Here is a 243,613-nt window from a genome sequence, read left to right on the forward strand (position 1 = left end):
CCTGAGGAAAGAACTTGGGAACCCAGGGAGAACATCAACGCTCCGCTTCTCCTTGAGAAATTTCTCTCTGGCCTAAAAAGGAGGGGCCTAAAGGGGGGGGTACTGTAGCATCGGCGTCTCTGCCTCCTGCTAGGCAGAGACGCCGTCACTCTCACCTTCCTGTTCAGCGTGCGGCGTCCTCCTGCGCTCCTTCCCTCGCTGCTACCGGCGCGCGCTCCTTCCCGGGCACTATGCTTAAGGCGCGCGCGAACGCGCTCACCCTCTCTTAAAGAGGCCGCGCGCGTCGTCCTAAGGAGTCCCCGGCCAATTGCCGGAGGACTTCCCATATATAAGGCACCTCCTCCAAAATGGAGGTGCCCCAGCAAAGTTGTTTGCACTGTCTCTCACCTGTGCTTCAGCCCTCAGGTTCCGCTGCTAGCCTGACTCCTCGTCCTGCCTGCCAGCCTGTTACCTGCCTTGCCTGTCAGACCGCTCACCTGGGAGCGTCCACCAGTTACCCGCCTGTTACCTGCCTCGTCTGTCAGACCGCTCAGCTGGGAGCGTCCACCAGTTACCTGACTGTTCCTGCCTCGTCTGTCAGACCGCTCACCTGGGAGCGTCCACCAGTTACCTGCCTGTTACCTGCCTCGTCTGTCAAACCGCTCACCTGGGTGCGTCCGCCAGTTACTCGCCTGTTACCTGCTGTGTCCGTCAGCCCGCTCACCTGGGAGCGCCCACCAGTTACCTGCCAGTTACCCACCTCGTCTGTCTGCCCGCTCACCTGGGAGCACCTGCCAGTTTCCTGCCAGCCTGCCTGGAGACCCTGCCGTCACTTGCTGTGACCATCTTCCTGGTAAGCCTAAAGACTGTTACCTGCCCCGCTTCCTCGAACTGTGACCACCTGCCAGCTACCAGAGACTTCCGCCTGCTTGCCGTGTCCATCCGCCATACCGGTCAGTCCCAGTCATCTGACCCGTGGGAGCCACCTGCTCTCTTACAAGGTTGTCCCCAGAGTAGCACCTGGTCCCTCAGCCCGGATCCTCCCTGGTCACGGTGTCGTTTGCTGCCGTACGACCAGGGTCGGTTCGGGTGGATACTTAGTCACGCCCCTCTGGGTCCCTCCTTGCACTTCGGCACAGAGGTTCCACCACCCGGCCCCATAACACTTTTTAAGCAAATAATGAGGATTAAGATCCAAAGAAAAGTATTCCTGGTCCCTGAGACCTGGGCCTTTGTATAGAAATATCTAACAGCAGCAGAAGGCAGAACTGGAATGGAGCCTCTTGTGCTATATGCACTGCAGTCTGCTATATACACTGCCTGCTTATACACCCTGCCTGCCTGATATCTCTGAAGATGGATTAGTCCTCAGAAGGACTGTTTGTTAAGATGGATATGTGTAATGTATGGTTTTTCTCCCTACACTACCTAATACATGATCAAATCTCTCCCTGACACAGCAGCAGCTCTCCCTACACTGTCTGATCCCGAGTGACTGTGACGAGCATGGCGGCGCCAGGTCTTATATAGACCCGATGACGCTGTGCAGCCAGCCAATCATTGTAATGCCACAACCAACATGGCTACGGCATTACAGTGAGTGGCAGGCAATCCCTGCATGTTCATTGGCTCTCTAAAGAGCGCTAAACATGCAGGGAGGAGACCCGAGCTCCCGCCGAGCAACCCGGAAATACTCGGCGAGCACAGAGCAGTAGCGAGCATGATCGCTCATCACTAGTAAAAATAAATAAATTAAAAATAATATAGACATAATTGGTCTCACCGCATCCATAAAAGAACGATCTCTCAAATGAAATGAATAAAGAGAAAAGCATTGGAATTGCCAGGATTGCAGTTTTTTGATCGATGCAAATCCACCTAGAACTATGATCAAACCGTCATATGTAGCCCGAAATGATACCAATAAAAGCATCAGCGACACAAGAAACGAGCCCTCGTCTGGCCACAATGACAAAAAAAAGAAAACGCAACAGCTTTTTGGAATAGCATGATGAAAAAAAGTGTGAGACCCTAAAGGCGCAAAATACACAGATCCATAAGGGGTTAATCAATATCTGATATGATAACGCTTACATTAGATGACGTATAACTAGGAATATAAGAGATATAGGAACAGCAGAAGGAAAGCGAGACCCAGCACCATGACAACCAGCACAGCAGTCCTGCGCACTGAGCCTCCTGGTCATGTGATCTCTGACTCCTCCCACACATGTCACTGATCACATGACTGTGACATCACCACAGGTCCTGTAAGCACAGAACAGCCATATATCCAGTGTGAGGCTCTCTTTGCAAGAAGAGGTTTGTGGAGATTCACTGTTACCGAGCAAAAGATCCAGCTCTTATGGATCCCAAATGGATCCCTATTTAAAGGGAATCTGTCACCACTTTGGAGTTATCAGACCGCTACTATGGCCATACGGGTGATAGAAAAGTAAGTCTATACACACCTGTATGGCCCATAGCAGAGGTTTGATTACAGAGAAAAGCGCTTTAATCAATTCTACTTTGTACAGGCTTGGCGTCCGGAGGATGGGAAGAAATCCCCACCTATGTGCTTATTATTCCCCCAAATCCCCACCTGTATGCTTAATTATCATATCCCACCTGCCCTCCCCTGCATGTCACAGGGCCCTGTGATGTGCTCTGTGCTCCCTGACTTCCGGGCATGCTCACATAGAGCGCGCTTTGCTTCATCCCAGCCCCGTCTCTCCGTGCACTGCGCCGCAGGTTTGTATTGCATAGGTGCAGGGGAGTCACTTGTCACTCTCCGGCGCCTGCACAATAGAAACCTGCAGCACAGAGAGACGGGGCCGAGATGAAGCAAAGCGCGCTGTATGTGAGCTCTGTGTGAGCATGCCTGGGAAGTCAGGGAGCACAGTGCACATCACAGGGCCCTGTGACGTGCAGGGGAGGGGGGAATATGACAATTAAGAATACTGGCGGGGATTTGGTGGAATAATAAGCACATAGGCAGGGATTGCTTGATGTTCTCCGGACGCCAAGCCTGTGAAAAACGGAGTTTATGAAAACTTATTTCTCTTCAATCAGACCTCTACTATGGGCCATACAGGTATGTATAGATTTACTTTTCTATACCCTATATGGCCATAGTAGCAGTCTGATAACTCCAAAGTGGTGACAGATTCCCTTTAATATGTGTTCACCCGCAGTCTGATGACCAGTGGCATAACTAAAGTCCGATGGGCCTCGCTGCAAACCTTGCCATGTTGGTCAGATGTATGGGCCCTTGTAGCATTCTAAATCCTATATGGACATAGGTATTGCCCCCCATTAAGTATTAATGTCCCCCATCCCGGGCCCCTTCCAGGTATACATGTTACCCATCCCAGGCCACTTCCAGGTATACATGTCCCCCATCATGGGCCCCTTCCAGGTATACATGTCCCCCATCATGGGCCCCTTCCTGGTATACATGTCCCCCATCATGGGTCCCTTCCAGGTATACATGTCCCCCATCATGGGTCCCTTCCAGGTATACATGTCCCCCATCATGGGCCCCTTCCAGGTATACATGTCACCCATCCCAGGCTCCTTCCAGGTATACATGTTACCCATCCCAGGCCCCTTCCAGATATACATGTCACCCATCCCAGGCTCCTTCCAGGTATACATGCTACCGATCCCAGGCCCTTTCCAGATATACATGTCCCCCATCATGGGCCCCTTGCAGGTATACATGTCACCCATCCCAGGCTCCTTCCAGGTATACATGTCACCCATCCCATGCCCCTTCCAGATATACAGTACAGACCAAAAGTTTGGACACACCTTCTCATTTAAAGATTTTTCTGTATTTTCATGACTATGAAAATTGTACATTCACACTGAAGGCATCAAAACTATGAATTAACACATGTGGAATTATATACTTAACAAAAAAGTGTGAAACTACTGAAAATATGTCTTATATTCTAGGTTCTTCAAAGTAGCCACCTTTTGCTTTGATGACTGCTTTGCACACTCTTGGCACTCTCTTGATGAGCTTCAAGAGGTAGTCACCGGAAATGGTCTTCCAACAATCTTGAAGGAGTTCCCAGAGATGCTTAGCACTTGTTGGCCCTTTTGCCTTCGCTCTGCGGTCCAGCTCACCCCAAACCATCTCGATTGGGTTCAGGTCTGGTGACTGTGGAGGCCAGGTCATCTAGCGTAGCACCCCATCACTCTCCTTCTTGGTCAAATTGCCCTTACACAGCCTGGAGGTGTGTTTGGGGTCATTGTCCTGTTGAAAAATAAATGATGGTCCAACTAAACGCAAACCGGATGGAATAGCATGCCGCTGCAAGATGCTGTGGTAGCCATGCTGGTTCAGTATGCCTTCAATTTTGAATAAATCCCCAACAGTGTCACCAGCAAAGCACCCTCACACCATCACACCTCCTCCTCCATGCTTCACAGTGGGAACCAGGCATGTAGAGTCCATCTGTTCACCTTTTCTGCGTCGCACAAAGACACGGTGGTTGGAACCAAAGATCTCAAATTTGGACTCATCAGACCAAAGCACAGATTTCCACTGGTCTAATGTCCATTCTTTGTGTTCTTTAGCCCAAACAAGTCTCTTTTGCTTGTTGCCTGTCCTTAGCAGTGGTTTCCTAGCAGCTATTTTACCATGAAGGCCTGCTGCACAAAGTCTCCTCTTAACAGTTGTTGTAGAGATGTGTCTGCTGCTAGAACTCTGTGTGGCATTGACCTGGTCTCTAATCTGAGCTGCTGTTAACCTGCGATTTCTGAGGCTGATGACTCGGAGAAACTTATCCTCAGAAGCAGAGGTGACTCTTGGTCTTCCTTTCCTGGGGCAGTCCTCATGTGAGCCAGTTTCTTTGTAGCGCTTGATGGTTTTTGCAACTGCACTTGGGGACACTTTCAAAGTTTTCCCAATTTTTCGCACTGACTGACCTTCATTACTTAAAGTAATGATGGCCACTCGTTTTTCTTTACTTAGCTGTTTTTTTCTTGCCATAATACATATTCTAACTGTCTATTCAGTAGGACTATCAGCTGTGTATCCACCAGACTTCTGCACAACACAACTGATGGTCCCAACCCCATTTATAAGGCAAGAAATCCCACTTATTAAACCTGACAGGGCACACCTGTGAAGTGAAAACCATTTCCGGTGACTACCTCTTGAAGCTCATCAAGAGAATGCCAAGAGTGTGCAAAGCAGTCATCAAAGCAAAAGGTGGCTACTTTTAAGAACCTAGAATATAAGACATATTTTCAGTTGTTTCACACTTTTTTGTTAAGTATATAATTCCACATGTGTTAATTCATAGTTTTGATGTCTTCAGTGTGAATGTACAATTTTCATAGTCATGAAAATACAGAAAAAATCTTTAAATGAGAAGGTGTGTCCAAACTTTTGGTCTGTACTGTACATGTCCCCCATCATGGGCCCCTTACAGGTATACATGTCACCCATCCCAGGCTCCTTCCAGGTATACATGTCCCCCATCCCGGGCCCCTTCCAGGTATACATGTCCCCCATCTTGGGTCCTTTCCAGGTATACATGTCCCCCATCATGGGCCCCTTCCAGGTATACATGTCACCCATCCCTGGGCCCCTTCCAGATATACATGTCCCCCATCCCAGGGCCCCTTCCAGTTATACATGTCCCCCATCATGGGCCCCTTCCAGGTATACATGTCACCTATCATGGGCCCCTTCCAGGTATACATGTCACCCATCCCGGGCCCCTTCCAGGTATACATGTCACCCATCCCGGGCCCCTTCCAGGTATACATGTCACCCATCCCAGGCCCCTTCCAGGTAAACATGTCCCCCATCATGGGTCCCTTCCAGGTAAAGATGTCCCCCATCATGGGTCCCTTCCAGGTATACATAACAAAGGCAGTTGATCCAGCACTTCAAGTAAAACATCTATTTTATTTAAGGAAAAGTCCATCCATAAAAGGTATATAATTCCATAAAAAATCCACATAGATATATGGATAAGTACATCATCTGAGGAAATAATCCCAAAAGAGATACAGTGTACATTCACAGTATCGGTTTTCAGATTTCTAAGTGATACTTCTTATTCGTAACCAGGTTATGAATAAGAAGTATCTCTTCGAAAGAAGCCCTACAAATTAGCTAGGACTGAAGTGGCGGGGCGCTGATTCCTCAGACCGGTCCTGCCTCAGGAGCACCGCAGTGCAGGAAAAATCTGTGAAGGAGACTCGGCGAATCAGAGCCGTGACTCTCAGAATCAGTGGAGGTTCCAGAAGTCAGATCCCTGCTGATGGCAAGTTCTAGGGATACGCCATCCCTTTACAAGATTATGCCTCTTTAAATATGTCTCCTTCTTATCTTCAGTAATTCTATTTTTAAACATGGGATTTTATATAATTTCACATGGACTCATCTTTTTTCCATTCAGATTCCAACATTATCGGATCCTCTGCGCTGATACTTTTTATATAAGAGAATTATCCCTATAGACTCGTCAAAGATGGATAGGGGCAGAAACAAGACGGCAGAGACTATACTAAATCTCACCCTAGAAATCCTCTTCCGGCTTACAGGAGAGGTGAGAGACTCTGATGACGTCACATTACATCATCTATGGTAATAACAGATGATATGACCGGATAGGTGAGGACTCTGGAAATGTCGACAGTGATATTTATTACAACATCTCTCTATACAAAGGATTACACGGTGATGAAGAAGACCTCTAATGATCGCTCTCAGGCCCCTGTGTCTGAAGGATGGGGAGGAACCCTGAGCCCAATCCCGGGGTCTCCACCGCACCCCCAGATACATGAGGACATCAATGACCAGAAGATCCTAGAACTGACCTACAAGATGATTGAGCTGCTGACTGGAGAGGTGACACTGCTGGGAATGCTGGGACATTATACAGTGACGCTATGAAGGGATCGGGGGGGATGACGGTATCATTGTATGTGTCAGGTTCCTATAAGGTGTCAGGATGTCACCGTCTACTTCTCCATGGAGGAGTGGGAGTATCTAGAAGGACACAAGGATTGGTACAAGGACGTCATGATGGAGGAGCACTGGCCCCGCACATCACCAGGTAATAGACAGGACTAAATACACATGTCTGTTAAAGGGGGTTGGCCGCTTCATGAATATCTTAAAGGCTTGTGTTCTGAATGATATAAAGTAGATAATATTCACCTCATTTCTCTCATTCCAACTGTTTTTGGGTCCCTTTATGGTCCAGACTGACGTGACCTCCTCCATCAATCATTGCAACAGGAGCAGTGGTCACCACAGCGGCCAATGATGAGACCTCTCTGCATCCTCCAATGTAACACACAGAACCTGCGCTTGTGTTCTAGATGTAGTTTTTTTTCTCTATAAAATGCAAAAATTAAATAGAATTAACGTAAATGCTGCCCTGCACCTACACCAGGATGCAGGCTGACATGTCCCTGTATATGAATGATGGGAGTGGCGTGTGATCAGAAGACACGGCTGTTGTAAGAAGGTGGCGTGGCTTCTGCAGGAGCAAAAATAAAGCAAAACATATTATTATTATGTTAATTACAATCAATACAGTAAGATCAACCCACCGAAACTACGTACATAGGCATTCAGCTCTTAGAAAAAGTAAATCCATCCACACCTTTATATCTTCTATCTGTTGCTGCATTCCTGAGTAATTAGTGTTTTCATTCATTTTCAAATAAGGTGTTAAGTGCTCTGGGCGTGAGTGAGCACTTCCTGAGCTTGTTTCCCCGCCCAACACCACCCTCTTTAACTTGATTGATAGCTCACTTTCTGATTTCCTTGCCTGGGCCTGATGTCACACAGGCAGTGAGCCATCAATCTTGGATGGTTGAAGGAAGTCAGAGGACAGTAGCCACTAGTGACCGCTGATTGGCTAACTGCATGGCCCACGAGGCATAATAATGTCACGTAAGCCCCGGGAGACCTCGAGCTTCCACAACGCTGGAATAGGAGGTCACTACCAACCTCATAAATTACTTGTATATATAAAGAATTCATTTATCCTTTATGTGTTTCCTATAGTAAGAACCAGTAAGGGGACAACACCAGAGAGACATCCCGGACCTCAGGACTCTTCACATGATCATCAGGTAAGTGGAAAGAAGGTTGAAAGAATCTGATGTGTAGGAGGCTTCGCAGGTCGTGTGTTCTGCCAGTCCAGTATTATTATATGTTTTATACATAACAGAGAAGGCTGATGACCACAGACATTACATGTTGTCTGGATCCAGGGCCGGGACAAGATATTTTGGTGCCCTAAGCAGATGATGCTGATGGTGCTCGCCACCCCCACCCGTTGAACCTTCATCCCCTAAGTAAAGGAATGGTTTGGAAACTAAAGTAAAAGGAGCCCTAACACACCCCACTAACCGTCCGATGGATCAGGGAACAAGCTCTGAATACCACTTCTACTAGAATTGTTATCTTTTTCACTAAATAATGCAATCAAAGTAAAAAAGAAAAGTGATGTCCTTTAGAGGTGAGGCTCAACAGAGAGTGTATTTTCAAAGTTAGATATAGAATTGTTTTGGAACCATTTATACAATACCAGGGACAAATAGTGATATTCATTCCTGACTCATATATTTAAATGTCAGGCTCAAGAAAAGTCAAGAAAATAATATAACTTGACTATAATGGTGGCCAATTGGTTTCAGTTAAGGTGTCCAGCATGTGACGGATACCCTATTGGAAACTAAACAGACCCCATTATAGGTAAAGGGATACTTATGATGGTTTTTATGTCCATCATGCAACAAATACAGTTTTCAACAAAACTGATGGTGGTTCTGGTGCTGTATTCCTGTGCTGATGGTGGTTCAGGTGCTATATTCCTGTATTGATGGTGGTTCTGGGGCCATGGATCATGTACTGATGGTGGCTCTTGTGCTGTTTTCCTGTGCTGATGGTGGTTCTGGTGATGTATTCATGTAGTGATGGTTGTTCTGGTGCTGTATTCATATAGTACTGATGGCTTTCGTGATGTATTCCGGTAGTGATGATGGTTCTGGTGCTGTATTCATCACCAGAACCATCATCAGTACATGAATACTAAACAAAAATCATCATTAGTACATAAATAGAACACTAGAGCTATCGATAGAACATAAATACAACACCAAAACTATAATCAATCAATAAATAGTCTACTAGAACCATCATCAGTACATGAAAACGTCACCAGAACCACCATCAGTACAGTGAGTTATCAGAACTTCAATCAGTACATGAATACATCCCGAGAACCACCATCAGTAAATAAATACAATACCAGTACATGTATACGTCATCAGAACCGCCATCAGTACATTAATGCATCACCAGAACCTCAATCAATACATGAATACATCACAAGAACCACCATCCGTAAATAGATGGAATACATGTATACGTTATCAAAACCACCATCACTAATGAATACATCACCAAGCTTAGTACAGCAATCAATTGTAATGTCAAGTCATGCCCATATACATTTGTATCTCAAGAACCTACAACTCCCAGTATGTCCTTAACAATGTTAAGGAGATGCTAGGAGTTGTTTTTATCAGTCTTTATCAGACTGCAGACCATAGAGGAACCACAGTACTGATGATATGTAGTCAGTACCAACAATTAAACATTTACATCCAGGTACCTTTATAGGTGACATCTTCTCTGATCGAGTTGTTTCTTTCTTTTTGTCTCCATCTTTTCCTGATGCCATGATGACTTTTCATATGCACAGCTCTACTCTGTAGACTTCCCTCTCCCCTGTTTTCCCCTACACTGTCTATATCTCCACACTGGCTCCCTGCTATGCTAACCTCTGTGCCCCCATTTCATGCTGCACCCTCTCCATATCCATTCTGTGCTCCCTTTTCACACTATACCCTTATACTGCCCACCATGTTGTCCTCTCCAAACTGTACCCCCGTCTCACACTGTCCCCCTACACAGTATGATGGTCACCACAGCAGCCTAAACAATAGGATATCCACAACAGCCCCCTAATATACAGTATGGTTACCACAGCCCCCAGTACAGTATGGTCACCACAGCCCCCAGTACAGTATGGTTACCACAGCCCCCAGTACAGTGTGGTCACCACAGCCCCCTTTAAAGTATAATGTCCCCCACAATCCTGTATACATTATGATGTCCTCCACAGCCTCCTATGTAGTATGATGCCCCCCACAGCCCCTATACAGTATGATGTCCTCCACATATCATAAATAGTGTGATTTTCCCACAGCCCAGGTGTAATGTTCCACACAGTCTCCCAAAATATGATGTCCCCCACAGCTCCTCTTGTTCCGTCCCCACTGCTAGCCCCACGTGTATATGTCCCCATAGCCAGCCCCACATTCATTGGCAAACTAATAAAAAATAAATAGAAAGATAAGCTTATACTCTGGTAATCCTGGCTTCCCATCTAGTGCAGCTTTTCTGTGAAGTACAGCAGTGAGCGCCCGATTACGTCTCTGGATGTGGCCTGCGATCTCCTGGAGTTCTCGGCGGAGCACGAGTCTGATTACAGCTCCTCTGCTGCTGTGCCGGTGGCGCGGCTCACAGCAATTGTATATCTGACAGATGCGAATACGATTGAGTGCGAGGGGGGAGTGATGGCCAGGGAGCAGGAAGAGAGAGGGGTGAGCGGTGTCAGTGACTGACACTGCTCCCCTGTGTGTCCACACCCCGGTCGTCACTGTGCTGAATGCCTGCGGCCAGAGGAAGGTGCCGCAGGCATTCAGCAATGTCATTTTTTTTTCTGTCTGGAACTCCTTACACTTTTCTAGCTCTGGAATAGGTTGAGATTAGGAACCAAGGTTGGATTTATACAGGAGATCTGCAGCTATTTGTCATTTTCGGTCATCCTGCTAATTACTGATATTTTTTGGTCATTCAAATCATTTGTGACGTCTCCAATTATCTGGCAACTTTTACAATCTTTATCTCTCAGTTTTTGAATCAGACAGAAGTTCAGGACCAGAGAAATATTACAGATATCACGGTAAAAGAAGAGACATATGTGAGGGGTGAGTAGAGTAAAAATGGAGATTCCTACAGATAACGGCTCGGGTGAGTGGTCGCCACTGAATGCAGATTACAGACACATATTCACCGTATCCACTGGATGCAACAATTCCATGTTGTGTTGTAAAAAACAGATATTTATTTCAAAATAAAACAACATAATTTATTAGATATACTTTAAGCCTGATGAGACTGTTGTACTTCTTACTTCTAAAAAACAATGTCAGAATGGCTGTATAATCCTGATATCCATTGTATTATATTAAATTGAGCTTTTAAATTGAGCACTTGTAAAACGATGATTAGAAAATCAGAATTTAAAACTTTAATGTAGGAGTATATATCCATTCTGACATGGATTTTCACAGCAAGTACACCAGCTTCAGCAGGTTAAAGTGATTTATTTCCCAGTATATGCAGATTGTATTCTGAAATCTGGGGACAATTCTGGTTTAAAGTAAAGCTATTTTAGCAATTTTGGCAATTGAATAGATACCATGATAGTATAAAACTTGTTAATAATGTTCTAAAAAAATGCCATTGTTTAACCCCATCATGACCAGGCCAGTATTTGATTTTGAGCTTTAGTTGTTTTTTTTCTCATTTCCTTTAAAAGCCCCCACCACTTTTATTTTTTGTTCAACTTAGGGATTGTTTTTTTTGCAGAACGATTTGAAGTTTTTACCATTATAATGTACTGAAAACAGGGAAAAATATTGCAAATAGGGGCAAAATGGTGAATAAAATACAATTTCAGCATTGTTTTTTGGGTCCTCCTTTTATGGCGTTCATTCTGCGGTAAAAATGTGATTCTTCAGGTCACAGCAATTATGGAGATAGTAAACTTGTATGTTTTATTTTTATTCATTTAGTGGTTAAAAAAAAATTGGAACTTTGTAAAAAAAAAACAAAAAACAATTACCGTATATTCCGGCGTATAAGACGACCTGGTGTATAAGACGACCCCCCTACTTTCCTGTTAAAATATAGAGTTTAGGATATATTCACCGTATAAGACTACCGCTTTTCCAACGCATACCAAACACCGGTAAAAATTTTAAAAAAACAGATTTGAATTTAACATGGTCCTTTTTTTAATTTAAATTCTTATGACATGCAGGTATATAGCAGGAAAACTGTCACTCATAAACATATTAAATTAGGAGGGACCCCACGTCATTTTTTGGGGGGGTCCCCCATTCTAATAGCTAGTAAAGGCTAGGTATTCAGCTGGGGGCTGATATTAGTAGCCTGGGAAGCTCCGTGGGTATTACCCCCTTCCCAGACTTCAAACATCTGCCCCAGCCGTCTGCTTAACCTCCGCTAGAGACTATAATGATGGTGGATCCCACGCCAATTTTCTTTTTAAAAAATCCTTTATTTTAACACTAAATGACAATTGAGGGGTTAATAAAGATGCAGTCCCTAAATTATTAATTTTGTAATTAATTTTTCCCAAAAATGTTGACGTGGGGCTTCGCCATATTTTTGTGTCCAGCCAGGTACAGCAGGCAGGAACGGGCTGCACCCAACCACCAGCTGCCTATTTGTACCTGGCCGGACACAACAATATAGGGAAGCCCTTTTTTTTTTAATTATTTCATGAAATAATTAAAAAAAAAAATACGTGGGGCTTCGCCCTATTTTTGTGTCCAGCCAGGTACAACTAGGCAGCTGGGGGCTGGAATCTGCAGCGCAGGGAGACCCAAGCTTTCTGGGCCCCCCCCCGCTGCAAATTGCAGTCCGCAGCCACCCCGGAAAATGGCGCGTTCATAGAAGCGCCATCTTCTGGCGCTGTACCCAACTCATCCAGGGCCCTGGTGCGGTGGCTCACTGGGTAATAAAGGGGTTAGGGCCAGCTTGGCATTATCAGCTGGCCCTAAGCCCGAAATTCATGGGGTCACGCCAATATTAGACATGACCACCATGAATTTCTAGTAAAGTAATTAAAAAAAACACAACACCCAGAATAAAGTCCTTTAATTGAAATAAAGACACAATTTTTTAATGTTCTAAATTAAACCATACTTACCATCACGCCCATTCCAGCTGAAGCCAACGATCTCCTGCAATAAAAGAAAAATAATAAAGCAACCTCATCCTTACCTTTCCATGGTTCCCAGGACCGGTCCAGCTCTGCTACATTCACATGACAGGCTGCACCGCAGCAGAACGCTGCCGTTCAGCTTGCCATGCGGCAGACACTGAGAAGCGCAGGCATGCTTGTGCTCCTCAGTGTCTAACTGTGACGGCATCCAGATGAGCCGAGATCATGTCCAATGAACTCGGCTCACCTCATGCACGTCACTGACAGCGTGGGAAAATTCTCCTGCTCCCCGCATGCGCAGTAGAAGTTTCCCACGCTGTCAGTGACGGACGTCCAGGAGGTGAGCTGAGTTCATTGTCGGCTCATCTGGATGCCGTCACAGCGAGACACTGAGGAGCGCAAGCATGGCTGCGCTTCTCAGTGTCTGCGGGATGACAGGCTGGATGGCGGCGTTCTGCTGCGGTCCAGCCTGTCATCTCGATGTAGCAGAGCTGGAGCCGTCGTGGGAACCATGGAAAGGTAAGGATGATGTTGCTTTATTATTTTTCTTTTATTTCAGGAGATCGTTGGCTTCAGCTGGAATGGGCGTGATGGTAAGTATGGTTTAATTTAGAACAATAAAGAATTGTGTGTTTATTTCAATTAAAGGACTTTATTCTGGGTGTTTGTGTTTTTTTTAACTTTGACTATGGGGTTAGTAATGGGGGTGTCTTATAGACGCCTCTCCATTACTAACCTGGGCTTGATGTCAGCTGGCATTATAAGCTGACATCAACCCCAGCCCTATTACCCCACTGCCACCGCACCAGGGCAGCGTGGAAGAGCGAGGCTAAGTGCCAGAATTGGCGCATCCTATGAATGCGCCATTTCTGGGGCGGCTGACGGCTGGTGTTTCTAGCCTGGGAGGGGGCCAATATTCATGGCTCCCTTCCTGGGCTATTAATATCAGCCCCCAGCTGTCTGCCTAGCCTTTGCTAGCTATTAAAATAGGGGGGACCCCACGTCATTTTTTTGGGATCCCCCATTTTAATAGCTAGTAAAGGCTAGGTATTCAGCTGGGGGCTGATATTAGTAGCCTGGGAAGCTCCGTGGGTATTACCCCCTTCCCAGGCTTCAAACATCTGCCCCAGCCGTCTGCTTAACCTCCGCTAGAGACTAAAATTAAGGGGAACCCCACGCCAATTTTTTTAATAATAAATCCGTTATTTTAACACTAGATGACAAGTACAGTAATCAACACTATCACTGTACTTCATATATATGTGACTGACATGTTTCTATCGATCTAATCTATGTGTGAAGCTCTATTCTGTCTGTTATAAATTGTCGGGTACCGCTGCTGAATTGCCGGCCGGCTTTTTTAAAGAGACAGTGCATGAAAACACTATTATTTGTTTTAATAAATCCTTTACACTAAATGACAAGTACAGTAAGCAACACTGTCACTGTACTTCATATATATGTGACTGACATGTTTCTATCTATCTAATCTATGTGTGATGCTCTATTCTTTCTATTCTAAATTGTCGGGTGCCGGCTTATGCCGCTGCTGAATTGCCGGCTTTTCATATATTGTCACAGAAGCGATGCGAACTTCCCTGCTCCGGACACAGCGCAGCGCTTCTGTGACAAGTGAAAGCTGTCGGCACAGAAGCCCTGCGCTGTGTCCGGAGCTGGGAATACGCAGCGATGTGTCAGTTTCAGCACAGAAGCGCTGACTGTCTGGACCTACCGCCGCCGTATTTTAACTCCCTCCACCTTATATTAACTCCGACATGGCAGGGATACGGCCACGGCAGCTTATTAACACCCCCAGAGTATCCCCGCATGTCAATTTCTGAAAGTTCAAAAGCATTACCGGCGTATAAGACGACCCCAGACTAGACAGAAGATTTTTCAGTCTTCAAAAGTCGTCTTATACTCCGGAATATACGGTAAATGGTTTACCATTTGAGTTATTTAATGTTATATCTTCATAGATAAGACTTTTACGGAGGCGGTGGTACCAAATATGTTTATTTAAAATGTCTTTATTCTGTAATTGAAATCAGAGCAATGAGTTGAGGACAAATTAAGCATAATATATATGCTTAATTTGCATAAATATATATATATATATACTAGATGGTGGCCCGATTCTAACGCATCGGGTATTCTAGAATATGTATGCAGCCGACCAGGCGCAATCAGCAGAGCGTTGTTTAAATTTGGCGCCAAAATCGCTGATTGGTTGCGGCCGGCCACCGCGACCAATCAGCAGAGCGGCGTTTAAATTTGCCGCCCATATGGCTGATTGGTCGCGGCCGGCCACCGCGACCAATCAGCAGAGCGGGGTTTAAATGTGGCGTCAATAATGCTGATTGGTCGCGGCCGGCCACCACGACCAATCAGCGTCGTATTAGTGAGGACCGGGGAGCGGCGCTGCTTGTGCGGCTACTTCCGCTGCGAGAAGCTGGGAGATGCGCAGCTGCTCGCAGCAGAAGCATCCCGACCGGCGGCGCCACTCCCCGGTCCTCCGTTCAGTTAGCGGCCGGGAGATGAGCGCCTTGCGCCGCTCATCTCCCTGCTGCATCGCCGCTGACCTCCGTCCTGCAGATGAGCCGCTAACGGCCGCCATCTTTTTCTCAAATCCCGCGTCGCTGATTGGCCGCGGCTGGACCAATCAGCGATGCAGGATTTCCTGGACAGACAGACAGACAGACGGGATAAGACGATCATATATATATATATATATATATATATATATATACATACATGCATATACACAAAATATAGCATGAGAATAATATGGGAAATTAATTTTAATAGTTAGGGCCGAGAATCCAGATTTCTCAGCTATTTGTGCACTTTGAATAATTAAAGAGGTTTTCTAGTAGAAACAAGTTATTATCACCTGTCCTTAGTGTAAATGGTGTCATTCAAAATTACAACTCGTCCTGCAAAAAAACAAGCCTTCATACACCTCTGTCTAATTGAAAAAAAAATCATAGCTCATGGAATAATGTGAGGGGAAAAAAATAAAATGCAAAAAAACAGTAAATCGCTCTTTCCTTGCGTCCTTGCGTTCACAATCTTCCATGTGTTTACAGCAACTCGCTTCCATTTTTTTTTTTTTTTACAGATTTTCACACATTGCATTAATGTCATAAACTGGGAAACTAAAGATAATTCATCTATCAGTAAAGTATTGTGTAATGGAAATATCATGCCTTTTCCCCACATTCTCCCAAAATGTTGTAATCTTCCTCTTAGCGATAATTTGCTTAAACACATATTGATTCAAACTAATGTTCTTTTCCCCCTAATTTCCTAAAGAAGCATTACAGGGTTTTTTTTTTTTTTTCATGTATCTATGAAGCCTTGACAACTATGCCCTTTGTAGGCCAAATATCTCATATAGTATGATGTCTTTTCAATCAAACTTAGGAAAAGCCAAAGACTTTGAAAAATGGTCCAAAGCATTCTAGTCGGCTAGGAAAATGAACAACAGGACGCTAAGGGTTGGCCCCCCAAATTTTTCTGTGATGGTATTTGACACTGCCAGATTAATCATATTGTGATTGTCGGATTCAGAGCAGTCTGAGAAAGGTTGTAGGTTAAAGGGATCAATTTATTAGCCTACTGATAGCACTTGGCAGGTCAAAATATTTATTTTATATAATTTTGTTAGACCATCCTTGATAGCATGAAGAAAAGGTGGGAACTTCTGAGGAGGTGATAGTTATGACTTGTTACACTGATCCCTAAATGCTTGAGAGAGGTTGGGGCCCAACAGAAGAGACAGAAAACAGCTAGCGTTGACATAATCAAATCGGCTAGGGAAATATTAAACTCTTTCAATGTTTTAAAAGTTTATTTTGAAATTAAATCTACAATGGCTTGCAAAAGTATTCACCCCCTTGGCTTTTTACCTATAATTTGATTTGGCTGTGATGCATCAGCATTAAATGGTCTAAATTAGTGAAATGAGAAAAATATAGGCATAAATTAAATTTATAGGATCAAATAACTAAATATTGACGTGCATGTGTATTCACCCTTTTTGCGATAAAGACCCTAAAAGTTAGTGGTGGAAGCAATTCCCTTCATAAGTCCCATGCTTAGTGAAAGGAAGTCCACCTCTGTGCAATCTAAGTGTCACATGTCCGTCAGTATATACACTTTACCTTTTCTGAAAGGCCACAGAAACTGCAACACCATTAACAAGAGGGACCACTAACCAAACCACACCATGAAGACCAAGGAGATCTCCAAACAACACCATGAAGACCAAGGAGATCTCCAAACAACACCATGAAGACCAAGGAGATCTCCAAACAACACCATGAAGACCAAGGAGATCTCCAAACAACACCATGAAGACCAATGAGATCTCCTAACAACACCATGAAGACCAAGAAGATCTCCAAATAACACCATGAAGACCAAGGAGATCTCCAAACAACACCATGAAGATCAAGGAGATCTCCAACAACACCATGAAGACCAAGGAGATCTCCAAATAACACCATAAAGACCAAGGAGATCTCCAAACAACACCATGAAGACCAAGGAGATCTTCAAACAACACCATGAAGACCAAGGAGATCTACTCCGGCCGGGGGTGGGGGGCTTGTAATTTATGTTTGTATAACCCTAACCCTAACCCTAACCCTGACCCAAACAGCACCATGAAGACCAAGGAGATCTCCAAACAAGTCAGGGACAAAGTTGTTGCGAAGTACAAGTCAGGGTTGGGTTATTTATTTATTTTTTTGTATATCACCATCTCTAATGATCCCCCAGAGCACCATCAAATCCATTACCATCAAATGGAAGGAACATGGTACCACAACAAACCTGCCAAGAGAGGACACCCACCAAAACTCTCAGCCTGGGCAAAGAGGGCATTAATGAGAGAGGCAGCACAGAGGCCAAAGGTAACCACGAAGAAGCTGCAGAATTCTCAAGCAAAGACTGGAGTATCTGTCCATACGACCACAACACAGCCGTACACTCTATAGAGGTGACCTTTATGGAAGAGTGGCCAGAAAAAAGCCTTTACTTACACACACAAATTGTAAGGCTTGTTTTGAGCTTGCCAAAAGACATGTGGAGGCTCCCCAAATGTATGGAGGAAGGTGCTTTGGTCAGATGAGACCAAAATTGAACTTTTTGGCCACCAAGGTAAACGCTATGTCTGGCACCAAACCAACACAGCTCACCACCCTAAGAACACCGTCCTCACATTGAAACATGGTGGTGGCAGCGTCATGCTGTGGGGATGTTTTTGGCAGCAGGGATAGGGAAAATGGTCCGAGTCGAGGGGAAGATGGATGGTGCGAAATACAGAGCAAAACCTGTCAGTAATTTGGGACTGTGACGGAGATTCATCTTCCAACAAGACAATGACCCAAAGCATACAGCTAAAGCAACACTGGAGTGGTTTAAGGGGAAACGTGCAAATGTTTTGGAATGGCTTAGTCAAAGCCCTGACCTTAATCCAATGGAGAATCTGTGGTCAGACTTGAAGATTGCTGTTCACCAGAGGAAGCCATCTAACTTGAAGGAGCTGGTTTTGTTTTGAGGAATGGGCAAAAATCCCAGTGGCCAGATGTGGAAAGCTCATAGAGACTTATCCAAAGCAACTTGCAACTGTAGGCTCTACAAAATACTGACTTTAGGGGGGTGAATAGTTATGCGCACTGAAGTTTACAGTTATGTTGTCTTATTTGTTGTTTGCTTCACAAGAAAAAGAAAACCAAATGTTCATAATTGTCAGCATGTTCTTTACATGAACTGATGCAAACCTTAAAAAAACATTGAAATTCCCAGTTGTGAGATAGCAAAACATGACAAATGCCAAGGGGGGGAAGGGGGGGGGGGGGTTAATAATTTTGCAAGCCACTGTATAAGGGATTAAAATATAGGGGCAAGAGATTGTCAGCATATGCTGCAACCTTACAAAGTGTGGTTCTAACTGAAATTACAGCTATATTGGGCAAAGTGTTATAAGCAACATACTTTTATGGTTTTGTTATTCAAAAATAATAAAATCAGCTTTACTTTTTGGCAGATGACTGTACCAGAAACTCAGAGAGACATGTGACGGTGGATTTTAAAGTCTATAATCCGGATATCATACAAGCTGCACATGAAGTACATGTCAATATCCCTGATATAGCCTCATCTTCTAATTCATCACACACTGATAAACAAAATAAAATTCACAGAAGGAGTACAAAACATCAAACATCTCCTACAAGTATGAAGCCATTCTCATGTTCAGAATGTGGAAAATGTTTTCACCAGAAATCACACCTTGCTATACATGAGAGAATTCACACAGGGGAGAAGCCGTATTCATGTTCAGAATGTGGGAAATGTTTTAACAAGAAATCACATCTTGTTATACATCAGAGAATTCACACGGGTGAGAAGCCGTATTTATGTTCCGAATGTGGAACATATTTTAGCCAGAAATCCCATCTTGTTAATCATCAAAGAATTCACACGGGTGTGAAGCCATATTTATGTTCGGAATGTGGGAAATATTTTAACCAGAAATCGCATCTTGTTAATCATCAGAGAATTCACACAGGGGAGAAGCCGTATTCATGCCCAGAATGTGGGAAACGTTTTAAAACTCAAACATATCTTGTCATACATGAGAGAAGTCACACACGGGAGAAGCCATATGCATGTTCAGAATGTGGGAAATGTTTTATAATTAAATCACATCTTGTCAGGCATCAGAGAAGTCACACAGGTGAGAAACCATATTCATGTCCAGAATGTGGGAGACGTTTTACAAATCATTCAAGTCTTGTTGTACATAAGAGACTTCACACCCAGGAGAAGGCTTTCTCATGTTTAGAATGTGGGACATGTTTTAACTACAAATCACATCTTGTTAGACATCAGAGAATTCACTCAGGGGATAAGCCATATTCATGCCCAAAATGTGGGAAAGATTTTACACGTCAATCAGGTCTTGTCAAACATGAGAGAAGGCACACAGGGGAGAAGCCATATTCGTGTTCAGAATGTGAAAAATATTTTATCCAGAAGTCAGATCTTGTTAAACACCAGAGAATTCACACGGGTGAGAAACCATATTCATGTTCACAATGTGGGAAATATTTTAATCAAAAATCACATCTTGTTAATCACCAGAGAATTCACACAGGGGAGAAGCCATATTCATGTTCTTATTGTGGGAAATGTTTTACCCGAAAATCAAGTCTTCGTATACATCAAAAAATTACATGTAATTTATGAAATGTATGCAATTACCAATAAACATCTTAAAAGCAAATAGAATACAGAGAATATACATTAGATGATGAGTTTGGAAATTTCTAGGACATTTTCTGTTTTTTTTTTTTTAATGATATTTTCATATGAGATAATTGTATAAAATATTGTTTGTGGAGCTTTTCACTTGGACTGTGGTAAAGGCCATGAATTGCTCCTCAGTCAGACTCATGGTGGGGAACAATTGTAGAAGTGAAGTTGATTTCGTGGCCACTTTTCTATTGATATACATGACTGTAGCTTGCCTGAGTATATTCATACTACATTCCCTCTGATCTTGGTCTGTACTAAAATGGATTGCGCTTTCTTAATGTGTGACCAATCCTCTTGGGCCCCCATTGATCCTATATTTAGCTTACATGATAATGGAGGATATTGATCCTTTTAAGAAATTATTGTTTAATAGGAAATCATTTCCTGTTGCATAGGTCTCTCTTTCCATCTGGCTGAAGGTACTGCCTTGACTGAGGTTGAAATTTTGATGCAGATCTTATTCTCCTGAGACTACTCATCCCAGACTAGTCTCCATAGATTTCCTGACTATTAGCATCTACAATGAAGCCTTTGAAAAACTTTCTTTAATTCAACTAGATTTCTTCAGGCACATTACCCATCTCACCTCTTGTAGGGCACTCAACACTAACTTGTTGCTCTGAAGTGCAGTTAGGTGTTACGCACCTGTCCCGGATCCGTGCTTTGCTTCCCTCACCCTAGACTCTGCTGTGCTCCACTCTAACTTTGCAGATGGCCCAGTGTGATCCCATGTGAGCATCTGTACGGGCCTATATAATGCTCACCAATACACACATCTGTGCTTTGGTATTAAGACATCAGTGCTCCTAAGACTCTGAGTTGCTTTAAGCACCATGATCTGCTCTGCTGCCTATTTGCAGTCTCCTGGACATCTCCAGCTGGCCTGCGGTTTCCAGCATCCCAGCTGCCTGCCTATAGTATCTTGGATGTCTCTCACCTGCCTGCAGTCTCAAGCATCCCAGCTGTCTGTCAGTGGTCTCCTGGATGTCTGCCACCTGTCTACAGTCTCCAGCATCTTAGCTGCCTGTCCTGGTCTCCTGGACGTTTCCAGCCTGCCTGCGGCGGTTTCCAGTATCCCAGCTGCCTGTCAGTGGTCTCCTGAACGTCTCCCACCTGCCTGCGGTTTCCAGTATCCATGTTTTGTGTGCCCACCTTGAGTTTTAGAGGATCCACTTCACCTAGTGAGCCTAACATTTAAATCACTACCATCCTCCAGACAGTGAAGTATAAAATAAGGGAGACACCTCTTAGTTTGGTGAACACAAATGGTACTTTTGAGATATCTAATGGTAGGACCTGAAACTGTCCAAAGAGCAGGTGTGATGCTGTTTCTGAAACAAGTTTTTTTTTGAAAATTTTGGATAACCCATCTTGTTATGCTCCTAGGTGGCGCACGTGGTTCGGGGACCCATTGTGCCACATACCGGACTTACCCTGGAGGGGCGTAACTAAGCTACTACCTTGGTGTTCGGTAAAGCATCTAGTGGTGAGGTCAGGCTTGTGTGGCAGGTAGTTGCCAGGTGCCACTCCAGGGCACATCCAGCAGTAGTGGCTGACCCCAAGGGTCAACAACGTTAATTTATATTCTCAACAGGGCAGGATGGCCACTGGGACAGGTTCAGACTGTGCAGACAGGACAGCCACTGGGACAGGTTCAGACTGTGCAGACAGGACAGCCACTGGGACAAGTTCAGACTGTGCAGACAGGACAGCCACTGGGACAGGTTCAGAGTTCAGGCCTGGGCATTCAGCCCCCCAGGGTAGCAGACAATATGGACACCACCGAAGCAGTTACAGGAGCACGGACAAACTATACTGGACTAAAGGGACACAGGAATTACTTTAACAAACTAGGGACGGGGGACCTGGCAACATATAGTTGCACACCAAACCATCTAACATAACTATAGGTGTTGCTCAGTCCCCTCCCTTTTGGGGAGAATGCCTTTTATACAAGATGCTTTCCAGCTATTGGCTGGGAGACATCTTGCAGATATTCACATTAACTAAATGCCTCCCTTTAAGAGCAGGGGGGCGAGCGTTCTAGGAGCGCCTCCGGAGCACAGTGGATGAAGGAATACACGCGCAGGGACCACACCAGGGGGCCGGGGTGGTGAGTAAGCCAGCAGGTCCCTGCATGGAAGGAGTAGAGTAGGGGACACCATGCAGGAGCACCGGCAATAGCGCTACACATTTAAGTATCTGAAGTCTACTATAGTTCTTCAGGTGAGTAAACCCCATTATCCACTTAAGAGTGGCAAACTTCATGAAGAACTCATCATCTTAGTGTATCTTTTTTTTTTCTTTTAAGACAGTCTTACAGGAGATTCTGCTAGTGTATGTGAGGTACGATCAATAGTTGCATATACCTAGGACATTTTATGAGTTTTATTGCTTACCCTACACTTACAATGTTGTGAACCTATGGTCTTATACTAGATCTTCCTGGTTGAAAGGAAAAAGGACAGATTACACATTATTAACAGGCTTCTGGCAACATTCATCCCACTTGAAAGATTAAAGTAGCACTGCAATTTTTTGCACATATAATGGACACTTCCCAGAAATATCCAAGCTATGTAATTTGTTTCATCCCAACTAAGTTCCATCTATGCATTTTCTGTAATTCATTATAGGAAGTTGGGTTGTGATCTCCACTGTGAATATCAGTCCAGTACAAACTCTCATGTGTCAACATCAAGTCAGTCTATGATGTCATGTGGACTACAGTATAACATCATTACCTACCAAACTCCTCTTACCAGCTGTCTGAAACCTCCCCAAGCAACTGTATTGAAATAAATCAAATTGCTTTTGTCCGGGACCAGCCAAGGGATCCCGCAGATATCCCACTGCTGTCACCAATTTGTCAGGGAAAAGCTGGGGGAATCACACAGATATCCCACCACTGCCACCAAGTTGTCAGGGAACAGTGGGGCATCATGCATCCAATCGTCAGGACAACCACACGATTGACTGACGATTGCTAGACGAGGCCATGGCTGCTTTCGCTGCTAGGCTTGTTATTGTGTGTTTCCCAGTGATCGTATAGTATAAACACATCCGATTCCAACTTATGGAATATTTGTATATACTTCGGCACAGTCACCATAAAAGGGGTTGTCCAGCCAGTGGGTGCGGCCTCGCTTTCCATACAATAGTCTACTGGCCGTTCGCGTCACTAGACGGGACGTGGCCTCGCTCTATACAAGTGTATGGAGCGAGGCGGCGCCCACTGGCCGAGGGTATGCATGACTCCTACATACCCTCTGGTATGTAAACTGGAGGGTATGAAACCGGCGAATCTCCGCAGTGCACAATGCGTGCACTGGGGGGATTCATAAGTCTGCAGTCACACAGAGTGACTCAAGACATATCGCTTTTGACCAGACAACCCCTTTAAGCTCCTCAATAACCCATGAAAAATTAGCTGCCAACTACCGATCGTTTACATGGGCTTATTAGACACCCATTTCTGGTAATGTACGACCTCACAAGGCTTCAGTTTATAGAGCAAGAGGAACAAAGCTATTAAATTTTATATATTTTATCTGAAAAGTAGGCTGTGTTTATAAAGATATACAAAAGAGGACAAGACAATACAGTATATATAATCGCATAAATAAAAAGGACATTCAAAAGAAAATTTGTAGAACTGATGTCACAGGAATAGCACAGATCTTGGCATAGGGGAGGGCTACGATTGGAAAATGGTGCAGGCCTACACGGAGCTGTAACACTCAGTACTGACCAGTTATTATAATTCAGAATTTGCTTGCACTAAATAAAAGACACACCCACATATCTCCCCTTGGTGACCTAAGATGGGACTGATCCATGGGATGCGGCTCTGGTCCCAAAAAATTATGGGATCCGCAACCTTCAGAGTATTTGCCCCCCCTCCCCCCCCGGAGGTTTCAGGTGAGAGATATTAATGCCATATTTGGCGGCTGCGTTCTGCTGTCCCCCAGACTGAGAGTCGGCAGTTCTCTGAGCAGGGTGTCAAGCTGACACCCAGCTCAGAGAAGCTGCGGTGTGCCGGCTCCCAGCGTTGAAGCTCTGACCTCAGGGTCAGAGCGACGCCAGCAGCGTGATCATGTCATGTGATCACGTTGCTGACGTCACTCACCGACGCTGCAGAGGCGCACATTGGTGGAAAGTGCTCTGTGCTTCAGAGCTGAAGACACCGAAGATGAAATGGAGGTGAAGATTCATTGTGGGGGGTGATTTACTATGGGGGATGATTTATGGTATGGCTGGGGGGTGATTTACTATGGGGGATGATTTATGGTATGGCTGGGGGGTGATTTACGGTATGGCTGGGGGTGATTTACTATGGGGAGGTGATTTACTATGGGGGGTGATTTATGGTATGACTGGGGGTGATTTATGGTATGGCTGGGGGGTGATTTACTATGGGGGATGATTTATGGTATGACTGGGGGTGATTTATGGTATGGCTGGGGGGTGATTTACTATGGGGGATGATTTATGGTATGGCTGGGGGGTGATTTACGGTATGGCTGGGGGTGATTTACTATGGGGAGGTGATTTACTATGGGGGGTGATTTATGGTATGGCTGGGGGGTGATTTACTATGGGGGGTGATTTATTGTATGACTGGGAGAGATTTATGGTATGGCTGGGGGGTGATTTACTATGGGGGTGATTTATTGTATGGCTTGTGGGAGATTTATTGTATGACTGGGGGAAGATTTACTATGGGGGGAGATTTATTGTATGGCTTGTGGGAGATTTATTGTATGGCTGGGGTGAGGGGTGGGGGAGATTTTGGGTGTGGGTGATTGGTGCGGATACAAAATGGGAAGAATGGATGTGTACGCAATATGGGGAGTAAAGGAGGGGAATGTATACGGACACAGTATGGGGAGCGGGGGTGATGGGATGTGTGCAGACCAAGTATGTAGAATTGGGGGGGATGTGTGAGGGTAAATATATGAGGAGACAGTATGGTTAGCAGGGGAATGTGAGAGAAGACAGTGTGAGGAGGATGAGGGGAGGGGGGAATAATGGTGGGAGAAAAGTGTGAGTGGGCACAGAATAGAGAATGAGTAGTGTTGGGGGCGTAGTATGGGAGGACAGTGTAAGGGCACAGCCAGGAGTGGACAGTAAGCCAAGGAGGACGAGTGTGATGAGGGGTCACAGTATAGAGACTGGGCCCTATAGGGAGGGCACGATGTGAGAGGATGGTGTGAATAGGGGGCCCAGTATGGTAAGGAGAAGACAGTGTGGAGAGCATGTACTATAAGAAAGACAGTGTGGGGGTCATTTTTGTGCAGGAACAATTATTTATTCAGGGGCTCAGCTTAGGGTATATATTTTTATTCAGGAGCATTATAATGTCATTGCTATCTTTGTGGGGATGTGCTGCAGAAGACCGGAGAAGATGGAAGTCTGCAGAGACGAGCTGTGGATGAGAAAAGTCATCATGGCGTCTGGGCAAGAGGAATAAGAAAGAGACAATCCAGAGACAACATCATCTATCAGGTACCTGAATGTAAATGTTTTTTGTGATACTGACTAATTCTTATATTTTTATTTATGTTAGGAGAGATAAAGGGGTTGTTTAAGTTTGTGATGAGTCTGCAGTCATTCTATGTGACTGCAGGCTTCTGAATTCTCACAGTGTGCACTGCATGCTGTCAGGATTCTCTGGTGCTGGCGATTTGTATACTTGCGGTCACCTGCTGACTAGACATGCGAGGCCTCACTCAATGACAATGAATTGAGTATACAAATCACATACTTGTGCAAGGCAGAATCCTAAAAGTGTGCAGTGCATGCGCTGTGAGAATTCAGAAGCCTGAAGACACATAGAGTGACTGCAGACATTAATCTCAAACCTGGACGAGCCCTTTAATTATAAAATGAAGCCCTGTAGCCAATCCTAACAGCGTGTAATATCCTCACTGTCAGGATTCAGCTCAGCTTGCAGGTTCCAGCAGTCGTCACATGGATATCTCACTCATATGTGATTTTCATACTTACGGTCACCTGACAACGAGCTTCTCTTTCCGCTTCTCTGTTTTGCACTGAACATTGAGAGAATTAGGGAGAGCAGCTCGTCGGCACGTGACTAAGTTTGCAAATCACATATGTGCTTGGGGTGTGGAGTTGGGGAGGGGGCGGCTAACTGACCTCTTGCCCTGGGTGCCAGAAAGCCTAGATACACCTCTGCATGAATGTATCTCTAGGAAACATGGCGTTCATAATGTTATCCATAGGGCTGATATTAATTTGGAGCTGATGCGCAGATCGTCCAGTGATGTAATGCGTTACGTTCGCCACTTCATCACGATGCCGAAAATATGTCTCCCATAACTATAGGACCTACGCCTGTCGCGCAAACCCCAATATTCATAAATAGACTTTGGTGCCAGAGTGTCTAATATAATTACTATGAAAACCAGGATTCAAGGGATAACGTTTCTTCTTGCGGAGAGTGACATACCAAGATGAGGAATTATAGAATGTTAAGAGTTGGAGGAGACCTCCATGGTTATCTGGTCCAACCCCCTGCTCAATGCAGGATTCACTAAACCATCTCAAACAGATGTCTGTCCAACCTCTGAAGACTTCCATTGAAGCGGAACTCACCACCTCTCGTGGCCGCCTGTTCCACTCATTGATCACCCTCACTGCCAAAAAGTTTTTTCTAATATTTAATCTGTATCTTCTCCCTTTCAGTTTCATCCCATTGCTTCTAGTCTTTCTTTGTGCAAATGAGAATAAAGCTGATCCTTCTACAGTGTGACAGCCCTTGAGATATTTGTAGACAGCTGTTAAGTCTCCTCTCAGTCTTCTCTTTTGCAAGCTAAACATTCCCAAATTCTCAAACCGTTCCTAATAGGACATAGTTTGCAGACCGGTCACCAGTCTGGTCGCTTTTCTCTGAGCTTGCTCTAATTTCTTCATGTCTTTTTTTTAAGATGTGGTGCCCAGAACTGGACACAGTATTCCAGATGAGGTCTGACCAAAGAGGAGTAGAGGAGAATAATTACTTCACGTGATCTAGACTCTATGCTTGTTAATACATCCCAGAATTGTATTTGCCTTTTTTGCTGCTGCATCACACTGTTGACTCATGTGCAGTCTGTCATCTATTAGTATACCTAAGTCTTTTTCACATGTGCTGTTGCTTAGTCCTATTCCTCCCATTCTGTATATGCTTTTTTCATTTTTCTTGCCCAGATGTTGGATTTTGCATTTCTCCTTGTTAAAAACCATTCTGTTAGTTGCTGCTCACACTCCACAGTTCCAGTTTCTTTAGATCTTTTTGAATCTTTGTATCAAGATTTTTTTTAGTAACAGCGTGGTCATCTGCTGAGATTCTCCTACAAACACTATTGGGGTGCACCTCTGTAATCAGGGTTACCTGGTTAGGGGCAACTCAAAAGTTTCACCCTCCTCAACCACAACCCTAGATACACTTCTGATCCTTGACTGTCTTTGCCATAATTATTCCTGCAATTTTTCTCAATCTATCAAGTGTCACCTCTAGAATTCAGAATAGTACAGATTTTTGAAAAATTTCTAGTAGAATTTTATTTCAAAACTCTACTATCTATCCTATTATCCATCTGTCACAAGTATTTGAATTAGTCAACTTCATTTCAAATCGAGTCGCTCTCCTCTGTTGAGGGCGTATTTTTTTTATTTTTTTGTAACAATTGATGCAAATGTTCAAAGAAATTTTAGACTTCATTTCTTCACAAATATGTCATTTTAAATTTAAAAAAAAAAAAAAAAAAAAAATTGAAAAAGTTGCAAAATATTCTTATTTTTTTACACTCCCTAAGAAAATATGAATAAAATCTGACCAAAATATATATATATACCCCAAAATAGCCTCATTAAAAAAATTCAAGTTGTACAACAATAAAATCAGCCCTTATATGACCAAAGGAATGTGATGATGACAAAGAAAAAAAATGGTAAGAGGACGCCTACAATAGAAGACGTATAAAAACTGAGCATCCGAGTGCAGAAAAACCTGCAGACAGGATCCCAGTGATCTGATAAATCCATTCATCCAGCACATGCTGAGCTTTCTGGTCATGTGATCTGACTCCTCCCACACATGTGACCAATCACATGACTGTGACATCACCGCAGATCCTGTAAGCACAGAACAGCCATATCTCCAGTGTGCAGGTGGAGGAGGTAAGAGGTGATTACCCAGCACTGGGGGCAGCAGCCAGCATTAACCCCTTAGGCTTCCCATCTGATGGGATGGAGGGGGAATTAACCCTTTTGGGACCAGCCTACTTTTAATAATCAAGCTTTTGTTTTTTTTTGTTTGCATTTGTTGCATTCAAAGAGTCAGAACGTTTCTGTTGATGTCGCCGTATGTTTTGCTGTTTTTGGGGTTTTTTTTGCGGGAGGGGTTATATTCTTAAATGGAACCATTTTTCGGTTAATATAATGCTTGTTTTGAGTGGACAATGCCTCCAATTTTTTATTTATTTATTTTTTCCTAATTTGACGTCATTTCCAGTCTGTAGCATAAAAAAAATGTGTTACTTTTAGGGTATGTGCTCACCATCATTTTTGGCAGCGCTTTGAACGCAGCATACTCTATGCTGCGTCCAAAGAGCTGCACGCAGGTGAAGCCGCATGTGTTCATTGAACACATGCGGCTTCACCGCATCCTATCCATTTGCACTGTAGAATTTCTCTTGCGTCTCCGCAAGAGAAATAGACATGCTGCGGTCTGCGAAGACACGGATAAGCCGCAGGAGCACGGAGTTGTATAAATCCCATCCACTATGCTGTAACATCTGGCCGCTGCAGATTGCACGTTGCGTCCAATCCGCAGCAAACACTGACAGTGTGTACATACCCTTAGGCTATGTTCACACGTGGCGTTTTTGCTACTTTTTTTTTTTCGCAGCAAAACCTGCTGTGAAGAAGCAACGTCAATTTCAATTTTAATTCTTATCTTCATTGAGGTAAAGCTGCACTGCAATGAAAATTATCTTCCATCCCCTGTGCATTGTGTATTGTGCACTCTGTGTATGTATTAATATACTTACACATCGCCGCCTTCTTCCGTATAACATGACCGTCAGTCTGACTACCCAGACCACACAATGTTGCTTACTCAATGTCATCCTGCGAGAGCCTTGATGTGATTCTCATAGGCTTACATTGACAAAGTTTACAGAGAAGATGCTGTGTGATCTGATGGGTAGGTGATAACGTGTTCGGAATAACCAGGGATGTACACAGACATCATGGGGTCTCATAGCACAAATCCTTATTGCCCCCCCCACCAACGAAAATATTTGCAGGTGCAGGCGGGGTCACAGAAGGGCATACCTCCCAACTTTTAAACACAGGAAGAGGGACACGTATTTAGGCACAAAAACAGTAATTTTTGCCCTGATTGAGTTCTCAAAGTGTTCTCACCCACTACAATACTCCTTTCATGGCCCCCATAAAGTGTGATGCCCCTAAAAATACCCCTCACATGATTACCTCACAGTGCCAACACAGCATGATGTCCTTAAAGTGCCCACACACAGTATGATGCCCCCAGTCGCACCCCTTACAGTATAATTCCCCCACACAGTATTATGGCTCCCACAGTTACCCACCTCCTCCCCACCTGCAGTACAATAACCCCCCCATAGCTTTCCATGCAATATGGTACTGTGCTGAGACACAGATGCTCAGGCTGAATGGTGGCGCAGAAAGCCTGTGGCTCCTTACTCCACCATTGTTTTGAACTGTATCTGCATCCTGAGAATGGAGATACTGTGAACTTGGGGTGGGTGGAAGGGGGTTGCCTGCCCCCCTCCACCGACTAACGGCTCCATTGCGACCGCGTGGTCTGCTGCTATTAATGGTATTCCACTAGGAATAACCCATCAAGGATGTGTATACACTTACTGATTAGTCACTTTTTGCCACCATTTGACCAAAAACCTCAGGCTCCTGCAAAAAGGGGAAACCCCCAGGAAAGTAGGCATATCTCTAGGGTGCTGCAGTAACTTCTAGTAAGGCAGCTTCGCCTGTGAAAAATGGGGTATATTTGTGAATTTTTTTAAAAAAATTGCTCATTTTGCATGATGCAATCCTCCCAGAGAACAATTTAGAAAAGTTGGTAATTATGATGTAACTGGACCCTTGTGGTTTCTGACCTGAATCCTTCATCATTTTTGAATTTTTGCCATTTTTCTTGAGTGACTTCAGCATTTCATGTAGTCCCCATCTATATATCACTGTCAATGTTTTAACATCAGTTTTATTGAGTAGCCGAGCCGCCTTCCTCCACGATAAGAAGCAGTGCCGTATTTTTCTGTAGACAAGCCCAATCTTGTGGATACATCGCACACTACACTAGGTCTTTATGACCTCCTATAAAACCATCTCAATACTGAAGATCTAGCCTTGCTATGGGTCATCAATAGCAGATCAATGGGGGTTTGACACCGACACCTCCCTCCAGGGCCTGGTGGCTGGGAGCGTCATTGTCCAGGAAGAACAGTGAAGGGGAAGTAGCACCGAATCAGCAATGAGACTCTCGGGATCGGTGGAGATTCCAGAGGTCAGAACCCCAATCATCAAGTGATAGCATGTCCTGGTATCACATAACAAGATTATACTCCTTTAAATGTTTTTTTTTCTCTTATTATCTTCAGTAATTGTATTTTCTACAAGGGCTTTTGTATGATTTACCATCGACTCATCTTTTTGCTATTCAGATTCTGACAATATCTGATTGTCTGAGCTGGTATCTTCTACATAAGAGAATTTTCCTGATTGAACTGTCAAGAATGGATAGAATTAGAGACAGAAATATGGCAGAGACTATACTAAATCTCACCCTAGAGATCCTCTTCCAGCTTACAGGAGAGGTGAGAGATTCTGGTGACGTCACATTACATCATCTATGGTAATAACAGATGATATGACCGGAGAGGTGAGGACTCTGGAAATGTCTACAGTGATATTTATTACAGCATCTCTCCATACACAGGATTACACGGTGATGAAGAAGACCTCTAATGATCGCTATCAGGCCCCTGTGTCTGAAGGACGGGGAGGAACTGTGAGCCCAATCCCGGGGTCTCCACCGAACCTCCGGATACATGAGGACATCAATGACCAGAAGATCCTAGAACTCACCTACAAGATGATTGAGCTGCTGACTGGAGAGGTGACACTGCTGGGAATGCTGGGACATTATACAGTGACGTTATGAAGGGATCGGGGGGATGACGGTATCATTGTGTGTGTCAGGTTCCTATAAGGTGTCAGGACGTCACCGTCTACTTCTCCATGGAGGAGTGGGAGTATCTAGAAGGGCACAAGGATCGGTACAAGGACGTCATGATGGAGGTTCCCCAGCCCCGCACATCACCAGGTAATAGACAGGACTAAATACACACATATGTTAAAATGGGGTTGGCAGATTTAGGAAAATCTTAAAGGCATTGTTCAGCCACTGAAAAATATGAAAGAAAATTAGAGAATATTTGCCTCACTGATCCCCACTACTCTCATTCCAACCCTTCTTGGGACCTTTGATGGTCTCTGTACTTGTTCTTCTGGTCCAGACTGACATGTGACCTCCTCCATCAATCACTGGAACAGGAGCAGTGGTCACCACAGAGGCCAATGATGAGACCTCTCTGCATCCTCCAATGTAACACTCAGAACCTGCGCTTGTGTTCAGGATGTAGTTTTTTTTTCTTTCTTTCTTTTAAAATACAAACATGAAATATAATTAATTATTAAATGGGGAGAGCCCTATATGGAAATCCCTCTTTAACATGTCATAAAACTTAGCTTTTATTATTTACAGTTAAAATGCGTAGAGGGTATTAAAATATTGTCCCTAATCTGCCTATAATTATTGATTTTATACTTTTCACCTATATGAATTCATTTGATGACGCCCAGATGTGCCACCATTTGTATAGCAGAATAGGACAAACAGTGTTTAAAGCACGCGTCCCCCTGTAAGGCGCGCAGGGTGGTCTTCATGGGTGAGGGGCTCCTGTTTTCCCACACCCTGGTACCCTACAACTAAATGGTATCCCGATTCTCCTGTGCTGTGCGTGTGGTGCTTAACACTCACGTATTGGTCTCAGGCCTCTGCTGTCTCCGATTCTTCAACTTCAGGAACCGCCACACACACAATAAGGGGCATCAAATTCGTTTTGTAATAAAGAAGTTTACTTAACTGTCCAATTTTATCATATTGAAACACGCAGTATTGGGCACAAACTTTTCCGTTTTCAAAGTCCAAAGTATAGCACGTTCTGATGTCCGCTGTTCGTTCACCCTGAGCTATCCCTTCCTGGTCTGGCATCTCTGACCCCTGGGATACTCCTTCAGGCTCTGTAGCTTCCGTGAGTCCCATCACAACTCCCTTATGTGATTCTCAGTCTGACTTCCTCTCCTAGGAAGATAGTGAGGCACTCTTCTCAGTACCTCAGCTGGACCATAGGCCCCGGACGTTCCAAGAATGTCCGCTCCGAGTTTATGCCTGCGTTCTCTTGCTGCTGAACAACCCAGGTTCTCCTCGTGTCCTCAGATCTTCAACCACTGCTCCCTCTCCATCCAATCTCACACTCTCACTAACCAGGAAGTGTTCCTCTTATTAACTGGTCCTGCCTTGCCCCTCCCACACTGGGGCTGATCCTGAACACATTAACTCTTTCTATCCTTAACCTGTCTACTTTCTGATATTATTGTGCCCACTACTGCACTATACCCAATCCTATCTTATAGATAAATCTTAACCTATGTACTGATCTTATCCTTTCCCTATATCTAATGCATCAATACATTGTACATTTATCACAACACATTCGGAGAACATCACTTCGTACTTATAAGACTTTATGGAGTTTTACATATCATAACAGTCACAAAAATGCAATAAAATACGCACTTTATACAAACACTGTCTCAAGAGGGAGAGGGATATGACAGCCCCTGTCACACCCTTACACTCCCAACTTGTTTCGCCGCATATGCAGTGAAACATGTTGGTGGGACGCTTGCTTCAAACACTATTTGTCCTATTCTGCTATACAAATGGTGGCACCCCGGAGTGTCATCAGTAGTTATAGTCAGATTAGGGACAATATTTTAATACCCTCTATGCATTTTAACTGTAAATAATAAAAGCTTTATGGCCTGTTAGAGAGGGATTTCTATATGGGGTTCTAGCCATTTCGTTAATAATAAATAATATATTGCTCCAAGACCATTTTTTGTCCCCTTTTTGATTTGTTATCTGAAATAGAATTAACATAAATGCTGTCCTGCTCCGACACCTGGATGAAGAGTGATGTGTCTGGTCACATAACCCTCTATGGATGGGAGCGGCGTGTGATCAGAAGATACGGCTGTTGTAAGAAGGTGGAGTAGCTCCTGAAGGAGCAAAAATAAAGCGAAACACATTACTACATTGGAGAATCTGTCAGCAAGATCAATCCACCAAAACGCGTATAATGGGTATACCGAAATGTAAATCCATCCACACCTTTATATCTTCTATCTATTGGTAAATTCCCAAGTAATTAGTGTTTTCATGCACATGAAAATGAGATGTTAAGTGCTCTGGGCACACAGAGCACTTCCTGAATCCGTGCCTCCCCAGCTTGGTTCCCTGCCCAGCAGCAGACTCTTTATTTTATCACATATGTGTTTCCTACAGTAAGAATCAGTAAGAGGACGAGGCTAGAGAGACATCCCGGACCTCAGGACTGTTCACGGGATTATCAGGTAGGTGGAGTTGTAGGAATCTGATGTAGGCGGCTGTGCAGGTCGTGTGTTCTGCCAATCTCCATTATTATATGATTTATACATGGCGGAGGAGGCAGATGACCACAGACATTGCAGGTTGTCTGGATCTTCTCCCAGGTTTTCTGGCTATGAAAAAGGTTGAGATAAGGAACCGACAAGTTGGATTTATACAGGAGACCTGCAGCTGTTTGCCGTTTTTTCATTTTCAGTCGTTCTGATAATTAATGATATTTTCTGGTCTTCTAAATTATATGCGACGTCTCCAAGTACCTGGCAACTTTTACAGTCTTCATTTTTCACTTTTTGAATCAGGCTGAAGTTCAGAATCAGAGGAAAACTACATATATAATGGAAAAAGAAGAGACATGTGTGAGGGGTGATGAGCAGAGTAAAATGGAGATTCCTACAGATAACGCATCGGGTGAGTGGTCGCCACTGAATGCAGATCACAGTCATGTTCACCGTATCCACTGGATGCAACAATTCCATGTTGCGTTTTAAAAAAGATATTTACTTATAAAATCAATGTCAGAATGGCTGTATAATGCTGATATTAATTATATTAAATAAAATTGAGCATTGAGCAAAATGATGATTAAAACATCAGAAAGGAAAATTTCATGTAGGATTATACATCCATACTGACATGGATTTTCACAGTAAGTACACCAACCTCAGCAGATCAAGGACATTTATTTAAAAAAAAACGAGCCTTCATACACCTCGGTCTACTGAAAAAAAAAGTTATGACTCATGAAATAAGATGAAGATCTAAATAAAACTCAAAAACAGAAAATCACTCTTTTATGAAGAGCACTGGCCAGCATCAGCACCCGGGCAAGTGCCAGGGCCCTGAGCAGGCGGGGGGACCCACTGACTGTCGGGCACCCCAGCACGCTATGGGACCCGTGAGCGGTGCTGTACCGGTGTCAACGCCCGCCCCCCCCCCCCCCTCTTGCTCAGCTGGCCGGCATCAGCACCCGGGCGAGTGCCGGGGCCCTGAGCAGGCGGGGGGACCCACTCACGGTCGGGCACCCCAGCGCGCTATGGGACCCATGAGCGGTGCGGTGCCGGTGTCAACGCCCGCTCCCCCCTGCTTGCTCAGCTGGCCGGCATCAGCACCCGGGCAAGTGCCGGGGCCCTGAGCAGGCGGGGGGACCCACTCACTGTCGGGCACCCCAGCTCGCTATGGGACCCGTGAGCGGTGCTGTGCCGGTGTCAACTTCCGCTCCCCCCCCCCCCCCCCGCTTGCTCTGGTCCCCAGCACAATATTTGCCTCTCCTTGTGCCTCTGCAGCAGCTCCGGTCTCTTCCGCGGCTGCTGCACTGTGATGTCTCAGGTCAGAGGGCGCGGTGACGTCTTTACACCGCGCCCTCTGCTGAGCCGTCACAGGCAGCACAGAGCGGGAAGACGCCGGTGCGGGAAAGGTTGTAGGGTGAAAGGATCTATTTATAAGCCTACTGATAGCACTTTAAAAAAAAACATGGAAGGTCAGATATTTATTTTATACCATTTAGTTAGGTCACTCTTGATTGCACGAAGGAAGGGTGGGAAGTTCTGAGGAGGTAATAGAGTTTTGACTTGTTAGATAAGAAAATCAGCTAGGATTGACCTAATTAACGAGGGTAGAGAGATATTAGGCTCTTTCAATTTTTTTTTTTAATTTAATTTGAAATTAAAGCTTTAAGGGATTGAAATTTATGGGCAGGAGATAAAGAACAGGAGATCGTCAGCATATGCTGCAACCTTACGAATTGTGGTTCTAAGTGTAATTCCGGCTATATTGGGCAAATTGTTATAAAATAGTAACACACTTTTACTTTTTTGGCAGATGACTATACCAGAAGCTCAGAGAGGCATGAAAGGTTGGATTTTAAAGTCTACAATCGAGATATCATACAAGCTTCACATGAAGAACGTGGCTATATCCTTCATATACCCTCATCCTCTAATTCATCAAACAGAAGGGGTAGAAAACATCAAACGTCTGCTACAAATGTGAAGCCATTTTCATGCTTAGAATGTGGAAAATCTTTTAACCATCATTCACATCTTATTAGACACGTGAGAAGTCACACTGGCGAGAAGCCGTATGCATGTTTAGAATGTGGAAAATGTTTTACAGCTAAATCACATCTTGGTAGACATCAAAGAAGTCACACCCAGGAGAAAGCATTTTCATGTTTAGAATGTGGGAAATCTTTTAACCGCAAAGAAGATGTTGTTACTCATCATAGAATTCACACGGGTGAGAAGCCATATTCATGCCCAAAATGCGGCAAACATTTCACACGTCAATCAAGTCTCGTCATACATGAGAGAAGGCATACTGGGGAGAAGCCATATATGTGTTCAGAATGTGGGAAATTTTTTACCCAGAAGTCAGATCTTGTTACGCATCATAGAATTCACACGGGTGAGAAGCCGTATTCATGTTCACAATGTGGGAAATGTTTTAACAAGAAATCTTATCTTGTTAAACACCAGAAAATTCACACAGGTGAGAAACCATATCCATGTTCATAATGTAGGAAATGTTTGCCAATAAAATAAGTCTTAATTTACATTAAAAAAAATTGCATGTATTTTATGAAATGTATGCAATTACCAATAAACATCTTTAAAGCTATATCGGACTGGGTGGTGGAACGACCGTGCCGTGATCTGAGGAGAGCTTGGAGGGGCGTGACTAGGTACCTCACCAAGCCAACCTTGGATGCACGGCGACTGATACTGCGATCCGAGGAGAGACAAGGGAGGCGGAACCAGGTGCTACATCAGGACTGACCTCAGGTGGATGGCAACTGACCCCCAAAGAACAGGAGGCAGGGACGGACAGGAATGGTAGACTTGGCAGGCACAGGCTGATAGGTAGACCAGCTGGCAAGCACGTCTGATAGGCAGCTGGGCATGGCTGATAGACAGTCAGTTATATTGAATATGAGCACTTGGACCTGAGAACTAGCAAGCGTGTTAGAAACAGACATACAACGTTGCTCAGGCACCTCCATGCTGGAGGAGGTGCCTTAAACAATAAGTGTCCTCCAGCTATTGGCTAGGCATACTTTAGGATGGCGTGTGCGGCCCCTTTAAGAGACAGGGAGTGCGTGCGCCCTAAGCACAGTGCTCGGGAATCTGCATGCACTCCGGGCAGTCGCCGACCTGGAAGGAGGAGGAAGTGCAAGACGGGGGTCACAGCGGTGAGTGAGCTGGCGTCCCTGACATGGAAGAGGGGCAGCATGCAGGGACGCCGGCGCTACAAAAGCACAGAGAATACATGTACATTAGGTGATGAGTCTACAAATTTCTAGGATATTTTCTGCTTTTTTTAAATTAAATTTTCATAAAGGATAATTGTATAAAATTTTGTTTGCGGGCCCTTTCACACCACAGTAAAGGCGATTAAATTCTCCTCTTCTGAGTATATTCTTACTACATTCCCTCTAATCTTGGTCCGATTATTGTAGAGGTCTTTGGCAATTACCTTTTATCTCACTCAAATTGGATGAGTGGACGTTCCCAATGGCTCACCAATTCTCTTGGCCCCTCATTAATCCTATATTTAGGTTATACAATTATAGAATCATAGAATGGTAGAGTTGGAGGGGACCTCCTGGGTCATCTGGTCCAACCCCCTGCTCAAAGCAGGATTCACTAAATCATCTCAGACAGATGTCTGTCCAGCCTCTGTTTGAAGACGTCCATTGAAGGGGAACTCACCACCTCTCGTGGCAGCCTGTTCCACTCATTAATCACCCTAACTGTCAAAAAGTTTTTTCTAATATCTAATCTGTGTCTCCTCCCATTTAGTTTCATCCCATTGCTTCTAGTCTTTCCTTGTGCAAATGAGAATAAAGATGATCCTTCTACAATGTGACAGCCCTTGACATATTTGTAGACAGCTATTAAGTCTCCTCTCAGTCTTCTTTTTTGCAAGCTAAACATTCCCAAATCCTGCAACCGTTCCTCATAGGACATGGTTTGCAGACCAGTCACCATTCTGGTCGCTCTTCTCTGAACTTGCTCCAGTTTGTCTATGTCTTTTTTAAAATGTGGTGCCCAAAACTGTACACAGTATTCCAGATGAGGTCTGACCAAAGAGGAGTAAAGACCGATAATGACTTCACGTGATCTAGACTGTATGCTTCTGTTAATACATCCCAATGATGAAGGATATTGATCCTTTTTAGGAACGATGGATTCCTGTTCAATAGGAAATATTTTCCCATTGTAGAGGTCTCTGTTGCCATCTGGCCAAAAGTACTGCCTAAACTGAGGTTGAAATGGGACATAGTATTTTTATGTAGAGCTTACAGTGGGTGCGGAAAGTATTCAGACCCCTTTACATTTTTCACTCTTTGTTTCATTGCAGCCATTTGCTAAATTCTAAAAAGTTCATTTTTTTTCACATTAAAGTACACTCTGCACCCCATCTTGACTGAAAAAAAAAAACAGAAATGTAGAAATTTTTGCAAATTTATTAAAAAAGAAAAACTGAAATATCACATGGTCATAAGTATTCAGCCCCTTTGCTGAATACTTATGACCATGAGCTGAAAGGAACTGCCCAAGGAGCTCAGAGACCGAATTGTGGAAAGGCACGGATCTGGCCAAGGTTATAAAAGAATTTCTGCATTACTCAAGGTTCCTAAGAGCACAGTGACCTCCATAATCCTTAAATGGAAAAAGTTTGGGACCACCAGAAGTCTTCCTAGACCTGGCTGTCCAGCCAAACTGATCAATCATGGGAGAAGAGCCTTGGTGAGAGAGGTAAAGAAGAACCCCAAGATCACTGGGGCTGAGCTCCAGAGATGCAGTAGGGAGATGGGAGAAAGTTCCACAAAGTCAACTATCACTGCAGCCCTCCACCAGTCGGGCCTTTATGGCATAGTGGCCCAAAGGAAGCCTCTCCTCAGTGCAAGACATATGAAAGCCTGCATAGAGTTTGCTAAAAACACATGAAGGACTCCCAGACTATGAGAAATAAGATTCTCTGGTCTGATGAGAAACATAAAAAAGCTAGATTGCAGTTTACCAAAATGTACATGGGAAAGCGTCTTGTAGACACATGAGACCAAGATAGAGCTTTTTGGTAAAGCACATGATTCAACTGTTTACCGAAAACGGAATGAGGTCTACAAAGAAAAAAACACAGTACCTACGGTCAAATATGGTGGAGGTTCAGAGATGTTTTGGGGTTGTTTTGCTGCTTCTGGCGCTGAGTGTCTTGACTGTGTGCAAGGCATCATGAAACCTGAAAATTACCAAAGGATTTTGCGTGGCAATGTAGTGCCCAATGTCAGAAAGCTGGGTTTGCATTATAGGTCAAGGGTCTTCCAGCAGGACAATGACCCCAAACATGCAAGAAGCCCCCAGAAATTGATGGAAACAAAGCACTGGAGAGTTCTGAAATGGCAACAATGAGTCCAGATATAAATCCCATTAAAACACCTGGAGAGATCTTAAAATAACTGTTGGGAGAAGGCGCCTTCAAATATGAGAGACCTGGAGCAGTTTGCAAAAGAAGAGTCATCTAAAATTCCAGTTGAGAGGTGTAAGAAGCTTGTTGATGGTTATAGGAAGTGATTGATTGCACTTACATATTTCAAAGGGTGTGCAACCAAATATTAAGCTGAGGGTGGTAATAATTTTGTCCTGACCATTTTGGGGGTTTTGTGTGAAATTATGTCCAATTTGCCTTTTTTTCCTTTGTTTCTTCAGTGTTGTTCCTATTGACACAAAGGAAATAAACGTGTATAACAAAACATGTGGAATTGCACTAATTTTCTGGGAGAAATACTTCATTTTCTGGAATAATTTAAAGGGTGCCAACACTTTAGGACATGACTGTCTTGGACACCTCACAAGATGTACAAGCAGAGTGTCGAGAATTTACAGATGTTGACGAAGGGAACACGTGATAAGATGCCATTTGGTATACCTATGGTTTGGTGAGAGCTAAGAGATGGTTCCAGTAACTGTTACTTTTGTAAAGAGAAATCTTCAGGATATAACGAAAAAAATAAATATAAAATAAGAGTATCATAGTCTACCATCAGCTATACAGTTATGTGTAAAATAATAGCAGTGTGTTTAAAACTACTGAGAAAAAGCTTAACCCTCATAATAGCATTTATTTCCATATCCACAAAGGCACTTGGAGAACTGCACATTCAATTCCAAATGAAAACATGAACAAAATATCAATTTTTAAACTGAAAATGAAGAAAAGGGAATTAGACTGCTCAAAAAATAGCCGTGTCTGCATTTTCATTTACAAACTCGAATATTTATAGTATAAACTGAAATGTGTTTCCAGACATAGCTTTTCTGTTACACTAATATTTAGTTATGTAACCTTTTATTTCTGATAACTGCTTTACCTCTTTGTGGCATGGAGTCAACTAACATCTGACACTTGCAAACCGATATTCCAGCCCAAGCTGACTATAGACTACATTCCACAGTTCTTCTGCATTCTTAGGTTTTGTATCAAAAAACAAAAATTTTTTATGTCACTCCACAAATTCTCAATCAGATTGAGGTCTGGGGATTGGGCTGGCCATTTGAAAACATCAATCTTGTTGGTCTGGAACCGGGATGTTGCCTGCTTGCTGGTGTGGTGTCCTGCTGAAACACCCAATTCAAGGGCATTTCTTCTTCAGCATACAGTAAAACGACGCCTTCCAGTATTTTGATATATTCAACTGGTCTATAGTTCCTGGTTTGCGATAAATAAGCCCAACTCCATAGTATGAGAAACAATCCCAAACCATTATGCTTACACCTTGATGTTTTAAAGTCCTCATAGTGTACTGTGGCTTGAATTCAGTATTTATAAGTCGTCTCACAAATTTTCTGCAGCCTTAACACCCAATAAGGACAATTTTGCCCTCATCTGTCCATAGAATGTTGCGTCACTCCTCTTTAGGCCAGTCAATGTGTTCTTTGGCAAACTGTAACCTTTTCAACACGTCTTTTTTTCAGAAATGGTACTTTACGAGGGTTTCTTGCAAATAGTTTGGCTTCATGTAGGCATCTTCTGATGGTTGCAGGACTCACAGGTAACTGAAGATCTTCTTTGATCTTCCTGGGGCTGATCATTGGATGCTTCTTTGCCATACTTGTGCTTCTTTGATCTATGCGGATGGTAGTATTTATATTCCCACCACGTGTTTCAAGTTTTGTTTGCCATTTTAAAGCATCGGAAATCTTTTTAGCTGATCAGCCAATTATTTTCTGCACTTCTCTATATGTGTTCCTCTCTCCAATCAACTTCTCGATCAAAGTTTTTTCCTCTTTTGTACAATATCTGGAAGGACCCATTTTACTCACTGATCATGGGTTAAAGCTATTAGGTATAACATTTGCTGCCCGCCTTCTTTAAATAAGGGTCATAATTGGCACCTGTTTCTTCACAGAATGAATGACCTCACTAATTGAACTCCACGCTGATATTAATTAGAACAACCCCCTTTCATTAAAGTCATTTACACCTAATTAACAGCATGCATGTCATGACTATTGATTTTGTTGGTTGCCCATTACTCACCTACACCTAGTCATTATTTTTTTCCCATGTTGTATGAGCTTTTCTGCCAAAAACAGTAATTAAACACATTAATCAGGCTTCTATCATTTTATCCATAACTGTACGTCCAGTGCCTCAGTCAGCTGAAATCCAGTACCAGTTTTCCCTGAGCTAACCTCTTTTCAAGAACGTGTCAGTAATTATGAAGATTTTGAAATTGAAGATTTCTCAGTACGTAAAGGATTTGACCAGCATGAGATGAACGATTTGGTACGAGATTTGGAACTATCAAAAAAGGCTTAAGAATTCCTAGCATCAAGACCGCATGAGAAAACTTGCTTGAAAAAGGAGCAAAGGTATCCTATTCTCGATCCATAGAAAGTGTATTTCTGCAATACTTTAGAAGTGACAGTGGCTTTGTGTATTGCCACAACATGCATGGTTTAATTGAGGAATTGGGAATTCCAATCTATAACTCAAATGAATGGCGACTCTTCATCGATAGCTCAAAATGGAGTTTAAAGTGTGTCCTCCTCCACAATAGCAATTTATTTAGTGCAGTCACAATTGGCTATTCAGTTCCTCTTTGTGAAGAATACGGAGGCATAAAGAGAGTCATTGACTTGTTGCAATATCAAAAACACAATTGGTTAATCTGTGTTGACCTTAAAATGGTATGCTTACTTCTTGGTCAGCAACACGGATACACCAAGTGTCCTTGTTTTCTGTGAATGTGGGGACAGCAGAGCTCATGAGAAGCATTGGGTGGAGAGCAATTGGCATCCAAGATTTGACCTCAAACCTGGTGATCCAAACATTCTACATCACCCACTTGTTGACAGAAAGAACACTACATTCCCACCTCTGCACATGAAACTGGGTCTCATGAAGCAATTCATTAAAGCTTTGCCAACTTAAGGAGACTGTTTCAAGTACCTAATTTTGGCATTTCCTAGCCTGCCCTTTGAAAAATTAAAGGCTGTTGTGTTTGATGGTCCACAAATTTGGCAATTCATCAAAGATGAACATTTCAATGGGACAGAACTGCTTGGCTATCCTTCAAAGACCTTGTCAAGGACTTTCCTGGAAATAAATGAGCAAACAATTACACTGAAATTGTCCAGAAACTCTTTGAGAGGTACAAAATGCTTGGTTGCAATGTAAGGTGCCCCAGCGAAGTAGTCGTGGGCGAGCTATGGCCCCTGCTCGCTCTGGCACCCTACAGACAAGATGTGTCCTCCCTCTGATGTGCTGCAGTGTATCTGGTGCTTTCCACTTACTTCAGACCAGCCAGTCGCGTCTGTCTCCAGGCATTTCTCTTCTGGAACCAGGTCAGCTTTAAATTCTGAGGACACGAGGTTCATAACAATAACTGGGACTTTACTTGGGGAAGAGGAATATGTATAATATTTACAGGCAGATATAATGGATAAGGCCCTAATGGTTGTCGTCTTTCCCCTTACTTGACAGAACTTCAGCCCTGGTTTCCAATTTAAGTAAAGCATCTCTGTTGCCTTGTTCTCTAGCCATAGAGAATCTTTCTCACCAGTGACAGTTGTAATGCAGCAACTTGCTTGGCATTACTGTAATGATCCAGGGTATGTTTTGGCCAACCAGGTACCTCCCCCTCAGCTGTCTGGTCACATGATTGTGACACCGCACAGGTCCTATGCACACAGAAGGTCTGATCACATGACTGTGACATCAGCAAGGTCCTGTCTGTGTGCATTGGATGGATATATAAACCCTGATAGATTTGAGACAGGTGTGTTAGGCGTGAGGCCTGTTCCCATGTGGGAGACCGTGATACAGTGAAGCCTGGCATCCTGAAAGGTCGAGGCTGGATCCTGTGTGTAGATGCCAGTGGCCTTGGAGGGAAAGCCGGCTTGGAAGGCAAGAGTCCTGGAAGGCGAAGACTGGATGTGTGTGTGAAACATTCCAGTAGTCTTTGAGGGAACGAGGGCTGGAGACCCCCACTTGGGAAAGCCCTAAAGCCACAGTGGTGGCAAACCAAACGGACTGAAGCAGCCAAAACCCGGCAAAGGTAAAAATACTGCTTAATGTGGACATTTATGCTATTACCTTGCTGAAGGCTGTAACCCTTGACTCTGCCCTGTCCTTCAAACCCCACATCCAAGCTGTCGCCACCTCCTGTCGCCTCCAGCTCAAAAATATTTCCAGAATCCGACCTTTCCTCAACCCGAACTCTACTAAACTGCTTGTGCATGCCCTCATCATCTCTCGCCTCAACTATTGCAACATCCTCCTCTGTGGCCTCCCTGCTAACACTCTCGCACCCCTCCAGTCCATCCTCAACTCTGCTGCACGACTCGTTCACCTCTCGCCTCGCTACTCCTCTGCTAAGCCCCTTTGCAAATCGCTTCACTGGCTCCAAATTGCCCAGCGCATCCAGTTCAAACTACTAACACTGACCTACAAAGCCATTCATAACCTCTCTCCTCCGTACATCTCTGAACTAATCTCCCGATATATTCCCTCACGTAACCTCCGGTCCTCCCACGACCTCCTTCTCTCCTCCACACTTATCCATTCCTCACGCAATCGCCTCCAAGATTTCTCCCGAATATCCCCCATCCTCTGGAATTCTGTGCCTCAACACGTCCGATTATCCACCACATCCGGATCCTTCAGACGGAACCTGAAAACCCATCTCTTCAAACAAGCTTACAGCCTGCCATGACCCCGCTGCCTCCTCAACAACGCCGAAGCTACTACTACTGCAACCCCCCAACCTACTGTCTCCTCCCCATTCCCGTAGAATGTAAGCCCGCAAGGGCAGGGTCCTCTTCCCTCCATACCAGTCTATCTTTATTAGTCTGCTTACTGTAGCGATATTCTTATTTTGTATGTAACCCCTTATGTACAGCGCCATGGAATCAATGGCGCTTTAAAAAATTAATAATAATAATAACAATGAACTGCAGCATTGGGAAATACCGGAAAGACATTGCATGTGTGCTTTAATTGACCCGGTGCAGCGAGTGTCCCCCAGTATGATGACTAGCACTGCCTTACATATGGTTCGAGAATGCGGGCAACTGCAGCCCGGTTGCTAGGGGCAACTGCAGCTCGGTCGCTAGGGGCAACGGCGGGGTCACGAAGATTAAAGCATTTTGCTGTGACTCAGCGGGGTCACGAAGGTTAAAGCATCTGGCTGCAACTCGGTGGGGTTGTGAAGATTGTCATCGCACTCATATACGGTTTTGCTGTGGCTCGGTGGGGCCACGAAAATTTTCTGGGGAGAGCGGTGTGTGTGAACAGCGTACCGCGATGGCTGTGAATGGAGCAATATCCCCAGACGGGTTGGATGACTGGCTGCAAACGTCCTGCAGAAAAATGGAGGGTCCTGAAGAAATGCAGGAGCAGATAAAGATGGCTGTGAAGGGAGCAGCAAATGAGTCTGAAGCTATTGAGCGATTAAAGTGCCTGTTAAAACCACAGCAGGAATTTGAGAAACGTCTACTGGACATGGTGCTGGAACCGCAGGAGCTGTGGGCACCGTATAGAATGGCAGCAGTGAACCATTCTGTGAACTCTCCGGGGGCGCCATTGTAATCCCAGAGTGCCCGGGGAGGTGGTAAGAGCTGTTGTGAACTGAGTCCTAAGACTATTGTTGATTTTTCTTGTAAAAATTCCCCTACGGGTGTGGTTGTTAAAAAGGGGGTGGAGTCTAAAAAAGGGGCGGTTGTTCAAAACAGCGTGGAGTATAGAAAATCAACAAAAATTTACTGATGGTGGGTTGGTACCGCTTAAAAATGACAATGTGACCGTTGATAATGGAGTAGCTCCAGTAGAAGGGGATGATGTTGAGGTGGGAGGTGACTTGTTGGTCCACGACACCATAGGGAGTGACGCAGACCCCACAACTGACGGTGACACTACAAAAGTAGAAAGAGAGTTCAGTCAGGAGGGGCTAGACGAGGGGAGAGAGTCCCCCTCTCGTCGTAGACAGCGCAAGAGCCACAAAAAGGTTGCTCCGGTAGTCTTTGCTGCAAGTGAAATTAAAGAAAATGTAGTACTGTGTGCCTTTGTTTCAAGTGTGGATTCTCCTTTAGAGGCAGAAGAGGAGATGACGTTGCCAGTAGCAACCTCCGGTACAGTACTGAGACAGAAGGATCTGATAGCCCTGAAAGAGGAGGCGGCCAGTCCTGACCAAGAGCTGGAGCCTATCAGGCAGCAGTGGCAGAGTGACGTGCAGCAACTATGGGAAAACCTGGAGGAAAGTAACCAATGGAAGGAAGTGTTCCAAGAAATGAAAAAGGACCTCCGCAGAACCCAAGAGGAGGTTGTGCGGTTGCAGTTTGACAAAGCGATGTCTGAAGATGAGTTATGCGAGATGAAAGATCGTTTTGCCCTGGTACAGTTGGAGCTGATACAGGAGAAGCAAAGGCTGGATGAGGGTCTACACCAGAGGGATAGGGTGCTGTCTGCCTTAAAAGGGACGCTGCAGGTTGAAGTTTCTGGACGTGATCAAGACCTAGAACGACTGCGCGAACAGTTCAACCGGGAGCTGCGTGACTCAAAGAAGGAGCATGGTGAACTCATGAGGGAGCTGCAGCAATTCCAGGACCAAGTAAAGCCCCTAATGCAGGAGAAGGAGCGACTGGTGGATTCTCTGTATCAGCGAGACCGAGAGCTATCCGCCCTGGAAGAGGCAGAAAAGAGGCATGAAAAGTTCAATAGGGAACTGCAACAAACTAAGAGAGACTATGAGGATCTCCTCAAGGTTACCGAAAAACTAGAGGAAGTTAAGGCGGATGCAGAGCACATGCGCCAAGTGGTTGAGACCACTCTGCAGGACACCCGTCGTGAAAATGGTGATCTCCGCAGAAAGACCCTAGGTCTGGAAGATCAGGTGAAGGAGCTGCAGACGTTCTGTGATGGTCTCCAGAGGGCAGAGACGTGCCTTGAGGAGAGAGTCAGCAAGATGGAGGCTGAGCCGAAAAAGATGGAGGAGTCTGTCGGAGAAGCCACAGACCAGGGCCAGGAGTTGGCCACTGGAGATGGGAGGTATGAAACAGATACCTCCTCAAATAGTACGAGCTCGGGTGATTCGGTGGAAGTAAGAGCCGAGATCAAGGAGCTCAAGGAGATGCTACAAGTCCATATGAAGCAAGAGAAGCTTGAGAGACTAGCTGTTGAGAGCCGAGTGGGCGCATTGGAGACAGAGAGGTCTGAGGGAACTCTACTGTTAAAGGAGCAGTTGAAGCAGGAAGAGCTTCAGAGATGGGCTGCTGAGAGGCGAGTAGCAGAGCTAGAGGGAGAAGTTTTCGGGCTCAAAAGTCGCCTGGCAAAGTATCACTCAGTGAACGAGGCCTCCTTGGAGAAGGGAAAAAACAAACAAGTTGCACTCACTCCCTTATACCGTGAGAAGTGGGACCTGAGGAGAGCTAAGAGAGTGTTAACAGAAGATAAAATTGAAATGGAAGTGGTCAAGACGAAAATTTGTGCAGTTGTAGCTGTGAGTCAGCTCAGGGAAAGCATACAGGGTGAAGAAGTTGAAAGTCAGTTGCCCCTGAAACCTGAGCTAGATGATCGTTTGGAGACTACTGGTGAGACAGAAACCTCTCGGTACAAGTGCCTCATAGATGTACCCGAGGATTTGAGAGAAGAATGCACCAGTGAGTCCGTGCATGAAGCGTTTAAGAAGGCCGTGGGAGCCTGTAAGGTGTACTCGACCTCAGGAGCTAAACAGCTAGTGGTCCTGTCCACGACCGAAGTCACAGTGAAGAGGGTGGCAATCCTAAGTGACATGCACTGGCGATGTATTCGCACAAAGTGGTTTCTCCGGTTGAAGACAGAACAAGCCGTTAGACAACTGGAGCTTAGGAGAAAAGCTCACAGTCTGCGCGAAGAGGTCATCCGGGTGCCTCATGTGCTCGTGAGAAAGCTCATTGGGAGAAATGGCCAAGCCATGCAGATGATGGTAAAGAAGTCTGGTGTGGTGAAAGTAAGCTGTCCACGTGATCGTCAGGACTGGATACCAGATGAAGACGGCATGGTGTCATTCTCCGCTGTAGGAACGGAAGAAAGCCTGGCATATATACGCATGCTGATCGAGTACAGAGAGACCTACCTGCGAGAGGTAGAACAGTTGAATCTCGCCAGACTGCAAATGGAAAGGCAACATCGCCTGAGCAGCAGAAGATGGCAGCCGTCTTGAAATTGTGAGACCAGACAGAGAAAGGGCCCCCTAAGTAAGAGAACAGCCACAGCTGAAGTTAGGGACCTTTCAAGATGTCCTGAGAGTAGTGGGCGTGGGTTTAGACCTCCAGTAACTCAGGTTTGAGTGGCCCATACAAACGACCCAATAGAGGACGAGACAATACGGAGTCGAACCGGACCTTAGATACAAGGGCATGTGAGTCGCACTACTGTACTGACCGCTGGGAGCTGGGGAGGTCTGACAAGGTTACGACTGACCGCTGGGAGCGGGGGAGGTCTGACAAAGTTACAACCCGGAAATGTGACTTGACCAAGTCAGTGACAATGACAGATGGTAGGTCCCTAAGGAATGGGCTAATGTCATTGACTAATATTCCAGGGGCTGAACAGCATAATTGACAAGTACATGGTCTCTGTATGAACTGTGGGATATGAGGCGATTGTGTATATTATGTGTTCAACCCCACAAGTTTGAACAGCGGGGGGGTGGGGGATATGTAATGCAGCAACTTGCTTGGCATTACTGTAATGATCCAGGGTATGTTTTGGCCGACCAGGTACCTCCCCCTCAGCTGACTGGTCACATGATTGTGACACCGCACAGGTCCTATGCACACAAAAGGTCTGATCACATGACTGTGACATCAGCAAGGTCCTGTCTGTGTGCATTGGATGGATATATAAACCCTGATAGATTTGAGACAGGTGTGTTAGGCGTGAGGCCTGTTCCCATGTGGGAGACCGTGATACAGTGAAGCCTGGCATCCTGAAAGGTCGAGGCTGGATCCTGTGTGTAGATGCCAGTGGCCTTGCAGGGAAAGCCGGCTTGGAAGGCAAGAGTCCTGGAAGGCGAAGACTGGATGTGTGTGTGAAACATTCCAGTAGTCTTTGAGGGAACGAGGGCTGGAGACCCCCACCTGGGAAAGCCCTAAAGCCACAGTGGTGGCAAACCAAATGGAATGAAGCAGCCAAAACCCGGCAAAGGTAAAAATACTGCTTAATGTGGACATTTATGCTATTACCTTGCTGAAGGCTGTAATTTGGGCCAAGTGGGCCTGTCTGCTACTTGAGAGACTCCCTGATGTTATGTGTGTAAATATGCCGGTGATATACTAAGATGGACTGTGTGAAAAGCGGTTTATGATAAACAATAAACTGCAGCATTGTGAAATACCGGAAAGACATTGCATGTGTGCTTTAATTGACCCGGTGCAGCGAGTGTCCCCCAGTATGATGACTAGCGCTGCCTTACACAGTATATCCGGATCCTAGTTCTCCCCACATCTTAGGTTTGAGTCCTGACTTCTTCTGCAGCCTGCAGACAGAATGTGCCCCCGGGTCCTCAATGACTCTCTTGAGTTTCTCAGGCCGGCTAAGGGGACTCTTGTGGAGGGATTGTTCTCCTTGGTGATCCACTGTCTGGGGTATGGGGCTCACGTCTGCCCTAGCAGCCACTTTACTGAGGCTGCCCGTACTGTCCCAATCTCTCACTGAACTTTCACTTCCTGCTACTAGAAACTAACCAGAGATTTTCCTAATTTGTCCACCCTCTATGGGCTGTCCTCACACACAATTACAAGAGTTGTTCAGTACTTTTAAAAATATTCCAATGTGTTTTAATGATAAATAGAAGCTTCTTTCTAATTACCTCCTGGTGCTGTTTCTGCCTGTGAGCGGCGCTATCAGTGGCCGCTCATAGGCAGCACGTGACCCCCCGCTGACGTCATGTCAAGTAAGGCGTGACTCTGCGCTGGGATGTGAGCGGGGTTATTCCCCGCGTCACACCCAGTATCCACTGGACAGGAATGGGGACAGGGGAGAGCGCTCGATGGATGCCGGGTGTGACGCGCAAGGTAACCCCGTCCACAGCCCAGCAGCCACCGGTGGAATGCGGAAGAGGGACCCTTGGCTGCAGCCTGGACTTGTGATGTCAGCGGATGTCAGAGCCAGCTGCAGCCGGGGGTCACGTGCTGCCTGTGAGCGGCTGCGGATAGCGCCACTCACATGCAGAAACAGCACCAGGAGGTAATTAGAAAGAAGCTTCTATTTATCATTAAAACACATTGCAATATTTTTAAAAGTACTGGACAACCCCTTTAACTCTCACTGTCCTAAATGCCTGAAATCCTACTGGCAGACTTAACCTGTCATCTGCATTCGGGACAGTGGCATCTTGTGGCTGGCTACCAATACTACAGCCCACATGGAAACATATCAGTGACAGAGCATTTATTCACATCCTGTGCTCAACCATAGCACTGGGTTCCCTCTCCCTCTACTGGTCTGGATTATCACAGCTTAACTGGACCTAACTGCAGCCCAGAGAGATCTAACTGTAGGGAACATACTCTTTAACCCTTTTAGTGCCAGAGGGAAGGTACTTCCTTCCCCATTACTACAGCAACAAGAGCATCAAGATGCATTTTCTGTATAGCCATCTTGCTAACTTCCCTGAAAACCTTGGTACAGTCACTGATGAGCAAGGTGAATGATTCCATCAAGATTTGAAGGTCATAGTGAGACTGTATCAGGGTAGCTGGAATGTGCATATGATGGCTGACTATTGTTGGAGCATCAGACAAGATTGTCCACAGTTTGAACTCTCCAGGAGTAAATTTTACCTTAACTGTTATCTAACTTTACTGGCACACAATGTGACACCATTCCACTGAAACTGCCCTGACTAAAGTCACCAACGATCTACTAACCGCCAAATTCAAGCGGCACTACTCTGTCCTCCTCCTCCTGGACCTGTCATCTGCCTTCGACACAGTGGACCATTCCCTCTTACTACAGACTCTATTATCTCTCGGCATCACAGACTTGGCCCTATCTTGGATCTTGTCATACCTAACAGACAAGACATTCAGTGTCTCACACACCACCTCCTCATCTAGTCCCCTATCTGTCGGTGTCCCCCAAGGTTCAGTTCTAGGACCCCTGCTCTTCTCCATTTATACCTTCGGCCTGGGACAGCTCATAGAGTCTCATGGCTTTCATTATCACCTCTATGCTGATGACACACAGATCTACCTCTCTGGACCTGATATCTCCTCCTTACTAACCAGAATCCCACAATGTCTGTCTGCTATTTCATCCTTCTTCTCTGGTAGATTTGTAAAACTTAACATGGATAAAACCGAATTCATCATCTTTCCGCCATCTCACTCCACCCCCCCATCTGATCTATCTATCAAAGTCAATGGCTGTCCTCTCTCCCCAGTCCCGCAAGCTCGCTCCCTCGGGGTAACACCAGACTCTAATCTCTCCTTCAAACCACATATCCAAGCCCTTTCCACTTTCTGCTGACTGCAACTCAAAAATATCTCCCAGATCCGCACATTCTTCAACCACGAATCTACAAAAACCCTAGTGCACGCCCTCATCATCTCCCGCCTCGACTACTGCAACCTCCTGCTCTGTGGCCTCCCTTATACCACTCTCGCACCCCTCCAATCTATCCTAAACTGCTGCCTAACTAATCCACCTGTCCCTCCGCTATTCCCCAGCCTCCCCTTTCTGTCAATCCCTTCACTGGCTCCCCATTACCCAGACATACAAAGCTATCCACAACCTGTCTCCTCCATACATCTGTGACCTAGCCTCCCGATACATACCTGCACGCAACCTCCGATCCTCACAAGATCTCCTTCTCTACTCCCCTCTTATCTCCTCTTCACACAATCGCATACAAGATTTCTCCCGTGCTTCACCTGTACTTTGGAACTCTCTACCCTAGCATATCAGACTCTCGCCTACTGTGGAAACCTTTAGAGGAATCTGAAGACCCAGCTCTTCCGTCAAGCCTACAACCTGCAGCAACCACCGCTCCCCCATACCGCTGCACGACCAGCTCTGCCCTCACCTACTGTATCCTCACCCATCCCTTGTAGATTGTGAGCCCTCACGGGCAGGGTCCTCGCTCCTCCTGTACCAGTCACTGTCACATTGTATTCAAGATCTTTGTAATTGTTCTTGTATGTATACCCCTTCTTCACATGTAAAGCGCCATGGAATAAATGGCGCTATAACAATAAGTAATAATAAGAGCACGCTCACACTGGCCATTTAAAAGACTTGAGTCAAGTGTGTTTTTTTTTTTTTTTTATGCTTTGCGACAATTGATGCAAATATTCAAAGAAAATTTCAGATTAGATTTGTTTACAAATGTGTCATTTTAAATTGCAAAAAAACAAATCTAAAACGTTGCAAAATTCTGTTGTTTTTGTCCCCCTGAATGAAAAAGAGGAATTAAATCTGAACAAAAAATATATATAGGCCAAAATAGCCTTATTAAAAAATTCAACCCCAAAAAAAAACAAAAACAAAAACAGGGCCTCATTTGACCAAAGGTATGTGATAATGAAGAAGAAAAAAAAAACAATAGATGAGATAACGCCTACAATAGAAGACGTATAAAAAGTAATAGAAGACATAAAGGAACAGAGGAAGGAAAGTGATGTCCTGCATCCAAGTGCAGAATAACCTGAAGACACGATCGCCATGATCTGATAAATCCATTCATCCAGCACCATGACAACCAGCACTCGCTGAGCCTCCTGGTCATGTGATCTCCTGACTCCTCCCACCCATGTGTGACATCACCACAGGTCCTGTAAGCACAGAGCAGCCATATATCCAGTGTGCGGCTCTGCAGGCGGTGGAGGTATGTATGTACATATAACGCTTATTTTGAGTCCTCCATTGTTCTGTTTTTTCATTTGATGCCATTTTACGTAAGGTATAAAAATGTGTCACTTTTATTCTAGAATTTTCTTCATTTTAAAAGTAAAACCATTTTTTATTGAAAAAAAAACAATTTTGTAAGTGTGCTTTTTTTTGTAATAAAGTGTCTTTACATTTATGTACAGCAGCACTCTAATGAAAATTGTTATCTTACATCCCCTGTGCCGTCTGTGCATGTATTTAATATACTTACCGATCCGAGTCTCCTAAGTTTACATTGAGAAAGTAACAAACAAATAAATCTGCTAAAGCATGTAAATATGAAATATATTAAATTTGAATTGCATTACTGCATAATAAGAAAAAATGGAAATGCTTAGAACCAATTCATGCATGCCCAGCAGCAAACGACAAGGTGATCTCTGGTTTGCTGGGAACCTATCTAATGTGATCCTGAAGCAGGTAGGATCCTGCTTCAATTAAAACCATCACAGGAGCATAGCAAGGTACGTGAACCCGGCATCTCCACCTCCAGGAGTAATCCGGGGGACAGGGATAGTGCAAGGGATTGGATAGGTGCCCACAGTCCCTAGTCACTACGTGACTACAGTGCTTAGACGCAGTCACAGAAGGACATACCTCTCAATGTTTAAACACAGGAAGAGGGATATGTATCGTGGCACAAATACAGTAATTTTCCCCTTAATGAGGCTCCTTACTGTTTTCACCCACTACAATAATAATTATTATTTCTTTAATTCCAACATATTCCACAGCTCTATACATTTTACAGTGGACTTGTACAGCCAATAAAGACATAATACTGAGTAACACATAGTTCAACAGGTACCAAGAGAAGTGAGGGCTCTGCTGCTCTGCTTCCCCTATGAGGAAATAGGGGAGACACAAAAAGTAAATGGTAAAATGTGCTTGTATTGTATAATACAGCCATAATATACTAAACAGGGTATGCACTTAAGGCTGCATTAACCAGTCATCAGCCAGTAGGTGTACAGTACAGACAAAAAGAGCTATTGAGTACATGAAGGCTGTGTAAACAGATGCTATGAGGGACCAGTTGTGGAAGAAATTTTTGGAAGGACACAACTGGAATCTATATATATAATCGTCTTATCCCGTCTGTCTGTCTGTCTGTCTTTCTGTCTGTCCTGGAAATCCCGCGTCGCTCATTGGTCCGGCAGCGGCCAATCAGCGCGCGGGATTTCTGAAAAAAGATGGCGGCCGTTAGCGGCTCATCTGGCGGACGGAGGTCAGCGGCTATGCAGCGGGGAGATGAGCGGCGCTAGCAGCACAACTACCCCGACCGGCGCCGCTGACCTCCATGCGGCTAACGTCGGAAGATCAGCGGCTTGGCCCGCTGATCTCCTGACAGCAAGTGTGAACGGGGGAGCGGCGCCGCCGGTCGGGATGCTTCTGCTGCGAGCAGCCGCTCATCTCCCGGCTTCTCGCAGCAGAAGGAGCCGCACAGGCAGCGCCGCTCCCCGGTCCTCGCTAATACGGAGCCGCACAAGCAGCGCCGCTCCCGGGCCCACACTAATACGACGCTGATTGGTCGCGGTGGCCGGCCGCGACCAATCAGCGAGATGGGCGGCAAATTTAAACGCCGCTCTGCTGGTTGGTAGCGGCCGGCCACCGCGACCAATCAGCGAGATTGGCACAAAATTGAAACACCGCTGTGCTGATTGGTCGCGGTGGCCGGCCGCGACCGATCAGCGAGATGGGCGGCAAATTTAAACGCCGCTCTGCTGATTGGTCGCGGTCGCCGGCCGCGACCAATCAGCGAGATTGGCGCAAAATTTAAACACCGCTGTGCTGATTGGTCGCGGTGGCCGGCCGCGACCAATCAGCGATATAGGCTGCAAATTTAAACGCCGCTCTGCTGATTAGTCGCGGTGGCCGACCGCGAGCAATCAGCGAGATTGGCACCAAACTTAAACAACGCTCTGCTGATTGGTTGCGGCCGCCGGCGACCGCTACCAATCAGCGATTTTGGCGCCAAATTTAAACACCGCTCTGCTCATTTAAACAAGCTCTCCGGTCCTCACTAACACAGTTCGCTGATTGGTCGCGGCCGCCACCCGTGACCAATCAGCGATTTTGGCGCCAAATTGAAACAACGTTCTGCTGATTGCGCCCGGTCGGCCGCGTACATATTCTAGAATACCCGATGCGTTAGAATCGGGCCACCATCTAGTAGTTACATAAGTGAGGTGAGGCAATAGCCCAGTCTAAAGAAATGTGTTTTTAAGGCATGCTTAAAACTGTGGGTATTGGGAATTAATCAAATTGTCATGGGTAGTGCATTACAGAGAAGTGGAGCAGCTCGTGAGAAGTCTTGGAGCTGGGAATGGGAGTTCGGACTATTGAGGATGTTAGTCTTAGGTCATTAGTGGACTAGAGGGCACTCGTAGCGTGGTAGACTGAGATGAGGGAGATGTTCGATGGTACAGAAATGTTACAGTGATACGTTTGGAGTGAGGATTAGAGAGGTACATTTATATTGGACACACTAGCTTATGGGCAACTAGTGCACTGACTGGCACAGGGTAGAGGCATCGGTGTAACGACTGGAGAGGAAAATGATCCTGGCTGCTGCATTCAGGATGCATTAAAGAGGGGAGAGTTTTGTTAGAGGGAGACCGATTAGTAGAGAGTTGCAGCAGTCCAGATGAGAATGAATAAGAGCAACATTAAAAGTTTTTGCAGAGTCAATGTTGAGAAAAAGTTGAATTCTAGAGATGTTTTTGAGGTGTGGGTGACATGAGCGGGCAAGTGGTCAAATGTGTTGAGCGAAGGAAAGATCTGAGTTAAATATAACCCCATGACAGCGGGCATGCTGCTGGGAATAATGGTAGAACCGCATATGGAAATGGCAATATTGGGTTTGGGAAAGTTAGTAGAGGGAGGAAACACAAGGAGTTCAGTTTTTGACAGATTCAGTTTTAGATAGAGGGAGGACATAGTGTTAGACACAGCAGAAAGACAATCACTGGTATTTTGTAGTAATACAGTGACCCACAGGTCCCATTACAATCACGTGGTCTGCAGCTACTGTGGTACATTAACTCACAGAGTATAAGTAGTGACTGGTATATCAAGTAAGTAAACATTCACAGAAAATACTATATCATAAAACAATAGATTCTTCATTAGAAAAGCATTAACACGATTAATGTTAAAACTGTACCAAGTAATCCAACAACATATAAATACCTATAAATGCACAAGGCTGAGCGACTAGCCCTAACTGGAACACTTAACACACCAAAAGAAAATCACTAAGTCTAGGCTTCAAATATATGTTCCTGTTAGACACCCTACCTAACCGCGGAGTTTGACACCCTAAAAACGCAATGACGCCCCTGCTCAACGAGGACTGTCCCTAGCAGTCCCAATCTATAATCAAACAAACATATGATCAACATTATTGTAACCGTCACCATGTGAAGCCATATTAATACGACAACCACAGTAAAGCAATCGTAATATCCAAATCCTAGTGCCGATAAAATTCAACATGGCACTGTACTCAATGTAATCAAAACCCAATCATTCCGCAATCAGTGCCCAGACCAAGAATATACGTAAATCCTAGTACCTAAGGAAATAGAATTAATATGGCATTGTAATCAATGTTGCCTGATTTGTAGTACACCTCAATCAGTGCCAAGTTCTTCAGGAGTGAGTTAATAATAGATTTTGAACATGAAACTCAGCTGAACAATAAGATGAACAAAGGTACTTAGCCAAGATACGCAAAGATGTCACCTGCTTCAATAAATATGGGCAAGCTTGGATACAGGTGTCAGTAGAAAAGCCCAATCGTGTGGAATACAGAGCACACTACACCAGGTCTGTATGAGGTCCTATAAAACCACCTCAAAGGGGTTGTCCTTTACTACAGTACTGAAGATTTATCTTTTCGATAGGTCATCAATAACAAATCAATGGGGGTTTGACACCCGTCACCATATAGCTGTTATTAGCACCCACCAGACTCTGGTGGCTGGGAGCGATGTTGTGAAGGGGAAGCCACACCGAATCAGCAACGTGACCCTCCGAATCAGTAGAAATACCAGAGGTCATAGCATGTCCTGGTGATATGACATCAAGATTATGGCCCTTTAAATGTTTCCTCTTATTATCCTCCGGAATTGTATTTTCTTCAAGGGATTTTGTATGATTTTACATAGACTCATCTTTCTATTCAGATTTCGACAATATCGGACCCTCTCAATGGAGATCTTTTATATCAGAGAATTTTCCTGATTGACCTGTCAAGGATGGATAGAATCAGAGACGCAAATATGGGAGAGAGTATACTAAATCTGACCCTAGAGATCATCTTCCGGCTTACAGGAGAGGTGAGAGATTCTGATGACGTCACATTATATAGATTTATGGTAATAGATTGTATGACTAAAGAGGTGAGGAGGACTCTGGAAATTAGATTTATTACTATATCTCTCCATACACAGGATTATACAATGGTGAAGAAGACCTCTAGTGATCACTGTCAGGCCCCTGTGTCTGAAGGACGGGGAGGAACCCTGAGCCCAATCCCGTTGCCTCCACCACACCCCCGAAGACATGAGGACATCAATGACCAGAAGATCCTAGAACTGACCTACAAGATGATTGAGCTGCTGACTGGAGAGGTGACACTGCTGGGAATGCTGGGACATTATACAGTGACGCTATGAAGTGATCGGGGGGATGATGGTATCATTGTATGTGTCAGGTTCCTATAAGGTGTCAGGACGTCACCGTCTACTTCTCCATGGAGGAGTGGGAGTATCTAGAAGGACACAAGGATCGGTATAAGGACGTCATGATGGAGGAGCACCGGCCCCGCACATCACCAGGTAATAGACAGGACTAAATACATGGATTTGTTGAAGGAGTTGGTTGCTTTAGGAAAATCTTAAAGGCATTGTTCAGCCACTGAAAAATCTAAAAAAAAGCTTTCAGAATTGTATAAATTAGATACTATTCTCTTCACTGATTCCCAATTCTCTCACTCTAACCCTTCCTGGGACCTTTGATGGTCTCTGTACTTGTTCTTCTGGTCCAGACTGACATGTGACCTCCTCCATCAATCATTGCAACAGGAGCAGTGGTCACCACAGCGGCCAATGATGAGACCTCTCTACATCCTCCAATGTAACACTCAGAACCTGCGCTTGTGTCCAGGATGTAGTTTATTTCTCTTTCTATGTTTATAAAATATAAACATGAAATATAATTAACCCCTTAGTGACCAAGCTAATTTTAAGCTTAAATGGAACCTGTCAGCAGCATTTTACTAAGTAAAGTACAGACAGGGCCATATTGGCGCTGTCATACTGATTAAAATGACACCTCACGTGAAGAAATCCCTTTTGTAGGTTTTCTTTCATCTCTGTTTGAAGTTTCCTGCGGCTACCGGCACCAGTATCAGTTAGTCGGCGGGGGGGTGCCAGGTGTCGGACCCTGACCGATCAGACATTGATGACTATCCGAAGCTAAAGTAATGGACAATCTCTTTAGTGCAAAGTCGGATGAATTTTTTTTTTTTAATTTTTACTCTAAAATGTTGCTTTAGTCCCAATTTTTTCACAAGAAAATGGACCCCACATTTTTCTACCTAGTTTCTTCTGAGCACGTTGATACCCCACATGTGGTCAGAAACCTCTTTTTGGTCACATGGTCGGGCTCGGAAGGGAAGGAGCACCATTTGAATTTTGCAACGTAAATTTGGCTGAGATAGATTGTCGGCACCATGTCGTATTTACACGATCTCTAAAGCATCCAAACAGCAGAAAACTCCCACAAGTGACTCCATTTTTGAAACTACACCCCTCGAGGATTTTATCCATGAGTTTAGTGAGCATTTTGAACTCACAGGTACTACACAGAATTTGATAACAATAGGCCGTCATATTGAATATTTAAATTTTTTCACGAAAATGTTGATTTAACCCCAAATTTTCACTTTTTCAAAATTTAACATAAAAAAATGGACTGCACAGTTTGTTACCCACTTTCTTCTGAGCGTGGCGATACCCCACGTGTTGTCAAAAAGTTATGTTTGGACACACGGAAGGGCTCGGAAGGGAAGAAGCGACATTTGTATTTGGAATTGCAGACACCATGTATCATTTGCACATCTCGTGAGGTACCAAAACAGCAGAAGCCCCCATAAGTGACCCCATTTTGAAAACTAGACCCATCAAGGAATTCATCTAGGGGTGTGTTGAGCTTGTTGAACCCGTAGGTGCTTCATTAAACTTTTTCAAATGTGGATATAAATACGAAAATTTATTTTTTTCTGCTAAAATGTTGTTTTAGTCCCAAATTTCTAACTTTCACTATGGATAATAGGAAAAAAACGCACTCCATAATTTGTTCAGCAATTTCTTCTGAATGCGAAGATACCCTATATGTGGTCAAAAACTGCAATTTGGGCACATGGTAGGAGTCCGAAAGGAAAGAGCACTATTTGATTTTTGTTGATTTTTGGAGTGTAAATTTGTCTGGAATAGATTGCGAATGCCATGTCACATTTGAAGAGCCACTGACTCGCCCCCTGGGCCTGTGTTGTGCATGCACATGTGTACCCAGAGCCGGATCGCTGGGGGTTGTAGTCTCCGTGGCGATGACACGGCCCGTGCCCAGGGTGGTCAATTCAGTGGCAGTCTGTTTGTAAGGTTTTGAGTTAATTGTCCGACTACGCCACCCGTGGATTGCGGCCAGCGCGGACCGCCGCTGCAAGGCAGACTGCTGGGGCTGATGGGGTATGCAGCTGAGGTGGTGTGACTCCCCACGGGAGGAGTGCAGCCCCAGGGCAGTGTAGTAGAGGATGGGAGTGATGGTGCGGGCGTCCCAGTACTAATAGTGCCGACGCGGTGAGAAAGCACAGAGACAAGGTGTTGCAGTTCAAATGCTTTACTCACAGTTCTCATCCAGGTCACTTGTGCGCAGGTAGGACCGCCCGAGCCGTGCTGCGTCCACCAGGCAAGGGGCTCAGTCAACCCCCAGGTAATTCCGGAGTGTGGCCCAGGACTCCCTTCTATTCCTTTCTCTGGCCGTGCCCCACCAGTGACACTACTTTTGTCCAGCTGCCTCGGGCCTTCTCCTGGGAGGGCTTCGTGTTCTCTGCCCTGACCCTATGTGGCATGCCTTTCTAGTAGGTGTAGTGAGGGGTCGCACCAAGATATGATGGCGACCGCCGGTCCTTGGCTGAGGATTAGTCGCCTCCACCAACTTGGGATCCAGTACCCTGTTCTGCCAACCTGTCACCCTAATCTCCTGGGCCTTTGGGGTTCCTTCTGCCTTCGCGTCTCTGGGCCTCTCTTGGTGTTCTGTTTCTTTCCTTCTTTCCTTTCTGTTCCTTGCTGTTACTGTCCTTCTCCTCTGGCTCTGGCCTTCACTCTAGGCCTGCCTCGTGGAGCTGGGCCCTGGCTGAGCCACAGCTCTCTGTCAGCCCTCTCCGGCTGAGCTCCTCTCCTCTCCTCTTCCTCTGACTGTCTTGTCTCTACTTCTAAGATGGTGCCCACCTTATATACCTCCCTCTCTGTGTATGAGCCCAGGTGACTAGCAACCAATGGGCTCCTCCCTATGCCCAGAAACCCTCCCCTCCTGCTCCTACATCACTGGGTGTGCTTCCCCCTCCCCACTCCAGCCAGGGACAGATGCTGTCGTGCCTGCACTTCTGTCTCGTGGGAGCACCGTTGAGCTGTCCCTCGGAAATGGGGTGTGTGTGATGCATGCAGCCTACCGAGCCCTGGTCCACACTCCCTCCTTGATGAAAAGCGACATTTTTGTTGTGCTTTTCATTATTTTTTTTTAAAGTGTTCGTCTACGGAATAAATGATGTGACACTTTTATAGATCAGGTCGTTCCAGACTCTGCGATACCAATTAGTTGTACTTTTTTTTGCTTATCTTTGTTTTATCACAAAGGCTGCGTTTTCAGTGGCAAAACTGCTTTTCGTGATTTTTGTGTGCTTTTTTGTGATTTTTTTTTAGGTTTATTTTTTATTTTTTTTGGACAATTTCTTTTACTCTTTCACTTTTTCACTGTGGAACATATAAAATTTTTACTTTGATCGTTGGTCTCATGCACCGCAGTACTCGTGTACTGCATTGACGGAGATATGTCAGTGAGTTACTGGCTCAGCCTGTTAGACACTGCTTAAAGCTGGATCCTACAGGCCACAGATGACCTCTGGGTACCATGGCAACGATCGGCACCCATGATTTCAATTGCAGGGCAGTCGATCCTCCCATAGGGGATCTTTTAACCCCCTTTTAACCACTTAGATCAGGTGTCTCAAACACGCGGCCCGAGGGCCGCATGCGGCCCCTGAGGCTGCTTAATGCGGCCCGCAGGCACCAGAGCCCCCATAATGATTGCGGCCTGGTCCTGAGGGCCGCCGAAGTCAGTGATTCTTTTCAGTTGAATGTTCTACAAGTTAAGGACCAGCATGGGCCATTACTACAAGATGGGGACCGGGATGGGCACATTACTGCAGGATGGGGACCAGGATGGGCACATTACTACAAGATGGGGACCAGGATGGGCACATTACTACAACATGGGGACCAGGATAGGCACATTACTACAAGATGGGGACCAGAATGGGCACATTACTGCAGGATGGGGACCAGGATGGGCACATTACTACAAGATGGGGACCAGGATGGGCACATTACTACAAGATGGGGACCAGGATGGGCACATTACTACAAGATGGGGACCAGGATGGGCACATTACTACAAGATGGGGACCAGGATGGGCCATTACTACAAGATGGGGACCAGGATGGGCACATTACTACAAGATGGGGACCAGGATGGGCACATTACTACAAGATGGGGACATTACTACAAGATCGGGACTAGGATGGGACATTACTACAAGATGGGGACCAGGATGGGACATTACTACAAGATGTGGACCAGGATGGGCACATTACTACAAGATGGGGACCAGTATGGGCACATTAGTATAAGATGGGGACCAGGATAGGCACATTACTACAAGATGGGGACATTACTACAAGATGGGGACTAGTATGGGACATTACTACAAGATGGGGACCAGGATGGGACATTACTACAAGATGGGGACCAGGATGGGCACATTACTACAAGATGGGGACCAGGATGGGCACATTACTACAAGATGGGGACCAGGATGGGCACATTACTATAAGATGGGGACCAGGATGGGCACATTACTATAAGATGGGGACCAGGATAGGCCCATTACTACAAGATGGGGACCAGGATAGGCACATTACTACAAGATGGGGACCAGGATGGGCACATTACTACAAGATGGGGACCAGGATAGGCACATTACTACAAGATGGGGACCAGGATGGGCACATTACTACAAGATGGGGACCAGGATGGCCACATTACTACAAGATGGGGACCAGGATGGGCACATTACTACAAGATGGGGACCAGGATGGGCCATTACTACAAGATGGGGACCAAGATGGCCACATTACTACAAGATGCGGACAAGGATGGGGACATTACCACGACATCGGGAAACTACTACAAGATGGGGACATTACTACAAGAAGTTGGTCAGAATCACTATATGCTGCAAATTGTAAGAAAAAAATCACTGTATTTGGCCAATTAGTGGACACAAAAAGGAAATAAAAATTGTAAAAACTGTAAACTTGTAAAAACTATAAAACTGTACCATAGCCCATAAAATGAATGCCATATAAAAGAATAAAATTAAAAAAGCCAAAAATGTTCAAAAAATGATCCAAAAGTTCTATAGAAAAAACAATAAGGTATCTTTAAAAAAATCATATCATCCTGCAAAGAATGCGGCCCTTCAAATTCACATTTTTTCTATGTGCGGCCCATATAGTTAGCCGAGTTTGAGACCCCTGATTTAGATACTTCTGTTGCGATTGAGAAATTGTTATTTAAGGGGTTAATCGGCCCCGATTGGCAACAAAACCTGCTGGGGCTGATACCCATCAGCTGTCCTGTACAGCTGTCACACGTGGGAATTGTACCTGCGGGGGACTGCTAGTCACTTATTCCCGACCGCCGTTTTAAAACAGCTATCAGGAATAAGACCCCTTAACGGCCGCCGTATTAATGCGTATTGGCGGTCGTTAAGGGGTTAACATAAATGGTGCCATGCACCTAAACCTGGCCGCAGAGTGTGGTGTCTGGTCAGATGCTCCTCTATATTATGGATGTAGTCGGCGTGTTATAAGGAGATACAGCTTTTGTATGAAGGTGGAGTGGCTTCAAGGAGAAACATATTATTACATTGGGGAATCTATCAGTAAGACCAACCCAATTAAACCGCGTATATCGGCATGCAGAAATTAGAAATCCATCCACACCTTTATATCTTCTATCTGTTGCTGAATTCCCGAGTAATTAGTGTTTTCATTCACATGCAAATCAGGTGTTAAGTGCTCTGGGCGTGACCTAGCACTTCTTGAACCTGTGCCTCCCCAGCTTGTTTCCATGCCCAGCACCAGCCTCATTATTTTATCATTTATGTTTTCCCTACAGTAAGAACCAGTAAGAGGACGACACCAGAGAGACATCCCGGACCTCAGGACTGTTCATGGGATCATCAGGTAGGTGGAGAGAAGGTTGTAGGAATCTGATGTGTAGGAGGCTGTGCAGGTCATGCGTTCTGCCAATCTCCATTATTTTATGATTTATATGTAAGGTGCCTGAGCGAGGTAGTAGTGGGCGAGTTGCTGCTTATGCACACTCTGGCACCCTACAGACAAAATGTGTCCACGTCTCCGTGTTCTGCTGTGTGTGGGGTGCATCACACTTACTTGTGGTCCACGGGCCTCCACTGGCTCCAGGCTTTCATCTTCCGGAACCTTTGCAGCAAACAATCCAGGGGACATGGAATTCATAAAACAATCAAACTTTTACTTGACAGTTTACGCTCTTTACAATCAATCATATAGGATAGAGCCCAACAGGTTACAGTCTTTCCCACAGGCACCGGACATAACTTCAGCCCTAATTCTCTATATGGACAGAGCATCCCTCATGCTAACTCCTCTAGCCTTAGGAATTCTTCTCCACCACGAGCAGAATTTGAGAATTTGAGTCCATCTTTCCCAGCATTTTTGCAAGCTTAGTGTGCCCAAGGGGCCCGACGTACATCTTGAGGTTCCCAGGCCGACAGATGGATTTGCATGGAAGGGTTCTATGGCAATCCACTGCCCCAAGTAACAGGCTCACGTTGTCCCTAGCAGCCTACTGCCTCTGACCACTACTGTCACTTCACCACACTTCCTCTGACTGAACTTGGCACTAACTCCCAGTCCCCTCTCCCCAATCTGGGCCAGCCATTACAGTTAGCCCTGTCTAGGCTTAACTGCAGCCCCAGAGGGTTTTACTTTCAAATAACATACCTTACTATAAAATACATTTAACCACTTGGGTTGTCAAAGAGTAGAACATAATCTCCACCACTCCTACATTTACAAGGCGGAGAAGGCCGCTGACCACTGACATTACATACAAAAAAGAGGGTCTCGAAAGCAAGAAAGGACGATCTATAGGTTATTGATAATATAAAAATATATAAATCTTTATTGAACAGGATAATTGAGGAAAAAAAAGACATGTATATATAAAAACAACACCAAATCGCGTACCACGCGTGCAAAGACCACACATTTCTATGTCATATGCTCAATCATATCCTCATATGGATGAAAAAGAGACCGATGGGCACACCAAAAAAGATCAGTATTAACAATTCATAAATGCATATCAGTATATAAATTTGTGAATCCTCACAAAACTTATTATTACCTAATAAGGAAGGTGTCTGTTTTTTGTCCACCTTCCTTCAATGATCCTGATTAGTGTTGAGCGAGTGTGTTCTGCTCCGAGTATGCTCGGGACCGAGCTCCGAGTATTTACAGCTGCTTGGTGATGTGGTTGATCGCTCCCGTGTGCATGATTTGCAACTGTTTGACAGCTTTATTACATGGGAGGAATGTGTAAGAAATAGGCATTCCTCCCATGTAATAAAACTGTCAAACAGTTGCAAATCATGCACACGGGAGCGATTCAACCATATCACCGAGCAGCTGTAAATACTCGGTGCTCGACCCGAGCGTACTCGCCGAAAGGGTTAATAGAACATACTCGCTCATCACTAATCCTGATCAATAAAGATTTATATATTATAAATGACCTATAGATCGTCCTTTCTACCTCTTTTGTTAGTTATGTAGTGACGATTGGTTTATGATTATAAGTAAATGAGCAAAATAATATGATGGGTCCTAGTAATTTTAGCTATATACTCTCATGGCTCACCATTACAAGTGGTTGCAATATTGTGCCCTTTTCTAACAGGTATTCTAATACACTGACATTACATGTTGCCCGGATCGCTTCACACTTTTTTAGGCTATTGAATAGGTTGAGATAAGGAACCAGCAGGTTGGATTTATATAGAAGTTCTGCAGCTATTTGCTGTTGTGTCATTTTTGGCCATCCTGATAATTACTGGTCATCTAAATCATACATGACGTCTCCAAGTATCTGGCAACTTTTACATTCTTTATTTTTCAGTTTTTGAATCGGGCTGAAGTGCAGAACCAAATAAATACTACAGATAGTATGGAAAAAGAAGAGACATATGTGAGGAGTGACGAGCAGGGTAAAATGGAGATTCCTACAGATAACGGCTCGGGTGAGTGGTCACCACTGAATGCAGATTACAGTCATGTTCACCTTATCCACTGGATGCAACAATTCCATGTTGCATTTTAAAAAACAGATATTTACTAGGGTTGAGCGAGTATGTTCTGTTCCGAGTATGCTCGGGCGAGCACCGAGTATTTACAGCTGCTCGGTGATATGGTTGAATCGCTCCCGTGTGCATGATTTGCAACTGTTTGACAGCTTTATTACATGTGAGGAATGTGTAAGAAATAGACAATCACATGTAATAAAGCTGTCAAACAGTTGCAAATCATGCACACGAGAGCGATTTAACCTTATCACCGAGCAGCTGTAAATACTCAGCGCTCGGCCCGAGCATACTCGGCGAAAGAGTTAACAGAACATACTCGCTCATCACTAATATTTACATTTTAATGGACTATAAGATGCACTTTTTTCACCCAATTTTGGGAGGAAAATGGGGGTTCGTCTTGTAGTCCAAATGTAGCTTACCTGGTTGGGGGGGGGTGGCGATAGAGCGGGGTCACAGGATGCAGGGTCGCAAGAAACTGGCGGCGGCAGAAGTGGGGCGATGCTGGGGGCCCTGAGCTGGGAAGAGGGGGTGTCCGGGTGGTGTGAAGCTGCAGCCATTGATTTCCCAGCAGTGAGCTTTAGGAAAATGTCGGCGGTGAGAGGCACGAGCAGTAGCCCCACTGTGCACATTGCTCTCCTGGCCGGTGTCGGCCGTTTTCTGAGACTTGTGACCTTTTTCTTTTTTCATTGATGGAGTGCAGTAAGGGTTTTTTTTTTTTTAGTTTAAGCTGTGGTTTTTCTCGATACTATTTTGCAGTACATATGATGTTTTGATCGCTATTTATTATATTTTTATGGGGAAGTACAATGACAGAAAATGGCAATATTGGAGTTCTTTATTTCTTTATGTGGTTTACCATTTGGGTAAATCAATTTTATATCTTTATACTACAGAGCTATTTGTCCACTTTGACTAACTGGGATTTCCAACAGAACCAAGTTATCACCTACCTACTCATAAGCCTGTCTGAGGAAAAAAATGAGTGCGAGGGAAACATTGGACTGCACTCATATGACGTCTGAGTGTAGTCTGATTTTTGCCCACTCACAGAATGGAGAAGATGAATAAATATTTTTCTCCATATTCTCCTAATTCAAGAGAATCGGATCACACTATGCTGACACTCATTAAACTCTGACCAGAGTGTCATTTGCATAATCTAATTTGTGTCGTTTGCATAATTCTCTCATATGTGCCCTTAGGATAGGTGATGACGTATTCGTCAGGGGGTTTTGACCACTGGGACCTACACCAATTGGCAGAATGAGGATTTTTTTTATTCCGGATGAGGCACTTTTATTCCTTTTACAAAATGGCAGAGTGGCAGGTCAGATGCTCGACCGCTGCTGCAATCATTCTCTATGGAGCTGCCGGAAAAAGCCGAGTGCAGCTTTATAGGCCCAAAAAATGAAATGAGATGGGGATTGAGGGGAATGAACCCATGAGAAGAATATACAGGAGTATATTAAAACATACAATTGGTACGGAAAGTATTCAGACCCCTTTACATTTTTCACTCTTTGTTTCATTGCAGCCATTTGGTAAATTCTAAAAAGTTCATTTTTTTCTCATTATAGTACACTCTGCACCCCATCTTGACTGAAAAAAACAGAAATGTAGAAATTGTTGCAAATTTATTAAAAAAGAAAAACTTTCCCACATGTCTACTTTATATCAGTACAATTTTGGAACCAACTTTTTTTTTTGTTAGGAACTTATAAGGGTTAAAAGTTGACCAGCAATTTCTCATTTTTTCAACAAAAATTTACAAAACCATTTTTTTAGGGACCACATCACATTTGAAGTGACTTTGAGGGACCTTTATGACAGAAAATACCCAAAAGTGACACAATTCTAAAAGCTTCACCACTCAAGGTGCTCAAAACCGCATTCAAGAAGTTTATTAACCCTTCAGGTGCTTCACAGGAATTTTTGGAATGAAAAAAATTAACATTTAACTTTTTTCACAAAAATGTTAATTTAGACCCCAATTTTTTATTTTTGCAAGGGTAACAGGAAAAAATGGACCCCAAAATTTGTTTCTTCTGAGTAAGCCGATACCCCATATGTGGGAGAAAACCACTGTTTGGGCGCACGGCAGGGCTCGGAAGAGAAGGAGCGCCATTTGACTTTTTGAATGTAAAATTTACTTGAATAATTAGCGGACGCCATGTTGCGTTTGGGGAGCCCCTGATGTGCCTAAACAGTGGAAACCCCCCACAAGTGACACCATTTTGGAAACTAGACCCCTCAGGGAACTTATCTAGATGTGTGGTGAGCACCCTGAACCCCCAGGTGCTTCACAGAAGTTTATAACATTCAGCCGTGAAAATAAAAAAATCTAACTTTTTCCACAAAAATAATGTTTTAGCCCAAAAATGTTTATTTTCACAACAGTAAGAGGAGAAAATGGACCCCAAAAACTCTTTTTTCAATTTCTCCTGAGTACGCCGATCCCCCATATGTGGGAAAAATACAGTGTTTGGGCTCATGGCAGAGTTCAGAAGGGAAGGAGCACTGTGTGACTTTTTGAACGCAAAATTGGCTGGAAATGAGAGCGGACGCCATGCCGTGTTTGGAGAGCCACTGATGTGCCTAAATAGTGGAAACCCCCCATTTTGGAAACTACACCCCTCAAGGATTTTATCAAGCGGTATAGTGCACACTTTGAACCCAGAGGTACGACACAGAAATTGATAACATTAGGTCATCATATAGAATAAGTTGTCATTAGTCTTGAGCGCAAGTGCTCACTACTTGAGTTTGCATCGGGTGCTCGGGTATGCACCAAGTATCGCGGGTGCTCAGGTGACATGCTCGAGTCCCTGCCCCGCATGTTTCACGGTTGTTAGACACCCCAAAAAATACTCGAGCAACCGCGATACTCTGTGCATACCTGAGCACCCGATGCAAACTCAAGTAGCGAGCACTTGCGCTCAACACTAGTCGCCATATCGTCATCATTTTTTTTCTTTACTTTTGAATCACAGCTCCAACACAACCCTAACCCTAGCACATTGACATTTTTATTGGTACCATTTTCAGGCATTTTTTGATCGTTTTCTATTCTGATTTTTGGGAGGCAGAAGAAACAAAAACCAAGAATTCAGGAATTGTTTGTTTTTTTTTTGTTTTTTTTTATGCCGCTCCGTGTGTGGTAAAATTGATAAGGTAGTTTTATTCTTCGGGTCAGTACTTTTACAGCGGTACCACATTTATATCTTTTTTTTTATGTTTTGGCACTTTTACACAATAAAATCTATTTGATAGAAAAAATAATTTGTAAAAATGTTGTAATCTTCCTTAGCGATATTTACTTTACTTGTGATTCATGCTATGGGTGTATACGTTTTCTATAAAGCCTTGACAACTATATTCTTTATAGGCCAAATATTATATCATATATTGTCTTCACAATTAGATTTAGAAAAAGTTAAAGAACTTGCAAAATGATACAAAGCATTTTTGTCCGCTATGAAAATTAAAAACATTGGACAACTAGGGTTGACATAATCAAAAAGGGCAGGGAATATTAAACTCTTCCAATTTTTCAAAATTTATTTTAAAATTTAAAGCTATAAGGGATTGAAATATATGGGCAGGAGATCGTCAGCATATGCTGCAACCTTACGAATTGTGGTTCTGACTGTAACTCCAGCTATATTTGGCAAAATTTTATAAAACCGCAACACATTTTTAAGGTTTTGTTATTCAAAAATAATAAAATCACCTTTACTTTTTGGCAGATGACTGTACCAGAAGCTCAGAGAGGCATGAGACTTTGGATTTTAAAGTCTATAATTGTGATATCATACAAGCTGCACATGAAGAACATCCAAATATCCCTGATATACCCTCCTCTTCTAATTCATCACACACCATTAAACAAAATAAAATTCAGAGTACAAAACATCAAACGTCTCCTACAAGTGTGAAGCCATTTTCATGTTCAGAATGTGGAAAATGTTTTAAAAAGAAATCACTTCTTGTTAAACATCAGCGAATTCACACCGGTGAGAAGCCGTATTCATGTTCAGAATGTGGGAAATGTTTTAACCAGAAAACACATCTTGTTCTACATCAGAGAATTCACACAGGGGAGAAGCCGTATTCATGCACAGAATGTGGGAAACGTTTTGCAAATCAATCAAATCTTGGTATGCATGAAAGAAGTCACACACGGGAGAAAGGATTTTCGTGTTTAGAATGTGGGAAATATTGTAACCAGAAATCAGATCTTGTTAGACATCATAGAATTCACACGGGTGAGAAGCCATATTCATGTACAGAATGTGGGAAATGCTTTAAAACTAAATCAAATCTTGTTAGACATCAGAGAAGTCACAGACATAAGAAGCCATATTCATGCCCAGAAAGGGGGAAACATCTTACAAATCAATCAACTTTTGATATAGATGTGAGAAATCACACCCAGGAGAAAACATTTTCATGTTTAGAATGTGGGAAATACTGTAACCAGAAATCAGATCTTGTTAGACATCAGAGAATTCACACTGGTGAAAAGCCATATTCGTGTTCAGATTGTGGAAAATATTTTATCCAGAAGTCAGATCTTGTTATACATCAGAGGATTCACACAGGTGAGAAGCCATATTCATGTTCACAATGTGGGAAATATTTTAACAGAAAATCATATCTTGTTAGTCACCACAGAATTCACACAAGGTAGAAGCCATATTCCTGTTCTGATTATGGGAAATGTTTTACCTTCAAATTAAGTCTTCAAGGACATAAAAGTGCGTGTAATTTATGAAATGTATGCAATTACCAATAAAAATCTTTAAAGAAAATAGAATACAGAGAACTTATTTACAATAGGTGATGACATTTCTATGATATTTTCTGTTAAAAAAAATAAATGAAATTTTAACAGCTGATAATAGTACAAAACATTGTTTGTGGACCCATTCCCATGGACCGTAGTAAAAGCCATGAATTGCTCCTCTGCCAGACTCATGATGGGGAAAAATTGTAAAAGCAAAGATGATTTTGTGTCCACTTGGCAGTTGGTGTACATGAAATTATTTCCTGTTGCTTCAAATGAGGTTGAAATGGGGCCTAGAATTTTGATGCAGATCTTATTCTCCTGAGATTACTCCTCACAAACTCGTCTCAGTAGATTTCCTGACTTTTGGAGACTACAATGATATCTTAAAAGATCTTTCTTGAATTAGAGTGGATTTCTTCAGGTATATTACCCATCTCACATATTTATAGTTTAATCAATACTAACTGTTTGCTTGAAGAACAGTTAGGACCGCTACCATCATTCAGTCAACAAAGTATAAAATCAGGCAGACACCTCTTAGCTTGGTGAACACAAATGGTACTTTTGAAATGTCAAATAATAGAACATGAAACTGTATGTTATATGTCAAGGATGATACTGGAGAGATCATATACAGATCCCACCGCTGCCACCAATTGTCAAAGATCACAGCCAGGAGTGTCGCACTGAACCCACCATGTTGTTGTCGTTTTGTCACAAACAGCCCTCTGCTGCTCCCTATCGTCAGGACAATTGCGCATTTGACCGAAGTCAGTCCTGAAGTTGAAAATGTATGTACCATCAATATCGGATGTATACAAACCCCAATATTCATAACTTTCCACCAGTGCCCAAATGTCTAGTTGCAGATGTAAAGTCTCCCGCCTGCTTGCCTGTAGTCTCCTGGACGTAACCTGCTTGCCAGCGGTTTCCAGAATCCCGCCTACCTGCTTGCGGTCTTCTGACGTCTTCCACCTGCTTGCGGTTTCATACACTCTGGCTGCGATCTCCTGGACCTTCTTCCTGCCTGTGGCTTCCTACTTCTCACCAACCTGCCTGCAGTCTCACAGCTGTCCATGTTCCACCTATATGTTGCACTGACACCCGTGTGACCCCCCCTGGACCTCAGACTTGGAGGATCCATATCATATGGTGAGTCTAACACTGTATGTAGTGTACTTGTTCCTGAATATCTGCCATGATCTTCATGATAGTGCTAAAATTTATTTGATATCATTTGCGTTTATTTGTAAAATAAACAGAAATTTGGCGAAACGTTTTAAAATTTAGCAATTTTCAAACTTTGAATTTTTATGCCCTGAAATCAGAGAGATATGTCACACAAAATAGTTAATAAATAACATTTCCCACATGTCTCCTTTACATCAGCACAATTCTGGAACCAAAATTTTTTTTTTGTTGGAAGTTATAAGGGTTAAAAGTTGACCAGCGATTTCTCATTTTTCCAACAAAATTTACAAAACCATTTTTTTTAGGGACCACATCACATTTGAAGTGACTTTTTTGTGTCTATATGACAGAAAATACCCAAAAGTGACACCATTCCAAAGACTGCACCCCTCAAGGAGCTCAAAACCACATTCAAGAAGTTTATTAACCCTTAAGGTGCTTCACAGGAACAGAAGCAATGAGGAAGAAAAAAATTAACATTTAACTTTTTTTCACAAAAAATTAAATTTAGACCAAATTTTTTTTATTTTCGCAAGGGTAACAGATAAAAATGGACCACAAAATGTATTGTGCAATTTCTCCTGAGCATGCTGATATCAAATATGTGGGGGGAAACCACTGTTTGGGCGCATGGCAGGGTTCAGAAGGGAAGGAGCGCCATTTGACTTTTTGAATTCAAAATTTACTGGAATAATCAGCGAACGCCATGTTGCATTTGGGGAGCCCCTGATGTGCCTAAACAGCAGAAATCTCCCATAAGTGACCTCATTTTGGAAACTAAACCCCTCAATGAACTTATCTAGATGTGTGCTGAGCACTTTGAACCTCCAGGTGCTTCACAGAAGTTTATAAAATAGATACGTGAAAAAAAAATCACAAAAAAATGTTTTAACCCCAATTTTTTTATTTTCACAAGGGTAACAGGAGAAAATGGACCCCAAAAGTTTTTGTGAAATTTCTCCTGAGTACGCCGATACCCTATATGTGGTGGAAAACCACTGTTTGGGTGCATGGCAGGGTTCGGAAGGGAAGGAGCACCATTTGACTTTTTGAATTCAAAATTTGCTGGAATAATGAGCGAACGCCATGTCGTATTTAGAGAGCCCCTGATGTGCCTAAACAGTGGAAACCCCCCACAAGTGACCACATTTTGGAAACTAGACCACTCAATGAACTTATCTAGATGTGTGGTGAGAACTTTGAACCCCCAGGTGCTTCACAGAAGTTTATCACAGAAGTTTATAACGTAGAGCCGTGAAAATAAAAAAAAATCACAAAAATTTTCTTTTAGCCCCAAATTTTTTATTTTCACAAAGGTAACAGGAGAAAATTTACCTCTCATTTTGTTGTGCAATTTCTCCTGAGTACGCCAATACCCTACATGTAATTGGCAACTACTTTTGAGGTACAGTGCAAAGGTCAGAAAGGATGGAGCACCATATTATAGTACAGATTTTACTGTTATGGTTTGAGGGTGCCATGACCCACTAGGAGATCCCCTGATGTGCCAGAACAGCAGATTCCCCCATAAATGACCCCATTTTACAACCTACACCTCTCAATGAACTCATCTAGGGGTGCAGTGATCATACGGACACCAAGGGTGTGTCACAGAATTTTATTCCATTGGGCAGTGAGGAAAAAATAATTAAATTTTTTACCCCAAAAATGTTGTTTTAGCCCCAGATTTTACATTTTCACACTGGGATAATGGATAAAAATGGCACGAAAATTTGTCCCATAATTTCTGCTGAATGTGGCAATACCTCATATGTGGCTGTACATTACTGCTTAGCCATACCGCGACACATGGGAGGGACGGAGCACTATTTGCCTCCTGGAGTGCAGATTTTCCTAGAACAGTTTGCGGGACTCCATATACAGAGCCCCTAAATGTTAGAAAACCCGAATCCCCCCTCAAGTGACCCCATTTTGGAAATTATATCCCTGCCAAACATGTGGACACTAAATGTAGTTTAGACCCACTGCGGTGCTCAGAAGGGAGGGGGGATTTGGATTTGGGAGTGCAGAATTTGCTGAATCTCTTTTGGTGGGCGAGGAGCCATTTAGCTTTTCAGGAGCCTTTGTACTACCAGTAACGTGGAAGCCCCCTATTTTTCCATTAACACATGACAGACCTGAGTGGGGGCTTTTATGTGAAGCTTTTATTGGGAATGTGGCGCTCTGCTGTGCATTGGTGCCACAGATCCTAGAGGGGTGAATGGACGGATTCCTCCACAAGAGGCCCTCGCAGCATACACACACCTCCACCTCAGACCACCAGAGGGAGCCCGGATAGGGATATAAATAGGGAAGGTGGAGCTAGGCAGTTCAGTCTGGTCTGAAGTCTGTAAGGAGTCCAGTTACAGTCTAAGTCTGGCTTAGGCAGGTCATAAACTTATCAGGAAAAGGCAAGAAACAGGAGGCCCCACACCCGCTCACTGGGGAGAATCCTGAAATGCACCCTTCACCCTACAGTGCCATGGATCGTGCCTGAAACACCACCAGTAAAGGTACTGAAGTGAGCTGTTGTGTGTGTTCCTATTCTTCTCCTGACCCAGCTGGGTCCCCTCTGTCCTGCATCCCTTCTCCTACGCTGCCCTGAGGCCCTGCTCCACCTGTGGGGAGCCGCACCAACTAAGCTGCCTGACCACCGGCCTCAGAGGACTGTAGCAGCGCTGGTGATCCTCACCAGACACCACGGGTGGCGTCACGAACTTTCCCTATACCATATAACTTTCCCCATTCCTTGCTTTTTAACCGGTTCCCGACCGCCCACTGTAGATAAACGTCGGCGCTTGCCGGGCTCTGTGCAGCACCGACGTTTAAAAACGGTGGGTGGACTCGCAGCGCTCAGGACCCCCAGGGTCCTGCAAGCGCTGCGATTCCGGTGCAGAGCGTTAGCTCTGACAGGGAACATCATCGGGACCTGATTAGATCAGGTCCCAGTGATGTTAACCCCTTGCTGTCTTCTATATGCTGCGATCTATAGTGATCGCGGCATATAGGAGACAGCAGGAGGAGAGGGGGTCGTCTTACCTCTCCGAAGACCTCCGTTTCCTTCCAGGACCTGGGGTTGCTATGGCAGCTGGAGGTCACATGACCGCCTCCAGCTCTGCCATATATGGTGTCCTGTCTGGCTCAGCCTGCAAGCTGAGCCAGACAGGAGACTGACTGAAACAGTCAGGGAAGATCTCATGTAATGTAATATATGTCTATTACATTACATGAGATCAGTGATCAGAAAAATAAAAATTAATGTCCCATACAGGGACTAAGTAAAAATGTAAAAAAAAGTAAAAAAAAAGTTTTTAAACTATTAAAAAAAAAAATCACAAAATAAATAAAAATAAATAAATAAAATATTAAACCAATAAATCCGTATATTTTTACAAAACCAAAAAAAGTACACATATTTGGTATCGCCGCGTCCGAAACAACCCGAGCTATAAAACTGTCACACTAATTAACTCCTTCTGTGCACACCGTAATAAAAATAAATAAAAAACGGAGCAAAAAAATATGCTTTTTCATCATATCGCCAAACAAAAAGTGGAAAAAAATGCGATCAAAAAACAAAATAGAAATAAAAATGGTAGCGCTGAAAACGTCATCTTGTTCCGCAAAAAAAAAGCTGCCATACAGCTCCATCAGCCAAAAAATAAAAAAGTTATAGCGCTCAGAATAAAGCAATGCAAAAAAAATATTTTTTTCTATAAAATAGTTTTATTGTGTAAAAGCACCAAAACATAAAAAAAATACAGTAAGTGTAGTATCGCTGTAAACGTACTGACCCCAAGAATAACGCTGCCTTATCACTTTTACCACACGCAGAACGGCATAAAAAAAAACCTCAAAAAATAATTCCTGAATTGTTTGTTTTTGTTAATTTTACCTCCCAAAAAACGGAATAGAAAGCGATCAAAAAATGTCACGTTCCCAAAAATGGTACCAATAAAAATGTCAACTCGTCCCGCAAAAAACAAGCCGTCACATGACTCTGTCGGCCGAAATATGGAAAAATTATAGCTCTCAAAATATGGTGATGCAAAAACTAGATTTTGCAAAAAAAGCGTATTTTAGTGTGTGACAGCTGTCAGTCATAAAAACCCGATATAAATCTGGTATCTCTGTAATCGCACCGACCCGAAGAATAAAGTAATCTAATCAGTTATATCACACTAGGAACGGCGTAAAAAATAAATAAAACCAATTCTTCACCTGCTACTGATTTGTTTATTATGTCTCCCAAAGATCCCAGTAAGGCTCTGCTCACATTTATCCTGTGCTCTGCGCTGAGCACTTACACCAGAGTTTCCGTGTAAATCTCTGAAATACGTGATTCAGCCGGAACCCATGATGGGAGATTCCCTGTAATGAGGCAAATATAGGCCACTGTGGACGCCGTCTAGCCTGAGATCCCACGGTGTCATTTGTTTTAGGCGTGCATAAAAGTGCGGTTGGCCACAGTTTTGTGCACTTCTGAAAAAAAGGACACCGCTAAACAGAGGCCAGACGGAGTCCAGAGTAACTCTGCTGCCTCATTACAGTGAATGGATCCCGCAGGGGTTTCATCTGAGTTACATCACTTGGAAATTTAGATGGAAACCCCGATGTAAGTGCTCAGCCTAGAGCGCCGGATAAATGTTACCTAAAATGTTCCCAATAAAAGCTTCAACTCAGTCCTCAAAAAAAGCTAGTCCCCACTCAGGTCCGTCATCTGTTAAAAATATAAGGGACTTCCAAGTTACTGGTAGCAGAAAGGCTCTGGAAAAGCAAAATGACCCTTGCCCCCCAAAAGAAATTCAGAAAATTTTGTGCTCCCAAATCCAAATGCCTATTCTACAATAATTTGTTCTCCAATTGTCAAATAGCGCTCCGTCCCCCTCAGATCTCACCGTATGGCTGAGCGGTACGATACAGCCACATATGGGGTATTGCCACTTTTAGAAGAAATTGTGTGACACATTTCGGCACCATTTTTACCCATTGCCCTGTGTGAAAATGTCAAATCTGAGGGTAAAACATTTTTTGTGGTAAAAATATAATTATGCTTTTTTCACTGCCCAATGGTATAAATTTAAAAATTAAAAAATACTCACTACTTCCCTAGATGAATTCCTTGAGAGGTGTAGTTTACAAAATGGGGTCACTTGTGGGGTTTTTTGCTGTTTCGGCATGTCAGCGACTCTTCAAATGTGACATGGTGTCTGCAACCTATCCCAGCCAACATAGCGCTCCTTTCTCTTCCGAACCCTGCCGTACACTAAAGCAGTGGTTTTCCCCCACATATGGGGTATCGGCGTACTCAGGAGAAATTGTACAACAAATTTCATGGTGCAATTTATCCTGTTACCCTTATGATAATGCAAAATTAGGGAATGAAAAACATTTTTTATGGGAAAAATGTGAAAATTTTATTTTTACGGCTCAATATTATAAACTTCTGTGAAGCAGCTGGGGGTGCAAGGTGCTCACCACACATCTAGATAAGTTCCCTAAGGGGTCTAGTTTCCAAAATGGTGGCACTTGTGGGAGGTTTCCACTGTTTAGGCACATTAGGGGCTCCCCAAATGTGACATGGCGTCCGCTAATTATTCAAACAAATTTTACATTCAAAAAGTCAAATGGCGCTCCTTCCCTTTCAAACCCTGCCGTGCGCCCAAACAGTAATTTGCCTCCACATATGGGGTATCGGCGTGTTCAGGAGAAATTGCACAACAAATTTCATGGTGCAATTTATCCTATTACCCTTATGATAATACAAAATTAGGGAATGAAAAACATTTTTTGTGGGAAAAATGTGAAAATTTTATTTTTACAGTTCAATATTATAAACTTCTGTGAAGCACCTTGGGGTTCAAGGTGCTCACCGCACATCTAGATAAGTTCCCTAAGGGGTCTAGTTTCCAAAATGGTGTCACTTGTGGGGGGTTTCCACTGTTTAGGCACATCAGGAGCTCTCCAAACGCAACATGGCGTCTGCTAATTATTCAGACAAATTTTACATTCAAAAAGTCTAATGGCGCTCCTTCCCTTCCGAACCCTGCCGTGCGCCCAAACAGTGGTTTTCCTTCACATATGGGGTATCAGCACGCTCAAGAGAAATTGCACAAAAAAATTTGGGGTCCATTTTTTCCTGTTACCCCTGTGAAAATAAAAAAAATTGGGTCTAAAGTAACATTTTTGTGAAAAAAGTTAAATGTTAATTTTTTTCTTCCACATTCCAAAAATTCCTGTGAAGCACCTGAAGGGTTAATAAAGTTCTTGACTGTGGTTTTGAGCACCTTGAGTGGTGCAGTTTGGTGTCACTTTTGGGTATTTTCTGTCATAAAGACCCCTCAAAGTGACTTCAAATGTGATGTGGTCCCTAAAAAAATGTTTTTGTAAATTTTGTTGGAAAAATGAGAAATCGCTGGTCAACTTTTAACCCTTATAGCTCCCTAACAAAAAAAAATTTTGGTTCCAAAATTGTGCTGATGTAAAGTAGACATGTGGGAAATGTTATTTATTAACTATTTTGTGTGACATATCTCTCTGATTTAAGGGCATGAAAATTCAAAGTTTGAAAATTGCAAAATTTTCACCAAATTTCCGATTTTTTCACAAATAAACGCAAGTTATATCGAAGAAATTTTACCACTATCATGAAGTACAATATGTCATGAAAAAACATTCTCAGAATCAGGGGAATACGTTGAAGCGTTCCAGAGTAATTACTTCATAAACTGACAGTGGTCAGAATTGAAAAAATTGGCCTGGTCACGAAGGCAAAAACAAGCTCTGGCGCAAAGTGGTTAAGAGTGACCCCAGGGTACGGCCCTGGGAGCCGGCCACCGCGGCATCCCCCAAAACCAAACAACAAGGCCCGGGCGCCGAGTCCCCATCCCCTAGGCGCGTCATCTCTTCCTGGCGTCACGAACAGGATTCCGTGCCCGCTGCAACGACGGAGTGTTGTGCCCGTAGCCACCGGGTACTGTGCGCCTTTATTCTGAACTGTGTATTTAACTGTGGCGAAGATTGCCGTCATTATTGGGCGGCCGAGCGGGAAGAAGGGCGTAACCGCGGGAAACTGAGAGGCGTACCTGCTAAAGTGCGCAAAGCCTCGGACACGCCCCACACCTCGACGTAAAACCAGGGAGAGCCAGGTCCTGGAAGGAGCGCCGGTGAATGCTCTGACGTAGGACGCAAGCGACGCAAGGTCCTGAAGAAGACCGTCACCTGCAGAGCTGCGGCCTCCCGGAAGAAAAGAAAAGAAGGTAGGCCACGGTTCGCTAGGGGGGCGCCAGAATGTCCGAAGAGCAGCACAACGCCGGAGTACCGGTTAACCGCCCTGATGTTCAACCCGCGCTCGGCGCCGAGCAGGTCGAAGCAGCCGCTCCACCAGCAGGGCCTGTAACCCCTGTCAAAACCCATGGCTCTACCGTACATCCCTGGAGCGAAGTGGCTCCCCCAGTACAGCGGCAAACCAGATACCCTGTCTGGATTCAAAAGGAAGATATGCGGTATACTGGACATGTACTCTATGACAGGCAAGCTAAGAGCCGCTGTTGTATTGGGACAATTGACTGGTGCTGTGGAGCAAGAAGTAGAAACCTGGTCGGCCGCAGACCAGGAGTCAGTGTCCGCAATCTTTAAAAAGTTACAGACTGTCTTTGAGAATCGTACTGAGACAGACCTCCGGATGAGGTTCTACAACTGCTCTCAGCAACCGGAGGTCAGTGTTCGGGACTATGCCTGGCGTTTAAAAGGGGCCCTGCGAGCTCCAACCAGCATCGATAATGAAAATAAAATACTGAAGGAACAGTTTATCTGGGGACTGAGGTCTCAAGAGGAGAGCAGGACTGTGCGTTGGTGGTCCCTGGATCATCCAGATGCCACCTTTGACACCCTTAAGGACATGGCTATAAAAGGACTACAGTCCCTGGAAACAACTGCTATCCAATGTTACCAGGGTGGGGCCACCCCAGTGCCTGCAGCATCCACCTTTTCCCCGGTGGCTGCTGAAGCCAAGGTTCCAGCAACGTCCCCTAGTGAGCTGGACAGCCTGCGCTCTGAAGTGCGTCAGTTGAGCAAAACCCTGACCACTGTATTGAGTGCCCTGCAGCTGCGGACGGAGCCCGAGGCAGAAGGAAGGAACCTGCTAGCCGACAGCCCTGAGGATGTCCCCTGGATGAGAAGGAGGAGGAGGACAACGCCACCCCCTGGGAGGACCAGCGACCAACGCCGCCCGCCGAGGGATCCTGTCTGCCACAAGACAGGTCACACCGTCCAGAGCTGTCCTTTAAATGAGAAAACCCTGGGGCCGAGGGCCGACACCCAGGAGTAGACCCTCCAGGCCCATCAAACTGGTACCGCAGGTTCGTGGGAGGAAGACCTTTCCTGTCCATTGTACTGGACGGCATCGCGACACATGCTCTGCTGGACACAGGATCTCAGGTAACCATCATGCCTGATGTCCTCTACAAAAGGTTCTGGTCCATAGACGAACTTCACCCGCCAGATCCCAATCTTTCCGTGTATGCCTCAAACGGCCTCCCCCTTAACCTAGTCGGGGTTAAGGATGTGGCAGTAAAGGTGGGAAGAGTGGAACTGAAGGACCAGGGACTAATTGTAGTAGAGACTAATCCTGATGATACAGACTTCATAGAATCATAGAATGGTAGAGTTGGAAGGGACCTCCTGGGTCATCTGGTCCAACCCCCTGCTCAAAGCAGGATTCACTAAATCATCTCAGACAGATGTTTGTCCAGCCTCTGTTTGAAGACGTCCATTGAAGGGGAACTCACCACCTCTCGTGGCAGCCTGTTCCACTCATTAATCACCCTGTCAAAAAGTTTTTTTAATATCTAATCTGTGTCTCCTCCCATTTAGTTTCATCCCATTGCTTCTAGTCTTTCCTTGTGCAAATGAGAATAAAGATGATCCTTCTACAATGTGACAGCCCTTGACATATTTGTAGACAGCTATTAAGTCTCCTCTCAGTCTTCTTTTTTGCAAGCTAAACATTCCCAAATCCTGCAACCGTTCCTCATAGGACATGGTTTGCAGACCAGTCACCATTCTGGTCGCTCTTCTCTGAACTTGCTCCAGTTTGTCTATGTCTTTTTTAAAATGTGGTGCCCAAAACTGTACACAGTATTCCAGATGAGGTCTGACCAAAGAGGAGTAAAGACCGATAATGACTTCACGTGATCTAGACTGTATGCTTCTGTTAATACATCCCAGAATTGTATTTGCCTTTTTTGCTGCTGCATCACACTGTTGACTCATGTTCAGTCTATGATCTATTAGTATACCTAAGTCTTTTTCACATGTACTGTTGCTTAGCTCTATTCCTCCCATTCTGTATATGTTTTTTTCATTTTTATTGCCCAGATGTAGTACTTTGCATTTTTCCCTGTTAAAAACCATTCTGTTGGTTGCTGCCCACTGCTCCAGTTTATTTAGGTCTTTTTGAATCCTCTCTCTCTCTTCTCTAGTATTAGCTATCCCTCCTAGCTTTGTGTCATCAGCAAATTTAATCAGTTTACCCTCAATTCCTTCATCTAAATCATTGATAAATATGTTGAACAATACAGATCCCAGGACGGAGCCCTGTGGTACCCCACTTGAGACATTCATCCAGCTGGATGTGAAGCCATTTACAATCACCCTTTGAGTCCGATCACTAAGCCAGTTATGAATCCACCTAACAGTTGCCTGGTCCATTGCATACTTGGTCATTTTTTCAATAAGGATGGTGTGAGATACTTTGTCAAATGCTTTGCTGAAGTCAAGATATACTATATCTACAGCATTTCCCTGATCCACCCAGTCAGTGATTCTGTCATAGAAGGAAATTAAGTTAGTCTGACATGACTTGTTAGTTACAAACCCATGCTGACTCTGGTTAATCACTTCATTCTTATCCAGGTACTTACATACATGTTGTTTAATAATTTGTTCAAAGATCTTTCCTGGTATAGAAGTCAGACTCACCGGCCTATAGTTCCCTGGGTCCACCTTCTTCCCCTTTTTGAAGATAGGAACAACATTTGCTCTTCTCCAGTCTTCTGGGACTTCTCCTGTTCTCCAAGAATTTTCAAAGATTATGGAGAGTGGTTCTAAAATTTCTTCTACGATCTCCTTCAGTACTCTGGGGTGTAATTCATCTGGACCTGGAGACTTGAACTCATTTATGTTAGCTAAATATTCCCTCACAATCTTTCTGTTTACAGATAACTTGGATTCCTCTATTCCTTTAAAAGGACAGTGAAGATCAGTTGATGTTACATTTTCTTTCTGAGAGAAAACAGATGCAAAATAGGAGTTAAAAAGTTCGGCCTTCTCAACATCCTCTCTTACCATTTCTCCATTTTCATCCTGTAAAAATCCTATAGCATCTTTGACTTTTCTTTTACTTTTGACATACCCCCAAAATCCTTTTTTATTGCTTTTGACATCTCTTGCAAGCCTTAATTCATTGTCAGCTTTAGCTAACCTGATACGTGCCCTTCAGGATCTGCAGACTGCATTATAATCTTCTTTAGATATGCCTCCCTCTTTCCATTTAATAAACATTTCTTTCTTTCTTTTTAGCATGTGTTTAAGTTCTGTGTTCATCCATCCTGGTTTCCTTAAATGCTTCCCATTCTTCCTACTTTTCGGGATTGTTAACGATTGTGCTTTGAGAATCTCATTTTTAAAAATTTCCCATCCTTCCTGGACATTTTTGTCCTTAAGGACATCCAGCCATTGGATCCCTCCTATTCTCTTTCTGAGTCTCTTAAAATCTGCCTTTCTAAAATCTAACCTTGAGGTTTGAGTCTTCACATGTCTTCCTCCTCTAGTTATCTAAAATTCTATAATAGCATGATCGCTGCCTCCTAGGGTCCCAGCCACCTTTACCTCCTCAACCATTTCCTCCCTGTTTATAAGGATTAGATCCAAAGTAGCAGATCCCCTTGTTTTCTCCCCTACCTTTTGGAAGATAAAGTTGTCAGCAAGAGAGGATAAGAATTTGCTTGACCTGTTAGTTTTACTTGAGAGAGATTCCCAACAAATGTCTGGATAGTTGAAATCTCCCATGACCACTACGTCATATTTTTTGGAGAACTTGGTCATTTGATACATAAAGAGTTCATCCATATCTTCAGCTTGCCCAGGTGGCCTGTAGTAAATGCCTACAATGGTGTCCTTTCCGTTGTTCTCTCCTTGTATTCTTACCCAAACAGTTTCCACAGAACTCCCAGTCTCTGAAGCTTCAATCTCTGTGCAGATATACGCTTTTCTAACATACAGTGCGACACCTCCTCCTCGTTTATCAAGTCTGTTTCTTGCAAATAAGTTGTATCCTTTTAGCCTTTTATTCCAATCATGTGTATCGTCCCACCAAGTTTCAGTGATTCCAATGACATCATATTTCTTTTCCTGCATTAGTAGTTCCAATTCTCCTTGTTTGTTGCCCATGCTTTGTGCATTTGTATAAAAACATTTTAGTTTGTGATTGGTTTCTCTTCCTCCCATATTTTTATTATTTAAATTGTTTTGTCTTTGTTCTTCCTTTCCACTTCCAGTAGCAGAGATCTCAATAGTATTTGTCAGCTGTATGGCTTTTTCTGGCCTTTTGCTTCCCTTCCCACATTGTTCTAGTTTAAAGCTCTTCTGATGAGTGTAGCAAGGCGACTTCCAAATACATGTTTTCCAGTCTTCGTAAGGTGCACCCCATCTCTAGCAAGTAGTCCATCGTATAGGTAATTCATTCCGTGATCCAGAAATCCAAATCCTTGTTGACGGCACCATCGACGTAGCCAGTTGTTCACCTGTAGAATCTTATTCCACCTCATTGTTTCATGGCCATCCACTGGGAGGATGGATGAGAAGACCACCTGCGCTCCCAATTCTTTTACTTTCTTGCCTAAGTCTTCAAAGTCACTGCAGATGGTTTCCAGGTCCTTTCTTGCGGTGTCATTTGTCCCCACATGTATTAGCAGGAATGGGTAGTGATCTGTAGGTCTGAAGAGTCTTGATATCCTGTCAGACACATCTTTAATTTTTGCTCCTGGAAGACAGCACATTTCTCTTGAGGTTATGTCTGGTCTGCAGATAGCGGCCTGTGTTCCTCTTAACAGGGAATCCCCCATGACCACCACTCTCCGTTTTTTCTTCACAACATTCTTCTTTTTCCATCCAGGAGGATTCTGAGGGCTTACAAGGTTATTCATTGCTGGCAAAGTCTTATTTTGCTGTATTTCTTCATGGTTCTCCTGCGAGAGAGCCTGGTACTGGTTCCTGAGCAGTATAGGTGCTGACTGCCTCTCAATCCTCCTGCTTCTGTGGGTCACATGCTTCCATTCCTCTGTTTCATCAGGTGCAGTTCGAATTTCTTCTCTTTCTGAATCATGAAGAGATAATTCTGCTCTGTCTAAGAACTCTTCACCTTCCTTAATGATTTTCAAGGTAGTTAACCTCTCTTCTAGATTTCGCAACTTTTCCTCCAACAGGGACACAAGCTTGCATTTCTGGCATGTGAAGTTTGGCTTTTCCACTGGCAAGTCTGTGAACATGTAGCAGGATATGCAGCTCACCAAATGGCTCCTGGACTCTTCCATGTTCTTACTCTTAATGTTCTGAAAACAGTGAAAAAAGCTTAAAAATGCAGTGGGAATATGCAAATTATCTCCTCAGGACTCCTCCCCTGGTTTACCGGTGTCCTCTTTTCAGCTCCAACAGCCAAAATCCAGTGTTCTTTGAGCTCGCGGAGACTCTTCACTTACCCCAAAATGCAGTGGGAATATGCAAATTATCTCCTCAGGACTCCTCCCCTGGTTTACCGATGTCCTCTTTTCAGCTCCAACAGCCAAAATCCAGTGTTCTTTGAGCTCGCGGAGACTCTTCACTTACCCCAAAATGCAGTGGGAATATGCAAATGATCTCCTCAGGACTCCTCCCCTGTATGTGGTACTTGGCACAAATATTGTTAGTAACTGTTTGGGAGAAGTGGTGTTCTTGCTCCAACAGATAGCTGACACTGCCAGACCAGGGCAGAGAAGGGCGCTCCAGAAAGAGATCCGAGCCCTTATGTACCAGCAAAAGGTAAAGCTAACAGGCGGTGAAATTGGTAATGTACAGGTGACAGACCCGGTACCCATTGTGATTCCCCCGATGAGTGAAATGCTGATTTGGTGTAGAGCAGCAATAGGTCTCACAGGACGGAGCTACCAGGCGGTAGTAGAGCCCCTTAGCTCGGAGCATAGGCCTACACTCTTGACTGCCAGAGGGGTAGTGGATGTACGCAATGGGAGTGTGCCCGTACGCCTCCTAAACTATGGGGAGGACGAGGTTAGATTACCACGCTATGCCACTGTTGCCAAAATGTACACAGTAAATAACAACTCCATACACACGGCGGAGGATTGGTGTCAACAGCTCCATGTTGGGACAGACACCACTCCTGCCCATCAGAAACAGGGTGTACACCGGGTGGTTCAGGAATAAGAGCAGGTATTCAGTAAGCACCCACTTGACTTTGGGAGGATTAAGGGGGTTCAACACCATATCCCCACAGGTGACCATCCACCCATCAAAGAACGTTACAGGCCTATACCACCAGCACACTACCAGAAGGCGAAGGAGATGTTGCATGACATGAAGAAGGCAGGGGTAGTAAGGGATAGTTGTAGTCCCTGGGCAGCTCCCCTAGTTCTAGTCAGGAAAAAAGACGGAAGCATGAGAATGTGTAGATTACAGACAAGTAAATCGCATTACACATTAAGATGCATACCCTTTACCACGTATAGAGGAATCCCTGGCTGCCTTAAAGTCTGCAAATTACTTCTCCACCCTTGACCTCACTAGTGGGTACTGGCAAGTAGCTGTGGCTGAGGAGGATCGGGAGAAGACGGCCTTCACCACCCCGATGGGACTCTGCGAGTTCAATAGTATGCTGTTTGGACTCTGCAACGCCCCCGGAACGTTTCAGAGATTGATGGAGTGCTGCCTGGGACACCGCAACTTCGAGACTGTACTACTATACCTGGACGATGTGATAGTGTACTCCAAAACGTATGAGGACCACTTGAAGCACCTGGCAGAGGTATTTGAGTCGCTGTCCCAGTATGGGATGAAGCTGAAGCCCTCAAAGTGCCACTTGCTCAAGTGAAAGGTACAGTACCTGGGGCACATCGTTAGTTCAGAGGGAGTAGCACCAGACCCGGAGAAGGTCACTGCCATCCAGAAATGGCCGGAGCCGAAGAGCCTCAAGGAGGTACGTCAGTTCCTGGGACTAGTCGGGTATTACCGGAGGTTTGTGAAGGACGATACCAAGAAAGCGGTGCCTCTGCAAGACCTCCTGGTAGGACAGTCCCCCAGAGGCAGAAATCCCCCGTTCCAGTGGGGTAAGGAGCAAGTCGAATCCTTTAATGTGATGAAGGAGATCCTGACCGGCGAAGAGATCCTAGCCTACCCTGACTACAGCCAACCATTCCTGCTGTACACAGATGCCAGCAACGAAGGATTAGGAGCTGTACTGAGTCAGAAGCAGAATGGCCGAGAGAAGGTGATCGCCTATGCAAGCAGGAAGCTCCGCCCAACCGAGAGGAACCCAGAGAACTATAGCAGCTTCAAGTTGGAGTTCCTGGCCCTGGTCTGGGCTATCACCGAGCGGTTCAAGCACTATCTAGCCTCCAGTAAATTCACTGCCTTCACTGATAACAACCCCTTGACTCATCTAGAAACAGCCAAGCTAGGAGCCATGGAGCAATGATGGATGGCTCGGCTGTCAAACTATCAATTCACTATTAGGTACCGGGCGGGCCGCAAGAACGCCAACGCCAATGCCCTGTCCAGGATGCCTCACCAGTCAGACACTGAAGAATAAGTGGATGACCTGGAGGAGATTGAACTACCTGCCTTTCATTGTAATGGGATGGTCCACGAGCAACGAGCCTCCAGGAGGCCTCGCGGTAAGACGTTAAACCCCCTGCCTCACCACAGCTGGAAGGAGACCCAGGACAGCGAACCAGTTGTCAGCCGTATCATAGAACTGATAACCCAGGAAGGTTCCTCCCTGGAGAAGGAAGCGTCTCTCCAAGCCAAGCAGCTGTGGAATGAGAAGAGTCGGCTGTTCATCTATAGAGAGAAGCTGTGCCGGAGGCACGTCAACCCCAAAACCCATGAGATGGTATGACAGATAGTGGTGCCCAAGACAGACATCCAGATGGTGTTGGAAGCCTACCACGATCAGGCGGGGCACTTTGGCTGGAAGAAGCTAGAAGCCCTGCTGAAGTGTCGGTTTTATTGGGTAGGAATGCGCAGTTCCATTGAGAGGTGGTGCCGGAATTGTGGACCCTGTAGCCTCAGAAGAAAAGACTACAACAGCCAGAAGGCACCCCTGCAACCCATCAAGACGACTCGACCTTTAGAGATCGTGGCCCTGGATCATGTCAAGCTGTCACCCAGCAGGTCAGGATATTCCTATGCCCTGACCATGGTGGATCACTACTCCCGGTTCCTGGTGGTCGCCCCCGTCAAGGACCTGACGGCAGAAACTGCGGGGAAACCAACGGTCTCTGTGAAAAGTTGAACAACATCGTCATCGACCTGCTGAAGACCTTACCACTAGAGGAGAGAAATCAGTGGCCAGACCTACTACCTGACCTGGTAGATCTGTACAACCACATACCTGTGAGTTCCACCAATTGTACTCCAGCATATCTAATGTGAGCCAGACCCGGGAAGTTGCCCATGGACCTGGAGCTTGGTGTAGTAGTACCAGAAGCAGATATGTCCACTGAGGACTGGGACACGACCAGACAGGAGCAGTACAGAAGAGAACAGGCCTGTGTCGAAGACAGTCTCACTCGGGTGAGGGACAAGCAGGAAGCCCACTACAATAAAAGTGCGCCCGCAGAAACATTCACACCAGGAGAATTGGTGTTAAAGAGGAAGAGGAGAAACCACAAACTTGATGACCAGTGGGAGAGAGAACCCTACACTGTGTTAAATTCAAGTTTTGATAATAAGAAGACCTGTTTGATTAGCAAAGACGGAGGAATAACGACTGCAACGTTATCTAGAGACCATCTGGAGTTGTGTCCAGACCTGCTAAAGCCCCAAGAAGAAGTGCCTCTCACCGTACCGGAGGAGCCTAAAGAAGCAGTACTCCAAACTGACTTAGGAGATTTCCCAGCAGATTGGCCTCAACTAGGAGGAGCAGTAATAATCCCTGTGATCCACTTCTTTCAAGAGCCAGAAGACCATCCACAGCAAGTAGAGCCTGTAAGTGCTTCAGAAGAGCCTGCATAAGAAGAATCCCTGGACGAAGGATCCCCGGTTGGAGCAGAGCAAGAAGGCCCAGCCAATGGTACACTTGCCAGTCCCATAGAGAGGTTAAGGCAGTTTTACAATCTACCCACATGTAGAACTGACAGGGTAGCAAAAGGTGCAGACACAGATACCATCCACACTTCCGTACTACGCAGATCGACACGCAGCACACGAGGTCAGACCCCTGTCAGATACAGAGAATAAAGTAAGAAACTCTGACAGTGTAAATAGTTGACCCTGGGGTATTAACTTGTGTATTTTCTTGTATATGTATTTATTAACTTGTGTTTTGCTTATAATGGACAATCTAAGTGAAATGGACACTTTTCTTGTTTGCCTCTAACTACCCGTCAGGGTACATACAGAACTTTGTGACTGAGGACTATGTGCAGCCCAAAAACTATTTCTTGTAAATAATTGCACTCCCTGGAGAGCCCCTTTAGGTGACCTCAGAAGGAAAACCTGTCTGGTGTGGCACTAACGGAGGTCCAACTCAGGATCGCCATGCCCTGCAGCCACTCCAAGGCCTACGTGGAGGGTTTGGGACAGGTCCCTCAAGCTACCAAGTACTCTACCCTGTGAGATGGACATCCTGTCGGGGAACCTCACCGCAAGAGACCTGAATTCTGGGGTTGCTTATTAAATTGTATATATCTATTTATTATTTATAATGTTTTATATGTAACGTTTAAGCAAATTGCCTCCCATAAAGGGAAGATTGTTATTGTTGTTGTTATAAAAAAAGTACTTCAGTCCGGGAGTACTGAGCTTTGCTAGGGGGGAATGTGGCGCCCTGCTGTGCATTGGTGCCACAGATCCTAGAGAGGTGCATGGACGGATTCCTCCACAAGAGGCCCTCGCAGCATACACACACCTCCACCTTTCACCTCAGACCACCAGAGGGAGTCCGGATAGGGATATAAATAGGGAAGGTGGAGCTAGGCTGTTCAGTCTGGTCTGAAGTCTGTAAGGAGTCCAGTTACAGTCTAAGTCTGGAATCTACAGTCTAAGTCTACAGTCTGCTGCACCCAGAGAGGTTGTCAACCCAGCCCAGACTCAGGAGCTCAATTTATTGAGCCTAAGGCGTGCCGACGCCATAAGAGCGGTGAAGAGTAGCGAGGCGTACTGCCAGTGTGAAGCCTAGTGAGGGCCCCTAGCGCGGCCGAAGGCAAGTGGAGTAAGCAAGCTACATAGGGGGCAGAGGAGCTTAACCAGCTCACCTCACAACCATTTACCGGACACCGGGTCCGCGTCTGCAGGGATCTCTACGGCCAGCAGAAACTACCGGAACCCCTGGCGAACTACATGTCCCAGGAACACCAAAAGCTGACCGTTATCCCAGGGTCAGGAATGACAGAGACCCAAGAGACCAGGGAGTGTGATCTCCAACAGAAGGCCCTACCACCAGGTCAGCAGGTGCAAGACAGAGACCAAGTTAGGCCTAGCTTCAGGCAGGTCATAAACTTATCAGGAAAAGGCAAGAAACAGGAGGCCCCACACCCGCTCACTGGGGAGAGTCCTGAAATGCACCCTTCACCCTATAGTGCCCTGGATCGTGCCTGAAACACCACCAGTAAAGGTACTGAAGTGAACTGTTGTGTGTGTGCCTATTCTTCTCCTGACCCGGCTGGGTCCCCTCTGTCCTGCATCCCTTCTCCTACGCTGCCCTGAGGCCCTGCTCCACCTGTGGGGAGCCGCACCAACTAAGCTGCCTGACCACCGGCCTCAGAGGACTGTAGCAGCGCTGGTGATCCTCACCAGACACCACGGGTGGCTTCACAAACTTTCCCTATCCCATATAACTTTCCCCATTCCTTGCTTTTTAACAGTGACCCCAGGGTACGGCCCCGGGAGCCGGCCACCGCGGCATCCCTCAAAACTAAACAGCAAGGCGCGGGTGCCGAGTCCCCATCCCTTGGGCGCGTCAGGAACATTTTACATAATATTTTAGATCACATTTATCCGGCGCTCTACGCTGAGCACTTACTTTGGGGTTTCCATCTAAATCTCCGAATGATGTGATTCAGATGAAACCCCTGAGGGATCCATTCACTATAATGAGATGAAGCAGCAGAATTACTCTGGACTCCGTATGGCCTCAGTTCAGCGTTATCCTTCTTTTCAGAGGTGCACAAAACTGTGGCTGACTGGGTTTTTATTTACGCCTAAAAAGGTGGACACCGCCAAATCATAGGTCAGAAGGCGTCCACGGTGCTTCCATCTGCCTCATTACAGGGAATCTTCCGTCAGGGGTTTAGTCTGAATCAAGCATTTCAGAGATTTACACGAAAACCCCGATGTAAGCGCTCAGCGCAGAGCGCAGGATTAATATGCGCCGAGTCTTACTGTGATCTTTGGGAGGCAGAATAAACAAATCAGCAGCATGTGAAGAATTGGTTTTATTTATTTTTTACGCCGTTCCTCGTGCAGTAAAAAAGTGATTAGGTGACTTTATTCTTCGGGTCGGTGCGATTACAGCGATACCAGATTTATAGTGAGTTTTTATGATTGACAGCTGTCACTCACTAAAAGACGCTTTTTTTTTGCAAAAACTAATGTTTGCATCGCCATATTTAGAGAGCTATAATTTTTCCATATTTCGGCCGACAGTCATGTGACGGCTTGTTTTTTTGCGGGATGTGTTGACGTTTTTATTGGTACCATTTTCGGGCATATTACATTTTTTGATCGCTTTCTATTCTGATTTTTGGGAAGCAGAAAAAACAATAACCAACAATTCAGGATTTTTTTTTTGTTGTTGTTGTTACTTGTGTGGTAAAATTGATAAGGCAGCTTTATTCTTCGGGTCAGTACATTTACAGCGGTACCACATTTCTGTAATTTTTTTATGTTTTTGCGCTTTTACATAATAAAACTTTTATAGAAAAAATAATTATCTTTGCATCGCTTCAGTCTGAGCGCTGTAACTTTTAAATTTTTCGGCTTATGGAGCTGTATGGCAGCTTGATTTTTGCGGGACAAAATGACGTCTTCAGCAGTACCATTTTTATTTTCATCCGTCTTTTTGATCGCGTTTTATTCCACTTTTTTCCAGCGGCATGATGAAATGTCATCGTTTCTCATGTGTTTTTTTTTTTTACGCTGTTCACTGAAAGGGTTAACTAGTGTGACACATTTATAGATCGGGTTGTTCTGGACGCGGCAATACTAAATATGTGTACTTTTTTTTTTTTACCTAAAAATCTGTATTTATTAGTGCAATATTTTTATTTTTTTTCTACATTTTTTTTTTTTACATTTTTACTTTTTTTTTTTTACTTTTTTACTTAGTCCCACTAAGAGACTTTCGCTTTTTTCATAGGTATATGATGCACTAGCATTGCAATAAATTATACCTATAGTGAAAGCTCCTGAGACCATGCTGTGCATTGGCCTCAGGAGCTTTCCGTAGCTTGGTGATCTTTAGTTCGTCATGATGACCCCCGGTCACCATGGCAACGGTCAGGCTCCCGCGATGACGTCACGGGGGCGCCGACCTGAAGGCAGAGGGAGCTCCCAGCCCTCTGCCTTCCTCCTGAACGCTGCGATTGAGCTTGATCGCAGTGCTCAGAGGGTTAACAGGCAGGGGCAGCGCTGACACCGCTCCTGGCTGTTTAGTGCCAGAGCTCAGCCACCAGCAGCGCTGAACTCTGGCATTGATTGGGCAGCAGATAATGTGGAGACATGTAAAGCTCTATTACCACTGTGGATGTAATTTGGAGTGTGGTGATTGTGATGCTCTCCACAGATGAGGTTAGATAATAATAATGAGTTTGGTATAGCTGCAGGTAAACAAATTGGGTACAGGGAATGGAGTGAAATTCAGGAGGAACGAAAGATAGAGACAAGAAACAAAATCTATAGAGGTGTTGTATATTACAATACACCACAGAATGGCTTAAAAAATTTGAAATTCAGTGTTGAACAACTTCTTTAAGTCCAAAGGTTTCACTGTTACCCCCTGGACCACACCCTAGGGTGGTGATATGGTGAAAAGCCGTGCTGTCCAACTCTTTAGCTGTTTAGCTGCCTCGACATAGCATCTGCGTTACCGTGTAGTTTTCCTGGCTATGCTCCACATGGAAGCTGAAGTCCTGGAGCACCAGTAACCACCTAGTCACTGGGGCATTCTTCCCGTTTTTTTCCCTCATCCATCTGTAAGGTGCCCCAGCGAGGTAGTCGTGGGCGAGCTGTAGCCCCCTCTCGCTATGGCAACCTACAGACAATACGTGTCCTCCCTCTGAAGTGTGGCTGTGTATGTAGTGCTCTTCACTTACTTCAAGCCATCTGATCGCGGCTGTCTCCAGGCATTTCTCTTCTGGGACCAGGGCACAATAAATTCAGAGGACACGAGGTTCTTAACCAGAACTTTGACTTTACTTGGGGAAGAGGAATATGTACAATATTTACAGGCAGATATAATGGATAAGGCCCGACAGGTTATCATCTCTCTCACAGGCGCTGGTAACTCCTTCAGCCCTGGTTCCCTCTTTAAGTGAAGCATCTCTGTGACTCTAATTTCTGGCCCAAGAGACTCTTCTGTAGTACTGACAGTGACCTGGATCCGATATCTCTCCCCCACGTCTTAGCCTGGAGTCTTATTTATCTTCCTCTGCTTCCTGCAGACTAGAAGTGCCCCGGGTCCTCACTACCTTTGATGAGTTTCTCCGGCCGGCTGACAGGACTCGTGCTCTTGTGTGGGGAGACTTGCACACTGGTGATCCCACTGTCTGAGGGTATGGAGCTCCCGTCTACCCTAGCAGCCACTATAGTCAGGCTGCCTGAACGATTTGCTGTCCAATCTCTTACTGAAGAATCACTTCCTGATTCTGGAAACTAAACAGAGATTTTCCTAATGTGCCCACCCTCAGTGAGCTGTCATCACACAGCATTAATTCATCCTTGTCTGTAACACTGCTAGCAGACTCAACCTGACATCTGCACCCAGGACAGTGGCATCTTGTGGCTGTTTACAGGTACTGCAGCCCACTATGAATTATGCCAGGAACAAGCTCTATATCACTCAAGGCTTGATCCGGGCACTAAGTTCCCCCTCTACTCTACTGACTGGACCACTGAAGCTAACCCCTTAGCTTGGCCTACCACAGTTCAGAGAGGATTAATTAAGGGAACATTTTCCTTAACTACTTCAGTGCCTAGGGAAGGCTACATCCTTCCCCACTATTACATTCCCCAACACTTTAATGTTGGTCGTCCCCGACCACACTAAACAATCTACAAAAATCAGCAGCTATGACATCATATCACATTACTATAGTTACTAAAACACTTTAGTATACGACTGGTCCTGAAGTCGTCTTCTTAGATGGGAGACCGGCCCTTCTCGGTTAAGGGCCCCGGAACAGCAATTCAGGACAGTCCATTATCAACTTTTCAAAACTTCTCAGAGGTACCGGTCCATCTTGGTAAGGACCCTGGAAACAGTGTCCATGTCCATATTTTTAAGACAGGTCAACACCTCAATAGCCCCCATTCTCCTTCAAGGGCTGCATTCTGAGGCACACAGTCACAGGTAACACCCATGAGTCTCTTTCTTCTTGGCCCTAGCGGGAGTCACCAGTTCTTCCCACTAGGCCGCAAGTCTCTTAGATTTGGAGGATATCCATCCTCAAGGTGTGCCTCAGCATTTTAAATTCCAGCAGAAAAAGGCGCAACAAGCGCAACAAAAGAAAAATAGAAAGTAAAAACAAAAAGAGCAGCTCTCCTGGGCACACAACTTTGGTGCTGCTTAAGGCCTTCCTGGCCTGGGAGGTAGGGGAACAGTCCTCCATTTTTCTCTCCAACCTAATTCAACATGGGGTACTCTGCCCCCATTGGGAAACAGTCCCAGAATCAGGACCACAGCTGGTGGGTCCTAGTAGAAGAAAAGGTGAAAGGTCAACGGACCTTTTAGCCTGCTCACTTCTTCCGGGCCTCCTTCCGTTCCTTCATGAAGGCGGCCCATGCTGCAGAGGAAGGTGGCTTCTTCCACCTCCAAGGCTGATCGGGGTACTTAGTAGGCCCAGGGTCCTCGTCCGAGGATGTAGTACTGCCACAGCCGACCTGGGTAGGGCCGTAGCTGGTCACTGTAAAGCTGTGGACGACATTACTGGTGCCAACTTGAATTTCCCCGACAGCTCTCTCAGCCCCTCCTGGGTATTGTGGCGCCGACTCCTCCTCTGGCACCTCACTAGGGAAATCAGCTTCCTTGCCACTTGCGAGATCTTCCTCTTCCTCGCTCACAATCTTCCCCCACTGCCGCCTCCTAGGCTCCTCTGCTGGCGGAGCACTGGCCTTAGGTGGGGGCAGAAAGCCTTTAGGGGCTTCCTTAGTCCAGCGCTGCTTAGCCTCCCCCTTGGCCCTCCTTCTGAAGACCTCTTCGTCCTTTTCCAGGACATCTTTCCATTCATACGGTCGGGTGAGCGCAGCCGCGTACCACCCTCCGGAACACTTGCACTTAACGAAGTGCACTATGTCCCCCACACGCAGATTGTGAAGGCGATCAGGCAGATAATCTCGCTTAATTACCTCGCGAGTAACGAACACCTCGTGCCCGGTCCACTCTTCCTCCAGGAATCCGTACACCTCACGGATGTGGAACTCAAGGACTCGTCCCCGAGTCTGGGAGGCCTCCACCGACTCTCTCCGTGCCGCGTTGGACCCTTCCAGCCAGCCTCAGAGGAAGGTGTCGGTCCATCGCCGCTGCTCTCGTGGCGTCATCGGGGGGTTGCGGGTAGTCCACTTCAGACTCCCGAGCTCGGCGTAACGCTTCGCCGAAGGGGTGTTGATGGCCTCCACCGCCAGCTGCCAAAAACTCTCTTGCGGGGCCTTCTTCCTGGGAGGCCTCGCCTCCGCCTCCGCACCACCCCCTTCAGGCCTAGGGGCCCCTGTTGCCGTGGAAGCTGTTGCGGCAGGTGCCGCAGGCGAAACCGGCCGCTGGGGTATAGGCTGCTCACCTCCGTCAGGCTCCGCTGCAGCTGTTGCTCCGGCCCCACCAGAATGTTCTCCACCCTCGGCCAAGGGGGACGGGTCATCCGGCATCCGGCTCCAGCACTACATGCGGAACTCATGGATAAACAGGCCCAGCTCCGGATCGGGCCTAGTAGACCACTGGACAGCCACTGGGGGTAAAGACTCACGGGCGGCATCCGCAAGCAAGCGACTCTTGCTTGCAGCCCCTGGGGTACTCGGCTCTAGCATCTCTTCCTCGGCGCACATTCTGGACAGGTCATTCGATCCTCCGGTTGCCATCTTTGCAGAGCATCCACTGCAGCACCTCCTTCCTCTCGTGTGCTGGACAGAAAATGGCGCTGGTCGCTTACCAGTGACGCGCGTCCTGCGCGTCCAACTCCTCCTCTTCCTGGGCCGGCTTTCTGACGCGACCGCCGCATCACTCGTCACTCTCGGCAGCTCCGCCTTCAGCCGCGCCCCTTCTCTGTGCGCGCTGATACTCACGGGGCCGGACTTCACTTTACGCCGCGCCCTCTTCCTCACTGGACGTCCCATCCTGGCACGCATCTTCACTGCTGGACCCATCCTTCTTTGGGCCGGAACTCGTAGGGGCTGGACTACTTTTCGCTCTCTCTGGCGCCGTCCACTCCCACGATAGGCGGTTCTTCTCCCAGACTTTACCGCCATTGTCACCATCTTGGAATCCATGCTTCGGGTCACCATCTTGGGCCGCATGCCTTCCAACACTTTCTTCCCAGTGTTCTGCATCGGCTCTTCCCCGCCTTCTTCATGCGAGGAGCTTGCATCCTGCCGACTACGCCAAATGTAAGGTGCCCCAGCGAGGTAGTCATGGGCGAGCTGTAGCCCCCTCTCGCTATGGCACCCTACAGACAATACGGGTCCTCCCTCTGAAGTGTGGCTGTGTATGTAGTGCTCTTCACTTACTTCAAGCCATCCGATCGCGGCTGTCTCCAGGCATTTCTCTTCTGGGACCAGGGCAGCAATAAATTCAGAGGACACGAGGTTCTTAACCAGAACTTGGACTTTACTTGGGGATGAGGAATATGTACAATATTTACAGGCAGATATAATGGATAAGGCCCGACAGGTTATCAGCTCTCTCACAGGCTCTGGTAACTCCTTCAGCCCTGGTTCCCTCTTTAAGTGAAGCATCTCTGTGACTCTAATTTCTGGCCCAAGAGACTCTTCTGTAGTACTGACAGTGACCTGGATCCGATATCTCTCCCCCACGTCTTAGCCTGGAGTCCTATTTATCTTCCTCTGCTTCCTGCAGACTAGAAGTGCCCCGGGTCCTCACTACCTTTGATGAGTTTCTCCGGCCGGCTGACAGGACTCGTGCTCTTGTGTGGGGAGACTTGCTCACTGGTGATCCCACTGTCTGAGGGTATGGAGCTCCCGTCTACCCTAGCAGCCACTATAGTCAGGCTGCCTGAACGATTTGCTGTCCAATCTCTTACTGAAGAATCACTTCCTGATTCTGGAAACTAAACAGAGATTTTCCTAATGTGCCCACCATCAGTGAGCTGTCATCACACAGCATTAACTCATCCCTGTCTGTAACACTGCTAGCAGACTCAACCTGACATCTGCACCCAGGACAGTGGCATCTTGTGGCTGTTTACAGGTACTGCAGCCCACAATGAATTATGCCAGGAACAAGCTCTATATCACTCAAGGCTTGATCCGGGCACTAAGTTCCCCCTCTACTCTACTGACTGGACCACTGAAGCTAACCCCTTAGCTTGGCCTACCACAGTTCAGAGAGGATTAACTAAGGGAACATTTTCCTTAACTACTTCAGTGCCTAGGGAAGGCTACATCCTTCCCCACTATTACACATCTCAGGGGCGCATGGTCTGACACTAACCTGAACTTTTGGGCGAGCAGGAAGTACTTCAAATTGTCAATCTCCCAGTTGTTGGCCAAACATTCTTTTCCACAATGCCATAATTTTTATCACAGGAGGAAAGTTTCCCACTTAGGTATAGGATTGGATGTTCCTCATCATTTATTTCTAGTGACAACAATGCTCCCAAACCGACTTCTGAAGCGTCCGTCTGGACCACAAATTCCTTCATGATGTCCAGTGCAACCAAGACAGGCTGTTTACAACCACTCCTCCTCACTGTGTTCCACTCCATGGGGCTCAAGGACACTGTGCTCTCCTGGTTCTCCTCCTACCTCACTTACCACTCCTTCACTGTATCTTTTGCTGGCTCTTATTCCTCTCCTTGTCCCTTTACAAATGGGGTTCCACAGGGCTCAGTCTTAGGCCCCCTCCGCTTTTCTCTACACACTGCCTCAATTGGACAAACAATCAGTAGATTTGGGCTCCAGTATCCTCTCTATGCTGACGACACCAATTATACACTTCTTTCCCTGACATCACCCCCACCCTAATACATAATACAAAGGATTGTTTGTCCGCTGTCTCTACCATCATGTCCTCCATCTATCTGAAACTGAATCTCTCCAAAACTGAGCTTCTTGTGTTTCTCCCCTCTACTAACCTAACTCTAGCTGACATTGAAATTACCTTGGAGGGTTCAACCATAACTCCCACGCAGCAAGCCCACTGTCTTGGGGTTATATTTGACACAGAAGTTTCTTTTGTTTCCTATATCCAAACACTCCCTCATGTTACCTGCATCTTAAAAATATTTCCAGCATCCAACCGTTTCTCACCTTTGAAACGCTAAAACTCTTACTGTCGCTCTTATTCATTCTCATCTGGACTACTGCTACGCTCTATTGATTGGACTCTCTGTAACCAAACTTTCTCCTCTCCAATCTGTTCTGAATGTGGAAGCCAGGGTCGTATTTCTGTCCAGCCGCTTCACTGATTCCTCCACCTTGTGCCAGTCATTAAACTGTTTGCCCATTCGCTACACAATACAATATAAACTCATATCTGTCACCCACGGAGTTCTCCACAGTTCTGTACCACCCTATATCTCCTCCCTTATGTGTGTCTATTGCCATACACGTATCCTCCGTTCTAAAACTGACCTAAGACAAACATCATTCATAATAATCCGCACCTCGCACCTCAGTCTCCAAGACTTCTCCTGTGCTGCGCCAGTTCTTTGGAATGCACTGCCCCAGACGATCCGACTGATACTGGGAAGCTGCACGATAATGGTCACTAAAGGTGCCAAAACCTATGGCTTTGGGTAGAGGTGGGGGGATATGTGACAAAGTCAGTGGAAAAGTACTGGAGGGAAGATATGTAGCACTGAGATTCTTAGCTCTAGTACTATAAACATAGAAAAAGTGTTCCAGCACACAAAGTATAGAAAGAGGTTAATCAGCCATCTTAGTACTTATGTATAAAGGGAGGAACTCAGAGGATAAATCCCCAGTCTTTAAGAGCATTTAGTGTGGGGTGGGCCTGAAGGTGAAAGCTCTGAGCTGTTTTGCTATGTGAAGGAAAGCTAAACCTTGGGTTGTTTGTTCCTGAAGTGGGTGGTTACCTATAGCAACAAGGACTGTGCCATACATTATGTTTTGTTTTTCCTGTTAGGCCGGGAAGGCCGTGTTTGTTTTTGATAACATTACCATGGTTTATACAGCAGTCTTAATAAACCACCAGAGATTTAAAGAGACAGAGTTCCTGTGTCTACTTCTATATGCTGCCGAGTGAACTGATCTACTACACACTCCTTCTAAATATAATTCAGAAGCTGCTCCCTCCTGTTCATTTGTCTCCATACCCTCCATGCAAATGATAACTGCACTTGATAATTGCACTTAAGCATACTGGCTGATGACCAGGTCATGCAGCTTTATAGGAAAATCCCTAATTATTTTAATTGCTGGACCTGAAATAACAAGCACTTTTCACCTATTGTGTCCCCCTATTTCCTTGTAGATTGTAAGCTTGCGAGCAGGGCCCTCACTCTTACTGTAACTGTTCAAACTGTCTTACCTTGTATTGGAATTATTGTTTGTATATGTCACCTCTTAATTGTAAAGTGCTGCGAAATGTGTCGTCGAAAGCTGTCTCAGCTTTGGAAGGCCATCGATGACTTTGTGCCTACCGACGATATAGCCTAGGTATTTGGCCTCCTCCTTCTACATGGCGCACTTCTTCGGGTTTATGATAAACCCCGCCTTCCTCAGTGCGTTTAGTACTGCCTTGACCTTCTGCAGATGACATTTCGAATCCGAGCTGAAGATCACAAGGTAAGCTGCAGTGTATTTCTTGTGAGAAGTTAGGATCCGGTCCATGGCCCTCTGGAAGGTGGCTGGCGCTCCTTGCAGACCAAAAGGAATTCTGGTGTATTGAAAACACCCATCAGGTGTAGAGAAAGCTGTGTTCTCTTTGGCTATTTGGGAATTTGCCAGTACCCCTTTGTTAGGTCAAAGGTGGTGATGTATCTTGCTGACCCCAACTGCTCAATAAGCTGATTGACCCGGGACATCGGATATGCATCACATTTGGACACCTGATTCAGCTTACGATAATCATTACAAAACCACCATTCTCCATTTGACTATGGCACAAGGACAATGAGACAGGATCAGCCTCTCAGATATCAACTCCGGAGTTTGCCACAAGGAATGGAACTTCCACCGGCTCCCTGTCATGCCATGGCTTGAGCAGGTTGATGTGGTAGACCTAATAGGGTTTTCTCCCTGGCTGGTGGACCTTAAAATTAACTTCACTCAGTTTCTCGCCCACTTAGTATGGCCCTTGCCACTTAGCCAGAAATTTACTTTCCACCATAGGCATCAGCACTACGACTCCATCTTCAGAGCTAAACTGTCTCAGCCTTGCCAACCGATTGTAGACCCCTGATTGGGCCTCTTGTGCCTGGAGAAGGCTCTCACTCACAATCGGCATTACCTCTGCAATTCTCTCCTGCATCCGGGCCACATGCTCTATGATGCTCCGCTGGGGTGTAACTTTTGCTTCCCAGGTCTCCTTTGCAACATACAGTAGACCCCGAGGGTGCCAGCCACACAACAATTCAAATGGCAAGAACCCCGAAGAGGCCTGAGGAACTTCCCTGATGGAAAGGAGCAGATACGGGAGTAGGCAGTCCCAGTCTCGATCATCCTTCTCCACGATCTTCTTGAGCATTCTTTAGGGTTTTATTAAACCTCTCCACCAGGCTGTCCATTTGCTAACGGTATACTGATATCTTGAGTTGCGTAATTTGGAGGGCCCTACACAACTCTCTCATCACTTTGGACATAAATGGTGTTCATTGGTCCATCAGGGTCTCCTTTGGTAGGCTAGTCCGAGAAAAGATATGGATCAGTTCTCAAGCTATACTTCTGGCTCGGGAGCTTCTTAGGGGATCCGCCTTCCAGGTACCGGGTAGCGTAGTCGAGGGCCACCAGGATGTATTGATGCTCTCGAGTGGACTTTACCAAGAGTCCGACTAGATCCATGGCATTACAGTCAAATGGGACCTCTATAATGGGTAATGGCACTAGGAGACTCTGGCGAGAGATTGGGGCAATTAGCTGGCAAGTTTGACAGGGTCTACAATAGTTTGAAATCTCTTGGTTACATCCGGGCCAGTAGAATCTTCAAAGAATCCACTCTTGGGTCTTGTCTACACCCATATGACCACTCAAGACATGACAATGGGCCAGGTCTAACACCCTTTCGGGAGCTGATGTTTCAATCTGCGCATGAGGCACTTCTGGTAGCCATTTTACCAAAACTCACTGCAGGGAAATCAATGGTAAAGTGTGGGCACTCCGCTCAACTCTGACATTTTCTGACAGCCCAACAGCCCATGGCCCGCTGCCTTGCAGCACTGGGACAACTCCTCCTCCCAGCCTGGGGCTCGCAGCATTGCCCCACTCCTGCTGCCAGATTCCTGCAGCAGCCACCCTGGCTCCTGTGACCCTGCTCCACCGCAGCCGCATCCCCGGTAAGCTACCATGAAATCAGACTATAAGACGCACCACCATTTTATTAAAAACTTTTTTCCTTTTTTCTCCCCAAAAGTTTGGGTGTATCTTATGGTCCTGTGCATCTTATAGTCTGCAAAATACGGTATATAATGGTATGTATAAGTTGTGATTTATCTCATATGTAGCAGTTCCTGCAGGTGTTAATGCATGGATTTTTCCTTAACATAAAATCAGTGACATATAGGTCTGGGGTCTTCACATCCACTGGAGGTAATAAAAACATTCAATTCTGCTTTAGAAAATATGATAAACACAAAATGGTGACCCACAATAATGAAGATTCAAGGAATCAAATTAACAGCTCAAATTTTATTATGACTTACAAAACAAAATCGCATTGTTAAAACATCATTACAAGAAATTTAATTTGCTCAACTTGAATTTAAACTTTTGGCTATTTCCAGTCCAGTTTTCTCTTTATAAATGAGCTGGTGATGCCATTTATGAGCTAATGGAGAGCAGTAGCTTCTCAAACAGGTAATGCCCACACTTAAGTCATCAGTAGCAATTTTCACTTTGCTGCCAACGTCACGGCCAGAGCTATCCTTAGATTTGACAGCTTCTGTGCTTATCCAACAGTATCATCTGCTCCCCTGCTGACCAGAATGAAAGCATACAGCAAGCAAATTTCTGCTCTATTCAGAAGAACACCTCTTCCATTGTTGGATTCATCAGTTGTAAGACGACACGGCAAGTGTTCCAGCTTATACACACAAAGGTGGTGATGCTGACTCGCCCAGGGGGATATGGGAGAGACTCGGTACCACGGCCTTTACCTTCTTTGCAGGATATCACGGCAGTCGGCTCCCGGGCCCATCCTCTGGGTCACTCTTTAAAAGGGGTTTTAGTGTTAACAGTTTGTCTCGTGACGCCACCTGTGGTTCCCGGTAATGGTTACCGGCGCTGCTGCAGACCTCCGGGGGGTGATGGGATGGCAGCTGGGATGTTTCTGCTCCCCACAGGAGGAGCGGGCCCCCGGGGCAGGGTTGATAGAAGGGATGCAGGTGAGAGGTGGCCTGGTCGGGTCAGGGGGAATGACAGACACGCACACAGGGGATTCGCTTCAGTACATTTACTGGTGTAATGGCAGGTAGGGTCCAGAGTACTTAATAGGAATGGTGCACTTCAGGACTCTCCCCAGTGAGCGGGTATAAGGCCTCCTGATCTGTGTCTTCCTCTGTCTGAGCTTCTGGCCAGCCTGGAACTTAGCCTAGCTTCTATGTCGTGTTGCTTTCTCGCCTGACCGCTTGGTAGTAGGACTTTTCTTTGGCAACCACTATCCCTGGACGCCAGGGCCTTCGTGGTTCTTAGTCCTGTATTTGATGGTAGCTTCAGGATGACCAGGGGTCTGGAAGCCTCCTGGTATGCCGGTTGTCCCTACTGGGTGTAGAGAACCCTGTAGGTGCGGACCCGGTGTCCGGCTTGTGCCTTGGGGTGAGCCTGAGATGCTCCTCTGCCCCCTTAACTCCTCTCTCCTTGCCTCGGCCACACTTGGGGCCCTCAGTACAGCAGCAGATGTGAGGCTCTCAGACTGCTCTCTGACTGAACAACTCACTAACTACTCACTGACTACTCCTGACTGACTCCACCCTCCATATATATATCCCTAACAGGCTCCCTCTGGTGGTTTGAGGTGGAAGGGTGGAGGTGTCTGTTTGTAATGAGGGCCTCTTATGGAGGAGTCCGTCCATGCACCCTTTTGGATCCTGTGGTACCTGTTGTAGCAGGGTGTCACATTCCCCCCTAGTACAATTCAGTACTCCTGGACTGAAGCATTTTAGACAGGTAACAACAAGTAACAATAATAATAACAATAACAATGTTACAGTAAGTCCCGTCACCAGGTGTCCATTTCACTGATGAAGGTGTAACAAAAGTAGCATGAGGGACCCGACTAGGGTTGAGCGAGTATGTTCTGTCCGAGTATGCTCGGGACGAGCTTCGAGTATTTACAGCTGCTCGGTGACAAGGTTAAATCGCGCCCGTGAGCATGATTTGCAACTGTTTGACAGCTTTATTACATGTGAGGAATGTGTAAGAAATAGACATTCCTCACATGTAATAAAGCTGTCAAACAGTTGAAAATCATGCACACGGGAGCGATTTAACCTTGTCACCGAGCAGCTGTAAATATTCGGAGCTCGGCGCGAGCATACTCGGCAAAAGGGTTAATAGAACATACTCGCTCAACACTAGACCCGCCTGAAAACCCTCAACGTAGGCCCTGGGCGTGGCTACAGGGCATAAGTGATCCAGGTGTTGGACCACGTCTTTGGCCACGCCAAACGGGTTTTTGTTCTGTGGTCTTTTTTTTTTTTAATATGAAACAAATAAGGGGGCACTTTGATAAGTGCAACTATTTGCAACGGAAAGTTTTTGGCTGCTCACAATCCTCAGCCTACAAGTCTTTATACCCTTACGGGTAACTAAATGAACACATTATTTTCAGTTCACACAATAAATAACAGTAGGCAATACCCAACTGGGTAACTATTTACAATGTAGGCACTTTGTACTTATTCCCTATACCTGGCAGGGATTTGGCCTTGTGTGGTGCGTGTGGACCTTCGTAGCACTGAGGTGATACTGGTGTCTGTGCATGCACTCTCAGTTAACCTATCAGATCTACGTACTGGTAGATTATAAAACTGCCTCAATCTCTCTATGGGACTGGCAAGTACACTGTTTACTGGGGACTCTTCCTGTTCCTGAGCAGGTTCTTCTAGGGCACTCACAGGTTCTTCTTGTGGTGGAGGCTCTTCTGGTGGTTGACAGAAGTGTATCACTGGTATGATAACTGCTCCATCGAGATGAGGCCAGTCCGCAGGGAAGTCTCCTAGAACTGTATGAACTACTTCTTCCTTGGGTTTCTCTGGTATTACAAGAGGTGCTTCTTCCTCCTGTGTCTTCAGTAGACCTGGGCACAACTTCAAGTGGTCTATTGATACTGTTGCGGTTGTCTTACCTCCATCCCTGCTGATCAGGCAGGTTTTGGTGTTGTCAAATTTGGAATTTAACACTGTGTAGGGCTCTCTTTCCCACTGGTCATCGAGCTTGTGACTTCTTCTTTTCCGCTTTAGCACTATGTCTCCTGGTGCCAAGGGTTCTGCTGCTGCATGTTTGTTATACTGCTCTTCTTGTCTTTCCCTCACCTTGTTTAGACTGTCTTCGACACAGGCCTGTACTTTCCTGTACTGCTCTTGCCGACTTGTGTCCCAATCTTCAGTGGACGTATCTGCAGCAGGCTCTACCACTCCGAGCTCCAGGTCCATGGGCAATTTTCCAGGTCTTGCTCTCATGAGGTACGCTGGGGTACAGTTAGTAGAACTCACGGGTATGTGGTTATACAGGTCCACTAGGTCAGGTAGTTTGTCTGGCCACTGGTTCCTCTCTTCCAGAGGTAGGGTTTTTAACAGGTCTATAACGATGTTATTCATTTTCTCGCACATACTGTTGGTTTGCGGATGATATGGCGTTGAATTCGCATAATCCCTTCGGGGTGGTGAAGGCTGTCTTCTCCCGGTCTTCCTCAGCAACAGAGACTTGCCAGTACCCGCTAGTGAGATCCAATGTAGAGAAATAATTGGCAGATTTTAGTGTAGCCAGGGATTCCTCTATACGGGGCAAAGGGTATGCATCTTTATGTGTTATTCAATTAATTTGTCTATAATCTACACACATCCTCATGCTACCGTCCTTCTTTCTGACCAGGACCAGGGGAGCTGCCCAGGGGCTACAGCTATCCCTTATTACCCCTGCCTTTTTCATGTCATGCAACATTTCTTTACCTTTTTAGTAATGTGCTGGTGGTATGGGTCTGTAACGCTCCTTAATGGGTGCAAAATCAAGTGGGTGTTTACTAAACACCTGTTCATATTCCTGAACCACTCTGTAAACACCATGTTTCTGATGGACAGGAGTTGCGTCAGTCCCAACATGGAGCTGTTGACACCATTCCTCCAGCTGAGCTTCGGAGTCATTGTCCTGCACTGTATCCGGTGGGGTCAAGGATTCCACTGTGTGTATGGCATCATTATTCACAGTATACAGTCTGGCAACAGTGGCGTATCGTGGCAATTTAACTTTCTCCTCTCCACAATTTAGGAGACGTATGGGTACCTTTCCATTGCGCACATCAACTACCCCTCTAGCAGTTAGGAGCGTAGGTCTGTGTTCTGAGTTGATGGGCTCTACTACCGCCTGGTAGTTCTGTCCCTTGAGACCTATTGCTGCCCTACACCAAATCAGCATTTCACTCATTGGGGGAATCACAATGGGTATCGGGTCCGTCACCCGTACATTACCAATCTCACCACCTGTTAGCTTTACCTGTTGCTGGTACAGGAGGACGCGAATTTCCTTCTGAAGCACCTTCCTCTGCCATGGCTTGGCAGTGTCAGCAATCTGTTGGAGTAAAAACAACACTTCTCCCAAACAGTTACCAACAATATTTGTACCAAGTATCATATATGGATTGGTATCACCAGGGTTAGATTCTATGACAATCAGTCCTTGGTCCTTTAGTTCCACTCGCCCCACCTTCACTGTCACGTCCTTAACCCCTACTAGGTTAAGAGAAAGGCCATTGGAGGCATACACACAGAGATTTGGGGCTGGCGGGTGGAGTTCATCTATGGACCAGTACCTTTTGTAGAGGACATCAGGTATGATGATTACCTGTGATCAGGTGTCCAGTAATGCAGGTGTTGCTATGCCGTCCAACACAATGGACAGGAAAGGCCTTCCTCCTACAAACCGGTCGTACCAGCCTGATGGGCCTGGTTGATCTACTCCTGGGTGTCAGCCCTTGGCCCCAGGGTTTGCCCGTTTAAAGGACAGATCTGCGCGGTGTGGCCTGCCTTGTGGCAACGGTAGCAGATGAGTTCTCCTGGAGGGCGACGTTGGTCGTTGGTATTGTGGCATTGTCCTCCTTCTTCTCCTCCTTCAGGGTGTCAAAGGTGGCATTTGGACGATCTAAGGCCCACCACCGTACAGTTCTGCTCTCCTCCTGGGACCTTAACCCCCGGATGAATTCTTCTGTCAGCATTTTGTCCTCATCATGTATGCTGGCTGAACTAACCTGTTTCAGGGCCCGCAGTGCCTCTTGTAGTCACCAGGCATAGTCCCGGATACTGTCCTTAGGTTTCTGGGTACAGTGGTAGAACCTCATCCGAAGATCTGTCTCAGTGCGGTTTTCAAAGACAGTTTGCAGTCTCTTAAATATAATGGATACTGATTCCTCGTCTGCGGCTGGCCAGCTTTCAACTTCCCGCTCTGCGGCACCAGTCAATTGTCCCAACACAACAGTGGCTCTCTGTTTACCAGTCATTGAGTACATGTCCAGTGCACCACATATTTTCCTTTTGAATCCAGACAGGGTGTCTGGTTTGCTGTCATACTGGGGAAGCCACTTCGCTCCGGGAACGTATGGCAGGGCCATTGGTATCACTGGAGTCACGACCAGCTTGAGCAGCACCGGGCGCGAGTTGAACATCGGGAGCGTTAACTGGTGCTCCGGCGTCTTGCTGGTCATTGGCCATGGTTGCGCCCCCCTAGTAAACCGTAGCCTACCTTCTCTTTCTTTTTCGGGTAGGCCGCAGCTTCCAGGACCTGACGCTTCCTGGTGCTGTGTCAGAGCGCGAGGCGGGGCTTGAGTTTCGCGCGCTACTAACATGCCTCTCTGGTTCCCACGGTTACGCCCCTCTTCTTCCCGCACGGCGACGCAGTAATGGCGGCAATGTTCACCACAGTTTAAACACAGTTCAATTATGGCACACAGTACCCGGTGGCAATGGGCATGAAATCCTGTTTGTGACACCAGGAAGAGTGTGACTCGCCCAGGGGGATATGGGGGAGACTCGGTGCCCGAGCCTTTACCTTCCTTGCAGGATATCACGGCAGTCGGCTCCCGGGCCCGTCCTCTGGGTCACTCTTTAAAAGGGGTTTTAGTGTTAACAGTTTGTCTCGTGACGCCACCTGTGGTTCCCGGTAATGGTTACCGGCGCTGCTGCAGACTTCCGGGGGTGATGGGATGGCAGCTGGAATGTTTCTGCTCCCCACAGGCGGAGCAGGCCCCCGGGGCAGGGTTGACGGAAGGGATGCAGGTGAGAGGTGGCCTGGTCAGGTCAGGGGGAATGATGGACACGCAAACAAGGGATTCGCTTCAGTACCTATACTGGTGTAACGGCAGGTAGGGTCCAGGGTACTTAATAGGAAGGGTGCACTTCAGGAGTCTCCCCAGTGAGCGGGTATAAGGCCTCCTGATCCGTGTCTTCCTCTGTCTGAGCTTCTGGCCAGCCTGAAACTTAGCCTAGCTTCTATGTCATGTTGCTTTCTCGCCTGACCGCTTGGTAGTAGGACTTTTCTTTGGCAACCACTATCCCTGGACGCCGGGGCCTTCGTGGTCCTGTATTTGATGGTAGCTTCAGGATGACCAGGGGTCTGGAAGCCTCCTGGTATGCCGGTTGTCCCTACTGGGTGTAGAGAATCCTGTAGGCGCGGACCCGGTGTCCGGCTTGTGTTTTGGGGTGAGCCTGAGATGCTCCTCTGCCCCCTTAACTCCTCTCTCCTTGCCTCGGCCACACTTGGGGCCCTCAGTACAGCAGCAGACGTGCTGCTCTCAGACTGCTCTCTGACTGAACAACTCACTAACTACTCACTGACTACTCTTGCCTGACTCCACCCTCCATATATACATCCCTAACAGGCTCCCTCTGGTGGTTTGAGGTGGAAGGGTGGAGGTGTCTGTTTGTAATGAGGGCCTCTTGTGGAGGAGTCCGTCCATGCACCCTTTTGGGTCCTGTGGTACCTGTTGTAGCAGGGTGCCACAATGCCATGAAAAACATTAATCCAGTGTGTTGTGAAAAACATGTACTGTACTGTCCCTTGCTTTAATTGCTGCTCCACATGTTGATGATGGAGTGCACTTTGCCACACAATGAAATTTCAAGTGTGGGTGCATGGTCTCCACCATGTAGGAGTACATAGCAAGGACGGCTTTCTTCAATAAATAATGTCAGCTAGTTATCTTCCAGCGAGGCTGAGTGCATGCCATAATTTCACAAAAGGTAATATAATCCAGTAAATGGTTCACCATCAGCAACTTGGACAGATTGGAGTTGAGTTTGCACATATGCAGATGACTGGAAGCATTTTGTTGCCTCCTAACTAGTGTTGAGCCACCCCCGTAGTGTTCGAGTTCGGTTCGGTTCGTCGAACACCCGTGTGTTCGCCGAACTGTTCGTCGAACTGTTCGTCGAACACCTTCGAACACCGTTAAAACCAATGGCAGGCAAACAAAAACACATAGAAACACATAGAAAACACCTTCAAAGGTGTCCAAAAGCTGACAAACTGCTCAGAAGACACAACTAAAACACAACTGGAAAAGTGACAAGTACATATAGTCATGCGAAAAGAAAAGAGGTGGAGGAGTAAAAGGAGGGGGAGACACAGATATAGGCATGTCATGCCCTTCTAAAATCCAAAAAGTGAGAAGCCGAGACGGCCAGTCCGCTCCTGCCCGTGCCACCTCCGTGTCGCCGGGTTTGTGCCAGAGCCGCGGTGAACCCTGACGGCCAGCCCCCCTCTCCCAATACTGGTGCCTGTCCGCTGGTGGGTCGAGAGAGCCCCCCTGTGGTGGAGGCAGCTCTAAGCTTTTTAATTTAAATTGTCCCTCTAATTTGAATGAATACACTTTAAATCCATTTACAAGGATCTATTGGAGGGCAAGTCTCATGCCAGCAGCCGCGTAATTCCAGCTCCAGTAGCGTCCACTAAAGCTGCTGCAGTTAAAAAGCTTTTATAAGGATCGAGCTCGGCTGTCCACCGCAAGGCATCCTAGTGCCAGTCCCAGCCCCTATGCCTTGGGGTGCCTCCTGATGCTCTTCACTAAGTATCCCGTGGTCCCGAAGCATTTCCTTTGAAAAAATTAAGTGTCCAAACTACAGGTGGTGTAGCTTGCTTAACAGCCGGGATAATCCGCTGACTAGCAGACACTGCTACTAGGCACAAAGTATTTCCTGGGCTAGATGCAGTTAAAAATTTGTAAGTAGATACTCTCGTTGGATGCTGAGAAAGCATTCCATAGAGTCTCCTGGCACGCCATATATGATTCTCTTAAAAAGCTTGGGGTAGGGGTCTAGGGGACCCTTTTATAGCCAAAATCACGGCCCTGTATCACAATACGTCACCTAGGCTGAAGATAAATGGAACTGTAGCACCGAGGGCTCGGTTGCTACAGACGTATTGCACCTCACCCAGAGGTGTGATATCTCACTCTCAGATAAGGATGGAGTGTGGATCAGGACCCGACACCTGCATGCATTACACCACATTGCCGTGGGGCAGGGCGACCAATATGCCCCTGAGATGGGCACGACAGTCCCTGTCCCTGGCTGGAGTGGGGGGAGGGAACACTGAGGAAGGGGAACCCTGCAGTGCAGGAGCAGGGAGGAAGCAGTTCCTGGGTGCATTGAGAAGGGAGTATAAAAGGTGGGCACCATCTTAGTTCAGTGCAGAGAAGTCTGAGCAGAAGTGGCAGGGAGCAGGGGCTCTGCATGAGCTCTGCTCCGGAGGCGGGCCTAGTAACAGAGGCCCAGGCCTGCAAGAGGGAGAAGGAAGGAAGAGGAGCGGAGAAGGCTCCAGGAACGAGGAATGAAGGGATCCCAGGGGTGCGGACGGGCGAGTCGCCACCGCACGCCCGAATCCACCTGCGTGGAGGGGTCAGGCCAAAGGGGGAGACCGGTCCCCGAACTAGTGGAGGCAGGAAACGACCCTCAGCTAGAAACCGGAGGCTCTGACATTTTATGTGGCGCAGCCCCTTGCTCCACCCGCTAGGAAGGCACCACATAGGGTCAGGGAAACTGGCGCCAAGTTTACCAAGAGGAGGCCCGAGGCAGCCGGACAGAAGTGTTGGTAAGAAAGGCCAGACAAAGGACACACAAAGGGGGTCCTGTGAAGCGCTCCAAAGTTATCTGGGAGTTGTCTGAGCCCCTCACCTGGTGAGCACAGTACGACGTGGGCAGCCGTTACCTGCAGACGTGGTCTGGATAATAAGAACTGTGAGTAAAGGCCCTGAACTGCATCACTGACTCCGTGTCGTTACTGCTGCTGCCCTGCACCATCACCCCCATCCTCCGCATACACTGCCCTGAGGCTATACTCCTCCCGTGGGGAGTTATGCTACGCTCTGCTGCACCCACAACACCAGCCTTAGCGGTCTGCCCTGTAGCGGCGGTTCACTCTGACCGCAATCCACGGGTGGCGTAGTCGGACATTTAAACATCAAAACCACATAAATAGTTCCGCCACTGGTTTGACCGCCCTGAGCCACGGAACCGGATCGCCGCCACGAAGACTACAACCACCAGCATCCACCAAAAAGGGTCCGGCTCCGGGTGTCCCAAGGCCCAGGGGGTGCGTCAGAACATTTTCATCACCTTTCACAATCACCAATGGGACAAGGCAGGGATGTCCTCTGTCCCCTCTCTTATACATCCTAGTGACGGAGCACCTGCTCTCATCAATTCGCCATAACCCCAATATTAGGTGGATTGAGGTGGGAGGCACCGAGTACAAGTGCTCTCTATTTGCTGATGATGTCCTAGTATATATCACTCAATCACATATATCCATCCCTGCTGTTATGGCTGAAATAGATCACTTTGTTACATGGTAAAATTTTAAAATCAATGCAGCGAAGTCTGAGGCCCTCGATGTCTCCCTCCCTAAATCCATATAGGATTCCATCCAGTCCAACTTTCCCTTTGCCTGGCCCTCACAGGGTATCAAATACTTAGGAATTCCTATTCATAGAGACCTCTCCCATCTATGTTATCTTAATTTTGGGCCCTTTATTGAACAATTCCATACAGACCACGGTTGGCAAGTTGGAACTGTGAGATTCACTACGTGAACCACTGGTATTTTGTGGAAAAGCACATGTAAGATTCTGCAACAGTCTCTGCTGATACTCCTGCATGCGTGCATCCCTTTCTATGGCAGGAATAATTTCTGCAAATTTACTTTTGTACCGGGGATCTAACAGTGTGGCAACCCAGTAGTCAGGATTATTTCTAATTCTCACAATTCGAGGGTCATGTTGCAGGTAGTGCAGCAAGAAGGCACTCATGTGTGTTGCGCATCCAGGAGCACCAAGTCCCTGTTGTGTTGGTGGCGAGGTAACAATCATGCTTCCTTCCTCTGTCCTCTCCCCCCAACCTCGCACAACAGAAATGTGATCAAGGTCTCCCTCATCTGATGAGTCTTCCATCAGTTCGTCCTCCACTTCTTCCTGGGCTCCTGCACCTTCCTCACTAGTTTGGCTGCTACCATGCGCCCTGGTAAAACCATCTCCCCCACCCTCACATGCCTGCCGCCCTGGTGCTGCCGACCGTCTGGACCTTGCAGATGTTAGCCCTTCCGCATACAACTCCTCCTCCTCTACTTCCTCCACCTCCTCTTGTGCCACCACCTGACTCCGAATTCTGTTTAACATGTGCTCCAGCATGTAAATCACCGGAATAGTCATGCTGATAATGGCATCGTCAGCACTAAACATCTTCGTCGCCATTTCAAAACTGTGCAGAAGGGTGCATAGGTCCCTGATCTGAGACCACTCCTCCAGCGTGATTTGCCCCACCTCTGAATCTCGTTGGCCCAGGCTATACGTCAGAACGTATTGCACCAGGGCTTGTCGGTGCTGCCACAGTCGCTGCAACATGTGCAGAGTTGAATTCCACCGGGTAGGCACATCGCATTTTAGCCGGTGAAGTGGCAGGCCCAACGACTTCTGTAGAGATGTAAGTCGCTGAGCTGCGGGATGCGAACGGCGGAAGTGAGCACACAGCGACCGTGCCCTCTGCAGAAGGCCATCTAGTCTGGGATAGTGGGCTAAAAATTGCTGGACAACCAGGTTCAACACGTGAGCCATACAAGGCACGTGTGTGACATTGCCCCGGCGAAGGGCCGCACCCAGGTTTGCAGCATTGTCGCACACGGCCTTCCCTGGTTTCAGGTCCAGTGGAGACAACCATTCATGAAATTGGTTCTCCAGAGCTGACCACAACTCCTCAGCTGTGTGACTCACATTTCCCAGACATTTCAATGTAAAAACCGCCTGATGACGTTGAGCCCTACTGCCAGCATAGTAAGGAGGTGTGCAGGATCCCTTCTGCGCAGTTAGAAAGCTTGTGGCATGACCAGACAGGCTTTGGGTGCAGGTGGAAGACCGAGAGGAGGTTGAGGAGGCAGAAGCAGTGGAGGAAAAATGACATAAAGAGGATTGACGCACAACTCGTGGGGACGGCAAGACTTGGACAGCAGCCCCTTGTCCTGCTGTCACCATAGTTACCCAGTGCCCAGTCAGCGACATGTAACGCCCCTGTCCATGCCTACTCGTCCAAGTGTCTGTGGTGAAATGCACCCTGTCACACACAGAGTTTCTCAAAGAAGCGGTGATGTTGTGTGCGACATGCTGGTGGAGCGCAGGCACACCTTTCTTTGAGAAGTAGTGCCGACTGGGCATCTGGTACTGGGGCACTGCGACGGACATAAGGTCTCGAAAATCCTCTGTGTCCACCAGGCGGAAAGGCAGCATTTCTGTAGCCAAGAGCTTGCAGATGGTGAAATTCAACCTCTTAGCTTTCTCATGGCTAGGAGGAAATGGTCTTTTACTTGTCCACATCTGAGGGACCGAGGGCTGGCTATTGCGCTTAGACGTGGTTGATAAGGGTGTCCCCGGCAAACTGCCGGTCTGTGAGGAAGATGCAGGCGGACATGTTAGGTTGCCTTGATCCAAAGGTGGTGCTATCGATGTCGGACAGCGCTCAAGACCAGCTGGTGTTACCACCTCCAAAGAAAATGATGACCTGCCAATCACGCTGGCTGTTGCGGGTAAAGAGGTGGCAGGTCTGCGCCCCAAAACAGGTGTGACTGCTGTCCCCCCAGTCACAGAGGATGAAGAGGCCGCGGATGCACAAGATATGGCAGACGGTGGTTGGCCCGGCCGGCTAGACCGCATTGTAGCACACTGAGCTTCCCACTGCAACTTATGCTTCATGTCCATGTGCCGGTTCATGCATGAAGTACTCAAACTATGTATTTTTTGGCCTCTACTTAGCTTTTGCTGACAAATGTTACAGATAACACGAGTTGGGTCATCTTTATCGATCTGAAAAAATGCCCAGGCTATGCAAGGCTTAGCACCCATGCGACCTGAAGAGCCACCACGACTTGTGGTGAGAGGCAGAGTTGTGTTTGAGGATGCAGTTGTTGACGTGCTTCCAGTACTACGTCTCTGTCCAGGAAGGCGCAACCTGACCTCGTCGTCACTAGCATCTTCCTCCACCTCCTCTGCTGACCTCATCTCTTGGCTGACTGTGGGTTGACAGTAAGTGGGATCTCCGACCTCATCATCATCACCCTGTGCGTTATCACACCCGTCGTCCTCAGAGCCAACCTGTTCCTGCCCTGACAAAAAACTAAAGTTGTCGCTCCAATCAGGTATTTGAGTCTTATCATCGTCTTCCTCATTGTCTCCACCAACAGGAGTTACAGTTTGGGAATGAGGGTCTACATTATGGTCAGAACCTTCTGCGTCTGGTCCTGGATCCGACTCATAAAGATTCTGGGCATCAGTGCAGATCATTTCCTCGTCTGGATTCACAGAAGCGCTGGAGTCGACCTCTGATTCCCAGGCTATAGTATGAGTAAACAGCTCTGCAGACTCAACCATCTGTTCTACCTCATACTCAGACGGGCAGCTGGAGATTTGGGAGCTGTGAGGAAGCAAGTGCGATTTGGGTGACACCTTTGAGGACTGGAGTATTTGTGATGTTGAAGTTGATGTGGAGGAGAGCCCACTTAAAGGAGCACTTGATATCCGTTGAAGCACCTGCTGTTTTTGTGCCTCATCTGGAATTTGTAGCGATTGGCGTGGCCGTAAGAAAGGGATCTTATCACATTGTCCGCTAAAAGAAGTAGACATTTTAGTTTGGCTGGAAGATGGTCTTTCTTCTGCACCTACCCCACGGACACAACCTTTTTTCCCCTTCCCAACACGCCTATTCCCCTTTCCACCAGCAGCAGGCCTTTTTCCACTCATTTTGGTGGTTAACTAATTCACAACTCTGGGGTTGTTTGCACAAAAAAACAATGGATGGTAACCGAGCAGAGCTGAGTGGCCAAACTGTGGTATTAGGCCAAAACTATTGGCTGGGTTAGATGCAGAAAAAAATTATTTTTAATTTGCAACCTGATGGAGGTCAGTATAGATGGACTAATAGACCAAGTCCCACACACCGCTAGAAGCCCAAATATTTTTTCAGAGCTAGATGCAGAAAAAAATTATTTTTAATTTGCAACCTGATGGAGGTCAGTATAGATGGACTAATAGACCAAGTCCCACACACCGCTAGAAGCCCAAATATTTTTTCAGAGCTAGATGCAGAAAAAAATTATTTTTAATTTGCAACCTGATGGAGGTCAGTATAGATGGACTAATAGACCAAGTCCCACACACCGCTAGAAGCTCAAATATTTTTTCAGAGCTAGATGCAGAAAATTTTTTTATTCAATTTGCAACCTGATGGAGGTCAGTATAGATGGACTAATAGACCAAGTCCCACACACTGCTAGAAGCCCAAATATTTTTTCAGAGCTAGATGCAGAAAAAAATTATTTTTAATTTGCAACCTGATGGAGGTCAGTATAGATGGACTAATAGAACAAGTCCCACACGCTGCTAGAAGCCCAAATATTTTTTCAGAGATAAATGAAGAAAAAATTTATTTTTAATTTGCAACCTGATGGAGGTCAGTATAGATGGACTAATAGACCAAGTCCCACACACTGCTAGAAGCCCAAATATTTTTTCAGAGCTAGATGCAGAAAAAAATTATTTTTAATTTGCAACCCTCCTGGAGGTCAGTATAGATGGACTAATAGACCAAGTCCCACACACTGCTAGAAGCCCAAATATTTTTTCAGAGCTAGATGCAGAAAAAAATTATTTTTAATTTGCAACCTGATGGAGGTCAGTATAGATGGACTAATAGACCAAGTCCCACACACCGCTAGAAGCCCAAATATTTTTTCAGAGCTAGATGCAGAAAATTTTTTTATTCAATTTGCAACCTGATGGAGGTCAGTATAGATGGACTAATAGACCAAGTCCCACACACTGCTAGAAGCCCAAATATTTTTTCAGAGCTAGATGCAGAAAAAAATTATTTTTAATTTGCAACCTGATGGAGGTCAGTATAGATGGACTAATAGACCAAGTCCCACACACTGCTAGAAGCCCAAATATTTTTTCAGAGCTAGATGCAGAAAAAAATTATTTTTAATTTGCAACCTGATGGAGGTCAGTATAGATGGACTAATAGACCAAGTCCCACACACCGCTAGAAGCCCAAATATTTTTTCAGAGCTAGATGCAGAAAAAAATTATATTCAATTTGCAACCTGCTGGAGGTCAGTATAGAAGGACTAATAGAACAAGTCCCACACACTGCTAGAAGCCCAAATATTTTTTCAGAGCTAAATGAAGAAAAAAATTATTTTTAATTTGCAACCTGATGGAGGTCAGTATAGATGGACTAATAGACCAAGTCCCACACACTGCTAGAAGCCCAAATATTTTTTCAGAGCTAGATGCAGAAAAAAATTATATTCAGTTTGCAACCTGATGGAGGTCAGTATAGATGGACTAATAGAATGATGCTATGCCCAAAAGATTTTACTTCACTAGGTGCAGTAAAAAAATTGGTATTCTATACACAGGTGGTATATCTTGCAACACAGATAGGCTACTCCACTGACTAACACACTCTGCAATAGGCCAAAAAGGATTAGCTTTGCTAGATTCAGCCAAATGCTGTGAAAAAAACTTGCACAGCACTGGCACAGACCTGCCTGGCAAAAACTGATAGGAACTGATGTAACCTAGTCCTGAAAAGGACTCCAATTACAATTAGTCTTTACTCCCACAATCTATCTATTTAAGAGCACAGACCTGCCTGATAAAAGTCGTAGGAAATGCTGTAACCTAGTCCTTAAAAGGACTGCAATCACAACTATTCCCTACTCCCAAGCTATCTGTATATTTGTGCGAAAATTGGCTTGAAATTAACAAGGTATAGCGCACACAGCAACAGCGGTGCCGTCTAACACGCAGCTGCAGCAGTGAGAAAATGGTGGCGACGGGGAAAATGGCTTGGTCTTATAGGGCAAGGACATGTGACATACACTGCCAATCACACATGCCCTTGCTTGTGTGAAAAAAAGCACTTCGCTCCGTGTGTGCGCTGCTGATAGGCTGACAGATTGCACCTCCCCACTGCAAATGCGGGAAAGAGAAAAAAAAATGGAGATCTTCATTGTTCCTGCAGAGATCCATCCCCTGCCCCTCCCCCCGCCCCGCTGTACACTCAAACTGCGTATTAACATTAATTTTCATCATTACTGAGAAAAAATCCAGTTATGATTTTGGTGCACGAACAGTTATCGAACATAACCTCGAACAGCCGAATTTTTCTCAAATTGTTCGTGTTCGCCGAACGGCTCGAACACCGCCCAAAACAGCTCGAATTTGAGATTGGCGAACAGTTCGAGTAGAACAACGCTCATCTCTACTCCTAACCACAAAATCAGGTATGGAAAGCTGAAAAGGAGGAAGAGGATGAGAAGTAGGACAAGTAGATGATGATGATGATAATAATGCTTTTGATGATGACAATGACAAGGATGTCGCAAACTATGGTGAGGAAGGGAAGCAGGAGGAGAGCCCTTTTTACATTGCTGGCTAGTTTCCTTTTCCCATGTTAGGGAGGCATAGTTTCTAGTTGGTAAGTGCAGGAATGTCAATGACTTATTTTGTATTTGGAAAGTCTACTATAGATTGGTCCTTTGGAAAAGTAGAGAAAAATTCTCACAGAGCAGATGCCCACACAGTCACCACCACCATGCCCACAGGCAGAGTACTCAGTAGAAGCAGATCTACCCCGGAATGTCTTGATCTTTTTGCCATATGTCAGCTCTGCTTTTCATTGCCTATGCCATCACCCTCTTCTTTTGATGTAATACTCTCCTTGTCACTACAATCTTCTTTCCAGGTAGTGTCCACCATGTCATGCCCAGAGGTAGTGCACGTGGTTCATGGACCCCCTGTTCTACAGGGCTGCGCTTACCTAGGAAAGGGCATAGCTAAACGGCTACTTGGTGTTCACTGGAGCTTCTGATGGTGGAGTCAGGCTTGAGCTGCAGGTAGCCGCCAGGTACCACTCCTAGGCAGTGCCTGGCACTGAAGCTGCTGACCCCAAGGGTCAGGTTTACTGACACGGACTCGGGCTCCATTCAGACTATTCCTTGGGCAGGACGGATACTGACATGGAGTCACAGACAGGGCTGGATTTAGTAGTCCGGATATAAAGAGTACATGTTCAGACACTGGCCACACACAGACCAGGGGACGAGTTTCAGGCACTGGTCACACACGGATTGGGGGACGTAACAACTCACTAGTAGCACACTCAAACTAACTAATGAATCCACGTTGTGTAGGCACCTTCCTGCCTAGCAGGTGCGTGCGCTGGCCCTTTAAGAGTAGGGGAGCGCACTAGACAAGCCACCGGAAGTCAGGGAGCTATGTCGAACAATGGGGAGGTGACTTCACGGTCACAGAGGTGAGTGTGTCGGCATCCCTGCATTTAGGGGGATAGGGAACCGTGCATGGGCGTCGGAAAGGGTGTTACAGTACCCTTTTATTTTTATACCCCCTCTTTTTTCAAGTCTGCGAGGAGACTCTGCAGAGAAATTTGGACCCGATTCTTCTTCACGGAGTTCCACAACATCTTTGCAGGGCCATGTTCTCTCCAGTCCACTAGAAGAAAAGGAACATCTCTCATCATCTTCACAACTAAGATGCTTCTCTCCATCAAGCCATCCTCATAGTGGGACGAAGCGGGTGTAGAACCAGGAACTTTGCATAGTGAGGTCTCTCTCTCCGATGAGACAAGCTACCACCCTGGAGGATTCAAGGACCAACTTAAGTGCCTCTGCCTGGTTGGTGGATCGCAGAGACTTGGAAGATGCCACCGCTTTGATGTTCTCTACAAAAGACCACATAGAAACTGAAGATACCTCCTCTGGGTCCATCTTTAGCCTGGTCTCCAAGATCACACATCCTCGAGGCGGGGAGGTTCCTGGGAGCAGATCATTGGAACAATCGTTGGGACCATGTGGGGATATCGCTTCCATTTCTCTTCCTTATGAGACCAGAGCAAGTCGGCGACTTGCAGACCTGGCAGAGAAGATGACAACACTGGTGACTGAACTGGATGTTTAGGGACCAGAAACCTTTTTGTGTCTTCACTGTCCCCAATGAAGCACTTCTCGGGATCTCCAGATTAGAACAGGAACTTGAGTTCTCAGCGCTAGACGACCAAAGGAAACACCAGACAGCACATGGAAGGCGATCTTTTCCGTATGCAATGCTCCAATCTGGAGCTCTAGTTGTTCAGAAATTACTAGACTGCTTTTGGGTAGGGTTCATTCTTCACCTTACAACACCCTCACCAGATTCTGGAGCTGTCGGATGGGAATCTGACACCGACTCTCCACAGCTTGAAGCAAGGATTTTCCCACCGGACCGAAGTCTACATTTAACATGGATTCAGTCACAGTCATAGGTAGAGATGGAATACTCTAGCCAAGATTAGCCTCTCCTACTGACCCAAGGCTTTGGCGTTTTTCAGACTTTACGGGACAAAGACAGCTGGGATATTCCACACAACGGCAGCAATACCGCAATCCTCTCTCACAACAGAGTTCCGGCTGCTGCTCAGCCTGCCAAACACTGTTGACCTTTATGGATTCCATATGAGTAGCTGTTTCACGAAGCTGGGGAACAGGTGGTCTCTGTAGGGACAGAGCCAAACGTGTCGGTCATGCCTGGAGGCGGCGCACGTAGTTTGTGAACTTACTGTGCCACAGGTTTATCTAGGAAGGGGCGTAGATAAGCGGCTTCTTGGTGTTCACTGGAGCTCCTGATGGTGGAGTCAGTCTTGAGCTGCAGGTAAACGACAGGTACCACTCCTAGGCAGTCCCCAGTATGGCAGCTGCTGACCCCAAGGGAAAGGTTCGCTGGCACGGACTCGGGCTAAGTTCAAACTACTCATCAGGCAGGATCGATACTGACATGGAATCACAGACAGGAGTGGATTCGGAGACTGGATTTAGTAGTCTGAATATACAGAGTACACGTTCAGACACTGGCCGCAAATAAACCAAGGGACAAGGTTCAGGCACTGGCCACACTTACCAGGGTACATAAAAACTCACTAGTAGCACACTCAATCTAACTAATGAATCTACGTTGCTCCCTATTGGGGAGGGTGCCTTTATACAAGATTCCTCCCAGCTAGACGTGCTGCTCCCTTCTCACTAGGAGCACTGCTGGAAGTCAGGGAGCAGGAAGATGTGCCGAGCGACCGGGAGGTGACCATAAAACCGTGGTGGTGAGTGTGTCAGTGTCCCTGGAAGGGGAACAGTGCAGGGATGCCTGGCAAGTGTGTTACACACCACACAATCACCATGATCGTCGTCGTCATTCCAGCAGGTTTTCTCACTCTTGGAAGTGTCATTGCCCCTCTTATTATTCTCACCTTTAGAATACTGGAGAATACGGATTTTTGGAAAAATTCGAATACAGTTCCATTCCACTCGAATAAATTTACAAAACTCTGCTATCTACGCTATCATCCCTCTATCACAAGTGTTTGAATTAGTCGACGTAATTTCAAATCGAATCACTCGTCTCTATAGTGGGCGGTTTTGTTTGTTTGTTGTTGTTTTGCAACGATTCATTCAAATATTCAAAGAAAACTTCAGATTTCATTCCTTCACAGCAATTTTAAATTGTGAAAGACAAATACAAAAAGTTGCAAAATTCTGTTATTTTTTTTAATTCCCCTAAATAAAAGAAATTAATAAAATCTGAACAAAAAAAATAGACCTCAAAATAGCTTCATTAAAAAATTCAACTTGTGCAACAAAAAACAAAAACGAACCCTCATATGACCACATTGACCAAAAGAATGTGCTGATGAAGAAGAAAAAAAAAAAAGAGAGAACGCTTAAAATAGAAGACGTCGAAAAAGTGATATAAGGGATAAAGGAACAGTGGAAGGAAAGGGCAGAAACAGAAAAACCTGACGACACGATCTCCATGATCTGATCCACTCATTCAGCACCATGACAACCAGCACTCGCTCCTGGTCATGTGATTCCTGACTCCTCCCACACGTGTAACCGATCACATGACTGTGACATCACCACAGGTCCTGTAAGAACAGAACAGCCATAGCTCTGGTGTGCGGCTCGGCAGGTGGTGAAGGTATGTATGCAGGCTTGGACTGGCCCACTGGAGAACAGGAGAATCCTCCGGTGGGCCCCTGTGCAGGAGTGGCCACCACCCTCTTATATAAGCAGTACTTGGCACTATATACTTGAATCACTATGTAGAGACAAAGGCAGCATCTTATTCATGTAACAATCATCCCAGCTCATTGTTATACTGTATACATTTGTGATTGAGGATAGTGCCACATTTGCTTTAGTGGGGCCCTGGAGTTGGTTACTGGTGGGCCCTTGGCACCCAAGTCCAACACTGCATGTATGTACATATATCCAATTTTGAGTCGACAATACCTCCATTGTTTTTTTTTTTTTCAATATCCTTAATAATTACCACCTTCTCCGGTTATCAGCGCCTTTCTGGCCTTCTTTCCTATAACATGACTGGCAGTCTGACAACTCGGGCCACACACCCTCACTTTGTCAACGTCATTCTGTGAGAGCCTTGATGTGACTCTCGCAGGCTTACATTGAGAACATTTACAGAGAAGATGTGATCTGATGGGTAGGTGATAACTTGTTCAGAATAACCAAGGACATACGTAGAAATCATGGGGCCTCATAGCACAAATCCTAATTGGGGTTCCCCAAGAAAATATTCACGAGTGCAGGTGGGATCACAGTACTTAGGCGCAGTCACGGAAGGGCACACCTCCCAACTTTTAAACACAGGAAGAGGGACATGTATTTTAGCATGAACACAGTAATGTTGCCCTTAATGATGCCCCTTAGTGTTCTCACCCACTACAATACCCCTTTCATGGCCCTATGGAGTGTCACGCCCTTAAAAAGTCACTTACATAAAAATGTTCACATACAGTATGATTAACTCCTGGTGCCAACATAGTATGATGTCCTTATAGTTCCCCCACACAGTATGATGGCTCCCACAGTTACCCACCTCCTCCCCACCTGCAGTATGATGGCCTCCATAGCTTTCCATGCACTATGGTGCTGCACTCAGACACAGATGCTGTTCAGACTGAATGGTGGAGCAGAAAGCAATGGCTCCTTACTCCACCAGTGTTTTCAACTGTATCTAAATCCTGAAAACGGAGATACTGTTGAAGTTGAGACACTCGGTGGGCGGAGGGGCAGGGTCTGCCCCATACCCTAACTCAAGGCCCCATTGCGACTGCGTGGTACTTTATTGGGAATAACCAATCAAGCGTGTGTGTACATGTGTTTATTTGTGACATTTTTTGCCACAATTCCAAAGATTTTTTTAAAAAAGTGCAGTACTGATTTATGTAACTCATGTTTGCCATTTGTCCAAAAACATCAGGCTCTGGCATAAATGGGAAATCCAAGAAAGTAGGAATATCTCCAGGGTACTGCAGAAACCTCTAGTAATGAGGGAAAGGGTGCACAGCCTGCATGATGGCTTGGTCTGTGAGAAATGGGGTGCATTTATACAAAAATAAAAAAAATTGTGGCACATTTTCCAGGATGCAATTGCAATCATCCTAAAGAGCAATTTACAAAAATTGGCAATTTTGATGTAACCAGATCCTCATGGTATCTCACAGGAGTCCCTCATGAATATTTTGCCTTTTTGAATTTTTGCCATTTTTCTTGAGTGACTTCAGCATTTCATGTAGTGACTGTCTATATCTCTATAAGAAATCAGGAAGGAGACAAACCGTTTTTCACACCACTGTATGTATGACCTCCTATAAACCACCCCAAAGGGGTTGTCCTTTACTACAATATTGAAGATCTATCCTTGCGTTAGGTCATCGATAGCAGATCGAAGGGATTTGATACCCAACACAAAACTATTGTTATTAGCACCCACCAGAGTCTGGTGGCTGGGAGCGATGTTGTGCAGGGAAAAAATCAAATGGGAAGCAGCACAGAATCAGCAACGTGACTCTCAGGATCGGTGGAGATTCCAGAGGTCAGAAACTCACCAATCATAAATGTTTTCCCTTATTATCTTCAGTAATTGTATTTTCTACAAGGAATTTTGTATAATTTTTCATCGGTTCATCTCTCTATTCAGATTCTGACAATATTGGATCCTATCAGTGGAGATCATCTATATAAGAGAATTTTTAATATTGATCTGTCGAGGATGGATAGAATCAGAGATGAAAATATGGCAGAGAGTATACTGCATCTCACCCTAGAGATCCTCTTCCGGCTTACAGGAGAGGTGAGAGATTCAGATGACATCACATTACGTCATCTATGGTAATAACAGATGATATGACCCGAAGGTTGAAGGCTCTGGAAATGTTTGAAGTTAAATTTATTACTACATTTCTCTATAAACAGGATTACACAGTAGTGAAGAAGACCTCTAGTGATGGCTTTCATGCTCCTGTGTCTGAAGGCTGGGGAGGAACCCTAAGCCCAATCACGGGGTCTCCACCGTATCCCTGGATACATGAGGACATCAATGACCAGAAGATCCTAGAACTGACCTACAAGATGATTGAGCTGCTGACTGGAGAGGTGACACTGCTGGGAATACTGGGATATTACACAGTAACGCTGTGAGGGGATCGGGGGGATGACGGTATCATTGTATGTGTCAGGTTCCTATAAGGTGTCAGGATGTCGCTGTCTACTTCTCCATGGAGGAGTGGGAGTATCTAGAAGGACACAAAGATCGGTACAAGGACGTCATGATGGAGGTTCCCCAGCCCCGATCATCACCAGGTAATATACAGTACTAAATACACATGTCTGTTAAAGGGGTTAGGCCACTTTGGGAAAGTCTTAAAGACATTGTTCAGCCACTAAAAAATTAAACATTGACACCGTAAAAATAAAACACAGTGGCATATATATGTATTTGTGTGTATATATATATATATATATATATTAATATATATATATATATATATATATATTAATATTTTTTTTTTAAATATCACTCCTTTTGGTATTTTTGCAAAAATATGAAATATTTTTGTTATATTGTAAATGGTGTTATTCAAAACCACAAAGAAGCTTTCATACACCTTGGTCTACGGAAAAAAATCTATGGCTCATGGAATAAGGTGAGGAACAAAAAAAAAACAAAACAGAAAATTGCTCTTTCATGAAAAGGTTAGTGTGTTTCAAAATCTTCCATGTGTTTACCCTTGGGAAGCTCTCACCTTTTTTACATACGTTCACACATGGCATTAATGTCATAAACTGGGAAACTAAAGATAATTCATCTATCAGTAAAGTTATCATGGGTTTACCGTGACAAAAAGGAGTCAGAAGACCGCAGTGTCTCAATTCACGTACTCCTGCACTGAATAGGAGAACTTCTCCCTCTTACTATATGGTGCTGGTTTCTTTCAGCAGTTAAACTGCTCAGCTTTGAGTCTCTGTAGCTTCCTTCTTGGAAGTTCTCTGCTGTGCAGTATCAGCCACTCCCTTCTCCTATACAGTCTCTGCTCTGGCAACCTGGATTGCCAGTGTTAAGTGTTGTACTGCCTGGTGAGGAGTGGAGGATTCGGTGTTCAATAGTGGCATTTAAGGAGAGTTGTTTTGTGACTGTTGCTTGGTGTTTTGGTTGAGTACATAATTCCCATCCTCTCCTATTTTGTTTACCTTCCTAATCCCTTAGGTGCTTTCCCTCTATTGTCTGTGAGTGCATATTTTGTATTTTAATTCATCTTTGTATGTCCTTTCCTTGTTTGTCTGGTTTGTGTATTTACATACACTATCCCTCCCCACTTTCCTGGGTGGGGTGGGGGAGAGGACAGATATGGGCTGATTCAGGAGAACAGCAAGGTACGTGGCTCCAGCATCTTAGCCATCAGAAGTATCCTGGGGAGCGGGGATAGCTAGGGTGCCCGTAGCATTACAGACAGGGTAGGAGCCCTTGGTCTTGGGTTATCAGACAACAGTATCATGACAAAAGTATTGTGTAATGGAAATATCATGCCTTTTCCCCACATTCTCCCAAAATGTTGTAATCTTCCTCCTAGCGATATTTGCTTTACTTGAGATTCGTACTATGGGTGTTTCCGTTTTCTATGAAGATTTGACAATTATGTTTTTTTATAGGCCAAACATCACTTCATATGTTGTCTTCACAATCAGACATAAAAAAAATTAAAGAAGTCGCAAAATGATACAGAGCGTTCTAGTCGGCTATGAAATTGAATAACATTGGACAATAAGAGACAGCCCCCCAAATTTTTCTTTGATGGTATTTGATCCCGGTCAGATTCATCATCTTATGATTGTCAGAATCAGAGCAGTCTGGGAAAAGTTGTAGGTTGAAAAGATCGATTTATTAGCCTATTAATAGCACCTTGAAAAAAAGCATGGCAGGTCAGATATTTATTTTATATCATTTAGTTGGGCCATCCTTGATAGCACAAAGGAAGGGTGGGAAGTTCTGAGGAGGTAATAGAGTTATGACTTGTTACATCCAATCCCTAATTCCTTGAGAGAGGTTGGGGCCCAACAGAAGAGACAGAAGCTAGGGTCGACATAATCAAATAGGGCAGGGAGATATCAAGTTTTTCCAATTGTTTGAAAATTTATTTTGAAATTAATTAAAGTTATAAGGGTTAGAAATACATGGTAAGGAGATCACCAGCATATGCTGCAACCTTATGAATTGGGGTTCTAACTGTAATTCCAGCTGGGTAATATGATTTAAAATAGTAACACACTTTTAAGGTTTTGTTATTCAAAAATAATAAAATTACCTTTACTTTTTGGCAGATGACTGTACCAGAAGTCCAGAGAGGCATGAGACATTCGATTTTAAAGTCTATAATCTGGATATCATACAAGCTGCAGAAGAACATGCAGATATCCCTGATATATCCTCATCGCACATTAATAAACAAAATAAAATTCACAGAAGGGGTACAAAACATCAAACGTCTCCTGCAAGTGTGAAGCCATTTTCTTGTTCAGAATGTGGAAAATGTTTTAACCATAATTCACATCTTATTAGACATGAGAGAAGTCACACATGGGAAAAGCCGTATGCATGTTTAGAATGTGGGAAATGTTTTATAACTAAATCACATCTTGTTAGACATCAGAGAATTCACAACCGGGAGAAAGCATTTTCATGTTTAGAATGTGGGAAATATTTTAACCAGAAAGCAGATCTTGTTAGACATCAGAGAAGTCACTCAATGGAGAAGCCGTATTCATGCCTAAAATGCGGGAAACATTTTACACGTCAATCAAGTCTTGTCATACATGAAAGAAGACACACTGGGGAAAAGCCATATATGTGCTCAGAATGTGGGAAATATTTTACCCAGAAGTCAGATCTTGTTATGCATCATAGAATTCACACGGGTGAGAAGCCGTATTCATGTTCAGTATGTGGAAAATGCTTTAACAAGAAATCTTATCTTGTTAAACACCAGAGAATTCACACGGGTGAGAAGCCGTATTCATGTTTACAGTGTGGGAAACATTTTAACCAAACATCACATCTTGTTAACCACCAGAGAATTCACACGGGGGAGAAGCCGTATTCATGTTCGGAATGTGGGAAATGTTTTACCCGCAAATCAAGTCTTCATGAACATCAAAAAGTTGCATGCAATTTATGAAACCTATGTATCAATAAACATCTTTAAAGCAAATAGAATGCAGAAAATACTTATATATTAGGTGATGAGTCTGGAAATCTCTAGGACATTTTCTGTTTATTTTAAATTATATTTTCATAGGGGATAATTGTATAAAACATTGTTTGTGGACCCGATCACACCATGGAAAAGGCTATGAATATCTCCTCTGCCAGTCTCATTATGGGGAAACCAGGGCTGTGGAGTCAGAGCCCATTTTGGTGGAGTCGGAGTCAGTATAAAATGGACCGACTCCGACTCCTAAAATATATAATAAATTGGGTACAATAGTTCAATGTAGTTTGTGGGGAATATTTTTTCATAAGAATTTGGGAAAGTTATGAAATGTCCTATAAATGTCTGTCCTATTCCTGATCTAAGGGTCTAGACTTTTAACTGAGATTAACCTGTGCTACAGTAAATTTAACACTTAAAGGGGTTGTCCACTACTATTGAAAATAGCCCAATGTATTTTTATGATGAATAGAAGCTTCTTTGTAATTAGGAAGAGTTAGTGTTTCAGCTCACTTATTTTACTGCACGGTCCAGAAGCCAGCATAAGTAAGTCCAAAAAATTTTGATCAGCAGTAGGGCTTATAATAAAATCCATAGATTTATTGTTGAATTCTAGAAATCTATGGATTTTATTATAAGCCCTACTGTTGGTCAAAATTTTTTGGACTTCTTTGTAATTACCTCCTGGTGCTGTTTCTGCTGTGTGAGCGGCGTTATCACTGGCTGCTTACAGGCAGCACGTCAAGTGAGGCGTGACTCAGCGCTGGGGTCCCCACGGTGGCTGCTGGGTTGTGGGCGGGATTAACCCCCTCCATCACACCCTGCATCCACCAATGAATGGGGAGAGGGAGAGTACACGGTGGATGCCGGGTGTGACACCCACAACCCAGCAGACACCATGAAACGCAGAAGAGGGACCCTCGGCTGCTGTCTGGACTTGTGACGTCAGCGGATGTCAGCGCCGGCTGCAGCCGGGGGTCACGTGATGCCTGTGGGCGGCCAGTGATAGCGCCGCCCACAGGCAGAAACAGCAGAGGAAGGTATTTACAAAGAAGCTTCTATTCACCATAGAAATACATTGGGCTATTTTCAATAGTAGTGGAAAACCCCTTTAACATGAGCCATGTATGAGGGAGTCGAAGTCATGGAGTCGGTGGCATGAAAATTGAGGAGTCGGAGTCGGAGGTTTGGCTTACCAACTCCACAGCCCTTGGGTAAACAGTCTCATTGTGTCCACTTAGAGATTGATATACATGACTGTAGCTTGCCTGAGTATATTCTTACTACATTCCCTCTGATCTTGGCCCGATTATTGTAGAGGTCTTCAACAATTATGACGCGCCCCCTGGGCCAGTGCTGTTGGGGATACCCGGAGCCGGATCAGATGGGGGTTGTAGTCTCCGAGTGGCTGTGACCCGGTCCGTGCCCAGGGTGTCAAGCTCAGTGTGTGGCAGTCCTTATGATGTTACTAGATGTTCTTTTGTGTCGACTACGCCACCCGTTGAATTGCGGTCAGTACGGCCGCCGCTGCAGCAGGGTCCGCTGAGGCTGGTGATGTATGTGCAGCTCAGGTAGTATAACCCCCAACGGGAGGGGTATAGCCTCAGGGGGTCAGTTGCAGAGGATGGGGGTTGTGATGGTGCAGCGAGGATTGAAATGAGACTCAGAGTCGGGCTGTGCAGTTCAGGGTTTGTTTACTTACTGCAGTTGTTCTTGTGGTCACTCTGGCCTTAAGTGACCACCCGAGCCGTGCTGCGTCCACCAGGTCCTGGACTCAGCCAACCCCCAGGCAGTTCTGGAGCGTGGTCCTGAGCTCCCTTTCTGTCCTGTCCTCTTCTCTGGCCTTCCCCACCAGGGATCCACCTATGTCCGGCTCCCTCGGGCCTCTTGGTGGTAAACCCTTGTCTCTGGGTTCCCTGACCCTATTCCTGGTCTGCCTTCCGGGTGGATTTAGTGGGTGATCGTGGCAGATCGGTCCTGCCCACGACCTCCGGTTCCTGGCTAAGGTGTGCTGTAGCCTCTGCCAGCTTGGGATCCGGTACCCTGTTGCCAACTCTTCACCCTCTGGTCTAATTTGGGCTCTTGGAGTTCCTTCTTTCTCCCCCTCTGGGTCCTTCTTTCTCCTCTCTCTCTCTGGGCCTTGGAGCTGCTCTTCTCCTCTGCTCTGCTTCTCTGACTCAGCTCTGACAGACTGACCTCACTCTGCAAAAGACCCTGTCCTAAGATGGTGCCCACCTTATATACTCCCTCTATGTGTGAGCTCAGGTGACCAGCACCCAATGAGCTCCTAGCTTTACCCAGGCTGCTCCCCCTATCTGCCCCTACACTACTGGGATGTTCCACCCCCCTCCCACTCCAGCCAGGAACAGACACTGTCGTACCTGCACATTTCTCTAGTGGGAGTACCGTCGGTCTGTTCCTCGGAAATGGGATGTGTGTAGTGCATGCAGCTAACTGAGCTCAGTTCCACACTCCATCCTTACCCGGGAGTGGAATATCACACCTCTGGGTTGAGGTGCAATACCCCTGTAGCAGCCGAATCCTCAGGGTGCTACATTCCCCCCTGGTAAATCACAGCACGTCCTCGGGCTGTAAGATAAAAACATCCAAAACATACAATTATTTTTCATAAAACATAAACATATAAAACTTATAAAACATCATCAGCAGCAATAAACTTTTCATATAAACATTCTTGTTTCTGGTTCCTCCGGTCACGGTGCAACTTGTGACCGGGTAAAGTGCGACAGTCTCTCTTGGAATAAAACAGTTTCCTATAAAACCGGTAGGGGGCGCTTTAGGAAGCGCAACTATATACAAGGGGATATGGCCGCTCTCAGTCCTCGGCCAGGTATTAGGAAAGGAATGACCGCTCTCAGTCCTCGGTCAGTGGGAATAGGGACACACGGGATTAACAGTTCACTCTTGGCTGGTCCCAACGGGGACTATATTTTAACTAAGTAACAATTCTTGGTACCCCGACGGGCAACTTTATACAGTCTCTCTCTACCGTACTCAACGACGGCGTCCTCCTGCTCTTTCTTTGTGGACAGTTTCAGTTTCAGACCCGTCCGGGTCCTCTTGCTCCTCCTCACACCGCAGCTCCTCCTCCGTCAGGCGATGCACATGGAGGGCGTAGGGTCCTTTGGCACACTTGTGCCGGGTGAAGGTGACCTCGTCCCCTAAATACAGGTCACGACCTCTGTGTCCCTCCGGTAGGTGGGACTCAACGTCTCTCCTGGTCACGAAGACGTCGCCTGGGGTGCGGTGATCCCTGATGAAACCCCACCCATGCTGCAGATTGAACTTTATCACAGTCCCGATGGTACGGGGACCATGCGCTGCATGGGGGTTTCTCCTGGTCCGGCTCTTCTGCTCCGCGCTCCTTATTTGGGCTTGTTGTTCCCGGACCCGCCTCTCTCTCCGCTCCCTCTCGAAGACCTCGAGCTGCTGGCGGCAGCACTCTGCACGCTCCGCTGCGGCTGCCCGAGTCTCCTGAGTGAACCCCATGAGGTCTTCTCCGGTGGGATCCCACTCAAACTGGGTCTCTTCTAGCAGGGGCGAGATCCTCTTTATGGGCTTTGGAGCCGGGATCAGGGGTTCGCACATGGCCCTTGCTTTTTGCAGCTCCAGCTGGATGTATTCCTGGGGCCATACGAAGGGCTGCCCATCCGGGCACGTATGCTGGGCGAACAGGTCCTCACCCAGGTGCGGTACTTTAGGTGTTATGGGCGCCGTGGTGGTAGCGGCGCCCGGGTTAACCAGGCCTTGCGACCAGGCCTGGGGCACCTTGAAAGTAAAGGGCACCGTCAGAACGGCGGCGCCCGTGGTTACTCGGCCCTGCGACCAGGCTGGTGGCTCCGCGGAGGTAGGGGGCGCTGTTGGAATTGCGGCGCCCGGGGGTACTAGACCTTGCGACCAGGCCGGTGGTATTTCCTGCTTGGCCACGCTCGAGGTCGAGGCGTGTGACGTCACAGGGGTCGCGGCCGCGGTTTCCGTTTGAGGCCTAGTCTGCGGCGGTGACGTTGCAGCGACGGGCATGGCAGGGGGAACTTCGGGCTCTGCGACGGGGAGCTGGGGCAGGCACGCGGTTTCCCGGCTCGGGGTAGAGACGTCCCCTTTACCTGCCTCCGTCCGTTCAGCTCCCTTCTCGGCGCCGTCTCCTGCCTTCATTCCTCCTGCGCCATCCTCAGAGGCGGTCTGTCTCCTCGTCTCGGGTGGCGTGCTCCGCTGACGAGTCTCAGTCTGCTGGGCCATCTCTCGGCTCCACTCCGCCAACGTCTCTCGCTGTACCCGGGCCATCCTCCGTGCGAGGCCCTCCAGCGCGGTCTGTGCACACTCCCGGTCTCGGGGGAGCTGTGCTAGGATCTCCAGCAGGCCTTCTGGAGTGGCGACCTGCAACAGGCTCCTGACCACTGGGTCGGTGCTGCCTGGAGTGGCGGCCCGCATCAGGCTCCTGACCGCTGGGTCGGTGCTGCCTGGCTCTCCCTCCATCTCCGGGTAGGCTCTCTCCAGACTGCTCCAGGCGACACCCATCTTTGTTCTCTTGTTCTGTCTCCGCCCACATTGAGGGTGGTCCCGGGGCAACTTCAGTTCCAGGGGCAGTTCTCTTACGCTGATGGACACTTCCAGCATCACAGTCTCTGTTGGTGGGCGCGGTTTCCGCTTTTGGCGCCATTCTTCGACCTGGCCCACGATGGGAGGTGGCCTCTTGCCACCCTCTGGCACGCCCATAATGGCGTCCGCTCTTCCAAGGCGGGAAATCTTTGGAAATGGCGGGAAAAAGCTGCAAATGGGGACAACCGGCGGGAAACGACCTGTGATGGGGCCCGATGGCGGGGACCCTCCGGAACCGGCGGGAGACTTCTTTTTAAGGTAACGGTGAACTTCTCTTCAGGCACGCAGTACCCGGTTGTTGCGGGCACGTAATCCTGCCGACTACGCCAAAGTTGACGCGCCCCCTGGGCCAGTGCTGTTGGGGATACCCGGAGCCGGATCAGATGGGGGTTGTAGTCTCCGAGTGGCTGTGACCCGGTCCGTGCCCAGGGTGTCAAGCTCAGTGTGTGGCAGTCCTTATGATGTTACTAGATGTTCTTTTGTGTCGACTACGCCACCCGTTGAATTGCGGTCAGTACGGCCGCCGCTGCAGCAGGGTCCGCTGAGGCTGGTGATGTATGTGCAGCTCAGGTAGTATAACCCCCAACGGGAGGGGTATAGCCTCAGGGGGTCAGTTGCAGAGGATGGGGGTTGTGATGGTGCAGCGAGGATTGAAATGAGACTCAGAGTCGGGCTGTGCAGTTCAGGGTTTGTTTACTTACTGCAGTTGTTCTTGTGGTCACTCTGGCCTTAAGTGACCACCCGAGCCGTGCTGCGTCCACCAGGTCCTGGACTCAGCCAACCCCCAGGCAGTTCTGGAGCGTGGTCCTGAGCTCTCTTTCTGTCCTGTCCTCTTCTCTGGCCTTCCCCACCAGGGATCCACCTATGTCCGGCTCCCTCGGGCCTCTTGGTGGTAAACCCTTGTCTCTGGGTTCCCTGACCCTATTCCTGGTCTGCCTTCCGGGTGGATTTAGTGGGTGATCGTGGCAGATCGGTCCTGCCCACGACCTCCGGTTCCTGGCTAAGGTGTGCTGTAGCCTCTGCCAGCTTGGGATCCGGTACCCTGTTGCCAACTCTTCACCCTCTGGTCTAATTTGGGCTCTTGGAGTTCCTTCTTTCTCCTCTCTCTCTCTGGGCCTTGGAGCTGCTCTTCTCCTCTGCTCTGCTTCTCTGACTCAGCTCTGACAGACTGACCTCACTCTGCAAAAGACCCTGTCCTAAGATGGTGCCCACCTTATATACTCCCTCTATGTGTGAGCTCAGGTGACCAGCACCCAATGAGCTCCTAGCTTTACCCAGGCTGCTCCCCCTATCTGCCCCTACACTACTGGGATGTTCCACCCCCCTCCCACTCCAGCCAGGAACAGACACTGTCGTACCTGCACATTTCTCTAGTGGGAGTACCGTCGGTCTGTTCCTCGGAAATGGGATGTGTGTAGTGCATGCAGCTAACTGAGCTCAGTTCCACACTCCATCCTTACCCGGGAGTGGAATATCACACCTCTGGGTTGAGGTGCAATACCCCTGTAGCAGCCGAATCCTCAGGGTGCTACAATTACCTTTAATGCACTCAAATTGGATGAGTGGGCTTTCCCAATGTGTGACCAATCCTATTGGCCCCTCATTGATCATATATTTAGGTTACACATTGAAGAAGGATATTGATCCTTTTAAGGAATGATGGATTCTTGTTCAATAGGAAATAATTTCCTATTGCAGAGGTCTCTCATACCATCTGGCCAATAATACTGCCATGATTGAGGTTGAAATGGGACCTAGTATTATGATGCAGATCTTATTCTCCTGAGACTATTCATCCCAGACTAGTCTCTGTAGATTCCTTGACTGTTTTATTCTACAATGAATTCTTAAAAGATCTTTCTTGAATTAGAATGGATTTTTTTCAGGTATATTATACACTAGGGGAACAATTTTGAACATAATTTTTTTTAGTTCAATTATTTTGCTGATTTAGACTAAAATAGACATGCTGATTTCAAATCTGGGGTTAGTTTTCTTCTATCATGTCAGATGATTTTTTCTCTACTGCTTATCTTAATAGGTTTACTCTAGGCTGGATCGAGGGTAGCACCAAATCTCTCCCATTAGCCAAGAGTGATCCACCCTCAAGTGGGGAGGGGTGGAGGATGCGCTATTTGTTTAAACTATTCAGATACATGTGAGACAGTGTGGCCAGTGGTTGTGTGTCGCTTTATATGGTGAAACATATTCCGAAAGTCAGTATACAAGGGGGGTTAGTAGAATTTATTTTTTTATTTACACACTTATATCCATTCTTTCAGATCATGTCTGTCTCTGCTATTTGTCACCTTAAGAGCCTAAACAGCCCTGATTTATTTTGTTATATCTGTGGTAGTTTCACTATTCCTAAAGGACGAACATCAGCACATATGTCAAGCAATACTATTTTGCATATTTCATAGTAAAATTTGGTGATCAAGACAAGTCTTGGGGGCCTCACAAGGTGTACAAGCAGTGTGTCAAGGGTTAACAGATGTGGACAAAGGGAACACATGATAAGATGCCATTTGGTATACCTTTGGTTTGGCGAGAGTCAAGAGATCATTCCAGTGACTGTTACTTTTGTAAAATGGAAACTTCAGAATATAACAAGAAAAATAAATATAATATATATATATATATACTCGTATATCCTAGTCTACTATCAGTTATAGGTCCAGCATTATGATAAACAACAAGGTGACAGCAATGATCAAGATTTTGCAATTTAAGATTTCTCAGTTCGTAAGGAATTTGACCAGCATGAGATGAACAAATTGTCTCCAGATTTGGGACTATCAAAGAAGGATTCAGAATTCCTAGCATGAAGAGTGCATGAGATAAACTTGCTTGAAAAATAAGCAAAAGTATCTTACTTTCAGTCCAGAGAAAGTGAATTTGTTCAATACTATAGAAGTGACTGACTTTGTGTATTGCCATAAAATACATGATTTAATTGAGGAATTGGGAATTCCAATCTATAACTGAGATGAATGGCAACTGTTGATGGACAGTTGAAAGTGGAGCTTAACGTGTGTCCTCCTCCATAATGGCAATTTATTTGGTGCAGTCCCAACTGGCTAATCAGTTTCTCCTTGTGAAGAATACGGAGACATGAAGAGAGTCATTGAGTTTATGCAATATCACAAATACAATTGGATCATCTGTGTTGACCTTAAAATTGTATGCTTACTTCTTGGTCAGCAATACACGAATACACTAAGTGTCCTTGTTTTCTGTTAATGTGGGGACATCAGAGCTCGTGAGAAGCATTGGGTGGAGAGGAATTGGCCTCCAAGATCTGACCTCAAACCTGGTGATTCATGAGACACTTGTTGACAGAAAGAACATTATATTCCCAACTCTGCACATGAAACTGGGTCTCATGAAGCAATTTGTTAAAGCTTTGCCAACTTAAGGAGTCTTTTAAATACCTAATTTTGGCATTTCCCCACCTGTCTGTGACACTGAGTCACTTCTCGCGGACAAACTGTGAATCAATATAGTCAAGGAGTCCGAGGTAAAAATGTAGGAGGGTACGCCATAAACACAGGGAAGAGACAAAAGCGTATTTGGGTAATGGTACAAGGTAAAAACACCAGGAGGATAGTGGATCAGTGCAAACGGGTTAAACAGATGGATGGTCAGAACGAGGTTCAAGGTCAGGCAATGAAAACTCATCAATAAAAACAGTATGCACATAGAAAAGGAAAACACATTTAGTTGGTCTGGGACTAACAGCCTAGCTAAGTAGCAGGGCAATCACCTGGGACAATGAACACCTGTAAACAGCCCAGCACCTCTCAGTCTCAGATTGGACTGCCGAGCTGTCAATCAAAACACCGACCGACACTAAGATGTCAATCAAAGTACTGAGAGATTCAGTACGTCCCTGTTCCAGATTGGATGGCTGAGCCATCATTAACTGCATCCCAGACACATTGAGGGGTGGAATCGTGACACCGTCATTTGAAAAAATAAGGGCCCTTGTGTTTAATGGTCCACAGATTTGGCAGCTCATCAACAATGAACATTTCATCAGGGCATTGTCAGGACTCCAAAATAATACCTGGTTATCAAAGACTTTGTCAATAACTTTCTTGGAAATGCACAAGGAAACAATTACACCAAAATTGCCCAGAAACTCTTGGAGCGCTACACCTTGCAACATGATCATCAAGGTGCATTTTCTGCAGCCATCTTACTAATTTCCCTGAAAAACTTAGTGCAGTCAGTGATGAGCAAGGTGATCGATTCCACCAAGATATGAAGGTCATAGAGGGACGATATGAGGGGAGATAGAATGTACACATGATGGCTGACTATTGTCGGAGCATCAGGCGATATTGTCCACAGATTGAACACTCCAGGAAATGCTATAAGACACACGTGTCAAACTCTGCCCCGTGGGCCAAATCTGGCCCGCAGGGTGACTATATTTGGCCCGCGACACCAAAACCACCACCCCTATGTGGAGCCCATTATACTGTATTGAGGACTATGTAGGGCCCATTAAACAGTATGGAAAGCTATGTGGGGCACATTATTATGTATGGAGGACTATGTGGAGCCATTATTCTGTATGGAGGACTATATGAGGCCATTATACTGTATGGAGGTGACGCGTCCCCTGGGCCGTGGGGTACCTGGTGCCGGGCCAGTGGATGCTGGGGAATGTCACAGTGGCGGTGACCCGGTCCGTGACCCAGGGCGGTCAATAAAAGGGGTTCTATATATAGGGGAATTATAGAGTCTTTATAGAGTTCGTGACGCCACCTGTGGAATGCGGCTAAAGGGAGTCGCCGCTGCGGAACAGTCCTCTGAAGCTGATGTTACTGCAGCAGGGATGGTGTGGCTCTCCACAGGAAGAGCTAGCTCCAGGGCAGTGTGGATATTGCAGGTTGTGCTGGGCGTTGTAGTGCAGGGGTTGATGGCGCAGCAAGAAACACAGAGACAAGGAAGTGCAGTCCCAGGGTCTTTACTGGTGCTGATTAGACAAGCCGGGACTAGGGTACTGGCTAGAAGTGGAAGTCCGGGCAGCCTGGAAGCAAGTAAAGAATTCTCCTTGCCAGGTGAAGTTGGAGGCCTTCCCTTTCCACTAAACTCTTTGGCCCTGCTACTTGTAGCTGTGCGGTGGCCCTCGTCCCTGAGTGCAATGTTTCTGTGCTCACCCGTATGGCAGGCAGCTCGGGCCTTGCTGGTGCGTCGCTCCCTCGTGGCGGTGCTGGACCCTGCGGTGCTGCTGAGCTTCCGGGCGTCTGATGGGGCCAGGAGACCTACAGTCTCCTGCCCTCCGGTTTCTGCGGCTGGGCCTTCAGTGCCCCACAACCTCCGACTCCGGTGTCCGGTTCTTCTGTGCGGTACTTCTGGGGTGAGCTGCCGCGCAGCTCCAGTCCCCAGCTCCTCTCTCTTTGACGTCCTCGCTTCAACTCCTCACATTAAGACTAACTAACCCCGTCCCCAGATCCCAGTTGCCAAGCGGAGTGGCTCCCCTTGCTGGTCTGGAGCCAGGAAAGTGTTGCATGTTTAGTATACCTGACTAGGGGATCCCTGCTTGCTTCCAGGCATGGCATTACCTCTTTTGAGGGAGGCAATGCCACTGTGGCAACCGGACCCCTGAGGTGCCACAGAGGACTATGTGGGGCCCATTATTATGTATGGAGGACTATGTAGAGCCCATTATTCTGTATGGAGGACTATGTGAAGCCCATTATACTGTATGGAGGATTTTGTGGGGCCCATTATTCTGTATGGAGGACTATGTGGAGCCATTATTCTGTATGGAGGACTATGTGAAGCCCATTATACTGTATGGAGGATTTTGTGGGGCCCATTATACTATATGGAGAACTATGTGGGGCCCATTATACTGTATACTGGTTGGCTCATGACTTTGCTCAAGTTTTTCATTTTGGCCCTTTGCTTGTTTGAGTTTTACATCCCTGCTATAAGAGTAAATTTTTACCTTAACTGTTACCTAACTTTACCACTCGCACACAATTTGACTTACAGTAACAACATATCCTTTGTGTTAATAATTCTCACCTCTAGAATTCTGGAGAATACGGATTTTTGAAAAAGTTGAGGTCAAATTTATTTCAGTTGAATTCACAAAATTCTACTATCCAATCATCCATTTATCACAAGTAATTTGAATTAGACGACGTCATTTCGTATCGAATCGCCATCTCTATTAACGGCGGGCTTTTTTTGTTTGTCAATTGTTGCTTTACAACAATTAAAGCAAATATTCAATGACAGTTTCAGATTTCCTTTCTTCACAAATATGTTATTTTAAATTGTGAAATCAAATCCAAAAAGTTTCAAATTTTTTTTTACATCCGCTGAATAAAAGAGATTAATAAAATCTGAACAAAAAAAATACCTCAAAATAGCCTCATTAAAAAATTTAACTTGTGCAACAAAAAAAAACACCAAACTTTCAAATAACCACATTGACCAAAGGAATGTGCTGATGAAAAAGAAAGAAAAAATGATAAGATGACGCCTACAAAAGAAGACGTATAAAAAGTAATATAAGAGGTGAAGGAACAGAAGAAGGAAAGTGACTTCCAGCATCCAAGTCAGGGCCGGCGTCAGCACCCGGCCGGGCAAGTGCCGGGGCCCTGAGCAGGTGGGGGGCCCACTCGCGGTAGGGCACCCCGCCGGGCTATGGGCGGAGGAGAGCAGTACTAGCGCCCGCCCTTCTCCCTCGCTTGCTCAGGGCCCCGGCAGCTGGATACTTACCTCTCCCCGTGCCTCCACAGATCCACTGTCTTCCTGCTGTGCACTCCCTGTGACGTCTCAGGTCAGAGGGTGCGGGTGACGTCTTTCCACCGCACACTCCCCTGAGCCATCACAGGCACCGCAGAGCGGGACGACGACGGCGACGCTGGAGTCCGGACCTGAGCAGTGGCAGCAGGTGAGAAGTGAGGTGAGTATTTGATTTTTTTTTTTTTTAATGTATGGAGGCAAGGGGCATTATATGGGGGGGGGGGGTGACATCCTGCATGGGGCATTGTATGAGGGGAGAGGTGACATCCTGCATGGGGCATTAAGTGGGGGACTGACATCCTGCATGGGGCATTATGTGGGGGACTGACATCCTGCATGGGGAATTATATGGGGGGAGAGGTGACATCCTGCATGGGACATTATATGGGGGGAAAGGGACATCCTGCATGGGGCATTATATGGGGGGGAAAGGGACATCCTGCATGGGGCATTATATGGGGGGGACAAGTAGCATCCTGCATGGGGCATTATATGAGGGGGAGGGACATCCTGCATTGGGCTTTATATGGCGGGGAGAGATGACATCCTGCATGGGGCATTATATGTGGGGGGAGTGACATCCTGCATGGGGCATTATATGAGGGGTGACATCCTGCATGGGGCATTATATGGGGGGGCAAGTGACATCCTGCATGGGGCATTATATGGGGAGGGGAAACAAGTAACATCCTGCATGGGGCATTATATGGGTGGGGGGGACATCCTGCATTGGGCATTATATGGGGGGGAGAGATGACATCCTGCATGGGGCATTATATGGGGGGGAGTGACATCCTGCATGGGGCATTATATGAGGGGTGACATCCTGCATGGGGCATTATATGGGGGGGCAAGTCACATCCTGCATGGGGCATTATATTGGGGGGGGGGACAAGTAACATCCTGCATGGGGCATTATATGGGTGGGGGGGACATCCTGCATTGGGCATTATATGGGGGGGAGAGATGACATCCTGCATGGGGCATTATATGAGGGGTGACATCCTGCATGGTACATTATATGGGGGGAAGGGACATCCTGCATAGGGCATTATATGGGGGGGAGAGGTGACATCCTGCAAGGGGCATTATTTGGGGGGTGCCATCCTGCATGGGGCATTATATGGAGGGGTGACATCCTGCATGGGGCATTATATGGGGGGGAGAAGTGATATCCTGCATGGGGCACTATATGGGGGGAGTGACATCCTGCATGGGGCATTATGTGGGGGGACAGCCTGCATGGAGCATTATATGGGGGCCAATATCCTGTATGGAGCGTTATAAGGGGACCAATATCCTGTACGGAGCGTTTTATGGGGGCCAGTATTCTGTATGGAGCGTTATATGGGGGCCAGTATTCCGTATGGAGCATTTTATGGGGGCCAGTATTCCGTTATTCCGTATGGAGAATTTTATGGTGGCCAGTATTCTGTATGGAGCATTTTATGGGGGCCAGTATACTGTATGGAGCGATTCGCCGGTTTCTGAGCTATTGTAGAATTTACAATAGATATCACTCATGTAATGTAAGAAGTGAAATCTTTGGCATTGTACTATATATATATATATATATATATATATATATATATATATATATATACACTGTTCAAAAAAATAAAGGGAACACTTAAACAACAGAATATAACTCCAAGTAAATCAAACTTCTGTGAAATCAAACTGTCAACTTAGGAAGCAACACTGATTGAGAATCAATTTCACATGCTGTTGTGCAAATGGAATAGACAATAGATGGAAATTATTGGCAATTATCAAGACACCCTCAATAAAGGAGTGGTTCTGCAGGTGGGGACCACAGACCACATCTCAGTACTAATGCTTTCTGGCTGATGTTTTGGTCACTTTTGAATGTTGGTTGTGCTTTCACACTTGTGGTAGCATGAGACGGACTCTACAACCCACAGAAGTTGCTCAGGTAGTGCAGCTCATCCAGGATGGCACATCAATGCGAGCTGTGGCAAGAAGGTTTGCTGTGTCTGTCAGCGTAGTGGCCAGAGGCTGGAGGCGCTACCAGGAGACAGGCCAGTACACCAGGTGACGTGGATGGGGCCGTAGGAGGGCAACAACCCAGCAGCAGGACCGCTACCTCCGCCTTTGTGCAAGGAGGAACAGGAGGAGCACTGCCAACGCCCTGCAAAATTACCTCCAGCAGGCCACAAATGTGCACGTATGTGCACAAACGGTTAGAAACCGACTCTATGAGGGTGGTATGAGGGCCCGAAGTCCACAGATAGGGGTTGTGCTCACAGCCCAACACTGTGCAGGACGCTAGGCATTTGTCACAGAACACCAGGATTGGCAAAGTCGCCACTGGCGCCCTGTTCTCTTCACAGATGAAAGCAGGTTCACACTGAGCACATGTGACAGATGTGACAGAGTCTGGAGACACCGTGGAGAGCGATCTGCTGCCTGCAACATCCTTCAGCATGACCGGTTTGGCAGTGGGTCAGTAATGGTGTGGGGTGGCATTTCTTTGGAGGGCCGCACAGCCCTCCATGTGCTCGCCAGAGGTAGCCTGACTGCCATTTGGTACCGAGATGAGATCCTCAGACCCCTTGTGAGACCATATGCTGGAGCGGCTGGCCTTGGGTTCCTCCTAAGGCAGGACAATTCCAGACCTCATGTGGCTGGAGTGTGTCAGCAGTTCTTGCAAGATGAAGGCATTGAAGCTATGGACTGGCCCGCCCGTTCCCCAGACCTGAATCCGATTGAGCACATCTGGCACATCATGTCTCGCTCCATCCACCAATGTCGCGTTGCACCACAGACTGTCCAGGAGTTGGCGGATGCTTTAGTCCAGGTATGTGAGGAGATCCCACAGGAGACCATCCGCAACCTCATCAGGAGCATGCCCAGGCGTTGTAGGGAGGTCATACAGGCACGTGGAGGCCACACACAATACTCAGCCTCATCAGGAGCATGCCCAGGCGTTGTAGGGAGGTCATACAGGCACGTGGAGGCCACACACAATACTCAGCCTCATCAGGAGCATGCCCAGGCGTTGTAGGGAGGTCATACAGGCACGTGGAGGCCACACACAATACTGAGCCTCATTTTGACTTGTTTTAAGGACATTACATCAAAGTTGGATCAGCCTGTAGTGTGTTTCTCCACTTTAATTTTGGGGGTGACTCCAAATCCAGGCATCCATTGGTTAATAAATTTGATTTCCATTGATGATTTTTGTGTGATTTTGTTGTCAGCACATTCAACTTTGTACAGAACAAAGTATTTAATGAGAATATTTCATTCATTCAGATCTAGGATGTGTTATTTCAGTGTTCCCTTTATTCTTTTGAGTAGTGTATATATACAGTACAGACCAAAAGTTTGGACACACCTTCTCATTTAAAGATTTTTCTGTATTTTCATGACTTTGAAAATTGTACATTCACACTGAAGGCTTCAAAACTATGAATTAACACATGTGGAATTATATACTTAACAAAAAAAGTGTGAAACAACTGAAAATATGTCTTATATTCTAGGTTCTTCAAAGTAGCCACCTTTTGCTTTGATGACTGCTTTGCACACTCTTGGCATCTTTAAATGAGAAGGTGTGTCCAAACTTTTGGTCTGTACTGTATATATATATATATATTATTATTATTATTATTATTATAGCGCCATTTATTCCATGGCACTTTACATGTGAAAAAGGGGTATAATACAAGAACAATTACAATAATCTTTAACACAATGTGACAGTGACTGGTACAGGAGGAGCGAGGACCCTGCCCGTGAGGGCTCACAGTCTACAAATATATATATATATTTCTCTGCGTTATCTGTGCATCATGAATCGTGGTATGTGTTAAAGGGGCCCAGAAAAACCTGGAGCCGGCGCTGATCCAAGTGCAGAAAAACCTGAAGACACGATCGCCATGATCTGATAAATCCATTTATCCAGCACCATGACAACCAGCACAGCAGTCCTGAGCACTGAGCCTCCTGGTCATGTGATCTGACTCCTCCCACACATGTGACACTGATCACATGGCTGTGACATCACCACAGGTCCTGTAAGCACAGAGCAGCCATATATCCAGTGTGCGGCTCTGCAGGCGGTGGAGGTATGTATGTATGTACATATAACGCTTATTTTGAGACAATTCCTCCATTGTTTTGTTTTTTTCTTTAATTTGACGCCATTCACCATGTGTTATTTATTCCAAAACTTTTTTAAGTTCCTTAATTATTCAAAGTAAAAAGATTTTTAATTGAAAAAAAAAAATGGGGGGGGGGTGGCAGGGTAATTAAACTTTTTTTTACATTTAATTAAAGCAGCATTCTGATGAAAATTGTTATCTTCCATCCCTCATGCAGTCTGCGCATGTATTAATATATTTACCGATTTCCGCCTTCTTCGGTTGTCAGCGCCGTTCCGGCCCCCTTCTGAATGTCCTTTACTGCAATAGTGAAGATCTATCCTTGCGATAGGTCATCAATAGAAGATTGATGGGGGATTGATACCTGACACCAAACTATTAGCTCCTTTCAGAGTTTGGTGGCCGGGTGCGTTCTGCAGGCAAAACAGTAAAAGGAAAGAAACCCAGAATCAGCAATGTGATTGGTGAACACTCCAGAAGTCAGTCTGACTACCCGGACCACACAGCATCACTTTCTCTATGTCTTGCGACAGCCTTGATGTCTGTGATATAACTTGTTGGGAATAACCAGGGATGTACATAGAAATCATGGAGCCTCGTATCAAAAATCCTAATTGGGGCCCCCCTTGAAGATAATATTTGCAGTCTAGGCGGGGCAAAGTGCTTAGGTGCAGTCACAAAAGAGCATACCTCTCAACCAAGAGGGACACGTATTTTAACACAAACACAGTAATTTTGCCTGTCTTGAGGCCCCTTAGTGTTCTTACAATACCACTTTCATGGTACCATAGAGTATGACGCCCCCAAAAATGCCACTTACATACAGTATGATTAACTCACGGTGCCAACATAGTATGATGTCCTTAAAGTGCCCCCCCACACAGTATGATGCCCCCAGTCACACCCCCACAGTAAAGTTCCTAAACACAGTGTGACGACTCCCATAGTCATCCTTCTCCTCCCCACCTGCCGTATGATGGCCCCCATAGCTTTCTACGAAATATAGTTCAGTGCTGCGACCCAGATGCTCAGGGTGAAAGTTGCAGCATAAAGCCTATGGCTCCTTATTCCACCATTGTTTTCAATTGTATCTGCATCCTGTGGATGGACACACTATTGAAATTGAAACATTGGGTGGATAGAGGGGCAGTGCGTCCCATTCCTCTGACTCATGGGACCGCGTGGTACACCACTAGGAATGACCCATCGAGGTTGTGTGTACACTTATTGATTTGGCACCTTTTTGCCACAATTCCAAAGATGTAGAAAAGTTGGTAATTATGATGTAACTAGATCCTCATGGTTCCTCTCCTGAATCCCTATTGAATTCTTTGCCTTTTTGAATTTTTGCCTTTTTTTCTTGAGTGACTTCAGTATTTCATGTAGTGACCATCTATATCATTGTCAATGTAGTGGCACCAGTTTTCTGGAGTAGATGGGTTGAATATCTCCACAATTAGAAGGTGCACCGTATTCTTCAATAGACAAGCCCAATCGTGTTGAATACAGCGCACACTACACCAGGTATGTGTGACTTCCTACAAACCACCCTAAAAGAGGTTGTCCTTTACTGCAATAGTGAAGATCTATCCTTGCGATAGGTCATCAATAGAAGATTGATGGGGGATTGATACCTGACACCAAACTATTAGCTCCTTCCAGAGTTTGGTGGCCGGGTGCGTTCTGCAGGAAAAACATTAAAAGGAAAGAAACCCAGAATCAGCAACGTGATTGATGAACACTCCAGAAGTCAGAGCCCCACCAATCATTAAGTCAAAGCATGACCTAGTGATCTGTCCTCACATAACAAGATTACACCCCTTTAAATGTTTTCCCTTATTATCTTGAGTAATTGTATTTTCTACAAGGGATTTTGTATGATTTTACATTGGTTCATCTTTCTTTTCAGATTCTGACAATATCGGACCCTTTCAGTGGAGATATTTGATATAAGAGAATTTTCCTGATTGATCCATCGAAGATGGACAGAATCAGAGACAGAAATGTGGCAGAGACTATACTAAATCTCACCCTAGAGATCCTCTTCCGGCTTACAGGAGAGGTGAGAGATAATGGTGACGTCACATTACATCAGCTATGGTAATAACAGATGATATGTCTGGAGAGGTGAGGACTCTGGAAATGTCTGTAATGATATTTTTTACTGTATCTCCATACACAGGATTACACGGTGAAGAAGACCTCTAGTGATCGCTGTCAGGCCCCTGTGTCTGAAGGATGGGAAGGAACTCTGAGCTCAATCCTAGGTCCTCCACCGCACCCCCAGATACATGAGGACATCAATGACCAGAAGATCCTAGAACTGACCTACAAGATGATTGAGCTGCTGACTGGAGAGGTGACACTGCTGGGAATGCTGGGACATTATACAGTGACGCTATGAAGGGATCGGGGGATGACGGTATCATTGTATGTGTCAGGTTCCTATAAGGTGTCAGGATGTCACCGTCTACTTCTCCATGGAGGAGTGGGAGTATCTAGAAGGACACAAGGATCGGTACAAGGACGTCATGATGGAGGAGCACCGGCCCCGCACATCACCAGGTAATAGACAGGACTAAATACACATGTCTGTTAAAGGGGGTTGGTAGATTTATGAAAATCTTGAAGTCATTGTTCAGCCACTGAAAAAAAAATGATAAAACGCTTTCAGAATGATAAAAGGGTAAATAATATTCGCCTCACTGATCCTCACTGTTCTCATTTTAACCCTTCCTGGGTACCCTTGAGGGTCTCTGTACTTGTATTTATGGTCCAGACTGACATGTGACCTCCTCCATCAATCACTGGAACAGGAGCAGTGGTCGTCACAGCGGCCAATTATGAGACCTCTCTGCATCCTCCAATGTAACACTCAGAATCCGGATTTAGTTTTTTTTTATTTTCTTCCTCTACAAAAACAAATATGAAATAGAATTAACATAAATGCTGCCCTGTGATGCAGAGTGATTGCTTGGTCACATGCTTCTCTATATTATGGATGGGAGTGGCGTGTGATCAGAAGATACAGCTGTTGTATAGAGGTTGCGTGGCTTCTGAAGGAGCAAAAATAAAGCAAAACATATTGTTACAATCATTGGGTTTTCGAAAGTGAATCTGTCAGTAAAATTAAGCCATCTAAACCGCGTATATGGGTATGCAGGCATTAAAAATGTAAATTCATCCACACCTTTATATTTTTTATATGTTGCCGAATTCCCGAGTAATTAGTACTTTGATTTATATGCAAATGAGGTGTAAAGTGCTCTGGGCGTGACCTAGCACTTCTTGAACCTGTGCCTCTCCAGCTTGGTTCCCCGCCCAGCAGCAGACTCTTTATTTTATCATTTATGTGTTTCCTACAGTAAGAACCAGTAAGAGGACGACGCCAGAGAGACATCCCAGACCTCAGGACTGTTCACGGGATTATCAGGTAGGTGGAGTTGTAGGAATCTGATGTAGGCGGCTGTGCAGGTCGTGTGTTCTGCCAATCTCCATTATTATATGATTTTTACATGGCGGAAGAGGCAGATGACCACAGACATTACAGATTGTCTTTATCTCCTCACACTTTTATGGCTATGGAACAGGTTGGATAAGGAAGGAATAAGGAACTGACTGGTTGGATTTATACAGGAGACCTGCAGATATTTTCCCGTACCGGTCGTTCTGCTAATTAACGATATTTTCTGGTCCTCTTTTCATTTGCGACATCTCCAAGTATCTGGCAACTTTTACAATTTTACAATCTTTATTTTTCAGTTTTTGAATCAGGCTGAAGTTCAGAACCAGAGAAATACTACAGATATTATGGAAAAAGAAGAGACATATGTGAGGAGTGATGAGCAGGGTAAAATGGAGATTCCTACAGATAACGCATCGGGTGAGTGATATTGATACCATTTAGGGGTAGATACGATGTTTTGATCGCCTCTTACTGCACTTTATTGCAATGTTGCCTCGACCCAAATAAATGTAATTCTGGAGTTTCAAATTTATTTTTCTCTTTACGCCACTTAGCAATTGGATTAATTTATTTTATATTTTAATAGATCGGACTTTTACAGATGCAGTGATACCAAATATGTGTTATTTCTTTTAATTGTTATATTTTTAATGGGGCAAAAGGGGGATGAGTTAAACCTTTTTTATTTATTTTTTTCATGTTTTTAAAAACATTTTTTTTTAGTTTTTATTGGTCCCCTTAGGGGACTTGAGGCTGCGATCATCTGATCGCTTGTGCTATACATAGCAGTGCGTCAACACTATAGCAAAAATCACTCTATAGTCTCCTATAAACGCCAGCTACAGGCTGGTTTTCATAGTACAAATCTCATGACAAGCACAGAGGTCTTCAGCAGACCCCCGGCTGTCATGGCAACCCATCAGCACCCCGCGATCAAGTCACGGGCGGTCTGATGGGTGCGTAAAATGACGCACCCCCTGCCGGCGCCATATTAAATGCCCCTGTCTCAGTTTGACAGCGACATTTCATAGGTTAACAGTCGCAGGTTAAGCTCTGTGACTGTTAGAGGCAGATCATGGGCTGAATAATTCAACCATCATCTGCTGGGAAAAATGCAGACTTGATATGCGGTCCCGCATCAAAGTCAGGGACATGACATATGACGTAAATGGACGTCATATATCATGAAGGGGTTAAAAGGAAACTAATCTACAATTTTTAGGGGATTAAACCGATACCATAAAACTCCTTAATAACGTTCTAAAAATGCCTTTGTTTAACCCCATCAGGACCAGTTTTTGATTTGGAGCTTTCGTTTTTTTCTCTCCTTTTCTTTAAAATCCACACCACTTTTATTTTTCGTTCATCTTAGGGCTGTTTCTCGGCAGGACGATTTGTAATTTTTAGAATATAATAGAGTGGAAAAGGGAAAAATATTCCAAATAAGGTGAAATGGAGAATAAAACACAATTCTATAGTTTTTTTGGGTTCCCTTTTTACGGCTTTCATTGTGCGGCAAAAAAGTGATTCTTTAAGTCTCAACAGTTACAGAGATACTAAGAATGAAATAGAATCTGGTAAGAAGTTGACATTTACGGCTTCTGATGGCTTCTCACATCCTAATGGAATATGCTTCTGTGCCTTTGGACATAATATGGCATCTGCGGCTTCCCCTGGGATTGTGATGCCAAAGCTCCCTCTCTTTCACTCTTCTAACTTCTCGGTACAAGCACCGACACAGAAGCGGAGAGTTCAGGGCGGTCCAGAATTAGCTTGAACTCTTTAGATACAACAGTCTTTAACATCTCCAGCATCTAAGGTGTTTGACAGTGGTTGTCTGGTTATGGGCACCCCACAATTCAATCAATCATCGGTGGTGATGCTCTACTATGGCGGCTAAGGACCTGACTATGACCCCAGATCAGTAATAGATATCTGCCTTATAAACCATGTCAGAGTCATGGTCCAATATTTTGCCTCTTAGTTTTATGCTAACAGGCAATAATGCTTTGGAATATTATAAATTTGGTATCATCGTAATTTCACTGATCTGGAGAATTATATCGTCATGTTGTTTTAATTCTGCACAATGAACATCGTAAAAATACCCGGAGCCGGATCGCTTGGGGGTTGTAGTCTCAGTGTGGCGGTGACCCGGTCCGTGCCCAGGGCGGTCAAACCAGTGGCAGTCTTAGGTAATAACAATGTCCGACTACGCCACCCGTGGATTGCGATCAGTGGGGACCGCCGCTGCGCTGCAGACCGCTGAGGCTGATGTTGTTTGCGCAGCCGAGTATGGGATAACTCCCCACGGGAGAAGTATTGCCTCAGGGCAGCTAAGGTGGATGATGGGAGTAATGGTGTGAGCGTCCCAGTCCTGATGGTTCTGGTGTGGCGATGAAACACAGAGACTTGTAATTGCAGTTTCCAATGCTTTACTCACAGTTGTTATTTGGTCAATCCTGCAGGCGATGACGGCCCAAGCCGTGCTGCGTCCACCAGGTGAGGGACTCGGTCAACTCCCAGGCAATTCCAGAGCATGGCTCAGGGCTCCCTTCTCTTCCTTTCTCTGGCCGTCCCCACCAGTGACCCACCTTTGTCCGGCTCCCTCGGGCCTTCTATTGGCGAAACCTATCTCCGGTCTCCCTGACCCTATATGGTATGCCTTCCTGGTGGATGTAGTGAGGGGTCGCACCAAGATGTGGTAACAACCTCCGGTCTTTGGCTGAGGAATTTGTTGCCTCCACCAATTTGGGTTCCGGTACCCTGTTCTGCCAACCCGTCACCTGCAGTCTCCTGGGTCCTTAGGGTTCCCTCTGTCCTCGTGTCTCTGGGCCTTTCTCTGTGTTCCTGTTCCTTGTTTCCTTTCTTACTTTCCTTTCTGTTCTTTCTCCTCTCTCTCTCTCTCAGGCTCCGGCCTCCTGACAAGGCCTGCCCGTGGAGCAGAGCCCATGCAGCAGCTCTGCTCCCTGTCACCACTCCTCTCTGAACTCACTGACTGACTCTAAGATGGTGCCCACCTTATATACCTCCTTCTAACACCCGAGCCCAGGTGACTAGCAACCAATGGGCTCCTACCTATGCTCAGAGACCCACCCCTATCTGCTCCTACACCACTGGGTGTACTTTCCCCTCCCCACTCCAGTCAGGGACAGATGCTGTCATGCCTGCACTTATGTCTAGTGGGAGCACCGTTGAGCTGTCCCTCGGAAATGGGGTGTGTGTGGTGCATGCAGCCTACCGAGCCTTGGTCCACACTCCATCCTTACCCGGGAGTGGAATATCACACCTCTGGTTTGAGGTGCAATACCCCTGTAGCAGCCGAGCCCTCGGAGTGCTACAATACATTGTACAGTGTAATTTTATAAATGTAGAAAATTTTGGAATTCTCAAACTTTGAATTGTTATGCCCTTAAACCGAGTGACATACTCGAGTCCCCGTCCTGCATGTTTCACGTTTGTTAGACACCCAAAAAAACATGTGGGGATTGCTCGTGTATGACAGGCAGTCCCCGCTTGTTTTTTTTGGACTGTATAACAGCCGTGAAACATGAGGGGCGGGGACTCAAGCATGTCACTCGAGCACCCTTGATACTCGGTGCATACCCGAGCACCCAATGCAAACTCAAGTAGTGAGCACTTGCGCTCAATACTAGTCACCATATCGTCATCATTTTTTATTTTCTTTACTCTTGAAAAAATCCTAACCCTAACCCAAACACATCCTTAACCCTATCCTGAGGGATCCATTCACTATAGTGAGGCAGCAGACTTACTCTGGACACTGTCTGGTCTCTGTTTAGCAGTGTCCTTTTTTTCAGAGGTTCACAAAACTGTGTCTGACAGCACTTTTATGCATGCCTAATAAAAAGATGGACACCGTGGGAGTACAGGCCAGACAGAGTCCACGGTGCCTCCATCTGCCACACTACGGGAAATCTTCTGCCGGGGGTTCCGTCGACATCACGTATTTCAGAGATTTACACGGAAACCCCGGTGTAAGCACTCAGCGCAGAATAGATGTGAGCCGAGCCTTACTGCGCCTTACTACGCAGAATGAACAAATCAGCAGCAGGTGAAGAATTGGTTTTATTTTTTACGCCGTTCCTCGTGCAGTATAAGTGATTAGACGACTTTATTCTTTGGGTCGGTGCGATTACAGCAATACCAGATTTATAGCAGGTTTTTATGATTGACAGCTGTCACACACTAAAAGACCTTTTTTCTGTGCAGACTAGTTTTTGCATCGCCATATTTTGGGAGCTATAATTTTTTTTCCCATATTTCGGCCGACAAAGTCATTTAAGGGCTTGTATTTTGCGGGACAAGTTGACGTTTTAATTGGTACCATTTTCGGGCACGTGACATTTTTTGATCGTTTTCTATTCTGATTTTTGGGAGGCAGAATAAACAAAAAGCAACAATTCAGGAATTGTTTTTTTGAAGGTTTTTTTATGCCGTTCCGCGTGTGGTAAAATTAATAAGGCAGCGTTTTTCCTCGGGTCAGTACGTTTACAGCGATACTGATATATTTTTTTTATTTTTTGGCGCTTTTACACAATAAAAACTTTTATAGAAAAAATAATTTTTTCGTATCGCTTTATTCTGAGAGCTATAACTTTATTTTTGGCTGATGGAGCTGTATGGCAGCTTGTTTTTTTGCGGACAAGATTTTCACTAACATTCGTCTTTTTGATTGCGTTTTATGCCATTTTTTGTTCGGGGGTATTATGATAAAGAATCATTTTTTGCTTCTTTTTTTTTTTTTTTTTTTACTGTGTAAAGGGGTTAACTAGTGAGACAGTTTTTATAGGTCAGGTCATTCCGGATGCTGCGATACCAAATATATGTACTTTTATTTTTTTTTCATAATAATATTTAGTTATGGGTACAGTATATTATTATTTATTTTGATTATTTTTTCATTTTTTTTTATATTTTTACAATTTTTTTTCACTTTCTGACACTTTCTTTAACTTTTATACTTTGTCACACTATGGGACTTTCATTTTTTGCAGGCTGATCGCTTGCATAGCATAGGGATGCAGCAGCATCCTGATACTATGCAAGCTGTCAGTTCCGCACTTGCACAAGTTAGATCATGCACTGCACACGATCTATCTAACTTCCTGATGCCTGGTGACCCGGATGTCATCATGACGACATTTGGTCACAATGGCAACGATCGGGACCCCGTGCTAAAAGCGCGGGGTCTCCGATCCAAGGAAAGATCCTTTCGGTGCTTCACAGGAATTAAAGCAATATGGAAGGAAAACAAGAAAATTTTAATTTCTTTCACAAAAATGTACATTTTCAAATTTTACATTTTCACAAGGGTAACAGGAGAAAATGAACAATACAATTTGTTGTGCAATTTCTCCTGAGTACATCGATACTCCATATGTGGTGGAAAACTACTGATTAGACGCATTGGCAGGGCTCGGAAGGGAAGGAACACCATTGACTTTTGGAGCACGAATTTGACTATAATAGATAGCGGACGCTACATTGCGGTTACTGAGCCCCTGATGTGCGGAACTGGTGAAAACCCCTACAAGTGACCCCATTTTGGAACCATACCTCTCAAGGAATTTATCTAGTAGTGTGGTGAACACTTTGAACCCTCAGGTGCTTCACAAAATTTTGTAACGTTGCACCGTGAAAATAAAAAAATAAAATTTTCCCACAAAAATGTTGCTTTAGCCCCCAATTTTTCATTTTCACAAGGGTAACAGGAGATAGTGGATCATATAATTTGTTGTGAAATTTCTCCTTATTACGCTAATATGCTATAAGTGGTAGAAAACTACTGTTTTGGCACAAGGCATGGCTAGGAAGGGAAGGAGTGCCATTTCGTCTGGAATCGATTGCGGACGTGATGTCACATTTGAAAAGACCATGACATGCAAAAACAGCAGAAACCCCCATAAGTGACCCCATTTTGGAAACTACACATGTTGACACAGCCACTAACATGACAGACACCCAAAAGTGGCCCCATTTTACAAACTACACCTTTCAATTAATTTATTCTCAGGGTGCAGTGATCATATTGACACCAAGGGTGTGTCGCAGAAAAATTTGGTTTTCACCCCAGAATGAACATTTTCACACAGGGAAATGGGTAACAATGGCACAATTTGTCACACAGTTTCTGCTGAACGTGGGAATACCCAATACGTGGATGTACCATACTGCTTGGACACACGACGAGACTCAGGAGCACAGATATTCCTACAATAGTTTGTGGACTCCTTATACCAGAGCCCCTAAGTGCCAGTAAAGCACATTATCCCCTCATGTGACCCCATTTTAGAAATTACACCCTTCTGGGAATTTATCTACAGGTATAGTGATGATTTTGACTCCATGTTTTTTTTTTTCCAGAAACAAGCAGTATTGGATGTTGCTGAGTGAAAATTGCGTTTTTATTGGTACCATTTTTGGCCACATAACATTTTTTGATCGCTTTCTATTCCAATTTTTGGAGGTAGAATGAACATAAGTCAGCAATTCAGGGAATATTTATTTTTATGCCGTTCACCGTGTGGTAAAATTGATAAGGCAGCTTTATTCTTTGGGTCAGTACAATTACAGCGATAACACATTTATATCAATTTTTTTTTCTGTCTTACGACTTTTACACAATCAAAACAATTTTATAAAAAAATAATTGTTTTTACATCGCTGTATTCTGAGAGCTGTAACTTTTTATTATTCCACTGACTGAACTGAGTGGGGGCTTATTTTTTCTGGGACAAGATGACGTTTTCAGTGATACCATTTTCATTCCACTCTTTTTCAGCAGTATGATGAAAAATCATCGTTTTTTGCCATGTTATTTATTTATTTTTTATGTTGTTTACTGAAGGTGTTAAATAGTGTGACAATTTTATAGATCGAGTCATTCTGGAAGGGCAATACCAAATATGTGTACTTTTTTTGCTTATTTTTGTTTTTAAATAAATATAAGTATTTATTGGTATAATACTTTTTTTCATATTTTTGTTCTTTATTTTGTGATAAATATTATTTTTTTACAATTTTGTTAAACTTTTTTTTTATCACTTTTGTACTCAGTCCCTTTATGGGACTTTAACTTTTATTACTCTGAACACTGGTATAATGCATTGCTCCAGCATTGCAATACATTAGACCTGTCAGTGTTACATCAGCAGACCGCCTTTTAGATCATGCTTCTGGCATGGTCTAACAGGCCACCATAGCTGGCAGACCCAGAGGTCAATTTCTGCCATGGCAAGATGGCAACCATCGGGCCCACGTGATTGCATCACAGAGCTGTTAATCAGGTGGAAAAAGGAAGCCCCCTACCTCTCCTAACATTCTAAATTCTGCGATCAACTGTCACTTAGGCTGAGCTCCCGGCAGCGATCAAGCTGGCACCACTCCTGTGCTCGCATAATCACCATGATGTACCGGTACGTTCAAATGCGGGAACGCACTGCAAAATATGATGTAAGTCATATGTCGGGAAGGGGTTAAGCTCTTCAAATTTTTTTAATATTTATTTTGAAACTAATTAAACCTATAAGGATAAGCTATCTTTATGGTAAGGAGATAAAAAACAGGAGATCGTCAGCATATGCTGCAACCTTACGAATTGTGGTTCTAAGTGCAATTATATTGGGCAAAATGTTATAAAATAGCAACACAATTTTAATGTTTTATTATTCAAAAATACTAAAATTAGCTTTACTTTTTGGCAGATGACTGTACAAGAAGCTCAGAGAGACATGAGACATTGGATTTTAAAGGTTATAATCGAGATATCATACAAGCTGCACATGAAGAACTTTTCAATATCCCTGATATACCCTCATCCTCTAATTCATCACACAATAAACAAAATAAAATTCACAGAAGGGGTGAAAAACATCAAGTGTCTCCTACAAGTGTGAAGCCATTTTCATGTTCAAAATGTGGAAAATGTTTTAACCAGAAATCACACCTTGTTAGACATCAGAGAAATCACACATGTGAGAAGCCGTATTCATGCCCAGAAAGTGGAAAATATTTTACAAATCAATCAAATCTTGTTATACATGTGAGAAATCACACCCAGGAGAAGGCATTTTCATGTTTAGAATGTGGGAAATACTGTAACCAGAAATCAGATCTTGTTAGACATCAGAGAAGTCACTCAGGGGACAAGCCATATTCATGCCCAAAATGCGGGAAAGATTTTACACGTCAGTCAGGTCTTGTCATACATGAAAGAAGGCACACAGGGGAGAAGCCATATATGTGTTCAGAATGTGGGAAAAATTTTATCCAGAGGTCAGATCTTGTTATACATCAGAGAATTCACACAGGTGAGAAGCCGTATTCATGTTCAGAATGTGGAAAATGTTTTAACAAGAAATCGCATCTTGTGATACATCAGAGAATTCACACGGGTGAGAAGCCGTATTCATGTTTACAATGTGGGAAATATTTTAACCAAAAATCACATCTTGTTAATCACCAGAGAATTCACACGGGGGAGAAGCCGTATTCATGTTCTGAATGTGGGAAATGTTTTACCCGCAAATTAAGTCTTCAAGTGCATCAAAAAATTGCATGTAATTTATGAAATGTATGTAATTACCAATAAACATCTTTTAAGCCAATAGAATACATGTTCATCGGGTGATGAGTCTGGAAATTTCGAGGACATTTTTGGGCTGTTTAAAATTATATTTTCATAGGGAATGGACTGCGGTAAAAAAAACCATGAATTGCATTTCTGCCAGACTCATGATGAGGGAAAACTATATAAGAGAAGATGATTTTGTGTCCTCTTGGCGATTGGTATACATGAAATTTCCTGTTGCAGAGGTCTCTGTTGCCTTCTGGCCGAAGGTACTGCCTCAGTTGAAGATGAAATGGGACCCATAATCTTGATGCAGATCTTATTCCCATGGGACTACTTAACCCAGACTAGTCTCAGTAGATTCCTTGACTGTTGGAGTTTACAATAAATATCCTAATCAAATTCCTCTTAGCAGCTCTCTTGCGCCTCCACAAGGATGTGTATTTTAAAAAATCAAATTGCTGAAAATTTTCAAAAATTGTTTTTCTTTTTAAATTGTAACAAATTACATCTATAGATACAAAAAAAATGGTTTGGTACCATGTTAGCCAGTTGACAAAGGATTGCTCTCAGTGGGAAAAACAATATAATCTTGTAGTTATGATACCTTTTAATGGCTAACAAAAATAAAATAAATGATGTTACAAAGCAAGTTTTCGAGACTTCTTAGGACTTTTCCTCAGGCATGGTATAATAAAGTTTCTGAAGAAACACAAATATATGCAAAAAAAAAAAAAAAAGCAGAGGCATGGATAATTGCGGATAAAATTCTGGAATCTATAAGATTTAGAGGAAGATTGCAATATTTGGTGCAATGGAAGGGTTACAGACCAGAAGATAATTCATGGGAGCCGGAGTGCAAAGTCCATGAACCCAGGCTTACAAGAACCTTTAATCAGAGACAGCCAGAGAAAACAGGGCCTGAGATGTCCAGAGGCCTTCTTAGAAGGAGTGGACCACTGTCAGGACTTGAACCCAGCAGCTCTTGTGCACCAGGCAGCAGCTCTACCCTCTGAGCTATTCAGCTTGCTGAACAGTTCCTTGCTAGCCCAGATTCTAGTACCTGTGTTGTTCCTGATTGGCTCCACCCTGTGTTGTTCTTGATTGGCTTCATCATGTGATTTCCTGATTGCACACCCTATATAAACCTGGCCTGGCACTTCCTTCCTTGTGAGATTACTGAACTCCCAGCCTTTTGTCAAGCTCTCCTTTCACCTGCTGCCTCATCCAAGACTATACTGCTGTTCCTGTGTACCAACCTCTGGCTATTCCCCGAATATGCTACCTGCTGGTGCTGCCCCTAGTGATTCCAATACCACTACTCCAACCAAGGTCCGTTCCTAATAACAGATGTATTTCTATATAAGAGTATAATCTGCCTGTGGGTTCAGAGCCTGCAATGTAGCCTCAAACATACAAAATCCTCCCATTCATGTCAGTGGAGGCTGTGGCCTTTAGCTTTAGATGCTGGCTGCAATAGTACACACGTTGTGTGTTTGATTAATTAGGAGATCAAATCTCAAGCAAATAAAATAATTGCTTATCTAATTAATGCAAATGAGTGCAGATTCCAGTCCTGCCCTCCGAAGAGACGGAACTATGAAGACGTTGCATGGAGAGAAGTGAGTACTGCAAGTTGGACAAAGCCCTGACCTGCCCTGGACAAATCAGGACAGTCCCGCTTCATCCAGGACAGTTGGAAGCTATGGTAACACTGTCCTCACCAGTCTAAAATAGCAAAATAGCTTCAGGGCAGAGAGCAAGAACGTAGAACGTCATGCTCTTTCTCTATTCTTTGTTGCACCATGATCAGTTGCACTAATGTTAATGTGAGGAAGATGACATTGTTGACTTGTATTTGCGCCTTTAAGAGTCTTTTATAGTTTTCAAGACTATTCTTGGGTCTGACATTTAAAATGTCAGGGATGAATATCGCTATTTGTTTCTGGTATCATGTAAATGGTCTTCAAACAAATGAATGCTTCTATATCAAAACTTTGAATTTGCACGCCCTGTTAAGTCACACCCCTAAAGTAATCCACAGGTTTTTTTTACTTTTGCTGGTATTTTTTGGTGAGAAGGGTAACAATTCTAGATGAAGTAGTACTTTTATTTTTGGAGAGATCTGCAGAAAGGTAGTGGGGTGGATCTCCCCTTCCAGTCCGGATCTTGGAAGTGGCCCATGTCCACAATTTCCATTCAAACTTTCAGGAAATTCAGGATAAATCGCTGATAATATCTCACGATTCCCAGAAAGGCCCGTACCTGTTTCTTCGAGGCTGGTTGCGGGCAGTTCTGGATTGCTTCCTCCTTGTTCTCCCCTTCGCCCCTTCCAACAACGTAACCCAATTACTTTGCCTCTTTTGGGTTTATGGTAAACATCCAGTACTGCCTGGACCTTCTGCAGGGGACTTCCCCAATCTGGGCTGAAAATCACGATGCCTTCCAGGTAAGCGGCAGCGTATTTCTTGTGCGAGGCTTGGATCAGGTCCGTGGCCCCCTGGAAGTTATCTGGGGCTCCCTGTAGGCCTGAACGGCATTCTAGTGTATAGAAAACACCCGTCGGGTGTAGAGAAGGCAGTTTTTTCCTTGCCACCTGGGGACAGGAGAATTTGCCAGTACCCCTTGGTTAGGTCCAGGTTAGTGATGTACCTGGCTGGCCCCAGCCTTTCAATAAGTTTGGATAGGCATCAAACTTGGACACTTCGTTTAGTTTTCTGTGTTCATAACAGAAGCGCCATTCTCCATCCAATTTGGGTACAAGAACATTGGGGCTGGGCCAGCTGCTCTTAGCCTCCTCGATGATGCCAAGGCTCAACATTCTCTGCACCTCCTTGGAGATCACCTCGCGGCAGGCTTCGGGAATATGATACGGCCTCTGGTTCACCCGTACATGGGGTTCCATCAAGATCTCATGCTCTACAACTTGCGTATAACCAGGCAACTCTGAGAACAGGTCTTGGTTTCTCTGCAGCAGTTTTCGGCACTGTTGTTTTTGGGCAGGTGATAGTGTCTCTGCCACTGTGACGTCCTACACACTGGCTTCAGGACTGTCCCCCAGACACATAGCTTCCACTGGTTCCCTGTTCCACCACGGCTTGAGCAAGTTGATGTGGTAGATCTGGTACGGCTTTCTTCTACCTGGCTGGTGGATTTTGTAATTAACTTCACTTAGCTTTTCAACCACCTCGTACAGTCCTTGCCATTTGGCCAGAAATTTACTTTCGACTGTGGGTACTAACACTAACACCCGGACTCTAGGGCTGAATTGTCTCAGCCTTGCGGCCCGATTATAGACCCTCGTCTGGACTTCTTGTTGCCTGTAGAAGGCTCTCCTTCACAATTGGCATCACCCTCTCGATCCTGTCTTGCATCTGGGACACTTGCTTGATGACGCTCTGGTGGGGTGTAATCTCTGCTTCCCAGGTCTCCTTTGCTATGTCCAGAAGTCCCCGAGGGTGCCGTCCGTATAGCAGCTCAAACGGTGAGAACCCCGTAGAGCTCTGGGGAACTTCCCTAATGGAGAAAAGCAAGTATGGCAACAGGCAATCCCAGTCTCGCCCATCCTTCTCTACGACCTTCTTCAGCATAGACTTCAAGGTCTTGTTGAATCGCTCCACTAGGCCGTCCATCCGCGGATGGTACACAGACGTCTGGACTTGTGTAATATGGAGAGCCTTATACAACTCCCCCATCACCTTTGACATAAAAGGAGTTCCCTGATCCATCAGGATCTCCTTTGCCAAGCCCGTCCGGGAGAAAATATGCACGAGCTCCCTGGCGATACTTCGGGCGGAAAAGTTTCTCAATGGTACCACCTCCGGATACCGAGTAGCATAGTCTAATACTACCAGGATGTATTGGTGCCCCCTGGCGGACTTGACCAGGGGCCCAACAAGGTCCATGGCAATCTGGTCAAATGGAACCTCTATAACAGGTAACAGTACTAGGGGGCTGCGGAAATGGGATACGGGAGCCGTTATCTGACAGGTGGGGCAGGATCGGCAGTAATTCACAATTTCACTGTGACATCCAGGCCAGTAGAACCTCTGCAGGACCCGCTCCTGAGTTTTGTCCAACCCTAGATGCCCACCCAAGATATGAGAATGGGCCAGGTCTAATACCCTACGCCCATAGGGACCCGGCACCACCAACTGCTCTATCACTTCCCCTTTTGGCTTAGTGTTCCGAAAAAGAAGTTCCCCATTGAGTGTAAAATATGGGAACCTGGTGTCAGCCTCCAGCTCTTGAACAACCTCATTGATTATAGATACATTATGAAAGGCATACTTCGAGGTAAGATCCTGCATTTCCTCAGTACCAAAGTTCCCCCCAGACACCCTCAATTCTGGAACCTCGGCCTCCTGGGTCACCGTCTCGTCCTCATCACCAGCAAGGACACACAAGGCAAACTCATCTGCCTCTGACTGTGATGGGATGCATCATGGTGTAACTGGCTCCTGTTTGAGGCACATGGTACCCCCGCTTTGTGCCACAAGTCACAGAACAGGCTGAAGTCCCACCCTATTATTATCGGGTGGAGCAAGTCCTTAACCACCCTCACCTCATGGGACTCAGCCCCACAGTCAGTTTGTATAGTCACTTTGGCAACTGGGTAACCCTTGGCATCCCCGTGGATGCATCGGTGTGAAGTCCTGGGGTCTTCCATGGGTCTACTCAGACAATGCAGGGTGAGGGTAAAACAGTGTGGCAATACTTTATTGAACCACAAAGCGGACAATAAACACACAGAACAGTCCCAGCAAATGCCCAAGATAGTACAACATTCCACAGTCTCACCCTTCCGCTCCGCCCGCCTGGGATAGAACAGCTGCAACTTTTGAGACTTCCAGGGCCGACCATCTCAACCAGTGGCCCCCCCCCCGCTTCTGGCAGGCCCCCACAGAAAGAAGGTAACGACAAGCTTAGGAAGCTAGAAGTCCATTGAGGTACAAGACCATGAGGACACCCGAGGGTCCAAATCTAGCCTCTCCGAGAGTTTCCATGTGGCCAGGCGACCGATGGGTCCCTCCTGGCAACTCCAAATGTCTCCATGGGTTCTAGGCGACCGGTGGGTCCCTCCTAGCAACCCCAAAGCAACATATCCATGGGGCTAGGTGACTTCTTCGTCTTCTCCTGGACTCCCCAAAATGTATCCCTTTCTCTCTGATGGTCAGTGGAGCAGATCCAAATCTTTCCAGTCAGGGCCGGTAACCTTCGGCTAGAATGTAGAATACAAATCTGTGTCTCTTTGGTAATGCCATGCAATCCATCTGCTGTCCTGAAGGATGTCTCTCATTCTCCTTCTAAGTCGGTCTGTATATTTCCCAAGACTCCCTCTGTCTCAGAAGCACATCTGGGCTCAATGGGCCCAATGGGTTTCTGCTTCTCTGGGCTCAAGTCTGATTCTTACAAAAACACATGTTTCTCCTGCTTCTCTGGGCTCTGCCCCCTGAATATCAGAACTGCTCTCACCCTCCTCCCCAAAGCTTAGTGTGCATATCACATGTCAGAGGTAAAGGTGCAGGGCTCACCTATTATTGAGCTAATCTATTTACATAGTTGGTATCACAGGGGCTGTTGTTAATAGCTGGCTTTTAGTACAATTAGCACATTAGCAAATAACATTGTTTCCGACCCCAAGAGGAGACCGCAATCATGGTTAGACAAATACTAGTCTGACCTTTAGAAATACACAAACATGTACAAGAAAATTTAATCACAATAGTGTATTTCTCTTGACTTAACAAATCTAAACATCTGGCTTATTAAGAGTTTACTCTGTATCGTCACAATCGGACACGCACGTTTTTCCTGGGGATCAAATGGTGAGGGAGTGTGGCCCTTATCAGAGTCACCAAACTCCAAGAGTCCTGCCACCAGTACCCCATTTACGGTCACGGGACATGACTGTGGCCCCTCACTGGGCTGATAGTCCACAATGCAGATGGGGTAGGCATAGTAAGGGCACCGGAGTCCCAGGCTACAGTCCATCTGCTCTGTGGTCAGGGAGCAGCGATTGACTACTTGGCCTGGGCCATGACACCTCCAGCATATAATATCATCCGCAGGGACCTTGGGCATTGCCTCCCCAGCCTCTTTGGACCTTGGATACACTGCCCCTTTTTGGGCCTCCGTCGCCTGGTGAGTTCCCCAGCATGGAGTGGGCTGCTTTCCCAAGGAACCCTCGGCCTCCTGATACCTTTTGACCAGACCAACCAATTCATCAGCATCCCTGGGCAACCCAAGTCGGTATTGGCCTTGACAGGGAATGTACGAACCGGTCCATAACCACTCGCTCTACCATCTGCGCAAGGGTAGAGGACTCAGGCTGCAACCATTTTTGGACCAGGTGTAGTAAGTCAAACATTTGGGAGCGAGGGCGTTTCCCATGGTGATACGCACAGCAGTGGACCCGCTGTGCCCTGACAGTCATAGTTACCCCCAGGTGCACCAAAATTTCCGTTTTTATCTTCCCATATTCCTTAGCATCTTGCAAGGCTAAGTCAAAGTAAGCCTTCTGGGGCTCTTATGTCACGTATGGCGCCACCACCTCTGCCCATTGCTCTGGTGGAAGCTTCTCCCTCTCGGTGACCCTCTCAAATACCGTCAGAAAGGCTTCTACGTCGTCACCTGGCTTCATTTTCTGCAGAGCTCCCGTTTCCACCTTCCGGATGGAAAGGTCGTCAACTGACCTTAGAGTTGGAGCTGTTGCGGTTCCATGGATCGTCAAGCAAATCGATCGGCTGCTGCTGTTGTCGGTGCTGGTTCTGTTGGGTCTGCTGCTGTAGCTGGAGCTGCTGCATTAGCAGCTTAGTGGTCTCCTGTTACGCCATCTGCTGTTGCTGTATCTGCGCCTGCACTGATGTTTAAGCAGGTCCTCAGTTTTGTTCAGCGTCACTTGCTGGCTTATGGCAGACTTCACCCAGGACATGCAGCACCTCCTGTAACAGTCACCCATGTTCGCTGGTAGTGTTGCCCGCAATTCTAACACCACCTGTGGTAGAGCGGCTTGCTTGGCAGTATACAGAGGTAGACAAGGAACACTGTCTCTTTAAATTTCGGGTTGATTTATTAAACAATATAAATCAACCTGGAGTCCATAAAATAAACACGGCCCATTCAGCATACGGAAGATCAAAATACAAAGATGCAGCACAGTCCGTATATCGGCCGGGGTCCGGCCACTCAGGGTTAGGCACACACTGTTCAGCACAACACATGCAAGCTCCTCCCTTGAGCAGGATTCTCCAGACACTAAACCCACCTGAATGTAAAGGCTGACTATTTAAAGCCCAGACCACTCCCTGAAGTGGAGATATGGTGGATGGCCTACCACCCTGCCATCCACCTATAAAACATGTAAACCTGGCTCATTAACGCTCTCTGCGCCTAATATGCAGGACAACTACCAAAGAAAAAAGCGAAGACCGAATCAACAATTCTATAGCAAAAAATAGTCAATGTTTATTATGATACAAAGATCAGACATACACAGAGATCAGTACAACAATATAAAAAGGACAATAAAATCAAATCAACAACAGCCCTCTCCACATGTGACCCCATCAAAGGACCCATATTGTAAGTAATCCAAAGCAAACACAGATCCTATATATTTACTTTTATTATATCATATCTGATGTGTAGATTACAAGTGTAGCATTGAAGTGGATACTATATATGCTGATTACCCTCACTGATGTATAGTGGATACATGTGGAAATCATCCACCATATCACCCTCCTATTAACTACTGCTATTGACGCGCCCCTGGGCCTGTGTCGCGCTGCGTTGCGCATGCGGGAGCCGGATCTCTTGAGGGTTGTAGTCTCGTGGCGGTGATCCGGTCCGTGCCCAGGGAGTCAGACTAAGTGGCGCTGTATTAGCGGTAGATGTTGGACGACTACGCCACCCGTTGAGTACAGCTAAGGAGCTGCTGCTGCAGGGCAGACCGCTGAGGCCGGTGGTAGGATTGTGCAGCGTGATAGTATAACCCCCAACGGGAGGGGTATGGCCTCAGGGCAGCCGACGTGGATGATGGGGGTAGCAGGAACCACTCAGAGACGGTACGGTGTAGTTCAGGGTCTTTACTGGTGACAACGATAGACCCTCCCGGAGTACTGGCTAGCGGTCGGGGCCTGGTCAGTCCTTGAGCAGATGGGATCCCCCTTGGCCAGGCGGAGTTGTAGGCCTCCCCAACTAATCTTACTCTTCTGGCTACCTTGCTAGAGGCGGGTATAAGTAGCCCACGTCCCTGAGTGTACCGTGTGGTGCTCACCCGTATGGCCGGTGACTCGGGGCCTTCTAGTAGCTTCCGCTCCACGACGGCGGTGCTGGTCCCATGCGTGTGACCGTGCCTTCGGGCTTCTTGGCCAGAGGACCTGAAATCCCCTGCCTGACGGATTCTGCTGCTGGGTAGGAGTTAGTCCCCACAGCCTCGGACTCCGGGTCCGGTAAGAAATCTTCTCAGTCAGGGCGAGCTCTGCAGCTGCCAGCCCCTGACTCCTTGTAACACTGCTCCCACAGAGCTCCTGTTGTTTCTTCCCATAGCTGCTTCTCTTCTCTGTCTCTACTTCTGGCATGGCCCAGGAGCTGGGCCCAGCCGGAGCCACAGCTCCCTGTCAGCCCTCCTGGCTGCACTCTCCCTCTGAACTCTCTAACCCTGCCTCAGCCCCAGGTTTATATAGGGGAAGTTCTTCCCCTCCCAGGACTGGGCAGGAGGTGTGGCATGCATAGGATTCCTGACCAAGAGACCTCCCACCTGCTCTCAGACATAACATTGCTGTTACTGTGGAAACCAGACCCCTGGGGTGCCACATTCCCCCCTAGTGAAATTTAGTACTCCGGGACTAAACATATTTTTAGAAAAACATAACAAGGTATAAACAATAATAATACAATAAGAAAAACACATAAAGATGGTTACGGCGTGTCCGCAACCGGGTGCAGTTTTGAAGAAAACAAAGGTGTCCATTTCACCAAAACAGGGAGACGTAACCAGGTAGGGGTCTGTCCTGCCCCGAGTCCTTAACAGTCTTTAGTCCATTCCTAGGTTACGCTCCAACCATGTACAAGGATTCCCGGTAAATCCACTAAGGACTCCTATAAATAACTAGAAACACATAATTATTTACAGGATATGGCCGCTCTCAGTCCTCGGCCAGGTAGAGGGAAAGAACGACCGCTCTCAGTCCTCGGTCAGTGGGGATAAGGAATGGCTGCTCACAGTCCTCAGCCTGGTTTAAGATAGGGGCACATGGGGAACAATTCACTAATCCCATGGGACCATATTTTAATTAGCAGCAGTCCTTGTACCCTTACGGGTAACTATTTACAGCTCTTTATTCACGCTACTTCCCTTCAGTAGCTATGTCCTCTTTGTGCTCCCTCCTGAGGGTAGTCCTCAGACCCGTCCGGGTCCTCTTGGCTTTCCTCGTATTGGTAGTACTGCAGCTCCTCCTCGGTTAGCTGGGTTAGTATCTCTGCGACAGTCCTCCTCCCAGGTGGCCAGGACTTTACCTCCCTTTGGGCTGCCCCGGTTAATTGGGCCACCAGGATGCTCACTTTTTTGCTCCTCTGTGAGGGGGTACACCTGGAAGAGGCTATCCAGCTTTTCTCTAAAGTCATGCAGGGTATGTGACTCCCCTGAGTACTGGGGTAGCCAGGCTGCCCCCGGGATATAGGGCATGGTGAAAGGCATGACCGCAACAGCGGTGGCGCTGGCAGGGGTTGAAGCGGTGAAGCTCTCCTCCGTATCCGACATCCTTCTCCCCCCTAGTGGACCGTGGCCTACCTTGCGATGATCCTCTTCCGTAGGCCGCGGCTCCGCAGTGGGTCGTCAGGGTTGAGGACCTTCCGTCGCGCTCCTGTGACGTCGGCGTCTGCTGGGCTCCTTCCAGGACCTTACGCAACGTCCGGACGTGAGGCGGGGCTTCAGTTCTCGCGCGCTTTCGGAGTCCACGCCCCTCTTCCTCCCGCGCGGCGTCTTCAAGATGGCGTCCAACAGCGGGAAAACTCCACGGATGGCGGGAAGAAGGCAGAAGACGGCGCCGGATGGCGGGAAAACTTCGCGGATGGCGGGAAGAAGACAGAAGATGGCGCCGGATGGCGGGAATCTTCACCACTGGTAAGTTTGAACAGTCTTTTTCAGGCACGCAGTACCCGGTGGTTGCGGGCACGAAATCCTGCCGACTACGCCAAAAGTCGACGCGCCCCTGGGCCTGTGTCGCGCTGCGTTGCGCATGCGGGAGCTTACCCGGAGCCGGATCTCTTGAGGGTTGTAGTCTCGTGGCGGTGATCCGGTCCGTGCCCAGGGAGTCAGACTAAGTGGCGCTGTATTAGCGGTAGATGTTGGACGACTACGCCACCCGTTGAGTACAGCTAAGGAGCTGCTGCTGCAGGGCAGACCGCTGAGGCCGGTGGTAGGATTGTGCAGCGTGATAGTATAACCCCCAACGGGAGGGGTATGGCCTCAGGGCAGCCGACGTGGATGATGGGGGTAGCAGGAACCACTCAGAGACGGTACGGTGTAGTTCAGGGTCTTTACTGGTGACAACGATAGACCCTCCCGGAGTACTGGCTAGCGGTCGGGGCCTGGTCAGTCCTTGAGCAGATGGGATCCCCCTTGGCCAGGCGGAGTTGTAGGCCTCCCCAACTAATCGTACTCTTCTGGCTACCTTGCTAGAGGCGGGTATAAGTAGCCCACGTCCCTGAGTGTACCGTGTGGTGCTCACCCGTATGGCCGGTGACTCGGGGCCTTCTAGTAGCTTCCGCTCCACGACGGCGGTGCTGGTCCCATGCGTGTGACCGTGCCTTCGGGTTTCTTGGCCAGAGGACCTGAAATCCCCTGCCTGACGGATTCTGCTGCTGGGTAGGAGTTAGTCCCCACAGCCTCGGACTCCGGGTCCGGTAAGAAATCTTCTCAGTCAGGGCGAGCTCTGCAGCTGCCAGCCCCTGACTCCTTGTAACACTGCTCCCACAGAGCTCCTGTTGTTTCTTCCCATAGCTGCTTCTCTTCTCTGTCTCTACTTCTGGCATGGCCCAGGAGCTGGGCCCAGCCGGAGCCACAGCTCCCTGTCAGCCCTCCTGGCTGCACTCTCCCTCTGAACTCTCTAACCCTGCCTCAGCCCCAGGTTTATATAGGGGAAGTTCTTCCCCTCCCAGGACTGGGCAGGAGGTGTGGCATGCATAGGATTCCTGACCAAGAGACCTCCCACCTGCTCTCAGACATAACATTGCTGTTACTGTGGAAACCAGACCCCTGGGGTGCCACACTATTGTCACGTGCGGTGCACTAGATGAATACAGGGAGCATGGATGTCCCCATTGTATGCTTACCGCAACTCTCCAGTATCCACATGTAATCCACAGGGGGCAATAACACTGTTAGGGGTCCATAACAGGGAGGCACATGTCGAGAGAGGCGCCCCGACGTGCATTTCGGTTGTTCCCTTCGTCATGGAGCATAAGTGGGTAAGGAAAGTATGCAGACCCCTTTAAATTTTTCACTCTTTGTTTCATTGCAGCCATTTGGTAAATTCTAAATAGTTCATTTTTTTTCTCATTAAAGTACACTCTGCACCCCATCTTGACTGAAAAAAACAGAAATGTAGAAATTTTTGCAAATTTATTAAAAAAGAAAAACTTAAAATCACATGGTGATAAGTATTCAGACCCTTTGCTCCGTATTGAGTAGAAGCACCCTTTTGAGCTAGTACAGCCATGAGTCTTCTTGGGAATGATGCAACAAGTTTTTCACACCTGGATTTGGGGATCCTCTGCCATTCTTCCTTGCAGATCCTCTCCAGTTCCGTCAGGTTGGATGGTGAACGTTGGTGGACAGCCATTTTCAGGTCTCTCCAGAGATGCTCAATTGGGATTAGGTCAGGGCTCTGGCTGGGCCAGTCAAGAATGGTCACAGAGTTGTTCTGAAGCCTCTCCTTTGTTATTTTAGCTGTGTGCTTAGGGTCATTGTCTTGTTGGAAGGTGAACCTTCAGCCAAGTCTGAGGTCCAGAGCATTCTGGAAGAAGTTTTCATCCAGGATATCTCTGTACTTGGCCGCATTCATGTTTCCTTCAATTGCAACCAGTCGTCCTGTCCCGGCAGCTGAAAAACACTCCCATAGCATGATGCTGCCACCACCACGTTTCACTGTTGGGATTGTATTGGGCAGGTGATGAGCAGTGCCTGGTTTTCTCCACACATACCGCTAAGAATTATCACCAAAAAGTTCTATTCTCATCTCATCAGACCAGAGAATCTTATTTCTCATAGTCTGGGAGTCCTTCATGTGTTTTTGAGCAAACTCTATGTGGGTTTTCATATGTCTAGCACTAAGTAGAGTCTTCCATTGGGCCACTCTGCTGTAAAGGCCCGACTGGTGGAGGGCAGCAATGATAGTTGACTTTTGGGAACTTTCTCCCATCTCCCTACTGAATCTCTGGAGCTCAGCCACAGTGATCTTGGGGTTCTTCTTTACCTCTGTCACCAAGGCTCTTCTCCCACGATTGCTCAGTTTGGCTGGACACTCAGGTCTAGGAAGACTTCTGGTGGTCCCAAACTTCTTCCATTTAAGGATTATGGAGGCCACTGTGTTCTTAGGAACCTTGAGTAATGCAGAAATTCTTTTGTAACCTTGGCCAGATCTGTGCCTTGCCACAATTCTGTCTCTGAGCTCCTTGGGCAGTTCCTTTGAGCTCATGATTCTCATTTGGTCTGACATGCACTGTGAGCTGTGAGGTCTTATATAGACAGGTGTGTGCCTTTCCAAATCAAGTCCTATCCGTTTAAACACAGCTGGACTCCAATGAAAGAGTAGAACCATCTCAAGGAGGATCACAAGGAAATGGACAGCATGTGACTTAAATATGAGTGTCTGAGCAAAGGGTCTGAATACTTATGACCATGTGATATTTCAGTTTTTCTTTTTTAATAAATTTGCAAACATTTCTGTTTTTTTTTTTCAGTCAAGATGGGGTGCAGAGTGTACTTTAATGAGAAAAAAATGAACATTTTAGAATTTACCAAATGGCTGCAATGAAACAAAGAGTGAAAAATTTAAAGAGGTCTGAATACTTTCCGTACCCACTGTGTATATATATATATATATATATATATATATATATATATTATATCTTTATATAAATATTTCTATATCTTCATTTTTTTCTCCATCCCTCCGTCATTGTTAGTTAGGGTTAGGAGTTAGGGTTACTTTGTGTTATATAACAAAAAAAACACAAAATGTAAAAAGTAAAAAAAAAAGTTTCTTTTACACACACACACACACACACACACACACACACACACACACACACAACAATGGCTGCACGTCTGTATATGACAAATCTCAGCAATAGCACAGCGGGGGAGAACATGCTCAGTCTAGCGCTAGTGCCACTGTAAGCGATTGGGTGCCCACGGAATCATACACTCCATGCGCGCCAGAATTTACTTCTGTCACGGGAGTCCATGTGGACACCACAGGTTTAGGGAGGTTGATTTCTTTTTTTTTTTTAAATTTCTCTGAAGAACTACTAAATTTAATGGTTGCGCAGACAAATTCATATGCTCCTCGATTCATTGCTGGCCACCCACATCCTACTACGTCTACTCCAAAAGTAGTAACTGGGGACCTGTTGATGTGGCGGATACTTTAAAATTTACTTCTCAACCAGGGTCTAATAAAAAAAACAAAAACACCATCAGATCTATTTTGTTACCTGACATTCTGTACGACACCCCTATGTACAGAGAAGTAATGGCCTGGCAACAATTGGAGATTATTCTGCAATACCTACACTTCGCAAAAAACTCACCCAATGACCCAGCCATGCCCGATTTTAAAAAGTCAGGCACCTAATAAATTATTTCAATGATCAATATTCCCACACATATAACCCTGAAAAAAAATATCTCTACGGACGAGTGTCTGGTCCTTATCAAGGGCAAGCGGCATTTCAAGCACTATTTGCCGAATAAGAGGTCCCTATTCGAACTAAAAATGTATAAATTGTGTGAAGGTGACTCTGGCTACACACACTATTTCAGGGCGTATGAGGGGAAAGACACCCAAATTGTTCCACCCGAATGCCCCTTCCCCCACTAAGAGGTACAACTCGTACAAAGATAACTATTATACAAGTGTACCTCTGTTTAGGTGCCTGTCTGCCAAGAAAACAGTGGCATGTGGTACCATACACCAAAATCACTACTATATATATGTATGAAAAATTTGTCCTAGATATGACACTTTTGTGAAAAATTACATTTTATTTTTTCACACTCATTTTGACCTAAATCTTTTAATAAAATGTGGGCTCAAAAGACTTATTACACCCATTAATTACATTTTTAGGGGGTCCTGTTTAGAAAATGGGGTCAGTTCTGGAGTTTCTCCTATTTTGGCATGTCAAAAACTCTTTCAGCCAAATTTGTGTTACAAAATTCAAATATGCTCCATTCATTCCGAGCGCTGCTGTTTATCCAAACAAAGGTTTCTGACCAAATGTGGGGTGTTACCACGCTCAGGAGAAAGTGGGTAACAAACTGAGTGGTCCATTTTTTCATGTTACCTCTTGTAAAAGGGAAAAAATTGGGTCCAAAATGACATTTTTGTGAAAAAATTGAAATATTTCTATATGACAACCTAATGTTATCAAATTGTGTGTAGTACCTGTGGGTTGAAAATCCTCACTATACCCCTATATAAAATCTTGGAGGGGTGAAGTTTCCAAAATGGGGTCACTTGTGGAGGGTTTCCACTGTTTAAGCACATCAGGGGCTCTCCAAGCGTGACATGGTGTCCGCTACCGTTCCAAAAGTTGATCGGTGCTTCCCTTCCCTTCTGAGCCCTGCCGTGCGTCCAAACAGTAGTTTTCCACCACATATGGGGTATCAGTGTGCTCAGGAAATCACACAACAAATTGTTCTCATGTTAACCTTGTGAAAATGCAAAATTTGGGGCTAAAGTAATATTTTTCTGGGAAAAAGTTAAATTTTGCTTTAGTTCCTGTGAAGCTCCTAAAGGGTAAATAAACTTCTTGAATGTGGTTTTGAGGACTTTGAGGGGTGCAGCTTTTAGAATGGTGTCACTTTTGGGTATTTGTTGTCACATAGGGCCCTCAAAGTCATTTTAAATGTGATGTGATCCATAAAAAAATGGTGCTGTAAATTTTGTTTGAAAATTGAGAAATTGCTGATCAACTTATAACCATTCAAACAACAAAAAAAAAAGATTTAAAAAATGATGCTGATGTAAAGTAGACATGTGGTAAATTTATTAACTATTTTGTGTGACATAACGCTCTGGTATGAGGGCATACAATTTCAAAGTTTGAAAATTGTGAAATTTTCACATTTTTTGCCAAATTTTCGATATTTTAATAAATAAACAGAAATAATATCAACCAAAATTACCACTAACAAAGTACAATATGTCATGAAAAAATAACCTCAGAATCGCTGGGATACATTGCATCGTTCCAGAGTTATTACCTACTATGTCATATTGCAATACTCATTAATGGGTCGATAATGACTTGTAGGATTGCTGCTTCCAACAGGTGGCGATATAGAGTTCAAGTCCTCCTACCTTTCTGAAGAGGAAATCTGCATACATCATACACTGGTCAGATTTAAAAGATGAGCCCCTGTCATTAATCTACAAAGTGGCTCGGTTCTTAAGGGGTTAATCTCGGTGTCTTTTTTTTTTAATACAATTGATTCAAATATTGAAAGAAAATTTCACATTTCATTTTTTCAGAAATGCATTATTTTAAAATGTGAAAAAGAAATACAAAAAGTTGAAAAAATTTCTGTTATTTTTTACATACTCTGAATAAAAAAGATTAATAACATCTAAATAAAAAACTATATATACCCCAAAATAGATTAATTAACCCCTTTACCTCACCCCACATGTTTCACGGTTATTAGACACCACAAAAAAAAAAAATGCGGGAATCGCTCGTGCATGGAAGGCAATCCCCGCAAGGTTTTTTTGGCTTTACAACAGCTGCAAAACATATGGGACAGAGACTCCAGCATGTCACTCGAGCACCCGCAATACTCGGTGCATACCCGAGCACCCGATGCAAACTCAAGTAGCGAGCACTTGCGCTCAACATTAGTCACCATATCATCATTTTTTCTTCTTTACTTTTGAAAAAATCCCAACCCCAACACAACCCTAACCTTAACCCTAATACAACCCCAACCCTAATACAACCCCAACTTTAACCCAATCCTAACCCTATCACAACCCTATCCCTAGCCCAACCATAACCCTACCCTAACCCTAACCCTATCACAACCCTATCCCTAGCCCAACCATAACCCTACCCTAACCCTAACCCTAGCACAACCCTATCCCTAGCCCAACCGTAACCCTAGCACAACCCTAACCCTACAGATTATTTTTTACGCCTTTCCTCATGTGGTATAAGTGATTAGATGACTTTATTCTTCGGGTTGGTGCGATTGCAGCGATACCAGATTCATATTGGGTTTTTATGATTGACAGCTGTCACACACTAAAAAAAAACATTTATATTGCAAAGACTAGTTTTTGCATCACCGTATTTTGAGAGCTATAATTTTTCCATATTTCGGCCAACAGAGTAATGTGACAGCTTGTTTTATGTGGGACAAGTTGACATTTTTATTGATACCATTTTTGGGCACATGACAGTTTTTGTTCGCTTTCTATTCCGATTTTTGTGAGGCAGAATAAAAATAAACAACAAAACAACAATCCCGGAATTGTTTTTTTTTTTTATGCTGTTCCGCGTGTGGTAAAAGTGATAAGTCAGCTTTATTCTTTGGGTCAGTATGTTTACAGCGGTACCACATTTATATCTTTTTTTATGTTTTGGCGCTTTTACACAATAAAAACTATTTTACAGAAAAAATAATTTATTTGTAGAACTTTATTCTGAGAGCTATAACTTTTTTATTTTTCGGCTGATGGAGCTGTATGGCAGATTGTTTTTTGCGGGAAAAGATGATGTTTTCAGTGGTACCATTTTTATTTACATTCGTCTTTTTGATCGCATTTTATTCCATTTTTTGTTTGGCGGTATGATGAATAAGCATTGTTTTTTGCTTCGTTTTTTTATTTTTTTTTACCGGGTTCACTAAAGGGGTTAACTAGTGGGACAGTTTTATAGATCAGGTCGTTACAGACACGGCGATACCAAATAAGTGTACTTTTATGGGTTGTTTTTTTCATAATATTTATTTATGGGTACAGTATATTTTTATTTTTTTGGATTATTATTTCTTTTTTTTTAATATTTTTACAAAATTTTGTTTTATTTTTTTTCACTTTCTTAATCTTTTTTTTTTTACTTTTACACTTTGTCCCACTATGGGACTTTCACTTTTTTAACCCAGATCGCTTGCATAGCATCTCAATGCTATGCAGGCTGCAGCCCTGCACAAGTTAGTTAGACCGTGCACTGAGCACAATCTAGCTAACTTCCTGCTGTCTGGTGACCTGGAGACATCGGGTCGCCATGACAACCACCAGGACACAGAGCAGACAACGCGGGACGCCGGAGAAGAGGTAAGTAAGCAGCATTTATCTCCCCTTGCTCCCGGAATGTAGCGATCGACTTCAATCGCAGCATTTTGGGAGCTAATGTGCTGGGAGCGGTGCAGTACCACTCCTGGCACATAGCACCGGGTGTCAGCTGTGACGATCAGCTGACAACCGGCAGCGATGGCCCCGCACCGCTTGTGTGCGAGCGCGATCCCGTGATGCGTAATAGTACATACCTGGTCCAATAGGCCCGGGCCAGTGTGATGTACTATTACTGATCACGTCAGAAAGGGGTTAAAGAAGACGTGGAAAAAGTAATATAAAACATAAAGCACAAACATACAAAGGGCTAAAATGAAAAACTTGGACAAAGTCTTGGGCAAACCAGTACAGACTAATAGGCCCCACATAGTCCTCCATACAGAATAATGGGCCCACATAGTACTCCATACAGTATAATGGGCCCCACATAGTCCTCCATACAGTAGAATGGCCCCACATAGTCCTCCATACAGTATAATGGCCCCATATAGTCCTCCATACAGTATAATGGCCCCACATAGTCCTCCATACAGTATAATGGCCCCACATAGTCCTCCATACAGTATAATGGCCCCACATAGTCCTCCATACAGAATAATGGGCCTACATAGTCCTCCATACAGAATAATGGGCCCCACATAGTGCTCCATACAGTATAATGGCCCCACATAGTCCTCCATACAGAATAATGGGCCCCACATAGTCCTCCATACAGTATAATGGCCCCACATAGTCCTCCATACAGAATAATGGGCCTACATAGTCCTCCATACAGAATAATGGGCCCCACATAGTCCTCCATACAGTATAATGGCCCCACATAGTCCTCCATACAGAATAATGGGCCTGCATAGTTCTCCATACAGTATAATGGGCCCCACATAGTCCTCCATACAGTATAATGGGCCCCACATAGTGCTCCATACAGAATAATGGCCTCACATAGTCCTCCATACAGTATAATGGGCCCCACATAGTCCTCCATACAGAATAATCGGCCCACATAGTCCTCCATACAGTATAATGGGCCTCACATAGTCCTCCATACAGAACTATCGCCCCACACAGTCCTCCATACAGTATAATGGGCCCCACATAGTCCTCCATACAGTATAATGGGCCCCACATAGTCCTCCACACAGTATAATGGGCCCCACATAGTCCTCCATACAGTATAATGGGCCCCATATAGTCCTCCATACAGTATAATGGGCTCCACACAGTCCTACAAACAGTATAATGGTCCACACAGTCCTCCATACAGAATAATGGGCCCCACTCAGTCCTCCATACAGAATAATGGGCCCCACACAGTCCTCCATACAGAATAATGGCCCCACATAGTCCTCCATACAGAATAATGGGCACCACATAGTGCTCCATACAGTATAATGGTCACATACAGTATAATGGCCCCACATAGTCCTCCATACAGAATAATGGGCCCACATAGTCCTCCATACAGTATAATGGGCCCCACACAGTCCTCCATACAGTAGAATGGCCCCACATAGTCCTCCATACAGTATAATGGCCCCATATAATCCTCCATACAGTATAATGGCCCCACATAGTCCTCCCATACAGTATAATGGCCCCACATAGTCCTCCCATACAGTATAATGGCCCCACATAGTCCTCCATACAGAATAATGGGCCTACATATTCCTCCATACAGAATAATGGGCCTACATAGTCCTCCATACAGTATAATGGGCCCCACATAGTGCTCCATACAGAATAATGGCCTCACATAGTCCTCCATACAGTATAATGGGCCCCACATAGTCCTCCATACAGAATAATCGGCCCACATAGTCCTCCATACAGTATAATGGGCCTCACATAGTCCTCCATACAGAACTATCGCCCCACACAGTCCTCCATACAGTATAATGGGCCCCACATAGTCCTCCATACAGTATAATGGGCCCCACATAGTCCTCCATACAGTATAATGGGCCCCACATAGTCCTCCATACAGTATAATGGGCCCCACATAGACCTACAAACAGTATAATGGCCCACACAGTCCTCCATACAGAATAATGGGCCCCACTCAGTCCTCCATACAGAATAATGGGCCCCACACAGTCTTCCATACAGAATAATGGCCCCACATAGTCCTCCATACAGAATAATGGGCCCCACATAGTGCTCCATACAGTATAATGGTCCCATACAGTATAATGGCCCCACATAGTCCTCCATACAGTATAATGGGCCCCACATAGTGCTCCATACAGTATAATGGCCCTACATAGTCCTCCATACAGAATAATGGGCCCCACATAGTGCTCCATACAGTATAATGAGCCCACATAGTCCTCCATACAGTATAATGGCCCCACATAGTCCTCCATACAGTATAATGGCCCCACATAGTCCTCCATACAGTATAATGGCCCCACATAGTCCTCCATACAGTATAATGGCCCCACATAGTCCTCCATACAGTATAATGGCCCCACATAGTCCTCCATACAGTATAATGGCCCCACATAGTCCTCCATACAGTATAATGGCCCCACATAGTCCTCCATACAGTATAATGGCCCCACATAGTCCTCCATACAGTATAATGGCCCCACATAGTCCTCTATACAGTATAATGGCCCCACATAGTCCTCCATACAGTATAGAGGCCCCACATAGTCCTGCATACAGTATAATGGTCCCAACATAGTGCTCCATACAGTATAATGGTCCCACATAGTCCTCCATAGAGTATAATGGTCCCACATAGTCCTCCATAGAGTATAATGGCCCCACATAGTCCTCCATACAGTATAATGGCCTCACATAGTGCTCCATACAGTATAATGGCCCCACATAGTCCTCCATACAGTTTAATGGGCCCACATAGTCCTCCATACAGTATAATGGGCCCACATAGTCCTCCATACAGTATAATTAGCCCACATAGTCCTCCATACAGTATAATGGCCCCACATAGTCCTCCATACAGTATAATGGCCCCACATAGTCCTCCATAGAGTATAATAGCCCCACATAGTCCTCCATACAGTATAATGGCCCACATAGTCCTCCATACAGTATAATGGGCCCCACATAGTCCTCCATACAGTATAATGGGCCCCACATAGTCCTCCATACAGTATAATGGGCCCCACATAGTCCTCCATACAGTATAATGGGCCCCACATAGTCCTCCATACAGTATAATGGCCCCACATAGTCCTCCATACAGTTTAATGGCCCCACATAGTCCTCCATACAGTATAATGGCCCCACATAGTGCTCCATACAGTATAATGGCCCCACATAGTGCTCCAAACAGTATAATGGGCCCCACATAGTTCTCCATACAGTATAATGGGCCCCACGTAGTGCTCCATACAGTATAATGGGCCCCACATAGTCCTCCATACAGTATGATGGCCCCACATAGTCCTCCATACAGAATAATGGGCCACACAAAATCCTCCATACAGTATAATGGGCCCCACATAGTCCTCCATACAATATAATGGGCCCCACATAGTCCTCCATACAGTATAATGGGCCCCACATAGTCCTCCATACAGTATAATGGCCCCACATAGTCCTCCATACAGTATAATGGGCCCCACATAGTCCTCCATACAGAATAATGGCCCCACATAGTCCTCCATACAGTATAATGGGCCTCCACAAAGTCCTCCATACAGTATAATGGGCCCCACATAGTCCTCCATATAGAATAATGGGCCCACATAGTCCTCCATACAGTATAATGGCCCCACATAGTCCTCCATACAGTATAATGGCCCACATAGTCCTCCATACAGTATAATGGGCCCCACATAGTCCTCCATACAGTATAATGGGCCCCACATAGTCCTCCATACAGTATAATGGGCCCCACATAGTCCTCCATGCAGTATAATGGGCCCCACATAGTCCTCCATACAGAATAATGGGCCCCACATAGTCCTCCATACAGTATAATGGGCCCCACATAGTCCTCCATGCAGTATAATGGCCCCACATAGTCCTCCATACAGTATAATGGCCCACATAGTCCTCCATACAGTATAATGGCCCACATAGTCCTCCATACAGTATAATGGGCCCCACATAGTCCTCCATACAGAATAATGGGCCCACATAGTCCTCCATACAGTATAATGGCCCCACATAGTCCTCCATACAGTATAATGGCCCACATAGTCCTCCATACAGTATAATGGGCCCCACATAGTCCTCCATACAGTATAATGGGCCCCACATAGTCCTCCATACAGTATAATGGGCCCCACATAGTCCTCCATGCAGTATAATGGGCCCCACATAGTCCTCCATACAGAATGGGCCCCACATAGTCCTCCATACAGTATAATGGGCCCCACATAGTCCTCCATGCAGTATAATGGCCCCACATAGTCCTCCATACAGTATAATGGCCCACATAGTCCTCCATACAGTATAATGGCCCACATAGTCCTCCATACAGTATAATGGGCTCCACATAGTCCTCCATACAGTATAATGGGCCCCACATAGTCCTCCATGCAGTATAATGGGCCCCACATAGTCCTCCATACAGAATAATGGGCCCCACATAGTCCTCCATACAGTATAATGGGCCCCACATAGTCCTCCATACAGAATAATGGGCCCCACATAGTCCTCCATACAGAATAATGGGCCCCACATAGTCCTCCATACAGAATAATGGGCCCCACATAGTCCTCCATACAGTATAATGGCCCCACATAGTCCTCCATACAGTATAATGGGCCCCACATAGTCCTCCATACAGTATAATGGCCCCACATAGTCCTCCATGCAGTATAATGGGCCCCACATAGTCCTCCATACAGTATAATGGGCCCCACATAGTCCTCCATACAGTATAATGGCCCCACATAGTGCTCCATACAGTATAATGGGCCCCACATAGTCCTCCATACAGTATAATGGCCCCACATAGTCCTCCATACAGTATAATGGCCCCACATAGTCCTCCATACAGTATAATGGGCCCCACATAGTCCTCTATACAGTATAATGGCCCCATATAGTCCTCCATACAGTATAATGGGCCCCACATAGTCCTCCATACAGTATAATAGCCCCACATAGTCCTCCATACAGTATAATGGCCCCACATAGTCCTCCATACAGTATTATGGGCCCCACATAGTCCTCTATACAGTATAATGGCCCCATATAGTCCTCCATACAGTATAATGGGCCCCACATAGTCCTCCATACAGAATAATTGCCCCACATAGTCCTCCATACAGTATAATGGCCCCACATAGTCCTCCATACAGTATAATTGACTCCACATAGTCCTCTATACAGTATAATGGCCCCACATAGTCCTCCATACAGTATAATGGGCCCAACATAGTCCTCCAAACAGAATAATGGCCCCACATAGTCCTCCATACAGTATAATGGGCCCCCACATAGTCCTCCATATAGAATAATGGGCCCACATAGTCCTCCATACAGTATAATGGCCCCACATAGTCCTCCATACAGTATAATGGCCCACATAGTCCTCCATACAGTATAATGGCCCACATAGTCCTCCATACAGTATAATGGGCCTCACATAGTCCTCCATACAGTATAATGGGCCCCACATAGTCCTCCATACAATATAATGGGCCCCACATAGTCCTCCATACAGTATAATTGACTCCACATAGTCCTCTATACAGTATAATGGCCCCACATAGTCCTCCATGCAGTATAATGGGCCCCACATAGTCCTCCATACAGAATAATGGGCCCCATAGTCCTCCATACAGAATAATGGGCCCCACATAGTCCTCCATACAGTATAATGGGCCCCACATAGTCCTCCATGCAGTATAATGGCCCCACATAGTCCTCCATACAGTATAATGGCCCACATAGTCCTCCATACAGTATAATGGCCCACATAGTCCTCCATACAGTATAATGGCCCACATAGTTCTCCATACAGTATAATGGGCCCCCACATAGTCCTCCATACAGTATAATGGGCCCCACATAGTCCTCCATGCAGTATAATATGCCCCACATAGTCCTCCATACAGAATAATGGGCCCCACATAGTCCTCCATACAGTATAATGGGCCCCACATAGTCCTCCATACAGAATAATGGGCCCCACATAGTCCTCCATACAGTATAATGGCCCCACATAGTCCTCCATACAGTATAATGGCCCACATAGTCCTCCATACAGTATTATGGCCCACATAGTCCTCCATACAGTATAATGGGCCCCACATAGTCCTCCATACAGTATAATGGGCCCCACATAGTCCTCCATACAGTATAATGGGCCCCACATAGTCCTCCATACAGTATAATGGGCCCCACATAGTCCTCCATACAGTATAATGGCGCCACATAGTCCTCCATACAGTATAATGGCCCCACATAGTCCTCCATACAGTATAATGGCCCCACATAGTGCTCCATACAGTATAATGGCCCCACATAGTGCTCCAAACAGTATAATGGGCCCCACATAGTTCTCCATACAGTATAATGGGCCCCACGTAGTGCTCCATACAGTATAATGGGCCCCACCTAGTCCTCCATACAGTATGATGGCCCCACATAGTCCTCCATACAGAATAATGGGCCACACAAAATCCTCCATACAGTATAATGGGCCCCACGTAGTGCTCCATACAGAATAATGGGCCCCACATAGTCCTCCATACAGAATAATGGGCCCCACATAGTCCTCCATACAGTATAATGGCCCCACATAGTCCTCCATACAGTATAATAGGCCCCACATAGTCCTCCATACAGTATAATGGGCCCCACATAGTCCTCCATGCAGTATAATGGGCGCCACATAGTCCTCCATACAGTATAATGGGCCCCACATAGTCCTCCATACAGTATAATGGCCCCACATAGTGCTCCATACAGTATAATGGGCCTCACATAGTCCTCCATACAGTATAATGGCCCCACATAGTCCTCCATACAGTATAATGGCCCCACATAGTCCTCCATACAGTATAATGGGCCCCACATAGTCCTCTATACAGTATAATGGCCCCATATAGTCCTCCATACAGTATAATGGGCCCCACATAGTCCTCCATACAGTATAATGGCCCCACATAGTCCTCCATACAGTATAATGGCCCCACATAGTCCTCCATACAGTATAATGGGCCCCACATAGTCCTCCATACAGTATAATGGCCCCACATAGTCCTCCATACAGTATAATGGCCCCACATAGTCCTCCATACAGTATAATGGGCCCCACATAGTCCTCTATACAGTATAATGGCCCCATATAGTCCTCCATACAGTATAATGGGCCCCACATAGTCCTCCATACAGAATAATGGCCCCACATAGTCCTCCATACAGTATAATGGCCCCACATAGTCCTCCATACAGTATAATTGACTCCACATAGTCCTCTATACAGTATAATGGCCCCACATAGTCCTCCATACAGTATAATGGGCCCCACATAGTCCTCCAAACAGAATAATGGCCCCACATAGTCCGCCATACAGTATAATGGGCCCCCACATAGTCCTCCATAGAGTATAATGGGCTCCACATAGTCCTCCATATAGAATAATGGGCCCACATAGTCCTCCATACAGTATTATGGCCCACATAGTCCTCCATACAGAATAATGGGCCCCACATAGTCCTCCATACAGTATAATGGCCCCACATAGTCCTCCATACAGTATTATGGCCCACATAGTCCTCCATACAGAATAATGGGCCCCACATAGTCCTCCATACAGTATAATGGGCCCCACATAGTCCTCCATGCAGTATAATGGCCCCACATAGTCCTCCATACAGTATAATGGCCCACATAGTCCTCCATACAGTATAATGGCCCACATAGTCCTCCATACAGTATAATGGCCCACATAGTTCTCCATACAGTATAATGGGCCCCCACATAGTCCTCCATACAGTATAATGGGCCCCACATAGTCCTCCATGCAGTATAATAGGCCCCACATAGTCCTCCATACAGAATAATGGGCCCCACATAGTCCTCCATACAGTATAATGGGCCCCACATAGTCCTCCATACAGAATAATGGGCCCCACATAGTCCTCCATACAGTATAATGGCCCCACATAGTCCTCCATACAGTATTATGGCCCACATAGTCCTCCATACAGTATAATGGGCCCCACATAGTCCTCCATACAGTATAATGGCCCCACATAGTCCTCCATACAGTATAATGGGCCCCACATAGTCCTCCATACAGTATAATGGGCCCCACATAGTCCTCCATACAGTATAATGGGCCCCACATAGTCCTCCATACAGTATAATGGGCCCCACATAGTCCTCCATACAGTATAATGGGCCCCACATAGTCCTCCATACAGTATAATGGCCCCACATAGTCCTCCATACAGTATAATGGCCCCACATAGTCCTCCATACAGTATTATGGCCCACATAGTCCTCCATACAGTATAATGGGCCCCACATAGTCCTCCATACAGTATAATGGCCCCACATAGTCCTCCATACAGTATAATGGGCCCCACATAGTCCTCCAAACAGAATAATGGCCCCACATAGTCCGCCATACAGTATAATGGGCCCCCACATAGTCCTCCATAGAGTATAATGGGCCCCACATAGTCCTCCATATAGAATAATGGGCCCACATAGTCCTCCATACAGTATAATGGCCCCACATAGTCCTCCATACAGTATAATGGCCCACATAGTCCTCCATACAGTATAATGGCCCACACAGTCCTCCATACAGTATAATGGGCCTCACATAGTCCTCCATACAGTATAATGGGCCCCACATAGTCCTCCATGCAGTATAATGGGCCCCACATAGTCCTCCATACAGAATAATGGGCCCCACATAGTCCTCCATACAGTATAATGGGCCCCACATAGTCCTCCATGCAGAATAATGGCCCCACATAGTCCTCCATACAGTATAATGGCCCACATAGTCCTCCATACAGTATAATGGCCCACATAGTCCTCCATACAGTATAATGGCCCACATAGTTCTCCATACAGTATAATGGGCCCCCACATAGTCCTCCATACAGTATAATGGGCCCCACATAGTCCTCCAAACAGAATAATGGCCCCACATAGTCCGCCATACAGTATAATGGGCCCCCACATAGTCCTCCATAGAGTATAATGGGCCCCACATAGTCCTCCATATAGAATAATGGGCCCACATAGTCCTCCATACAGTATTATGGCCCACATAGTCCTCCATACAGAATAATGGGCCCCACATAGTCCTCCATACAGTATAATGGCCCCACATAGTCCTCCATACAGTATTATGGCCCACATAGTCCTCCATACAGAATAATGGGCCCCACATAGTCCTCCATACAGTATAATGGGCCCCACATAGTCCTCCATGCAGTATAATGGCCCCACATAGTCCTCCATACAGTATAATGGCCCACATAGTCCTCCATACAGTATAATGGCCCACATAGTCCTCCATACAGTATAATGGCCCACATAGTTCTCCATACAGTATAATGGGCCCCCACATAGTCCTCCATACAGTATAATGGGCCCCACATAGTCCTCCATGCAGTATAATAGGCCCCACATAGTCCTCCATACAGAATAATGGGCCCCACATAGTCCTCCATACAGTATAATGGGCCCCACATAGTCCTCCATACAGAATAATGGGCCCCACATAGTCCTCCATACAGTATAATGGCCCCACATAGTCCTCCATACAGTATTATGGCCCACATAGTCCTCCATACAGTATAATGGGCCCCACATAGTCCTCCATACAGTATAATGGCCCCACATAGTCCTCCATACAGTATAATGGGCCCCACATAGTCCTCCATACAGTATAATGGGCCCCACATAGTCCTCCATACAGTATAATGGGCCCCACATAGTCCTCCATACAGTATAATGGGCCCCACATAGTCCTCCATACAGTATAATGGGCCCCACATAGTCCTCCATACAGTATAATGGCCCCACATAGTCCTCCATACAGTATAATGGCCCCACATAGTCCTCCATACAGTATTATGGCCCACATAGTCCTCCATACAGTATAATGGGCCCCACATAGTCCTCCATACAGTATAATGGCCCCACATAGTCCTCCATACAGTATAATGGGCCCCACATAGTCCTCCAAACAGAATAATGGCCCCACATAGTCCGCCATACAGTATAATGGGCCCCCACATAGTCCTCCATAGAGTATAATGGGCCCCACATAGTCCTCCATATAGAATAATGGGCCCACATAGTCCTCCATACAGTATAATGGCCCCACATAGTCCTCCATACAGTATAATGGCCCACATAGTCCTCCATACAGTATAATGGCCCACACAGTCCTCCATACAGTATAATGGGCCTCACATAGTCCTCCATACAGTATAATGGGCCCCACATAGTCCTCCATGCAGTATAATGGGCCCCACATAGTCCTCCATACAGAATAATGGGCCCCACATAGTCCTCCATACAGTATAATGGGCCCCACATAGTCCTCCATGCAGAATAATGGCCCCACATAGTCCTCCATACAGTATAATGGCCCACATAGTCCTCCATACAGTATAAAGGCCCACATAGTCCTCCATACAGTATAATGGCCCACATAGTTCTCCATACAGTATAATGGGCCCCCACATAGTCCTCCATACAGTATAATGGGCCCCACATAGTCCTCCATGCAGTATAATGGGCCCCACATAGTCCTCCATACAGAATAATGGGCCCCACATAGTTCTCCATACAGTATAATGGGCCCCACATAGTCCTCCATACAGAATAATGGGCCCCACATAGTCCTCCATACAGTATAATGGCCCCACATAGTCCTCCATACAGTATAATGGCCCACATAGTCCTCCATACAGTATTATGGCCCACATAGTCCTCCATACAGTATAATGGGCCCCACATAGTCCTCCATACAGTATAATGGCCCCACATAGTCCTCCATACAGTATAATGGGCCCCACATAGTCCTCCATACAGTATAATGGGCCCCACATAGTCCTCCATACAGTATAATGGGCCCCACATAGTCCTCCATACAGTATAATGGGCCCCACATAGTCCACCAAGCAGTATACTGGCCCCACATAGTCCTCCATACAGTATAATGGCCCCACATAGTCCTCCATACAGTATAATGGCCCCACATAGTGCTCCATACAGTATAATGGCCCCACATAGTGCTCCAAACAGTATAATGGGCCCCACATAGTTCTCCATACAGTATAATGGGCCCCACGTAGTGCTCCATACAGTATAATGGGCCCCACCTAGTCCTCCATACAGTATGATGGCCCCACATAGTCCTCCATACAGAATAATGGGCCACACAAAATCCTCCATACAGTATAATAGGCCCCACATAGTCCTCCATACAGTATAATGGCCCCACACATTCCTCCATACAGTATAATGGCCCCACATAGTGCTCCATACAGTATAATGGCCCCACATAGTGCTCCATACAGTATAATGGCCCCACATAGTCCTCCATACAGTATAATGGCCCCACATAGTGCTCCATACAGTATAATGGCCCCACATAGTGCTCCATACAGTATAATGGCCCCACATAGTCCTCCATACAGTATAATGGCCCCACATAGTCCTCCATACAGTATAATGGCCCCACATAGTCCTCCATACAGTATAATGGCCCCACATAGTCCTCCATACAGTATAATGGCCCCACATAGTCCTCCATACAGTATAATGGGCCCCACATAGTCTTCCATACAGTATAATGGCCCCACATAGTCCTCCATACAGAATAATGGGACACACATAGTCCTCCATACAGTATAATGGCCCCACATAGTGCTCCATACAGAATAATGGCCCCACGTAGTCCTCCACACAGTATAATGGGCCCCACGTAGTCCTCCATACAGTATAATGGCCCCACGTAGTCCTCCATACAGTATAATGGCCCCACATAGTCCTCCATACAGTATAATGGCCCCACATGGTGCTCCATACAGTATAATGGCCCCACATAGTGCTCCATACAGAATAATGGCCCCACATAGTCCTCCATACAGTATAATGGCCCCACATAGTCCTCCATACAGTATAATGGCCCCACATAGTCCTCCATACAGTATAATGGGCCCCACATAGTCCTCCATACAGAATAATGGTCCCACATAGTCCTCCATACAGAATAATGGTCCCACATAGTCCTCCATACAGTATATTGGGCCCCACATAGTCCTCCATACAGAATAATGGCCCCACATAGTCCTCCATACAGTATAATGGCCCCACATAGTCCTCCATACAGTATAATGGCCCCACATAGTCCTCCATACAGAGTAATGGCCCCACATAGTCCTCCATACAGAATAATGGGAACCACATAGTCCTCCATACAGTATAATGGCCCCACATAGTCCTCCATACAGTATAATTGACTCCACAAAGTCCTCTATACAGTATAATGGCCCCACATAGTCCTCCATACAGTATAATGGGCCCCACATAGTCCTCCATACAGAATAATGGCCCCACATAGTCCTCCATACAGCATAATGGGCCCCACATAGTCCTCCATACAGAATAATGGCCCCACATAGTCCTCCATACAGTATAATGGCCCCACATAATCCTCCATACAGTATAATGGGCCCCACATAGTCCTCTATACAGTATAATAGCCCCACTTAGTCCTCCATACAGTATAATGGGCCCCACATAGTCCTCCATACAGTATAATGGGCCCCACATAGTCCTCCATACAGTATAATGGGCCCCACATAGTCCTCCATACAGTATAATGGGCCCCACATAGTCCTCCATACAGTATAATGGGCCCCACATAGTCCTCCATACAGTATAATGGGCCCCACATAGTCCTCCATACAGTATAATGGCCCCACATAGTCCTCCATACAGTATAATGGGCCTCACATAGTCCTCCATACAGTATAATTGGCCCCACATAGTCCTCCATGCAGTATAATGGGCCCCACATAGTCCTCCATACAGAATAATGGGCCCCACATAGTCCTCCATGCAGTATAATGGCCCCACATAGTCCTCCATACAGTATAATGGCCCACATAGTCCTCCATACTGTATAATGGCCCACATAGTCCTCCATACAGTATAATGGCCCACATAGTTCTCCATACAGTATAATGGGCCCCCACATAGTCCTCCATACAGTATAATGGGCCCCACATAGTCCTCCATGCAGTATAATGGGCCCCACATAGTCCTCCATACAGAATAATGGGCCCCACATAGTCCTCCATACAGTATAATGGGCCCCACATAGTCCTCCATACAGAATAATGGGCCCCACATAGTCCTCCATATAGTATAATGGCCCCACATAGTCCTCCATACAGTATAATGGCCCACATAGTCCTCCATACAGTATTATGGCCCACATAGTCCTCCATACAGTATAATGGGCCCCACATAGTGCTCCATACAGTATAATGGGCCCCACATAGTCCTCCATGCAGTATAATGGGCCCCACATAGTCCTCCATGCAGTATAATGGGCCTCACATAGTCCTCCATACAGTATAATGGGCCCCACATAGTCCTCCATACAGAATAATGGGCCCCACATAGTCCTCCATACAGTATAATGGGCCCCACATAGTCCTCCATACAGTATAATGGGCTTCACATAGTCCTCCATACAGTATAATGGCCCCACATAGTCCTCCATACAGTATAATGGCTCCACACAGTTCTCCATACAGTATAATGGCCCCACACATTCCTCCATACAGTATAATGGCCCCACATAGTGCTCCATACAGTATAATGGCCCCACATAGTGCTCCATACAGTATAATGGCCCCACATAGTCCTCCATACAGTATAATGGCCCCACATAGTGCTCCATACAGTATAATGGCCCCACATAGTGCTCCATACAGTATAATGGCCCCACATAGTCCTCCATACAGTATAATGGCCCCACATAGTCCTCCATACAGTATAATGGCCCCACATAGTCCTCCATACAGTATAATGGCCCCACATAGTCCTCCATACAGTATAATGGCCCCACATAGTCCTCCATACAGTATAATGGCTCCACACAGTTCTCCATACAGTATAATGGCCCCACACATTCCTCCATACAGTATAATGGCCCCACATAGTGCTCCATACAGTATAATGGCCCCACATAGTGCTCCATACAGTATAATGGCCCCACATAGTCCTCCATACAGTATAATGGCCCCACATAGTGCTCCGTACAGTATAATGGCCCCACATAGTGCTCCATACAGTATAATGGCCCCACATAGTCCTCCATACAGTATAATGGCCCCACATAGTCCTCCATACAGTATAATGGCCCCACATAGTCCTCCATACAGTATAATGGCCCCACATAGTCCTCCATACAGTATAATGGCCCCACATAGTGCTCCATACAGAATAATGGCCCCACGTAGTCCTCCACATAGTATAATGGGCCCCACGTAGTCCTCCATACAGTATAATGGCCCCACGTAGTCCTCCATACAGTATAATGGCCCCACATAGTGCTCCATACAGTATAATGGCCCCACATAGTGCTCCATACAGTATAATGGCCCCACATAGTGCTCCATACAGAATAATGGCCCCACATAGTCCTCCATACAGTATAATGGCCCCACATAGTCCTCCATACAGTATAATGGCCCCACATAGTCCTCCATACAGTATAATGGCCCCACATAGTCCTCCATACAGTATAATGGCCCCACACAGTCCTCCATACAGTATAATGGGCCCCACACAGTCCTCCATACAGAATAATGGTCCCACATAGTCCTCCATACAGTATAATGGGCCCCACATAGTCCTCCATACAGAATAATGGCCCCACATAGTCCTCCATACAGTATAATGGCCCCACATAGTCCTCCATACAGTATAATGGCCCCACATAGTCCTCCATATAGTATAATGGCCCCACATAGTCCTCCATATAGTATAATGGGCCCCACATAGTCCTCCATACAGAATAATGGGAACCACATAGTCCTCCATACAGTATAATGGCCCCACATAGTCCTCCATACAGTATAATTGACTCCACAAAGTCCTCTATACAGTATAATGGCCCCACATAGTCCTCCATACAGTATAATGGGCCCCACATAGTCCTCCATACAGAATAATGGCCCCACATAGTCCTCCATACAGTATAATGGGCCTCACATAGTCCTCCATACAGAATAATGGCCCCACATAGTCCTCCATACAGTATAATGGCCCCACATAGTCCTCCATACAGTATAATGGGCCCCACATAGTCTTCTATACAGTATAAAGGCCCCACATAGTCCTCCATACAGTATAATGGGCCCCACATAGTCCCCCATACAGTATAATGGGCCCCACATAGTCCTCCATACAGTATAATGGGCCCCACATAGTCCTCCATACAGTATAATGGGCCCCACATAGTCCTCCATACAGTATAATGGGCCCCACATAGTCCTCCATACAGTATAATGGCCCCACATAGTCCTCCATACAGTATAATGGGCCTCACATAGTCCTCCATACAGTATAATGGGCCCCACATAGTCCTCCATGCAGTATTATGGGCCCCACATAGTCCTCCATACAGAATAATGGGCCCCACATAGTCCTCCATGCAGTATAATGGCCCCACATAGTCCTCCATACAGTATAATGGCCCACATAGTCCTCCATACTGTACAATGGCCCACATAGTCCTCCATACAGTATAATGGCCCACATAGTTCTCCATATAGTATAATGGGCCCCCACATAGTCCTCCATACAGTATAATGGGCCCCACATAGTCCTCTATGCAGTATAATGGGCCCCACATAGTCCTCCATACAGAATAATGGGCCCCACATAGTCCTCCATACAGTATAATGGGCCCCACATAGTCCTCCATACAGAATAATGGGCCCCACATAGTCCTCCATACAGTATAATGGCCCCACATAGTCCTCCATACAGTATAATGGCCCACATAGTCCTCCATACAGTATTATGGCCCACATAGTCCTCCATACAGTATAATGGGCCCCACATAGTCCTCCATACAGTATAATGGGCCCCACATAGTCCTCCATGCAGTATAATGGGCCCCACATAGTCCTCCATGCAGTATAATGGGCCTCACATAGTCCTCCATACAGTATAATGGGCCCCACATAGTCCTCCATACAGAATAATGGGCCCCACATAGTCCTCCATACAGTATAATGGCCCCACATAGTCCTCCATACAGTATAATGGGCCCCACATAGTCCTCCATACAGTATAATGGGCTCCACATAGTCCTCCATACAGTATAATGGCCCCACATAGTGCTCCATACAGTAAAATGGCCCCACATAGTCCTCCATACAGTATAATGGCCCCACACAGTCCTCCATACAGTATAATGGCCCCACATAGTGCTCCATACAGTATAATGGCCCCACATAGTGCTCCATACAGTATAATGGCCCCACATAGTGCTCCATACAGTATAATGGACCCCACATAGTGCTCCATACACTATAAATGGCCCCACATAGTGCTCCATACAGTATAAATGGCCCCACATAGTCCTCCATACACTATAATGGCCCCACATAGTGCTTCATACAGTATAATGGCCCCACATAGTCCTTCATACAGTATAATGGCCCCACATAGTCCTCCATACAGAATAATGGCCCCAGATAGTCCTCCATACAGTATAATGGGCCCCACATAGTCCTCCATACAGTATAATGGGCTTCACATAGTCCTCCATACAGTATAATGGCCCCACATAGTCCTCCATACAGTATAATGGCTCCACACAGTTCTCCATACAGTATAATGGCCCCACACATTCCTCCATACAGTATAATGGCCCCACATAGTGCTCCATACAGTATAATGTCCCCACATAGTGCTCCATACAGTATAATGGCCCCACATAGTCCTCCATACAGTATAATGGGCCCCACGTAGTCCTCCATACAGTATAATGGCCCCACGTAGTCCTCCATACAGTATAATGGCTCCACATAGTGCTCCATACAGTATAATGGCCCCACATAGTGCTCCATACAGTATAATGGCCCCACATAGTGCTCCATACAGAATAATGGCCCCACATAGTCCTCCATACAGTATAATGGCCCCACATAGTCCTCCATACAGTATAATGGCCCCACATAGTCCTCCATACAGTATAATGGCCCCACATAGTCCTCCATACAGTATAATGGGCCCCACATAGTCCTCCATACAGTATAATGGGCCCCACGTAGTCCTCCATACAGAATAATGGTCCCACATAGTCCTCCATACAGTATAATGGGCCCCACATAGTCCTCCATACAGAATAATGGCCCCACATAGTCCTCCATACAGTATAATGGCCCCACATAGTCCTCCATACAGTATAATGGCCCCACATAGTCCTCCATATAGTATAATGGGCCCCACATAGTCCTCCATACAGATTAATGGCCCCACATAGTCCTCCATACAGAATAATGGGAACCACATAGTCCTCCATACAGTATAATGGCCCCACATAGTCCTCCATACAGTATAATTGACTCCACAAAGTCCTCTATACAGTATAATGGCCCCACATAGTCCTCCATACAGAATAATGGCCCCACATAGTCCTCCATACAGTAAAATGGGCCCCACATAGTCCTCCATACAGAATAATGGCCCCACATAGTCCTCCATACAGTATAATGGCCCCACATAGTCCTCCATACAGTATAATGGGCCCCACATAGTCCTCTATACAGTATAAAGGCCCCACATAGTCCTCCATACAGTATAATGGGCCCCACATAGTCCCCCATACAGTATAATGGGCCCCACATAGTCCTCCATACAGTATAATGGGCCCCACATAGTCCTCCATACAGTATAATGGGCCCCACATAGTCCTCCATACAGTATAATGGGCCCCACATAGTCCTCCATACAGTATAATGGCCCCACATAGTCCTCCATACAGTATAATGGGCCTCACATAGTCCTCCATACAGTATAATGGGCCCCACATAGTCCTCCATGCAGTATAATGGGCCCCACATAGTCCTCCATACAGAATAATGGGCCCCACATAGTCCTCCATGCAGTATAATGGCCCCACATAGTCCTCCATACAGTATAATGGCCCACATAGTCCTCCATACTGTATAATGGCCCACATAGTCCTCCATACAGTATAATGGCCCACATAGTTCTCCATACAGTATAATGGGCCCCCACATAGTCCTCCATACAGTATAATGGGCCCCACATAGTCCTCTATGCAGTATAATGGGCCCCACATAGTCCTCCATACAGAATAATGGGCCCCACATAGTCCTCCATACAGTATAATGGGCCCCACATAGTCCTCCATACAGAATAATGGGCCCCACATAGTCCTCCATACAGTATAATGGCCCCACATAGTCCTCCATACAGTATAATGGCCCACATAGTCCTCCATACAGTATTATGGCCCACATAGTCCTCCATACAGTATAATGGGCCCCACATAGTCCTCCATACAGTATAATGGGCCCCACATAGTCCTCCATGCAGTATAATGGGCCTCACATAGTCCTCCATACAGTATAATGGGCCCCACATAGTCCTCCATACAGAATAATGGGCCCCACATAGTCCGCCATACAGTATAATGGCCCCACATAGTCCTCCATACAGTATAATGGGCCCCACATAGTCCTCCATACAGTATAATGGGCTCCACATAGTCCTCCATACAGTATACAGGCCTACATAGTCCTCCATACAGTATAATGGCCCACATAGTCCTCCATACAGTATAATGGGCCCCACATAGTCCTCCATACAGTATAATGGGCCCCACATAGTCCTCCATGCAGTATAATGGGCCCCACATAGTCCTCCATACAGTATAATGGGCCTCACATAGTCCTCCATACAGAATAATGGGCCCCACCTAGTCCTCCATACAGAATAATGGGCCCCACATAGTCCTCCATACTGTATAATGGGCCCCACATACTCCTCCATACTGTATAATGGGCCCCACATACTCCTCCATACAGTATAATGGGCCCCACATAGTGCTCCATACAGAATAATGGGCCCAACATAGTGCTCCATACAGAATAATGGGCCCCACATAGTGCTCCATCCAGAATAATGAGCCCCACATAGTCCTCCATACAGTATAATGGGCCCCACATAGTCCTCCATACAGTATAATGGGCCCCACTTAGTGCTCCATACAGAATAATGGGCCCCATATAGTGCTCCATACAGAATAATGGGCCCCACATAGTCCTCCATACAGTATAATGGCCCCACATAGTCCTCCATACAGTATAATGGGCCCCACATAGTCCTCCATGCAGTATAATGGGCCCCACATAGTCCTCCATACAGAATAATGGGCCCCACATAGTCCTCCATACAGTATAGTGGCCCCACATAGTCCTCCATACAGTATAATGGCCCACATAGTCCTCCATACAGTATAATGGCCCACATAGTCCTCCATACAGTATAATGCGCCCCACATAGTCCTCCATACAGTATAATGGGCCCCACATAGTCCTCCATGCAGTATAATGGGCCCCACATAGTCCTCCATACAGTATAATGGCCCCACATAGTCCTCCATACAGAATAATGGGCCCCACATAGTCCTCCATACAGTATAATGGCCCACATAGTCCTCCATACAGTATAATGCGCCCCACATAGTCCTCCATACAGTATAATGGGCCCCACATAGTCCTCCATGCAGTATAATGGGCCCCACATAGTGCTCCATACAGTATAATGGCCCCACATAGTGCTCCATACAGTATAATGGACCCCACATAGTGCTCCATACACTATAAATGGCCCCACATAGTGCTCCATACAGTATAAATGGCCCCACATAGTCCTCCATACACTATAATGGCCCCACATAGTGCTTCATACAGTATAATGGCCCCACATAGTCCTTCATACAGTATAATGGCCCCACATAGTCCTCCATACAGAATAATGGCCCCAGATAGTCCTCCATACAGTATAATGGGCCCCACATAGTCCTCCATACAGTATAATGGGCTTCACATAGTCCTCCATACAGTATAATGGCCCCACATAGTCCTCCATACAGTATAATGGCTCCACACAGTTCTCCATACAGTATAATGGCCCCACACATTCCTCCATACAGTATAATGGCCCCACATAGTGCTCCATACAGTATAATGTCCCCACATAGTGCTCCATACAGTATAATGGCCCCACATAGTCCTCCATACAGTATAATGGGCCCCACGTAGTCCTCCATACAGTATAATGGCCCCACGTAGTCCTCCATACAGTATAATGGCTCCACATAGTGCTCCATACAGTATAATGGCCCCACATAGTGCTCCATACAGTATAATGGCCCCACATAGTGCTCCATACAGAATAATGGCCCCACATAGTCCTCCATACAGTATAATGGCCCCACATAGTCCTCCATACAGTATAATGGCCCCACATAGTCCTCCATACAGTATAATGGCCCCACATAGTCCTCCATACAGTATAATGGGCCCCACATAGTCCTCCATACAGTATAATGGGCCCCACGTAGTCCTCCATACAGAATAATGGTCCCACATAGTCCTCCATACAGTATAATGGGCCCCACATAGTCCTCCATACAGAATAATGGCCCCACATAGTCCTCCATACAGTATAATGGCCCCACATAGTCCTCCATACAGTATAATGGCCCCACATAGTCCTCCATATAGTATAATGGGCCCCACATAGTCCTCCATACAGATTAATGGCCCCACATAGTCCTCCATACAGAATAATGGGAACCACATAGTCCTCCATACAGTATAATGGCCCCACATAGTCCTCCATACAGTATAATTGACTCCACAAAGTCCTCTATACAGTATAATGGCCCCACATAGTCCTCCATACAGTATAATGGGCCCCACATAGTCCTCCATACAGAATAATGGCCCCACATAGTCCTCCATACAGTAAAATGGGCCCCACATAGTCCTCCATACAGAATAATGGCCCCACATAGTCCTCCATACAGTATAATGGCCCCACATAGTCCTCCATACAGTATAATGGGCCCCACATAGTCCTCTATACAGTATAAAGGCCCCACATAGTCCTCCATACAGTATAATGGGCCCCACATAGTCCCCCATACAGTATAATGGGCCCCACATAGTCCTCCATACAGTATAATGGGCCCCACATAGTCCTCCATACAGTATAATGGGCCCCACATAGTCCTCCATACAGTATAATGGGCCCCACATAGTCCTCCATACAGTATAATGGCCCCACATAGTCCTCCATACAGTATAATGGGCCTCACATAGTCCTCCATACAGTATAATGGGCCCCACATAGTCCTCCATGCAGTATAATGGGCCCCACATAGTCCTCCATACAGAATAATGGGCCCCACATAGTCCTCCATGCAGTATAATGGCCCCACATAGTCCTCCATACAGTATAATGGCCCACATAGTCCTCCATACTGTATAATGGCCCACATAGTCCTCCATACAGTATAATGGCCCACATAGTTCTCCATACAGTATAATGGGCCCCCACATAGTCCTCCATACAGTATAATGGGCCCCACATAGTCCTCTATGCAGTATAATGGGCCCCACATAGTCCTCCATACAGAATAATGGGCCCCACATAGTCCTCCATACAGTATAATGGGCCCCACATAGTCCTCCATATAGAATAATGGGCCCCACATAGTCCTCCATACAGTATAATGGCCCCACATAGTCCTCCATACAGTATAATGGCCCACATAGTCCTCCATACAGTATTATGGCCCACATAGTCCTCCATACAGTATAATGGGCCCCACATAGTCCTCCATACAGTATAATGGGCCCCACATAGTCCTCCATGCAGTATAATGGGCCTCACATAGTCCTCCATACAGTATAATGGGCCCCACATAGTCCTCCATACAGAATAATGGGCCCCACATAGTCCGCCATACAGTATAATGGCCCCACATAGTCCTCCATACAGTATAATGGGCCCCACATAGTCCTCCATACAGTATAATGGGCTCCACATAGTCCTCCATACAGTATACAGGCCCCACATAGTCCTCCATACAGTATAATGGCCCACATAGTCCTCCATACAGTATAATGGGCCCCACATAGTCCTCCATACAGTATAATGGGCCCCACATAGTCCTCCATGCAGTATAATGGGCCCCACATAGTCCTCCATACAGTATAATGGGCCTCACATAGTCCTCCATACAGAATAATGGGCCCCACCTAGTCCTCCATACAGAATAATGGGCCCCACATAGTCCTCCATACTGTATAATGGGCCCCACATACTCCTCCATACTGTATAATGGGCCCCACATACTCCTCCATACAGTATAATGGGCCCCACATAGTGCTCCATACAGAATAATGGGCCCCACATAGTGCTCCATACAGAATAATGGGCCCCACATAGTGCTCCATCCAGAATAATGAGCCCCACATAGTCCTCCATACAGTATAATGGGCCCCACATAGTCCTCCATACAGTATAATGGGCCCCACTTAGTGCTCCATACAGAATAATGGGCCCCATATAGTGCTCCATACAGAATAATGGGCCCCACATAGTCCTCCATACAGTATAATGGCCCCACATAGTCCTCCACACAGTATAATGGGCCCCACATAGTCCTCCATGCAGTATAATGGGCCCCACATAGTCCTCCATACAGAATAATGGGCCCCACATAGTCCTCCATACAGTATAGTGGCCCCACATAGTCCTCCATACAGTATAATGGCCCACATAGTCCTCCATACAGTATAATGGCCCACATAGTCCTCCATACAGTATAATGCGCCCCACATAGTCCTCCATACAGTATAATGGGCCCCACATAGTCCTCCATGCAGTATAATGGGCCCCACATAGTCCTCCATACAGTATAATGGCCCCACATAGTCCTCCATACAGAATAATGGGCCCCACATAGTCCTCCATACAGTATAATGGCCCACATAGTCCTCCATACAGTATAATGCGCCCCACATAGTCCTCCATACAGTATAATGGGCCCCACATAGTCCTCCATGCAGTATAATGGGCCCCACATAGTCCTCCATACAGTATAATGGCCCCACATAGTCCTCCATACAGAATAATGGGCCCCACATAGTCCTCCATACAGTATAATGGCCCCACATAGTCCTCCATACAGTATAATGGGCCTCACATAGTCCTCCATACAGTATAATGGCCCCACATAGTCCTGTTGGTTCTGCTTTTCTGCAGGCCAGAGTTTAGAAATGTGTGACATAAAGGAACAGAGGAAGGAAAGTGACGTCCAGCATCTAAGTGCAGAACAACTTGAAGACACGATCTCCATGATCTGAAAAATCCTTTCATCCAGCACCATGACAACAGCACAGCTGAGCTGAGCCTCCTGGTCATGTGATCTCCTGACTCCTCCCAGACATGTGACCAATCACATGACTGTGACATCACCGCAGATCCTGTAAGAACAGAGTAGCCATATCTCCAGGGTAGCGTCTAGATTGGAGTTGATTTCTTGAGGGGGAGGAATGATATCATTCTGTCATGACGTCACCAGAAGGGGCGGGGCCTTCTAAGTCCAGTGGACACTATTCCAGCTGCAGCTGCAGCAGTGCGCACATTGTGTTGGGACAGGTGGATGGTGATGAGGAGCTCGTGTTCAGCGTTGTGCTGTGAGGACTGAGGTGGGGAGAACTGACCATGTGAATAAATGCTGTGGAGGCATAAAGGGGGCTGTCTGGCTGGTGTGAGTGGCCATGGGTTATGTAGCAGGGCATCCAGGAGGCGGTGTGGCTGGTGTGAGGAGGCATGAGGTATCTAGAGGGGCATCCAGGGGCTGGTGTGAGGAGGCATGGGGTATGTAGATGGGCATCCAGGGGGCTGCGTGCCTGGTGTGAAGGGCATGGGATATGTAGAGGGGCATCCAAGGGGCTGATGTGAGGAGGCATGGGGTATGTAGAGGGGCATCCAGTGGGCTGTGTGGCTGGTGTGAGGGGCATGGGGTATGTAGAGGGGCATCCAGGGGGCTGTGTGGCTGGTGTGAGGGGCATGGGGTATGTAGAGGGGCATCCAGGGGGCTGTGTGGCTGGTGTGAGGGGCATGGGGTATGTAGAGGCTGGTTTGAGGGGCATGGGGTATGTAGACAGGCATCCAAGGGGCTGTGTGGTTGGTGTGAGGGGCATGGGGTATGTAGAGGGGCATCCAGGGAGCTGATGTGAGGGGCATGGACTATGTAGAGGGACATCCAGCGGGCTGTGTGGCTGGTGTGAGTAGGCATGGGATATGTAGAGGGGTATCCAGGAGGCTGCGTGGCTGGTGTGAGTAGGCATGGGGTATGTAGAGGGGCATCCAGGGGCTGGTGTGAGGAGGCATGGGGTATGTAGAGGGGCATCCAGGAGACTGCGTGGCTGGTGTGAGGGGGCATGGGGTATGTAGAGGGGCATCCAGGGGACTGCGTGGCTGGTGTGAGGGGCTTGGGGTATGTAGAGGGGCATCCAGGGGGCTGGTGTGAGGTGGCATGGGGTATGAGGACGGTGTCCGACACAACCTCCTTAAAGACGATAGCACGTCATTTTAAATTCTGTCATGGGAGAAATCCTAAAACATTTATGGTATGTGGTATTGATGTCATCCATAGTGGCATTAGGGGTGGAAATGTAAAAAAAACTTCTGGCTCAAAGGGAAACCAAATGGATAATGGAACTGGGAACAATGACGCCAAATGGCCTTAATGAGGCCCTGAGCTTCACCCCATTTCTTTAATAGATATAATCTTTGTAGTATTTTTATACAATTGAATGTGTTGATTTTAATTTGTTTTCTTTGTCATTTGTAACTTTCTCCTTCCATAGTCTATATGGACCATCTATATGGATCACCTACATATTTTCGTACTGACAGAATCGTGTTGCAATTATAGGAAAATGATACTTCTTACTCTAACACATTTTTGCATTATTAAGTAGTTGCGTTACTCTACTTGTCTAAATGCGTTGCTGTGTTGTTCTCTTTGGCGAGCACGTGGGTGCTGTGCCTCCCCTTGCCTCTGCGTCATGCACGGCATCTGCATGGTGTCTGCGCATGTTGGGGGGCCATGGCATCGAGTCATGGTTCCCTGTCATGCGTGGTTCACCTTGATGGCCGTGCATGGCGCATCTGGCTCGGGAGGTTCAGCGCGCATGCGCTGATGGTCCAGGAGATGATTGGTCCGTTCCGGTCACGTGACCGCAGGCCCTAAAGTATATTTAAACAGACATGGAAGGTCCTATTAAACAATCCCCCTGAGGAAGCCATAGGATATACCATGCGAAACACGCATTGGGGTCTTTGTTTATTCTGGGTGCTGACACCTCATCTAATATTGGTAAGAGTGCAATATAATTCTTTAGCATTTTTTCATAGGGCACTATAGGCCATATGGCACATGGTACATATCCATTGTGGTGAAATATGCCATAATTTTGTACCAGTGCATAAATGACTTGAATACGAGCACTTCTTGCACTTTGTCCCAATAGATATTTAACATCTATTATTATGTTGTATATGTGTCACCCAGTTTGGTTGTCTGTGTGTCGTCCATTTTAATCATGTTTGTCTTTTCTGTATATTGTTTACAATAAAGTATTTTGATTCTTTGCCATATACTCTGTATTTGGTTCGTTTTTGCTATATAACAGCAGAAACCAGTCCGGGGGCGCCTCCCGCCAGAGAAAATATAGAAATAGTCCTTGGATGAGTTCAATGGATCCAGCAGATGAGGGACACAACACAATCCCACGTGGCAGCTTCTATCAATCCACATACGCCACGAGGGTCTGGCCGCAGCCTGAGACCCTCCGGCATCGGGAGGCACCACGCAACTGACTGGCCAAACATGAGTCTATTGTTCTGTCTACTGGGATCAGCCCCTGGATGGGGGAAGGGTTCACACCCACTAGATGCAACAAGAGATGTTGACCTAGGCCTGATTACATTACAGTCCATGAACACAGGCCGGGGGAGGGACACGCTGTTAGGCTGTGTGCCCACGATGCGTTTAAGCACCGGCAAAAACGCTGCAGAAACCCTTAAACGCATGGTAGAAGACCTGCCATGTTCCCCAATGATAATCCGTGCTGTGCACATGCTGCGGAAATTTCCGCTGCGGATTATCATTCCGGAAAAATCCGCAGCATGTCCATTAATTTTGCGGACACGCAGTGTATTTGCCGCCATTGACTTGCATTGAAACGCATATTATCCGTGTCAGCACATTTGCACACACGGATAATATGCGTTTCTATGTGCGGATGGTACCCGGGTGTGGAGGACAGGAGACTCTCCACCAGACCCGGGTACCATAGTACCTGCAAAAAAAAGAATAAAATAAAAAATAAATATACTTACCTTCTGATGGCCCGCGGTGTCCTTGTCTTCACTTGTCGGCAGTGCGCTGTGGACTGAAGGACCTGCGCTGATGTCATAGTCATGTGACGGCAGGTCCTTCAGTGTACCGCGAGCTGCCGGCAAGCCAGGACGGAGCGAATAAAGACAGCGGGGGCCATCAGAAGGTAAGTATAGATTTATTTTTTACCATTCTTTACAGTCACACTATATAAATCCATGCTGTTTGCGTGGATTTATATAGTGTGACCAAGTTGTCAAGCACTTTCCAAGTGATGCTAAAATCGCTTGGAAAGGGCTTGTCAACCCGCATGCGGAAATGCATGTGAAGAACGCTTCACATCCGCATGTCCCTGGTAGGAAAAACGCATGTAAAATCCGCATGTACAATCTGTTAGAACTCTCCTGTTAGGTTTTTTTCTATCTTGCTGGTCACATGACCTTTTTTGCCTATTTAGTCCTGCTCCGCCCTCCTGGCCTTGCTGGACTTCATTGTATTTCTACTCTTAAGTTAGCCTGGTGCTTAGTTACCTTTCTCTGTCAGTTTAGCTTGGTCTTCGGACCTTTATGTTCTATGTTGTGTGTTTGTCTTTTACTGCTACAATTTCTGCTAGGAGGTGTCCAACTTTATCCCAGTCCCTAGTTCATGTAGGGATCCCTCCCTTGCTTCTATAGGTCTTCGTACAGACTAGCCGAGGACTTTAGTGGGTCTGATCGCAGGATCAGGTTCCCCGTTACATCGTAGGGATCTAGCTTAGTTCTATTGTAGGGACAGATTTCCTTTCTTTCCTTAGTGCTTGTAGCAGATCATAACACAATAAGCATGTGCAGTCCGCATGTGCAGTCCGCATGTGCAGTCCGCATGTGCAGTCCGCATGTACAATCCGCATGCGTTTTTTCTGCCAGGGAGATGCAGAAACTGAGCATTTCTGCATGGTGGGCACATAGCCTTACACCCCTTACACTAAAGCAGGTTACATTACATAGAGTACATGAACACAGGCAGGGGAGGGACACGCTGTTACAGTCATATTGGATAAAACATAAGTTGCTGAGGTTAGGACCACCAGGGACCCCAATGTTACTTAGGAAAGACTATGTCCATGTTTAATAAAATAATCTTCACGTATGCATAGCACAGGTCTGTCCGTCCATTCATGGATTCTGTATGGGAGTAATAAAAATAGGCCATCACAGCACTCAGCTATGTCATTTATGTACATAAATGCATACAAAATATTAACTACTCGAGCTAAATTGCTGCATTGTCGCCTTAAAGAACTCTGCACCTGATTAATGTCTTGATGAGAGGGCGGGGGTGAAGGACGCAGCTCCTGATTCATTAAGAGACATATTCATCAGAAGCGTCTGATGACTGGACAGCGCCTCCATGCTATGCCACTTACTGGAGTAGGATTTGTAGCGACCACCGCTGCTGATGATGGAGTTGCCAAACAGCAGTCATCACAACCCTGCCCACTTACCGATAAAAATGCCATTAGAAAGCAAAAAGTTGCAACGTTTTTACATAGCCTTCAGTAGCATCCAAATTATACGATTGAGCATTTTATAACAGAATTCTGGAGTAAAAACTGATGAATAGGGTCCTATGGGTTTTGTTCAAGCTGAGTTGATGCAGGTCTGTGCTATGACGTCAATTCAAGTTAAGAAACCCTTTTATCTACAAGTGCATCTCACTAAATTAGAATATCATCAAAAAGTTAATTTGTCAGTTCTTCAATACAAAAAGTGAAACTCATATATAGAGTCATTACACAGAGTGATCTATTATATAGAGTCATTACACACAGAGGGATCTATTATATAGAGTCATTACACACAGAGGGATCTATTATATAGAGTCATTACACACAGAGGGATCTATTATATAGAGTCATTACACACAGAGGGATCTATTATATAGAGTCATTACACACAGAGGGATCTATTATATAGAGTCATTACACACAGAGGGATCTATTTCAAGTGTTTATTTTTGTTAATGTTGATGATTATGGCTTACAGCCAATGAAAACACAACAGTCATTATCTCAGTAAATTAGAATACTTTTATAACAGCTTGAAAAATTATTTTAAAATCCGAAATGTTGTCCTACTGAAATGTCTGTTCAGTAAATGCCTCAATACTTGGTCGGGCTCCTTTTGCATCAATGCGGCAATGTGGCATGGAGGCGATCAGCCTGTGGCCCTGCTGAGGTGTTATGGAAGCCCAGGTGGCTGTGATAGCAGCCTTTAGCTCGTCTGCATTGTTGGGTCTGGGGTCTCTCATCTTCCTCTTGACTATACCCCATAGATTCTCTATAATAGATTCTCTATGGGGTTAAGGTCAGGCGAGTTTGCTGCCAATCAAGCACAGTGATACTGTTGTGTGTAAACCAGGTATTGGTACTTTTGGCCGTGTGGACAGGGGCCAAGTCCGGCTGGAGAATGACATTTCCATCTCCAAAAAGCTTGTCGGCAGAGGGAAGCATGAAGGGCTCTACAATGTCCTGGTAGACGGCTGCGCTGACTTTGGTCTTGATAAAACACAGTGGACCTCCACCAGCAGGTGACATGGCCCCCCAAACCATCACTGATTGTGGAGACTTCACACTAGACCTCCAGCAGCTTGGATTGTGGCCTCTCCACTCTTCCTCCAGACTCTGGGACCTTGTAGAGTGTGTCAATGACTGCCTTCTGGACATCTGTCAAGTCAGCAGTCTTCCCCATGATTGTGGAGCTTACTGAAAAGACTAGGGGACCTTGTTAAATGCTTAGGAAGCCTTTGCAGGTGTTTTTTGTTAATTATTCTAATTTACTGAAATAATGACTTTTGTGTTTTCATTGGCTGTAAGCCATAATCATCAACATTAACAGAAACAAACACTTGAAATAGATCACTCTGTCTGTAATGACTCTATATAATAGATCACTCTGTCTGTAATGACTCTATATAATAGATCCCTCTGTGTGTAATGACTCTATATAATAGATCCCTCTGTGTGTAATGACTCTATATAATAGATCCCTCTGTGTGTAATGACTATATAATAGATCCCTCTGTGTGTAATGACTCTATATAATAGATCCCTCTGTGTGTAATGACTCTATATAATAGATCTCTCTGTGTGTAATGACTCTATATAATAGATCACTCTGTGTGTAATGACTCTATATAATAGATCTCTCTGTGTGTAATGACTCTATATAATAGATCCCTCTGTGTGTAATGACTCTATATAATAGATCACTCTGTGTGTAATGACTCTATATAATAGATCCCTCTGTGTGTAATGACTCTATATAATAGATCTCTCTGTGTGTAATGACTCTATATAATAGATCACTCTGTGTGTAATGACTCTATATAATAGATCTCTCTGTGTGTAATGACTCTATATAATAGATCCCTCTGTGTGTAATGACTCTATATAATAGATCCCTCTGTGTGTAATGACTCTATATAATAGATCCCTCTGTGTGTAATGACTCTATATAATAGATCACTCTGTCTGTAATGACTCTATATAATAGATCACTCTGTCTGTAATGACTCTATATAATAGATCCCTCTGTGTGTAATGACTCTATATAATAGATCCCTCTGTGTGTAATGACTCTATATAATAGATCCCTCTGTGTGTAATGACTCTATATAATAGATCCCTCTGTGTGTAATGACTCTATATAATAGATCTCTCTGTGTGTAATGACTCTATATAATAGATCACTCTGTGTGTAATGACTCTATATAATAGATCTCTCTGTGTGTAATGACTCTATATAATAGATCACTCTGTGTGTAATGACTCTATATAATAGATCTCTCTGTGTGTAATGACTCTATATAATAGATCACTCTGTGTGTAATGACTCTATATAATAGATCTCTCTGTGTGTAATGACTCTATATAATATATGAGTTTCACTTTTTGTATTGAAGAACTGAAATAAATTAACTTTTTGATGATATTCTAATTTAGTGAGATGCACCTGTATTATTAGAATTATCACACCAATACACCAGTTTTCTCATTTGCAAGATTTAAGTAAACCTTGTATGATATCTTTTTCATTTGTGAATGTCCTTATACTTTCAAGCAGAACCTAGACACCCCACAATGCAATAACCCATCGATCACTACAAGCCCTCCGTTTTCCATGGATATCCATATTATGGACTGAGTATAGTTTCTTATGCCTGAACTGCGCACCCCTCGGTGAAGACAGTGAATTTTTTGGGGGCAGCTTATGGTCGTCTCAGGATATGAACACCCCCTGATCTGCTTGAAAATATAACTGAAATAAAATGTTGAGAAAAAATTTCAAATATCACGTTGACCCTTCGAGTCACCATCTTGTAAATCTCTATCACTTCTCCACAGAATAGGTGATTGGTCTGAAATCACTCAGGGTGTAAAGAGACTCTGTCATCACAGAATAACTAATCAAACCAATCGCAGCCCCTCAGTATATCATGGCACCCTGTATTTTGATTGGCAGCTATAGCTTTATAGACTCGAGTGGGGGTCTCAAACATTTGGCCACAGGGGCTGCTTCATGCAGCCCGCAGGCACCATACACCTTGAGGATTGTGGCACGTCAGCACTTTTTCAGTGGAACATATTGCAGGCGCCGTGCACAGACAAGCTCTTTGCTCAGCTATACCAATGCCAACTGTGGGTCAATCACAGGCCAGCAGCTAATGTCCGCAGGGGACCAGGATGGGAACAGTACTAGAAGATGAGGATCAGGATCCTGACATTACTGCAAAAAGGGGACCAGGAAGGGACACGTTACTATGAGATAGGGAGCCGAATGGTGAGATTGCTACAAGAAGGGGACCAGGTTGGAGGATATTTCTACAAGATGGCTATGATGGGGGACAATAAAACAAGATGAGGACCATGATGGGGGACATAAGCACAAGATAGGGACCATGATGGGGACATTACTACAAGATATTGGCCAAAATTACTATTTGGCGCTAATAGATCGGATTACAAAAAGGGGCTAAAATGTAAAAGAAAACAAAAAAAATTCTAATTATTGGCTTAAATTTTTTAGTGCCAATAAAAAATTTTTTTATAAATAAGCTAAAATAAAGCCAAAAAAGTGCACACTTGTTATCGGTCATCTATAATGACCCAAGCTATAAAATTATTATACCCCATAACAGAAAATAAAAACATCTGCAAAAAATATTATAAACAAGTGATCAAAAGGTGTATACAACACCTGGCAAAAATTATGGAATCACCGGGCTCGGAGGATGTTCATTCAGTTGTTTAATGTTGAAAAAAAGCAGATCACAGACATGGCACAAAACTAAAGTCATTTCAAATGGCATCTTTAGGGCTTTAAGAAACACTAAAAGAAATCAAGATTAAAAATGTGGTACTCAGTAAGGATAATTTTTTCAGACCAAGCAGAGGGAAAAAATTATGGAATCACTCAATTTTGAGGAAAAAAGCTCAAAAAGGCTTCCTCGGACAGACTTGACGCAAGCCACTCCATCCTGCAAGTTACAAAGGAACTCTGGCCTTTATCCTCCAACCCCTATATAAGACGAGTGACTTACCATAGGGCATCTGCAGAGTAGCTGCTGGCTAGAGGAGTGAGCTTCAGGCTATAGGAGTTGAATCAACCCTAACTGAAAAAAACTATATAATGCCAATCTATCTAAATTCTAAATGCAGCCCATGAGGACAGACACCCTAGTTTACAAGGCCAACATTGATGGGCTTGGCTGCACCCTGAATAAAAATAACATGCAAAAAATATATATGATGTATATGAGGTATTGGTCGATATTTTGGCCAAAGTACAGAAGCTCGCAAGCCGCTCAAGGGTCTTTATACTTATGAGTCCCTACTCTAAAATTAAAAGCAAAACCACAAAAAAAGACATAAAATTCGCCCAAAATTCAAGAATTAGCAAAGCAAAAACGGCATGAGTATTTACCTGCCCAGGTCTCAGAAAGGATGCAGCAAATCCATTTAATAAAGATGTCGGCAACACAGGTGCAAAATACTGATGAGACAATCACTCACCACCTATCAATTCATGGAGGGGATGATTGCTTAGTATTAAAACTGCACACAAAAAAGGCTAGTAAAAGGCGAAGGTCACACACAGGTAGTGCACAATGTCAACTATTAGATTAGGCGGGCTGCAAAGCGCTATCTAAGTGCACCCTATGAGGACAGACACCCTAGTTTACAAGACCAACATTGATGGGCTTGGCTGCACCCTGAAAAAAAAATAACATGCACAAAATATATATGATATATATGAGGTATTGGTAGATATTTTAGCCAAAATACACAAGCTCGCAACCCGCGTCAAGGGTCCTCATACTTGCGAGTCCCTACACTAACATTAAAAGCAAAGTCACAAAGAGGAAGTAAGATTCCCACCAAAATTCAAAAATTTACACAGCAAAAAAGAGCAACAATATTTACCTGCCAGGACTCAGAACTAATCATACCATATAATAGAGATGACAGCAACACAGGTGCAAAATATTGATGAGACAAAACTGCACACAAAATTATTTGGGATTGCTACATCCTAAAAGTGCATTAGTTCTGAGATCTAGGGAGGTAAATGCTCTGTTAGTTCTTGAATTTTGGGGGGAATTTTAAATCCTCTTTTGTTGCCTTTGCTTTTAGTCTAACTGAAATAAACAAAAGCTTTTTTCCTAAACATTAGGATCTGTGTAGAGCCATCAGCTCAAAAAGGCTTCATCGGACTTGGCGCAAGCCACTCCATTCTGCAGGTCCCAAATGAACCCTGGCCTTTACCATTACACCCCTGTACAGGTATGGAGACTTACTACAGCCCCAGAGCTGCATCTACAGAGTAGCTGCTGGCCAGAGGAGCGAGCTTGAGGCTATAGTGGTTGATTCAAGTCTAACTAAAGCTTTTGTTTTTTCCTAAATATTGGGATCTGTCTAAGGGCGTCGGCTCAAAAAGGGTTCCTCGGACAGACTTAGTGCAAGCTACTCCATTCTGCAGATCACAAGGGAACTCTGGTCTGTACCATTACAGCCCTGTACAGGGTCAGAGGCTTAACACAGGCCCAGGATTGATCCTACAGAGTAGCTGCTGGACGGAGGAGTGAGCTTGAGGCTATAGTGGTTGATTCAAGTCTAACTAAAGCTTTTTTTTTTCCTAAATATTGGGATCTGTCTAAGGGCGTCGGCTCAAAAAGGCTTCCTCGGACAGACTTAGTGCAAGCTACTCCATTCTGCAGATCACAAGGGAACTCTGGTCTGTACCATTACAGCCTTGTACAGGGTCAGAGGCTTAACACAGGCCCAGGATTGATCCTACAGAGTAGCTGCTGGACGGAGGAGTCAGCTTGAGGCTATAGTGGTTGATTCAACTCTAACTAAAGTTTTATTTTTTATAAATATTGGGATCTCTCTAACGCCGTCATCTCAAAAAGGTTTCCTCGGACAGACTTGGCGCAAGTTACTCCATTCTGTAGATCCCAAGGGAACCCTGGTCTTCACCATTACACCGTTTTAGAGGGATATATACTTACCACAGGCCAGGATTGCATGTGCAGAGTAGCTGCTGGCCGGAGGAGTAAATTTGAGGCTAAAGTAGCTGAATCAACCCTAACTAAAAAAAGAGCTATCTAATGCAACTGTCTTGTTAGGAACTGTCTGAGGCCATTGGCTCAAAAAGGCTTTTTTGGACAGACTTGGCACAATCCACTCTATCCTACAGGTTCCAAAGGAACTCTAGCATTCACTCTTACAGCCCTGTACAGTACTAATGACTTATCACAGGGCCAGGATTGTATCTACAAAGTAGATGCTGACCAGAGCGGCGAGCTTAAGGCTAGAATTGTTCAGCCAACCCTAACTAAAATAAACTCTAACTAATGCTACTTTCCTAAATGTTAGGATCTTTCTGAGGCCGTCGGCTCAAAAAGGCTTCATCGGACAGACTTGGAGCAAAACACTCCATTTCTGATGGTTCCAAAGGAACCCTAGCCTCCACCCTTGAACCTCAATATAGGGACAATTTCATAGTTTTAAGGTTGAAAGACTCAAGTCCATCAACTTCAACCTAAAAGCTGATGTGTTGATCCAGAGGAAGGCAAAAACCCCATGAGGCACATGCTAATTGCCCCATATTAGGGGAAAAATTCCTTCCTGACTCCACATAAGGCAATCAGATTAGTTCCCTGAATCAACGTCCCATAAAAAATCTAGTACGAATAACCTGCAATATTATATTATTCATGAAAGGCACACACACATGCCCTCCTTGAATTTTTTTTAGAAAATTAAGTATTTTAAGTTCATGTGGTAGAGAGTTCCATAACCTCATTGCTCACACAATAAAAATGTCAACTAACTTCCTTTAGACAAAGGGAATTATGAGCTTTATGTTAGAGTAATTGACTTATCCCTAACTGAAATAAATTAATGCTTTTTTCTTAAATGTTAGAATTTGCCTAAATCCATCATCTCAAAAAGGCTTCGTCGGACAGACTTGGTGCAAGCCACTCCATCCCACAGCCTTCATTCTTACAAACCTGTACAGTGATAAACACTTATTATACATGGCCTGGATTTCATCTACTTAGTAGATACTAATCAGAGGGGTGAGCTTAAGGCTAGAATGGTTCAGCTAACAATAACTAAAATAAACTCTAACTAATGCTACTTTCCTAAATATTAGGATCTTTCTGAGGCAGTCGGCTCAAAAGGGCTTCCTCGGACAGACTTGACACAGCTACCCCATTCTGCAGATCCCAAGGGAACCCTAGTCTTTACCATTACGCCCCTGTATAGGGATTGATACTTACCACAGGCCCAGGGTTGCATCTACAGAGTAGCTGCTGGCTGTAGGAGAGAGCTTAAGGCTAAAGTAGTTGAATCAATCCTAACTAAAAAAAACTATGCAATGCCACTCCCTTGTTAGGAGCTGTCTGAGGCCGTTGGCTCAATTGGACAGACTTGGACCAAGCCACTCTATCCCATAGGTTCCCAAGGTACTCTGGCCTTCACTTTTACAGCCCTGTACAGTGATAAAGACTTATTACAGGGCCTGGATTGCATCTACATAGTATATGCTGACAAGAAGAGGCGAGCTTATGGCTAGAATGGTTCAGCCTGCCCTAACTAATGCTACTTTCTTAAAATGTTAGGATCTTTCTGAGGACGTTGGCTCAAAAAGGCTTCCTTTGGCAAACTTGGAGCAAAACACTCCATTTCTCATGGTTCCAAAGAAACCCTGGCCTTCACCCTTGAACCTCAAAACAGGGACAATTTCACAGTTTTAAGGTTGAAAGACACAAGTCCATCAACTTCAACCTAAAAGCTGATGTGTTGATCCAGAGGAAGGCAAAAACCCCATGAGGCAGATGCTAATTGCCCCATATTAGGGGAAAAATTCCTTCCTGACTCCATATATGGCAATCAGACTAGTTCCCTGGATCAACGTCCCATAACAAAATCTAGTATGAAGAACCTGCGATATTATATTATTCATGAAAGGCACACACACATGCCCTCCTTGAAATCTTTAGAAAATTAAGTATTTCATGTTCATGTGGTAGAGAGTTCTATAACCTCATTGTTCACACAATAAAAATGTCAACTAACTTCCATTAGACAAAGGGAATTATGAGCTTTATGTTAGAGTAATTGAATTAACCCTCACTGAAATAAATTAATGCTTTTTTCCTAAATGTTAGCAGTTTTCTAAATCCATCAGCTCAAAAAAGCTTCCTCGGACAGACATGGCACAAGCTACTCCATTCTGCAGATCCCAAGGGAACCCTGGCCTTTACCATTACACCCTTGTACAGGGATAAAGACTTACCACAGGCACAGGGTTGCATCTAAAGAGTAGCCGCTGGCCGGAGGAGTGAGCTTGACACTATAGTGGTTGATTCAAATCTAAGTAAAGCTTTTTTTTCCTAAATATTAAGATCTGTCTAAGGCCGTTGGCTCAAAAAGGCTTCCTCAGACAGACTTGGCGCAAGCTACTCCATTCTGCAGATCCCAAAGGAACCCTGGCCTTTACTATTACACCCCTGTACAGGGATAGACTTACCACAGGCACAGGGTTGCATCTACAGAGTAGCTGCTGGCCGGTGGAGAGAACTTGAGGCCAGAGTAGTTGAATCAATCCTAACTAAAAAAAGACTATTTAATGCTGCTCTCTTGTTAGGAGCTGACTGAGGCCGTTAGCTCAAAAAGGCTTCTTTGGACAGACTTGGCACAAGCCACTCTATCCTACAAGTTCCTAAGGAACTCTGCCTTCACTCTTACAACCCTGTACAGTGATAAAGACTTATTACAGGGCCTGGATTGCATCTATTTAGTAGATGCTGACCGGAGTGGCGAGTGTAAGGCTAGAATGGTTCAGCCAACCCTAACTAAAATAAACTCTAACTAATGCTACTTTCCTAAATGTTAGGATCTTTCTGAGGCTGTTGGCTCAAAAAGGCTTCCTCGGACAGACTTGGCGCAAGCTACTCCATTCTGCAGATTCCAAGGGAACCCTGGCCTTTACTTTTACACACCTGTACAGGGATAGAGACTTACCACAGGCACAGGGTTGCATCTACAGAGTAGCTGCTGGCCGGAGGAATGAGCTTGAAACTATTGTGGTTGATTCAACTCTAACTAAAGCTTTTTTTTCCCTAAATATTGGGATCTGTCTAAGGCCATCAGCTCAAAAAGGCTTCCTCGGACAGACTTGGCACATGCCACTCCATTCTGCAGATCCCAAGGGATCCCTGTAGAGGGATAGATACTTACCACAGGCCTAGGGTTGCATCTACAGAGTAGCTGCTGGCCGAAGGAGTTGAATCAATCCAAACTAAAAAAAGACTATCTAATGCCGCTCTCTAGTTAGGACTTGACTGAGGCCGTTGGCTCAAAAAGGCTTCTTTGGACAGACTTGGCACAAGCCACTCTATCCTACAAGTTCCTAAGGAACTCTGGCCTTCACTCTTACAACCCTGTACAGTGATAAAGACTTATTACAGGGCCTGGATTGCATCAATTTAGTAGATGCTGACCGGAGGGGCGAGTGTAAGGCTAGAATGGTTCAGCCAAACCTAGCTAAAATAAACTCTACTAATGCTACTTTCCTAAATGTTAGGATCTTTCTGAGGCTGTTGGCTCAAAAAGGCTTCCTCGGACCGACTTGGCGCAAGCTACTCCATTCTGCAGATCCCAAGGGAACCCTGGCCTTTACCATTACACCCCTGTACAGGGATAGAGACTTACCACAGGCACGGGGTTGCATGGACAGAGTAGCTGCTGGCCGGAGGAATGAGCTTGAAACTACCATGGTTGATTCAACTCTAACTAAAGCTTTTTTTCCCCTAAATATTGGGATCTGTCTAAGGCCATCAGCTTAAAAAGGCTTCCTCGGACAGACTTGGCACAAGCCACTCCGTTCTGCAGATCCCAAGTGATCCCTGTTCTTTACCATTACAGCCCAGTAGAGGGATAGATACTTACCACAGGCCTAGGGTTGCATCTACAGAGTAGCTGCTGTCCGGAGGAGCGAACTTGAGGCCAGAGTAGTTGAATCAATCCTAACTAAAAAAGTCTATTTAATTCCGCTCTCTTGTTAAAAGCTGACTGAGGCCTTTGGCTCAAAAAGGCTTCTTTGGACAGACTTGGCACAAGCCACTCTATCCTACAAGTTCCTAAGGAACTCTGCCTTCACTCTTACAACCCTGTACAGTGATAAAGACTTATTACAGGGCCTGGATTGCATCTATTTAGTAGATGCTGACAGGAGGGGCGAGTGTAAGGCTAGAATGGTTCAGCCAACCCTAACTAAAATAAACTCTAACTAATGCTACTTTCCTAAATGTTAGGATCTTTCTGAGGCTGTTGGCTCAAAAAGGCTTCCTCGGACAGACTTGGCGCAAGCTACTCCATTCTGCAGATTCCAAGGGAACCCTGTTCTTTACCATTACACCCCAGTAGAGGGATAGATACTTAACACAGGCCTAGGGTTGCATCTACAGAGTAGCTGCTGTCCGGAGGAGCGAACTTGAGGCCAGAGTAGTTGAATCAATTCTAACTAAAAAAAGACTATCTAATGCCTCTCTCTTGTTAGGACCTGTCTGAGACCGTTGTCTCAATAAGGCTTCTTTGGACAGACTTGGCTCAAGCCACTCCATTCTGCAGATCCCAAGGGAATCTTGGTCTTTACCATTACACCCCTGTACAGGGATAGATGCTTACCACAAGTTCAGGGTTGCATCTACAGACTAGCTGCTGGCCGAGGAGCGAACTTGAGGCCAGAGTAGTTGAATCAATCCTAATTTAAAAAAGACTATCTAATGCCTCTCTCTTGTTAGGACCTGACTGAGGCCATCGGCTCAAAAAGGCTTCCTCGGACAGACTTGGCACAAGCCACTCCATTCTGCAGATCCCAAGGGAACCCTGTTCTTTACCATTACACCCCAGTAGAGGGATAGATACTTACCACAGGCCTAGGGTTGCATCTACAGAGTAGCTGCTGGCCGGAGGAGTGAGCTTGAGACTACAGTGGTTGACTCAACTCTTAACTAAAGCTTTTTTTTACCTAAATATCGGGATCAGTCTAATGTCGTTGGCTCAAAAAGGCTTCCTCGGACAGACTTGGCACAAGCCACTCCATTCTGCAGATCCCAAGGGAATCTTGGTCTTTGCCATTAAACCCCTGTACAGGGATAGAGACTTACCACAGGCACAGGGTTGCATCTACAGAGTATCTGCTGGCCGGAGGAATAAGCTTGAAACTACCGTGGTTGATTCAATTCTAACTAAAGCTTTTTTTTCCCTAAATATTGGGATCTGTCTAAGGCCATCGGCTCAAAAAGGCTTCCTCGGACAGACTTGGCACAAGCCACTCCATTCTGCAGATCCCAAGGGAACCCTGTAGAGGGTAGATACTTACCACAGGCCTAGGATTGCATCTACAGAGTAGCTGCTGGCCGGAGGAGCGAACTTGAGGCCAGAGTAGTTGAATCAATCCTAACTAAAAAAAGACTATTTAATGCCGCTCTCTTGTTAGGAGCTGACTGAGGCCATCGGCTCAAAAAGGCTTCCTCGGACAGACTTGGCACAAGCCACTCCATTCTGCAGATCCCAAGGGAACCCTGTTCTTTACCATTACACCCCAGTAGAGGGATAGATACTTACCACAGGCCTAGGGTTGCATCTACAGAGTAGCTGCTGGCCGGAGGAGTGAGCTTGAGACTACAGTGGTTGACTCAACTCTTAACTAAAGCTTTTTTTTACCTAAATATCGGGATCAGTCTAATGTCGTTGGCTCAAAAAGGCTTCCTCGGACAGACTTGGCACAAGCCACTCCATTCTGCAGATCCCAAGGGAATCTTGGTCTTTGCCATTAAACCCCTGTACAGGGATAGAGACTTACCACAGGCACAGGGTTGCATCTACAGAGTATCTGCTGGCCGGAGGAATAAGCTTGAAACTACCGTGGTTGATTCAATTCTAACTAAAGCTTTTTTTTCCCTAAATATTGGGATCTGTCTAAGGCCATCGGCTCAAAAAGGCTTCCTCGGACAGACTTGGCACAAGCCACTCCATTCTGCAGATCCCAAGGGAACCCTGTAGAGGGTAGATACTTACCACAGGCCTAGGATTGCATCTACAGAGTAGCTGCTGGCCGGAGGAGCGAACTTGAGGCCAGAGTAGTTGAATCAATCCTAACTAAAAAAAGACTATTTAATGCCGCTCTCTTGTTAGGAGCTGACTGAGGCCGTTGGCTCAAAAAGGCTTCTTTGGATAGACTTGGCACAAGCCACTCTATCCTACAAGTTCCTAAGGAACTCGGCCTTCACTCTTACAACCCTGTACAGTGATAAAGACTTATTACAGGGCCTGGATTGCATCTATGTAGTAGATGCTGACCGGAGTGGCGAGTGTAAGGCTAGAATGGTTCAGCCAATCCTAAGTAAAATAAACTCTAACTAATGCTACTTTCCTAAATGTTAGGATCTTTCTGAGGCTGTTGGCTCAAAAAGGCTTCCTCGGACAGACTTGGCGCAAGCTACTCCATTCTGCAGATTCCAAGGGAACCCTGGCCTTTACTTTTACACCCCTGTACAGGGATAGAGACTTACCACAGGCACAGGGTTGCATCTACAGAGTAGCTGCTGGCCGGAGGAATGAGCTTGAAACTATCGTGGTTGATTCAACTCTAACTAAAGCTTTTTTTTCCCTAAATATTGGGATCTGTCTAAGGCCATCAGCTCAAAAAGGCTTCCTCGGACAGACTTGGCACATGCCACTCCATTCTGCAGATCCCAAGTGATCCCTGTAGAGGGATAGATACTTACCACAGGCCTAGGGTTGCATCTACAGAGTAGCTGCTGGCCGGAGGAGTTGAATCAATCCAAACTAAAAAAAGACTATCTAATGCCGCTCTCTTGTTAGGACTTGACTGAGGCCATTGGCTCAAAAAGGCTTCTTTGGACAGACTTGGCACAAGCCACTCTATCCTACAAGTTCCTAAGGAACTCTGGCCTTCACTCTTACAACCCTGTACAGTGATAAAGACTTATTACAGGGCCTGGATTGCATCTATTTAGTAGATGCTGACCGGAGGGGCGAGTGTAAGGCTAGAATGGTTCAGCCAAACCTAGCTAAAATAAACTCTACTAATGCTACTTTCCTAAATGTTAGGATCTTTCTGAGGCTGTTGGCTCAAAAAGGCTTCCTCGGACCGACTTGGCGCAAGCTACTCCATTCTGCAGATCCCAAGGGAACCCTGGCCTTTACCATTACACCCCTGTACAGGGATAGAGACTTACCACAGGCACGGGGTTGCATGGACAGAGTAGCTGCTGGCCGGAGGAATGAGCTTGAAACTACCATGGTTGATTCCCCTCTAACTAAAGCTTTTTTTCCCTAAATATTGGGATCTGTCTAAGGCCATCGGCTTAAAAAGGCTTCCTCGGACAGACTTGGCACAAGCCACTCCGTTCTGCTGATCCCAAGTGATCCCTGTTCTTTACCATTACAGCCCAGTAGAGGGATAGATACTTACCACAGGCCTAGGGTTGCATCTAGAGAGTAGCTGCTGGCCGGAGGAGTGAGCTTGAGACTACAGTGGTTGACTCAACTCTAACTAAAGCTTTTTTTTACCTAAATATTGGGATCAGTCTAATGCCGTTGGCTCAAAAAGGCTTCCTCGGACAGACTTGGCACAAGCCACTCCATTCTGCAGATCCCAAGGGAATCTTGGTCTTTACCATTAAACCCCTGTACAGGGATAGATGCTTACCACAGGCCCAGGGTTGCATCTACAGAGTAGCTGCTGTCCGGAGGAGCGAACTTGAGGCCAGAGTAGTTGAATCAATCCTAACTAAAAAAAGACTATCTAATGCCGCTCTCTTGTTAGGAGCTGACTGAGGCCGTTGGCTCAAAAAGGCTTCTTTGGACAGACTTGGCACAAGCCACTCTATCCTACAAGTTCCTAAGGAACTCTGCCTTCACTCTTACAACCCTGTACAGTGATAAAGACTTATTACAGGGCCTGGATTGCATCTATTTAGTAGATGCTGACCGGAGGGGCAAGTGTAAGGCTAGAATGGTTCAGTCAAACCTAACTAAAATAAACTCTACTAATGCTACTTTACTAAATGTTAGGATCTTTCTGAGACTGTTGGCTCAAAAAGACTTCCTCGGATAGACTTGGCGCAAGCTACTCCATTTACAGATCCCAAGGGAACCCTGGTCTTTACTATTACACCCCTGTACAGGGATAGAGACTTACCACAGGCACAGGGTTGCATCTACAGAGTAGCTGCTGGCCGGAGGAATGAGCTTGAAACTGCCGTGGTTGATTCAACTCTAACTAAAGCTTTTTTTCCCTGAATATTGGGATCTGTCTAAGGCCATCGGCTCAAAAAGGCTTCCTTGGACAGACTTGGCACAAGCCACTCCATTCTGCAGATCCCGAGGGAACCCTGTAGAGGGATAGATACTTACTACAGGCCTAGGGTTGCATCTACAGAGTAGCTGCTGTCCGGAGGAGCGAACTTGAGGCCAGAGTAGTTGAATCAATCCTAACTAAAAAAAAAAAATCTAATGCTGCTTTCTTGTTAGGACCTGTCTGAGGCCGTTGGCTCAAAAAAGCTTATTTGGACAGACTTGGCATAAGCCACTTTATCATACAACTTCCCAAGGAACTATAGCCCTCACTCTTACAACCCTGTACAGTGATAAAGACTTATTGCCAGGCCTGGATTGCATCTACTTAGTAGATGCTGACCGGAGGGGTGAGCGTAAGGCTAGAATGGTTCAGCCAGCCCTAACTAAAATAAACTCTAACTAATGCTACTTTCCTAAATGTTAGGATCTTTCTGAGGCTGTTGGCTCAAAAAGGCTTCCTCGGACAGACTTGGCGCAAGCTACTCCATTCTGAAGATCCCAAGGGAACCCTTGCCTTTACCATTACACCCCTGTACAGGGATAGAGACTTATCACAGGCACAGGGTTGCATCTACGGAGTAGCTGCTGGCCGGAGGATCGAGCTTGAGGCTAGAGTAGTTGAATCAATCCTAATTAAAAAAAATATGTAATGCCGCTCTCTTGTTAGGACCTGTCTGAGGCCGTTGGCTCAAAAAGGTTTCTTTGGACAGACTTCGAACAAGCCACTCTATCCTACAAGTTCCTAAGGATCTCTGCCTTCACTCTTACAACCCTGTACAGTGATAAAGACTTATTACAGGGCCTGGATTGCATCTACATAGTAGATGCTGACCAGAGGGGCGAGCGTAAGGCTAGAATGGTTCAGCCAACCCTAACTAATGGCACTTTCTTAAATATTAGGATCTTTCTGAGGCCGTCGGCACAAAAAGGTTTCCTTGGACATACTTGGCGCAAACCACTCCATTTCTGATGGTTCCAAAGGAACCCTGGCCTTCGCCCTTGAACCTCAATACAGGGACAATTTCACAGTTTTAAGGTTGAAAGACACAAGTCCATCAACTTCAACCTAAAAGCTGATGTGTTGATCCAGAGGAAGGCAAAAACCCCATGAGGCAGACGCTAATTGCCCCATATTAGGGGAAAAATTCCTTCCTGACTCCACATATGGCAACCAGACTAGTTCCCTGGATAAACGTCCCATAACAAAATATAGTACCAATAACCTGAAATATTATATTATTTAAGGATTATTTTTCATCAAGCAGTCAGAAATGTTTTGCACAACTGTTTGAATCTCAGTAAATTCCTGAACAACTCACAGTTCAATACTTTTGACCTTTTTACACCCGCTCTCTTAACTTCTTAAAAAGTGACCTGAGCTTAGCTGGACAGCTTGTGGCTGAGCTTTAACTGAAAATTTATTAAAATTTAGGCTGCAAAAGTGGTTTAAAATAGGACTGAAACTGACTCCATCTTTTGACTGGAGTACATCTCTTGAGGTGTAGTACGTCAGCTTTCAGGGGATATTTCAATAAATGAATGACCCCGGCGGCAGGTATAAAGAAACAAACTGTGTTGTCCTGACTTTTCCTCCTTGGGTCCTCCTCCGATACTCCCGGTATCTGGGATTGCGTATGTCACTGACATCGCCTTGACACTGCCGCAGCCAACAAATGTAATCAGACGCAATGTTCAGCTGAGCGCACTGATTGGCTGCAGCTCTGAGATGGTTGAACCCTGCAGCTAGGGACATTCATTTACTGAACATAAACAACCCCTTTAAGGCCAGTTTCACACATCTGCATATCTCTGGTATCGGAAAAAACGGTATCGGAGATATCCGTGTGCCGTGTGTCTGAGTGTGTCACACATGTGCCGCACCAGGATCACACGGACCTGCGCCTGGTAATCAGCGCTAGCGCTGTTCCCAGGCACCGGGTGCTGAACACTGCCCTCATGGTTCCCTGCCGGCGCTGCCATCAGTACCAGCAGGATCATGATGAGGGTAGTGGTAGTCTGATCTCGGTGTCCACTTGTGTAAAAATAAGAATAAAATCCATATACTGACATTGTCCCCCGCTGTATCCATGTGACCGCTGCTGCAGAGGAGCCGGGGACAATGAGCCGCTCCGGAGCTGCGGTCAATCAGTGACAGGACGCTGCTCCTGAGCTGCAGCTCCAAAGCAGCTCATTCTCCCGGCTCATCTGCAGCAGCGGTCGCATGGATTGCAGCGGGGGACACCTAGGAGAGGTGAGTATATGGATTTTATGTTATTATTTTTACACAGGTTCCCAGGTGCCGGTACATGTCGCACGGATGACACACGGATTTCATCCGTGTGGTACGTTTTGCGGACCGTGTGTCCGCAAAAAAACGGACTTGTCTCTGTGTGGAGCGCCTGGACACACGGTCCATGAAAACACACTGAGGTGTGCACAGACCCATTCATTTCAATGGGCCTGCGTGTGTCAGTGTCTCTGGTACGTGTGGAAACTGTCACCACTCAAACAGGAGATACTGACGTGTGAAAGAGCCCTAAGGATGAGTCAAATTCATTAAGAGGTTCAGAAATATATAAAAGGAAGGCTCCAATAAACATTAAACAGTGGGCTGTAATGACTGATTCTCCCCTCTTGCAGCACATTGCTCCCATCTAATCCTCCCCTCCTTGCAGCACATCGTTCCCTTTCTAAATATCCCCCCTCCTGCAGGACATTGCTCCCTGCCTAATCCTACCCCTCTTGCACCACATAGCCCACTGCCAAATCCTCCACCTCCTGCAGCATATCGCTTCCTGCCTAATCCTCCTGCAGCACATCGCTCCTCCTCCTAAACCACCCCTTTCTGCAGCACATCACTCCCTGCCTAATCCACCCCCTCCTGCAGCACATTGCTCACTGCCCAATCCTCCCCCTCCTGCAGTTCATCACTCCCTTGCCTAAGCCTCCCCCTCATGGAGCACATCACTCCCCTGCCTAATCCCCTCCCCCTCCGGCAGCACATCCCAGCCTATACAGCCACCAACTGCAATATATCACTCTTCTCAGCACCGTGCTGCAGTACATCGCTCCCCTCATCTATATACCATTTATTTCTGCAGCACATCGCTAACTGCCTAATCTTTTCCCTCCTGCATCATATCACTTCCCTGCCTAACAATCTCTCTCCTCCAGCTCATCGCTTCCTGCCTAATCCTTTCTCTCTCCTGCATTATATCAGTCTGCTGCCTAATCCACCTCTTCTTGCAGCACATGGCTCCCCCTCCTATCCACTCCCCTTCCCGCAACACATCTCTCTCTGCCTATACAGCCACTTACTGCAATGTATCACTCCTCTTAGCACCATGCTGCAGTACATCACTCACTTCATCTATATACAGGTTACTTCTGTAGCACATCGCTCACTGCCTAATCCTCCCCCCTCCTGCAGCACATTGCTCCCTGCCTTATCCTCCCACTCCTGCTTACATCATTCCCCTGCCTAATCCTCCTCTCCCTGCAGCACACAACTCCCCTACCTAATCCTCCCCCTCCTGCACATCGCTCCCTTTGTTGCACGTTCCTCCAATAGGAGCTTCATGAATGCTGGCATAGAAATCCACCAGTCTTGATGAATCGGCCACCATAGGTTTACATGGCATGAGCATATACAGAACAGTTGTGTGGTATATGTTACCAGGCCCTCATGATGCTCATGGTCCTGGGTGGCCTTCCACAGTCAGTTTTCTTGCTTCATTCTCCTGAAGGGATCCACTTTCTTTTCTTCTGGCTGGCATGGTGCGGCTCTATCATTTTGCTCCTTTAACACGAAGGGACAAATGGCTGTAAAGCAGCCAGGAGCGTTTTTTATACCCTTCGATAATTGTGGCATCACAAAGTGATGACATAGACAAGAGTGTGTGGCGCCTTTATTCAGTCATCGAGTGCGGTCAGAAGAATTTAGCATATTCCGTGATGTCACAAACCTCTGATGTCACTACAATGAGAACAGACATGAACATTCTATTCGGAACCCGACCGCCATCATCAGCGGAACCTTCACTGCTGTCAGATTGGCACTAAAAACAAAAAGAGACAGCGGCGAACCAGGACAGTGACAATTCACAGGGACACTGACTGCTAAGCGTTCCTCATGTCAGGTGTTATGCAGTTTAGTCAGAAAAAAACCCATAAAATATATAAAAGGCAGGCTCCAATAAACATTAAACAGTGGGCTGTAATGACAGATTCTCCCCCACCTGCAACACATCGCTTCCCTGTCTAACCCTCCCCCTCCTGCAGCATATTGCTCACTGCTTAATCCTCCCTCTCCTGCAGCACATCATTCCCTTTCTAAATCTCCCCCCTCCTGCAGGACATTGCTCCCTGCCTAATCCTCCCCCTCTTGCAGCACATATTCACTGCCTAATCCTACCCCTTCTGCACCACATCGCTCCCCTGCCTAATCCCCTCTTGCACCTTATCATCCACTGCCAAATCCTCCACCTCCTGCAGCATATCGCTCCCTGCCTAATCCTCCCTCTCCTGCAGCACATCGCTCCCCTTCCTAAACCACCCCTTCCTGCAGTGCATCGTTCCCTGCTTAATTCTCCCCTTCTGCAGCACATCACTCCCTTCCTAATCTTCCCCTCCCTGCAGCACCGTGCTGCAGCACATCACTCACTTCATCTATATACAGGTTACTTCTGCAGCACATCGCTCACTGCCTAATCCTCCCCCTCCTGTAGCACATCGCTCCCCTGCCTAATCCTCCACCTCCTGCATTATATCGCTCCCCTGCCTAATCCTCCTTCTCCTGCAGCACATCGCTCCCCTGACCCCCTCTTACGTGACATCTTTCCTATCAGTTACACATGTGAAGTAGCCGCTGTCTCCTGTGAGCAGTGGAGAGCGAGGCTGAGCGCCAGGAGGCTGCACCCCCCTTGCGATATCATCGTATATCAAGACCAGGGGGGTCAAACGCAAATGGACAGAGGGCCAAAATTAAAAGCTTGGACAAAGTCGCGGGCCAACCTTGAAATTTATTAAAGCAAATGTCTACAATTGAGGAAGTTTCTTCTTATCATCAAATTTAACTATCAACCTTTTCATATGGAAACAAACCTAAAGGGGTTGTCCTACGAACAAAATACATTTTAACCCCTTCTGAACATGTGTCGTATACATACGGCACATGTCGTTTCTCCTCCTTTGGTGCGGGCTCCAGCGCTGAGCCCGCATCTTTCCCGGCACATGACTTTTGATCTGATCAGCTGTCATGTGCCCCAAACAGTCGCAGGGGGAATCGCGATTAACATGTTAAATGCTGCTGTCAATGTCCAACAGCTGTATTTTATAAGGCCGCGTCGGAAGCGTGTCACTAGTCCCGCCCATCAGAGCGCCCATCACATGATTGCGGGTTGCCAATGGGTTGGCATGACAACCTGGGGTCCTCAGGAGACCCCTGTAGTTGTGGTTGCTGATCTGCAATGAGGTGGGTGTTCATAGCAGATGAGCATTTATGTTACACATAACAGGGCTGAAGCCCTACCGTGTGTACCACAGGCAATCAGAAGATCCCAGCTTCTAGTATCCCATGGAGACAATTGAAGAAAGTAAAAAGTGTAAAAAAATTCAAAAAATATAAAAGTTTACATCACCCCCGTTCCTCTCCTTTCAAAACAAAAGAAAAAAAATACACATATTTGGTACCGCCGCATTCAGAATCGCCCTGATCTATAAATATATAAAAATAATTAATCCGATCGGTAAATGGCGTAACGAGAAAAAAAATCAAAATGCCAGAATTACGTTTTTTTGATTGCTGCAACATTGCTATAAAATGCAATAACGGGCGATCAAAACATCGTATCTACACCAAAATGGTATCAATAAAAACGTCAGCTTTTATATTTATCTGTTTACAAACTTTGGATTTTTTTTTCACCATTGAAATAAAAAAAGAACCTATACATGTTTGGAATCTACTAACTCGTATTGACCTGGAGAATTATAATGGCGGGTCAGTTTTACCATATATTGAACGTGGTAAAAAAAAAAAAATTCTGGAATTGCACTTTTTTTTTGCAATTTTGCTGCACTTGGAATTTTTTTCCTTTTCTCCAGTACATTATATGGTAAAACCAATGGTGTCGTTCAAAAGTGCAACTCGTCTTGCAAAAAAAAGCCCTCACATGGCCATACTGACGAAAAAATATATAAAAGTTACGGCACTGGGAAGAAGGAGAGCCAAAAATGAAAGCGCAAAAACGGAAAATGGCCCGGGGGTGAAGGGGTTAATTAATAGATCTTAGCATAAAATATTGGAATACTATAATATGTTATCTAAGAGCAGTAATAAGCATATGAACCAATGGCCTAATTTAAATATGTAACCGCAAAGGATAAAAAAAACTTGAATAATACAGATAATAAAGTATGATGCCAACAAAAGTGCCCCCCAAACACAGTAAGATATCCCCACAGTGAATTCCTCTACACAAACGGTATGATGACCTCCCTCAATCCCCCCGACAAAGAATGGTGACCTCATCACAGTATAATTCACATAGTGCTCCATACAGTGTAAAGTGCCCCACATAGTGCTCTATACAGTATAATGGCCCCAAATAGTGTTCAATACAGTATAAATGGCCCCACATAGTCCTCCATACAGAATAATGGCCCCACATAATCCTCCATACAGTATAATGGGCCTCACGTAGTGCTCCATACAGTATAATGGGCCCCACATAGTCCTCCATACAATATAATGGCCCCACATAGTCCTCCATACAGTATAAATGGCTCCACATAGTCCTCCATACAGAATAATGGCCCCACATAATCCTCCATATAGTATAAGGGGCCACACGTAGTGCTCCATACAGTATAATGGGCCCCACATAGTCCTGCATACATAATAATGGGCCCCACATAGTCCTCCATAGAGAATAATTGGCCCCACATAGTCCTCCATACAGAATAATGGGCCACTTAGTCCTCCATACAGAATAATGGGCCCCACATAGCCCTCCATACAGTATAATGGCCCCACATAGTGTTCCATACAATATAATGGGCCCCACATAGTCCTCCATACAGAATAATGGGCCTCACATAGTCCTCCATAGAGCATAATGGGCCTCACATAGTCCTCCATACATAATAATGGGCGTCACATAGTTCTTCATACAGAATAATGGGCCCCACATAGTGCTCCATACGGTATAATGGCCCCACATAGTCCTCCATACAGAATAATAGGCCCCACATAGTCCTCCATACAGTATAATGGGCCCCACATTGTCCTCCATACAGTATAATAGGCCCCACCTAGTCCTCCATACAGTTTAATGGGCCCCACCTAGTCTTCCATACAGTATAATGGGCCCCACATAGCGCTCCATACAGTATAATGGCCCCACATAGTCCACCATACAGTATAATGGGTCCCACATAGTCCTTCATACAGTATAATGGCCTCACATAGTCCTCCATACAGTATAATGGCCCCACATAGTCCCCCATACAGTATAATGGGCCTTACATAGCCCTCCATACAGTATAATGGTGCTGCTGAGCCTGGCAATGCCCCCTTCCCATGGTCCCACATATTGGTCCATACAGTGTTGCGTGCCAGATATACTCATATTGAGGGTCAGATTTGGCCTGCGAGCCAGAGTTTGACATGAGATTTAGACATGCCCCTGCTTCTGCACTGGCAGGTCACTTTCCTGTAGCAAAGATGTCGGCATCTGGAGACGGCAGCCAGCGGGAGCAGTGATGAGAACATCCTGTATGATCTGCTGATAAACACGGCGTGGCCTCCGGAGCCCGATGTGCAGGTGAGCGGCCGATACCGGAGGGAGGTGATCTGTCCGCAGCTGCTCTCGGTGGAGATGACACACAAGTAGATGGGACAGGACATGTAGCACTATACTGAGGATGCTCAGTGCATCTGCTTAAAGGGAAATCACAGGAGGCTGGGAGTTGTGGTTCCACAGCTAGATGTCTAATTGTGCCCATGGGAAAGCACTGAGGTGCACACTAGATCTAAGTACTGGGACATCTGCTGCTGAGCCTGGCAGCGCCCCCCTTCCCCAGCTACAGGCATGGCACTGTTTCTCACAGTCATATTTCTATAATTCGGGGCTACCCCTTCAGATCTCCCGTGTGTCTTCAGAGTCTCATGGTTGGTCGCTCTTAGTATCTTCCCCGTCATTAGGTGGTTGATGTAGAAAACAATAGGTCTCATCTAGCAATAAAAATAATAAATAATTTGATGCCCCCGGATCAGTGCCACTTCTTCAGACTCTTCCTCTTCCAGAGCAGGACATCGTCTGACAACAGGGCTGGGCATCTTCTGACAACAGGGCAGGGCATCTTCTGACAACAGGGCAGGGCATCCACTGAAAACAGGGCAGGGTGTCTGACGCGCCCCCTGGGGCCGAGGGGTACTCGGTAGCCGGGCCGGTCCTTTTTGGGGTAGTTACGGTGGCAGTGACCCGGTCCGTGGCCCAGGGCGGTCAATAAAGAACAGTCAATTGGGAAATAAAGATTTGTGACGCCACCCGTGGTATGTGGCTATAGGTGGCCGCCGCTGCTGTTCAGATCCACTGGGGCTGTTGGTGACGCAGCAAAGATGGTTCAGCTCTCCACGGGTAGAGCTAGGCCTCAGGGCAGTTAAATAATGGGTTTGAGATATTGGTGCTGTGGTGCAAGGCAGGTGACGCAGCAATTAAGTAAAGGACACAGCGGGGTGCGGTCTTCAAGTTTTTACTCACAGTGCTCATGGTGTTCCAGGTTACAACTGCCAGATTATAATAGCCCACCAAGTCCTATGTCCTCCGGGGAAGTGATCCAGCCAACTCTCAGATATCTTGGGTGCACTTGAACGAGACCCCCTTTTTGTGTACCTTTCCAGGTCGTCTCTCTGCGCTGGCTCTCTCCCTCCTGCCCTGCGCCTCACACACAGTGTCCCGAGCCAGTGGCCGCGGGCTTTGTTGGGCGACATCCTTTCTGTCCCCTTTGTCCTATATGGCCACCTTTTCAGCGAATGTGTGTGGTTTTTGGCTATGGCACTTGAAGATACCGCAACCTCCGGTTTGCTAGCTGAGTCTTGCAGTCCTCCACTAGTCTGGGGCCGGTCCCCAACTTGGACCTGATCCCTTCAAGATCAGCGTGAACTCAGGCGCACGAGTGGACTCCGCACTTCCCGTGCCCCTAGGATCCTTTCTCTCTCTGGAGCCCTCCTCACTGCTCCGGTCCTCTCTCACTGAGCTCCTGCTCCTAGGACCCCTTCTAGATGTTTCTACCCTTCTTTTATACTCTTCTTTCAGTGTTCCCCTACTTCCTCCACCCACCTCCTCTACCTAGTTTCACCCTCCAGACAGGGACCGGATCTCTGCTCTCCCTTAGGAGCGATCTGGATCTTCCCTAATTGAGTGGTGTAGTGTTGGATGTGAGTGTGTGGGTCCCAGGTAGTGCCTCCTCCTTACCTGAGAGTGGGGAACCACACCTCTGGCTGAGATGCAGTACCACTGTGGCAACTGGACCCGCAGGGGTGCCACATATCATCTGGCAACAGGGCAGGGCATCGCCTGATAACAGGGCTGGGCATCGCCTTACAACAGGGCTGGGCATTGCCTGACAACAGGGCAAGGTATGATCTGACAACAGGGCTGGGCATCGCCTGACAACAGGGCTGGGCATCGCCTGACAACAGGGCAGGGGGTTGCCTGACAACAGGGCTGGGCATCACCTGATAACAGGGCTGGGCATCACCTGACAACAGGGCTGGGCATCGCCTGACAACAGGGCTGGACATCGCCTGACAACAGGGCTGGGTATCACCTGACAACAGGGCTGGGCATCACCTGACAACAGGGCTGGGCATCACCTGACAACAGGGCTGGACATCGCCTGACAACAGGGCTGGACATCGCCTGACAACAGGGCTGGGCATCACCTGACAACAGGGCTGGACATCGCCTGACAACAGGGCTGGGTATCACCTGACAACAGGGCTGGGCATCGCCTGGCCACTGCATTGATCACATTCATCTAACCAAGAGATTCTCTTTTGGTAAAAATAAAAAACTTTATTTTGCGCAAACATTTTGCGATTTCTGTGTTTTTTACTTCATCACGTTTCTAAAAAGTATGTAGAGGCGGCGTTTTCTGGCCAAGTTCTATGGATCCACTATAGTTTATGTCCGGATGTTGTGTAAACCGTAGCAGGACTGAACCCGGCCCATGATTACATGAAAGTTTGATCTGAATAATAGACCAAAATGTTTCACTTTTCTGCTTTGTCCATTGTAAATAAATCTCACTGTTTGCATCATTTTGGAGTGCAGAATTTACTTTCATTCATTTTGTACCCGGCTGTTCTGACTGTGGCACATGGATGGTGAGTGAGATGTGCCACGTTCATTAAGGGGCAAGAGCCGGATCGTGGGTTTGGGGCGTCCTGCTACTGCAGATTTGTGATTGGCTGCAGAAATAGCCCTTAACCCCTTAATGACCTTGGGATAGTCTATTTTTGCATTTTCGTTTTTTGCTCCCCTTCTTCCCAGAGCTTGTGTTTTGCGGGACGAGTTGTACTATCGAATGACACCATGGATTTTACCATATTGTGTACTGGAAAACTGGAAAAAAAGTGCGGTAAAATTTCAAAAAAAAGTGCAATTCCACAATTGCTTTTTTTACCATGTTCACTAAATGCTAAAACTGACCTGTCATTATGATTCTCCAGGTCATTAGAGTTCGTAGATACCAAACATATATAGGTTCTTTTTTATTTGTTGTGAAAAAAAATCCAAAGTTTAGAAAAAAAAAATGGCGCCATTTTATGATATTTTTCAGGATCTGAGGCCGGGAGAGGGCTTATTTTTGCTCGCCGAACTAACGTTTTTATTGATACCACTTTGGGGTAGATAAGATGTTTTGATCGCCTGTTGTTGGATTTTATTGCAATGTTGAGGTACACCAAAAAAAGTCATTCTGTTTTTTTTGATTTTTTTTCTTGTTAATGCCGTTTACCAGTTGGATTCATTTAGTTTATATTTTGATGGATCGGGTGATTCTGAACGCAGCGTTACCAAATCTGTGTATTTTTTTTATTGGATTTGTTTGATTGTGTGAAGGGCTCCAGCTCTGCTATGTGTAGCAGAAATCATCATCTCCTATGAACGGCGCCATCCATAGGACATCTGCAATGACAAGCACGGAGTTCTTCTGCAGATTCTCAGTTGTCATGCCAACCGATCGGCGCCCCGCGATCATGTGACAGGGGCAGCGACGGACGGGATTTGTGACTGGTATCCGGTTTGCGCGAGTTAAATTCCGCTGTCAGAGATTGACAGCGGCATTTAACATGTTAACAGCCGCGGGTGGATCACAATTCCACCCGCGGTTGTAAGGGGCACTTGTGCCAGGAAATAAGCGGGCTTAGCATCGTAGCTCGCATCAAAGGGAGAGACACAAGCTATGACGTACCTATACGTCATAGGTCGTGAAGGGGCTAAATCATCTGCACTGTGTATAGAACCACGGAGAGTAATCTATACATTGAAGCCAGACCCATAATTGGGACATGTACACCCAGCGTTGTGTTTCCAAAAATACCTGGATGATTTGTTGATTTGTGAGACGGTGCCGCTGAGAGGGAAAATGGGAGTCTGGGGCGTCTGGGCAGGTGTTTGGGATTGTAACATGAGCGGCTCCAGAGAATCCCTGTAAGCAGGGGTGTACATAGGAATCATGGGGCCCCATAGCAGAAGCTCTAATTGGGCCCCCCCTCCTAAAAAAAAATGTAAATAATTGTCGGGGTCACCAAAGATCAGATCTCACAACTTTCCATCCTTTACATAGTAATTTTCCTGCTGCTGACGTCCTAGATCTCTCTTTCATTGCCCCATAAAGTGTGATGCCAATAAAAGTGCCCCCCAAACACAGTATGAAACCCCATGGTGAATTCCTCCACATGCACAGTATAATGACCCTACTGTACCCCACCTCAACTCCCAGGGTAAAGTATGCTGACCCCAACACAGTATGATCCCCCAACTGTGAGCCGCTAGAGAGGATGGTACATAATAAGGGACGGCGCTATACATAATAAAAGAGGAAACTATATAACTAAGGATGGCGCTATACATAATAAGTGAGTACACTATATACTAAGGGACTGTGCTATACATAATAAGGCTACATTCCTGCATCTGTGTGCAGTGTCGGTGTGCTGCCCTGTTTTACTGACGCAGTTGTGGCGCCCCTGAGGGTTTGACCGCCACAGGGATGCTGCACTTCTCTAATGGAGTGTGGTGTTCCTCCTCTGAGGTAAGAACAGTGTGATAGTCAGGACCCTTCCTTTACATCCAACACCACATTTCTCCACCAGAGGGGGCTATTATGCACTAGGTGCTGCCCTCCTGGTTACAGGGAGACTGGGGAACCAAGAGTTAAGGGAACCAGTTAGTGGGTGAGGGTGGAGGACTTACAATTTAGTTACACTTTAAATTTGATATTTAATAGAAAGCCATTTTTGGTTCTTGGTCTTTTGATGGTTCTTTGACTGTTCTCTGATCGTTGATTGACAGTCTTTATGCTGTCAATTGCTGAGTGGTACTGTGATCTCCCACCCTAACACAGATCCTGTGTGGGCCTGCAGCGGATGGAGACACAGCCCTCGTACCCTGGCCTTGGGACGAGGGGTAGGTTGTAGACAAGGAATGTCTCGACCCGGTCAAGGACCAGGACCAAGAAGGCCCGGAGCTTAAGAGTGTGGCTCCATAGCAAATGGATCCCGGGGAGGATGCAGACGGAGCGGCGTACGCCACCTGTCCTCGCCAGCCTGATATATTCAGAGGGAGTCTGGCTGCAAGAGGGGTACCGGCCCCCGACACCCGACCTTGCTACTCCATGTCCTGGTCGGGAAAGCCCGGTAGGCCCTGAGGATCCCACCGGGTATCGGACGGAGCGGAGCTGCCACCGGTATCCTTGTCCTGAGAGGAGCTCAGAGGGAGTCCCAGCCTATTCGCACACACACGGACAGGAAAGGATTCGGTCTGTAGTTCAGGAACACTCTGGTGTAGGGTCCCGATTGAACGCTGGACTTACTCAGAGGTTGTCGGACCCCCGTCTCTGGTGACCGCAGGACTCCGCGGTGAGCAGGGAGTCGCCTTCCTTCTGCCATCTCTAAAGTGAGTAAAGCCTTGGAAGTTCACCCCTATGGCCTCCGGACTGTTTATTCTGCGCCACACCGTGCGACGCGGCATCCGTTCTCCTCTACTACTACCCCCTCCATCCTGTCCCTCTGCCCTGAGGCCTTTCTCCGCCTGTGGGGAGTAGTAATAACTCTGGCTGCCATAACATCATGCCTCAGCGGACTGCAGCGGCGCTGGTGGCCTTCACCAGGTGCCACAGGTGGCGTAGTCGTAAATCAGCCACTCAAACCCGGATAAGCCCACATCATCCTTTTAATTGTGATGGCCCTGAGCATGGGTCGGGTCCGGGCCACGGCTGCACCCCATCTCTCCATCACAGGACCCGACTCCGAGCCCCCTATCTCCCAGGGTAAAGACAAGGGTTTCCGAGAAGAGGCGTCACACATTGAGCATGTCCTATTCTAATCCTCAAAATCGGATCAGAACAGGACATTCTCTGACCCTCTTAGATCTCATTCTCAGATCCGTGATTTTCATGGATGTGTGAATGGATCTATAAAACTGTATGAGTCCGTGGACCATCCGATAAAAAGATCTGGCAGCACACGGACATTTCACACAAATGTGAGAATGTGGCCTAAGGGATCTTACAGACAGCATTATCCCTACCAAGTCACATAGTGCAGATATAGAATAATATTTACATCCAGGCACTTACCGCTGATGTCTTGTCTGATCAGAGCCGGTTTCTGCTGCTTCTTCTCCATCTGGTCAGACCTTCATGTCGACATCTCCCAGCCACGACTCGTCTTGTCACGATGATCTCCAGCCTAGAAAATAACAAGGTCACATATTGTATGCATACATGTGTCTCCCGCCGCTCTGCGCCCCTGGATACAGATATGTACCCCCCCCCATTAATATACTATTAGCCACTTAGTAATCAAAATATAAAGTGATAAGCAGCACTGTGACCCCCATTAACTATAATCTTCTCCGGCCAATAATATAAATTATTCAGTCTCTGTGACTCTCCCCAATTAACTGTAAGGCTATGTGCACACGGAAAACATACAAGGCTTCACAGTACAAGCAAAGTGAAACCCCCATAATTGCTCTCTCACAGCACCCCCATCATTGCTCTCTCCCAGCACCCTCGTCATTGCTCTCTCCCAGCACCCCCGTCATTGCTCTCTCCCACCACCTCCATCATTGCACTCTCTCAGCACCCCCATGATTACTGTCTCCCAGCACCCACGTCATTGCTCTGTCCCAGCACCCCCATCATTGCTCTGTCCCAGCACCCTCATCGTTGCTCTCTTCTAGCACCCCCATCATTGCTCTCTCCCAGCACCCCAATCATTGCTTTCTCTCAGCACCCACATCATTAATCTGTCCCACCAACCCCATCATTGCTTTCTCCCAGCCCCCATTATTGCTCTGTCCCAGCACCCCCATCATTGCTCTGTCCCAGCACCTCCATCATTGCTCTCTCCCAGCCCCCCCATCATTGCTCTGTCCCAGCACCTCCATCATTGCGTCTCCCAGCACTCCCATCATTGCTCTCCCAGCACCCCCATCATTGCGCTCTCCCAGCACCCCCATCATTTCCTCTCAGCACCCCCATCATTACTCTGTCCCAGCACCTCCATCATTGCTCTCTCCCAGCCCCACATAATTGCTCTCTCCCAGCCCCCCACCATTGCTTTGTCCCAGCACCCCCATCATTGCTCGCTCCCAGCACCCCATCATTGCTCTCTCCCAGCAACACGTCATTGCTCTCCCCTTCCCCACCATCCCCATCATTGCTCTCCCCAGGCCTATCAGCCCCATTATTGCTCTTCCCACCCCATCATTCCTCTCCCCAGCCCCATCAGCCCCATTATTGCTCTCCCCAGCCCCATCATCCCATCATTCCTATCCCCAGGCCCATCAGCCCCATTATTGCTCACCCTAGCCCCACCATCCCATCATTGCTCTCCCCAGCCCCACCATCCCCATCATTGCTCTCCCTAGCCCCATCATTCCTCTCTCCAGCCCCATCATTGCTCTCCTTGGCCCCACCACCCCATTATTCCTCTCCCCAGCCCCATCAACCCCATCATTCCTCTCCCTAGCCCCATTATTGCTCTTCCCAGCCCCATTAGTCCCATTATTCCTATCCCAAGCCCCATCAACCCCATTATTGCTTTCCCCAGCCCCATCAACCCCATTATTCCTCTCCCCAGCCCCATCAGCCCTCTCCCCAGCCCCAATATTTCTCTCCCCAGTCCCATCAGCCCCATTATTGCTCTTCCCAGCCTCATCATTCCTCTCCCCAGCCCCACCATCCCACCATTGCTCTGCCCCCACCTCCCCTCCCCAGCATTTCAGTAAAAAAAAACAAAAAAAAACCCCAACAACTTACCTCAGCTCGCTCCCCTGCAGCAGCATCCTCCTGGTTGCCGGCAGCTTTCTTCCTGACCCAGGCGCGCGCTGCATGATGATGTCATCAAGCTGCGCGCGCCTGAGTCAGGGAGGAAGCAGAGGACGAACCCTCCAGCTCCGCTGCTATTCTCCTCCTGACAGCATCAGAGCTGCAGGGATCGCTCCCAGACCGCCGCGTGCAGGGAGCGGCTGCACCTTGCAGGCCCCTTGGTGCAGCTGCATGGTGGGGACCCGACGCAGCTGCACCGGTGGCGGTATGTCCACCCCTGGACTGCTATGGGGCCCCCCCGGTTCACGGGCCCCATAGCAGTCGCATGGTCTGTCACCATTGGCGGTACGCCACTGCCTGTAAGTTAAATATCCTTCACAGCACTGGTAATGTAACACACAGCTGATTTTCTACAAGTGACTCTTCGGCATAAACTCTATTTTACGCTCTATGGGAACATTTTTTTGAGTACTTTGGTATGGTAAAGGCCACATGAGCTTTTATCACGAGTTTCTGCAGGTGTTTTAAAAAATAAAAACTGAGTAAAAACAGTGACGTAAAGGAAATCAATCAACAGGTTTTTGCTGTACAGCATGCTGTTGGGGCAGAGAACTTGATTCCAGCTATGTGACACTTACTCAGCAGTTTGTTGTTTTCTCAATACAATCAGTGTTTTATCAGCAGGAGATTATCACTGCAGGACTAGGTGTCTTCTGTACTGCAATGCAGCTAATCTGTGTAACCCCACCCCATTACTGATTGGCAGCTGGCTGACAGTGTACACAGGAAGCTGCCAATTAGGGGTGTGGGAGGGATTGTTCACTGCTCAGCAGTCAGAGCACTGCTACATCTACAGCAGAGAAAACTGAGATTTTGTCAAAACTGCACCAAGAAGTCCAGTAAGTGAAACATCGCTGGAATCAGGGTCTATGCCCCACATCATGCTGCTCTGATTCTACAGCACAAACCTGCTAACAGATTTTCTTTAACCCCATCTTCACGTATGGCATACATGTACATCACACGTCAATTGCCTTTGCATGGTGCACCATACCCAGCAAATGCCAGCTGTGTTATACAGTCAGCATCCTGCCTCTAACAGAGCTAGCGCTGTTCACATCTTTTTGATATTTTAAATGCTGCTGTCAATTTCTGACAGCAGCACATAAGGTGTGCGATTGCACTATGTCAAATACTCATTGACACCCTTTAATGCAATCGCGGGGTGCCAGTTGGTTGCGTTGGCAGCTGGGAGCCTGCTAAAGGCCCTCATGGATGCTATGTTGGTACTCCAGTGAAGCTCAGCCAGACCTTCATTTTCCTATATATTGCAATACTAATCTGTCAAGGGATTGTAGTGTGAACATAAAAATGGATATTTTGAGTCCATATTGAAATATACAGAATGTATTCAAACCAGCATTGGTCTGGTCTGGTTACAGATTCACAGATAGATAAAGGTCATTCTGTTTTAGCCTCACCTGATGTTTAGACACAGACAATGTTCATAGTAACAAAATCTTGAGAACTGTTTACTCACATTGTCTAAAAGATTCACCTCTCAAATAGTGCTGTTTATTGTTTGTTATTGTAAAACATGAAGATTTGTTTAACCTTTATCTGAAGTTTACTTACAGTTGTGATCAAAAGTTTACGTACCCCGGCAGAATTTTTCCTTTCTTGGCCTTGTATCAAAGAATATGAATGATAACACTCATGGTTATTGGTTGGGTGAAGCTATTTATTTTCAAACTACTGTGTTTTCTCTTTTTAAATCTTAATGACAACCAAAAACATCCAAATGACCCTGATCAAAAGTTCACATACCCCAGTTCTTAATACCGTGTATTGCCCCCTCTAACATCAATGATAGCTTGAAGTCTTTTGTGGTAGTTGTGGATGAGGTTCTTTAATTTCTCAGATGGTAAAGCTGCCCATTCTTCTTGGCAAAAAGCCTCCAGTGCCTATAAATTCCTGGGCTGTCTAGCATGAACCGCGCGCTTGAGATCTCCCCAGAGTGGCTCAATGATATTGAGGTCAGGAAACAGAGATGGCCACTCCAAAACCTTCACTTTGTTCTGCTGTAGCCAATGACAGGTCAACTTGGCCTTGCGTTTTGGAGCATTGTCATGTTGGAACGTCCAAGTACGTCCCATGTGCAGCTTCCGGGCTGATGAGTGCAAATTTTCCTCCAGTATTTGCTGCATTCATCTTTCCTTCGACTTTTACCAAGTTTCCGGTGCCTTTGTAGCTCACACATCCCCAAAACATCAGCGTTCCACCTCCATGCTTTACTGTAGGAATGGTGTTCCTTTCATCATAGGCCTTCAAATTACCTTTTCCAGAAGTTTTGAGGCTTGTCTCTGTGCTGTTTGGTGTATTGTAGGCGAGATACTTTGTGGCATTTGCGCAGTAATGGCTTTCTTCTGGCGACACGAGCATGCAGCCCATTTTTCTTCAAGTGCCTCCTTATTGTGCATCTTGAACAGCCACACCGCTAGTTTTCAGAGAGTCCTGAATTTCAGCTGATGTTATTTGTGGGTTTTCCTTTGCATCCTGAGCAATTTTCCTGGCATTTGGGGCAGAAATCTTTTTTGGTCTACCTGGTTTGGTTTTTACAGAGCTTCTGATTTTCCATTTCTTAATCACAGTTTGAACGCTGCTGACTGGCATTATCAATGCCTTGTATATCTTTTTGTATCCCTTTCCTGTGTTATACAGTTCAACTACCTTTTCCCGTAGATCCGTTGACAATTCTTTGCTTTCCCCATGACTCACAATCCACAAACGTCAGTAGCTGGATGAAAAGGTGCAAGAGTCTGTCTGGATCCCAAAAACTAACTCAGCTTTTATGCACACACACAGAGTACAAGCAAACAGGTCACAGGTGAGGATGTTACCTTTAGTAGCCATTCAAACCCATTTGTGTCAAATTCTGTGCATGTTATCAGGCCAAAATCACCAGAGTATGTGAACTTTTGATCAGGGTCATTTGGATGGTTTTGGTTGTCATTAAGATTTAAAAAGAGAAAACACAGTAGTTTAACAATAAATGACTTCACCCAACCAATAACCATGAGTGGAGGAAAAGTTTTTTTGTTATCATTCATATTCTCTGAAACAAGGCCAAGAAAGCAAAAATTCTGCCGGGGTATGTAAACTTTTGAGCACAACTCTACAGTATGAGCCCCTACATAGCTACGGTAAGAACCCTCACACAGCCCCATAGATACAGTATGAGCACCCACATAACTCCCTTTATACAGTATGAATCCACACAAAGTCCCCTACATACAATGATACCACACAGTCCCCCAATATACAGTATGAGCCCCCTACATACAACATGAGCCCCCACACAGCCATATACATACAGTATGAGTCCTCACATAGCTCCCAATATATAGTATGAGCCCCCACATAGCTCCTTGCAGCCCCCAAACCAACAGAATAACATTAATCTGTAGCCCCCAAGATAATATACTATGCAGCCACTAGCAGCCCCCACGGTCACATACCCTGCGGCCCCCCATGGTCACATACCCTGCGGCACCCCCTGGTCACATAACCTGCGGTCCCCAATGGTCACATATCCTGCAGCCCCCCCATGGTCACATACCCTGTGGCCCCCCATGGAAACATACACTGCTGCCCCCCATGGTCACATACCTTGTGCCCCCCCATGGTCACATACCCTGCAGCCCCCCTATGGTCCCAAGTCACTCTCTCACAGAACAGGATGCAGCTATTTGCTTCTTACCATCACCAGGAGCTGCCAGTAGGAGGGAACAGGAAGCAAGGCAGCAGAAGACAAGCAGGGGGGCGGAACCAGCACTGAGCACCACACGGAGCTGCAGTGCAGGAGCCGACAGCTGGGAATCCCAGGGGCTCTGCGTTTGAGTACTGAAGACGTGGGCACGCAGAGCGCACTGCTTGTTGGCGTCTGCTACATTTTCATGCGGGCGACGAGAGCACATAACATTATAATGAGGGGAATCTGGCCATGCCCCCCCCCCGAGCCTCGGGCCCCGGGCGGTAGCCCAGTTTGCCCTCATTATAATCCGCCTATGTATGTGATACCTGCCCATGCAGTGCTGTGATATTTCCAGCGGGTTCTCTGTCTCGGTGATTTTCCAGATGGATGATGTTTAAAAGCTCCTTAGTGATGATGTGAGTATATGTACTTAACCTTTGTATGTTAACATATACAAAAGTGTACCCAATATCATAATATCGTACTATTGTTTTAATTGTGTATTTTATCTTTTAATCAACTAAATTTGCGTTATATCGGAAGGGGTTGCCTTCTTTAAAGCTGTATCTAAACCTGAGTGTTAAAAACTTGGCAAAACATAATTTGGCGTAGTTGGCAGGATAAGCAGAAGGCTCAGAAGTTCTTTTTTTGCATGACAAAGACTACCACTGCTACCAATATATTGGAGACTTGCAGTTATGGACAAAGCTGATAGGGATATCTACTCAAGATGAAGACATAGAAGGAGAAGTGGAGTCCCAGAACTTCACATACAATCCATATTATGCCTATATGAACTGCATTGGGGAAAATGTTTTAATAAAAGAGATGATTATCATAAGGACTCAAAGTATTGTGCATGCATTGCTTTGTGTTGTTGTATACAGTGTGTGACTTGCCCCCTGGGCCGTGGGGCACGCGGAACCGGGCAGTAGGGACTCGCTGGGGGTAGTAGTGGCGGCCCGGTCCCGTGGCTCAGGGTGGTCAGACCAATTGTAGTCCGTTATGTGCTGATGATAATGTCCGACTACGCCACCCGTGGATTGCGGTTATTAGGAACCGCCGCTGCATGCAGACTGCTGGGGCTGATGAGGTGTGCAGCTAGGGTAGTGTGACTCCCCACGGGAAGAGTGCGACCTCAGGGCAGTGTAGTGGATGGTGGGAGTGATGGTGGTGAGAGTCCCAGTACCGGTAGTGCCGGAGGAGCGAAAGAGCACACAGACAACGTACTGCAGTCCAATGTCTTTTACTCACAGTTCAGGTACTCCAGGTCACTTCTGTACAGGTAGTGACCGCCCGAGCCATGCTGCGTCCACCAGGTGAGGGGCTCGGTCAACTCCCAGGCAGTTCAGGAGAGTGGCACAGGACCCCCTTCTTTCCTTTCTCTGGCCTGCCTCACCAGTGACCCACTTTTGTCCGGTCGCCGCGGACCTGTGCAGGTAAACGTGGGCCCCGTTCCCCGCTGTCCTTTATGGTGCCTTCCTAGCAGGTTTGATGAGGTGCTGCACCAATAAATGGTCACAGCCTCCGGTCTTTGGCTGAGGGTAGTTTCTCCTTCACCAACTTGGGATCCGGTACCCTTAATCTGCCTGACCCTTCACCCTGTATTCTCGTGGGTTCTTAGGGTTCCTTCCACCTTCTTGTTCCTGAGCCCTTCTGTTTCTCTCTCTTCTCCTTCTCTCCTGTTCTGTCTTCTCCTCCTTCCCTTGGCCTCTTCTCCAGGCCCACTTCTCCTTCTCCTCTCAGGCTCCGGCCTCTTCTCTAGGCCTGCCTCTGGAGCAGCACTCAGCCTGAGCTGCTGCTCCCTGTCAGCTCTCCTCTCAACTTCTCCTCACAGACTGAACTGAGATCTAAGATGGCTCCTCCCTTTTATACTTCCCTCTAGCCATGAGCCCAGGTGACCAGCAACCAATGGGCTCCTACCTACGCTCAGGAACCAACCCCTATCTGCCCCTACAGGACTGGGTGTTCCACCCCCCTCCCCACTCCAGTCAGGGACATAGTCGGTCGTGCCTGCACTTCTGTCTAGTGGGAGCACCATTGAGCTGTCCCTCGGAAATGGGGTGTGTGTGCTGTATGCAGCTAACTGAGCCCTGGTCCATACTCCATCCTTACCTGGGAGAGGAATATCACACCTCTGGTCTGAGGTGCAATACCCCTGTAGCGGCCGAACCCTCGGGGCGCTACATTCCCCCCCGGTAAACCACAGTACGTCCTCGGGCTGGAAAAGAGCAAAAACAGTTAAGTACAGGACATGCAAAAACTTTTTCAACAACCTTTTACATTTAGAAACGGACGACACAGTTCAGTTCCCTTTATGGGACACACTTTTCTTTTCACTAGGCATTATAAAAAAAACATTTTCAATACTTCTGGAACTCTTTTGTATAAAACATCTCATAAAACTCTTGCATTATCACCTAGCAGCATATAAAACTTTCTCATGTCAAACATTTTTAAGTAAAGCACATTCTTGGATTCTTAGATCATGGCCGCGGTGCAACTTGCGACCAGGTGTTCTTTCTTCTAAGTGCAAAAACTTTAGCAAACTTTGAGGGACTCGCTGTCCCGAGGTAGACGTGGTAGTCTTTTTTTTAAAACCAGTAGGGCGCGCTTTAGGAAGCGCAACTATTTACAGGGGATTGGCCGTTCCCAGTCCTCGGCCGTTTTTTAGGGAGGGGAAATGGCTGCTCACAGTCCTCAGCCTGATAGGGGATAAGGGGTAACTTTCAAGTAGTTCCACAACAGTTCCATGACAGTCCCAACGGGGACCACTCTTTGATCTGGAAACAGTCCCAAACAGTTCTCTGTACCCTGACGGGTAACTATGTACATTGGCGCTTTTTCTTACTCTCTACAGTCGTCCTCCATATGCGCCTTGCTCCTCCTGGTGATGATCTTCAGGCCCGTCCGGGCCCTCTTGGTACTCAGAGTCCGAGTGGTACTGCTCCTCCTCTCCTACCACTCTGTGAACGTGCAGGCCGTACAATCCCTTCACATCTTGGTATCGGGTGTAGGACACCACGTCTCCTGGATATAGATCCCGCCCTCGATGACCTTCTGGCAGGTGGCTCTCTACATCCCTCCTAGTCACGAACACGTTGCTGATGGTCTCAGGATCTTTAATGAAACCCCAGCCATGTTCCATGTGAAATTTCACGACAGTCCCTGTGACTCAGGGACCGCGGGCAGCTCGGGGATCTCGCCAGGTCTTCATCTTCTGCTCTGCACTCTGGACCTGCAGCTTCCCCTGTTTCATGCGCCGCTCCCGCTGCTCCCTCTCGAACATCTCCAGCTGTTGGCGGCAGTACTCCCGTCGACGGGCGGCGTCGGGGGGCGCTAGGCCTTGCAACCGGGACTGCGATTGTGGTCTGCTGATCACGCCCGGGGTCAGAGGGCACGGCGTGGGGCGGGGCTCGCTGGTGGTGTTGATGGCCTGGGAACCGGTTGGTAGCGGTGGAGGCACGGTGTCGATGGCGGGTTCAGGTACGTTGGGCTCCGCAACAGGGTGCAGGGGCAGGTCGGCGGCCCCAGGGTTCGGGGTAGGGGCGTCTCCGTTACCTGCCTCTGCTGTCGCGGCCTCCTCCGCGTCGTCGTCCTCGGCCTCCGCTCTGCTTTCACTGCCCTCGATGGCTGGTGTGCCGCTGGATGTCGACGGCGCCTCCTGCTGCAGGATCACGGCCCGCCGGGCCATTTCTTCTTTCCACCCGGCAATCCCGTCCCGCTGCGCCCGGACCATCCTCCGGTCCAGCTCCTCCAGCGCAGCCCGCACATACTCGGGGTCTTCCTTGGGGAGGTGTGCTAGCAGCTCCGTGAAGCTGCATGGGGATTCGGCCTGCAGCAGGCCATGCGCCAGGGCGCTGAAGCTGGTTCCTGTCTCTATCTTCGGGTGCGGCCTGGCCAGACTGATCCAGACCACCCCCTGCCCCGCAGTTTTCTTCTCTTTCCGCCCCCAGGGGGGGTGGTCCTGGGGCATTCTGCTGACAATCACTCTCAGGGGCAGCCCCCCCACATTGACGGACACCTCCACAGCCGCACTCATGGCTGTTGGGGGTGGGCTCCTTCTTTGGCGCCATTCTGGGACCTGGCCCACGATGGGAGGTGGCTTCCTGTTGTCTTTTGGCGCGCACATTATGGCGCTCGTTCTTCTGGAGCGGGCGCCATCTTTGGTACAATAAAACAGTCTCTTTTCAGGTGCCTAATACCCGCTTGTGGCGGGTGGGTAACGATCCTGCCGACTACGCCAAAGCTGACTCGCCCCCTGGGCAGTGGGGCACGCGGAACCGGGAAGTAGGGAGACGCTGGGGGTAGTAGTGGCGGCCCGGTCCCGCGGCTCAGGGTGGTCAGACCAATGGTAGTCCGTTATGTGCTGATGATAATGTCCGAATACGCCACCCGTGGATTGCGGTTATTAGGAACCGCCGCTGCATGCAGACCGCTGGGGCTGATGAGGTGTGCAGCTAGGGTAGTGTGACTCCCCACGGGAAGAGTGCGGCCCCAGGGCAGTGTAGTGGATGGTGGGAGTGATGGTGGTGAGAGTCCCAGTACCGGTAGTGCCGGAGGGGGTGAAAGAGCACACAGACAACGTACTGCAGTCCAATATCTTTTACTCACAGTTCAGGTACTCCAGGTCACTTCTGTACAGGTAGCCATGAGCCCAGGTGACCAGCAACCAATGGGCTCCTACCTACGCTCAGGAACCAACCCCTATCTGCCCCTACAGCACTGGGTGTTCCACCCCCCTCCCCACTCCAGTCAGGGACATAGTCGGTTGTGCCTGCACTTCTGTCTAGTGGGAGTACCGTTGAGCTGTCCCTCGGAAATGGGGTGTGTGTGCTGTATGCAGCTAACTGAGCCCTGGTCCATACTCCATCCTCACCTGGGAGTGGAATATCACACTTCTGGTCTGAGGTGCAATACCCCTGTAGCGGCCGAACCCTCGGGGCGCTACATGTGCACTTCCATTATTATCTTTATGTAAATCATCCGCTAAAAGCATCCCAATAGGGTATGGAACCTTGTATAAATAATGTATGGCTCAAAATAGCCAAGGGTGGATTGTAGTGGGAACATAAAAATGGATATTTTGAGTCCATATTGAAATATACGGAATGCATTCAAATCAGCACTGTTCTGGTCTGGTTATATATTGACAGACAGATAAGGTTCATTCTGTTAAAGCCTTACTTGTAGTGATGAGTGAACGTGCTCGCCACTGCTTAGTACTTGCCCGAGCTTCACTGTGCTCGACGAGCTTGGCGAATATTTCCGGGTTGCTTGGGAGGGAACTCGAATCCCTTCTCTGCATGTTTGCCACCCTTTAGAGAGCCAATGAACATGCAGAGATTGCCTGCCATGCACTGTAATGCTGTAGCCATGTTGGTTGTGGGCATTACAGTGATTGGCTGGCTGCACAGCATCATCAGGTGTATATAAGACCAGGCGCCGTCATGCTTGTCACAGTCTACTCTGGAACTAGGCAAAGTAGGGAGAGGTGCTGCTGTGTCAGGGAGAGATTTGCTTCTTCATATTTAGTATAGGTATTCCACAACATATACACTGCTCAAAAAAATAAATGGAACACTCAAATAACACATCCTAGATCTGAATGAATGAAATATTCTCATTGAATACTTTGTTCTGTACAAAGTTGGATGTGCAGAAAACAAAATCACACAAAATCAACAATGGAAATCAAATTTATTAACCAATAGAGGCCTGGAGTTGGAGTCACCCCCAAAATTAAAGTGGAGAAACACACTACAGGCTGATCCAAATTGATGTAATGTCCTTAAAACAAGTCAAAATGAGACTCAGTATTGTGTGTGGCCTCCACTTGCCTGTATGACCTCCCTACAACGCCTGGGCATGCTCCTGATGAGGTTGCGGATGGTCTCCTGTGGGATCTCCTCCCAGACCTGGACTAAAGCATCCGCCAACTCCTGGACAGTCTGTGGTGGATGGAGCGAGACATGATGTCCCAGATGTGCTCAATTGGATTCAGGTCTGGGGAATGGGCGGGCCAGTCAATAGCTTCAATGCCTTCATCTTGCAGGAACTGCTGACACACTCCAGCCACATGAGTTCTGGCATTGTCCTTCATTAGGAGGAACTCAGGGCCAACCGCACCAGCATATGGTCTCACAAGGGGTCTGAGGATCTCATCTTGGTACCTAATGGCAGTCAGGCTAGCTCTGGCGAGCACATGGAGGACTGTGCGGCCCTCCAAAGAAATGCCACCCCACACCATTACTGACCCACTGCCAAACCGGTCATGTTGAAGGATGTTGCAGGCTGCAGATCGCTCTCCACGGTGTCTCCAGACTCTGTCACGTCTGTCACATGTGCTCAGTGTGAACCTGCTTTCCTCTGTGAAGAGCACAGGGCGCCAGTGGCGACTTTTCCAATCCTGGTGTTCTGTGGAAAATGCCAAGCGTCCTGCACGGTGTTGGGCTGTGAGCACAACCCCCATCTGTGAACTTCGGGCCCTCATACCACCCTCATGGAGTCGGTTTCTAAACGTTTGTGCAGACACATGCACATTTGTGGCCTGCTGGAGGTCATTTTGCAGGGCTCTGGCAGTGCTCCTCCTGTGCATTCTTGCACAAAGGTAGAGGTAGCGGTCCTGCTGCTGGGTTGTTGCCCTCCTACGGCCCCCTCCACATCTCCTGGTGTACTGGGCTGTCTCCTGGTAGCGTCTCCAGCCTCTGGACACTACGCTGACAGACACAGCAAACCTTCTTGCCACAGCTCGCATTGATGTGCCATCCTGGATGAGCTGCACTACCTGAGCAACTTCTGTGGGTTGTAGAGTATGTCTCATGCTACCACGAGTGTGAAAGCACAACCAACATTCAAAAGTGACCAAAACATCAGCCAGAAAGCATTGGTACTGAGATGTGGTCTGTGGTCCCCACCTGCAGAACCACTCCTTTATTGAGGGTGTCTTGATAATTGCCAATAATTTCCATCTATTGTCTATTCCATTTGCACAACAGCATGTGAAATTGATTGTCTATCAGTGTTGCTTCCTAAGTGGACAGTTTGATTTCACAGAAGTTTGATTTACTTGGAGTTATATTCTGTTGTTTAAGTGTTCCCTTTATTTTTTGAGCAGTGTATATATAGACACACACACAGTGGGGAAAATAAGTATTTGATGCACTGCCGATTTTGCAAGCTATCCCATTTACAAAGAATGGAGAAGTCTGTAATTTTTATCGTAGGTCACTTCACCTGTGAGAGACAATCTAAAAACAAAATCCAGGAAATCACATTGTATAATTTTTACATTATTCATTTTCATTTTATTGCATGAAATAAGTATTTGATACAATAGAAAAACAGAACTTAATATTTGGTCCAGAAACCTTTGTTTGCAATTATAGAGATCAGACGTTTCCTGTAGTTCTTGACCAAGTTAGCACACACTGCAGCAGGGATTTTGGCCCACTCCTCCATACAGATCTTCTCCAGATCTTTCAGGTTTCGGGGCTGTCACTGGGCAACATTGAGTTTCAGCTCCCAGCTCCCTCCAAAGATTTTCTAATGGGTTCAGGTCTGGAGACTGGCTAGGCCACTCCAGGACCTTAAAATACTTCTTACAGAGCCACTCCTTAGTTGCACTAGCTGTAAGTTTTGGGTCATTGTCATGGTGGAAGACCAAGCCACGATCCATCTTCTATGCTCTTACTGAGGGAAGGAGATTGTTGGCCAAAATCTTGCGATTCATAAACCCTTCCATCCTCCCTTCAATGCGGTGCAGTCCTGTCCCCTTTGCAGAAAAGCACATCCAAAGTATGATGTTTCCCCCACCATGCTTCACGAATGGGATAGTGTTCTTGGGGTTGTACTCATCCTTAGTCTTCCTCCAAACGTGGCGAGTGGAGTTGATACCAACAAGTTCTATTTTGGTCTCATCTGTCCACATAATCTTCTCTCATGCCTCCTCTGGATCATCCAGATGGTCATTGTCGAACTTCAAGAGGGCCTGGACATGTGCTGGCATGAGCAGGGGGACCTTGCGTGCCCTGCAGGATTTTAATCCATGACGGCATAGTGTGTTACTAACGGGAATGTAATGAGACTTTGGTCCCAGCTCTCTTCAGCTCATTGACCAGGTCCTATTGCCTATTGTCCTGTAGCACATCCCAGCCTTGTGCAGGCCTACAATTTTGTCCCTGAGTCCTTAGACAGCTCTTTGGTCTTGGCCATGGTGGAGAAGTTGGAGTGTGATTGATGTGTGGACAGGTGTCTTTTATACAGGTAATGAGTTCAAACAGATACAATTAATACAGGTAATGAGTGCAGAGTAGGAGGGCTTCTTAAAGAAAAACTAACAGGTCTGTGAGATACAAAAATCTTTCTAATTTGTAGTTGATCAAATACTTATTTAATGCAATAAAATGCAAATTAATGATGTAAAAATGTACCTGCAATAAAATTACAGACCTCTCCATTATTTGTAAGTGGGAAAAAAATCGTCATTGTATTAAATACTTATTTTCCTCACTGTATATACTGTATATATTGTAAGGTGGCTGTTAGACACCTAGTGGTTGGGAGGTAATCTTGAAGTAATGCTTTAAAGAATATAGGATCAAAAGGGGTTAATCGGCCATGACAGATTTTTTAGGGACGGGTGAACAGCTGCTCACCATATCTCCACTGGGTAAATGGAGAGCTGTTTGTTTCACACATGAGGAGTATGGAGTTTGCAGGTCTCCTGGATTGAATGTTCTTTGCTAAAGGACATGGAAGCTGGACTCTAAGCCAGGTGGGCTAACCAGGGCTGTGGAGTCGGAGCCCATTTTGGTGGAGTCAGAGTTGGTATAAAATGGACCAACTCCGACTCCTAAAATATATAATAAATTGGGTACAGTAGTTCAATGCAGTTTGTGGGGAATATATCTTTCATAAGAATTTGGGAAAGTTATGAAATGTCCTATAAATGTCCGTCCTATTCCTGATCTAAGGGTCTAGACTTTTAGCTGAGATGAATCTGTGCTACAGTAAATTTATCACTTAAACATGAGCCGTGAATGAGGGAGTCGGAGTTGGAGTCGGTGTCATGGAAATTGAGAAGTCGGAGGTTTGGCTTACCAACTCCACAGCCCTGGGGCTAACCAGCACTATTGTATGGACTTGTTCTTTTATGTTTTACCTTGTGCCAGAAAAAAAGGCTGTATTTAAGTTTTCTGGTGAGGTGGTTTATGAGGATTGCAATATACCAGCTGGATGTTAAATAGAAAAGGTTCCTGTGTCTACCTCTTTAACCCCTTTCTGACATGGTCAGTAACAGTACGCCCTGGGCCTTATGGACCAGGTACGTACTATTGCGACAATGTGATCGCGCCCGCACAGCCTGATTCTGACAGCTGACACCCAGCACTCAGTGCCAGGATCAGTGCTCGCATCGCTTCCGGCACTTTAACCCCCTAAATGCTGCGATTGCAGCATTTAGCGAGTGGCCAGGGGGACAGATGCCCCCCCTGCTCTTAGATCAGAGACCCCGCTCTGTAAGCGCAGGGTCCCGATCGTTGCTATGGTGACACTATGTTGTCACATCCGGGTCACTAGGCACCAGCAATTTAGCTTGATCATGTGCAGTGCATGATCAAAGTAACTTGTGTCTGCAGGGCTGACAGGTATAATGTACAGCAGTGATCTTGCACTGCTATACATTATAACTGCGGTCAGACTGCAGAAAGTGAAAGTCCCATAGTGGGACTAAGTAAAAAAAAAAAAAAAAAAAAATTGTAAAAATATATATTTAAAAAATAAATAAATAAAAGTACACATATTTGGTATCACCACGACCTGATCTATAAAACTGTCAAACTAATTAACCCCTTTAGTGAACACAGTAAATTCAACAAAAAAAGCCAAAAGGTGCTTTATCATCATACCGCCGAACAAAAACTGGAATAAAGCGCGATCAAAAAGACGAATTGTAATTAGACATTGTAATTACTACAGGAGGTGAGGATTTCTTCCAGTCACCGCGACTGCAAGCATCAGAAGCTTGTAGGAATAAAAAGACATTTCACAGCAACAAGACCTCTAATATAATAATAATAATCTTAATTTTTATATAGCGCTAACATATTCCGCAGCGCTTTACATACGTTATCATCGTTGTCCCCATTGGGGCTCACAATCTAAATTCCCTATCAGTATGTCTTTGGAGTGAGGGAGGAAATCAGAGAACCCGGAGGAAACCCACGCTATATTAGGCATACAGGTAGGTAAAGATGTATATTTCTATCACTTGTATGCCTATATTAATAGGTCAGATAAGTGCCAGGGAGTGACAGATTCCCTTTAAGGTCTTGAAAATTAAAAGTTGGAAAATTGCGAAATTTTCGCCAAATTTCCGTTCTTTTCACGAATAAACGGTAGCCATATTAAGTACATTTTACCACTATCATGAAGTACAACATGTCACAAAAAACAGTCTCAGAATCAGTGGGATCCGTTGAAGCGTTCCAGAGTTATTGTGACCCTGTTGATATGGTGGAGGAGGACAAGAAAAAAAAAAAGAAGAGGTGGGTGCATGGGAATACACCAGAGAAAAAAGGAGCATTTGAATTGGCTTTATGTTCTACTGCTGTCATCCGGTGGGGTTGAGAAGTCTGGGCCAATCCAGTCCTTGATCATTTTGATAAGAGTCTGCCTGTCAGCATTTTCAGTTGACAGGCGAATGCGCCTATCAGTTATTATGCTGCCGGCAGCACTAAAAACCCCATCTGACAAAATGCTAGAGGCAGGGCAGGCAGGACCTCCAAGGCACAGAGAGACAGTTCATGCCACGTGTCCAGCTTGGATACCCGATAGTTGTACGACACAGAGAAATCACAGAGGAGTCTGGTATGGTCAGCTACGTACTCCTTCACCAGCTTCCAAAGCTATTCCCTCCTTGTCAGACTACCCCGCGCATCAGGGCCTGGGCGCTTGTATGGTCTAATGAAACTGTCCCAAATCTTTGACAGTGTTCCTCTGCCAGACCTGGTGTGTGTCTCCCTCATCCTTTGTTGCCCAAGGAACTATGAATGCTTATAACGCGAGGGTCACGGAAAAGGCAGCAGGTCATAAAGTCAGCGTTGTGTGCCAGACTCCAAACAGACAAGACTTCCCTGTCCCCACCAGGAGGATGA

The 243,613-nt window shown here is 45.9% G+C and overlaps 2 protein-coding genes across 2 annotated transcripts; both read left to right on the forward strand.

Annotated features, from left to right (window-relative positions):
• The first annotated feature begins 2,217 nt into the window (after positions 1-2,217).
• On the forward strand, positions 2,218-37,410 carry LOC141273220 (uncharacterized). Its single transcript, XM_073684791.1, has 9 exons — positions 2,218-2,301; positions 6,405-6,554; positions 6,677-6,856; positions 6,941-7,064; positions 8,027-8,094; positions 10,947-11,022; positions 19,123-20,289; positions 29,541-29,547; positions 36,158-37,410. The coding sequence occupies exons 2-9, from the start codon at positions 6,477-6,479 to the stop codon at positions 36,708-36,710; spliced, it is 2,253 nt and encodes a 750-aa protein (XP_073540892.1). The 5' UTR covers positions 2,218-2,301; positions 6,405-6,476; the 3' UTR covers positions 36,711-37,410.
• A 15,052-nt stretch (positions 37,411-52,462) lies between these two features.
• LOC141271571 (uncharacterized) lies at positions 52,463-153,470 on the forward strand. Its single transcript, XM_073681619.1, has 13 exons — positions 52,463-52,567; positions 56,820-56,972; positions 57,087-57,266; positions 57,350-57,473; positions 63,157-63,224; positions 65,203-65,323; positions 69,136-70,076; positions 122,005-122,157; positions 122,280-122,459; positions 122,543-122,666; positions 124,683-125,518; positions 148,380-148,391; positions 152,643-153,470. The coding sequence occupies exons 1-13, from the start codon at positions 52,493-52,495 to the stop codon at positions 153,147-153,149; spliced, it is 3,474 nt and encodes a 1,157-aa protein (XP_073537720.1). The 5' UTR covers positions 52,463-52,492; the 3' UTR covers positions 153,150-153,470.
• The last annotated feature ends 90,143 nt before the right edge of the window (positions 153,471-243,613 follow it).

This window comes from Phyllobates terribilis, unplaced genomic scaffold (genome assembly GCF_046119375.1).
Source record: "Phyllobates terribilis strain yellow unplaced genomic scaffold, ASM4611937v1 Scaffold_5__5_contigs__length_657084704, whole genome shotgun sequence".
NCBI classification, from domain to species: domain Eukaryota; kingdom Metazoa; phylum Chordata; class Amphibia; order Anura; family Dendrobatidae; genus Phyllobates; species Phyllobates terribilis.

Bases quoted from the DNA above. Each gene is read 5' to 3' on its own strand.
- LOC141273220 (XM_073684791.1), top strand. From the start codon at position 6,477: ATGGATAGGGGCAGAAACAAGACGGCAGAGACTATACTAAATCTCACC. The intron at 6,555-6,676 runs GTGAGAGACTCT...CTCTATACAAAG, and splicing joins TCTTCCGGCTTACAGGAGAG to GATTACACGGTGATGAAGAA. The intron at 8,095-10,946 runs GTAAGTGGAAAG...TTTATCTCTCAG, and splicing joins ACTCTTCACATGATCATCAG to TTTTTGAATCAGACAGAAGT.
- LOC141271571 (XM_073681619.1), top strand. From the start codon at position 52,493: ATGTGTGACATCACCACAGGTCCTGTAAGCACAGAGCAGCCATATATC. The intron at 52,568-56,819 runs GTATGTATGTAC...CTTTCTATTCAG, and splicing joins CGGCTCTGCAGGCGGTGGAG to ATTTCGACAATATCGGACCC. The intron at 57,474-63,156 runs GTAATAGACAGG...TTTTCCCTACAG, and splicing joins CCGGCCCCGCACATCACCAG to TAAGAACCAGTAAGAGGACG.